General features: G+C 45.2%; 17 protein-coding genes, 2 long non-coding RNA genes and 3 pseudogenes across 36 annotated transcripts; 6 read left to right on the top strand and 16 right to left on the bottom strand.

The window, feature by feature from the left end:
• The first annotated feature begins 8,422 nt into the window (after positions 1-8,422).
• LOC136540497 (uncharacterized) lies at positions 8,423-9,377 on the top strand. Its single transcript, XM_066532505.1, has one exon. The coding sequence runs from the start codon at positions 8,632-8,634 to the stop codon at positions 9,172-9,174; it is 543 nt and encodes a 180-aa protein (XP_066388602.1). The 5' UTR covers positions 8,423-8,631; the 3' UTR covers positions 9,175-9,377.
• A 3,862-nt stretch (positions 9,378-13,239) lies between these two features.
• LOC136540496 (uncharacterized) lies at positions 13,240-14,239 on the bottom strand. Its single transcript, XR_010779974.1, has 3 exons — positions 14,012-14,239; positions 13,819-13,929; positions 13,240-13,604 (listed from the first exon to the last, which is right to left on the bottom strand). It is a non-coding gene; the product is annotated as an uncharacterized lncRNA (long non-coding RNA).
• Positions 14,240-17,442: 3,203 nt separating this feature from the next.
• Positions 17,443-23,509, bottom strand: LOC136537387 (uncharacterized; annotated as a pseudogene).
• Positions 23,510-27,075: 3,566 nt separating this feature from the next.
• LOC136540495 (alcohol dehydrogenase-like 7) lies at positions 27,076-31,504 on the bottom strand. Its single transcript, XM_066532503.1, has 10 exons — positions 31,297-31,504; positions 31,037-31,173; positions 30,684-30,730; positions 28,780-29,105; positions 28,613-28,695; positions 28,200-28,275; positions 28,030-28,094; positions 27,770-27,865; positions 27,524-27,685; positions 27,076-27,398 (listed from the first exon to the last, which is right to left on the bottom strand). Exons 1-10 carry the CDS (start codon positions 31,331-31,333, stop codon positions 27,282-27,284), a joined length of 1,146 nt encoding a protein of 381 aa, XP_066388600.1. The 5' UTR covers positions 31,334-31,504; the 3' UTR covers positions 27,076-27,281.
• An 8,421-nt stretch (positions 31,505-39,925) lies between these two features.
• Positions 39,926-42,591, bottom strand: LOC136540494 (alcohol dehydrogenase-like 7). The gene is made up of 9 exons (XM_066532502.1): positions 42,360-42,591; positions 42,101-42,237; positions 41,924-41,967; positions 41,445-41,770; positions 41,257-41,339; positions 41,021-41,100; positions 40,804-40,864; positions 40,606-40,701; positions 39,926-40,517 (listed from the first exon to the last, which is right to left on the bottom strand). Exons 1-9 carry the CDS (start codon positions 42,397-42,399, stop codon positions 40,233-40,235), a joined length of 1,152 nt encoding a protein of 383 aa, XP_066388599.1. The 5' UTR covers positions 42,400-42,591; the 3' UTR covers positions 39,926-40,232.
• Positions 42,592-51,458: 8,867 nt separating this feature from the next.
• On the bottom strand, positions 51,459-54,197 carry LOC136540493 (uncharacterized). Its single transcript, XR_010779973.1, has 3 exons — positions 53,816-54,197; positions 52,564-52,628; positions 51,459-52,438 (listed from the first exon to the last, which is right to left on the bottom strand). It is a non-coding gene; the product is annotated as an uncharacterized lncRNA (long non-coding RNA).
• Positions 54,198-55,822: 1,625 nt separating this feature from the next.
• LOC136540491 (vegetative cell wall protein gp1-like) lies at positions 55,823-57,573 on the top strand. Its single transcript, XM_066532501.1, has one exon. The coding sequence runs from the start codon at positions 55,891-55,893 to the stop codon at positions 56,641-56,643; it is 753 nt and encodes a 250-aa protein (XP_066388598.1). The 5' UTR covers positions 55,823-55,890; the 3' UTR covers positions 56,644-57,573.
• Positions 57,574-59,396: 1,823 nt separating this feature from the next.
• LOC136540490 (2-carboxy-1,4-naphthoquinone phytyltransferase, chloroplastic-like) lies at positions 59,397-62,451 on the bottom strand. Its single transcript, XM_066532500.1, has 10 exons — positions 62,083-62,451; positions 61,765-61,868; positions 61,551-61,622; positions 61,304-61,442; positions 60,977-61,092; positions 60,782-60,881; positions 60,618-60,656; positions 60,394-60,504; positions 60,230-60,295; positions 59,397-60,142 (listed from the first exon to the last, which is right to left on the bottom strand). Exons 1-10 carry the CDS (start codon positions 62,305-62,307, stop codon positions 60,032-60,034), a joined length of 1,083 nt encoding a protein of 360 aa, XP_066388597.1. The 5' UTR covers positions 62,308-62,451; the 3' UTR covers positions 59,397-60,031.
• Positions 62,452-62,746: 295 nt separating this feature from the next.
• LOC136540489 (protein HEADING DATE 3B-like) lies at positions 62,747-68,545 on the bottom strand. 8 transcript variants are annotated; one of them, XR_010779970.1, is made up of 6 exons: positions 65,186-65,718; positions 64,712-64,750; positions 64,523-64,613; positions 64,115-64,300; positions 63,673-63,956; positions 62,755-63,207 (listed from the first exon to the last, which is right to left on the bottom strand). XR_010779970.1 is itself a non-coding variant. In XM_066532499.1 (5 exons), the coding sequence occupies exons 1-3, from the start codon at positions 68,204-68,206 to the stop codon at positions 64,284-64,286; spliced, it is 318 nt and encodes a 105-aa protein (XP_066388596.1). In that variant the 5' UTR covers positions 68,207-68,545; the 3' UTR covers positions 62,747-63,207; positions 63,673-63,956; positions 64,115-64,283. The 8 variants fall into 8 exon arrangements, 1 of the variants encoding a protein (XP_066388596.1); XM_066532499.1 differs by lacking the exons at positions 64,712-64,750; positions 65,186-65,718 and adding an exon at positions 67,997-68,545 and having other exon boundaries at positions 62,747-63,207; XR_010779967.1 differs by having other exon boundaries at positions 62,752-63,207; positions 64,523-64,750.
• A 1,482-nt stretch (positions 68,546-70,027) lies between these two features.
• LOC136540488 (ras-related protein Rab11D-like) lies at positions 70,028-72,239 on the bottom strand. The gene is made up of 2 exons (XM_066532498.1): positions 71,895-72,239; positions 70,028-70,648 (listed from the first exon to the last, which is right to left on the bottom strand). Exons 1-2 carry the CDS (start codon positions 72,107-72,109, stop codon positions 70,210-70,212), a joined length of 654 nt encoding a protein of 217 aa, XP_066388595.1. The 5' UTR covers positions 72,110-72,239; the 3' UTR covers positions 70,028-70,209.
• Positions 72,240-75,649: 3,410 nt separating this feature from the next.
• Positions 75,650-79,399, bottom strand: LOC136540487 (uncharacterized). Of its 2 annotated transcripts, none has more exons than XM_066532497.1 (5): positions 79,280-79,399; positions 78,873-79,174; positions 77,580-78,774; positions 77,295-77,441; positions 75,650-76,418 (listed from the first exon to the last, which is right to left on the bottom strand). In XM_066532497.1, exons 2-5 carry the CDS (start codon positions 78,927-78,929, stop codon positions 75,922-75,924), a joined length of 1,896 nt encoding a protein of 631 aa, XP_066388594.1. In that variant the 5' UTR covers positions 78,930-79,174; positions 79,280-79,399; the 3' UTR covers positions 75,650-75,921. The 2 variants fall into 2 exon arrangements, with proteins under 2 accessions (XP_066388594.1, XP_066388593.1); XM_066532496.1 differs by having other exon boundaries at positions 78,873-79,184; positions 79,280-79,339.
• A 10,476-nt stretch (positions 79,400-89,875) lies between these two features.
• Positions 89,876-90,283, top strand: LOC136537386 (uncharacterized). Its single transcript, XM_066529375.1, has one exon. It carries the CDS (start codon positions 89,876-89,878, stop codon positions 90,281-90,283), a length of 408 nt encoding a protein of 135 aa, XP_066385472.1.
• Positions 90,284-102,743: 12,460 nt separating this feature from the next.
• On the top strand, positions 102,744-103,283 carry LOC136537385 (uncharacterized). The gene has a single exon (XM_066529373.1). It carries the CDS (start codon positions 102,744-102,746, stop codon positions 103,281-103,283), a length of 540 nt encoding a protein of 179 aa, XP_066385470.1.
• Positions 103,284-115,038: 11,755 nt separating this feature from the next.
• LOC136540486 (ubiquitin carboxyl-terminal hydrolase 4-like) lies at positions 115,039-119,274 on the bottom strand. 2 transcript variants are annotated; one of them, XM_066532494.1, is made up of 6 exons: positions 119,021-119,274; positions 118,277-118,393; positions 117,293-117,391; positions 116,411-116,596; positions 116,097-116,278; positions 115,039-115,767 (listed from the first exon to the last, which is right to left on the bottom strand). In XM_066532494.1, exons 1-6 carry the CDS (start codon positions 119,135-119,137, stop codon positions 115,368-115,370), a joined length of 1,101 nt encoding a protein of 366 aa, XP_066388591.1. In that variant the 5' UTR covers positions 119,138-119,274; the 3' UTR covers positions 115,039-115,367. The 2 variants fall into 2 exon arrangements, with proteins under 2 accessions (XP_066388591.1, XP_066388592.1); XM_066532495.1 differs by lacking the exon at positions 119,021-119,274 and adding an exon at positions 118,469-119,004.
• An 11,351-nt stretch (positions 119,275-130,625) lies between these two features.
• On the bottom strand, positions 130,626-160,145 carry LOC136537384 (uncharacterized; annotated as a pseudogene).
• A 3,303-nt stretch (positions 160,146-163,448) lies between these two features.
• On the top strand, positions 163,449-163,790 carry LOC136537383 (uncharacterized mitochondrial protein AtMg00810-like). Its single transcript, XM_066529372.1, has one exon. It carries the CDS (start codon positions 163,449-163,451, stop codon positions 163,788-163,790), a length of 342 nt encoding a protein of 113 aa, XP_066385469.1.
• Positions 163,791-197,260: 33,470 nt separating this feature from the next.
• Positions 197,261-201,137, bottom strand: LOC136540485 (uncharacterized). 2 transcript variants are annotated; one of them, XM_066532492.1, is made up of 8 exons: positions 200,980-201,137; positions 200,739-200,879; positions 199,634-199,861; positions 198,831-199,038; positions 198,493-198,629; positions 198,123-198,203; positions 197,953-198,019; positions 197,261-197,867 (listed from the first exon to the last, which is right to left on the bottom strand). In XM_066532492.1, exons 2-8 carry the CDS (start codon positions 200,864-200,866, stop codon positions 197,544-197,546), a joined length of 1,173 nt encoding a protein of 390 aa, XP_066388589.1. In that variant the 5' UTR covers positions 200,867-200,879; positions 200,980-201,137; the 3' UTR covers positions 197,261-197,543. The 2 variants fall into 2 exon arrangements, with proteins under 2 accessions (XP_066388589.1, XP_066388590.1); XM_066532493.1 differs by having other exon boundaries at positions 199,634-199,856.
• Positions 201,138-220,102: 18,965 nt separating this feature from the next.
• On the bottom strand, positions 220,103-234,909 carry LOC136535588 (calmodulin-binding transcription activator 2-like). 4 transcript variants are annotated; one of them, XM_066527896.1, is made up of 15 exons: positions 234,545-234,909; positions 230,859-230,978; positions 230,622-230,737; positions 230,418-230,506; positions 230,233-230,275; positions 229,202-229,352; positions 228,973-229,092; positions 228,533-228,864; positions 227,603-227,974; positions 226,784-227,475; positions 226,371-226,707; positions 225,514-225,518; positions 221,191-221,425; positions 220,571-220,912; positions 220,103-220,436 (listed from the first exon to the last, which is right to left on the bottom strand). In XM_066527896.1, exons 1-15 carry the CDS (start codon positions 234,582-234,584, stop codon positions 220,326-220,328), a joined length of 3,105 nt encoding a protein of 1,034 aa, XP_066383993.1. In that variant the 5' UTR covers positions 234,585-234,909; the 3' UTR covers positions 220,103-220,325. The 4 variants fall into 4 exon arrangements, with proteins under 4 accessions (XP_066383993.1, XP_066383992.1, XP_066383990.1 ...); XM_066527895.1 differs by lacking the exons at positions 220,103-220,436; positions 225,514-225,518 and having other exon boundaries at positions 220,754-220,912; positions 221,191-221,407; positions 226,400-226,707; positions 228,533-228,633; positions 228,748-228,864; XM_066527893.1 differs by lacking the exons at positions 220,103-220,436; positions 225,514-225,518 and having other exon boundaries at positions 220,754-220,912; positions 221,191-221,407; positions 226,400-226,707.
• A 2,822-nt stretch (positions 234,910-237,731) lies between these two features.
• LOC136540484 (probable mitochondrial adenine nucleotide transporter BTL3) lies at positions 237,732-242,235 on the bottom strand. 2 transcript variants are annotated; one of them, XM_066532491.1, is made up of 5 exons: positions 241,408-242,235; positions 239,431-239,734; positions 238,872-239,339; positions 238,229-238,311; positions 237,732-238,139 (listed from the first exon to the last, which is right to left on the bottom strand). In XM_066532491.1, the coding sequence occupies exons 1-4, from the start codon at positions 241,842-241,844 to the stop codon at positions 238,243-238,245; spliced, it is 1,278 nt and encodes a 425-aa protein (XP_066388588.1). In that variant the 5' UTR covers positions 241,845-242,235; the 3' UTR covers positions 237,732-238,139; positions 238,229-238,242. The 2 variants fall into 2 exon arrangements, with proteins under 2 accessions (XP_066388588.1, XP_066388587.1); XM_066532490.1 differs by having other exon boundaries at positions 237,732-238,311; positions 241,408-242,234.
• Positions 242,236-245,028: 2,793 nt separating this feature from the next.
• LOC136535587 (conserved oligomeric Golgi complex subunit 8-like) lies at positions 245,029-264,473 on the bottom strand. Of its 3 annotated transcripts, XM_066527891.1 has the most exons (13): positions 264,276-264,473; positions 264,032-264,198; positions 263,797-263,949; positions 262,749-262,897; positions 262,531-262,608; positions 262,359-262,452; positions 262,112-262,186; positions 246,838-247,134; positions 246,659-246,726; positions 246,523-246,577; positions 246,198-246,336; positions 245,904-246,088; positions 245,029-245,728 (listed from the first exon to the last, which is right to left on the bottom strand). In XM_066527891.1, the coding sequence occupies exons 2-13, from the start codon at positions 264,179-264,181 to the stop codon at positions 245,390-245,392; spliced, it is 1,782 nt and encodes a 593-aa protein (XP_066383988.1). In that variant the 5' UTR covers positions 264,182-264,198; positions 264,276-264,473; the 3' UTR covers positions 245,029-245,389. The 3 variants fall into 3 exon arrangements, with proteins under 3 accessions (XP_066383988.1, XP_066383987.1, XP_066383989.1); XM_066527890.1 differs by having other exon boundaries at positions 264,032-264,473; XM_066527892.1 differs by lacking the exon at positions 264,276-264,473 and having other exon boundaries at positions 263,797-263,954; positions 264,032-264,170.
• On the bottom strand, positions 255,739-260,531 carry LOC136535586 (uncharacterized). Of its 2 annotated transcripts, XM_066527889.1 has the most exons (6): positions 260,139-260,531; positions 257,409-257,625; positions 257,130-257,342; positions 257,003-257,068; positions 256,635-256,943; positions 255,740-256,561 (listed from the first exon to the last, which is right to left on the bottom strand). In XM_066527889.1, the coding sequence occupies exons 1-6, from the start codon at positions 260,162-260,164 to the stop codon at positions 255,866-255,868; spliced, it is 1,527 nt and encodes a 508-aa protein (XP_066383986.1). In that variant the 5' UTR covers positions 260,165-260,531; the 3' UTR covers positions 255,740-255,865. The 2 variants fall into 2 exon arrangements, with proteins under 2 accessions (XP_066383984.1, XP_066383986.1); XM_066527887.1 differs by having other exon boundaries at positions 255,739-256,561; positions 257,409-260,531.
• A 119-nt stretch (positions 264,474-264,592) lies between the features above and the next one.
• On the top strand, positions 264,593-267,564 carry LOC136537381 (protein FAR1-RELATED SEQUENCE 5-like; annotated as a pseudogene).
• The last annotated feature ends 18,616 nt before the right edge of the window (positions 267,565-286,180 follow it).

The following is a 286,180-nucleotide window of genomic DNA, read 5'->3' as shown; positions in this document are numbered from 1 at the left end:
AATAAAGGTGATACATCAGCCCTTCCACTAAGTACTAAGCGATTTAATCCTCATCGTGATCACTATCGAGGTCAAAGATAGGATCCTCTCCTCCCTCAGGCTCCACTTCTACCTCTTCCTCGTCCTCCTCTAGATCCATCTCTATGGCTCCAGGCGGAATGTAAGGGTGGAGCTGGTTATTCAGCTGATGAACCTCCTCATGTAGGTTGTTGTTGTACTCTTTCGCATTGGTCAGCTGCTGCTCTACCTCAAACTGTCGAGCTCTCAGAACATCTTCCGTGGACCAGGCTTCATTCCTCTGGTGAGTTAACTGAGCCATCTCTGCATTGAGCCTCTCAATCTTGGCGTCGTGCTCCCTCTGAAGCTGACGTCGGTCCTCGTGGGCATGACCAAGAGTACCAGACACACGTCTTAGGCTACCTTCTACTCCATCTAACACCTTCATCACTACGAACATGGCGCTCATGGCAGGGTTATCACTGTTCTACCCTTCTGCTGCACCAATCTCCAAGGATCTTCCTCTTGCCTGCTGCCATGAGTCAGTGGAGGGGTTGCCCCTCGGAAAGACTCCAACCAAAGCGGCTGCCAGCTCCTGAGGAAAATGATCCATGATATCCCTCAGTATCCCAAAGGCTGCCCTGTTAGCTGCTTCTTCAGCAGTCCTGCTAGTTGACTCATAACACCAACCTGTCCACTCAGAACCGTCATCTCAGGGATGAACAACGGCCTCCACAGTAACCAAGAGACCCTCCCCAAACTGCTCATTTGCCTAGAAGTAGCGGAGCTCCATTCCATTAGGATAGCCTACATAGCTGAGCACTCTCCACAAGAGTGTAGGCATCCTAAACTCTCCAAGAAATGTGTGGCGTTGATGGGTACGTGGAGCAAGCTGACGGCGGGGAGCTCTGCCTCTGGTGGACTTGCGAGCGGTCTGCTTTGTGCGTGCCATCTGCACCATTAACATGTACCACTTGGTGAGAGACTATGCCATAATGGAGAAGAGTTACATATCCGAGTAAGAAATTTATAAGGGGAGAAACAATGTAATTATTTATTATCATGATGCATGCACGTTCCGTACGTCCTCACAAACTTAGGAAAAAATTATTTCTAACGGTAGACATGGTGGCATACATACGTTCTCTCATGTATAACGTAACTAGTCGAGCTATACGTGTCATTGTTAGTGTACCTGCATAAGATTTCATTTCAGCCCTAAACCCATAATGAAATATGTAGAATATAATAGTAAATACTTCCATATATGTATACCCATACATATACTTCCGTATCAATCTACCCGACAATAATTTAAACCCATAATTAAATACGTACCATATACACATGTAAGCATGCATACATAGCCATACCAAAGCTAACTCTCCCCGACCGCATGCTCACATCTTGCGGTCATGTTACTTATCATCTTACCTTGGCGTAGAGGCAATTGATCCATACATTACCACTCAAGGGAATGGCATCCATATAATAGCACGCCGTATGGACGACGAAGTAAAAACTCCCATGTTAGTACTTAAATAGCCACCTAATAGTCCTTAATTTGGGCATAAGGAAAGTGATCATTGGCACACTTTAGATTTCAAATACCTATAATATAACTATTAGTTGCTAGAGAAGGGTTTTTGGAAACAAAAACTTTTGTTTTAAATACACATGTGACAATTAACGTTAAATCTTGCTCCGATAACAGCTGTCGTAGAACCGACCAATTTATAAGAGTACAAGTATAATGGCAGCCCGCAAGCGGTCGCACTGTCATACTTGAACCTATATAAACCCGGTAGTCCGTCGAGTACCACGACGTGTCTCGATAAATGATTTACAACAACCAAGATCGTACATGATTCAACATACATGCCACATATTACATAAAGTTCACAGATACATTTCATCATCAGAGTACGAATAAAAGTTATTACAAGCTGAGTTTGATAGATAAAGCAAAAGCAAATAAGTTCGAAAATAAAGTTTCCAACATAGTTTGATATAGTGCCAAGTAGGATCACGGTCCACAAAAGTAAAGATAAAGATTAATAAAGAAGCATGCCCAAGGCTTACTCCTCATCCACGGTGGGATAGAAGCAACTCTTGCAATAACCATGATACACAGTGCCATCTGCAACAATGGGAAATAAAACCCTGAGTACGAGAAGGTACTCAGCTAGACTTACCCATCATAAACCAGAAATAAAATGACTCCAAGGATTATGCAAGGCTGTATAAATGGGGATAGCTTGACAACATTTTGCATAAAGGCAATTAACTTAGTTGTACAATTTGGATTCCTTTATCAAGTTAATTATAACTATCTATTTCTAGATTAACAACTATCCTGTGCCAAACATGTGGTATATCATTTAAAAGTATACAATAGTAACCATAACAGGTATTGTACTTCCATATTCATTCGAACCATCATATTCTATAACATAGTTACTACGATATTGGGACTAGCCAAGTTTCTCACTATCCGGAAGAGATGGCGATTTGAATCGATTTCAACCAGCTGGGAATTTATTCCTAACACAAACCCAGGCATACCGTGCGAAGGCAGCCTTAGGTCACCTTTGGTACAACTCAGGTCCACATTTCGCGGGTCCGTACCGCGCCGCACAATCTGAAACACCAGATGATAGGACGTTCAGGCCTAGCCTGCCCTTGGGCTCAGTCTGATCGTTCCCCGGAAGGAGTGCACAACAGAACAGGTCCTAGCCTGAGTTGAATTACTCGGCATCACGGTCGGAATGAGTTATCTGGCCAGCTAAGTGAGAGACATGCGTTCAATCTTGTCAGAAGCGCCCACAATGGTACGGTCCTTAATCGACATAGACGGGGATAGATCCACACCCAGGACCTCCATGTCTTGTTGCTTCTCTATCGACATCCTACCCGGTCTCGATTTTCTTTTACCCCATGGTTCTATTCCACGATAGCAAATATAGCCAACCGTGCTCCGGTATCCACCTATATCTCGTAGGTGATAGGACATCACCCGACTTCTACCGGTCTAAGCATGGCTAAGCATATATTCGATCCTAGACCTATACTGGTTAAAGGTGTAATATCTGGATAAGGAATTTATATGCATCAAGTGGTTCCATTCAACTCTTATAACCTAATGCATCAATCATAAATACTTAAGTAATCATTTGTAAAATACGGAAAGACTTAGAATGCTCCGAGGCTTGCCTCATAGAAAGGAAGTGGGGCAGTGGTCAGGACACTCCGGAAGCTCTTTAGGATTCTGCTACATGCCTTCGGGAGCTGTGACTTGAGGATTCTCCTGCTGGTCCCCTTCCTCTACTTTGTCGAATTCCAGCAACATTATTTCTTCCTCTGATCCTGGATGCATGAATATGGCATAAGATATAATGAATGCATATATGTTAACAAGTGCATCATGTTCTACTGAGTAGGTGCATATCTCTTCTTGATTATGTAACTAATTACTTCGACAATGCATCTACTACTTCACAAACAGCAGCTACTTATTTTACTCATAACTGGAGTTCTAATTATTCAAATGCAGTGATCCTAGACTTTCTAGAAAGCTTATAAAATTACCTACAACTTTGTTATTAACTATTTTTACAGCAAACATCATTTTTATCATGCAACTTATCAAACTCCAGAATCTATCCGGAATCCTTCCAATTTGCATTACAAAGTAACAATACTTCTATTTCATGTAATCATTCAAAGTTTGACAACACAAAGTATACCAACAGTTTAAGCATACCAAATATATTCAAGACAATATAATGGTGAAGCCCAAACTATTTATTTAAATGCCTTTATTATTTTATTAAGATATTTAGGTTAAATAATAAACATATACCAGATGTACTTCATAAATTCTCAAAAATTTACAGTGCTTTACTAAGGTTACTAAAAGACTACTGTCAAAGTTTCATGCCATTTTATATAGTAAAAGATTCTATACAAAAATGACAAGACAGAAAGGCTTAAAGTAGCATAAATAGAAAACCCTAGTGAAAAGTGTCAAGCAACAGATTTACTATTTTTCTTATCATCCTTATGGTACTAGGATATCCCCCAACAAATTTCATGAATAATGGATTCATAAGTAATTTATAAATATTCATACAAGGATTCACTATTTATAAAAGAAAAATCTATAACTACGAATCTACATATGTACTGATCCTCAAATTTTTACCAGAGCTCATATATGTTAAGAATAGCTTACCACAAAAATTTTATAATTTTTGGAGCACAAGAACTCTAGATATAAAATAAACAAGTTTGCATGCATTCAAAAACACATTTCAAATCTCTATTTAAATCTCCCAAAATTTCTACAGTAAGTGTCAAGAATATATTTTTCTTAAATACTTTACTTCCTAAGGAACACTACATAATTTATTGCACAATTTTTGAAGCTACCAAACTTGAGATCTAAAATTCACAAAACACATGAAATCTGAATTCAAAATGAACTAGTTTTCAATACTGTTGTCGCTGACCGGTGGGACCCGCTGACAGAGGACCCCACATGTCATCGAGACAAGAACAGAGCAGGCGGCGCTACTCTACTGGCGCGACCAGAGCTCGCCGACGGTGACATCTTCACACGGTGATCTACTCGACCTCGCGCACACATTGCACTACTTGGTGGGACCTCTCGTCGGTGCTAGCAACGGCGGCGGCGTCAATGGCGGGGCGGAGGTGCGGGTCGACGGCGTTACACCGGTGGAAGCTACGGCGACTCGACCTAGAGCTCAGACGAGCATAACTGAGCTACGTTGAACCTATCTAGCGCTCTAGCGTGGCCTGCAGTGGTCGGGTTGGGTCTGACCATGGCGATGGAGGTGGCGGCGGAGCACCGGTGAGCTCGCGCGTGGTGCTGCGGCTTACCGAGCTTTATCAGCGGGCGCTGGGAGGAGCAGTGGGGTGCTGGGGAGGCGGTGGTGCTGTTGCGGTGATGGAGAAGCGGCTAGGCTAGCCGGTGACTGGCAACGGCGATGGCGGCGAGCGGCGCTGCTGCTGCGGGCGCTGCCAGCGACGAAGGAGAAGGCGCAATGCGAAAATGGAGGCGCGGCTGAGTGCGGGCGGTAGCTGGGGTGATAACGCGCGCGCTGCCCTGCCTTGGCCACACGCGGCGGGGCTCCGACGACGCGCGGCGTCCGCTGGCCACCACGCGGCGCGCGGACTCTGCTCCGGTCGGCCACTGAACGGCGTCGATCAGTCGATTCAGTGTATCAAGCCGAGCCTGACGACGCATTTTGGCGCGATGAAAACTTCGTGACCGTGGACTTTCAGTGAAAATTTTGTACATCAAAGTTGAAGTATAATGCACCAGCTACAACTCTTGTTCAAGGATCTAGTTCTAGTTCTCAACCAATATCGAGTAATATCGTCCCAAAGATCAGCCAGCCAGGCTGTCAGTCGATATGACTTAGGAAAATTTCGTAAGTGTTGAAATGTTGATTTTACTGATTTTTGTGATCCAATTTCACACATATTAGGAGCTGAATCAGTTAATGACCCAAAAATAAAAGTTGTTCCTTATAGCAAATACTACAACTTTGCTTTAGTGATCTCCTCCATGTAAGGTCTCTAACACCTAGTTCAAATTTGGTCAAACATGTCACATTTAAATGATGATACACTTCAAAGCATGGCTTAATGACCTAATTACCCTTAACCATGAATATCAAAGTTGTTCATAATGATACTCTAAACATGTTTAAGCAATTTGCAAGGTCATTCAACCATTTCATGTATTAGTCACTCATAGAGCTATTTAATGTAATCACATGAAACATGACTTAAGGGCTTGACCATGGGAAGTGACATTCATGAACCATGTTCCCTTTGCTAACCTATGTATTGCCAATATATTTTTGTGACTCAAATCAACCATCTACATGTATCCACTCATGATCATATGCATAGACACATGGAGTCATGAAATAATGAGAAAAGTTACATATGTTCAAAGAAACATGCGATAACAAGCAAATGTTGCAGATGTTTCAATCCAATGTTTCAATTGTAAATGTTTGTTTATGAATGCTTGATGATCATGCTCATGTTATGCAAGTCAAGTTATGCAAGGCTAACACCCGAGGTGTTACAATTTTGCCGATCTGTGTATTGATAGAGGCCTTGTTTAGTTTCAAAAACTTTTCCTAAAAAGTGTTATAGTAGCTATCACATCGAATCTTGCGATACGTGCATGGAGCATTAAATGTAGATGAAAAAAACTAATTACACAGTTTGGTTGGAAATCGAGAGACAAACGTTTTGAGTCTAATTAGTCCATAATTAAATACTAATTGCCAAATAAATACGAAAGTGCTACAGTAACCAAAATTCTAAACTTTACTCAACTAAACAAGGCCAGAGAAGAAGTGCAAGACAGATGCCGATGAAAAGAAGTAGTAGTAGTACTCGTACAATACAATAAGCAACAACTCAGGCCCGTTCGCTTGAATGCTTATCAGCTAGAGCCTATAATATTTTTCTCTCATAATAAAATAGCTTTAGCTGGTTTATCAGACGACTTTAATACCAGATAAACAGGCCCAGAGCACATGCCAGCTCCAAGCCTCTCCAATACAGGCTCCCCAACGGAGGTAGCCAGAGTCAGACGAACGGAAACGACCCGGCACGACTTGCGCCGGGGCACATACATGCTCTCCAATTAATTGCAACGGCAGGCACGCCCAAAATCCCTGGACATTGACCAGCCTCGATCTCGTTTTTTTTTTCTTCAAACAAACATGAATGCACGTCAATCGGAAGGAACTGGGAGGCAACTGGTCACTGGTGGCTCACCGGCCGGGCAAGCCAACTGTGTGCAAGTCCTGGCGGGACGGCACGGCGACCGCAAACGCCGACCAGAAGCTAGCACGACGACAAGCGCGAGAGCTCGGAAGCGGCTCGCGCCATGCACACGTGGTACCGCATCTGCATGGCGTGCCCTGCGCCGACCGCACGCGTCCCTGCCTTGTCCTGTCGCGGCGGTCCAGCCGACGCGAACGCCACCAGACGCGGTGCTTTGCTGCACCTGTACGTACTAGTAGCACTGTAGCTATGGTCGGTGGCCCCCAGATGTCTGATCAAGCACGGGGCCAAATTCTTCCCCCACCATCCGGTGCCGCCCGACCCGTATGGCACACGGGCCGTGCACGCGCGCATCAGATAGCTGCGTAGCTGACCAGCCAAGTCCACCGGGCGAGTGACGCCGACGGCTACTCGTCGATGTGGAATGGATCCCCCCGGCACGCGGTTGCGATCGCGGGCCATGGCCACTGTCTCCCACGAGCGCTCGCTCGGCCATATCTTTTCTCCCTTTCGACCGTGTTTTTTCTTTCTTTCTTTCTTTCTCTTTTCCCGTAGTGTAGAACAAAGGAAAAGTTGGAGGAGGTCGCGAATACCAAACCCCACTGGGGGAGACGCGCAGCTAAAGGAAGCTAGGAGACGAGATTCTTTTGACCGTCCGCTGTGTGTGCGTGCTTGCGTGTCTTCCTGTCTACTCAGCGGGACGTGCGGGAATCTCCGTTTCGTTTGAGCGGACGTGTGTGGCGACGGATCGGAACAGGGGAATGCCCGGAGATTGCAAACTTATAGTCCTGATGGACGACCGATTCTTCTCACCAAAACATGCGATGGGAACTTCAGCCATGCTACTATGCTAGTCATCCACTGCGCAGCCCCTTTTCACTGGGAAATCCTGCCTGCTGATTAGTGGAATCACAAATTGATTTCCTCAAGGGTAGGTTAGGAAAATTTATTTAGTGGTAACTTGCCACAAAAGGACAAACTAGCAGTATGAACATGCTCCTTTATTGGCGACAAACGTGAACGTGTAGGCACCAGACCTCACCATGCACCGCTCTTTGGTTTGGCAGTGATGATCTCCTGAGTCCGTTTGTGCAGAAAGAGATGGTCTCAGGCGAGGAAACAAAAAACGAATCACGAAACACAAACACGGCTTTTAACAATTTAATTCAAAAAAAAAAAAACGAAGCAAAATGAAGCTCCATTATGGCGATATAAGGTGGTGTTTGGATAACTGGTCCAAACACTAAGGTTTAGCCTAAACTTTAGTCCTGTTTGATTCATGGGCTAAACTTTAGTCCGCTAATCTTCGATGACTGATTTGCTCTTATTTAATTATCCATACACAGCCATGTATGCGCGCGGCAAGAGGTATGGGGTGTTTAGCGCCCGTCCCGAGAGAGTTTAGTCTTGTTTAGGATATCTTTGGGAGCAAAAGATTTTATCCTAGTTTTTAGCTATTTGCTCAATTTTAAACCCCTATTTAAATTTCCATGAAAAAAATTAAAATGCAAGGCTAAAGTTTTGCCACAGGACAAAGACAGAAAACAGGGCCAGTTGTATCGGCCTTTTTATCTCAACAACCATTCCCCTTCTTCCTCAACGGACCCCGCGACTTCACTTTCTCTCCCCCGCGCGCGCTCCCCCTGCGCCACCGCCAACACCGCGCAACCACCCCGCCACGCCCGCCGAAAACCCTAAGAACCAGGCACGCCCAGCAACAACCAACAGCAAGCACAGTAGCAAGCGCACCGAGGCACAGAGACAGCGGCCGGGGGTTCAATTCGAATTCGTTCGGCCATGCGGCGGTCAGAGTGGGAGGACCGGTGCAAGCGGCACCCGGAGCACCGGATGTCCAAGGGCGTCTGCCCGTACTGCCTCCGGGACCGCCTCGCGCACCTCTCCGCGTCCTCCTCGGCGACCACCACCGCGCGCGCCTCCTTCTCCTCGGCAACCACGTCCCCGTACTCCTCCGGCGGCTCGTCCCCGCCGCCGCACCACGCCGCGCTCTCCGCGGACGTCAGCTCCGTCCACGTCGTCGGCGCCGGATCCTCCTTTGTCGACGTCTCCGCCTTCTCCCAGCCGCTCATGCCGACCTCTGCTAATAAGAAGAAGCCGCCAACGTCGACGGGGAGGCAAGACGAGGAGGCGGCGCAACCGGTGAGGGGGAAGGGCGAGGTGAAGAGGAAGAAGAGCGGCAAGAACAAGAAGATCAGGAGGTTCCTGTCCAGGCTCATCGGGGCGGAGAGGCGGCGGCACGGCGCCGGGGACGGCGACGGCGGCGAGCTCTTCCACTCCAAAACCATGAAGGAGAAGACGGCGTCCAAGTGGGTATTCTTCTGAATTCCCTCATCAGATCAGATGCCAACACCATACACACGCTCGATCCGTCGTCGGTATAGAGTTTTTTTCCCGTTCAAGTACTTCTGTGCTTAAATCTGCAGTTTTAGCATGGTTTCTTCTACTGTGTACACGACGAGACTAAGCCAAAACTATTGATCATTTTGTACAATTTGGGATTTTTTTTGGAAAGGTTATTCGAGAAATCGTGTATGCTTATTTTGTAAAATTAGAAGAAAAAGAAAACAACTACAAGCATGTTCAGTTGGCTGATTCGTATCGTTGCTGATTCATAAAGAAGTACTGCTGGCTGGTTTGTGTGAGAGAAAAAATACTATTCCAGCTGAAAATTTACGATCGTTTACCATAAACCACACTCAAACAAACAGGCTGTACGAAGGGTAATGTGGATCTCAATTCTATGTTCCAGTATCCAATAGTGTTTAATTTATATAGTTTGTCCCATGAGAGATTCTTTGGATTGGCGACGAATCCAACCGGTTTTCTTCTCCTCAAACAGTGAATTACTATCTGATAACCTGTTTTCGTCCATTTGAATAGTTTACTGTAATTGACCGGCGATATAAGATATACATATGAACATCATCTGTGGAGTAGGCAAAATTGATGAAGCAAATGGACCGGTGACGGGACAGTTGGTCTTGGTCATAGACTCATACCAGAGCCAATTTATTTTCTACTAATTCCTAGCTACAAGTATTTTGTATTGCAGTACTGGTTTCTTTGTTTCAAAATATGTAGATCAACGGTTTATAGTTATTTGGTAATATCGTACCAAACCCTCGAAAATAAGTGTTATGTTGGCTGATAAGTCATGGCTGAAGATATCGTTGACTAATTTATTGTGGGAGAAAAATTTATTGTGGAAGATATGGGACTTCAACCAAGTTAAGTACATTAAGGATGAAAGGGAGCATCTCTTGGTTAAGGAGGATGAGATCCGACATTGATGGCAAGAGTATTTTGACAAATTGTTCAATGGTGAGAATATGGACACAACCTTTCAGTTGGATGACTCTTTTGATGATACCAATAGGCGCTTTGTGCGGAGAATCCAAGAATCTGAGGTCACAGAGGCGTTGAAAAGGATGAAAGGAGGTAAGGCGATGGGACCGGATGGTATCCCAATCGAGGTGTAAAGATGCCTCGGGGACATAGCTATAGTATGGCTAACCAAGCTGTTCAACCATATTTTTCGATCGAACAAGATACCTGATGAGTGGAGGAGAAGTATATTGGTACCGATCTACAAGAATAAAGGGGATATTCAAAGTTGTACGAATTACCGGGGAATTAAGTTGATGAGCCATACTATGAAGCTATGGGAGAGAGTTATCGAGCATCGCTTGAGAGCAATAACGCGGGTCTCTATGAACCAATTTGGTTTCATGCCCGAAAGGTCAACCATGGAAGCCATTTTCTTAGTAAGACAAGTTATAGAGCGGTATAGGGAGAAGAAGGACCTACATATGGTTTTTATTGACTTGGAGAAGGCTTATGATAAAATACCAAGGAATGTTATGTGGTGGGCTTTGGATAAACATAAAGTCCCAACGAAATACGTCGGGCTCATTAAGGACATGTACAACAATGTTGTGACTAGTGATGGAGACACGGATGACTTCCCGATTAGGATAGGACTACATCAAGGGTCAGCTTTGAGCTCTTATTTGTTTGCTTTAGTGATGGATGAGGTCACAAGGGACATACAAGGGGACATCCCTTGGTGTATGCTTTTCACGGACGATGTAGTGCTAGTTGATGAAAGCCGGACATGAGTGAATCAGAAATTGGAGTTATGACGGGAGACTTTGGAGTCCAAAGGTTTTAGACTCAGTAGAACTAAAACTGAGTATATGAGATGTGACTTCGGCACTACTACTCGGGAGGAGTAAGATGTTAGTTTGGAAGGTAAGTAGTGTCTAGGAAGGATACCTTTCGATATTTAGGATCAATGCTACAGAGAAACGGGGATATTGATGAAGATGTTAGCCATAGAATCAAAGCGGGGTGGATGAAGTGGCGGCAAGCGTCTGATGTCCTATGTGACAAAAGAGTACCACAGAAGCTAAAAAGCAAGTTTTATAGGACGGCGATTAGACCTGCTATGTTGTATGGTGCAAAATGTTGGCCTACGAAAAGACGACATGTTCAACAGCTAAGTGTCGCAGAAATGCGTATGTTGCGTTGGATTTACGGTCATACAAGAAGGGATCGAATTCGGAACGATGATATACGTGAGAGATTAGGGGTAGCGCCAATTGAAGAAAAGCTTGTCCAACACCGGTTGAGATGGTTTGGACATGTGCAACGGAGACCTCCAGATGCACCGGTGCGTAGTGGAATCCTAAGTCAGGATAGTAACGTGAAGAGAGGCAGAGGAAGACCGAAGTTGACTTGGATAGAGGCAATAAAAGGAGACTTGAAATGATATAATATACCCAAAGACTTAGCTTTAGATAGGAGTGCTTGAAAGACAGCTATTCACGTGATTGCTTCTGATGGGTTTCAACTCTAGCTTACTCCAACTTATTTGGGACTTAAAGGCTTTGTTGTTGTTGAAGAAGAAAAATATGGTTCGTTGGCTCAAAGAGTAAAAGCACAGTATGTCTAAGATTGTCTGATCTACGATTTAATACTTCATCTTCTTCATTTGTTGTTTTGCTCCTTCTAGCGTCCTGAATCCTCTGCCTGTCTCTTTTGCTTTTTGAGCTCTTTTGCTGGTGTTACATCATTTTGATGTGAAGCTGGCTTGTCCTGATCCGGACTTGTTTGCTGTTGACCCGACTCCGTCTGCCCATCGTCCTTGGTTGGGCAGGGTAGCTCAACAAAGCAGCTGCATCTGCTGTTGCCGGTTGCCCCTTGGCTGTTCTAGGATCGAGAGCATTCTTTCCTGTGGCATGCATCGTTGTACGTGGTGTGTACTTTGAGACGAGAGCCTGTACATGGAACGAGAAAAATCGCCACATGCGCGGGCAAATCTCAAAGTTCATTGCACCTCTGCACATCACATCGATTAATTTGTAAAGCGCAGGAGGAGACTCTGAGATGATAAAGGCCTTTAATTTGCCGCCACATTAGTAGCCCACTGCACCTCGATTAGTTTGTAGTTGTCTTTGCTGTGCCTAAGAAGGAATGACGGTTTAGACAATATATTTTACCAAGATGCAGCACTTTTGACCACCGTTTATATATAATGATGTGCAGTGATGAAAACTGAATGGATATTTCCTGCGTATCTATATCCGAACATTTAATATCTGACCGTATCCGAATGTAAATACTTAAAATCAGATTTCTGATATCTATATAAAATAGATATCAATATTTGAATGATCTGTATCCTATTCTGAGATGCTAGAAAAAATATAGAATATAATACGAGGTATAGGACATAGGCCATGTTCACTGTTTTAGCGAAGGAATAATGTTTTTCTATCACAATAAATCAGCAAACAGTACTTTCAGCCATAGGTTTTCAGCGAAGCGAATAGGACCATAACGTAAGATCACTTGTATCCGTTTGTATCCGATCCGATTTCATCCCTGCCGATGTGCTCGTAAAATTTCTCACTATATTCTCATGTGACCATTTTAAATAACTTCAACATATCAGTTCTTGTCAACATTTGTTTGCCAAACTTGTATACTTTCAATCGGTGGCAAAAACAATTAGGGATGTTAAATAACAAATGGAGTTGCCAGCGGTGTGTTTTTTCATAAAAAAAACATTTATCATTTTTGTCAGCAGGGTTTTTTTTATAAGGGTTTTAGGAAGATAATGCAGAGTTGCCAGCAGATGGTTTTTTTTTTATAACGGTTTTAGGAAGATGGTTGTGCAGTTTCTAGATAATCAAGTCAGAGTTTGATGAAACAATTGTTCACATACGCAACTCTGCATTCATGACGAAACCGGCAGGAATGTTTCATACAAACGTATACTCCTATGACCGAAACAAAAACGTACGCTCGGTCAAGGAACAATAATATATTTATTACTATCTGTGGCGAGGGAATGCTTGCCCTTCGTGCAAGCCTCTAAAATAGCACACATGATGACATGAACATCAGAAAAACTGAGTTGACCATGTGCTCATTATCTGACCAGATTGATTAGATGAGCTATTCACGGATACTATACAATATACTGGTATAAGTACTTGGCAACCGTCACAACCAGCTCGATGACAGAGTACAGAGTACAGAGTACATGGACGCACACCGGCCGCTGGAAGTTGGAAAGTAATACGAGTGCAAGTCCAATGAAGCTAGGCAGGTGACAGGTCGCAGCGCAGTGCGCTGTTGCTGTTGTTGTTGTTGTGCCCGCCGGCTCAGGCTGTCGGCTGCAGAGGTTGCACACCTGAAACTGGGACGTGCCACCACCCACCGGTGTATGTGTATCGGATGTGGACCTGGGAGCAGTGGCGGATCTATGACAAAAAATGACCTATGCCAAACTTTGGACTGCTACTTTTTTTTTTTCGCGAAGCGAGTGTATGTATGTATATATTGTGTGTGTGTGTGTGTGTGTGTGTGTGTGTATATATGATCTCATAACTGATGTTTTTAATAAACTCTAGAAGATGAAACCAAAGTGTATATTCTAGTAATGGGGAATGAACATACCAGTTGAAACTGCAACTTCAATTGGTACTTCATCTTCCTCTTCAGGTGCAGAAATATCTGTACCCAAACTTGGACCAGAAACGGTGCTAGAATATCTCTTTAAGCCCACAACTATCAATTAAAAAATTCAGTAAATCAATTGCTCAACTATATGACAATCAAATTCGCAATAGATAGAATCAATTTAACTTACCTTTTCTTTTTTTTCCCCTCTGCGTTGCTACTGCATCAGAATCTTCCATCGCTGAAGGCTGAACGCTTGAAATTGACAGCAGCGGACCGGCATCCAGTAGTGCAACGCAGCAGGCCGCAGCGACCGCCGGCCGCCGGCCGCCGGCCAGCAGTAGCTCCGTCGCGTGCAACGGCGCAGTCGGAGAGACGGAGACGGAGTAGTCGAGCACGATCGCCGATCGCCGATCGGATGGAGCAACTGAATCGACGGCACGAGTGCACGACGCCCCGGCCCTGACGCATAGCTAGGCTTTTCACATTCTATATATATGGGCTTCATGATGGAGTATACAGCCCAGTTGAGAGGCCCAAGCGCAGTCCAGAAAAATAACGCTTCGTCGTCTTCGTCTGTCCGCTCGTTCGGTGCTCGTGCTCTTCCATCGCTGGCCATGGCTGAGGGAGGGAGTGGGGGGTCTCGCCGGCGTTGAGGTCTGGCGGCCTCCAGGGCTCGCCAGACTGGTGGATCCGCCCCTGCCTGGGAGCGACCTCACAGCACAAGGGATTCCTTCCGTTGACGTGGAAACCGGGCGGCCACCGCACAGGCGGCTCTGTGCTCTGTGTTGGTGGACCAAGACCGGTGGCGGGTCAGTGCGTCGCGTCGACCTACATTCCCGTTCCCCAAGCGCTGTGGCTGTGGCTGGGCAGGACACTGGACTTGTGATTGCGAAAACTGCTCGATTTTGCGTGGAGAAAGTCTGCTGCTCTCGGGCGGCAAAATCTGGCCAGATGGAGGGGAACTGCAGGGCTCGTTCGCGTAGGTTTCCCTCCCTCTGGCGCGGCACCGGGTGGGGGCGCCGCACTGGGCAGCGTCCATCGTGGCGCGGCGAGATCTTGGAGGCTATTCTCGTGCGTGTCACCGTGCGTCCGTGAAGGAAGTCAGGACGCGGCCACACGGCAGTCGGGGCCCGCCGACCAAATCGGGTCGCCTCATTTGGGCGCAGGACGTCAGGGGAGACCCCATTGATCTCGAGGAGGAAGTATCCTTTTCGGCTCTCGGGCTAACCAGGGACATGGGCCTTGCGTATATTTTGGGCCTAAAAATTTGGGCTAGGGGGCTAGGCTGACCTGATCTGGCACGGGCCGCTTAAGGTCCAGTTCTGCCAATGCAGATGCAGCACACAAGCTGCGCGTTCAGACCCCTGCAACACGCCCGCCGCTCGGCTCAGCGCATGCTCATCTGTGCGGCCCACACGGCGCACTCGCTTCTATAGACTCACGGATGTGCGGTCGAACAGCCAGTGGGGCGCACCTCCCTCGACTATCAGTTGGGACCGCAGCGGACAAAATCAGATCAGCAGAAAAAGGCAACACTCTAGTATAAATGGCCAAATGGACCCGACCCCAAAAAGCACGACACTAGCACGCCCCAGGCACGAGGCTTATAGTGCCAATGCTAGCACGGGCACGATCTAGGGCCGTGCCTGGGCCGCAGGTCTGGCCAGCAGTGCCGGCACGGGCATGGCACGATTATTGGGCCGTCACGATGGCGGCCTGATTACTCGCTGTCGTTGGATGATCTCTGGAGATTTAAAGCCGTCAGATGTAGAGTATATATACAGAGGTCCCAAACCCTACCTCCCAATTTTCCAACCACTCGCACCCACCCTCCTAGACTCATCACACCCGCACCGTCGCACAACATCTCCTCGGCCGCGCCCATCTTCTCTCCTCACGTCACGCGAGTGCCCGCAGTCCCAAACAACATTTCCTCGGCTCCACCCATCTCCCAACTGCTTGCCCTGCTGCTAATATGTGACTTGCTGCTCGGCCATGCCATAATGCGCGCCTGCATCTGCTCGCCCTGCTGCGCCCCCAGCGATCGCCCGCCCTGTGGGGACCGCCTACGCCCGAGGGACCGCATGCGCCTCATGAAACACTCATAACATGGTGGAGTTGCTGCAACATACGTCTAAAACAGATTAAACATATGCTTGCAACATATGCAACATTCAAATAAAACACTTACAACATATCTCTAAAAACAACTGAAACATTTGAAACACACACTTGCAACATGCTTTTGAAACACATGAAAAACACCTGAAAACCTTTGCAAACATACGCAACATCCAGATAAAACACGTACAACATATGCGTGAAACATATGTAACATCCGGGTAAACACACTTGCAACAAACGTCTGAAAACACAGATGAAACATTGGTAACAGACCTTTGCAACATATGTGTACAACCATTGCAACATCCCGATGTACTTTTGCACGCTTGCAACATACCATTGAAACACCTAAAACACTCGAAACATACGTATGCAACATGCTCTTTCAGCGCAAACATCTTCTTATCGCTTCGCAAATGGAGTCTGATCGGTGCGTGGAGGTCACCGGTGTGCTCGCCGACAACGCGAAGCTAGGTGACGGCACACAGAAGGTAGGTGTGGGGGTAGCACGAGTGCGTGGTGCACACAGAGGGTGGGTGGTTCGTGCGTGGAGGTCACTGATGTGCTTGTCGGCGGCGCAGAGCTCGCCAACAATGCAGAGCTAGGTGGCGCAACATAGAGTGTCGGGTGGGGGCGGTACGGGTGGCGATAACGCAGAGGGCAGGTGGTGCATTTCCACCTTACATACGCCTTCCACTGCAATGGACATCTCTAGGCTTATGCGAGCCACCTCTTGGTGCCTCCTCGTCTTCACGAGCAGCTATGCCTGAGGATCTGGCTGTGTTGCTTGAGGGAAACAAAGCAGAGTAGAGAAAGGAAAACAAGGGAGAGAAGAACATTAACGTAGTGGAAGCAGATGAGAAAGCGATGAGTGGATGAGAATAAGAGATATGGAAATGAGTAGAGAATAAAAAAAAGCAAAGTTATGGTGTACGTCATGCCACGTGTCAGTCCGGAGGGAGTCGTTGGCATCGAACGTCCTGTTTGTAGCATTAGCCTTGTTGTATTCTCGAGTGATGGCTAAATCTGAGCCACGTAAACTTTTAGGAATTCTAAAATTTGCTAGTGTCTCTCAGCTTGCAAGCAGCCAAGCACTCCATTCTTTGTGCATTTGAGTTGTTGCTGTGATTGCACTCTTGAAGTTTGTCTTCTTCGGCTCCGGTAAGGGCTCCAGTGAGACTACTCCGTAGGTTCAATTCGTGAGTTTTAGATTGAATTATCATCTGTGATTTTTGAGCTAAAAGGGGGCACCAGTGGCCTAGCAGAGGCTACCAATCTGCCTGGATTCCCATCCAACGGCTGACAGCTTCACAACTTCGTTGTTTCACCTTGAGCTTGATAGCAGCATGTTGCACCGAATGTTTTGTATATATGTCATAGTTATATATATACTAGTAATATAGTAATATACATCACACAAGAATCCAGGACCACCTCAAGATTAGGAGAGCAAAAAAGAAAGGAACTAGTTGCCACTGCCCTATTTCCCGACGGCTATTTGTTAGTGAAGCTCTTCCACCGGAACAAGCTGCCAACCTTACGAAGGACCACCCGCTGCTGGGCGGGCAACCTGAAAGCTCTAGTTTGGTTTTGGTTAATTGATGAAACCTTAAGTGCTAACCTAGTTTATCAAGATAATTATGAGATAGGTAGCACTACTCCAAGTGATGAAGCAATAGCGAAGATCATGACAATGGTAATGGCATGGTGATGGTCAAATGCTTAAACTTGGAAAAGAAGAAAGAGAAAAACAAAAGGCTCAAGGCAAAGGTATAAAATGTAGGAGCCATTTTGTTTTAGTGATCAAGACACTTAGTGAGTGTGATCACATTTAGGATAGATAGCTGTACTATTAAGAGGAGTGAAACTCGTATCGAAATGTGGTTATCAAAGTGCCACTAGATGCTCTAACTCTTTGCATATGCATTTAGGATCTAGTGGAGTGCTAACATCCTTGAAAATGTTTGTGAAAATATGCTAACACTTATGCACAAGGTGATACACTTGGTGGTGTTGGCACAACTTCAAAGGAGGTGGTGTTTGCAGGGTTGAGATGGGTTTGGGGTCCCTCTCTCCCTCCCGCCGAGCTTGCTCGGCGGGATTCGGCGCTTTTGAGAAAATGAAATGCCTATTTTCTATTGCGCCGGATGCAAAATTCTTGGTGGTTGGCACATTTGAGCAAGGGTGAAGAAGTTCGAGTTGAAATGGAGTTGGTCAAAATGATGTTGGCGTCGGTCTACTGACCGGACGTTGGGTCACTCAGCGACCGGACGCTGAAAGGCTGCGTTCGGTCGAGCTGTCAGACAGCACAATGGCTAGGGTTGAGCACCGGACGCTAGTCTGTGTCCGGTCAAGGTGGACCGGACGTGTCTGGTCGAAAAAATATGCCTCGGGGAGCTTACTGGAAACGACCGGACGCTGGGGCTTCAGCGTCCGGTCAGTTTTACCGGAGCGTCCGGTCAGCTTCGTAGCCGTTAAAATCTAACAAACAGCGTTTGAAGCTGGTGACACGTGGCGTCCATCGGGCAACCGGACGCTGAGGGCCAGCGTCCGGTCAGTATGACCGGAGCGTCCGGTCAGAGCGCGTTTTGCCCAGTGAAGGGGTATAATGGCTCTATTTGATTGGGGCTCTATTTATAGTCCCATGGCCGGCTCAAGGGGGAACTCTTACACATTTTCATTGACATAGCAACCTTGTGAGCCTAGCCAAAGTCCTCCCACTCATCTCCATCATTGATTCATCATCTTTGTGAGATTGGGAGAGAATCCAAGTGCATTGCTTGAGTGATTGCATCTAGAGGCACTTGGTATTCGTGTTACGCTGTGGATTTCACTTGTTTCTCTTGGTGGTTGCCACCACCTAGATGGTTGGAGCAGCGGTGAAGGATCGGTACGAGTTGGTGATTGTTCGTGGCCACCTTCGGTGATTGTGAGGAGAGTTGTACCTTCCCCAGCGGAGCACCGAAAGGTAACTCTAGTAAATTGCTCTTGTCATTGAGTTACCTCACTTGTGGGTCGGTTCTTGCGGTGTCCTATTGTGTGGACGAGGTTTGTGAAACACCTCTTAGCCGCCGAACCACCAAGTGTTGGTCGACACAACAGGGACGTAGTGTGTTGACAAGCACGTGAACCTCGGGAGAAAATCGATTGTCTCTTGTCTTTGGCATTCTCCCGGTGATTGGCTATATATTCATTTTGTGATTGGTTCATCCCCTACACATCAATATAATCACTCTACTCACTCATTTACATTCTTGCAAACTAGTTGATACAAGCTCTTTAGTGTAATTAGAATTGAGAGCTTGCTTTATTATTTACATTCATCTAGTTGAGCTCTTTAGAGTAGCAAGGTTGAGAGCTCTTAGTGAGTAATTACATAGCAAGTTTGTGTGCCTAAGTATTCATTGCAACTAGAATTGTTGGATAGGTGGCTTGCAACCCTTGTAGAGCTAGAGCAAGTTTGCATTACGCTATTTGTCATACTAATCAAATTGCTCTAGTTGATTTGTAAATTTTTAAATAGGCTATTCACCCCCCCTCTAGCTATATTAGGACCTTTCACAACCTCAGCATGGACAAGAACACACCCAAATCACCACTCTTCTGGTTGTCCATCATGCCAAAGATGTCGTACGCCGAACCTTCATAGGTCTCCGATGGGTACTTCTCCAGCCTCGGTGGTCCTACCCTTACATGCAGCATTGGGCTCTCCTCTACGTCTAGCTTTGTAGCCATGGCGGCGGTGGGGCTCGACGACGTTGCCATGAGCATGCTCTGTAGCTCCTTGACACTGTCGTGCTTTGGCCTCGCTGATCCGGAGGCACTCTAGCTCCTGCTTCATGCCCAAAACAAGGACGTTAGCGCATCCTTGTGTCGAGTATCGATATTAGAGATACCCAAAGCAAGGAAGTTAGCGCCCATGTTGACTTCCTCGGATGGCTCAAGACATATTAAAAGGTCTCGCCTGACCCCTTGGGTGCGGGCTCCATCTCGCCCGACCCCAAGGCCACAGGCTTCATCTCGCCCGACCCCTTGGGTGTGGGCTCCATCTTGCCCGACCCAAGGACACGGTTTCCATCTCGTCTGACCCCTTAGGTGTGGGTTCCATCTCGCTCGACCCTAAGGACGCGGTTTTCGTCTTGCCCGACCCTAAGGCTACGGGCATCGTCTCGCCCGACCCCTTGGGTGTGGGCTCCATCTCATCCAACCTTGAGGACGTGGGTTCTGTCTTGTCCGATGGGGACCCATACCACCACCAACCAATCCAGGTCCAAGCGTATGGACATGGGTTAAAACTCTGACACTAGGGAAGAGACTGGCACACCTCGATGTAACCCGTGGCCATGACGAGCCATACCAGGGGATTCACATCAAGAACAGTGTCGAACGTGCCAGTGTTGTTCTGCCTAATCCTTGTATAGACGTTGACAGGCATGTCAGTTCACCACGACGTCCACCAGGATAGAGTGAAACGCCATGACCAATAGATGACGCCTGCGCATGGCGCCAGTGATGAACAGGACCACGACATGGAGCCGTCCCTATTGACATATATAGGATTAGCTAAAAGCTCTAGTTTGGTTTTGGTGAATTGATGAAACCCTAAGTGCTAACCTAGTTTATCAAGTGATCATGAGATAGGTAGCACATTCCAAGTGGTGAAGCAAATGAAGATCATGACATAAAGATGGCGATGCCATGGTGATGATCAAGTGCTTAGAATTGAAAAGAAGAAAGAGAAAAACAAAAGGCTCAAGGCAAATGTATAAATGGTAGAAGCCATTTTGTTTTGGTGATAGAGACACTTAGTGAATATGATCACATTTAGGATCGATAGCTATACTATTAAGAGGGGTGAAACTTGTATCAAAATGCGGTTGTTAAAGTGCTACTAGATGCTCTAACTCATTGCATATGCATTTAGGATCTAGTGGAGTGCTAACACCCTTGAAAATGTTTGTGAAAATCTGCTAACACATATGCACAAGGTGATACACTTGGTGGTTGGCACATTTGAGCAAGGGTGAAGAAGATAGAGTTGAAAAGGAGTTAGTCATGCTGGTCATGAAGTGACTGGACGCTGGTCTCAGTGGGACCGGTGCGTCCCATCAAATGATACAGCAAAGACGCTAGCGTCGGTCTTCGACCGGACGCTGGGTCACTTAGTGACCGGACGCTGATAGGGTGCATCCGGTTTGACTGATGTGGCAGCACATAGAAGAGTCACTGTGTGACCGGATGCTGGGTGAGTTCGGTCAAGCATGACCGGACGCATCCGGTCGTGAAAAATCATTTCTGGATGCTTACTAGAAACGACCGGACGCTGAGGTCCAGCGTCCGGTCACTTCGTAGCAACGCGTTCGGTCATCACTTGACCGTTGGGATCGGGTGCTCATTATTTGAAGAGAGGGGACACGTGGCATGCATCACACGATCGGACACTAGGGTCCTACATCCGATCGATCTAATCAGAGCGTCCGGTCACCCCATGTTGTGCCTAGTGAAAGGGTACAACGGCTCTATTTGTGGGGGCTTCTATTTAAGCCCTATGGCTGGCTCAAGCTCACCCTCTTAGCCATCTGCATTGACATAGCAACCTTGTGAGCTTAGCCAAAGCCCTTCCACTCCTCTCCATCATTGATTCATCATCTTTGTAAGATTGGGAGAGAATCCAAGTGTATTGCTTGAGTGTTTACATCTAGAGGCACTTGGTGTTCGTGTTTCGCTGCGGGATTCGCTTGTTACTCTTGGTGGTTGCCACCACCTAGATGGCTTGAAGCAGCGAGGATCATCGAGCAGAGGTTGATGATTGTCTCCGGCGCCGATCGTGGTGATTGTGAGGGGTTCTTGACCTTTCCCTAGTGGAGAGCCAAAAGGTACTCTAGTGGATTGCTCGTGGCTTGTGTGATCCTCATCTTGTATTGGTTGTGCAGCACCCCATTGAGGTCTTGGTGTGTGATGCCAATTAGCGCATGAACCTCCAAGTGAGTGAATCACCACAACGAGGAGTAGCTTGCCGGTAAGCAAGTGAACCTCGGTAAAAAATCATTGTGTTCATTATTTGATTTTGAGGTGATTTGTTTTCATTGGTATTCATTCTTATAATTGATTGGCTCCTTCCTCGACATGGCGGTATAAACAAATTGCTCACTCTCTTTACATTACCGCAAACTAGTTGTCAAGCTCTTTAGTGTAGCTAGTTGTGAGAGCTTGTTAGTTTGGTTAGTGTGGCTCTTTAGTTAGCCTTTGAGAGTACACTAACTTAGTGTAGTGACCTAGCTTTTGTATGGATAGAAACTATATAGACTAGAATTGTGGTAGGTGGCTTGCTATTTTAGTAGGCTAGCGCAACATTTGCTTCGCCTCATAATTATCTAATCGATTTTGTTAAGTGTTGTTGTAGAAATTTTTAATAGGCTATTCACCCCCCTCTAGCCATTAGGACCTTTCATCAGTGGGACCCGCATAAAGGAGAAGAAGGACTCGACGATCCTGAAAGTTTTCTTCTCTCTCGTTCTTCTATTTTTCCTCCTCTGTAACCCGCGCTTTCCCTTCGTCTATAAAAGGGGAAGCAGGGCACCTCATGGAGGTGCGGCAAAAAAAAACACGAAGTCAGAACTCAAGAGCATGACATGAGCACACGGCTGAACGATAATCGAGCTCTCAGCACCCATTCATTCTTTCCACCAGAGACTTGTGATCATTTCCCTATCTCGCCTGTTTGTAACCCCTACTGCAAATCAAGTATCGGTAACACGAGTACTAGTGAACAGGACAGGGACATTCTGCCCGAACCAATATAAACCCTTTTGCCCTCCGAGCGCACCATCTGAGTCAAACGTGCAAATACAAATTTACTCGTCAGTGGTCCGAAAACACCGACACCTCATCGCCGAGCACGCCCTTCAACAGCGCGCTCTTGCTTCACCACCTACTTCAGGATGTCTCATAGCTTGGCGACCTCAGCCCGCTAGGAGCGCTGTGACTCCAGGAACCACGTGTTCTCGTGCCGTGCCTCGGCGAGCTCGGCCTTCATTGACTTCATGCACGCTGTGAACCCAGCCTCTTTGCCCCACCACGTGGTGAACGACTCCTCGGCCTCGACCTAGAGCCACACCACCTCGTCCGATAGGGCCCGGAGCTTCTCGTCCTTGCGCTTTGCCAACATGTGCAGGCGGTCGGCGTCTAGCCGGGCCGACCCCACCTCGTGTTGTGCGCACGCCAGCTGCTGCTTTGTCATGTGTAGCTCCACGTTCACCTCCTTGAGCACCAGCACAAACTCCTCCATCGCCTTGTTGCTCTTCTCCTTCACCGCCAGTGCCACCCATAGCTCACCGTGAACCCTCTGCATGTCGCGGTCACGCTAGATCCTCGGTGTCATGGCAAAGGGGCTTCTATCGGCCTCCAGCCTCTAGACGGTCTCCTATAGTGACACGATCTCGAGCTTGGCTTCCTCGAGTGATATCTTGGTGAGCTCCAGCTACTTCGTCTGCATTGCCAGTGAATCGAGCATCCATTTCTCTTTGTTGGAATGAAACAGTTGAATAGATTGGTTAAGCATGACTTGGTTAGGGGCTTGAAAGATGTTGTGTTTGAAAAGGATAAGCTTTGTAGCTCTTGTCAAGCCAAAAAACAAGTTGGAAACATCTATCCTAAGAAAAACATGATGAACACTAGTAAAGCATTTAACTTATTGCATATGGACTTGTTTGGGCCAACATAATACACTAGCATTGATGGAAATAAATATGGCTTTATGATAGTGGATGATTACACTAGATACATATGGGTATTCTTTCTAGTGGACAAAAGTGATATGTTTGCAACATTCAAATCATTTGTCAAGGGTATTCACAATGAGTTTGAAACAACCATTAAGAGAGTTAGAAGTGACAATGGTAGTGAGTTTAAGAATACTAGAATTGATGAGTTGTGTGATGAATTTAGAATTAGACATCAATTCTTGGCCAAGTACACTCCATAATCAAATGGCCTTGTTGAGAGGAAAAATAGAACACTCATTGATATGGTAAGGTCTATGCTTAGTGAGTACAATGTGAGTAAATCTTTTTGGGCCAAAGCTATCAATACGGCTTGCTATTGTAGCAACCGTCTTTATTGTCATCCATTGAAAGAGAAGACACTATATGAGCTCTTGAATGGTAGAAAGCCCAATATTGCATATTTTTGGGTCTTTGTTTGCAAATGCTATATCTTGAAGAAAGGCACTAGATTGGGTAAGTTTGACAAGAAATATGATGAAGGATTCATACTTGGTTATTCCACTACAAGCAAAGCATATAGAGTTTGGAATTTGGATAGTGGTACTCTTGAGGAAGTTCATGATGTTGAATTTGATGAAACCAAGGGTTCACAAGTAGATAATGATAACTTGGAAGATGTTAGAGGTATTCAACTTTCAAATGCCATGAAGAACATGGATATTAGTGAATTGAGGCCTAGGCAAGTGAATGATGATGAAGATGATCAAGTACAATGCTCTCTAACTTAAATGTGCAAGATGATACAAATTAAGTTAGTATAAGTAGCTCTCATAATAATGAACAAGATCAAGTGGCTAATACATCATCTCAATCTAATGATCATGCAAGTGCAAGCAATCAAGTTCCAATCTTCCAACCAACCAATATTGCAAGGGATCATTCATTGGACACTATTATTGGTGATATTTCAAGAGGTGTGCAAACTAGATCAAGATTGGCTTCATTTTGTGAGCATTTCTCATTTGTGGCATCCATTGAACCAAAGAAGATAGATGAATCATTGAAGGATGTTGATTGGATGAATGCTATGCATGAAGAATTGAATAACTTCATAAGAAATCAAGTATGGGAATTAGTAGAGAGACCAAAGGGACACAATGTAATTGAAACCAAATAGGTCTTTAGAAACAAGCAAGATCAAGATGGGATAGTAGTAAGGAACAAAGCAAGATTGGTAGCACAAGGATATACACAAGTTGAAGGTCTTGACTTTAGAGAAACATATGCCCTGGTTGCTAGACTGGAAGCAATTAGAATCTTGCTAGCCTATGCTTGTGCCCATAATATCAAGCTCTATCAAATAGATATTAAGAGTGCATTTCTCAATGGTTACATCGATGAAGAAATATATGTTGAGCAACCTCCTGGTTTTGAAGATAACAAGAAGCCCGATCATGTGTACAAGTTGAAGAAGGCATTATATGGCTTGAAGTAAGCACCTAGAGCATGGTATGAGAGATTGAGGGACTTCCTACTCTCTAAAGGGTTCATGACGGGCAAGGTTGACATCACTCTTTTCATCAAGAAGATTGAAAAATTATATCGGTCTATGATTGGAAGCCTACTCTATGTGACCGCATCAAGGCCGGATGTCATGTTTAGTGTATACAGGTGTGCAAGATTTCAAGCCTCACCAAGAGAAAGTCATTTGAAGGCTACAAAGAGAATATTGAGGTACTTGAAGCATACACCAAATGTTAGTTTGTGATATCCCAAAGGAGCAAAGTTTGAGCTAGTTGGTTATTCCGACTCGAATTATGCAGGATGCAAAGTTGAGAGGAAGAGCATCTCGGGCACATGTCAATTGTTGGGAATATCACTTGTTTCATGGTCGTCAAAGAAGCAAAATAGTGTTACATTATCAACCGCCGAAGCCGAATACATATCCGCCGATAGTTGTTGTGCATAAATACTTTGGATAAAGGCCACTTTGAGTGATTTTGGAATCAAGTTCAAGAAAGTGCCATTGCTATGTGACAATGAGAGTGCAATCAAGTTGACCAACAATCCAATTCAACATGCAAGAACAAAGCACATTGATATCCACCACCATTTCATAAGAGATCACCAACAAAAAGGAGACATTTGCATTGAGACTGTAGGCACCGAAGATCAACTTGCCGATATAGGCGCCGTTCGGCTGGTGCAAAAACCAGTCGGAATTCACTGTTCATGGATGAAAATCATTGTTCACACTATCACAAATTCCTCCGGATTTATCCAGATTCCTCCAAGCGAACAGGGCCATATTCGCCAAGCCATTGGATGAGAAAATGTTTTGCAAGCTAAGGAATGAGTTGAACATATTGGATTTCTCAAATATGTGTTGATGCACCCCCACTTATATGACATGCCTCTCCTTCGAGCTATCTAAGGTAAAAGTTGATTGGCATGGCATACATCCTTGCTAAGGACATGTTTAGTGCATCTAGACACCTTTCATATTTAATAGGCTCATTCATGAAAATCAAATGAATTTGATGATTGTATGGTACCACTATTACTTCTATGCTTATTTTGATCTAGTGGTAGCATATGATATGTTTGTGAGCTTGTAAACCTTGTGTTTGATTAAAAAAAATGTCCCAAAGAACTAGGATTTATGACCCTTAGGGCGTCCACTAACGATCCTAGCTAGCTGGCAGCTATTTTGTGTCCATGATACTACCTCCATTTTCGTTTACTTGCCACCGAACTTTTACTGTAACAATTTTGACCATACGTTTTTTTGTGTAAAAGATTTTTAGATACATCAAGTTTTCACATATATGATTCTTTATTGAACATACTTCATTAATGTTATATACATTGAAGTATCTAAGATTTTTTAGAAGAAAAAATAGATGGTCAAATTTGCTACCGTAAAAGGTCGGTGACAAGTAAATGAAAACGGAGGGAAGTAGCTTGTTACGAGATGGAAAAAATTACCCACCGAACTATCTAAAATACAGTACAAGCCAAGGAACATGGGGCCCAAATGTTGGTTTTTTTTTTATCCCTTTCTCACAGAAGAATCATCTTTGTTGCTGAAAAAAGTTCCTGCTCGCAACCTAGTCTCCCTCATGTCGTTTCATGTGTTGCAAGCTAGCGACGAAACAGTCACTATCGAGTTGCTTTTTGGATGTTCTCTTGCTCCAAGTCAGCTAGCCACGCTAGATAACTATCGGAAACGGCTTTAGCGAGTTCCATCAGTATTATATATAGATATATTTTCATTTGTCAGAGTTTTTTCTTTCTTTTTTGGCTACAGGGAGTACGTAGCAAACGAGATAAACTATTATGCTACAGTGTTTCGGCTAATGTTCATCTAGTAGCTTGTGAAAAAAATAACTAGAGGCACAACTTCTGAAAGTAGTAAAAATTAAAATGTGGGAACGTTAATCAAGTTTAGTTTGACATGTGAATGTAAAGAAAAAGAATGGAAAACTCGAATGCACAATACAGAGAACATTTCTTTTGGCAGCTGCTAAACCAATTATTTCCACTGAAACGAGGGTGCAAGCATCACAGCGCAGCTTCAGGTTCGGATGCGAAACTCTGGTTGTTGCATCACTTGTCCATCCATATGGTGCACCTGACACTCTTCCCTTGGAGCAGCAGGTCAAAAGCTTCGTTGATGTCCTTGAAGCCGACTTCATGGGTTATGAACTTGTCAAGCTCCAACTCCTAGACAGAGGTAAATCCAAGAAGATTATTGCTGCAACAAAATGCCAGGAAAAATGCATACAATACAAAGCCAAGACTGGAGTTAATGGTGACACTATGCTCGGTATGTCTGAAGCTAGCTGTACCTTGTTCAGGTACTTATCGGCGAGAATGGGAATGTCCTGCTTAGGCTTCACCCCTCCATACATGGACCCGATGACAGACTTCCCGTGGAGGATCTCATGAGAAGAGACGCAGAGAGGGGCACCGTGCATTTCCACTCCAAGAATGATCGTCTTGCCCCACCCCTGCATGAAAGAAATAGAAACACCGTGCATTCAGAACTCAAGATCGTTTCTCAAATAGCGGCGTGGCGCCATGAGTGTACATACGTCACGGGAGCTCCGAAATGCGTCGTTCATCAGCGCCGCCAGTCCAATGCACTCGAAGCAGTAATCCGCGCCACCGTCGGTCATCTCAACGATCGCCTGTTGACAATCAAAACAGGGACACTTCTCAATGTGATGTTTCAGCATAAAGGTTGAGAGAAAAAAATTGTGATTAAAAGACGGGCACTCGGGGGAAGATCACCCCTAGGTATCAACCGCTACTAAAAAAATGAGATCCAAATGGCAAGAACACGGGTGATTACCTGGTAGACAGGTTTCTCGCCAAGTTCTTTTGGATTGATGAAATGTGTCATGCCGAACTTCTTTCCTGCAGGAAGAAACAGCGGACGAAGTGCGTCAGGACTTTGCACTTCAGAATGCCTTGAAGTTCAGAACAGTTTCAATCAAGGTAGAAATAAGAGTAAGGGCTTGCCAAGTTCATATTTCTCAGGGTTTATATCCACGCCGATTATCTTTGACGCCCCACAAATCCTGGCTCCTTCAGCCACCTGCATGTCAAAATTTCAAATATTAATATTCAGCATTGTAGTGCCCAGAAAACTAAATTAACTTTGTAGAAGACGAAAGCTACACTTAGGGAGTGAAGAAACTCTTTTTTTTGCTATGTATACAAACAAAGTATTCTGTCATCAAGGATTCAAGGAGGATATATATACTACGAGTTCTGCTCAACTAAAATACTTCTCTTTTTGAAACGACAGCTGAATACTAGACAGAGGTTAAATCTCAGTAAAGTGTTGTTGTCAAACTCAGAATTTCTGAGAAGTGTACATATTGGTGGTAATAAATGAAGAAAAACGTGGTGCTCTGAATGTGTCACTTAACCGCCAATCCTACAGCGCCGAGGCCAAAGATAGCGACCGAAGATCCAGGCTCAACTTTCGCCAGCTTCCATGCGGCTCCGATCCCTGCGATTTTCTTGGGTCAGACGTATAAAATCACCAACGATTCCCCACAGCAACAAGGAAACGTGTCATCTCTGCGGCACCAACCAGTGGAGGCGCCGCAGCTGAGCAGGCAGGCGAGTGCCGGCGGCATGGCGGGGTTGACCTTGACGACGTGGTTCACGTCCACCACGGTGTACTCGGTGAAGCTGGACACGCCCAGGAAGTGGTGGAGCGGGCGCCCCTGGCCGTCGCTGAACCGGGTGGTGCCGTCGCGCGGCATCCCCGGGCGCACCGCGAACCGGTACTTGGAGCACATGTTGCTCCGCGCCGACCTGCAGTCCACGCACTCGCTGCACTGCCCCAGGAACGTCGGCACCACCGCGTCTCCCGCGGCGAACTCCTCCACGTGCTCGCCGACGCTCTCCACAACCCTGCACAGGAGGCATGCCCCGTGAGCTCGTCTCAGCTTGTGATCAGGTTTCGATTAGCAGGCTCCAGATGAGGCGTGTATCCAAATATAGCCGCTAGTCCTTTAGCTCTGTCAGGAATCCTTTACTGCCATGGATTTCTGAAGTTCCAAATAAATTTGGTGGGGGCATGCCAATTGCTTTGAACGTATTGTGGGTTGAAGTTCCTAACATATTTGAGGGGTATTTTATTTTTATTTTTATTTTATAATGCAGAGGAGGTTGACTCGGATAAAGAATAAAGGATTATTTTAAATTATTCTTTATATTGGCATATGTGGGTAATTGAAAAGCAAATTTTGGTTTACTTTGCGTTATCTTTGAGAATGGTATTTGGTAGATGTGGAAAATTTATAAGCAAATTCTAGGGTTACTTTAAATTATCTTTTATGATGGTAGAGGTGGACAATTAAGATGTAGATTTAGAAGGTTATTTTATGTATTTTCGTAGCGATAGGCCGACAGATGTGGATTATTTAGCAAATTTGAAGGTTACTTTATGCATTTTATAATGGCGGAGGTATGTAATTTTGTAGAAAACAGAATATACATTATGATTAGAATATACTATAAATTAAATCCTAGATATTTATTATTTTTATTAGAATTTTCCGAATTTATAGTTGTTCATATAGTGTATTTCATGAGTAATATGATACTCTATTAGACATTTCTAATTAATAATATTAAGATTTTTTTGGCAATTAAGAACCACTAATGTAGCTAGAAAAAGTCAACTTGTATGGCAACAACCCATCTCTCGCCGGAACATCGATTAGCTAAAGCTAAGTCAACCGTCGAATCTCTGAAGACTTCAAACTAGAACTAGTACATTGGCCGCCTAATCTTTCATTCAAAATTGAGATATCGACACGAATCAGCAGGGGCAAGACGACGTCAGCTTCAATACCATTAGTGTTTACATTAGTTGGAATGTAGTGTATTCTTTTCTGTAGCTGCTAACCAAACAACATTTGCTACTTATTCCATTTTTTGCAGATAATATAAAATACCCTACTGATTAGAATCAAGAAAAAAATATCAGCTTGTATATATAAAACTTGACTTATTTAGGTTTTAGTTGTGCAGTCGATTCTGAGTCAACTTCAATGAGAGTATCTCACTAGTCACTACAGTACACAACGTCACCGTGCAACTTGTTATTCGTCAGAATTCGCTGAAGCGGAGCGGTAATAACACAAATGTCATTTACTGCCCAGCTATCCTTAGTTTATCAGAACCTTTTGACAATCGCATTATGTCCACTTTCTACGGTGAATTGGTGAGCAGCAGTATACATCAAAGTTCAATTTCCATGCTATCTTTTCTTTTATGAAGCGTCAGCTACAAAGACAACCACGAAAGACGAGACACATGTAGCATTTCAACGTCAAACATCACTCTAGCTTTCAAGTTTTGCTAAAATTGACAGCCTCAATGGGAAACGCAAAGACACGGCATGTTTTGTCAACGAATGCTGTTGAAATTGAGTAAACAATAGGAAAAAAATGTGCAGGAAAGAACTGTGTAGCGAGCACTCACCCGAAGGCTTCGTGGCCAAAGATTCTGGGGAAAATGCCAGGGAAATCCTGCAAAGTTCACACAAACAGACGAAGTATAAGAGCCCGTTTGGAGGGGCTTCTCCTGGCTCCGGCTCCGGCTCCGGCTTTGATACTGTAGCACAGAGAGCCTCGAAATCATGGCTCCACCGGCTCCTCCTCTTCTCATTTCATTTTCTGTCTTCTCGGTGATTTCACGGAGGAGCCGGGGCCCCTCGGAGCCATGCCAAATACAGCCTAAGACACTTGTGAGGCGGTGTACGCCACGGCGACGAGACGAGGGCCACGACAAGGTCGAAGGCCGGCGATTGCAGGAACGGACAAAGAGAGCCAAACCTTCATGCGCCAGAACGTGACGTCGCTGTGGCAGAGCGACGTGCAGATGATCCTGATCCTGACCTCGTGCGCCTTGGGCGGGTCCACGACGATCTCCTCGATGGCCAGCGGCTCGCCGGCGGCCCTGCACACGGCCGCTGCGCGTCGCCGGAAAGGGAAGCCGGTTAGCTAGGACTAATATGGCCGATGGGACGGGAGAAAGACGAGTTAGGCAGCGAAATCGAAACTATGCGGCAGAGCTCAAGAATCCAGCTGCATACCTTTGCATCGGATGGGTTTGGGGCCATGGTTCTCCATCGAAGATGCAAAAGACTCGCCGGTGGTGCCCACTGCCCAGTAAGATGCGTTCGAAGGGCCAAGGACTCAAGAGCGCACGGTGGCTGCGACTGCGAGAGCCCAGAGCAGGAGTCGATATATATAATGGCCAGAGCTTTGTCCTCTACAGTTTAGACGCCTAATCTCCTGTTTCTTTTATCTTTTTTTTCTTCCTTGACAGCGTTGTTGTCCGCTCCGCCATTTGGCGTCGTGGGGAAGATGCTCTCGCCTTGCCGTCGCTGACTCTCTGAAACTTTTCTTTTTAGAATTTTATTTATAGTCAGTTCTTGTCCATCTCATCTACTGCAAAGTACCTTCAACCTAAAAAGGATGGAACTCAAATTCTGCCTTTATTCATACTATCTATGCTTTCAAAAAATTCATATAAAAAATAGTATCACTTATGACACTATAAGTGCATACCAAAAATATATAATGACACATATTTGGCATCATAAATATTGATATCTTTTTTTATGAATTTAGTCAAATATAGAAGAGTTTGGCTCAATACTATACTAAAATTATATTCTTTTTGGGCATGAGATTATCTATCTATTTATCTTATACAATAGTGTCACAACAAACTAATTCCTCCGTTCCAAATTATAAGTCGGTTTGACTTTTTAGGTATATCCATTTTGCTCTGTATCTGGATATAATGTATGTCTAGATATATAGCAAATTCTATATACAAAAAAAAGTCAAAGCGACTTTTAATTTGGAACGGAAGAAGTACTATATATATTGCTTGAGAGAGTCTAGGAATTAAGAAGTTCATCTCACAAAGATTGATACTTTACATTCAAAAAATGCCCCGCAAAGAATGCCACTTTACCTTGTGGACCATATAAAGGGGAGCATGTCCTAAATTAAATCCTACATGCTCCTTGCAATTGTATGGCACCAACCACATGTCACCTAAATGGATGCAGTAATTAATCTAGCCGTGGCCGCTCACGAGTTAGACAGACTCCAACAGACGCCGGAGATCGCCAAGGTCAGAGCGTTGCATAAAGCAGCTAAGGTGTAAGTCAACCAGCTCCGCGGTCCGAAAGCCTTCCCGGTCTCGCCAAGCGGGGGGGGGGGGGGAGTCATTTCTCCCTCGCACGCCACCAGGGAGACGACCATTACCACATGATCGGTTCAAGAGGCAACTACCCCGTCAATCCTGGCCAGCAAGGAGCCGGGAATCGTCCTCCCCGACCAGCCTAGGCCAATCCTGGCAACGCCAACAAAAGAAGTCGATCAGCCTGTAGGCGATGTTCGCAACATCCTCAATGCTCGCCACGACGTTCGTAACCGCATTGAGAGACAACACAACGAGCACCATGAATAGGAGGCTATTTGCCGACAGCAGTACGACAACGAATTTGGTAATCTCGACGCTGCTCTCCTGCTAGTTGATGCTGGTAATCCCGCCAATGCTCCCTTGCCCGCTGTCGGTGATCCCGAGGGACCTCGCCCCTTCACAGTGAGGCTACGAGCCGTCTAGTGGCCAGCGGGCTTCAAGATCTCTGGGTGGAACCCTATGATGGCAAGGTTAACCCCGAGCAGTGGTTGTAGCTTTATGCCATTGCCGTGCGTGCTGCTGGGGAAATAGCGACGTCATGGCAAATTATTTGCCTGTTATGCTCGCCCCATCTGCAATGAATTGGCTCACGAGTCTGGGGCCGAACACCGTTGGATCTTGGGATGATCTCAAGTAGATGTTCATCGAGAACTACATGGCCACGTGTGTCTGACAGGGTACAAAGCATGACCTAGAGAGGCTCCATCATAGGACTAGCGAATCACTACGCAGCTACATTAGGTGTTTCTCGGAAACGAGGAACTCCATCCCCAACATCAGCGAAAGCAATGTCATCTCTGCGTTCATCCGTGGACTCCACCACCATCTCGAGCTACGCTCCAAGTTCAACGGGAAGCCGCTACGGACGATCAGTGAGATGCTGCAGACGGCCAACCAATACGCCAACGCTGAAGAGGCCGACCAGGGACATAAGGACGACGTCGCTCGGACCTCTTGCTTCGATCTCTAGCCGCATCGCAATGATGATCGCCGTGAAGAACGGCGCCATGACGACCGCGACCGCCGCCATGACGACAGGCTAGAAAGCTTAAGGGCCGAGCAATTTCGTCGCTACCAACCAGATAAAATCATCGCTTCGGTTGACCAACCACGCGCTAAGCGCAGCTATGATGACGAGTATGAGAAGCTCCTCGATGGTCCATGTCTTGTACATAAAAACAACAGCCATACTATGCGGCAGTGCTACGGCTTAGGCAAGGCCTACCGCGATGAGGAGAATAAGAGGAGCAAGAATTGCGATGGTGTGTACACTTCACCTTGCGATGAGTGTACTATTTTCCCTTCCTCAAGGTTTTCAGCTAAGCTGGGGACTAGCTTTGTGCTCGGCTAGCATTTAAAGTCTTTTATTTTTTTGATCCTGGCACTAGGTGACTCATTCACCTACTATCATGCTCGGGGACTAAGTGTGTACACTTCACCTTACGGTACGTGTACTGCTTGGTAATTACCTAAGCCCTCTTATTGACTAAGTCATAGATGATAATCATCTGGCATCACAAACAACACCTAAATGTGTACACTTCACCTAAGGTGAAGAATTTTCAAATTTAATTTTGACCTCCTTACATCCTTCTGGCAATCCTTACTTGAGTAAGTCCGATGCTAGTCGACTAGTTAAACTGGTCGGCCACCAGTTAAACTGGTCAGCTTCAAGCTAAATTGCTCGGACATGATCAAGACGGCGTTGCTCAGCGGATACAAGGCGCTCGAGGACTAGCTGTGGGGGTATAACCTCAGATACCCACGGCAAGGGACATGGGCCACACCATCAGGGATGGTCCAGCCCACGAGATCAAGACGCGCGGTGCAAGGCATTGGTCGGCGTACACCGCAAGGCATCGAGAGGAATCTTAAAGATAGAGATAGATCTGATTGGATATGCTAGATATCGTATTCCTTATAATGATTATCATGTAACCGACTAGATTTAGATCTAACCGATTTGTAACCATATCCCCCAACTATATAAGGCGGGTAGGGGACCCCCTCAAACGCATCTCATCATTCCATCTCATATACAATCGATAAAATCCAGCAGAACACAGGACATAAGGTGTTACGTCGTATTGACGGCCTGAACCTGTCTAAATCATGAGTCTTTGTTTCCATCTAGTTCCTGATCATGCGCATCTCTACTACACAATCTATCATCATGGGTATACCCCTTGGTGGACTATCAACGATATTACGTCGACACACATAACCTTGAAATGCGTGTAAGAGCTTAGCTTTTCTCTGTCTTATATTAAAATATAAGAAAAATGCTTAGAGCTAGCTTAAGAGTCAATTGTTGGAGCTGCCCTAAATAAACATAATAAGGGGCTCTACTGTAAACACTGTTCGTCTAAACGGGCGTTTAGCCCATTTATACACCGTTTAAACGCTACACGATGGTACACCGTTTCTGTTTAATCGGTTGGTTTGACCGTTTAAACGGCCGTTTTTCCGTTTAAACACCCGTTTTGGCCGAATAATGGGCTAAACGGTAGGTGACCAACTATTTACCGTTTAGCATTTATGATAACACTGATTGTAAATAGGCTTTATGCTGAGTTGGATGAGAAAGATGAGAGAGAAAAGAAATGGTATGTAAATTCATAGCCGGTTGATGTACATGCTCTAAAAATATTGTGAGAGAAAAAAAGTAAGGCATATATTAATGATGAAGTATGATCTAGTAGCTAGCTACTATATGGGTTGGCTCCCATATTGGCAAGTTGTTGGTGCCTTCCATGTTCTAACTCTTTCAGAAGCCAGTAGAGCTCTCTCCAACCTCCATTTTGTGGGGGTTTTTGTTTTGTTTGAGTGAGATCCTATGGATTGGGTTAAGAGATTTGGTGTGTGAAAGCACTTCTATACAATCCTAAGCCTTGAGCACTTGGTGGTTATGTCTAACAACTGATGGAGCATTTTTGTTACTGTTGCAGATGATGCTTCCTAGATAACTAGAAGATACCTCGTGCATTGCTGCTGGAGTCTCAGTAGCACACATGGAGTTATCTCATTTTTCTTTTGGTGTAACCAATAGTGAAAACATGATAGGGAAAAACTTTTGTTTTGTAGAATCCTCTAGCCTTGTGACTACATTTATATATTGTGGATCTCTCTAGGAAACTAGTTAAAGAAATAACATTTGTCTACTAAGCTTGTTCACAAAGTACATTTTGTAAAGTATGGCAGCTTAAATATTAGAGAAACAACGGTATTAACAAACACTTAGTTGCAAATGGGCAGGAACACTTTGTTGCAACATGCATCTGGGCTCTTCGTTCACTAGTGTTGCAACTTGCAAGAGGTGCAAAGAAACGACAGAGGATAAGGAACAACCAAGATAAAGATGGTTGCTTAAAATCAAACAGTTCTGGTAACAATGATGACGTGGCACACCGTGGTATGAGATATTGTCGGTGCAGAAAGTGACCAATACGTAAATATTTGTAGTTTTGCCGTATGTTGTGATTGGAGGTGGCCTAGCACTCAATGACATAGGGTTTATACTAGTTCAGGCAACGTGCCCTACGTCCAGTTTGAGTCAGTCGGTGACTTTATTCCTGAGCCCAGGTGCTCAAAGTTTGCAGTGGGGTTATAAACAAGAAGGAGAAAGATGAGGGGTATAAGAGATCAGGTCGGACTCTGGTCAGATGGGCCAAAAGTGACGAGAACTCCGCTATGTGCTATGTGTTCGAGTGTGTGCTCGAGGTTTGAACCTGATGGTTCTGTTGTTGTGTACTAGTGAACTTGATCAATCTGAATGAACTTAGATGTGTTGGAGAGAGCGCATCCCCTTTTATAGATGAAGGGGATGGCCTTATAAGTGAGAGGGAGAGAGTGTGTATGCTTACTAAGTCTTGTTGCCCACGCCGGTGGTTACAGGATGATGGTAGGCGCCCACAATATTGTTTAATGTCAGATGCACGTGGGAGGTTGTGCCGTCTTCTTCAGGTATGGCAGACGTCGGTGCCTGCCACACTGTTGTTACCCAGAGGGTTTCACCATGTTCGCCTGGTACGATAAATATCGGCGGCCACAACACTGTTAATTCCTCAGAGGGACGTGGGGAGCCTTACCGTATTTGTCTAGTATGGGAGTTTGATGGCGCCCACAATACTATAGGGGAAAATGTCGTCGCCTACAACACTGCTTGGGTTCTGTCATGTCAGGGAGGTCGCAGGGTACTATCCTGTAGGTGTACAGGGTACGGTCCTTGGTATTGCGGTTGACTTGAGTGCGCTGCCTTACTTTCTTCGTCCGTCTCCTGGTCCTTACCGAGCAGGCATACCCGGTCGGTTGGTCCCAGTCGGCTCTGATTGCGCTAGTCGGAGAGGAGCTGTAAGCAGGGGGTTTAGTGCATTCTCGGTCGGAGAAGTGGGTCGGAGTCGGAAGTGGTGTTTGGCCAGGCCTTCCGGTCGGAGAGGTCGTCCAGAGGTGGGCTGGAGACCGAAGCGAGCGCTCCGGTCGGAGAGGTGGGCCGGAGTCGGAAGCGGGTGCCGTTCCTCCTCGGCCAGGCCTTCTGGTCGGAGATCGGATCATCCTTCTGGCCTGTCGTCTAGGTATTTGGGCCGGCCCATGAGTTGCGCGTTGCTCGCAACGTTGTCTGTTGGGCCAAGCCTTTGTTGGAAAATCGGTCCATGAGGGACCCCGGGTTTATGAACCCGACAGATAGACTTTGTAGTGAAGTTTTGCTTTATAAGAGATGCTTATAATGGTTGCAACTTTGCCTCTGGAAGGAAAAAAAGATCAAGCTAGTAAAACAAGGAAAGTGGTTAAAAGAGACCTATACTTAGCTTAACTCTAGGGTTGCTTTGAGTTTTCTCAACAGAGATAGGGTGAGCCTAGGCTTCGAGAAACAAATTCTTGCGTCTCCATTTTGTTCTGTGTTTTGTTTACATTTGTATCTCGTATTTGTGCTTTTGTTTTGATCTACTTGGGTGTACATGTTTGTAAGTATAAGGGCTACATGCCCTTGTTGGCAAATAGACATCTACTCGCTCCATACTAAAATAGTTGACGCTTAAGGTTTGGACACGAAAATTTAGGAGAAGTGAAAAAGGTGTGGATATGTGGTACACAGAAAATAAGGAGAGAGATAGAGATGTATTGAAAAATGTTTATCGGGAGAAGAGAAATGTAAGTTAAGAAATAAGAATGACAATTAATCCTATAGCGCCACCTATTTTTGGACAGAGGAAGTACGTAAGAACTTCTCCATGTTTGATTTTGGTTGGAGTAGATAGGGGTCATTTACATTATTTATTTGTTGTTTTGCTGTTAAAATCAGCCAAGCCAGTTTTTACTAACTCTTTTTTTAAATTGTAGAAATAACCTATTAACTAAGCTAACCGAACTATCACCGTTTCTCAGCCTCGGCTTAACGTAATTGACCGAGTAGGCTATGAAAGCACACGTAACACTATCCATGTATTCCAACAGTATCCATTTGACTCCAAGGTAGGCACCATTAGATATATCTTGAGTTTATATATAGATAAACAAATATTAGTCGCTTATCGGCGCCCAACCAAGCTCGATCATACCTTAAATGGGCTGCTCTTTTTAGCTGCGAAGCCAGGCCTGCATTAGGATTCGCGTGGGCCGGAAAATCAAGGAGCTTCACTCACGAGCTGTCTCTCTCTCTCTCTCACACGCGGTTATGCCAGCTGAAGGTCGGCTTGGGAGTTGGGAGCTTGGCTTTTTTTTTCGGGATTTCTAAATAACTCTCGGATGATATCGTGTCATGTTTTCATTCACTTTTGTGTGGTTGAGATTGTTTGTAGATTCGTGCCGTTTTTTGCGTGTTGTTTAATTGGCAGACACATGACGAGCTCATTTTGGTGTAACACATGGGCCCAATTGAGTCCGTCACATGTTGTGAGCTAGCGACCAGGTGTTATTTCAGTGCCGTTTAATCTTCTTGACGATTTAATATGTTTTTCATTTTACTGCTTGATTCAGACACGCCTCGGTGCTCGTCGGAGGAGAGAGATGGTCCGCTTGGTGCTCGGCGGAGGCGGAGCCGCGGAGGTGTCGGCGCCAGGCGTCGCCGTCGCCGTCGCCATCCGGGAAAGGCTCTGTTTCACTCATCCTCTTCGTCGCTTACTGAACCTGAGGGGCGTGCTATCATCCGTATCTCCCAGGTGATTTTAGATTTCATTCGTTTTGCTTTGTCAACAAATTTTGTGTGCGTGGACGTCCGGGGGCAAAGGGTGTATCAAGGGAAGGTGGATGAGTTGGACTAGGTGGCCAGCAAGTTGTGGGCGTGAGGAGAGGAGGAGCGTGTCAGTGTTGATGCCTGCTACCTGAATGAAGTTGGAGCGCAGCTGTATGAGAGGTTCAGGGAGCAGTGCTCTGATCTCCTGCGAGCTGCGACTTGATTTTTTTTTTTTTTGTTTATTGCGTGCAGTAGCTTAAGCTCTGAAGGCATCACCCTGTGATTATTGATTCGTTGTGCTCCCACACATTCAGGAATTAAACAACTGCAGTTAAATTGATGTGCTGCACAAAAGGTGATTCTGATAAAGTATTAGTGAGCAGTGATTGGAATCATACTAAGTGGTCTAAGTCGACTTGCACATTGCCTGTATAAAGATTACATGTCTGCGCTGTAATTATTAGGTAAGTTCATTAATTTGAGTTTATTTCCTTTCAGTATTTTCATTAGTTTTAGTTTTTCAGTATATATTGTTATTCTTTATATTGAGCAATATCCTGTTATTCAATTTGTTCTTTTTAATTTATTTTAGTTTAAGTCATTTCAATATTTCAGCACACATTGTTAATTTTTTTTAGTTGTGTAGCTTTTGCAAGTTGTAATTGTATGATGTGTCATTTTCCAGTTTCATTTATCTGATTTTTAGAAACTCTTTTTCAGTTTTGGTGTTTCCGTTAGTTTCAGTTGATTGAGTTCATTAGAAACTCTGTTTCTGTTTTAAGGTTTCCTTTAGTTTCAGTTGATTGAGTTCATTAGAAACTCTGTTTCGGGTTCTAAGGTCGCCATTTCCATTCCCCTCTTCAGTTTTTTCCCTTGTAGTTGGTCTCATTTCCTGCTTCTGCAATGTCTGTTGTTATTTGTGTAATAATGCAATCTCCAATGTTTTCAGTTGGCCCATTCTCTTCAAATCTGCTTGTTGTGAACATTGATGTCTGCAATTCAAAGGATCATTAAATTGGCTAGTATTTTTTTCAGGGTTCTAATTTTTGGTTATCAACACAGTAGTTGTTGATATCACCTCACCTCAAAGTTTGAAGCATCTCGCAGGACTAAATCAGTGAAGGTAATTGTACCTCCTCGTAGCTGTAGCTACATGCACATGAGCAGGAGGTTGCCAATTGGACAAGATCTGGGTGATCTTTGTTGGAATTTCAACAACTTTCTCTTGTTTTATGCCACTGTAAATTCTGGGTGAATTCTTTTCCCTTTATCTACCAGATTCTGATCCGGTTTCAGAACCTACGTGTCATGAAATGATTGGACACAAAACTGATTGTTAAATTGAAAGAAAATCAACGGAACTTTTTTTTTAGTATAGTTCTGAACGTTTCTGTTCATACTGAGCGATATAGCAGCTGTTCTACATATTGATGTCGATACATGAGTGACAAATACGTTGTAATTAATCAATTCAGACAACGAAACGAAACTCATCATACATCGGCTTTCAGGAACAGATAGTCTTCCTGGTCGCTGCTAACACCAGTTTTCAGCGACGCATCGCATCGCCAAGTTGAAACACGGCAAATTTATTCAGAGCCACAGGTTTGGTCAGGCGCGCCGCCCCGGCCTGTTGCCCATCACTTGTCCTTGTCCATCCAGATGATGCAGCGCAGGCATTTCCCCTGCAGGAGCAGGTCGAAGGCCGTGTTGATCTCCTGCAGTCCTAGCTCATGCGTGACCAGCGCGTCCAGCTGCAGCTCCTTGTCCATGCATTTCTTGGCGAGGATGGGGATGTCGGTCTTGGGCTTGATCCCGCCGAAGAGGGACCCCATGACGCACCTGCCGAACAGCAGCTCCAGCGACGGCAGGCACACCTGATCGCTGTCCCTTCCTAGCCCCAGCATGATCGTCTTGCCCTTTCCCTGCGAACACCAATTTTTTTGCAACCGTTAGTAACTCCTTGCACGAAGTTACATTGGCCTCGGTTCACAGGTTGACAACGAAACAAACCATCTTGGTGCATCTGAAGGCGTCGGTCATCACCGACGGCACGCCGATGCACTCGAAGCTGTAGTCGACGCCGCCGCCGGCCATCTCAACGATCACCTGCAGTGAAGTTGAACGAACACAGAACGTGCATTTGCAGGTGATGGACAACTCGCTGCCTTGAGATAAGACTGTGACAACTTTGGCTTTATATATCCTTACCTCTATGACGGAACGGTTGCCCAGTTGCGATGGATTGACGAAGTCTGTCACGCCAAACGATCTCCCTGCGATAAGAGTCAAGAGTGGAGTGGACAATTTTACTTCTCTCCATTCAGTTTTGAGATACAGAACAAGCTAGCAGCTGGCACTCGATAATGCATGGTGCCCTGCTCTGCTCTGTCAATCTGTCACGAAATGGGAAAGGATATCGATCGACTTGCCTACTTCCTCCTTGTCAGGGTTGAGATCAACACCGATAATCTTGGACGCTCCACACATTTTCGCGCCTTGGACCACCTGCCAACAACCAAAGTGTGACCACCAAAGATTACAGTTACAGCGCGTGCTGCCGATCTACTATCAGCCAGTGGCCATGTACACACTTAGCTTGTAAAGTGTATACATGCATATGATTAATAGAATAAACAAGATACGGGCAGGACAGGGGCTTACCGCCAAACCGACAGATCCAAGGCCAAAGACAGCAACAGCCGAGCCCGGCTCCACCTTGGCCGACCTCCACGCTGCTCCTACCCCTGAGAAATATTGAACGTTCTTTCTCTCTCACTCAGCATAGTAGATCGAACGCCAGCGCTAGTGGTACGTACTAGCTACGACAAGGACAGCGCTAGCTAGCTCACCGGTGCCGGCGCCGCAGCTGAGGAGGCAGGCGAGCTTGGGCGGCACGGCGGGGTCGAGCTTGACGACCTGGTTGACGTCCACGACGGTGTACTCGCTGAAGCTGGACACGGCGAGGAGGTCGTGCAGCGGGTTCCCCTGCGCGTCCCAGAACCGGGTGGTGCCGTCGCGCCGCATCCCGGGCCCGATGATGAACGGCACCGAGTCGCACACGTTGCTGTGCTCCGACGTGCAGCTGCCGCAGTGGTCGCACTGCCCCAGGAACGTCGGCACCACGGTGTCGCCCGCCGCGAAGCCCTCCACGTTCTCCCCGACGCTCTCCACTACCCTGCATGCGAATAAGCGATGCACACGCAACACCGGGCCGACCCGGCCCGGGTGGATGACAATAAAAAAAAAACATGAGAACCTATAGCTGAAAAAATTGTCAGAACAAGCAAGGATCGCATGATTCCGCTGGACAAGGAAAACATGGGCATACCCGTACGCCTCGTGCCCTAATATTCTTGGAAATACCGGTGCCACCTAAAGCGAAAGGAATAGAAAAACTTGAATTGATTAGTGTTTGCAGCTATTGAGCTTCCATTCATCCATTGAATCTCCCGGGTTTGGTACAGAGAGCAGGAGTAGGAACGAAGCTGGGCACTACTTGACTTACCTTAGCTTTCCAGAAGGTGACATCTGTGTGGCAGAGTGAGGTGCAGATGACCCTGATGCGGATCTCGTACGCTTTCGGCGGATCCACGACGATGTCCTCGATGGTGAGCGGCTCGCCGGCGGCTCTGCATACCGCCGCTGCGTGTTTCGGTGCACGCGCCCGTGAGGCCGTGACATCAAATGGTTAGAGCTTATAACAGCAACTGAGCAACATCGCATTCACATCTATGGCGAGTAGAAAAGAAAGGTTGCAGTAGTACCTTTGCAATGGATGGGCTTGGGGCTCCGGTCCTCCACCATGGCGAATTGGGAGGGTGGCGGCTGAAGAGATCGATCTCGAAGACTCGAACGCAGCGGAGGGCCAGAGGCACAGCTCAAGTGCCGGAGTCACGAGTGGCCAGTACTGACTACTGAGGAGAGCGCGGCCAAGTGCCATACATAGTGTGACGGGCTGACGGTTGCTACTTTTCTTTTTCAAAAACCAAAAGACAAAAAACAAAAAACGGCTGCTAATTTGCCTTTGAACGGCCGCTTTGGAGCCTGGCAATAATAGGAATCTTCATCGTCCCTGCCAGTGAAGGGTTGACGTCTGCATTAGTTGCATGATTGAGAAACTTCGTCTGTATAGTTCTGATCTACGGGATGGCTGTGTACAAGCAGCATTATCACATATCTCAGACAGCTAGAGTTCATGCATGCATGTGCGTATCAGAGTGTCTGCTTCGGCTGATTAATTAGCTAGCCCACCTCATCATGCCTGCTCACGTAATAACTGCTAGGGCTGCTATGGCAGAGCTTTAATTAAGAGGTTCTAATTAAGCCAACAAACGGGATGATGCAAACTGCTCGACAGCAACGACATCATATATATCGTGGTTTTCCTTTTCCTTTTCTTTCTCTCAAATTAACAGAAAAGATGCACATCTTAATATTTAATATTATTATTATAGATGTAGTCAGTGGCGGATCCACAGGGGGGCTGGGGGGCTCCAGCCCCCCCTAATTTTTTGATTTCAAGCCTAATCACTGTGGTAAAAGTTTGATTTCACCATTAAATCTTCATGCAAATCAACATCTCCATTGTTTTAGCCCCCCCTTATCCCGCATCGTGTATCCGCCACTGGATGTAGTAATCTAGTGGACTTACAAGTTACAACATGCTGCGGCAATCTGCGAGCACCACACAACCAAAGTCTTTTTGTGACTGTGATTGATTTATAGACTAATTAAGGGTACAGCCAAGATGTTCAAAACTAGTCCCTACTCCGTATAGTAACTGTTACCCCGATCGGTTGCTTGCGCTTGTCAGTGAGCTGTGACAAGGTGTAGTGATGTGTGGACCGCCAGCATGTGTAAAATGCTTGTGCCGACAGTGTGGGCTCGACTCGGCTGCCAAAAGCCGTTATTGGCTGGTATCCTTTTTTACCTTTGGAAAAAGTCTATTTCACACCTTTGAATTATTGGATGAGCCAGATTTTTCTCCTCAAACTGTGGTATCATATATTGATTCTCCCTGAATTAATGAATTATCATAATCGCCGCTTTGGGTGCTTTTAACAGCAATTTTAATGCACCACGTAAGTGATAAGTCGTCGCCAGGGTTTTCAATTTTGGTATCAAACATAATTCAGCTACCCCCAAAATTACCGAAATTTGGCTGAAAATTTCGCCGATTTTTTTTAAAAAAAACTTGCACATGAAGTATGTTTTTTTTTCTAAAAAAAGTAGATCTAAACAAATATTAGCTTGATTATGACTACACATTTATTGACTAGAAGAATATGCAACATAAACAATAGAAAATATGAGTCTAGAGTTATATAGCACATGTATTAGTGTAATAAAATATTTTGGAATTTTCTTTCAGCCACCACTGAAATTACCGAAATTCATGAAATTTCAACGAAATTTTGACACCCGGTCGTCGCAGCCATAAGTAACCAGTAATTGCAAACTGAATCGAAATGATAGAGACAAAAAAGAAAGTGACCAAAATCGAGTCGCTGGATCAGGCTGCCAATAATGCTTGATCTCTCTCCTATTTTGTAAGGAAAAAGCACAATCGTGAGTAAGGGAGGACGGCAGCAGGTTGATTGGCTTAGCCGCTTTAAGAGGCCTGGGCTGCTGCTTGCTCAGAGAGCTGGGACGCAGTCGGCTGTCGTCGCGACGATGGGCGATGGCCGCGCAGCCCGCGCACGCCACCGCTGCCGTCGCAGCGTCAGTGCGTCGCCTGACACACGCGCACGGAAGCCAAAGCGACGGAGGATAGAGAAGGGCTATCGATTCGCGAAGGCCGAGCGGAAGATACGGGAATAGAGAAGGGTGCGGCGGCGACGCTGTGATCCAGTGATTCGCGAAGGCTGAGCGGAATATAGAGGCATGGACGTCCAAAGCTCCGAATCCCATGGCCTTGGATGGGCCTGAGCGCAGGGTGGTCCGCGGCCCACAGGGACCACCCTGTAGCTCCGCCCCTGATTCGTAGTACAATCAATAGAAGCCGGATGGTCCAGTTTCCAACTACATCCTTTAGTTTTCTCAGGAAAACACAAAACAGACGAAACTTTTTTTTGCGAGATCTGGACGCCGACACTCACGTACACGAGCGCATGCTCGCTCAGGGCACTCCCAATGCAGAAACCACTATAGTTTCTATGGGCATTAATTGTACTGCCACCTAAGCATTTTGCTGATGTGGCAAGGTAGTTATTGAAGAGAGAGAACAAAAATCATAGAAACCGGGTCTAAGTTAGAAACCAACCATGTCTACACGAGAACCAAGACACGAAGGGATGTGATTGGTAGCGAATGGAGAGAGAGTGTATGTGATTGGATAAAAAGTTGTTCTGTAGAAACTATCCATTGGAACCATGGTTTCTATACATAGTGTCTATGAAAATTAATAGGTATAGAAACTATACGTAGTTTTTAGCATTGGGACTGCCCTCATACAGCACAGTTATACAAAAGCGTCCATAGCTTGTCCACAAACACGTAGATTATTTTTCTGTAAAGCAGAATATTTAAACATAGCTTGAATAGCATTTTTCTAAAAAGATACTTTTTATATAATTTTTTTAAAATATTTTAAATAAGATTATTTTTTTCTATAAAGTACTCTATCTATTCTACATTATAAATTATTTTGGCTTTTCTAAGTATATAGCTTTTGTTATACACGCTATATCTAGATTTATAACAAAAGTTTTGTACTTATAATAAAGAAGGGAGAGAGTACTTCAATTGCAGCTCCCATAACCACTCGTAGTTGACATAGGATGTATAGGACGGGTGACAATTGCATGAGATAGGTTAAAGTTGGTTAAAGTTATCATTGAAATCACGTAAGGGCTTGTTCAGCTGTACTCCAATCCATCCAATTCCATGTAAAAGCATCTCCAGCAGCACTATCTATTAGACTACCTATCCCTAATTTAGCTAGTGGAGGGCAAAAAATCCACTCTAGCAGACTACCTACTAGACCCCATAAATTTGTTGGCTACCCAAATCCCCCATCCCACTACCCATTCCTACTAGGTCAAGTAGACTACCCAAATCCCACCGCGACTCCTTCCCCGCGCGGCCGGCCCTGGCGTGTCCCCTCTCCGACGTAGCCCCCATGACAGCACGACCCTCTCCGGCGCCGCGGCCTACCGGGCACGACACCCACGGCGCCGCCCCCCAGAGCGACCTCCGGCGAACACCCCTCCCCCTGGCGTGACCTCCGATGAATGCCCTCCCCTCGGTGTGACGTCCGACGAGGGTGACTCCGTCCGAGCTCCTGCGACTCCATCCAACTCCTCCTCCTTCTCTAGCGGTGAAAGGTCATTGTGTGGTTTTGGTAATTGAGTGACAACCCTAGGTGGACTAATTGTGTTTATGTGAGATACACATGTGATTAGTCCACAGGTACATGTGTGTGAGCAACATATACCATGAAGGTGGAAATGGCTTAGAGATGTTGCAAAGCTCACACATGTGATGATGGAGGAGCTCATTACACATGAGACATGACATTGAGTCATGTGATCAAGGTGGAGAAGATCAAGACATGACTTGGCTTGATGGACCGGTTGCAAGCGTGAAGGGAAAGTTGAAGGCTTTGGAGCGATGGACCGCGTGGCGGTGAAGCTTGAGCAAGACTTGGCGTCGATAGACGAAGGCAACGGTGAAGAGCAAGTGAAGTCAAGATTGATGAATCAATATGATCACGTGATGATATGAAGTGGATCATATCATTGTTGATCGTGTTGGTGCATGTGTTGCATCGACATTGAAGGAGATGGAATGGAATGTGTAAGGCAAAGGTATAACCTAGGGCATTTTATTTTACCGGTCATAGGTGAAAAGTTAATGACTGGGTTTAAGATAGATGGTCGTACTATAAATAGGGATAAACTTGTTTGCATATCGGTCATCTAGTGCCACTCAAGTGATCTAACTTTGCATCATCGCTATGATCGAGTAGCGTGGTAAGTTGAGTGGCTAATCCTTTATTAAATATTTGTAAAAAGCTAACACACATATATATGGTGGTGTACAATTGGTGGTGTTGGCACATTTGCAAAGGAGAAGGAGCTGGAGTTGAAATGGATCAACTCGGTGAAGAAACGAAGGCGAAAGGAGGTCACTGTGAGTGACCGGACGCTGGTCTCGATAGGACCAGCGCATTCGGTCAATGGCAACAGTTGAGCATGAGGTCTCGGTCATGTGACCAGACGCTAGCGCAAAGAAGTGACCGAACGCGCTGAGGTTGCGTCCAGTCAGTGCTGACGTATGCTGACATGGTGGCGTGATGAACAGCAGTGACACATGGTAGTCGGAGAAGGACCGGACTCAGGTGCTGCGTCCGATCATGACTCACCTGACGCGTCCGATCACAAATCAGAGGCTCGGGGAGCTCTCTAAAAATGACCGGACTCTGGTTGGTCTGCGTCCGATCATGCAGGAGCGGACACGTCCGGTCACGTATGACATATGGTGACATAGGCGATGCTGGAGTTGGCGCGTGGGCGCAGAGCTGATCGGACGCTGGTCTGTGTCTAGTCATGTAGCACCGAACGCATCCGGTCGCAAAATAGAGGCTTGGCGAGCTCTGTGGAAACGACCGGACTCAGGCGTAGCAGTGTCCGATCATCCTCGCGGTGCGTCAGGTCACAACTTAACCGTTGAGATCAGACGCTCAGTATTTGAAGCTAGGGATGACGTGGCAGCCATCCGTTGACTGGACGCTAGCAGGGTGCGTCCAGTCAACCTGAAAAACACCCAGTGAAGGGGTAACGGCTATTTTAGCCCGTGGGGCTATAAATAGAAGTGTTGGTTGGCTGTTGGCTGGTAGCTCAGTAGAGCTTAACACACTAGAGCCTTGGTGGCTTATGTGGTGGTGTTTGGGAGCCCTCTAACTCACTATAGCTTGATAGTGTTTATCCGATTGAGTGAGTGAGCAATTCTAGTGTGATTGCATCGTGAGGTTGCATCGAGTGGCACTAGGTGGTCGTCTTGCAAGCCGGTGGTGCTTGTTACTCTTGGAGGTTGCCACCTCCAAGATGGCTTGGTGGTGGTCTCCGTCAAAGCCCACAAGAAGGTTGTGTGGTGCTCCGGAGAAATAGCTTTGTGAGGGGGATTGTGCTCGCCCCGCGGGAGCCGTGAAGAGCAACTCTAGTAGAGCGAGACGCGAAGGGCGACAAGTGGTCCGACGGGTCAAGTGCTAGAGCTTATGGTAAGCACTCCATGTGGGAGAGTGTGACTTGTGGGTTACCACTAGCAAGAGGACCGGCGGCAACCTTGGAGCTTGTCTCAACGGGGACATAGCGTGTTGGCAAGCACGTGAACCTTAGGAGAAAATCACCGTGTCAATATTGTTCTTTCCGTTGGTTTGCAATCCCCTTACACAAGCTTGTAATTACTTTCATATACATTATGATTGTGTAGTTGCTCTTGTAATTTGTTAGCTTATGTAGCTCACTAGTTACCTTCTTGCTTGTGTAGCATAGAAGTAGCTCCCTTGCGTGGCTAATTTGGTTTGTGTAACCTTGTTAGTCACATTGCTTAGTTTGTGTAGCTAAGTATTTGCGCTCTCTAATTTGACATTGGTTGTCTTGTTATTGAGCATTGCTAGTGATCTTAGAAGCTTTGTGCTTTTGCTTACTAGAATTGTATAGGAGCTCCCCGGTGTGCAAAATACTAGTGGCATAGGTTTGTGTGACCTTGCTTCTAGAATTGGATATGTGAGCTCTAGCTAGCTTAGCACCTTAGTTGCTTAATTAGGATCATTGCAAGGTGCTAGAGAACATAGATAGAGGAGTATAGTCTTGGCTAGACCGTTTGTTTTAATTCTATATTTGTTTCGGCTAGCCGGCGCGATTAATTTTAGAAAGGGCTATTCACCCCCCTCTAGTCTATCATCTCGACCTTAGAAGCGGCCTCCTCCGGCGACTCCATTCGAGGGCAGACTCCCTTCCCCGGTGGCTCCCCTTCCGGCCAGCTTCCCTTCCCCTTCTCGTCGGCTCCCCTTCCCCTCCCCGGCGGACTCCAATAGACTCCCCTCCCGGACCGAGTTCGTGAATGACCAAAGGAACAGGATGACAACACGGCCCCACATGTCATTCGTTGCTAGATTGCATTTAGGTAGTGTTGTTGGAGTTGAAGGCAAAAAATGGATAATATAAAAATGGGTGGCTACCTAAACAGACATTTAGGTAGTCTGCTTTGGGTAGTATATTGTTGGAGATGCTTTTCTTGTTTGCCTACACTCCAATCCACCTCATTCCACATTAGTCGAAAGGGATTAATTTTCCACCTCAAACCCTCACAACCCATGTGGGTTGACATGGATCGGAGTGCGGTCAAACAAGTCCTAAGCAAATTGGGTTCCTTGTTTTGGAACCTGTCCATTGGATTCAAGTCCTTAACTTGACAATGATGCATGTATTTTTCTAAATTTATTTCAAGATTTAACATGTTTGTGCTTTTTCGGTGGCAGGCGATCCAGCAACACCAAAGCGTTATAATGACATCGTAAATTTTGAGATTTGTCGACTTAATATTAGTTTTTCGGAGATACTCATAAGGATATGATACATATGCATATATTCGTAAGGGTGAATGTGCATACGTGGCGGTGCAGGGGTTTAGAAGAAAAAAAAGCCCTATAATCTAAAAAGGATGGTTTAAAAGACCAGCATGTAGTATTGCGATTAAAAGTGGAAACTCGGGCCTCGAAAGTCTTTTCCTTTAGCTTTTGTTCAGATCAAAGCTTGGGCCATATCTTGTGTACGACGAGTGTGAATGGCTGCTGCGTGCGTGCGCGGATCAACAACAACAACAACAAAGCCTTTAAGTCCCAAACAAGTTGGGGTAGGCTAGAGTTGAAACCCATCAGAAGCAATCAAGGTTCAGGCACGTGAATAGCTGTCTTCCAAGCACTCCTATCTAAGGCTAAGTCTTTGGGTATATTCCATCCTTTCAAGTCTCCTTTTATTGCCTCTACCCAAGTCAACTTCGGTCTTCCTCTACCTCTCTTCACGTTACTATCCTGGCTTAGGATTCCACTACGCACCGGTATCTCTGGAGGTCTCCGTTGCACATGTCCAAACCATCTCAACCGGTGTTGGACAAGCTTTTCTTCAATTGGCGCTACCCCTAATCTATCACGTATATCATCGTTCCGAACTCGATCCCTTCTTGTATGACCGCAAATCTAACGCAACATACGCATTTCCGCGATACTTAGCTGTTGAACATGTCGTCTGACCGTGATTATTGGCCTCTTCTACTTGTCTTCTGACCGTGAGCTTTTTTTTTCTTTTTTCTTTTTTTGAGAGGATTCTGACCGTGAGCTAGGCTGCGGATATGCTTCTGCATGCCAAATCTTGGTGGGCTGGATCCTATCCGTGTTTCCAATTGATTGTTTGGTTGGAGGAATGGCGCTTTTCAGGGCTAGCAACTGTAGACTATTGGTATAATAAGACTGCTAAAGTACTGGGCTAGGTCAGATCATGCCGAGGTATTTTTGCAGTCGAGCCCAGTCCACTGGAGGCTCAATAAGTTGGGCTTCGTTCCTTTGGGCCTCACTATGAGGAGGACCACGAATTCTGGGAGAGCCAGCCCACACGCCGTTCTTGCCACTTCAGGTCCAAGGACAATGAATGCTAGGGAAGAAGGTCCATGTGATGTTAGGCCCTGTGCAGTTCACCACCAAAACGCCAAATTTTTCAAGATTCCCCGTCACATCGAATCTTTGGACGCATGCATGAAGCATTAAATATAAATAAAAAATAAAACTAATTACACAGTTTAGACGAAATCCATGAGACGAATCTTCTAAGCCTAATTAGACTATGATTGGACACTAATTGCCAAATAACAACGAAAACGCTACAGTAGTGTTTTGCCAAATTTTTTGGCAACCAAACTGGGCCTTACCCGTGCATTTAGCTGTGAAATAATGACAAGTCAAAAAGAGAGAAAATATATATATAAAGATGGTGGTCTATCCCTGCCTCAGCGGCTCAGCCAGACTCAGGTAAAACCAATCAACGGATCGATCCGTGAAGCCTGACCCGAGCGACCATGTGAACCAAACCTGCTTGCGAACCACTTGGGTTACAAGCCTGCCTGCATGCGAACAAATCACGCCCTAAACATCTTCGTCGAGACCTTTGGCCCGATGGCCGTGTAAAATCTGTAACCGGTGACTGCATGAGTCTGTTTTTACGTTTGTTGGTGTTTTTGAGTCTTAACAAATGACATATCCAGCTTGGTAGAGAAGACTTCCTTCATTGAATGATATTTTTTCTCACAAAAGGAAAAAAACACCTGACCCTTCCGTTGCTGAGCGATGCACCGGTACGCAGAGATATTCTGGTCTTGCAAGAGCACAGGGCAAAGCGTACTCCCTGTCTCAAAAAAAGTCATTCTCGCTTCCCCGAAAAATCAGCAACTTTTAACTTTGACCAAATATATTTAATAAAATATTAATATTTATTTTGTTGTAACTTATTTTACGATACTTTAATAATTCTTTATTTATTTTATTATTTGCACAAAAAAACTAAATGAGACAAATGGTCAAAATAATATCTAAAAGTCAAAGGCGTCATCTGTTTTGGGACGGAGGGAGTATAAGAAATTTCAAACAGAATAGATATGGTCATAGTTTAGGCTTGTTTGGTGGCAGAAGAAGCTGCATACGGGAGCAAGTCAATTGCAGAAGAATCTAAATCGTTGCCATACACTTCTTCTCAAAAATGTCTCCAGCCAAGTTTTGGTGTTGCAGAAATGTTAAACTGCAGACATCTTCTCAAAAATTTATCCAACCGACTTTTGGTGTTGCAAAAGACAGTTGGCAGAGGTTAGGCAATTCTTTCTTTTCCAAAATAATTGAAACAAATAGTTTTAAAGCAAAAGAATGCTAGCGAACGACAAGGTTGAACTGCTGCCATATAAGACCTCACAATTGTTTCATGAGATTATTTTAAGTTTTCCAACCAAAATGATGATGTCTACACCCTGCACAAGCTAAGCCCAATCTGAACTCACAACATGTTTGATTATAACAAAACTTATAGATTATACTTGACTGCATAATTAAACAATAATCATCCAGACTACAGAGGGTGTATTAAGCACAATAATTTGCTAGAACTTGGTGAGAACTTAACTTCTATATATATTAAGATCAAAAGTAGCCCTGTTCTTGTCCAAAAGAGTTGACTGCAATATCCCCCATAAAGTAGCCCTGATGATGTTCTTGTCGAAAAAAAGCCCTGATGATTATTAGTAGTCACTGCTAAAGCCACTTTATATATAACCACACTGATTCATTAATTCTTACATAAACAAAATTAAATAAACCTGACACAGAAGAGATGATAGTATAACAATGGTTAACTAAGGTTGTTGAGGCTCAGCAGCAAATGCCAGACATATTAGCCCTGTCGAAATTCAGCATATCAAATTATGTGAATCAAGGAGGAAGTTTCAGATTGCCAATGGTTGCTAAAAGATGAATGCATCTAATAGCAAATTCATCTGCAGAACGCCAACAGGTGCTGCTTAAAAAAGTAAATCCAGCAAATCTCTAAGGCTTGCATCGACAAACGAAATGCAACTAACTGTTTCAGATCAAGTCAGACTATTTTGTGATTGACTCTACACACAAGACCACACCGCATGAATCACAAAGTCAAGCTAACTGCCATGATTAGTCTGACTTGAAAGAGATCTCAAACCTGAGATTTTACTCCCAATATCAGCGATCATTACCACAACAAAGGGCAGCACAATCGATCCAAAGAGAGTGAATCTTACATACGAGTAGTTATCTGAATAATACTATAACCTGTGTAGGAATAAATTTACGTTTGTAAAGATGCCTTTGCTGCTTCAAAAAATAAACTAATCTGCTTCTTGTGCTCTACTCCACAAGCAACAAAAGAAGCAAAAGAACAAAGTGATTTAACATACCTCAGAACCAATCTAGAGATGGCTTCCATGAGGATTCCCTTTCACGTTCTTCATAAACAAGGATGCTGAAAGACATCAAAGAGAAGAGATTCAGGATCAGACTCATTTGTTGCTTCTACGAGTAGAACTCAAAGATGTCTCAAAAAAAATGATTGATGCATTTTCCTTCTTCAGTACATAAGAAAAAATATTAACAAAATCCTAAAATGGAGCAAATAAAGTCTGTCAAAACTACACCACATCGACTTCCAACTTAATGGAATAAAATGGAATTCCTATAAGTTAGGTCAGCCTGAAATTGCTTAAGTCCCACAACTAAGTTAATGAGATCGTTGTTTTCTTTTTCAAATAATAACAAGCCTTTTTAAACAGAATAGAAAATAATGTATTTGTGTTGTAATCTTATACATTGTCAGCCCATTACAGTAAGCTTATTCAGATAAATAGCACATAGTGCTCAAGCCTATACTTCCAGAACAAATTTTCTGCCCTGGACATCATAGGGAACAGCACTGGAAAACTCAAATAATGGATTCCACAATCCAATTTTTTCTTAAGTAAACATGCACGCTGTAATTACTCAAACCATGATGTCTTAGGGTGCTGTGATTCTAAATCCCCACAACCTCTATTGATGCAGAGCAGGATGGCATGCCTATTTCATCAGCAGAGAAATACTAAAATTGTAAGAAGCGACTCTGTACAGTCATATCAAGCTCTATGGCCAGCAAATCATGCTCCTGCTGCCATGAACATCACATGTATGAACTAAAGAAATCCCAAAGTAAAACAAAAAACAAATTTGCTAGCATCAATGGAAGCTTCGGCCTGGACAGTCCATTATTACAGACAAGCCGTCTTTGTACAACCATCTAATCTGGCCTTGTTGTGAATAGAGGATCGACATCTTTGTTCTTGAATTTACACACGACCTTCTATGAATTTACAGACGACCTAAAGATCCTCAAGCAGGAGGAATTAGAAAGCAAGCAGGAGGAATTAGAAAGGAAGCAGAAGGAATTCTCTGTCTCCTTCTCTCCCGACTTCATCTCTCTCACTTCCCAACTTGCCCAACTTAGAACTCTAGCTGCAATTTGCATCAAATTCTTATCAGTTTGTCACGATTACGCTGGGATCCTGACACAATGGCACCGATAACATAAATGCAAATTGCAAGTTAGGGGAGGGGTGAGATGTAGGGTTACTGGCAACTGAAGGGTAATGTGGGATGCCGTTGGCAAGGGGCTCGAACCTAACCCTAGATGTTGCACAGCCGCATGGAGATGCTCCTTCTCCTGGGTCATGCTACGGGCTGCTGCCCTCTTCTTCCGCAGCGAAGCAGGGGTGGGCGGGGCTGGGCGAAGACGGCGCAGGGAACACGGTGTCGGCAGCGTGGCAGGGAGCACGGCGTCGGCGGCGCGGCCTTGCAGCGGGACGGGAGCGGAGAGGAGCGGAGGGGGCGCGCCGAGACCGGACGAGTGCGGGGGGCGCGGTGACTGGGCGGAGTGGCTCGTGCGTGCGGTCGTGCGGGAGGAGATTGGGGTGGGTTGTGCGGCCGTGCGGGGAAGGGGAAGGGGAAGGGGAGGCGGCGGGGTGTGGCACAAATTTCGATGCGGCTTCACCACGGTTTGGAGAACGGGTCCAGTTCTGTCTTTTTAGGAGTAGAGATGAACTTAAAAACAAACGAGATTCCTCAAATTTTAACCCCTTGTCCACTTGAGCTTATTCAGTGTAATAATATTTTTCTCTCACCACATCTCAACCTAAACATCGGTATAAGCCAAATTTCAGCGTAGCCCTTGGGATCTTCTTCATGAACTGAAGACACTGTGTAGCTCAAAACACATCCTTGAGGAGTTAACGATATGCTAGTATACCACAACAATATAAAGTCAGAAGAGCAAATTCAGAAACCGGTGCCTTATCTGCACTAATAAAGCTAGATTTCCGAAACCCAATAGTAGCGTGGCGACGATAAGATGAAACCACCGTATCCCATCTTCCCAAAGTCTTTTTCATTTTTTTTTCCTACCCCGCACTGAGGGGAATAAAGAAAACACCGAGAACGAGACGAGAGATATCCTTTGCGTGCTACTGCTCCAGTACGAGCTCCAGCTAGCTGGCCCCATCTGAAGAGACGATTCTGCCCCCGGCCCGGTCAAAGACACCCTTTCGGTCAAAGCAGCTTCCCGTGCGTGCTGTCGTATCGTAATCGTAATTTAAAAGCTGGAAAGCGATTGGAGCATTATAAACAAAACAGCGCGATTGCGGCTCCGCTAATGGCCCTCGTAATCTCTCGGGACTTGTCTTTACGCCTCGCGTCCCCTTCCTGAATCCTGATCGAGCACATCTTTTCATCGCGCTTGCCTCCGTGCCATGCCCACTTTGGCAGTGGTAGGCTCAGCAGCTTGGCTGCTTGGGTTTGTCTAATCCCAGGAGTAGAGTAGGAGTAGATTACGGGGCTGTTCGCTGGTCTTAAGAAACCAGCCAGCCGGCTGGCCCTCACACGGCACTATTCATCCATTCAGCCAAACAGTGTTTCTCTCTCACACAATCAGCCAGTTTCAGCCAAGATTCTGCCAGCCGAACGGGGCCGGGCTTGCTGCTCCTTCTCCTTCGACTGCTTTTTAGCGGTAGGGTCGCGTTTGTTTGGCTGATAATATGAAATGAAAAATATATTCGTTAATTTGTTAGGAGAGAAAAATATTATTTATTCGTTGAAAAAATAACTCATAAGACAACTGGTATCGATGGTGCGTGTGTGGTCCACGCCCCTAGCGGCCTGTGGATTGCGTGTGGTGTTGGTGCCGTACAGTCTCTTGTTGCGGCAGTGATTGTTTCCGGGGGCCATGGCCAATCTGGCTACTTCCGTTTCCGCCAGAAAAAATGGCCTGAACACCGATGAACGCCACAAATTCTGGTGCTAATCTTATGGCACGAAAGAAGTGACGAAATCCGAGTAAAAAATGTTTTTTTAGGTCCTCGGTAAGTATATGAAGAAAATCCGAGTACAGTTAGAAAGCTCGCGAAACTGCAGTCCACATTCGAAATGCTGCGCCGAAATGTGCAGTGCAGCGGAAGGAAGGAGAGCTGACTAGCTGAGCGCCTGAGCCTGAGTGAGCGGCTGAAGCGCCGAGCATGCAGAGGCAGCCACACCACCGCACTGCCGCCCACTGCGCCTGTTTCGGGGCGGTTTGCCCCAGAAGAGGAGAGCCTGTCGCCCGCCTATCCAAAGCTCAGCGTCCATCCTTTCCCTACTCCCCCCTCTCACTCCCCAAGTCCCAATCTCCCACCAGTTCCCCCCAACACTCTCCCCCCTCTTCCGCCATGGTCATGGACAAGTCCAACCTCCCACAGCCGCCGCCGCCGCCTCCCTCCTCCGCCTCCTCCTCGCTCAAGTCCCTCAACAAGGCCTCCTACAAGATCTTCAAGCAGTCGTCCTCCACCTCTCCCGCTCCTGCTCCGGCTCCCGCTTCCACCATGAGAGCGCCTTCCCCGCCGCCGCCGGCTCCCCGGCCACCCCCACCGCTCCCGCCGACGCAGGCCCCCTCCTTCCCTGCCGACCACCCGCCTCCCCAGCCCCCGGTATACAACATCGACAAGTCCAACTTCCGCGACGTCGTGCAGAAGCTCACCGGCTCGCCGTCCCACCTCCTGCCGCCGCAGCCCGCGGCCGCCCCCGCCCCCACCAGCGCCCCGCTCATGGCGCCACCACCCCCGCCTCCCATCATGGCGACGTCGCCTCCTCCTCCTCCTCCGCCTCACATCATGGCGCCTCCGCCGCCGACGGCGATACCCTCCCGCCTCCACCGCATCCGCCCGCCGCCGCTGGCCCCGCCGCGCCCGCCGCCCATCCTGCCGCCGGCACCTCCGGCGCTCTCCCCGCTCCCGCCGCTCCCGGCCGTCTGCATGACCGCGGAGTCGCCCATCTCCGCCTACATGCGCCGCCTCCGCGGGATGCCCTCGCCGATCCACGTGCCCACGTCGCCGCTCGGCTTCGGCTGCCTGCCCTCGCCACGGACGCCGCCGTCGCCCGGCGTGCCCATGCCGGCCACCAGTCCCCGCGTCCGCGACCCGTGACGCAGGAACCCCACCACCGTTGCGTCGCCGCCGATGTGTAGATACAGCTGGTGTAGGAGAGATCTGGCGAGGCGGCGGTCGGCGACCAAAGGAGGAAGCAGCAAGCAATACCTTCACATTCTGTTAGCTCCATCTCTGTCTCAAAAACCTTTAGCTCAAAAATTCTTTCTTTTTTCTCCTAGTAGCGTGCTCCAACTGCCTTGATATTTTGTTGGTGTATATGGGACATGCGGCGTTTGGTTGGCAACCAATATGGATCGCTCATGTTTGGCTAATTTTTTTTTTTAACAAAGCTTATGCAAGCAATATGTATGGCAGAATCTCATATCCAAAACTTCTTTAGGATGATGATATAGTAAGTAGTAGTTTTTATCTTCGGTGGGACCCGTCTACTCTTGCTTGGCTACATTTGCAGTAAAAAGTAAACTCATTTGAACTACAATGTTCTTGCTTGTGACTTGTGAGGTCAAAAGGATTGGGACTAGCCCAATCTGGTTTCTTGTGCCTGTGCATGCGATTCGTCGATTCGATATGTAGACCTGGTCTTTGTTCTGTGATGGATATTTGGATCCTTGTTCGCATTAGATTTTGTTCGGTAGACAATTGCAATTAAGCTTTAGGCTTCGCTTGAACTTATCAGCTGTTTTTCTCACCTAACAAAACAGCTGCAGTCGGTTTTAATGTCAGCCGAACAAGCCCTTTGTTTCTTGTGTGACACGGACCTCGTTTGTTTTGTGGTGTACGATGGCTCATCTAATTATGGTCACATGAATGAATTATACAAAGCATGTTTGGTGACACATCGCCGTTTGGCTCTGCTCTCTCTTGTTAATCATGGGCTGTAGTACTATTTGACTACCATGATTCATGAGTATTCCTTCTGTTCGTTTTGGCTTTCTGTTCGTTTTGGCTCGTTTGTCTTATAAGCCATGGCTGAAAGTACTGTTGGTTGGTTTGGTGTGAGAGAAAAATACCGTTCGTTGGCTGATAAGTCATGGCTTATAAGCCAAATACGACCAAGCGAATAGGCTTATTGTAGCCATTTTTATGCTGGGCATTGAACTCTCCTGAACTTCTTTGGGGCAATTAGGGCCAAACATGCATCCTAAACCGAGGCGACCAAAATCACACGCCTGAGAGAGACCGGCGCAAGGCAAGGCAGTTTTTTGCATGGGGTTAAAGCATACATGTCCCTTATGCTTGTTTGGTTGGTGTCCTTCAGACCTGTCTGGCCTAGGCAACAACATCCAACCATTAGGCAAGACCATATTTATCAGCTATGATATAGTGTTTTTCTCTCACAACAAAATAGCATTAGCCAGCTTATAAGCCACATATATGATCAAAGCGAACAGGGTGGGATTGTTGTCTAGGCCAGGTAGCCTTTCCAGGTCTAAACCAAACATGGCCGCCACACGACGTGGGCTAGGATCAGGTGTTGCAATCTTTTGTGATTGAGCTAATCAGCTGTTTGGTTCTACCTGTGGTAATGCAAACGTAAATGATTTAAAGTTGCGGACGTTACCGGAGATACGATTGAACTAATTTTCTTCACATTTGTGTAAATGATTTGAAGCTGCGGACGTTACCTGTGGGAGATACGATTGAACTAATTTTCTTCACATTTGTGTAAATGATTTAAAGATGCGGACGTTATTCTTTACATTTGTGTAGGCCCCGTTTGCCTCGCTGAAAAAATAAGCCAAAACATTGTTCCGACTGATTTGTTGTGAGAGAAAAAATAATGTCCCGACTGAAAAAACAACCTAAAAAGTATGAATTATAAGACAAGCAAACATGGCCGTAAATGATTTAAAGCTGGAGACGTTGCCGGTGGGAGATAAGATTGAACTAATATTATTTATGTTTGCGTTACTATGGAACTAACCATACAGCCGTGTTAACCAAATATGCATGGTTGGATCCTGAAAGTACCGACTGCTTGGTAAGCAGGTGTTAACTCATTTTTCTCTACTCGATGACTGGCAAGAGCAAAAAATTCTCTGTTTTCCACTGTTTTTATTTTTAACCTCCCTGATTCCTGAAGCTGTCGACGTTGGAACAAAGGTGTATCTTTGGCCGATCGATGAATGTGGGACGAGCATATTTTTACTTACAAGCTTTAAATCACTCTCTGGGATATGCCTTTCCATAATTGTTGAGTTTCCGGTCAATTGGGTGGTGTCGACGCGAGGTGCTCCACTAAGGAGAATGTTACTGTGAACCAAGTTGATTGAAAAGCGGGAGCTGAGAAGCACAGATGTCCATTTCTGTCAAATATGGATGATATGATAGGATAACAGTTACTACGAAGTCCAATTTGGAAAGTGATGTGATGAGAAGACGCCAGTGGTTGCTCTCTTCCTGTAAACTAAGTACTATTGACTGATTTATTATGAGAAAAAAATATTGTTCGTTGACTGCCAAACAAACATAGCGAAAATATTTGATTTCACTGGTGCATTTTTATCGTTTGAATGCATTGTATTTTTCTCTCACAGCAAAACAGCCAACTTATCAGCTAGAATCTATAGTATTTTTTTCTCACAACAAAACAGCTTTAACCGGCTTTAATACCAGCCGAATATATATATATTATTAGTAGCATTTCACTTTCAACGTGTTTTTCCAGCTGCTCTGGTTGTTTATGCCAACGCTATCCAGGTTGGATTTGGGCCGGGTTGTGCGGTTCCTGCGCATCACGTTGTGTGAGCGTGGCCTTGACTGTGTGTCAGTGTAAGGATTGACCAGTATGGGGAACACTTTGCAGCAGCAGTTGTTGTAGCGTTGTCAGTAGCATCTGGACAGACAGATGGAAACATACAGGACGTTGCAATTACAAGCAGTTAACGCTAGCTGGCTAATCACTAAAACCAAAAGGAAGGCAAAATGTGAAACTCAACGGTGTGAATGAAATCTCCCAAAATCTGTATGATCAGTCGGTACGTTTGTGCAGAGAAGTAATGCCTGTACTGTACATGACTCGTCCTCGCTTGGAATTCAATTCATACTGGGATCCCCCGGCGCAACGGCAGTCTGACCGTGCACGAGCAAGCCCGAGCCGGTCAAAGCGTACATGGCGTGCTCCTTGGGCAAAAACCGGATGCTGAAGCTAATGAACTCGAGCACAGAACGTCTGAACCTCTTCATTCAACTCGAGCAACTTGCCAATACGGGCCGGTGTGCATCTGAGTTCTCTCTTCCGTTTCTTGGCAAAACCGCTGCTGTTCAGTACTGCACCCATTCTCATCGTTCTGACGGTTGTCGAATCAGAAGTTAGTTCATAACGCAATTGAAGGCTGTGCGTTCACTGAATCTGAAACTGCAAGTTGCTCTACTGCTCTGGATCCTCTCCTGGATTTCAATGCCGCCTATCTATCTGTCACTGTCAGGCTAATATACCATTACGGGCCAAGACCAAACCCGAAGCTAGTGCCATCCCAAACAGCGCGTGCAAGCGCACGCAGTAGTACTTCGCCATGAATATCTTTGTGTTGTCCTGAAGGCGTGTGATCTCAAACCGAATCAGCGCAAAATCGCATCTTCATTTTTTCCAGAGAAAACGCAAGGGAGAAGAGCGACTTACCTCGTGATTTTTCAGCACATAGTCCACAACCAATTTGCCCATGGGCAGAGTGAGGGCACAGAGGACCTGAAAATTATCGTAGCAATGGTTGAGCCAAGAACTGCAATTCAAGATCACTATTTTTTTTTTACATGGAGCAGTACGATCGGTTGAAAGTAGCTCACAATGCAAGCTGGTGGGAGAGATCTGCATATGCCAAATGCAGCCAAGAGAACGTAAAGCGTGAGAATCCCAATGGACACTATCCGCGATCCTGCTTGAGTGCCAATTCTTACCTGTTGGCAGATTCAGGTACACAAAACCCGTGTTATAATAAAAAAAAAGTTATGGGTGCGAAGTCAAAATTGGTAAAGGAAATTTGAACTTGGTTTTAAGGTAGAAGGAATACCAGTGGAGACATCTTTCCAACGGCAAGGTCCCCATCAATCTACAGAATAAAAGGGTGTATCTGCTTATAAGAATTTTTCTCAAAAGAAAACAAAGTAGTACTACACTGGACTACTTGGGGAAAAGATTATACATTGGACACTATATTGTCAGCTAGAGTTATACCTGATGGAAATGGCTGCAGAAGAGTATCATAGTAGTCGTCAGCCCAACAAGAATAGATGAAGCTATAACTGTTTTGGTGAGAGGGAGAAGTGTCGTTCCGCTGGCATATCACAATATTTTAAAAAACTATTTAGGTTCAGTTGCAAGTGAAACAATGGTCTTCAATTAAGATGTACAGCAATAATCCATGGTTACCTCGAAATATTTATGCTGCTGTTTGAGAAGTAAAAAGCTGTGGTTGCCAATGGACCAAATGCAGCAAAACACAACGGCTCACCTAGTCCTTGATAACTTAATCGGAATGGAGGACACTGAGGAAATGCACAAAGTCAAAAGAATGAAATTAAAGAACGAGAAATATTACTCTAGCTACTTGAACATGACTTATGGCTTAAATACTATTATGTGTACAAGGATTCAAAGTCAATACAAACAGCCAAGTACATATGGTCTAACCAATGATACAGACCATTAAGATATACTACACTAGTTCCTTGAAAAAGGGAGTGAAGATAATACTACCTGGTAAACATAACCACAGAAGATTGCACACATCACCAATAAAATAAATCTGATATCCTTGGCTTCTGCAAAGGCCCAAAATAGCCCTGCAAAGCCGAGGAAAAGGGAAATGTTCGCAGCATTTTGTGTCATTGCTCGACTGCATAATCAGATTACAACATAACATCATGTTTCACTTCTAAAACCAACCATGCCAGTTGCCAGCCAGTTACAATGTTATTAGTTCTATGAAACAAGAGTGCAATACCTGCCAGTAATGCTGACAACAGATTCTTTCTTGTTCTTATCAGCCCCAGTATCCGAGTCATAAACATCATTGCTGCAGTGAAGTCAAACAAAGGATTTGACTTCTAAAATCTCTGTTCTACGTTTTTTCAACTAAATAATCCACGCGATAAGACCCTATTCAATAAATTGACATTACGTTGACAACGATTTTCCATTTTAAAAATCAATTTTACCTGAGATTGAGCCAAGTGATCACGAGGACTGCTGCTGTCAGGAGAACAAAATAGCGCTTGGTAAAGAATAAGCCCGCATGATGATAAGCAGAAGCGCTCCCGACCTGCAACCATACACAAATACGAAATGTGTAAAAAGGGCAAGGCATCCAAAAAAATTGCAAAACAAAGTATTTTGTCACAACAATCCAAATTCTGAAACAACTTGAGGCATCGAGTTCTGAATTGCAAAGAGAAAAGGGTCACAAAAAAATTGTGCTCTGGCTGCCAGTACGTCGCATTAACGAGGCCTGGCCGCCTGGGCTTGCAACAACTCACGGTGAGTGGCACTAGCGCCACGGAGTAGATGGGTAGCTTCGCCGCCCTCCATAGTAGCGCCGCCCGCGACAGCTCACCGGCCTCCCCGGCTCCACCGGAAGCGGCTGTAGCCGAGCACCGAGCTCGCGGCTTTCTCGCGGCGGCAGTGGCAACGCTGCTACGGCGAGGGGAAGGCGCGAGGGGCGAGACAAGGAGAGGCGCGAGGGCAATGCCGGCGAGCGGCATCAGCCGCGGCGGCCGCTAGGAGTGAGAGCCCGGGAGAGTTTAGGCGCGCGGCACTTTGTCGAGCGCGTGGCGGGCGCCGGCGGCTGGGAGCGGCGAAGGTGCGTTCGCTGGGCCTCCATGGATAAGAGGATAAGGGCGGGTGGGGATCATGCCATCTGTATACCTACGGGCCGGCACGGCACGCGGCCGCGCCTCGTGCCGCCTTCGGCCCAAGCACGGCACTATAGGCCGTAATTCGTGCCGTGTCGGCTCGTTGAGCACGGTCAAATTACGTGTCGTGTCAGTCCACAGTCCGGTAACCTCAAAATTCCTCAAAAAGAGTCGCTAACCAAACACTTAGCAAATTTCACAAGTCACAACTCAAACAAAGGCACAATCTATTAAAACACTACTGTTCTAACTTCTAGGTTAAAAACTTAGACAATCTCAAATCCAACAAAATAAGAAACAGAACCATAGAGGAGAATTTAAAAAAGCTATTTGTGCAATGCTGCCTCATTCAAATCTTTTAGGTAAAACTCACCCTTGTGAAAAACCTTAAAACGAAAAAAGAGTGCAGCACGGCTCTTAATTAAGTCTTCCATCATTGTTCAAAGATCTCAAGTTACAGTCACAAATGACAGATACAAAATAGAGATAACAGATTAGCAGAGCACTCTCTCCTCTCTCAACACTAATTACCGGCGGCCCTAGATATACCAGCGCCAGCCCCAGATGAACCAGCAGCCCCATCTGCATCTTTATCAAGGTATAGATTCTTGAAGGAGACCTCCAACTCTTGGTTGTCAACACATGTTGTAATCTTCTTTCTCCCAACTTGCAATCATTTATGTAGGCCAACATCTCCACAGTTTCAGACAACAGGTGACGTCGCCGCTCTTCTATTATTCTTCTGTCAAGCTGAAACATGATTCCGAAAAGACAGTAAAAACAGGAACAAACATAATATCTCTAGCCATTATAGATATGATTGAATAGGTTAGTTTGTGGTCGAGTCACTAGAGAAATAAATCAAAATTGTCCTCGGATGTAGTGACATTGTTATTGTCCAGATAAACTGAGAGCTCACTAGCAGTAGAACCAGATAATTTGGTTTAAGGAACTTTATATCCCCTGTTAGAGCAACTCCAGTAGAATAGCTATTTCTAGCATGGAGTCTAATTTAGATGTTTTGTGGCATAAAATCGACTCCAGTAGAATAGCTATTTCTAGCATGGAGTCCTTGCTCGCACCCACTCTATCCGAAGCCGGCATGCAACAACGTGTCCTACTGATAATCGGCGATTGAAAAACAGCAAGAGAAGAGAGACAAAACAGGAAGATGGCTGACAGCAACCGAGGGGTTTGGGGTACCCGGGTACGTACCTGGTTGAAGTGCACGCACTGGGTGGCAATGGCGAGCGATAGGTGGGCAAGAGCATGAGGAGCTTGGTGCCGAGGAAGACCTCCTGCAGGTTGGCGAGGACGGTGTGGAACGGTGCAAAGAGAACCTTGCACACCAATGACCCGTCCGACTTCTTGCCCATCGCTCTCCGCAGCAGCCCGCATCGATGTTGGCCAGCATGCCTTGGCTCTCCCAATTGAGACTATCGGCATAACGGCGACTTTGGACAACAAAGACACGCCCTGACGCTACCGCTGAAACTCATCTTCTCGGATAAGCAGAGGCGCCATTAGTAGATGAAGTTACATAAGAGAAGTAGATGCATCAATTGCACAAATACACTCTGTTTGCTTCAATAGAGAACAACTGAATGAACCTGAAAAACACAAACACTTCGTCTAAAAAAAAGGCACAAGCACTTACCAAAGAGCAGCTAGGTCTGTTGAGGCATAGTTGAAGCCGCTATTCAATCTTCACCACTATCAAAGGGATTGGATGACCTTGAATAAATATAACTCAGACACCCTCATTCTCCTTGATCAAGCCTTTGTTATTCAATTCCTCCAGCACTTCACTTGAGGAATTATAAGGATTATAGAAACTCTCCCCCTGAAAGATGCTACATTAATTAGCTCAAATCAATGGCCTCCAGCACTTCGCAATATTTAGTTAGCTTAAATATTGTCAAGAATCCACTGTGTGTTGTGCAAAATTTATAGCCTAATAACTCATTGGCGGCAATAGCAGCCACGAGAACCTCTGATGTGTTGCTTAATCTGGTAATGAGAGGTAGAAGTACACATATTGGTACATACTACTGGGATGGCATACCTGAATGCATCCAAAGTTCACCAGCATATATCATCCTTGTCATCACGAAAAGAAAATGATGTGGCCCTTGGTAGGTTGAGCTGACTAATATCTGCGAAGGTTTATAAAGAAGTAACAGCATAAATAATTCATCACTCTATTGGAATGGCAGAGTGGGACCATAAAAAACTGCAGAAATTAATCACTTACATCAATAAATTGGTAATTGTTGCCTTGTTTACGGATACCCTAAATTCAGATCAGAGCTCATTCAAATAGAATTCATAAATACTATTTAGACTATGATTGTTTGGTGCACACAAACAATTATATAATTAGACTGCAGGTCCTGTAGAATTTAGAAAGGTGGTTCTTTTGTAACAATCAGATAATACTTTTAGTGTGCCAATTATCATAGCCTTAGACTTGGACCTACAGAACTATTTTGATGAACTAAACCTGCTTCAGTCCAACGCTTCTGAAACAGCTTTTGTTCTTCTCGCTCGTGTGTCAACTCTAAGCCCTGGTTTGCGGTTCTCTTTGCATGAGTTTCTTTCAACATTGAAGCACTTCAGAACAAACCGTAATACTGATTTCTCCCCTAGTAGAAAATCTAACGCTAACACTACAGACATGACGAGCATCCTAATTTATCGTTTCGATAGGATTCACATTTTACCTCACCTTGATGAGGGCAGTCCACAACCACAACCGCACCTGGCGATGCTGCTTGACGGAAAGGTGGGGGCACGTCCGAGCGGCGAGGGAGATCCAGGCGAGATGGCCCTCATCAGATTAGGCGAGCTGGACATCGGGCAGGTCGCGGCCACCGGCGGGCGGTGCTCGTCAGTGTGTGCTGGTTCCGCGGGGACGGCGTGGCCGCGCGGCAAGGCACAAACTGTGGGGGCCGAGCGCCGCTGCCGTGGCGAGGATCCGCGCCCGTGTCGCCCACGCCTCCTTGCAAAAAATTTGATAATAACAGCTCTCACAGCGGCAGAACCGTGGCCGCGGCGCGATGGCGCAGAGCAACGGAGGCGGCGGCGGAGGGCCGCGGGGAGGCGGATCGGGGGAGAGGCGCGGGGAGGCGGATGGGTTGTGTGGGGGTGGGGTGCGGTTGTGCGAGCGCCCGTGGAGAAGATCGGGGAGGATCGTGGGCTGTGACGGTCCTGCACTTCTGCGGGCTTCTCGCGCGAAGGGAGGAAGGTTTGGCGGGCGATTACGAGCGGAGTGAAGCGATTAGTTGCTAATTAGATGATGACCTTTGGGTCATTTTAGGTGCAGAGAAGAAATAGAGATATAGATTTTTTCAAACCAGCATCAAATCATCCGTCTTCTTATTTATTTTGCTTGTCTCAAATCAGTAGTCGCCTCTATCTTTTGCTATATGAATAACCTCAACGTAAAGAAAAAATTTTAAGTTAACTAGCGAGTCAAATGAGTCAGCTCAAGCTACCAAGCGAGCGAGCTGAGCCGAGCTTTAGCTCGTTAGTATAACGAGCCAAGCCAAACCAGCTTGATAACGAGCTGAACCATAACGAGTCGACCTAGCTTAATACCCAGCCCTGCACATAGGCGATTCCGTGATCATTGAGTGTGGGTGTCACTATCGTTGATTGTTTTTGGCAGGCTCCCTCTATAATCCCTGGCTACAGCTCCAGTGAGCACCACAGTTGCCCAATGTCCAGCGCCGGCTACGACGCATGGAAGTACTTTTTATTATCCGCCACGTGCCACCTACTATTACGGCAAGTGCCGGAGCAACGCTGTATAATGATGTGTCGCGTGTGTGTGCGCGCGCGCGCGCGTGTGCAAGTAGAATAGAGGAATGCAATCCCGTGAAATTCCTTCGAGAAACCTCTGGTCTAAATGGAAAACGGGGCCTCGACGGTAGGTGGTCGATTTTAGAGGGCGACGCCGCGGCAGTCGATCGCATATTCATATGCAATCAGCACGTGCAGTGCAATTATGTGTTACGCCTACACGGCGGCGCTACGGCGTACTAATGGCGTCCAGGCCATGTCTGCCGTGTGTATCCACCGGCGCCGCACTGACACTGACATGGTGCGACACCAGCGCCATTTTCACCCATGCCGCCATGCGGACCTGCTGTCGCGCAGCTTTGTTCAGTTGTTGTTCACACAGCCGCACAGGCTGGGCACTCATCGGAAAACGCCAGAAAAATACCGCCGCGTCGAGACAGCCAGACAGACCCGTGAGTTTCTCGCGAGAACAGGGGGACGCAACAGTGGTCCCCTCGGTCGTTTGGCTTTGGCGCCGCGCCGGCGTCTGGGGCAGTGGGGGGCGGGGGACATCTAACTATTTGCCACTCTTACGGTGGCTCCCTCTCCGTTTGTCAATTTTATCGTGCCAATTACAAAATTACCCGACAAAACAGTAACCAGACTAATATTTTGCCATTTTCGCTGACGTGTCATGCCATATCAGCACACCAGCGTGAAACTTGACGTCCCCGTCTGCCCAGCTAAACGGCGCTAGCAGCTCCCGTCAGTCCCCACTGCCTTTCAGTTCCACTTCCACCAGCCTTTCAGTTACCTCTGATGGTCACAGTACCCTAGCTCCTAAAATCACACCATCTTACTGGTAACTATGCAAGTATGCAGCTGCACACAACTTGGCCAAATTTCCATGAGGACAACTGAGCAGTAAACAACATGGTGACAGGGGTGCACAGATCAAGTATCTACAGCTTGGACTTTTTCCATTGATTCAGCTTTCCTGTGGGTGATCCTCACATGTTTGTACTCTGGAATAGTTTTCCTGTCCTACAAACTCGCAGAACATGGGATAGTTGCTCATCTGTACAACATACACGCTGAGGATCCTAACAAATGAACCTGCAAATAAATGTGTCATGCGCTGGCCCTCTAGCTTTTTGAACTGATTCTTGACCATATCCTCTCTTAGCTTGTGATCCTTTCTATTTATGTACTAGAAAACTAGAAACTTCCTACCAAGTTTTGTCACACATAATTAGCAAAAAAATATCTAGAATACTGAGTGAGCGTCCTCGATCCAAAAGCTTGTTTGCAGATGGCGCCCCAAAGGAATTAGTTGTGGACATACAGATCACATGCCCGTGTGCTAGGCCAACATATATACTACTATGGGTTTGCAGGTTCGGTAATTGCGCTCACAGAAAAGTTGTTAGGATGCATGTCAGTAATTAATTTTCAATGTTTGAAAGAAGTACAGTAGTTGCCAAGAAGCAACAAAAACGGAAGCTCACTTAGCAGCTTGGGCAACAGCAGGAAAAAATAGGAAAGTTGGTAGCAGCAGAGTCACCCCTCTGGGACTTTTTCCCCTCTAAACATGCAAATGCAAGCACAGAGACAGAGGTTTGCCTTAGTTTGGCACGGGGTAAACTCAGCAACAAACAACACAGGGAGAACGGGGGTTGAACTGAAGAGACGAATTCTGCGTTGGCGCGACGGGAAACTCGATCCTGAAAGCAGAGCAAACAGCGAGCGGGCTCACCTGGGCAGCCGACGTGGAGGGCACGAGGCTGGCCCCCGAGGCGCGGGAGCTGAAGCGATTGGACGGCACGGTGAGCTGCTCGTAGAGCGCCATCTTGTTCCTTGGCGGAGCCCGCGGGCCGCCGCCCTTGCCTGCGTGGCTGACGTGGAGCCGCGGGAACAGCGGGCCCATCACCTTCCCCAGCTCCTCCTTGCCGCCTCCCCTCGTCATGCCGAGCCCAGGAGCCAGGAGGAGCAAGCCGTATCAGTCAAGCAGCCAGCTCGTGGTCGTGGCGCAGCAAAAGATCCCCCGAATCCTTAGCGGCAGCTTCGTTTCAGCCACCACGTTCCAGTGTCAGGGCCGGCAACGAGGGAGGCCCGGGTGCAGGCACTCAGCTGCTGCCTCGGCGGCCATGGCGGCTGCTGGTGGAAGTGGAACTGAAAGGCCATGGCGCCGTTGGTCAGCGGAGACGGAAGCGTTAACTTCCACGCTGGCGCGCTGATATGGCATGACACGTCAGCGAAAATGGCAAAATATTAGTCTGGATACTATTTTCTCGGGTAATTTTGTAATTGGTACGATAAAATTGGTAAACGGAGAGGCAGCCACCGCAAGAGTGGCAAATAGTTAGATATCCCGGGGGACGGGTCCCGTGTCCGTCCGTCTACTTGAGCCGCGCGGCCGCCGTTCGCTTCTTCGTGGACGCTGAACCGCGTGTGTTCTGCGGCTGCTGGGACCAAGGGCAGCGATGCCGAGTTGCCGACGTGGTCTCTGCGGGACAGCAAATCTGCTCTTGGCGTTTTGGATGGATGGGCCGTGGGCGCACCGCTCTTGAGAACAAAACTGGCAGCGGGCCGTTGGACTTGCTGGGCGCTGTAATCCTCCTCCCTAATCCCCCCTCGAGGAAACCTGATGCATTTCACTTGATTCATTCAATGTTACGCTGTCCCCTGTGCTCTTTCAAAACCAGAGCCTCTTTCGTACCAGTGTCGCATCGGTAATCATGGGAAAGTGTCAGCTGCATTTTCCCCCTTTTTCTAAGAAAATACCATTCTATGAATGAAGACTTCTCTAACAAGTAGGAATTGTCAATTTGTCATCAAGACTTTAAAACACCAACTGTTGGTAAAAAGAACTGCGCATCGTTGAGTGACTTGAGTCTAAATCATCCATGCAGTCACTGCCTCACCGGTTGCATCGACAAGTTTTGCTCAAGAAAGAAGCCAAAAAAAAGTCTGAAAGGAGGCCAGTGTAGCAGCCGCTTGTTCCTCTGTTTAGTACCACATCGCCACTCTAAGCTGCGCAGCACCAGCTTAAATTGCTGTCTTCTTAGCCCACGCTCGCCGAGTTCAGTTGCGTGGGCTTGTAACCCAAGTGGGGGCATCAAGGTGGTGTGGATGTTTGGTGCGGGGTCTGGTCCTGGGTCTGTGGTGTGCCTGTGTGGCCTGCCCGTTCCAAGTTGGTTGTGGCCAGCGGAGGCTTGGGCGAAAGCTCTGGGCCTCCCTGGACCTAAAGTGGCAGGAACGGCGTGAGGCTGGCTTCACAGAGCAGCGATCACTGCCCGCTTCCAACGGTGGGAGGATAACAGGCCGCAGCATCATCGGCCCGTTTCAGGCCCAGTCTCCTACTAAAACAGACCACCATCTTTTTTGTCATTTGTTTCTTTGTTGTCTTTCCCAGTATTTTTCTCTATCATTGGATTTTTTTTGCCCTGCTGAGCAGATATCAGTCCGTGCCAGCACATTTTATGGATTTTTTCTACTACTGAGCTGATAGATCTATCTTTTCTCATATTTATTTTCTCCTACCTGATAGACCGGTGCATCACATTTTATCTTTGCCTTCATTTTTTGGATTTCCACCCCTGCCTAGCTGAGCTGATAGACCTGTGCATCACATTCTATCTTTTACCGTTTATAGCTCCAGAGATCAAATATTATTGCAAACTAGCAGGTTAGGTGACTGGATTCTTGAGGACACGGCAGATTCACAACTGGTATCTCGAAAACAATCAGTGCTACAGATATTTGCACCAGGGATAAAACATATCAATTAGAGAACCAACCAATACATCAGCACATCCTTCCCTCGTGCCACAATTGTGACAAATATCTAAAATACACCAGTGTTCCAACACAATCCCGCCAAAATCCAAGCATTTCAGCAGGGGGTTTACAACCAAAACAAATATTGAGTGAATATTTTGAACACACCCAGCACCAAACGCAGAAGCATCACATGGAACTGCAGCACTTGCTCTTTGGGATTTCCTGGGCCGGACCTGGGACAAGGACCTTCGTCCCTGGCATTGCTGGGGCAGCTCCATTGCTCTTTGGCTCCGACACCATGTTCTTCTTGCTGTGAATTTTGAAGATCTCTGTCAAGACAGTTTGAAAAGCACTCTCTACGTTTGTTGCCTGGAGCGCAGAGGTCTCCAGGAAGAAGAGATTCTCCTTCTCGGCAAACTCCTTGGCATCTTCAGTGCTCACGGCTCGCTGCTCCTCGAGATCACTCTTGTTGCCAACCAGCATTATCACAATGTTCTTGTCAGCATGGGCTCGGAGTTCATCAAGCCAGCGGGGTATATGATCAAAGCTCTGGCGTCTAGTGATGTCATAGACCAGCAAAGCTCCCAGTGCACCTCTGTAATAAGCGCTTGTCACAGCTCTGTACCTGTAGTAGTTGGGTGTAGCCAGCAACTCAGCATGAGAAGTTCATGAAAAAAAAGTGATGGAAAGCAGGCACAAAAAGTCACGACGCCTAAAGATGTCATGCTCTAAGGCCACGGATACGAATTTCCATGGGTCAGCACTCCGCTAATCGGAATGCTTCAAACACTATAATATCATGAACAAGTCTAAAGCAAGTGATGATTGTAATATGCAGAGTACTTCGAGAGTGTGAATCATGCACATTGTAAGTTTTCTTGTCAAGAGTAAAGAATTTTGTTGACTGAAGAAGATAATGACAAATTGATGTTTGTATTCTACTCCTACGAAATTCTTCCAGTTCTATTAACAGGACGTGAGCATGTCTTGCAGGCTCAAGCTAGTAAGGCATATTTGCTCAAAAAGGAGTAATGACATGCTGACAGCTGACAAGAGTTTGTGACCAAGCGAGGAACCATGACATAGTGCAGAAGCAATGCAGCTAAAATCCAACCAACATGGTAGGCCTCCCATCATAGAGGTCTCCAACAAACAATTTTTTTTCAAAGGTTTTAAATTATTGCATAGCATTTCATAGTACGTCTAGCAGGCCTGTTCATTGTGTAAAGGTGTTGTCAATTGTGCATTAAAGAACGTCCAGTATCGGACAGCAGATGAGCAGGCCCTGTTCGTTTTGCTGAAATTTGGCTTACGCCGATTTGTTGGGAGAGGAAAGTACCGTTCGTTCGCTGAAAAGTCCGGGTAGTTCAAGCGAATAATATTGTTCCCATTTGCTCAAGCTCCCTGTCAAACAACTTCTGTCAATTCAGAACCACCACCACCACTACTAACCACAGCACAGTTTACTTCCTCAAATCACGGTTTCTAAAACTACAGAGCAAGTAGAAGCCAACAAAAATGATTGCATTCGTCCTGCCTCAACAGTTAAAGACTAACTGAAGCATGCGCATGACTTGAGTAAAAGCACTGCACCATAAGCAAAGAAGAGTTGCCAGATCTAATCACCTAGCAGCACATTGTCCTGTGCTGGTAAGGTAGGTGTGAACGCGCAAAAAAAGCAAACATTTCACAAGTAGAGATCCACCATTGCGCTCAACGTTTCAGCTACCGCTACAGTCCACAGAGATCTAAAATGCGCAAGAGGAACGGATCGAGGAGCATGATTTGCGCAAGAGACGACCAGTGAGTAAAGCAGCGGATAGGATCGGGAGCAGAGCGGCGAGGCGGACGGATGCGGTAGTTGCTGGTACCTCTCCTGGCCGGCGGTGTCCCAGATCTGGGCCTTGACGCTCCTGTGGTCGATGACGAGGGTGCGGGTCTGGAACTCGACGCCGATGGTGGCCTTGGAGTCGAGGCTGAACTCGTTGCGGGCGAAGCGGGCTAGGATCTGCGACTTGCCCACCGCCGAGTCGCCGATCAGCACCACCTTGAAGACATAGTCCACCTTGTCCCCGGCCCCCGCCATGCGTCGGTGCCGGTGGCGGGCTGGCTAGCTAGTGGCGCTCTCTGCTCCGGCTACCTTCGGGGCTCGCGAAGGAGAGAAGAGGCAGCTGCGCTAGTGGAAGTGGACTGCGGGGATGCGTGTGCGCGTGCGCTTTTTTAGTTGGTGGTTGTATGATTTTTGAAGAGACTTTTACTGCGTGTCATTATAAAAGATCGTAATCTTCTGTGTGTTTCTAGAAAAATTCAGCGGTCTTTAGCTTCACTACTTTAACTTTTTCGTGTACTCCATGCCACTTCCGTCAGTTTGACTCTAACGCCGTCAAACTGCAGGTGTGAAAAAGACGAAAATACCCTTAAGTTCAAATATGTTATTAATTTTTTTTGAACATCTTAACGACTTCAAATGAAAAAACTCAAAACTAGAAAGTTGTAGATCTCGTCGAGATCTATAATTTTCATATAAAAATTATTTTCATTTAATTTTGTAAAAAAATATGATTTGATATGATTAATATATCTTAGAAAAATCATATTATTTTTTTTGCGAAATTAAATAAAAAAAATTTATATGAAAATTATAGATCTCGACGAGATCTATAACTTTCTAGTTTTGAGTTTTTTCATTTGAAGTCGTTAAGATGCTAAAAAAAAATTAACAACATATTTGAACTTAAGGGTATTTTCGTCTTTTCACACCTGCAGTTCGATGGCGTTTGGCCCAAACTGACGGAAGTGGCATGGAAGACACGAAAAAGTTGAAATAGTAACACTGAAGACCGCTGAATTTTTTCAAAAACACACAGGGATTACGATCTTTTATAATGGCGTCTCATTTTTGAGAGCAGGCGAGACGACATCGGTCGGTCTTGACGAAAGTATCCCTGACTTTCTTTTTTTTCTAGTCTCACCAAACTAGTAGTACCATTCTATTTCTACTTCTACCCAATGCTAGTGAAACTTTTTCATGCGTGTGTGACGTGTGGATGCAAGAGAAAGAAAAAACTAGCACCTTGCAAGAGCAAATAATACAAAGCACAGGCAGTCGTGCAGGAATAGAGACTGAAGCTGATCGTAACCTGCCGTAATGATTCTTTGGACCCGGATTGCGGCTTTATTTCTTTAAAATTTCAATCCATGTGCAGGCAGCTTTCGGCAAAAACTAAAGAGCAAGGAAACCCATAGTGGCCCTGGGAGTGGACAACACGCTACCATTGGAAGTCCATGGCGAGACCACAGAAGAATTGCGACTCTTTACCTGCGTTGGTGCCTGTGGCCTTTGCCGGTACCGGGAAGGTCTTTTGGCGACTTCCTTTTGTTTGTTTGTTTTCCTTTTTCGAGCAAAGCTTCTATTGTTTTTTTTTTATTTATTTTTGAGGGGAGCTTCTATTGTTTGGTAGACGGGGTGGAATGGCAACCGTGAAAAAGCCCAAGACTGCAACCTACAACTACAAATGACCAATCATGGGTATTTGCTGGGCAGCTTGAGGCCCTGTTTTTTCTTTTTACTGAGGCCATCACAAAGCTTTTGTGAATTCTTTTTCGGTTCCTCTTTCGGGTAATATAAGCACCAAGTCATTCTAAACCTTTGATCCTCTTTGTTGGAGCTTTTGGCTACCTTTAGACTACTAGCTTTTGGATTTTTCAAAAGCAAAACAACTCTGGTAAGCTAGAAGCCTAGCTTTTGGTTTTCGGCTTTCGGGAGCCTTTGACCTTTTGAAAGTCCAAGAGTCCCGAGGAAGCCCAAACAAACAAGCCCTTAGCTCAGTTGGATACAAGGTGCACCAAGCCATTCTTGAGGATGAAAAAGCGTTTACCAAAATGATTCTTTCATGTAACTTTCGCTGTTGGTTCGAATCCGGCAGGTCGGATTTTTTCTTTTTTTTCTTTTTTTTAATGTCTGCTGCACGTTCACGATTTTTTTATGTTTGCTGCACGTTCACGATCTGTTTTTTTTTCTTTGTTAATTAATGTTTGTTGGGCGTTCACGATTGTTTTTTTTTAGTTTGCTGCGTGTTCACGATTTTTTTCAGATTTTTTTCTTTGGTACTAGACATATGCTCCTGCGTTGCACCGGGTTAAAAATATTTGAATTGAACCTCAGTAATTGATGTGGACGCGTGAGCTCTGAGGATTTTGTATCGGACGTGGACACGTGGATTCGGTCTTCAAGTCGGAACTGAGTAGGACGTGAACGTGTGAGTAGCCCTGGGCGTTCGGTTCTACCGAACCGAACTGATCGGTTCTTCGATTTTTGAAGAAGTTCGGTTCTCAGAAAACCAGTACCGATTGGTTCTTCAAAAAACATGGAACCAACCAAGTTTGGTATCGGTTCGGTTCCGGATAGAACCGAAAAAATGAACAGTAACAAAAATCCATGTAACAGCATGTTCAATAGCAAATTTTGACAGCATTTCAGCAGGATTGCATACAAAACCACAGTGACAAATATAACAATCAAACAGAGTAACAAATACATAAATAGAGTGCTAACTTCTAAAGCAAGGCATCAACATTCAGCAAGAGTGCAAGACACTAAGACAACACACTACTACACTATTTTTTTTGTTCCTCGGTTAGTTCGGTTAACCGAGGGGGGGACCGATTTTACCGAACAAATTTCGGTTCCTCAGAAATGAGAACCGAATAGGGAACCGAGACTTCGGTTCTCGGTAAATTCGGTTCGGTTCTTGGTTTTTTCGGTTTGGTTCTCGGTTCTTAGTAAAATTTGCCTAGGACTACGTGTGAGCTCCGAGCATAGTATGATTCGTATCGGATATGACCCGCATGAGCAGGGATCAAAATTTGGTATCACCGGATATATGATAGCTTTAGAGTCCTTTTAGGTGCAGATATGCAGGGAAGAGAAGAGATAGAGAATAACTGAAAAATAAAACATAGGTTAGTCTAAACAAATGAGGGGAATTATATTTGTCTTGTCAATTTCAAATATAGATTAGTCTAAATAAATTTCATCTCCGGACCTTGCATTTGTTGATTTCTACAAGATCAAAGGAACGGATGATATATTCTCGCATGTAATTTTGTATTTTAAATAATTAGACATGTTTGGTAGATTGATTTCGTTGACATGTCCGAGTCTTTTTAGGTGTCCGTGTTACGTATATTGATTTTGATTCCTCCGAAGCCTTTTTGTTTTGAGTCTGAGTCGTATAGGCACGCACACCAAACTATTTTGGACGAAAACGAGTGAGCTCTGAGCAGCTCGCATGTAATTTTGTATTTTAAATAATTAGGCATGTTTGGTGGATGGACGGATTGATTTCGTTGACGTGTCCGAGACTTTTTAGGTGGCCGTGTTACGTATATTGATTTTGATTCCTCCGAAGCCTCGTTGTTTCGAGTCTGAGTCGTATAGGCACGCACAGCAAGCTATTTTGGACGAAAGTTGTACTTGTTTTTTAAGTAGTAACAGATTAATGTTTGCTGCGCGTTCACGATTTGGTCTTTTCTTTGTTATTTAATGTTTGCTGAACGTTCACGAGTTCAATTCCAACTCATAATTCTTACTCTCAGGTTCTTTACCCTTCGTCATCATCAGTCACAGAAAACAAACAAGATCAAGTAATCAAATGGTAGCCGCTAAACAGTTTTTTTCCCCATTTGAGACGTACTCCTTCGACGGTAGTACTACTAGAAGCTACAAAGATAAATTGACATCGCTAACTAGCAAAAGATGCTGACAAAAATAGGTTCGGGAAATGCGACGAACTCAAGCTCATCACAACATTGCAGTTTAAACTCATGGAGTTGTTTCTTCTCCCTCTTCAAGCCGAAGACCGTTTTTTTATCAGTACGTACGTCACACGTTTTGCCTCATCTCCTTGGCAAGCTCGAGCTCTGGGGCCTGGTCACGGACCTGCTCCTGCTGCCCCTGCGGCTGCCGTTGCCGTCCCTGCCCCGGCCCTTGCCCGACGACCCAGGGCTCTGGCTGAGGCGCCGCGTGAGCCGCCTCCGCGAGTTCCAGCCGGCGTTCCCGAGCGCCGCCTGCGCGACGCTGTCCTTGGCCACCTCCCGCGCGCGCTGCGGCTTCACGGCCTGCTTGTTGAGGTACTCGATCCGCGGGAGCAGGCCCGACACGGCCTTGCGGAGCGTGTCGTCGCCGGTGTTGGCCTGCACCGGGTTGCCCAGCAGGTTGATCGCCCGCAGCGAGCCGTAGTTGGCCACGAGCTGGCCCAGGGACTTGGCCGTGGTGATCTTGTTGAAGCTCACGTCCAGGACGGCCAGCTTGAGCAGCCGGTGAAGCCCCTCCACGTCGCTGATCTTGTTCCCGGCCAGGTACAGCTCCCTGATCGCCGTGCAGCTCGACAGGCCTGAACGGAGAAAGCGGAAACACACGTTAAATTCGTCTGCTGTACTGTACATTCTCGATCCACAATTGCACATCCACGTACGTATAAGGTTAAAGATCACTGTAACTCTGTTACACTAGTAGCTATGCTATGCAAGGTTGAGACGTGTCAGGTGAAAGGACCGAGAGGGCAGATCCTAACGGGTGCCAAACATAGCTGAGCGGCTGAGCCAGAGGCCATAAACATAAAGGGGCAGGGCAGCGGCTTGACCAGCTGACGGACGTGGCATACAGTCATGCTGTCATGCACATATGTTTCTGGGAACGATCAATGTTGGGACGGACAGATCCCCTGGAATCCAATCCAAAGGTCTGAACTCTGAACATGGGACGCGCCGAAGCGTGTCACGGCGATCGAAAGGCTGAAAAGAAAAGCAGCATTATGCGAGATGTCCGCATCAGATATCTGAAGCATGTGGCACCCCATTCCGACATGCGTTCTGGTTACCAGCACCCACACGGCCACACGTACCGACGGCAGACGCCGCATATGAAATCCTGAGCCTGTTCAGTCACAATGAGCTAAAACCGCAGGACCCTTTTCCCATGATGTCTAGTAGGAACCCTAGCCCTGCAGTGTGGTATGGTATGGCCCATGCTATGCTATGGCTTAGCACGAGCAAGGACCTGACGAAGATCTAAATGCCAAACATCCAGGGTGTCACACATTACCGCTGATACGCGCATTGAACAATATTCGTGCGGTGCAGATAACTCCAAGCAGGCTCACCTGACACGTATTCAGGGCACAGGCAGGCAGAAAATGCAGATACTAACCGGCAAGAAGTACTAAGTAAAAGTCGGGTTGCATTGCCAGGACAAGGACGTGCTTGCTTACCATGCCCGATCCGCGAGATCCGGTTGTAGCTGAGGTTGAGCACCCGCAGCCTCGTCAGCTCCCGCAGCCCCTCGATGATTGCAATCTTGTTCCTCGACAGATCCAGCGAGTGCAGGCCTTTGGGCAACGATCCAGCGCTGATTTGAACTGCAAAGCCAAAGGACAATTATGAATGAGTCGAGTCAAGTAACAAAACGAATTTTACTCGTGTTAGTTACTGATAGTACAATCTACAGATGTTGTTACACGAGTAGAAAAATTCTCGTGTCTGCGATCAGGAATTACCAATCATGTTTCCAGACAGATTGACGGCCCGGAGGGTAGAGAAGGCCGCGATCGTCGGGACAGCCTTGAGCCCCATGCCGGCGATGTGGGCGACGGACGAGAAGGTGTTGAGCGTCTGCACGATGCCGCTCGCCTGGGCAGCCTCGTCCGCCGCGCGCCGCTTCGCCTGCGGATGCCTCTTGCCGCCGGCCGTCGTCGTCGACAGCTCCACAATCTCAGAGCACCGCGGGCGAGAAGCGCCGTCGCCGTCGCCGTCGCCGCCGTGCCCCGTGACATCGTCCTCGTCGACGGCGTGGAACGAGCCGCTCCCAAGGCTGTTCACCCACGCGCTGACCCGGTCCAGGGGCGAGGCCTCGGCGGAGAACGCGACCCACTGGCTCGGGATGGGGTCCGCCTCCACGGCGACGCCCTTGTTCTTGGCGTCCGCGGTGACCGCGCCCAGCGTGTCGGACGTGTACCCGTCGTGCTGGTGCGCCGTACCGCCTTCTTCTTCTTCTTCCCCCGGCGATGGAAGCATCGTGGGCATGGCCGCCCTCGCGCCCGGCCGGTACAGGTTGCGGTGGCTCCAGAGGAACATCTGCCACCACAGCTTCCGGCTCCGGGACGGGAGCACATGCCTCGACGACCGCTTCTTCAGCATGATGCGGTCGGCGGAGCACGAGGTCCTGAAGGACGCCGTCGGGCTCGCGTCCACCGCGCCGCTGCGGGCGGCGGTCGACCTTCCGGGAGGCAGGGTCTTCAGGTCGTTGTAGGAGCGGGACTTCGCCGGCAGGTCGGACCCTGCTGGGACAGACCTCGTCGTCTCGATGTTGGAGCAGGAGCGCATCAGCTTCGGCGATGCCGTTGGCGACATGCGGCCAAGGCTGGAGGGCTCGCCGTCGTCCGGCTCGTTGCTCTTGGCATCGTTGTTGCCTGTCCCGTCGCTGCTGTGACCGGAGGAGCCAACGCCGGCGGACGAGTCCCTCTTAACTACTGCGGCCTTGTCGCCGTCCTCGCCACTGGCATGTCGTGCCAGCTCGGCGGCTGCGTGAACGACAAACCTACTGTAGCATGCAGACGCAGGAACGCTGCTGTCTCCGCGTCTGCTGACGTCGTCGTCCACAACAGTGTCCGCCATGTCCATGAGCTCCACCGGCTTCACCTTGGGGCAATCGTTGCCGCTAGGCTTCTTGGCGTAAGCGCCCTTGTTCTTACCCTGCCATTGATGAACAAGTCCAACGTCACTAATTAATAAGTACTAGCTAACTCCGCCAAAATTCTGCGGCGAAAGCCGAGTCTCATTGCGCCACCAACCTTGGATGCCTTCCTCTTGCCGCTGAGCAGACCGGAGAAGCAGTTCATCTTGCCCATCCCGGCCGCGCCGTCACACGGCGCACGACACGCGCACGGCGCAGGGCAGGCAATTCTTTGATGCCTCAACGAACTTTCGAAAACGTCGGCAAGAGAGTAGGTAGGCGTTCTGTTCCGGGAGAGCGCCCACGTCCGGAGGAGAGAGCCGGAGAGCGGAATGGCACCTGCATGCGCCCGTGCCCGCGCGGTGGTTGATGCGCCGGCCGGCGGCGAAGGCCAGAGCGATCGGTACGACGACCTCTGCCCTGCATGCAGCTAGAAGGCCAGGATGAGATGAGAACCCCCTGGACATGGAACCAGGATCGATCGCAGAGGAGAGCGCGAGCGAGAGAGAGGACACAGGGCAGTACCTTGAGATGCAGCAGTGGCGACTGGCTCTCACGGCGGGAGCTGGGAAGCAGAGGCGATGATGGGAGATGAGAAGTGTCCGGCTCCGGCGGTGCTAGAAATAGTGCGAGGGCGGAGGGAAGAGCGGTGGGGGCGGATCGCCACGCTGGTCGTTGCGGACTTGCGGGAAACGACACTGCGGCCGCACGGCAGCTTCCGACGTCACCACGCCTGGTCCCACTTGACAGTTGGCAGAGGCACCATTTGGATCGCTAGGCTCGATTCGAAACGGCGCCGGCCGTCGGCTCGTGCAGTCTTGCTAATCTCCAGCTTGCGTCCCGTTTCGCGTACGTGACGAGCTAATAAACAGCGGATAGCGGTTTCATAGCAGATTATTATCTGCATATGTCATGTTCGCTTTACTAATAAGTCATGGTTGAAAGTATCGTTGGCTGATTTGTTAGGAGAGAAAAATATTGTTCGTTGACTAAAAAAGTACGGCTTATAAGCCAAATGAACAGACGAGCGATAGTAGATTACAGATAACGAATGTTAGAGCAGACGATATATATATATATACACACACACACATCCATCAGCTACTGCTAATATCATGTTGATTAGAATAATTTGAAGTTTTTAGTTAATTATTAATTTTATAGGGAAAAGTTAATTATTAAATTTAATGTCATAAAATCAAAAGCAAGCTTATAAATAAATAATGTAAAGAAATTACGTGGAAACAAAATATCATTAAGTTCTTATATCATTGAAAATGATATCATTATTCGTCCCATCATTCTTTTATCATGGTCTAAGTCACTATGTTAATATTTTTTATTGTTATTGGAAACATCCACGCTATCACTTGAATCTAGCGAACAGCAACCCGACAACAGCAATAAACGACTTGCAATAGAGGACGCTAAGTGCATTAGCGGCCACTAAATCTCAACACGCTGTCTTTAGTCCGGCTACAGAGAATCGCTAGTACTACAGCAGCCGCTATTGTGGGTGCTGTGCTACCAATTATTTAGTACTGTGATACGTACGTGATAGCGGTCGGCGTGCATTGTTTAGTGTTTGACCTCAACAGGTAGAGCTCAAATCTCCCTGCTGGTTAGTACTGAATACTGATGTTCGGTGACATAGGTTTTGTTGACATTGGGGATTTCGTAGCTTGAAAAATGGAAATACACTCGACAAATTTGGCACACTACGTCAAAAAGTATTTTTAGGGGCAGTTGTAGACCATTTGTAGAGGCGGTTTACCCAGCCGCCCCTACGCAAGGGTCTCTACAAATCATGTATTTGTAGGGGCGGTTCCCAGGCCGCCCCTATAAATCTATTTGTAGGGGCGGCTCTTATTACCAGCCGCCCCTACAAATCAACTTGTAAAACACCAGCCGCCCCTACAAATCGATTTGTAGGGGCGGCTGTAATACCAGCCGCCCCTACCAACGGGTATTTGTAGGAACGGTTCAATCTAGAACCGCTCCTATAGTACGTTTTTTCGCAAAAAAAAAATCAAATTTTCAATTCAAAATCGCTTTGCCGAACGTCCCACAGCCAACATTCCGAACCGCGTTCGCGTTGCCGAACGCCCCGTGACCCGCGTTCGCGTTGCCGAACACCCCGCGACCGCGACTACAAACATAAGAGTATTCTATAAACTACAATTACAAGTCCAATTCACATGAATATATACAATCCATCATTAAATATACAAATTCCATACATATTGTTATCAACGTCCTAGAGCTAGCCTTTTTGTCTCACGAAGGTGTTGGTACTGAGGATTTGTACCTAACTCAGACTCTCGGTCATGGTAGGCGCCTCTGACGTGTACAATCTGGTCTAATATGAAGTTGCAAAGGTTGCCGACGAGCTCTAAGAGTTGGTCATCCTTGTATGGGTCTCTTTTCATTCCTTTTTCTTCTCTCCACTACAAGAAAACAAGTTTCGGTTTAGTATTTCATACCATTTATGAAGTTTTTATACTATGGGTGAAGAGGTTTAAACTTACCCTTAAGGGGTGTCTCCTGTAGGCACCGGTGTTACCCATCATAGAACATATATAGTATCCACAATGTACACTCCTAAGCTTCTGCTTGGGGCACTGTGTGTTTTACATATGAAAATATTTAGTAATGCTTTTGACAGCCATGTAACGGAGTACTGAAGAAGTAAGTTACACTTACCGCACATAGTGTTTTTATAGCCATCTTTTCCTTCCTTGCTGTATCATGCCTTCCATGATGATTAGTGACATAGAACCTAAATGCCTTGTTCAAATTATTTTAGCAAATACAACTTGTTAGTATCCAAAAGTGAACGTTACAAGTATGTATACAAACATATAAGTTAATGAGAATTGTCGATATGTATACGTCATGATAATCGATATGAAGTCTTTGTATGTCACAGTGTCCTTATCTAATGAATCATAGACCCATGCCATGCTTCTCCCGACATCGACGGCTATACAAATCAAGTAGTTGCTGCATGGATTTAATCATAGAACTAGATAAGCCCTTTTGCATCGAATGAAATATATCGAACAAAGCTTTAAGTATAGAGTTGAGCTTACTCGAAGTTATATGGTAGCCATATAGTAGAGTGGTGTTGGAGATTTTTAAAAGCCAAGGCAATGAATGCCGCAACCTTAAGGGACTCTTCCCTTAGCTTCACACTACGGATGCGCTCTTTCTCCCGAAGAGTCTTTGCAGCTGCTAGCTCTTTGACATCCAGTGTCCACCGTTTAGGGTAATTAAAATTTGTTTGGGCTATACCTTGAGGGTCAACATACCCGGCTTTCACACTTGGCAATTGTTTGACAATGTGCACTTGCATTCTATAAATCACGGCGTGGGTTAGTTATAACATATGAAGTCCCGTCTATATGCACTTGCATTCTACAAATCACTTTCATCTAGGTACACCCATGTAGTACCATCCAAGCAAACCAAGTATCCCGTCTTCCCTTTGATCTATCTAGATAAAGTAAACAGCGCGGGATAATCATTGATAGTAACAAATATTATTGCTCTATATATGAAGTCCTCCTTTCGGAATGCATCGTATATTTGCTCCCCATGCCTCCATAGCCTCTCCATTTCTTGCATCAAGGGCTCGAGGAACACGTCTATATCAATGCCTGGTTGTTTAGGGCCAGAAATAAGAATAGTGAGGAGAAGGTACTTTTTCTTCTGACACAACTATGTTGGAATGTTGTATATGGTCAAGATCACTGGCCATGTGCTGTGGTTGCTCATCCTCTCATTGAAGAGATTCATTCCATCGGTGCTCAGGTCAAACCGTATATTCCTTAGGTCATCGCTGAATTCTTTGTGCTTCTCATCAAACCTTTGCCACTGACTATAATAAATCGGGTGTGCAATCTTATCATCATCCACCTTGCGCTCATCATCCCACCATGTCATGAGTGCGGCTTCTTTAGGGTTTAGGAACATACGTCTCAAGCGGTCGATCACTGGCAGGTACCACATTATCAGGGCAGGAATTCTTCTCTGCTTTGCATCGTTGCCTAATGGAGTGTCCTCTGAGGGCTGAGATTCTTGTACCACCTTTTTTGTACCCTTCTTATTCCTCTTTTTCCCCGTGGATGGTTCGTCCCCATCGTAAAGGTCATTGTTCTTGTACCGGTTGGCCCCACACCGGGGACATTTATCTAATGACTTGAACGTTTCGCCACGAAAAAGTATACAGTGGTTGGGGCATGCATGTATTTTTTCAACCCCCATTGTCAATGGACTTATAACCTTCTTCGCTTGGTACGTGTTGGCGGGAACTAAGTTTGGTTGTGGCAGCACCCATGACAGGAGACGCAATAGATTATTGAAACTACAGTCTGACCAGCCGTACTTAGCCTTCAGGATGAGCAGCTCAAGCACAAAACATAGTAATGTCCAATGTGTCGGACAACCCTTTTCAACACCATACACAGTCTTTTTCGATGCTTTTGTCGCTCTTTCTAAATTTTCTAGATCTTTCGGGCTATTTAGTAAAATCTTTGGTCCAATGGTTCGAATCATGTCATCTAAATCATCTTCAATTCCGACACATGCTCCACCATCATTATTGGCACCACATTCGTCGTTACCATCCCAACCATCAGCATCACCACCTTGTTCATTGCCAAACTCAAAATTCATTCGTGCATCAAGCTCTGCTGAATATTGGGACAGGGATTCTATGGTTTCGTCGTCGTATTCCTCCTCATCCTCGTCGTTAACAATAACCGTTTCACCATGATGAATCCACACTGTGTAGTCCTCAACAAATTCTCGCATAATCAAATATGATATGATGATAGTCACATCTGTCCATGCCATACGGTTCTTGTAATCTTTACAGGGACAAATAATTGTATCCTTATTCTCTTTCAATGTCGTTGCATGCTTCGTTACGGCTTCAATAAATTTATCCACCTCTTCACGGAAACCTGCCTTAAACCTTAACGAACCATACATCCAAGAGTTCCTGTACTCTATCTTTTACAACAACAACAAATCAAACATTAAAAGACTACTTATTTAGATATATATAAAAATGAATCAAAGTAATAATTATTTGAGAATAATTGTATATGCCTCAGATATATATGAATATAAATCTAATATAATTACATGAAGCATACAAACACACCATGGTAGAGAAAAATTAATTAATGGCCCATTTATCCATAAATAATTAAAATACATATTTATTGATTACAATAAACAATTTCAAAGACAACGATTAACAATAATTATACTTTACCCAATATCTTTCGTAAAAATTCTAGTCCAATTTTATCAAATATAAATTTACAAAAACGAAATTAATTAAAAAAAAACCCTAGATCTAGATCACATGCACATGAAACATCCATAAAACTAACTAATGGTTCACTAAAATCAAGAAACATGGACCAAATAAGGGTATGATCTTGTTCCCCTCTCTAATTTATTTTAGTACATTTAAAAGTTGAGTCTAATTTGCTCATAAATAGCTCAAGCACCATAAAAGAGAGAAAAACAAAACTCTAATTACTCACTAACCAACCATTAAAACTTCAAAAAAAGTTTGGAATATCATTTTCTTACCTTCTACAACCTCTCCACCAAAGGATTTAAGACCAAAACCTTCCCCCTTAGTAGAGCATTTTTTGGAGGTGCCCAAGGCCTCCCCACCTTTTTTTCACGGGTTGGAGTGAGTGACCCGAGCAGGAAGAAGGAGCTGCGTCTGTTTTATACGGGGGGCATTTGTAGGGGCGACTGGTGATTGAGCCGCCCCTACAAATCAGTGCTATAAATATGGGGTCATTTGTAGAGGTGGCTCAATCACCAGCCGCCCCTACAAATACCATTTCCAGAGGCGCTTGGTGATTGAGCCGCCCCTACAGATTTGTAGGGGCGGCTCAATCACCAGCCACCCCTGCTGTTCCGTTTGTAGGAGCGGCTGGTGTCTGAGCACCCTAGCACGTCACTATAGGGGCGGCTCCATCACCAGCTGCCCCTAAAAAAATCGAACCATTGCTAAAAATCGTTTTCTACGTAGTGGTGAATTGAGCCAACAGTCTGTCGCTGTACTGAACTCTGAAGCAAGGCAGCGTCCAGCGTCGTCCACGGCTTTCGCAGATCGCAGTGCCGGCCCTAAGGGTTGGCCGGGAGGTGCGACGGCCGAGGGCCCAAGCGGAGGAGGGGCCCAAGCCCAGGTATACAAACTCTCAGGTCCTATAGTCCATTAGGCATTAGCAAACTAATAAGAAGAGAGACATAGAACTGGCTAGGCGGTCCAAAAAGACAGCATTGACATTTTTTTCTTAGTTTCCTTTCTCCACGGCCCTTGGGTAGAGAGGAGACGAGGAGTCACGCTGCACATAACACACTCTGATCGTGAGTTCGAGATATGCGCCTTACACGCGCGGAGCTGGCGAGCCGCGCCGCCGCGAAGAGCTAGACTTATGAATTGCGATTCTTTGCTTCTTATGAATTACGATCACCGATTAGTTGTTTATGCCTAAGGTATTTTTTTCCTTTTTATTTTTAATCCAAATTAATTATTTGTATAGTATTCCAGACTTCTAGTACTTTGTACTCATATAATCATATTTTTTTTTTCTAATTTACATGTTAGAATTTTATAATATTACCTAAGAAACATTTGTAATGGGTGAGAAAAGAAAACGAATATATTATTTTTTTAATCTATATTATTCCTCGATAATTATCATACATCTACAAATATATTCCTTAATCTATATTGTTTCTCGATAATTATCAGACATGTTAAATTAAAAATATGTTATTGAATTTGCTTTCGTTTTGTAAGTAAAATTAGCACCTATATATTATAATATTTTATATATGGTCAAAGAGGGGTCATTACGACGAGATCGCCGGAAGGACTTTAAAATGTTAGGACCGGCACTGGCAGATCGTAGATCCATATCTCTCTCTCTTATAGATTAGATTAGACGAGCAGCAAGGAAATAAAATCGAGCGAATGACCGGTGGATCTGGGCGCCCCACGCTCAGAGGAGCGGCTCGCCTCGGTTTGGGCCAGGCTGCGGGCTGCCACGCGCCAGGGGCTTGTTTGGTTTCAGACTGGTCAGACTTGCCTGGAGCTCGCGTGAGTCCCAGGCGTCCAATTTTCCACGCCTGGGGACAGGATCAGCTGCCTGGCAGGCATCTGCCTGCGAGGGCTCAATCCAAACACGCCCCAGCTGCGAGACGTGATGGCGAGAGGGCCACGGGCCACCGCGACACGCACGGTGGCGTGCGTGCGTGCGTGCCGCTTCGCCCCTCGCAGTCGCAGGTCGTCGTGTGCCCAGCTTGTGCGGCCATCCCGCAGTCCCCCGAGAGCCCGTCTCGGGGTTTAGCTGGGTCGTTCAGTGCGGTGGCATCGATGCCAGGTAGAGGCAGCCCGATCGCGGCCCTGTCCACCTGACTTCGTCCTTCGGTACTAAGCGTTGGTTCGAGGCAGCACGCAACGAAACGAAACGAGCGTCACGGCTTAGTTGCCAGTAGCCCAGTAGCGTCCTCTGATCCGGCGTTGCAAAAGAATGGCTCACGGCTGATGTGCCTTCGTCCGGTATCACGGAACTCGCTAGTAGAGCATCTCACTGCCCTGGCCCCAGTGCCGGAAGACTCCTGCACGCAATCTCGTACGTGCGTGCTCCGTCCACATGTCCCCGGAATCAAGGCTCCCAAGATCTTTCAGCATCTTTATCAGTACGGGTACGTTGTCACTGCCCGCTCGCTGCAGAGCTTCCCGGCATGGCAGTTGCCTGCTGCTTGTCGTCCCGCACGCCATAGCAAAGCACATGCGCGCACATTTGAAGTTTCCACTGCGTCTCAGACTCAGACCTGGCCTGACTCGCATTGCGCGGCTCACTCCCACACCGTTCCTTTCTTCTACGTACCAGTACAAAGCTGCGTGCGCAGTAATCACCCTCGTCGGTCGCACTCGCGCGGGAAGCAAAGCATGGTTTGTTAGTCCTTGTTTCGATGCATGCGTATTCATCTCGATCCATATGGCTTAGAGTGAAATAGGATGAAATTTAGTTTAATTTCACTTCAACACACGTGGATTGAGACGAATACATGCGCATCCAAATAAGGCCTTACGGGGGAATGGATGGTTTCCAGTTTTCCACATGTAGCAACAACAGGATTGGTATTCCACGGCATCTCAGGATTTCTCCCAGATATATGTGACACTGACAGTCTCGTCGTTCAGCCACGGTGCTTCGGATGGCCGGAAGGTTTCATTTTAATTTTACCGGGCATTTTTCCGTGTCATGCTCATGCATGCCACGGAGTCAGTCAAGGAGACGTCTTCCATCTCCTGATGCGCGTGCTGCCACCCGTCCAGTGGCGAGCACCACTGAAGGTCCCGTAATTGATACGATCGACCCATTTGCATGCACTTTATTTACAGGCCGGTCTTTGACATACAACAACATCACACAACACCGTCTGCAGACAGAATGTAGCCGAAAGCTAGCCACAAAGTGAAAGCACGACCTCACAAGTCGTGATCAAGGGTCAAAAGGCCTTTTTTATTTATTCTAATTCAATCTATCAACGAGAAGGTGTCAGGGCCGTATATTTCCAAACTTATTATTCCTTAATGAACTAGAGATCGAGAATCATTCTTTATCTGACGAATGCGTCAATACCCTATTCTAGCCAGTAGCGGGGCATGGAGTCATGTCGTGTGTGATCGTGTGTCATCTCCACAAGCCGGTCCGCAAACGCTATGTTCATGGGTCAAACTGACGCAAGCAGATGAACGAGCGTCGTCTGTTGCTATCGTTGGCTTTAGGAGGCCGGACTATAGTTCAAACCCACTGCTGGTTAAGTGATTCGAGGAGATGAAATCTGCGCTCACACGTGTACCTATCCCTGAACATATATATATCAGTTCGTCGAGAAAGACAGGCGCGAACTGATGCTCGTGGACGAAATTAAACTGCATGCAAGTGCATTGCCACCTCCAACCTCAACCATGAGACGTCAACTTCTTTGATTCAGCCATTGATACTAGGTACTCTCTCCGGTTCTCTAAAGCAAGTCGTTTTAGACATCGACACGGTCTTTAAGAAACGACTTTGACTGCAACTTTTTGTTATAAAATATTTATAAAATATAGTCAATATATACTTTTATGAAACTATATTTCGAGATAAATCTACTTACATCACTTTTATATTTTCAAACTCAACCCAAAAGAAGTTATTTGTAGTCAAAATTTAAAATATTTGACTTAAGACAACCTCAAAACAACTTGCTTGAGAGAACCGGATGGAGTACTACTCTACATGCGACTATGCGAGTATATATTTTACACGGGTCCAATTGCCCAAGGCTCCGGCGAAAACTGTCGTCGACCGGCCAGTTGTCGCTGCTTCTATATATTCTGCATTTCTGACAGGAAATCTGCTGCATAGTGCATCTCATGACCTATGCTGACCGATGGGCAAATAACTGAAGGTTATTTCACCCTTCTTAGGCGAATACTTTTAACAAAAAAAAAAATCAAGTGAAACCCGACGAAGTTGCTGGTCAATCACGTACCACCCAGCAGGCCTGTCGGCGGAAGACAAAACGGAGATGCTTGTATCCAAGACGACTCCAATCCATCAGGTCTGTAGCATCCATCTGATTATCTTGCATAGTGCCATAGTTGCATGGAAAAAGGAGAGACGACTTATTCTACGTATTCTACACACGTGCAGGCGTCGCAGTCTGGGAGTACGTCCAACTCCGCTCTCGCACACCAGCACCACGTTTTGCTCTCCCCAGTCTCCACGAGTCCTGCCCCTGCGGTGACCAGACGGGGGCGACGGCGACCGCCGGCACCGCACGAGAACCCGAGACCGCAAGATGACGCGCCAATTTAAAATCACCCAAATTCTTATTCGGCGGCGTTGGGTCGAGCCATTATTATATCAGGTTATCATTTGGAAAGCATGCAGGCAGCAGGATGCTGCTGCGAGCGTCGTCGTACGTTCCATAGCCGCCGTTAGGAGATGGGGCTGACTGAATCGAAGGGAATTCCAGCGCTAATTTCCGTGGGCGCGCAGACGCCAACAACATCTCAGATCCTTACATCAATTGTCACAAGATGTGCTAGAATTAGACAAAAGGAATAAAATTCTAAAATTTCTTTATACAAATTTGAAAAATATCCGGTCATCAGTTTAATATACTAGAACCATCATGGATGATATTTTTCACTAAATGTGTTATTTATTCTAAAAAGTTGACTACCTCTGATATTGTGAAAACATCAAGTTACATCTAAATCACACACATATGCCATTATGAAATATTACAGTGTAAGTGTAAGGTAATTCCTTAAATTTGTACTAAATTACCCACCCTGTTATTAATAAAAAAATAGATGAACTAAGTAGTCCCTCTATTCCAATTTTTTTAATTATGCTTATATTTCCAGGAGTCAAATACTTTTAAGTTTGATAAAAATATAAGAAAACACTAGCATCTATGACACCATATAAGTATTATTCAATTATTCATGGAATGTATATTTACATTAAATCTATTTGAAGACATAAATATTGACTGTTCTTGGGACAAGAGGAGCAACCTTTAATTTTTCATCTAAATTATCTACTTCTACAATTATTAAAATTAAGATAAAATATCCTCTCAAACTATGTGTTGTAGCATGGCTTCTGGCGGGTGGCGGAGGCCCCTGACAGTGGGGTGTCGCCAAGGCGTCTTCGAGCGGGCGGAGACCGGGCGCTGACTAGGAGATTTCTCGACCATGCTCGAGGGGTCATCACGGACTCCGCCGAGGCCAGGCACGCACCCCGCCGACCGCTCAGGCGGGCGTCTCCGGTATTACGGGCGGAGGCAGCCTTATCTCTAAACTAACCAAACAAACGATTTTGCCCAAGTGTGCGCAGGTACTCAAGCGCGGGCGCTCGCGGAGGGCGCAAGCGCGCCGGCATGGCTCCCGCGCGGCCGGGCGGAGACCTACAGATGATGTCTCCGCCTGGACCGGCGGGGACCCTCTGAGGCAACGGCGCGCCACTGAGGGCGGAGGCTCGGAGGCCAGCGGCCGGGCGAAACCAGCTGGTGATGCCTCCGCCCGGACCGGCGGGGACCCGAGGCTCGGAGGCCAGCGGCTGGGCGAAACCAGCTGGTGATGCCTCCGCCCGGATCGGCGGGGACCCGCCAAGGCGACGGCGCGCCATTGATGGCGGAGGCTCCGAGGCCGGTGGCCGGGCGGTCGGAGGCATGTCTCCGCCCGGACCGGCGGGGACTCTCCAAGGCAATAGCGCGCCCCTGAACACGAAGGCCAGCGGCGAGAACCACAGCCCCCGCGCGGCCGGGCGGATACCCGCGGAGAACGTCTCCGACCGTCCGGCGGAGGCCCGCCAGGGGAGCGGCGCGCCGTGGGGGATGAAGGCCGGCACCGGGGAGCCAAGCCTTTGGGCCAAAGACCAGCTACAGTGGGCCAACCGCTCATGGAGGCCCATTGCTTAGAAACGGTGTGGCAAGACTGCCCCACGAATAAAAGGCTAGCGGCAGAATATTCCAGGAATGTACCATAGTAGTTGAGGGGCATTGTAATAAATTCTATTATGTGGTAGTTGAGTCCTATAAATAGGGGACACTTGTAACCACGGAGGTTGGTTGGTGAGCGAATGAATGAAACCTTAACTTCTCGTGCCATTCCCTTACTCTCCACTATTCCCCCTGTCCCTCGTATCCCAAGCCTCCGCCCGAGGCCGGCTGTCCGACGGGCGGAGGCCTCGGTCCTCGCCACGCAGGTTGAAACCTCTAGTTTCAACATTGGTGCCCACCGTGGTTGAGCCAAGTTAAACCAACGATGGCAGGGAAAAGAAAGACCACTTCCAGAGCCGCAGCGGCCACAGGTCAGCGAGGAAGGCCTAGGCGCAACATTCGTAGTGCCTATGCAACCTCGCCAGCGGAGGATGACACCAGAGCAGACGCCCAGGGTCAACCACCGGAACCCCAAGACCAAGAGATTCAAGATCCGGAGGCCCAACCAAACTCAGCCACAGCACCCGAGCAAGAACTGCAACAGCTGCAAGCACAGTTGCAAAGAGCGCAACAAGAGAGGGACAGAATGGCAGCAGCATTCGCAGCTAATCAGCAAGCTATCCAAGCGTCAGCACAAGCAACAGAAATAAGGCAGCAGTTGGCAGTCCTACATGCTGAGATGCTAAGTATGCAGCACGCACTACCAGCAACAACCTCCGCAATCCCAGCCTCCGCAGCAACACCAACTGCAGCCATGCTTCAGGGTTCTATGCCAGTGATCAGCCAGCCGACAATGTCATCTCAGGTAATGCGGAGGCCTATCGATCCCAAGTCCCCACTATCTGAAGGCATACAACAATCGCCATGGCCAACATCGTACAAGCCAATCACACTACCCAAGTTCAACGGAAAGACTGACCCCCATCAGTTCATTATAAGTTATGAGGCAGCAGTAGCCTCCGCCGACGGAGATGATGCCGTCTTGGCAAAGTCATTTGTCATTGTAGCCGAAGGCGACGCACTGGCTTGGTATTCTATGCTCAAACCAAGCACAGTCTATTCTTGGGAGAACCTTCGGGACAAGATATTGGCAAACTTCAAAGGGCTAACAGCACAGTCGCTGACTTCCACAGATCTATTTCAGTGCAAGCAAATGCAGGGAGAAACACTACATGACTACTTTCGAAAATTCGTGCAACTAAAGGCGAAGGCACCAGATGTCCTAGACGAGATCGCCATTGAAGCAGCGATCAAAGGCCTCCGAATTGGGCCGTTCGTAGCACACTTAGCAAGAGAGAAACCAACCTCCATCCAGCAGTTGTATGATGAGTTTGAGAAGTACTGCAGATCAGACAATGACCTATGCAAGAGGCTAGAGGAGCAAGGTCAGAACAGACAACAAAACAGCAGCAAAAACTCCCAGAAAACCTATACGAACCAGAATGTATCAAATCAGAAGCCAGGCCAGGGACAAGTGCTCAGTATCGAGGGTCAACCCCAGCACGAGCAAGGGCAACAGCCAGCGCCAACACGACCGGAGACCCAAACAAGGAACCAAGGTCGCCAAGGTTACCAAGGAAAAAACTAGAACAGAAACCAAACCCAGAAACAACGCAAGCCATATTGCGTCTTTCACGGCGAAAACGCAGGGCACAACACCAAAGATTGTCCAGAGACAAAAGAAACACAAGAAAGGATGAAGAACAAGCAGACTGCCCAACCTCCGACACAGCAAAGCGCAAGAGAGGTCAACACCACATACACAACTGGCCACCAGCAGTACTGCCCAATGTACCCAGCGCTAAACGCAACACAAATACATCCCTCCACACTGGCCTCTGCCTATTACCCAAACTTCTTACCAGCATAGCGGCCATCACCCTCGCAGCAGACTCCGGCGAGCAACTACAGGTCAGAGGCAAGCCTGACCTACATAAACCCAAAATCTCCCCATATAACCTACCTCGAAACAAACCCACCGGAGCAAAACTGAATAAGGTTCGAGCCTCCGCAGCCACAGCACCACATGCAGCAACTGCCTCCGCTACCACCACACAACCAGCCCGCAACACCAAAAAACGAGCCAAACCCAGAAAACCAAGTCAACCCTCATGGAGCACTGCCAACAATAGGCATGATATTGCCAATCGTCGGAGGATCATCGATGGAGTTTTAGACGAAAAAGCAGAAAAAATATCACCTCCACCTGGTAAACAATGTAGCAGTTCAAGGCCCGGCGAAACACACAGATTGGTCTAGAGTCCCAATCACCTTCACAGAAGAAGATCTCCAGCTAGAAAGCTACCCTCACGCAGATGCAATGGTGATCAAGGTAAACATAGCAGCATGGGAGATAAGCAGAATACTGATCGACACAGGCAGCTCAGCAGATATCATCTTCGCAAATACATTCGACCAAATGAAGCTCAGCAGAAATCAACTACAACCCTCCGAATCCCCTTTAATAGGATTCGGAGGCAAGCAGATACAAGCACTAGGAAAAATCTCACTCCCAGTGTCGTTCGGAACCCAAGCGAATGCCAGAACCGAGTACATAACCTTCGACGTCGTCGATCTGTATTACCCATACAATGCCATCTTGGGCCGAGGATTTACAACCAAATTCAACGCAGCACTGCATATGGCCTACCTGTGCATGAAGATACCAGCACTCCATGGTATTATCTCAGTTTGAGGCAGCCAAAAAGAAGCAAGAAACATAGAGAAAGCTATCTACAAAGCCCAAAGAAACATCAATGCAGTCAAGTCAACGAACAAAGAACTAGAGCCTCTGGACATGCACAAAGGAGAAATAGATATGGCAGGTCAAGAAGAGACAAAGCTGACCCCTCTAGAAAAAGAGTTACCGGATAGAAAAGTAACAATCAGCTCAAAATTGTGCAAGGCAGAAGAGAAAGAGCTCATGGCAACCCTAGTAAAAAATAAGGACATCTTTGCCTGGTCAGTCTCCGACCTCCAGGGAGTCAGCAGGGACATCATACAACACGAACTGGATATCAATGAAAACACGAGACCAAGAAAACAAAAATAGAGAAAAATATCGGAGGATAGAATCCTGGCAGCAAAGGCAGAGGTCCAAAGATTGCTAGATACAAAAGTGATCAGGGAAGTCAAGTACTCAGAATGGCTCGCAAACATAGTCTTGGTACCAAAGAAAAATGGCAAAATGAGAATGTGTATAGATTTCACAGATCTGAACAAATCTTGCAAGAAAGACCCCTTCCCATTGCCAAGAATAGATGCCTCCGTCGACAAGGCAGCCAGATGCCAGAGGTTCTCCCTCCTCGACTGTTTCTCTGGGTATCACCAAATCTGGATGAAAAAAGAAGACGAAGACAAGACAAGTTTCACCACCCCATTCGGGACATACTGCTATACCAGAATGCAGGAGGGACTAAAGAACGCCGGAGCAACCTTCGCCAGAATGACAAAGGAGGTTTTGGGACCACAACTAGATAGAAACATCATAGCCTATGTCGACGACATAGTCGTCATGAGCAAGAACAAGGACGATCATGTCTCCGACTTACAGGAAACCTTCGCCAACCTTAGGACAGCAGGCCTCCGCCTCAACCCAGAGAAATGTATATTCGGAGTTACAAAAGGGAAAATGCTCGGTTATATCATAAGCAGCGAAGGCATCAAAGCAAACTTGGACAAAACCAGAGTAATAATAACAATGACAGAGCCTAAAAACAAGAAGGAAGTACAAAAGCTAACGGGAAGAATAGCAGCGCTCAACAGATTCATCTCAAAATCAGCAGAACGTAGCCTACCCTTCTTCCAAGCCCTGAGGGACAGAGACAACTTCGAATGGGGGCCTAGGTAGTCGAAGGCATTTCATGACTTGAAAGAGTATCTGGCAAAGTCACTGATGGTCTCCGTCCCAAAATCGGACAGCCACCTATTGCTGTATGTGGCGGCCTCCGACCATGTAGTCAGTGCAGTTTTAGTCCACGAGATGGAAAAAGAATCAGGCAAAATTCAAAAACCAGTTTATTTCATCTCAGAAGCACTGTCCGGAGCTAATCTAAACTATATAGAGGTAGAAAAAGTCACCTATGCAGTGCTGATGGCATCAAGAAAACTAAAGCATTACTTTCAAGCCCACGAAATCTCAGTACCAACATCTCTGCCACTACAAGACTTACTCAAAAACAAAGAAGCCTCTGGCAGAATAGGCAAATGGGCAATAGAACTATCACAGTTTGGAATCTCATATGTCCCCAGAACAGCAATCAAATCATAAGCATTAGCTGATTTTGTAGCAGATTGGACACCTCCGACAGAGCCGAAGACGCAACCTATAGCTCAAGGCTGGATAGCATTCACGGATGGAGCCTGGAGCCAAGCTAGAGCAGGAGCCTCCGCTGTCCTAACGGGACCTTCCGACGTCAGACTAAAATACGCAGTAAGGCTAGAATTCAAATAAACAAACAACATAGCAGAATACGAAGGCCTCATATTAGCGCTGAGCAAAGCAAAAGCCCTAGGGGCAAAAACATTGACAGTCAAAACAGATTCTCAAGTGGTCACTGGCCAAGTAGAGAAAGAATACACAGCAAGAGAGCCAGAACTCATCAAATACCTATCCGTTGTTAGAAACATGGAGCGGAGATTCGAGGGTTTCACCCTAAAGCACATCCCAAGATCAGAAAACACAGAGACAGATGAATTGGCAAAGGCTGTGGCAAATAACATGCCACTGCCTCCAAACACTTTTTACCAGATCTTGAAGGCTCCGGCAACTGCAGAGACATCGAAGGCACCAAAACCCATACTACACCTGCAAAATGAAGATTGGAGAAAGGTGATAACAGAATTCCTAGAAGGCAGAACAACCGAAGAAGATGAAGCAAAAGCAGCAAGAATACAGGCTAGGGCAAGAAATTACACAATTGTAAATGGCGTACTGTATAAGAAAGGAGTAGTCCAGCCTCTCCTCAAATGAATATCGTGGAGCGAAGGCATAGAACTGCTTCAAGAAATACACTTAGGAATCTACGGCTCGCACATTGGATCCAGAGCTTTATCAGTAAAGGCAATAAGGCAAGGCTTTTATTGGCCAACACACATACAAGACGTAGAGCAGACAGTCAGAACATGCAAAGCATGCCAAACTTTCTCTCTAGGATAGTCAAAACCATCAGTGGAGACCCGGCTTATACCTCCGATATGGCCGCTGCAAAGATGGGGGATGGACCTGGTCGGCCCATTACCTCCATCCTAAGGAGGAAACAGATTCGCAGTAGTGGTAGTGGAATATTTCACAAGATGGATAGAGGCAAAGCCGCTGGCGAAGATAACCTCAGAAACTATCAGAAAATTCTTCTGGCAGAACATCGTTTGCAGGTTCGGTGTACCAAGGATCTTGACAGTAGACAATGGAAAACAATTCGATTCAGAGAACTTCAAAGAATTCTACAAAAGCATAGGGACAAAATTAGCCTTCGCCTCTGTATACCACCCAGAGTCCAATGGAGCAGTTGAAAGAGCAAACATAATAGTCTTTTCAGCAATATCAAAGACACTGCTGGGCCTACGCAAAGGAAGATGGATAGATGAACTATCTAGAGTTATTTGGTCACACAATACATCCGTCTCAAGAACAACATGATTCACACCATTCAAACTGCTCTATGGAGAAGAAGAAATGATGCCAGAAGAAATAAAGCACGAAAGCCTCCGCACAACAAGCCAGCTGATGTTGCAAGATGAAGAGTATGTAAAAGAAACAATAGAAGCCACCAGACTGGAAGCAGTCGACAACATTGCAAAATATCAGACACAAACCAAGAAGTGGAGAGACTCTCAGGTGATAAGGAAAGACATAAAACACAGAGACCTCGTACTCATGAGAAAACCAAACGCATAACTTGTCGGCAAGTTGCAACCGAAATGGGAAGGCCCATACACAGCAACAGCAGCAGGCCGACCTGGTTCTTTCCACTTGACCGACAGCGAAGGTGTCACAACAACCCACACATGGAATATCGACAGCCTTCGCAGATATTACATCTAGGCAATGTACCAAAGGGCAACCTCCGCAAAATATAAGCGGAGGCCCCTAGATGCAATTACCTTAGTTTTTTTAATTCACTCGAAACAAAATGTAAAAGAGCCTGCACTCTTTTCCTCACAGGGGAACTCCAAACGGAGGTGAGGTTTTTAACGAGGTAGGCTCAATGTAAAAATCCTCTACCAGTATAAAGAGGTAATTCCCCAAAAGAACACCACACAGAACCCAAAAACCGAAAGCGGCCAGCTCTGGCGCCGCAATATTCGGTAAACAAAAAAAAGGTCCTTTCAAAGCGCCAGCCATAGGCAACGGCAATTTGAAACGACCTCTATGGCCAAATAAGGCCTCCGATCCTTGACAAAGACCTGACCAAAGTCAGACTTCAAGGCAAAAAAACTTCGACCAAAAAGGCCTCCGATCCTTGACAAAGACCTGACCAAAGTCAGGCTTCAAGGCAAAAAAACTTCGGCCAAAAAGGCCTCCGATCCTTGACAAAGACCTGACCAAAGTCAGGCTTCAAGGCAAAAAAACTTCGGCCAAAAAGGCCTTCAATCCTTGACAAAGACCTGACCAAAGTCAGGCTTCAAGGCAAAAAAACTTCGGCCAAAAAGGCCTCCGATCCTTGACAAAGACCTGACCAAAGTCAGGCTTCAAGGCAAAAAATCTATGGCCAAAAAAGACCTCCGACCATTGACAAAGACCTGAACCAACTCAGGCATCAGGGCAACAACCTCGGTGGAACAGGCCTCCGACCTTAAAAAAAACCCTAGCGTCAGGGAAAACAAAATTGTGGCGCAAAAACTAGGAAAAAGGTCTCCGCTATCTGTAATAGGAAAAACAGAAAGTGCCTGGCAAAACACTGCCACCACTGCGGTGCCAGGCCTCTTTACTTCAAAGATCTCAAGGAGAATGATTAATTCAGGCAACACACAGGCCATTAAAGCCAAGATGTGTTCCACCTAACAACGTACAAAAATGTTAACGCCCGAAAGCCACCACCCCACTATAAAAACGGATTCCCCCCATGCCCTTAAGAAACTCAGTCAGCATAAGGCGCAAGGGGGGAGCGAGGCATAGTGCAGGCAAAAGCCATAGCAATAGCCATGGAGGCAGGGGTCTCCTTAGATATTCAAGTCGGCCGTGGATATTGTACGAAAACTCGTAAAATCGGAGGCAAAGGTAGACAGTCGGAGACAGTGGGAAAAGAGAGAGGGCCTACGGCATGGTGATGAACAGCAAAGGCCTACGGGAGCGGGGGGATATCGCACGAAAACTCGTAACATCCCCCTGACGTCGGAGACCTAACCTGCCATCTCCGAAGATCAACCATGTCCCATGGGTGCGCAGCGTCGGAGACCCACACCTCCAGACAGCTAAAACACCCAGCTAAAGAAATATCTAGAGTCTCTGCCGTCTGCACAAGCTGCGCCAAACCCCTAGCCGGATCAAACGACGAATCGACAAGCCTCGCTAGGCGGACTTCGAGTACGCCTCCACCGATCGAAAAGCTACGGAGGCTTCTACCCCGGCCATCAAGCAAACACAGAGAATGAGAAAAAATGGGCCGAAGGTCCTGGCCACCACCTCTGTATCGCGCTCGATCGCGCAAGCTCGGGACTAGACGAGATATGTAAACTACCACGATGGGCTCAAGATACCGCACAAACAATCAAGAAAGTGAACCTGTCTTGTATTCCATAAGGTGTCGAGAAACATTCTTACCGGACACCAACTTGAAATAAAATCCTAACTATTGTGGTGGAGGTCCGCGCCAAGCGAGCGCGCGAGTAAACCCAGCGCGCTCGTCGTCTATGTCAAACCTAACCGACTCAAACACGTCGTGCATGATGCTGCGGGGAAGGCCGAACGCCAATACTCCCAAAGCACTCCGCTCACGTAAATACCATCGTTGTAGAGAGTCAAAGGAGCAATGTCTTGCGCAGGCTCCCGATTCGAACCTGCGCAAGATTAAAATTTTGCACAAAACCATTCAGAATAAAATAAACTTTATTCACAAAAGCACAATTGGACTACGAGGTACACGCTAGAACAGCTAAATGCTACAAAGAGCCTAGACCTCCAGTGCACCGGCAGCGGCGGAAGTCCCTGGAGCGGAGCTCGCATCAGCGGTGGGTGGAGAAGGAGCCTGCAGCCTCCGACCACCAACCCCGCGGATGGTAGATCCCCCTGGAGCGCCACCAGCGGCGGAGGCACCAACCGTAGACACCGAGCGCGGAACCGACGGAGGCCTGCCCACAAGACCCTTCTGCGCATCCTGCAGCGTAGGCTGGAATGTCAGGGCCAAAAGCAACAAAAAAAAGGGACAAAAAGGGCGACTACAAAAAAAGGGTAAGTACCTTCGCCCTCTTGTCCTCCGCCAGTTTCCGGGCAGCAGATCTCCCGAATGGAGCCCAAAAGTGCCCGATGAAATTTCTCAAGGTTTTTCGCAAGCCAAGAGAGGTCTCACCGAGCTCCTCCGGACCAGGCAGCGCCCCCTCCGGAATACTTTCGGTGTGCGTACACCCGCCGCGTGCCAAGAGTTTGGCATAGTTCGCCACTCCCGCTAGTGCCCCGTAGTCCGTGCAGCCATTGATCAGACCAGGGAGCTTCGCAAGATGACGCTTTAGCCAGGAAGCGAGGGCGTACACACTGTCTTCCTCTGGAGGAGCGGAGGTCTCGCCTCCGAGCTCGGCGACGGTGGCCCGGTAGTGACCAACAGTCGCAGCGAGGACCCCTTTGACCGAGTCCAAATGCCTCATCGTCAGAGAAAGTTACTCCCTCACCGCTGCTGCGGACTCCTTCTCAGAGGCGAGCTCTCGCCGGAGACCCTCGGCCACCTCACTCGCCCTACGAGTCTGCTCGGCAGACAAAACCTCCGCCTCCCGGGCCTTGGCAAGATTGACCCTCAAGCCATCCCTTTCTCGCTCTTTCTCTGCCAGAGACAGGCGGAGAGCCGTGAGAGAGTCCAACAGACTCCCTTTTTCACCTTCCAGGCGCTCGATCTCCACCTTGAGCGCTTCGATCGCGGTGTCACGATCGGAGACCTCCCGGGTGCAACGCTCTTCCATTACAACGCCCGTGTGATACCCCTGCGACAAAAAAACCCAAAGCGATCAGCAGCGGAATCAAGAACAAGACTAGAAACGAGCATACGCAAAAAATAATAAAACAATGAAACGAGTAAAACCGCCGGAGGCGCACCAGGCTCTGGTGTTCTAGGTGAACACGAAGAAGCTGGAAGAAATCCATATCCCTTAGACGCTGTTTGAAGCGATCTGTTCAACGAGGAACAAACAAACAAGAAACAATGAGGTGAGAAAGGCAAATTTCACATTAAACGCACCAACAGCCAAAGACCACCTCCGACGTCTCCAAGAATGGCAAGATAACACTCCTCCCAACCTGAGATAGAAGTGTCGGAGGAGCCTACGTAAAAAAGACACAACAGCAGCTTAGGCCGGAGGGCAGATCACAAACAAACTAGATGACGATCAAATTGAAAGTATTTTTACTTACTCGGACCCGGCGCCATCAGCCTCGGTTGCCCTGGACCGAACCTAGCACCACCAGCAGCTGCTCGCTCCTCTGGGGTGAGAAGTCCGGCCATGACATCACTTGCAAAGCAGCAGGTGCATAGTATTGGCACTTGGCACAACACGCAAAGGGATGAACCGGGCGAAGACAATAAACATGAAGATGTCAACCAAACAAGCTTACTCATAAAGAGCCCGGGCAGAGCAGCTTGCCGCGCCCTCTGAGCAGAAGTCTCCGCCGCATCGTATGACGAAGGCCCAAGGGGACAGACCTCCCTAGCCAGCGGCCCGGTGGGCGGAGGGCTCGAAGAAGGCCGAGCTGCCGGAGCCTCCTCAGCAAGAGCGGCCTCCGGCCGCCCTATGTCGGCCGCAGGTGTGGGCGAGAGCGCGACAGTGGCAAAGGGCGAAGGAACACGCCGCGGGACGGCCTCCGTGTCCTCTTCAGAGCTTGAGCACAGCCCGCCAAGAACGTCGGGCATAGGCTCGGCGGCACTGTCTTCTGGCCGATCGCCGACGCCACCATGCGGGGAGCACGCCGGGATAACGCCGCTCTCCGGCCGCCCGGCACCGCTCACCGCCACGCTCGTCGGGCACGCCGGAGCTACGGGAGAGCCGCGATCCCCTCCGCTTGCAACTCGAGCGTCCGCTGACGGGGCGGATGAGCTCTCAACGTCTTTGCTGCCGGCGGAGGCAGCGCCCGCACTGCCAGTGAAAGACAAAGCCGGCGCGATCAGCGGGGCTCTGTTTTTCTTTTTCTTTTTCACAGGCGCCCGAGATACGGTGGCGCCCTTCCTCTTTTTGGATTTGGCCTCCGCTGTAACATTCTTTGCGTAGGCTTTCTTCTTCTTCTTTTCAATCGAGGCCAGGACCTCAGCAGGAACTTCGCGCTCTCGGTATATGATACCGACCTCCTCGAAAACTCTATTGAGCCGTGGCATGGTGCCCGCCACAGCCATCCGAGACGTGTACTCACGCTTGGAAATCTTGCCAACCAGTCCTATGGCGGCTTCCTCGACTTCGGAGACGAAACCCTCCTCCGTCACCCCCTCTCCCAAAGACTGACCAAAGCGGGGGAACGGAATCCCGGCCTCTGGCCCGAAGACGGGGACCTTGACCTGTTCTAGCTGAAAAGCTGGGTTGTTTTTGCCCAAGGGCCAGTAGTTGGAGGCCATGATTTCCTCCACCAGATCACGACCACCAGAGTAGCGGCACGCGGCCACAAAAGCCCGATCACAGGCCTCCCGCGTCAGAGATACCTCCTCTGGTGGATCCACGCGTGTGTGTGGTGCCATCTCCTCCATCCGAGAAGTCAGTGGATACTCCGAGACTTCCTTGCCATCCTCGGTTGTGCTACGGACCCCATAAGTCTTCACGTAGAACCATTGCTCGAGCCAGCCGCGGTCCCACTTGCCCTTCTGGCAAAAAGATATCTCCAGACGATCCACGCCTTGGTTCCTCTTGGACATGAAAGTGCAACTACCGTACTGATAGGTCACTTCCACCTCCTTTCCATCCCACACCTCCTTCTTCCTCTTCGGCTGCTTCTGTAGTTCATAGTACGTGCAAAAGGTGTCCACATCCGGCTCGGCACCATAAGAGACGCACGCCCAGCAAAACTTGCTAAGAGTCAGGAAAGCAGTGGGAGTCAGATGATGGAGCTGAACATTGAAGGTCTCCAACACCCGGCGAAGGAAAGGAATGTAAGGAAGTCGGAGGCCGTAGGTGAAGAAGTCCCGGAAGACCACCGCGTATCCTTCCTCCGGCTCCGAAACAGTCTGACCCGGTGGAGGGATCTTCACCCGGGAAGAAGGGAAACTGACTCCTTCAGCATCTCCGTGATTGCCTCCTCAGTAATAGAGGATGGGCCGAAGTCCCAAGATTTTATCGCCATGTCTCCGGAGTCCGCGGCGACTAGGTCTCCGATAGACGCAGAGACGCTCCCCAAATCCTCCTCCACCAGTTTTTCCAACTCCAACACGGAGGCAGAGGCAAGCATGCACTCCTCAAAGCGTGCACCCCAGCCGATGGCCCTAACGCCGAGAAGGTGGCGGTAGGGTCTGGAGAACGTGGGCCTGTGAGTTTGGGCGGAGGCGGAAAGGAAAGCCACCGCGACAGCAACCTAAGCGCGAGACGCGAACAGAAAGACGGAGCGAGCAAGGGCAGCGAGAGGCGAAAGCGAAGAGGGCAGAGAACGTTTTCTCGGACGCAATGAAAGCGAGTGAGCGGTGTGTGGGGGGACCCCGCCACCAAGAGCACCCTTATATAGGCAGCGGGCACAACGGTCATCTCCGGAAGTTTCGCCCGCTGCACAACGGTCACCTCCAAAAAAATCACGGGGAACGTAACGGACACTGACATAGCGGAAACGGCCGCAACGTGGGGTAACGGCTACATTTGCCGCCCAACGGCTATTCTCGACGAGACCAACGGCTACACCAGAGCGGGCCAGGGGGAAGTAGCGGGGCCTCGCTCGAAGACGCCGAAGGTGGCCTCCGCCCCCACGGACGCCTTTGGCTAAGGTGTTTTGAGCTCACGGCATGCTCTGGCGAACCATGGTTTCAAAAGGGGGGAACTGTTGTAGCATGGCTTCTGGCGGGTGGCGGAGGCCCCTGACAGCGGGGTGTCGCCAAGGCGTCTTCGAGCGGGCGGAGACCGGGCGCTGACTAGGAGATTTCTCGACCATGCTCGAGGGGTCATCACGGACTCCGCCGAGGCCAGGCACGCACCCCGCCGACCGCTCAGGCGGGCGTCTCCGGTATTACGGGCGGAGGTAGCCTTATCTCTAAACTAACCAAACAAACGATTTTGCCCAAGTGTGCGCAGGTACTCAAGCGCGGGCGCTCGCGGAGGGCGCAAGCGCGCCGGCATGGCTCCCGCGCGGTTGGGCGGAGACCTACAGATGATGTCTCCACCTGGACCGGCGGGGACCCTCCGAGGCAACGGCGCGCCACTGAAGGCGGAGGCTCGGAGGCCAGCGGCCGGGCAAAACCAGCTGGTGATGCCTCCGCCCGGACCGGCGGGGACCCGAGGCTCGGAGGCCAGCGGCCGGGCGAAACCAGCTGGTGATGCCTCCGCCCGGACCGGCGGGGACCCGCCAAGGCGACGGCGCGCCATTGATGGCGGAGGCTCCGAGGCCGGTGGCCGGGCGGTCGGAGGCATGTCTCCGCCCGGACCGGCGGGGACTCTCCAAGGCAACAGCGCGCCCCTGAACACGAAGGCCAGCGGCGAGAACCACAGCCCCCGCGCGGCCGGGCGGATACCCGCGGAGAACGTCTCTGACCGTCCGGCGGAGGCCCGCCAGGGGAGCGGCGCGCCGTGGGGGATGAAGGCCGGCACCGGGGAGCCAAGCCTTTGGGCCGAAGACCAGCTACAGTGGGCCAACCGCTCATGGAGGCCCATTGCTTAGAAACGGTGTGGCAGGACTGCCCCGCGAATAAAAGGCTAGCGGCAGAATATTCCAGGAATGTACCGTAGTAGTTGAGGGGCATTGTAATAAATTCTGTTATGTGGTAGTTGAGTCCTATAAATAGGGGATACTTGTAACCACGGAGGTTGGTTGGTGAGTGAATTAATGAAACCTTAACTTCTCGTGCCATTCCCTTACTCTCTACTATTCCCCCTGTCCCTCGTATCCCAAGCCTCCGCCCGAGGCCGGCTGTCCGACGGGCGGAGGCCTCGGTCCTCGCCACGCAGGTTGAAACCTCTAGTTTCAACACTATGCAATTGTGATATATAATCTAAGTAACCAATTAGATTTGCATTACGTACTTATGTAATTATTAAAACCAAACTAAAATATCTTCTCAAATTTACATCTATATATACTACCAACATTTGCTATTATAAAAAAGTTTAAATAATATTAGACTACGTGTATATATGTTTCTAAAATACCCACTTCTATCACTATATTTTTATAAGAATCTAACTTAAAACAAACATATATGGTGTGTCATCGTGTAGATGACCAGATCAAGTATACATGCATCCATGGACAATAAACATATATATTTAGGCTTGAACAATCATGAAAAATGTTCCTTTAACGATTCGTACCAACAACAATTCATTTGTAATTGTATTACTAATGATATCTTTATATATTTTGATTAAACGGTCATGCAATACTGCTCAGTTACAAATTAGAGGTCGCTTTAGATTTTTCCTAAGTCAAACTTCTCTAATAATGACCTGATTAAATAATTGTTCAAGAAAAGAAGAACCTATTCCCTTGGTCATGGTATATAAGGGATTTTGAGCTGTCCTATATCAAATTGCCCTAACCATTGAATAATATATTTATAGAAAAGAACAATAACATTTACAACATTAAATTAGCATTATTAGATACAATATGAATGTAGTTTCTTAATACCCCTTCATATGATAGATGCTAATATTCTTTCTACAAACTTTATCAAATTTTAATTTTTTTTAATTTGGATAAATTTAAATTCCTTATATTCCAAAACGGATGGAGCAGCTAAAAGAAGAACAACATAGCCAACGGTGAGAGGGAATATTATCGCTGTGGCCCCTGTCACATACCACGGAAAGAGACGCCAGGCTATTCTTTTGGTCTCCTGACGCTGCCATCCTTAACGATGACGACGAGCACAATTGAAGCTCCCGTAACCGATACGCAAGATGCACTTTTTCTAGAGCTTCGACATGGAGGAGGAGGAGGAGGAGGAGGAGGATTGGAGGAACACCGCCATCTGCTGAGCGTAGACGAAAGCCTCAAAACACGGCCTCACAAGTCTATTTCCAAACACGTATATTCCTAAGCTGACAAAAGTCGTGTCATCTCCAAACGTTGTATGCTGACGCCATGTTCGTCTGATTGACGCCAGCAGATGAACAAGCGTACGTCTGGTGCTACCGTTAGCTTTTAGGATGGAGGATTGGTTTTCGTTTTTTTTTCCGAAAGTGAAAGGTACAGCTTGTTTCATGTGCAGCACTGAGTTTCCTTAATCCAGAGTTTAGACTATATTATATACAACAATTCAAATAAAAAACTGGTCACGTGGATCACGATGAAGTCTGCAAACACACATGCATAAGCACATTTTCCTGAGGATCATTATTTATTTTTTGTGAAATACATAAGTACAGATGCAGACGCTCAAACGCATATTTAGCTGAAACGATTCAGTTTTCGATACATGTCAAACTTTTGGGCAGGATGTACCAGTCCAAAAGCTTCCGCGGAAAAAAGCTTTTGCACACGCCTCTGTTCTGAATTTCTGTCAGGAAAGTCTGTGCAAATTCTGCTGATCGAACAATGAACAGAATTGCGAATAACTAGTAGTGCTAGTGTGTTTTAACCTCATGCAAAGTTTACTTGTAGACTACTACCAGACGTTCCTATCGACCTCTGGAAGGACAAAGACGCAATTTTGATTCCCCTCTGAAAAAAGAATCGTGGAGATTGCTCTTTTTTTTTATGTGTGAATCTTCAGACAATAATTTAAACAATCAACTAGTAGAATTCGCATGAGACGATTTATAGTTTTTCTATAGTTGAACAATGACAAAAGACTGTAAATTAGGCATCTGAAAGGTATGAGAAATTGAGAAGTGAAGAACCCTACAAAATGCACAAGCTTACCTTGTCAATCACGTACAACTCCCTGCTGCCGCAGCGGAAGACAAAACGGAGATGCTGCGTTGTCGTTAAGCACACTGCAGCTTCGTTAGTCCATCTCCATCACGTTCTGGCATCCCTCCATATGACCATCTGCACCACGTTTTTTAACTTTTTTTTTCTCCCGAGTCCTGCGGCGACCAGATAGAAGCGGCCGCCGCGCCGGCACCGCGCGGGAATGCGAGACCACGAGGCCAGACGACGCCAGGGGCACAGAGACTTGGTCTGAGTCACCCGAGGCCGAGCAGGCAGCAACGCATAAGGCTACAGCCTCGTTTCCAAGGTTGAATCATAGATCTGCTGGAGCCCTGCCCCTTATCAGGTTGAGATGCATGGACACCTGCAGACAGGATAGCCGCAATACGCACATGCATGGAGGGCATGTTGCTCTTATCTATCGGCAAGCTGGAGATGCTGCTGCGTGCATCCATTAGCCGTCAGGCATGGACCTGACTGAATCCAAGCGAATTCCTGCGTTTCTTTTTTCTCCCCGTACCTGCGGCTGCGCTGCGCAGGGCATGCATGTGATGCAGGCACGCAGCCATCTCGATCGAAAGCGTCGTGCGCCGACACCAGTTCGTGTTCGTCGCTGTAGACTCTCCGCCGGTTTCCCACGGCCACTGGTCACTCTTCCCGAGTAGGGCCGCCCTGATCCATTTGCAGCTCGCAGCCGCCTTGACGCATCCAAACCGCCATGCCAGGTCCAGTTCACCTGCGCGATCGCCTATCACTATCAGCCTCACATCGAAATCGATCCGTGCATAGAAATTCAGCTCTGCTTACCGCCGTCCACTTGGGTGAATTCCTGGCGCGCCTGGAATTGAAATCGTAGATTCGTAGGCAATCCCGAAGTCCGGAGTCCGGATAAGCTATCCTCTCGCTGTAAAAATGCTAGTACGCGGAGAGGAAAAGGCGATTAGTCCACACGTGATATATCTAGAAAAGTCAAAACGTCTTATAAATTAAAACACAAGGAGTATTTAAGAATTTATACTTATCTATGATTTTTCAATACTATATTTTTGTGCATAATTAATTGATAACTTTTAACAAACCTATAAATGAAATAACAGCTATTATATTCTGCTGTAGCTTCTTATAATTTTTAGAGGAGCCCATCACTAAATAGCTTAGCCCCTACGTTATTTAAAACCCTTATATAAAGCTAGACAATGGCCGTCCGTATTAGAAACAAAATTGTTACATGAAGGAAAAAAAGCTTAGGGGGTGTTTAGATTCGGTGACTAAAATTTAGGAGGTGTCGCCTGAGGGTGTTGCATGGAGTGTTTGGATACTAATTAAAAAATAAATTACAGAATCCGTCAGTATTCCACGAGACGAATTTATTAAGCCTAATTAATTCGTCATTAGCATATGTTTACTGTAGCACTACATTGTCAAATCATGACTAATTAGGCTTAAAAGATTCGTCTCGCAAATTAGTCGTAAGCTGTGCAATTAATTTCGTAATTAGTCTATATTTAATACTCTATGTATGTGTTCAAATATTCGATAGGACAACGACTAAAATTTAGGAGAAGAATCTAAACACCTCTTACTCAGTACTTGAACGTCATGCCTGTATACTGACCTACTATAAGAGTGTGTTTAGTTCCCACCCAAAATCCAAAAAAGTGTTACAGTATTCATCACATCGAATCTTGCGATACATGCATGGAGCATTAAATGTAGACGAAAAAAAACTAATTATACAGTTTGGTTGGAAATTACGAGACGGACGTTTTAAGCCTAATTAGTCCACAATTGAATATTATTTGCTAAATAAAAACGAAAATGCTATGATAACCCAAATTTTCAAATTTAAACAACTAAACACGCTCTAAAATATGCTAGCAGACAAGTAGCAGCAGCCGCAACAAGTCTTTCACGTCATCTGAGAATCTCTCTCAGATCGCTGGATGGTTTTGCGAGCTTTCCCTGTCACACCACTGGGTCAAAGAGAGATGCCTACTCCTACTATAGAGCTAGCAGCGTACGTGACGCTGCCACCGTTGAATAATGAACGCCAAGCTCCTGTAATCGATCCGCATGCACTTTTTCAGAGCTTCGTCATGCCGGAAACATGACCCGCGCGCGCGCTGATCGAGGTAGTGTTCGCACGGGTCGTGATCAGGGATTCAGCCATTCAGCTATTCCTCATGCTATCTCGAACACCACCGTCTAAAAAATAAGACCTATTCATCTTTTAGGCAGTGATACAAATAAAAGGTTCAATACATATATTCTCTAATAAAAAGATTTAAAAGGGAATCTTTTCTGTAAATAGGTTTCTAAAAGAGATGATGCCCATATTTAAGTTGTGTCTCTCAGACAACTCAAAATAGGTCTCTTGTTTAGGTACTCTGTTGAAGATTGATTTTAAGTCTCTTACTACCTATTTTGAGTTTGATGCCATATAGGTTTCTGAGACAGTCTAAACAACAAAGTTCTCCTTGCGCGCTTGGAAGACGTTTATTACCTTTCCTCCACGCAGTGGGGCATGGAGTCATGTCATTTTAATAACTTATACGTTTGCCTGCAGACGCTACTTGCAACGCTAGCAAATAAACAAACGTTGGTCGCTACCGGCCGTTTGGCTTTGGGAGGAAGCAGGGCATGGACTTGTTCAGCCTGTTCGCTTGTTGATTTCAGCCAGCTCAAATTAGTTAGTTAACAGTATTTTTTTTTATAATAAACCAGCATCAGCCAGTTCAAACCAGTTCAAAAACCAACCAGCGAACAGACCGGTTTTCTCAAGCACTGATTTTCCTTCATTTACATTAATTTTAAGACTGGGATGATACTATAGTTCGATATCAGCAGCTCACATCGAAGTCAAATCAATCAGTGCGTACGAGTATACGAAGAAAAACTTTGCTCTCTTTTACCGCCGTCGCCCGTCGTCACTTTGCTGAATTATTGGTTGGTTCGAGCCTGGCACGTCCGCCGTCTGGCATTGAATTGCAGGCCTCCTCACTGTAATTATCCTGTGGCTGCCATCAGCTAGGCCAAATAAAAAATAAAGAGTAAAGAATGCAAAGCAAGCTCATGTCTCACCATAGCAACACTCAAGAGAGTTTACACTCCTATCACTCATATGCCTGAAACGTCGCTAGGATGCATGGCAACACTAAACCGCCTCAAAATTGCATGACACTTCTGACACTCCCTATTAACGGTGCGCAACTATGGTCAAGAGAGTTTACACTCCTATCACTCATATGCCTTTGAGGGTTGATCATTGTTAGTGATATGATCACTACTAATGTTCTCCCGTGATTCACACCAGCTAGATATTCTCTTTTGAGTGTAGTTCCTCGACCTTTTGGCTAACTTTGAATAATTACTTTGGATACCAAATGACTCGAGAGGGGCCTCCAATGACATATCATCAAGCTTTGTTTCATCGGACATCATCCTAGAAAAACAAAGCCCATTAGGAGTACTCATGAGGTGTATCCCCACCGACCAAGGAAGGCAGCTCCTCCTCGAGGTCCATGCCGGCATTTACGGGCATCACGCGGCCCCAAGGTCGCTGGTCAGAAAAGCCTTCCGTCAAGGTTTTTACTGGCCAACCACGCTACGAGATGTGGAGGAGGTCGTCCGTAGGTGTGAAGGATGCCAGTTCTACGCTCGGCAAACCCATTTGCCGGCATAGGAGCTCCAAACCATCCCCATCACCTGGCCGTTCATGGTCTAGGGCCTCGACATGGTAGGACCCCTCAAAAAGGCCCAAGGTGGTTTCACTCACCTACTTGTAGTAGTCGACAAATTCACCAAGTGGATAGAGGCGAAACCCATCACCAACATCCGGTCGGAGGTAGTCAAATTCTTCCTCGACATCATCTACCGGTTCGGTGTTCCTAACTGTATCATCACTGACCATGGGACTAACTTCACTAGAAAAAAGTTCCTAGACTTCAGCGACGGATACGACTAGGCTTCGGTTGGACATCCACGAACTAACGGTCAGGTTAAATGTGCCAATGGCATGGTCCTCTAAGGACTTAAGTCACACATCTTCAACCGACTCAATAAGTACACTGGGCGTTGGATAGCAGAGGTTCTAGCGATCCTCTGGAGCTTAAGAACGACCCCAAACCGATCCATGGGATTCACACCCTTCTTCCTGGCCTATGGGGCTGAGGCAGTGTTACCCTCCGACCTCGACCATGGCACACCAAGAGCGAAGGCTTTCGACCACGACCGAGCCGTGGAGGCTCAACAAGACGTGGTCGACCTACTCGAAGAGGCCCGCAAAATGACCATCATCCACTCTGCTCGCTACCAACAAACCCTTCGCAAGTACCACCAAAGGAAGATCAGGGGAAGGATACTCAAAGTCGGTGATCTCGTGCTCTAGAGGACCCAATCAATGAAGGAAAAGCACAAGCTCTCTCCACCATGGAAAGGGCCCTATACGATGATCAAAGTAATCTGACCAGGCACCTACCGACTAGAGGACAACAACAACGCTCTCACCAATACTTGGAACATTGAACAGCTACATCATTTCCCTCCTAAATATGGTCTAAACCACTTTTTGGTTAAAACATGCTCCCGTAAGAGCACCCCTGCTCGAAACACTTTCAGCCCAGATCGCTCGGGGGTTCCATAAGGGTACAATATTGTATATTACCTCTTTTTTCTTTTATCATCACATAATAAACAACTATGTTCCTGAACAGAAACACATTCCATGTCCTTGATTACCCTACGTAACTCTGTTCTTACTCCCAACCGAACGCACCCCACCTTTCCCTACGGACGTGAGCGGTCAAGCCTCACGGGCCACGCCCCAGACTCCCAAGGTCGCACTCTACGGGACAAACGGGCAGGTACAAGAGAGAAAGGATAAGAACGAAGGTTATGCTAGGATATAAATAGGGAAAGGATATCATGGTTCCGTCACAAGGACAGTACTGATGTATTCATTACAAAAAACTGTTCACACGGGGACTCACCAACTTAACCTTCACATAATCTACTACTGCAAATACCACTACGACCACCAGGGATCCGCTCGGTTCTGCTCCCTTGGCTTTGGCAAGCATAAATGGATACCTCAAGGGCATCGCACCCATAGATGCTCAATAGAAGAACATGGAGCTCCTGACCTTCTCATACACACGAGGCAGCTACCTGGGTAAGGAAGCGAAGGGGCGCCCCATGTAGGCCATCAAGGTCTCGGTCGGACATTTCCGACCGAGGCTCTCCGAGCCCCGTCACTCCAGTCATCAAGGTAAGCACTATCAAGCCCCCTCTATTTCATTACAATCATTTTATACATCCATACGCGCATTTCATTTCATACGCCCGCGCCTCCTGGACAATTTGGGCCCAGAATCACCCGGGGGCTCGGGAACTAAGCATCGCACGTACAGCAAAATGCACCAGAACGCTCTATGTTGTGTCATGAAGCGGCGGTTGCCTCATTCGACATGAGCAAACAACAGAGCCAGGGGAGAAAACCGTAGATAAGCACCATGCGTCCTTCGCTCGGTCTGGCAAACCGGGTCATCTCAACCTTCTCGTTCGATCCTGAACCTCTCGCCAAGCCCATAGAATCTCCATCGAGGGGAGGCCATTAGGCCACCCGGGTCGATCTTTAGAACGACCTAGGCATCTGCTGGGTTGCAGGTAAAGGAGTAGTGGAATGCCACAAGAGGGCTATGCCGATCCTATCATGAACGACGGACCCGAATTCTGCTCGATCACACCCGTTAGTGAGCTCACCGAGCTAGTCTTTGAGCCCGAGCGATCGGGACAAGCGATGAAACTTAGCCCCTCTAGTTGTGAGGAACCGGATGGGGTAGCGCAAAACAACTCACATCGACCCCCATGAAGGCCCGACAAGGCTCGGGGGCTCAAATGCTAAAAACCTTGGGATCACGACTCTGAACTTGCGTCGACAGGATCTATGACATCCGGCTATGGCTTGGGACCATGACTCTGAACTCGCGTAACAACTTCACTTCCGACTATGCTACAAAAAAATCCAAGGACCGCGACTCTGAACTCACGTAACAACTTCACTTCCGACTGCGCTACAAAAAAAATTCGGGGACCGCGACTCTGAACTCGCGTAATAGCTTCACTTCTGACAAAAACCCTAGGACCGCGACCCCGAACTCGCGTCAACAGGATCTACAACATCTGGCTATGGCCTGGGACCGCGACTCCAAACTCACATAATGGCTTCACTTTCGACTGCACTCCAAGAAACCCTGGCCAGGGACCACAACTCTAAACTCGTGTAAAAACTAACTGAACTAACTACCTCGGCTGCCCAGGCCACACCAACATCAGGACCCACGGGCTCCGTCTCATCCGTCTCTGGAACTAACCATTTCAAATCCACAGCGCGCACCGACGCCAGGGTCTCTCCAAACTAACTTCCTCGCCCGATCCATGGCACACATCGACACCAGGATCAGTAAGTTCTGTTTCAATCCGATCTTTGCGCCTAAAAATGCCTTGACTACACAACGTCACCTTGGTCGACAAAATTCCATCTCAGACTAAAAACATGCACACACACCCGCTAAAAACAAAACCCCCTAGACGGTTCCGCCCGAACCGCCCGGGGGCTCGAGGGCTTCACCCGCAGGTGCGCTCACGCGCACCCGTCGACAAAACAAAAAACCCCCAGACGATTCTACCCGAATCGCCCGAGGGTTCGGGGGCTCCTGTCGGGTCCATAAACCCAGGGTCCCTCGGGGACCGGCTTCTGCGCCAAGGCTCGGCCCAAAAGTCTAAAAACAATAGTGCAAGGGGGCGGTCCAGCAACTAACCGGAAGGCCAGGCCCAAGAAGAGCAACACCCGCTCGTCGGCTACATCGGCCCACCTATCTGATCGGATCGCTCGATTCGGGCTCTTGCCGGTGTCTGATCGGAAGGCCTGCCCCTAGTCCTACTTCCGACTCTGACCCCGTGACCGGGGCTCGTGGGAACCCTGCTCACCGCTCTTCTCCGACTGGCGCACTCAGAGCCGACTGGAGCCATCAGATCGGGGGCACCCCATTTGGTAGGAACTAGAAGACGTGCGGAGAAAGGCAAGGCAAGGCTCACAAGTCAAAACCACTGTACTAGGGACCATACCCTGCATGAAACAGTACTCTACAGCCACCATGACACAAACAGTATTGTAGACACCGACATCTCCCCCTACAGTATTGTAGGGGCTGCTAAAACTCTCATACGGTAAGCCCTTCGCGTGTCTCTGGACATTGATCGTGGTATGGGCACCAGGATTTGCCGTACCGGGTGAACATAGCGCAACTCCTCATATGCCACTAGGCATCAAATAGTATTTGCAGGTACCGATGTCCATCCTTCCTGAAGAAGATAGCACGACCTCCCGTGCGCATCTGATATTCTACAGCGACATCAACAGTGTTAGGGGCGCCTACCATTATCCAATCCTCATCAGCGTGCGCAGCAAGGCTTAAAGACACCCGTACCCTCTCCCTCTCACCTGTAGAGCCATCCCCTTCATCTATAAAAGGGGATGCACTTCCTCCAACAGGGGGACCGATTCAAGGAGGCCAGAGTTCCTTAGATCGACATCGACGCCTCACAACTGGTGAACCACCAAGTTCCGACCACACGCACACGCTCGAACACCTAGCTCGTAGCGAAGTTCCTATCACTCTCAACCTTTTCGGTCGGAGCCGACCGGACCACTTGTACACCCCATCTTTCTCCCTCTCGTTTGTAACCCCACTGTAAACTTTGAGCACCTGGGCTCAAGAATAAAGTCACCGACCGACCCCGACTGGACATAGGGCACGTTGTCCGAACCAGTATAGATCCTGTGTCATTGAGTGCTAGGTCACCTCCGATCACAACGTACAGCAAAACTACAAATATTCACTAGTTGGTCACTTTCTGCACCGACATTTAGCATAGACAAAAAAAACATATGCTTGTGACCGTCGCAGATCCCCGACGGCGAAGGTCAGTTCTCGCTATCGAGCTTGCCGCCGGCGCCACCATATGTGCCCGGTAGGTGGAAAGCGACTACAGAGGTGGCGATCGTCGCAGCCATCCTCCAGTGGGCCGCCGGCATATCCTCTGTCCCAGATTAAAGGACGTTGTAGAAGCTATCACAAAGACCAATGCCCAAGCAAGAAGATCCTAACACCCTACACGGCAATCTCGCATGTGATGGTGACGTGCTGCGGAATAGAGTTCGGGAGCAACGCTGCAGCTGGGAAATACTCCACACCGTAGAGGCCATCAGTACACGTTTTTTTTATTTTTTTGCTTTTTAATCCATCTTTAGGTGAGTGGAGAACAGGATCTGACCGCTTGATGTATGTTGGCTATGATTAGACTGATATGTTGGCCTATAACGTCAAGTATTGTGAGACAATTTCTGAATCACAACGACTTGTATTTGAGGACGGAGGGAGTACATCCTGCACCTCGATGAGATTATGAACTTTGGACCCTCAAGACAGCTGCTGCCTTCACCACCGTCTTTAGCTTCATCGTCTAGTTCGTCGACATTAGCTTCGTGCTTGGAGTGGATTAACTACGCGTGTTTACATGCGGAGAGGCTTTAAGCTAGTTCGTAGAACGAAGTAGAGTAACTAGTATTGCTTTGCTTAGTTTGAACCTATTAATTTGGCTTGCGTAGTTTCGTGCCCGGTGAGCAAATTTTTTTTACTAGTTACTCTACTTCGTTCTACGTACTAGCTGATGCAAATTTGAACGACTAGTACTGTCATTTAATAGTTAGTACTGCCTGATAAAAAAAAAGTTAGTACTACCCATGTCCAGTGTTCGCTTGAACTTATCAACCCGACTTATCAGTCATGGTATGGTATTTTCTCTTATAACAAAACAGCTTCAGCCGATTTACATCTGCTCTAATTCCTCTCACAGCCGTTGAAGAAAAAAAAATCCAACTCATAGTAATGTCACATCCCACTTGCTTCCACTTTGCCTCCTCTCCTTTCTCTAACTTTAAGCACATAGTAGAGCTGTCGTTGGACACCTACCCAACCAAGGATTACCAGTTTCTCATCTTGGTTTATCGTTGCCAAACACGTCATAGATTTTCAAAACCAAAGTATTTTGTAAAACTGTAGTATTTTCTATCTTTTTTTTAAATCAACAAAATGTTTTTTTTTTAGAAATGACAATGGTATTTTTCTAAAACCTTAAGCATACTTTTGCATCTAAACAGGCCCTAAGCATACTTTTGCGTGCGAACAGGCCCTTAAACAGGCCTAGACATCCAAATTCGGCTGTGTCGTATCTTATCTTCAGATACGAAGGACAGATTTTTTTTCCCCATTATGCATAGAAGCATTCAGAATTCAACCAATATGTAGCTTTTGAGATAAGCTTAGATCCATCTTCAAATTTTTGAAATATAGGAGCAGGACACAGTAACACAAAGAAGGTAATCTGGAAACTGTACAGGACTTATGTCAGCTACCGATGAGCAGGTGAGGATCCTATGAATGAAGATCGACAGGAGATTTTTATCTGAGAAACAAAATTTTTACTCGAAACCAAAAAAGGCTTCCTAGATAGAATCTCTTTACATGATAATAAATGTCTTCACCAAACATTATTCCGGAATTGATACAACCTGCATATGCATAAAAACAAGATAAATTAGGAACTACAAACTAGTCGGCGTCTTCAGCTATAGCCTATAGCCCCTCCAGGTAACTTGTTTTATTGCCAAGTGTTGATTGTACCATAACATCTGAAGCTGAAGGCCTCTCATTCAGCTTATTCTACTTTTCACTGAATATTCTATATATCCCCAGCAGAAATGGAAGGAAAAGAAAATTGTATAACTAATCACATGGTATGAGGACATCAACTTCTTTCAGCAAGGCTTTCATAGAAGAGTATGTAGCCATTATCAGTGTTACCACTGAACTCCTGCGGTGAGCCAAAGAATGCCTGTACCATGGACTCATCAGTCATCTCAACGTTCTCATCATCAAAGAATAACCAATGATTGTGGCTCTTAACCAAACTGATATAGTGGCCATGATTTGGTCCACTTCCAACATGAACTACCACAGCGAAAAGGGAGTATTCTAAGTCCGAATTATCAACTGTGTTAAGAAGTTTAAGCTCCAGTGGGAAAACCACTCGGTATGATAGCTTTTTGTAGCGCTGAAGCTGCTCAATATACTTGAACCGCTTGAGATGAATTACTAGGATGTTTGGTGGTTTTTTTATCTTCATCCTTTTTTGTGCTTCCTGTAAACTGAAGTGAAGAACAAATTCATCAAAACATATGTAATTGGAAAAAATGATATAGCATCACAATATATAAATCACAGTTATGTGGGACAAAAACATCTACTAACAGAAGGGTAACCAAGCCATTAGCACAGAAGATCTGCTAGAGGTATTGGATAATTTGCAGTAGATTCAAGCACATTTTTTTTTAAAAAAAAGGCAAAACAAGCGGAGCCAAGAACTAACATAAACACATGCCTCAAATGATATTCTACAGAACCAATGTTAGCCAGGACAAAATATTAGAAGACAGTATATACATGGACTATGGGCGAAGGGATGAGAACAACGTACCTGCAGCATTTGTCACAGAAGAACTTGTCCTCAGCATTCAAAGTCTCTGTTGAGCTGAAGTTCTTAAGACAGCTGGTGAGTGAACTATTCTGTTCAATGTCCAGGCTTAGGTCAAAAAATGTTTCATCTCTATCAGTCACAGTTTCACATCTCAGACACCTTGTTTCATTAGTCAATATTCCCTACAGGAACAAAATTAAGAATTATAGGCAATTCTACAAGATAAGACTAAAACATAAGCAGAAGCTGGAGTTCATGTTCATGCCATAGGCACACAAACAAAAGCATCCTAGAACAAATGAATGAAATCTCACCTGGAAGCATTTATGAACCCATGTGGCAGCTAATTCTTTGTGACTACCGTTGGGTTGGCCATCAATAGGACCATTGGAATTCTTTGGGAACGAGAGATTTTGAAGAGACTCTCTTGCAGCATTATGTTCCTTCTCTAGAATGTCAACTAGCTCATTCAGTAAAAAATTCAGAAACTCGTGAGCATCCTGTAAAGTACAGTAGTGTGAGTTCACAGTCTATACAAAAAGGTTACACTACAATGATTGAAAAAGCATGATATAAATGGCATGATCTTGGAAGAGAACATAATTTTTATAGCAACAATTAACTACATATTTCATAAAAAACAATTAACTACATATCTTTTCAACATGTCTTAAAATGCTGCACCGTTATTAGTTATTACCATAACTCATATACCCAGGATTATAGTTAATCACTGATAAATAGCCAAAATAGAGATGGCCTTTACAAATCCAGAACTTATTCTAAAATGTTTAAGATTCTCCATAAATCTAGCGGGGAACCATCTCCAGGTGCATTAAGCAAATTTATCTATGGAACATAGGGTACAGTCAAGATATGTAAGATTCAGATTGAAGGTTCCCATGATTTCCTGATATTGCAAGGAGTTGAATATACTAATATAGAACCTTGATTTTTTTTTGGGAACATATAGAACCTTGAATTCAGTGTTGCATCTTTCACATGGAAATTACTTAAAAACACATCCGGAAAAAATTACAATAGTGATTCATGCAAAGACTACACCTAGGTTTAACAGCCTATCTCAGAGGGCCAGCAAAGTTACTCAAAAGGTGATGAGCACACTATAATGTGACCATGAGCTTGCTAAAACTACAAAATACACATTGGAAGATGTCACTGGCGAAATGTATTACCTGATGCATATAGCTGCGGAAAATCTCATTTTGTTTCTTCAATCGTTGTATAAAACGCTTAGGAGCAATAACCCCTGTTTTCTTCTTCTGATTACTGATCTGTATGGACAATGAAAAAGGGATAATTATTTTGTTGAAGTAGACTGTTGGTTTCTTCCTCAGTCCACTCCAATATTCACTCGTATCAAACAATAACATGTCACACTAGTAAGAGGCCTCCAGATAAAAGGATTTTCCCAAAACATCGTACATATTTCAGACTTACAAATAGTGTAAAACTACAATACAATTGACAAGCGCATAAATATCTGTCAGTACAAAGGCTAACACAAATTTATCTGTGAAAAGTCAGTGGTAAAGTAAGGCAACGATGGAGCATGTCCTACGAAATTTTCTCATTTAACAGGCATTACTCCTCGGACCAGGTTTAGGTTTATTGAATTACAGATTTGCTTGAAAAGTCCAAATTATCAATTTACAGAGGTTAACAGAAGAAGGTATATAATCCAAATAACACAGAGTGCTCCTTTCTAGCATGCTCCTCTTACACGTTGGATGGTAAGAGATACAAGGCGATCTTGGTAGTTCATTGCTGAGGACTAATTTCACACATAGAGTGTTATGCGGTTAAACTGTAGAAATAATTTGGAACATCATTTGTGATTTCAAACTAAGGAAGGAAGAACAATTTAAGTCTATAACAAGTAGAACTATAGACATCATGGGAAACTGTCAAATTAACCAGCAACTTTATTGGTGGAAATCCGATGGTATTTATTCAATATAAATGTGACAACTTAACAATTGCAGTGATCTTCAGATACAGTTTTGCTCAGGAATTGTGATTAATTAACCAAAATCTCTACAATTCCGCGCAAGATTCAACATGTTTTTTAGTGATTCCTACATGCTGCAGGATATACAAGAAGTTGAGAATGGGATTACGGGAATAACAATCACAACAACCAATAGCTGCAGTAGTACCTGAGAGAACAGATCAGCCAGGCAGGTTAGCATGTTCTCTTCAACATCTCCAGTGTTTTTATTGTTTGCATAGTACTCCAGCAATTGATCACGGAAAGGAACACAAAAATAAAGTGCCTGAAACAGGAAACAGTTAGATCCCACATTATGAGGAAAACAGTACCATATCTTTCTCTAAAAAATGTTACTGACCAAAATGTCCCACATCTAGCTATCCATGGCAAAGCTCCTACATCTGAACGGAGAGTTTTACCATGATGCTTATACATGCATTTCAAATTGTCAACACATACAGAAACTGAGTCCTCCACAATCCACCGATGTATAAAAAAAAAGGGGTTTCTGAAGTGAGGCAACGCTCCTACTGCTGAAGCGAGGTGCTATATATGCATTTCAACACGTACAGAAACCAGGCGTTTCCCCAATTTCCCGATGTCAAACCAACTGAGCAGTCTCTGAGTTCACACAAACATGACGATCTATGACCATGTCGCAAAAAATAGAACAGGAAACATATCACCGGCACCGCTCAACAATCACAAAAACTCTCCCACGCAGAAAATCTAGCGCTGATCTTCGGCGGAAGCATCACACGGGCGCAATCACCGCGACACGATCTCGCAAAACACGCATCGCTCCACACCGCCCCCGCACGGAAGAGAACCAACAAATCCCCCACGCCTCTGACGGGGGTAGCAGCTCGCATCGCAACGAGCAGAGAGATTCGGGCCGGCCCCGGCGTACCTGCAGCACGCTGTTGCAGTAGCAGGTGTTGCCGAAGTTCTCGAGGCCGAAGTAGCGCTCGCCCTCGGGGAACTGCTCGCCCAGCGCCTTCTCCAGCCTGGAGCCCGCCGCGCCCATCACCGCCCCCGCCCAGCTCCCATTGCCCGGCGATCGGCGCGAGGGGCCTGTCGCTGTTGTGGCCGGCTCGGGCGGTGCGAGACAGGAATTGTACTGTGGCGCAGTGAAACTGTTGCGATTGGGGGTGTTGGGGGGTTGGGTTGGAATGGGGCCGGGGGAGGAGGAACGCACGGTTGCGGTTGCGGAAGGAAGCGAAGAAATGGGCCAGACCCACGAGATACAGATGCCCATCGCTATGCCTGGTTTTGGCCTCTGTCCAACCCAACCGACCTGTTTCGTCAAGTCAGAGGTCCAGTTCGTGAGCTCTTAAACCCGACTTAATTCGCTTCTTTTTTATTTAAAACAGTATTTTTTTCTTACAAATTACTCTAGATTCATCTAGATTCCTTTAGAATTCCTCCAAACAAACGAGGTCAAAATCTTAATCCGACTGTTCAGATCAGACTAGTACGTGGATTGGATGGCGGTTGGCGGGTGGGCAGCACCCCGTGCCTGTCAATCATAAGATCATCCCATAAATGTTTTTTGAGATAAATCATTTTTTTGTTTTTGCTTGCAATATATGCACCGGGTGGATAACGAGATGAGTCAGCTCACTTGTTTTCAGCTTTTCTCTGAAATTGATTTATCAATATTTGTCAACGTCTAGCCGAGTCTAGCAAGATGAACCGAGCTTAAATCGACTTTCATAGAAAATCAACTATACTCTCCAAATTTTTGAAGGGAAAACAATTACAATCAGAACAATTTGAGATGTTGGCCACCTTTATATTCCTTGAGCCATAATGTAACGGCCATATTTAGTATGAGGAAGCTAGTTGCACTTGCACCCAGTGACGGACCTAGAATTTGAACAAAACTAGGGCTAAATTTTAGCAGAAAAAAAAACCAAAAACTACACCATAGTCGGGTGAGTCGTATACGTGTGTGTGTGTGTGAGTAGCAAATATTCCAGTGAGGTTGTAATGGGAGAAAATATATGTTTTATACTTTTTAGAAAAATTTAAAGCTATAATTTAGTTCATAATGACTGTATTGGCAATAAATTTTTTGAGCAACGCAGACGTTCACGGCACATATATAATTTCAGAAGTACATGAAGTATCAGCACTCAAACAAAAATCAGTCCATAGTGTTTTCCTAACGAAGGACTGCCCACAAACTTTGCTAAAGCATGACGACGCTACCACAGCACCGCACAACATGACGAACGAAAGTACTGGACGACAAGACGAGAGGGCAGTCGGGTACCTGCACGGTGAGAATGAGACTGAGCACAAGGAAGACCGAAGGAGAGGACCAGAGGAGACGAGGATCAAGGAACTGGCCAGTTTCTTCACTGGCTGAATCTTGCCGGGGTGAAGAGAGCAGCCACCAACCGGCCGATTTGATGCTGAGTCGCCCAGCCCAGGGATGCGCAGCGCAGAGAAGGGGTGTACCGCTGCAAGGGGCCGGGATTTAGGAGACTAGGAGGGGGCGCCCGCCTGACTGCGCCACTTTGCTCCGCCGTCCCAATTTTATATTTTTAGCCTTTTTTTAAAAAAAATCATAAATATATCTATGAAGGTATGATTTAAAAATTTGGATCTTTATCTCGGCGTCATCGTTGCTGGCGCCGAGGTTGGGGTCACGTTGACGGCGTGGACGCTGACATGGCAGCCAACTTGATGCTGACATGGCAGCCAGCTCGACGCCGAGGATCTTGACGCCAACAATCCTGGCGCCGAGCTTGCCACCGACAATCCTGGCACCAAGCCCTCTCTTACGTATGGGCCCTCCCTTCCTTTCTCTCTTCCTATCTCTTTCTCTCTACCGAGCCGTCACCGCTGCCGCACCGCCGCGCGTTGCCCCGAACGTCCCCGCCCGCACCCCTGTGCCTGCGCCTCCCATTCCCGCCCGCGCTCGCACCGTCCCTGGGCCCTGTAGCGTCCGGCCGCGCTAGGTAAAAATTATGAATATGCAATGTAGATACTTAGTTACCTTAGATTGTAATGTGGTAGTTCGATTATTTGATATTTACTAATTAATGTGATGACTCAGGTAGTTGATTTAGTTAGTGATCTAGTGAGATAGATATGTAGATAGATAGAAACATAGATACATAGGTACATAGATACATAGGTACATAGATATAGTTAGATATGTAGATAGATAGAAACATAGATACATAGATACATAAACATAGCTATTTTGTGAGTACACTGTATATATATACATAGTTATTATCTTATTTACTTAGTTTGTAGTTAGAAAGTACTTGTTATGTACTATCTATCATCTAATTTGGACTAAAGGACATGTGTTTCATTATGTGTTTAAATTAAATGGACAACCTAGTGACCATATATCATGGAGGCAACGTTGAATGCGATCGCTATGGATATGTTGAGTTTGTTGACATGCAAAGCGTGCCTGTGCTATTCAATAATAGACCTTCATTTAGTGAGATGGTTGCAAGGGCTCGGGAGGAGCTGCATTGCCTTAGAGATGATGATGATGATGGCATTGCAGTTGAGGGTGTACTGCATCTAGGTTCTCCTCCCAATATCCTCAGGCGAATGATCCCAATTGGGTGTGCGGATCAGTGGAAGAACTATGTGAGATCGGCTATGAAGAGCCAGCTGCAATGTTTGGATTTGGTTGTGCGTCGAGTGTTAGTTGATCCCATCCCTCATTGGTTTTCCCCATCAATAGGTCAGCAGACACACTTCGACCCTTCCATCCCGGAACCTAATATGGATGTGGAGGTTGCACCTACGGTTCCTGATGCTCAATCTGCCCCCAATCAGATAGTTGAAGATGCTTGTCAGACTCATGATGTTGTAGCAGATCCTCCTTATGAGATCCTTTTGACATAGAATCATCCGAGTAAGTGTCTTATCCACATGATTATTGGGAGCTTACCCTCTTCCTTACATCTATTTCTTTCATTCTTTCCTCATTTCTCTACTTATGTTGCAGGAGACATTCCTGATAATGTGGATGTGCCCCCTGTTGCTGCGCAAGTGCACTGTGGAGATGAATTCCGTGGCTCCAATAGTGTTGAAATTATGAATAATTCGGAGCCATATGAGATGGCAAGGGCTCTTGATTTTGATAATGATCGCCCTGTTGGAGAGCTGGTAGAGAGTGATGTTGAGATGCTGAGGTGTATCTTTCCCGGCCACCATGATCCAAGAATTCATGAGTTCAGCGATCTTGCTCATTCCGACCAGGCGTGTGTAGAAGGACGTGATGATGAGCTCCTAGAAGCTGCTGAGGCCGGCCCTAACATGGTAATTGAGAATGGGAGGGTATTCAAGGACCTCCCCGCATTGAAGAGGTGGTTGCAGGCGTTTGTAGTGATATGAAAGAGACCTTACAAGGTCTTACATTCATATGCGGAGCACCGTTACACAGTTGTGTGTGACAAGGAATGCTGCCCATGGAGGGTTTGTGCAAGGAAGCAAAAGGTCACCGGAAAGTGGAAGATCACAAAAATTGTCGGGCCATACAATTGTGCTGACCATGTGCTGATACTGAAGCATCGGCAATTGACATCTATCCTCATTGCTAAGCGGTTGATGGGAATATTGCAGGGAGAACCCAACATGAAGGTTAGGACAATTATTAGGACTGTTGAGGCATTGTATGGTGGTTATGTGATAACTTATGGTAAAGCTTAGAGGGCTAAGCAGCGAGTGTGTAAGATGATATATAGGGACTGTGAGGATGGGTATGAGTAGCTGCCAGTACTTTTTATTGCAATCAAAGCGGTGAATCCAGGCATGCATTATGAGTACATCCCAAAACCAAATGCATGGAAGGATGGGAGGCAGATATTTTTCCGTGCTTTCTGGTGCTTCCCTTAGTGTGTTAAGGCCTTTAGGCACTGTCGTCTCATCTTCTCCATTGATGGTATATTCTTGATTGGCAAATACCAGGGCACATTTCTTATAGCCATATCCTGTTACGCGAACAATAAGTTAGTTCCTTTGGCATTTGCTTTAGTTGAGAAGGAGAACAATGACAATTGGGGATGGTTCTTGAGGCTAGTCCGGATACATATGGTTAGGCCTGGCAGAGAGGTTGGCATCATATCTGATAGGCATCAGGGCATACTTAATGCCGTGTGAGAGCAGATAGAGGGGTATGCTCCTTTGCACCATCATTAGTGTACTCGGCACCTTGCTGAGAATCTACTCTGGAAGAATGGTGTGAAGGATAACTTTGATCTGTGAGAATGCTCGATAGATTGAGGACAAGTATTTTCAGAAAAAGTTGGAGCAGGTCAGAACCTCATCAAATATAGAAGGTAGACAATGACTCACAAGTTTGATGAGGGATTTGGAGAAATAGACAAGAGCTCACAACGTCGGCGGATGGTGGTATGAGTTTTAGTGCAGCAACATAGTGGAGTCATTCAATAAGTTGCTATTAGGGATACGTGATATGCCCGTGAATGCAATCATTCAATTCACCTTCTACAAGCTTGTTGCCTGGTTCAACGATAGACATGCCCATGCATTGAAGTTACGAAGTGATGGAGAGATATGAGCTTCGAAACCAAAGGCGCACCTAGAGAAGACAAATAAAAGGGCTAGCACACACAAGGTTACATGCTTTGACCATGCCACAGGGACTTATCAGGTCGAGCATAGGGGGCGGTACAACATCCGATGGTGAGGTCCAAGAGTCGAGGATGCATGTGGTTATCCTCTAAAATTTTACATGCACTTGTGGTAAACTAAGGCAATACCACTTTCTATGTTCCCATTTGGTGGTAGCAGCTAGGCATCGCAACTATAATATCGAGAGCAGGATACCTCACGAGTTTAGTGTTGATACACTTATGCACACATGGAGCCCCCGCTTCGTGCCTTTTCAAGACCCTAGAGAGTGGTCTCCATATGATGGGCCAAAGTATATTGCAGATCTAGCTTACCATTGGAACAACCATGGATCAAGAAAGAAGACGCGGCACATGATGGTTATGAATCAGATACCCGGAAGAACGAGGTGTGGGAGAGGAACCCCATTTCTTACTGACCCCGAGCAGTACGAGTGCGGCAAGTGTGGTAGACTAGGCCACAATTCACGCACTTGCCATTGGCAGATTAGTGAGGTGCGACTATTAGTTGTTTTCATTATTTTATATTTGTCGTATTCATTTAATTAATTATGCATGTCTCAATTTATGCATGTAATTGTGTCAATTACTTGTACATTTCTAAATTCATGTTTCATTGTATATTGAATTTCTATTTCATTGACTTTTTTGTAGGATGGCACAATTCCACCCGCTCGACCCGACATACGAGGCGACCCACTAAGGACGTCTCATAGCGGAGGAGTAGATAATAATCTATATAGTTTGTTCAAATTTTTGTGAGCGTACATGTGTTCATGAAGTAACAGGAGACTATGTTTTATTCCATGTAGGACCTTTTGCTCCTTCATCCTAGAACCCACAATGGGTTCTTGGACATGTAGTACGACAACAGATACACTCCTTTCATGCAAAGAGCTGACCTAGATGTCATCTCTTTTTAGGTTCGTCGTGGGTTGCCCAAGTTCAACTCAGCGACCATAACTATGTTGGTTGATAGGTATTATCTTTAATCATTGCCTCCATTCATGGCCATTTGTTCATGTGCTTGCCTTTTTGATATGTAATCTTTCTTTGTCTAAAATATAGGTGGCGGCCGGAGACTCACAGTTTTCACTTACCTTTTGGAGAGATGACAGTCACACTCCAGGACTGTTAGAAGATGCTAGGCCTGAAGATTCATGGCAATGTAGTGACTGGGCAGTGTATGTCAGAAGGTTAGAGAGCACGAGTAGAGGCCTTCCTTGGATGTGAGGTTAGTGAGCAAGGGGCTCACACTTTTGAAGTTCTAATCTCCTGGCTCTGGCAAAAGTTCACACAGTGCTCTGAGGAGGTAGATGAGGAGACAGTTGGGTACTACTACAAGGCGTGGATCCTATACCTATTTGCCTATGTTCTCTTCCCCGATGCCATGGGTGACACTACGTCGTGGATGTGGGTCCACTGCCTCAGTGACTGGGACCAAACAGGTCAGTACAGCTGGGGCTCTGCAGTCTTGGGTTTTCTTTACCGGCAGCTTTGTGAGGCGTGTTGTTGGACTTTGTCCACATCATTACTTGGTGGATGCGTGTATCTACTCTAGTTGTGGATGTGGGCTCGTCTACCAGTTGGCCGTCTCGAGGTTCTGGCTTGTCGTGAGTGGTTCCCAGGTCAGCCTCCATGTCGGCAGCCAACATGGGCGTACCTTTGGGACCAGGTTAGGGTTCCGCATGCGAGGTTATAGCGGGCGTACATTGAGTTCATGAACAAGTTAGACACGCTCACGACGTCTAGTGTAAGTAAATTTTATTTCTCATGCTAGATTGAAATGGTTTAGTATAGCATCTAACATCTTATTTGGATATGTTGCAGGTGTCATGGGAGCCGTACAATGGAGAGGGGCACTTCCTTTTTAGTTGAGCAACATGTGTGGGTGCGATGATGACTTTTATAGGATGAGGTGCCCTCTAATCTATTTTTATGCTATCGAGTTCCACCTGCCAGATAGAGTTGCACGCCAATTTGAAGAGAGACAGCTTTGACCAACAGCTTCGTTCTCGACTAGCGTTGACTTACACAAGTAAGTGTTTTGCTATTTCATTTGTCTCATGATGGTCCATTTCCATTAATATGGTGACATGTACATGGATTCATGTAATGATGACATACGTGCAGGTTGGATAGTCAGAAGAACAGAAAGATTTTTGACTGGAAAAAGCACCACCGGTACTACATTGAGCAATGGGAGCTATTGCACGACAACATGGACGAGAACAATGAGTCGCACATGAACCATGAGTTCAGGCGCTACCAAGCTTGGTACCAATGTGTGACACGTTGCAGTCTAAGGCTACAATGGACAGAAGATGACTACGTCGACATTGAGTCCTCCAACGATGAAGACACGGCGTACAACAAATCTCCTCGTGCAAGAAGGTAGGTGGAGGCAGGACCAATCTTGGACAGAGTGGTAAGTTAATTGTCTTATTTTTCTACGTTAAGTTGCATACTAATACATTATGCGTTAGAGGTATCTATTTTAGTTAGTGCCACCTTTGAGCCATAGCGTCCTTACAATACATTAGATTTTTTGTACAAAAGAAAACAAAACATGTTGTTATCTGTTGAGAAGTATTATTATTAAGAACTTTGTTGTAGGGCAATACCCTTAAATGCTCCATTGAAGACATTGAGCGCTTTCGTCCGAGAGTCAGGGACGACGACACGTGTAGCTTCCTAGATGTAAAATTCAAAATATTCTTTCAAACATATTATTAATACGTTAGATTCTTTCAGTTAACATAATTTTGTACAACAGAGGCTGTCACGTCGGCTACGCCGTGCGACTGCTCATTGTGGTTGCAGGACACCCATGATGCAAGACGTGTACATTCCTTCCATAGGTAGAGGAGGCTTAGGTTCCTCTAGCCAAGCTCCTATAGAGGACGAGGACAAGGATGAGGACGAGGACAACGACGATGTGGACTAGAGACACGAGGAGCTTGGCCCCTCTCAGCTCCAGGACGCTCCCTTGACTTAGCCTACACAGACTTTAGGCACTAGGCGACGCCGTCCACCTGACCCTTACACTCCAGGTATCAATGCTCTTGGTCACTAGGGTAAGGGTAAGACTAGGGGGTAGTGAGGGTTTGTGGTAGATGTTAGTATATACTATTATAGATTTTATAGTTACTTTCCTATAACTATTTGAGATTGTATGGACATTGTGGACTATTTGGACTATGCAGGACATGCTATGTTGATTGTGATGTTCGATGTGGTTGTATTGTGCTCTTTGGATGATTAAATGTTTAGATTATATAATGATGTCTCTGTTTGTAATTGTGGATGCTCCTAAAACAAAGGAAACTCTTGCAAATTTTTTCCGTGAATTATTAATTATACTACACTGCTAAAATGGCACAAATGTAGTACACATATTAAATATAAATTCATTAGAATGTGTATAGTACAATCATATTGTACAGACGCTTTGCAAATGAATCTAGGTTTTTCAGTAACAACGAACGAATCTAGGCTTTTCAGACAATGAAAATAGACTTTTTAGTTACAAGGACGAGGAGTACGATGACAACAACGATTTATCACTTCACTTACATAGTACACCTATAGCATCTAGGCTTTTTAGTACCAGTGAATGAATCTAGACTTTGTAGGCAATGAAAATAGACTTTTCAGTTACAAGGTTGAGGAGTACGATAACAGCAACGATTTATCACTTCCTTATATAGTACACCTATAGCATCTAGGCTTTTTAGTGATTTATCATGTCAACGATGAATAGACTTTTCAAAAAATTAATCTAGGCTTTTCAGTGTCTATTGAAATAGGCTCTTCAGTGAAACTAATTAGGCTTCTTATGACCAGTTATAACACATTAAAATGACAATTATACCTGCCTCTACCTATATATACGCAATGCTGGATGCATTGCTATTTACTTTCCAACTAGTATTTTCTTTCATTGTAGTACCAATGTCTGGAGGATCGTCCAGAGGGAGAGGAAAGGGGAAGGGAACTACCATTATGTGGGAGGGTTCTCTTGGTCTCGATTTCTTTGAGGAAGCTCTTTATGAGAGGTTCCTAGTTGAGAGCAAAAGTGATTTCACCAAAGAGGCACCACTGAGAGGATACGATGAATGGAAAGAAGAGTGGCCAAAATGCTTGCATGGTGAGGACTGCCTAGTGCAGATGTTCATCGAGGGAATAGATGGAGATCGTCGTTTCTTCAAATGCCCGCGAGCATGGGTAATTGCTATTACTATTTGTTTCTTCAATATGTTCCTCTTCTATACAACTTACATGACATGCTTATTGTAGTCTTCCTTAGCCGAAGAAAACTATGGGTTCACTAGGTGGGTCGATCCTCGACCTATTTATCTACATGCGGAGTACATCTACTACCTGTAGGACCGTATCTTCGATCTAGAAAGAGAAGTTAGCAGTGGTTACAAAGACGACGAATAGGACGACAACAACAATGGTGCTAATTCACAGGAGACACTCTACAATGATCCATGTTGCACCTACCCTAACCACAAGAACAAGGGGCCTCTGCCATCACCCCAGCCACTACCACTGCCAACAATGGGAGGCTACTATGGAGAAGGTGCAACACAATTTGCTATGTGGCCATACTACTAGGACGATCCTATCTTATTCATATGGCACATCCATGTGTTTGTTGTTTGGTTTAATTACCTAAGGCATGTTAGGTTTAGTCGAAGGAACTCTGTACCCTAGTTCGATACATGTTCTCACATGCCATTTCATGTGTTTTGTGTGTTGAATTATATAATGCCCTACTTCGTTAGGTTGTGTTTGTAGTACGTGATCACATTTTACTACGTCCACAATATTATACTGAATATTATGACCATAAATAATGAAAATAACTACATAATGAAAAATCCAATACTATGCCACATTAAACAACACAATAATACTAGAAGTACATGCCGACAGTAGACAACATTGTTCATGAATAAACCATAGAATTAACAAGTCATGGAGACTACTGAGTGCAACGAGGCCACTTTCCCTTCCTCAGGGCATCGGGATTCTCCTCCGTCGCTGCTTTCACTCGGTGTGCACGCTCAAGCTTCTTCTCCCTCTCCTCCCTGTACGCAGCAACACACCTCCTTTCCTCCTCTTCCTTGTGCTCCTTTTTTTGCAGCCTCCTCTCCGCGTCTCTTCCCCATCATCTCCTTGTCCTCTGCCTCCCACCACAACAGTTTTTGCATCTATTCCTTGTCTTCAGGCTTGATCTTAGTGTCGATCCACTGCTCAAAATCATAGAGCAGTGGAGGGGTCTGCAAAAAATACAATTGTTATAAAACAAAAAAATCATGCAAGATGTCATATGACACAAACATCAATTCCTCACCATCTTGTTAATGCGATGCTGATGAAGTGTAGGCTCAAACACAAAAGCACATGGGTACTGGAACACCACTAGGCAGAGGCAACGGGTGGAAGGTATTTCCGGTCATCCGGTCATAACTACAATTCAACCAATTTCGTTCTAAGAACCGAAAGCAATTAACATTAAACCCTAAACCTAGGGTTTCCTATTTGATGCACAACAATGAACCCATAACATAACAACATGTGCTGCGTTTACCTTGGTTTGCTAGCTTTTCCACGCCTTGGCATCCTACGGTTGTATAATACAAATATTAAAAATTGCATGAAACCCTAAGTAATGACGATTCTTAGGTTGAAAAATCTGACTAATATATACCGAATCGATACGAAAAAAAACTAGGAGGGGAGCGAGGATACCTTGCTCTCGAAGATCTATGGATCAAATCAAAGTTTCCAAGGTCCAATATACCGATTCGTGAGGTAGGGCGAAGTGGGGAGAGAAAAAAACCCGAGAGGGAGGAAAAATCAGAGGAAGAAGGCTCAGGCAGGAAGGTTGGGGGCCGGGTTAAAACACCACCTCGGTGCCAAGATCTACGGCGTCAAGATTGGCGCCAGGATCTACGGCGCCAAGTCACCGCCATGTCTGCGTCGAGCCCAAGACCTCGGCGCCAGCAACGATGACGCCGAGAAGTGTAAGCTCGGCGCCAACAATGATGGCGCCGAGCTAAGGGTCCGGATTTTAAAATCATACCTTCAGGGACATATTTGTGATTTTTTTTTTCAAAAAAAAGGGGTAAAAAAATAAAAAATCGTCCGCCGCTCACTGCTCGGAAGTGGAGTGCGTCGGGCGTGCCTGGGCGGAGCTAACCCGCTGTGCCTGTGCGGGAGGCTGAGAGTTGGGACTGCAGTATAAGTATAACTAACACAACGAGATTTTTGAGTAAACTGTCTTCAATATTTCTTAGAAAACTTTTTTGAAAGCAAACTTTTAAACTTTGATCATAGTTAATTCATTCGTTTGTGTCAAACTCGGTTTCAACTATTCGTTAACCATCAGCACATTCAAGCAGGCCCTAAATTAGCTGAGTTTTCTATCAATTTAAGAAATTGTATAGTTTACGCTTGACTAATATTAATCAACTGGTATGGATAATTATAAACGCACAACTCTGTTTGAAAGCCAAATGCATATTGGAGATAGCCATATGAGCTCGTGGTTTCAAGTAATCCAGTGTATGGCGTTTCAAATTTAATAAAGAAAATAGATAAGGTTAAGTAGCATTTTATCATATGGGACTTACTTGCCAACAGGGAACACAGAGAGTGATATAATCCTAAATAGATATAACATAGATCATAGAGACCAAATCAATCTGTAAATTAGTAGAGTTCAAGAATGCTTTGTCAGATCTGCCCTTGCAGAACACAGGAGTTCAATCGAGGAGTTCAAGCTAATTAAGCCATTAGCTACTCCATTAGTAGATAGCAACCAATGCATCATGTTCAAGACTAGCTAGGCATGGATATAAATTACTAATATTTTATATATTCATTACGCGGCTCTATCTTGCGATGGCTGGAGAAGGAAGGATAATGCCAACGTAACTTCGGCACAGGCCATCGGTTGTTGACAAGTCACTGAATTACTAACGTGAGACAAAGTGAGCAAATATGATTGAGTCGCTTCATAATTAAAAAACACACATACCTGTTTCTGTTTTCGTTGTCCATAATCTCAGGAGAGACGTCCCTACAACAAGACACAAAACAGTTCAGCATCCGAAAATAATTATCTTAGCTTTTAAAAGACTAAAATGATCACATAGGTCTACATATAAACATATAAAACAGACCCTTTTCCACCAAAATAGCTCAATAATTTCATAATTATATCCCTTGGTAAATACGGAGTCTCTTTCCTACCGTAGAAGTTCATACCAACGAAATTCCCATCACAATCAATCAGGGGCCCTCCAATCCCAGCGTAGCACAAAAACAAAGTAGCACATATGAAAAGATGTTTTAAATGCCTTACACGTGTAGTTCCGCAGAAGCGGGGCATTTCACACTTTGCCAATCTTTGCCACACTGTAAGACAGTTGTTCGTTTCATTTCCTAGGAAACATGTGTCATGCACTCATTTATTTCCCAAACCTTGCCTGAGGTGTGTCCTGTCAATTTGTTAGACACCCCTTTGGCTAGGTTTAGTAAGGCATGGCAATGTTTGGTAGTGTTATATTAAATCGTTCATATTGTAATGCAACAAATTGTTCCACTAAGAAAATTAAAGCCTTTCTTTTACGAGGAAAAAACAAGACTTCAATTTGGAGATTCAGTGTACCTTACTGAGTCTACAAGTCGAGACCATAAGTTCTTTGCAGTCAAGTTTGCTGGGTTTGTCAGTCAATATCCCACTTGTGGCCATTAATTTGCCTGACTTGAAGACACGTCCTACATATAATACCTCCTTACACTTAATTTGCCCTGGATCATGAAATTCTTCTGTACGAAGACAACATAAACTTTTGATGCTGACAATAGCAACATTGTTATGCAGATGATTGTTAGAGAGTGACCAACTAAACTCTATTCTAGGCCCAAAGGGGCAAATATGTAGTGTACATATGCAAAGAAGCCCTCCAAGTAGAGGGAAAAGACATATACATCCTATACATCTAACACTCGTTCTCAAACTCATGGTGGATCTACAACACTGAGTTTGGAGAGCAGAAATCTATGTTGGGCCCATGTCTTTGCCTTGGTGAAGAAATCCGTGAGCTGAACTTCTGAAGGCACAGGTGGAGGGTCACAACCTGATCATGCACCTGCGATCTCATGTAAAAAGCATCAACGCCAATGTGTTTGGTGAGTTCATGCTTGATGGGGTCCCGAGCAATATTGATCGCACCGGTGCTGTCAGAAGAGAGAGGAGTGGGTGCAGTGATAGTGTGTCAGAACTGCCTAATCTAATGCCTCCCAGGAGTACTTGTCTTCCATTAGACACTAAGTACTTAAGAGAGGACACTAAACTACGTAGTTTTATCAAGCACACCCAAAAGGAGAACTCGAAAATCCATATTTTTTCATCAGGATCATAAATGAGAGAATAAAGCTTACAACATTCTTAAGTTATTTCTTACATCACTTTATTACAATACAGAATATTACCTCAATTTATTATATCAACGGAGTATAACAATGTTGCCCCGTTCGGCTGGCAGAATTTTGGATGAAACTGGCTGAAAATACTATTCTGGCTGAATTGTTGTGAGAGAAAAACATTGTTCTGGCTAAAAAAAAGAAGACGAACAAGCCGAATATGGGGTAAGCCGAACGGGGCCGTTATTCGAGTTAAAGAGGAAGCAAAGATTCATTTAATGACCTGGTGGAGTATGAACATAGTGGAGATTTGCATACAAGAGATGCTAGCAGATTTACATCTTTTCTTATAAAAACCTTTAGTGAGTGTTATAAATAAACACTACGGTCGTAGCGTGAAAGGAATCCTCTCTAAGCCCACCAGGAGGTTTCCACAGACAAGAGTTAGCTCTATATATCCTTCGATCACCTGAAATAGGGGGAATAAAACCCTGAGTACTCGATTATACTCAGCAAGACTTACCCGATAGGAGAAAAAAAGACTCCAAGGATATGCAAGGCTTATTTGGCTTGTGGGTTATTGCATCTGCGGAAGCATTACTAAATGTGTCTCCTTATATTCAATTTTATTAGCAGTCACCATTAGTTTATTAACTAATCATTCTATGTAAGCACCTATGTTGCTTTAAGCAGGTGGTAAGCAATCAGAACCTTTTTATCATCTTTCAAGTTCTAGTTCTTACTACGGTGCTAGACCAGAGCTAAGTCGTACCATTTCATAGAAACGTCGATTCACGAATCAATGTATCCCAGCTGGGTATCCTGAAACACACACCCCGTTTGTACCCTAGGCACAAACAAGACCAACCCATTCCACTCTTGTCATGGGATTCAGGTCCCCATCCAAACTTGGACTCCAAGCCCCCACACTTGAGACCTGCTCTTAGTATGGTTCTTAGACCTCCACCTTTCCTCACCTCTAATCAATCGGTCCAGAAAGAGCCAGAATCCACGACAAAAGTGTAATGAGCCTTCCCGCTCCCATAAGCAAGTGACCTGACTACCATCCACAGCAACGGACTGTCCTCAATCAACACAGGTGGAACTAATGCAATCTGAGCCTCGCTCGAATGCCTAACCAATTCCTGATCCAAAATACAATTCCACCCGGTCTCCAATTATCATTCATATATATTCCTTGTGATGGTAATATAATAACAACAATAATATCTCTCCTATCTCTCGCGAGTGATAGGTAATCACTCGACTTCTACCGGATCCTATAGCATAGCAATCTATATGATCCTGACATACTAGTAGGACTCATAGGATAAGGATATATATATGCAAGTGGTTTTTATTCAACTCCTTAAAATTAATACACAAGCATAAAATAAAGTGTAGAATAATAGGGGTTATGCACCGGGGCTTGCATGGGTGAGATATAACCAAAAGTTAGCATTCCATCATGGTGACACAATCATCAGGCACCATCTTTTTTGCTACTTCGGTCGACTCCATGATCCATCGTTGTCCCTATTACATGGATGCAACGCAGAGACGTAAATAATCAACGACAATGACAACTCTAAAATACGATTATGCTCCGCAAGCTAATGAGCTAGCTCTAATGACTAGCGTACTAGGCTACATATCCATGTCGTCAGGTAAGTCTTTGTTTCTGGAAAAAGATTTTAGTTCTAAAATCTCAAGGTGTTTCGACATTTTATTGATTAAACATATATTTTCAAACTAGGGCTCATTTAGCTACCTTAGCAAACTAATTATTATGGAGCTACAAAAATTACAGTGAGCACCTAATAATGTTAGAAATTTACTATGAAAGTTTTAGAGCCAACACTATCACCAATTTATCATAAAAATTCCTTCAAGTTTATATCTTAACAATATTAAGCATCTCAAATTAATTTGATCACTTCTGAAAATATTATAAAACTATGTAAACAAAATATACTAGCAGATAGATCATGATTTTAGAAATCTAATAAAATTGGTTTCACAATTTTTGGTTAACAACACAATTTTATATTGAATTTACAAGTTTACCTTAGAACCTATATTAGAAATTGCTTAGAAAAGAAAAAGGATCGGCAGCAACCCCATCTGGCCCGGTAGCCCAGCGCGACGTGGCCGCGAGTGCGTCGCGGTGGCCCAGTACGGCCCAAAGCCGGGGGCGTCCGCGCGGGCGTGCTCATTTTGCAAAATAGGACTCATATTTTAGACAATTAAGCGACACAATGATACACTATTACAATAGATTCAAGTTTTGCACTTATGACCCTGTAATGTGTCGCCTTCGCAACGGGGCAGTCCCCGGCGTCCCCGTGCACGATGACGTGGCTCTGGCCAGCATAACATGGACACACTAGCCTATCGAGGGCCAAATTGGCGTGTCCATCGGACCTACTAGGACCCATGGGTCAACGTGCAATGGTTAGAGGTAGCGGAAAGTCCAACGGTGTGCTACTCAACCCTAGCCTCAATGATGGTGGATTCATATGGCGGCACGAGCGTTCTAGCGAGCCTACGTCCTTATGGAATGATAGAGATGGCAGAGAAGAATCAGTAGCTCACCGTGGTGTATGCTATATTGATGGTTGAAGCAAGGAAAAGCTGAGGTGGTCTAGCCACGTGCGCCTAGGCACGGTGGCGACGCCCTAAGCCAGACACTGACACGCCACCATGTCACCGACGAGTTCCCTAGCCAAAATAATGCGAGCATCGGATAGAGGAAGTCAAGGCGAGTTCAGGGTTATGAGCAATTGAACTGCTACCACTCCTACATGCCTTACCTCCCAACCAACCGATTCAGCGGTGAGCAAAATGCCAAATTATCGGTCGGTAGTGATCGACCGGGCTTAAGGAGAACAGGGTGCGTAGCTGACTACCGATGCCACCCACTGATGCGGGGAATTGCACTACGAAGCCTGAGCTGGTGAATTTGAAAGGAAGGAATGGTGTGCTACCGCTGCTACATTGTGGACAGTGGCCTCAACTTAACATGGATTGGCAAAGACACGAAAGGCATGGCAGCATGAGGACACAGCCCCATGAGTGAGGGTAGGGGTTGTGTGGTTAATGCTTGGGTGGAGCCCTTGGGGGTACCTACGTGTTATAACACGGCCTCCGAGAGTGGCGGAGACCTATGCGGCCAGCAGTTCATAAAGACGTCTTTGACCAACTACCTAAGTAAAGGCCCAGCTACCGTGCCTCCAGATCCAGAAAGATGATGGTTTCTTAGACTGCTTGCAGGGCACTACCGGTGACCCTAGTGCAGCCTCCGCCTGGTTAGCTCATAGGCATCTCCGGGTGGAGGGGGCGGAGGCTGCCCCGCTGCAAGGCTAATCAAGTGCCAACATTACCTATGTGTGTGTGCAGGTAACCAGAGGAAGGCGCTCGTGGATGGCGCGGGCGCACCAATTTGGCCTCTGCTCATAGGGGTAGAGACCCAAGTAGGAGGACGACAATACTGGGCATCGGGGGTCTACGGCCTCAGTGTCCTAGGGGCAGAGACCGACAGCAGAGGTCCAAAGGCTCATCGCTGAATCCTGAGGCCTAATGGGCTGGTTGATCACGCAGGCCTAGTACCTAAGGGCGGCATGACAAGATTACCCCTGAGACGAAAGACGAGTAGTGGAATATTCCGAGAATGTACTGTAGCAGTTGAAGGGTACTATTGTAAACTCTGTAAAAGTGGTAGTTGAGCCCTATAAGTAGGGAACACTTGTAACAGTACCGGTGGTTGGAAAATGAATTAATGAAACCCTAGTTTTACGTGCCATTTCCCTACACGCCACTTGTCATGCCTGTTTCCCGAGCCTCCGCCTGAGGGCAGCGCTTGGTGGGCGGAGGCCTCTACCTCCTCCACACTATCTAAGACCGCAAGTCTCAACATTGGCGCCCACCTTGGTTTGGCCAAGGCAAACCAACGATGGCAGGGAAAAGAAAAATCACCACTAGAGCAGCAACGACCATGGGTCAAAGAGGAAGGCCTAGGCGCACCACTCGTAGCACCTATGTAACCTCGCTAGTGGAGGATGACACCAGAGCAGATGCCCAGGGTCAACCATCAGAACCCCAAGATCCAGAGATTCAAGATCCAGAGGCCCAACCAAACTCAGCCACAACACTCAAGCAAGAACTGCAACAGCTACAAGCACAGTTGCAAAGAGCGCAACAAGAGAGGGACAGAATGGTAGTAGCATTCGTAGCTAATCAGCAAGCTATTCAAGCGTCAGCATAAGCAGCAGAAATAAGGCAACAGTTGGCAGTCCTACATGCTGAGATGCTAGGTATGCAGCATGTAGTACCAGCATCAACCTCTGCAATCCCAACCTCCGCAACAACACCAACTGCAACCATACCACAAGGGCCTCTACCAGTGATCAGCCCACCCATGATACCATCTCAGGTGATGTGGAGGCCTATCGATCCCAAGTCCCCACTCTCTGAAGGCATACAACAGTCACCATGGCCAACGGCGTACAAGCCAATCACACTACCAAAGTTCAACGGAAAGACAGACCCCATCAGTTCATTATGAGTTACGAGGCAGCAGTAGCCTCTGCCGGCGGAGATGACGCCGTCTTGGCAAAGTCATTTGTCATTATAGCCGAAGGCGACGCGTTGGCTTGGTATTCTATGCTCAAACCAAGCACAGTCTATTCTTGGGAAAACCTCCGGGACAAGATATTAGCAAATTTCAAGTGGCTAACAGCACAGTCGCTGACTTCCACATATCTGTTCTAGTGTAAGAAAAAGCAGGGAGAGACACTATATGACTACTTCTGGAAATTCGTGAAACTAAAGGCGAAGGCACTAGACGTCCCAGACGAGATTGCCATTGAAGCAGTGATCAAAGGCCTATGAATCGGGCCATTCATAGCACACCTAGCAAGAAAGAAACCAACTTCCATACAGCAGTTGTATGACGAGTTCGAGAAATACTGCAGATCAGACAATGACCTCTAGAAAAGGCTGGAGGAGCAGGGTCAAAACAAACAGCAAAACAGCAGCAAAAACTCCCAGAAAAGCTATACGAACCCGAATGCATCAAATTAGAAACCAGGCCAGGGGCAAGTGCTTAGCATAGAGGGTCAACCTTACCCCGAACAAGGGCAACTAGCAGCGCTAGTAGGGCCGGAGACCCAGACTAGGAACCAAGGACGGCAAGGTTACCAAGGCAAAAACTAGAACAAAAACCACAACCAGAAACAACGCAGGCCATATTGCGTTTTTCATGGCGAAAGCGTAGGGCACAGCACCAAAGATTGTCCAGAGACAAAAGAGACATAGGAAAGGATGAAAAACAAATAGACTGCCCAACCTCTAACACAGTAGAGCGCAAGAGAGGTCAACACCACCTACACAAATGGCCACCAGCAGTACTGCCTAATGTACCCAGCGCTAAACGCAAACCAAATACATCCCTCCACACTGGCCTCTGCCTATTACCCAAACTTCCTACCAGCATGGTGGTCAGCGCCTTTGCAGCAGCCTTTGGCGAGTAACTACAGGTCAGAGGCAAGCCTGACCTACATAAACCCAAAACCTCCCCACATAACCTATCTTGAAATAAACCCACCGTCACAAAACCAAAGCTAGTTCAAGCCTCCGCTGCAACAGCAGCACATGCAGCAACTGCCTACGCCGCCACCTCACAACCAACCACCAACACCAAAAAATGAGCCAAACCCAGAAAACCAAGTCAACCCCCATGGACCGCTACCCACAATAGGCATGATACTACCAATCGCCGGAGGATCATCAATGGAGTTTCAAACAAAAAAGCAGAAAAAGGATCACCTCCGCCTGGTAAACAACATAGCAGTCCAAGGCCTAGCAAAATACAAAGATTGGTCCAGAGTCCCAATCACCTTCACAAAAGAAGATCTCCAGCTAGAAAGCTACCCTCACACAGACACAATGGTAATCGAGACCAACATAGCAGCATGGGAGATAAGCAGAGTACTGATTAACACTAGCAGTTCAGCAGATATCATCTTCGCAAATACCTTCGACCAAATGAAGCTCAGCAGAAATCAACTACAGCCCTCCAAATCCCCTTTGATAGGATTCGAAGGCAAGCACATACAAGCATTAGGAAAAATCTCACTCCCAGTGTCGTTTGGAACCCAAGCAAATGCTAGAACCGAGTACATAACCTTCGTCGTCGTCGATCTGTATTACCCATACAATACCATCTTGGGTAGAGGATTCACAACCAAATTTAACGTAGCCCTGCATATGGCCTACCTGTGCATGAAAATACCAGCACTCCATGGTATTATCATAGTTCGAGGTAGCCATAAAGAAGCAAGAAACATAGAAAAAGCAATCTACAGAGCCCAAAGAAACATCAATGCAGTCGAGTCGGTAGACAAAGAACTAGAGCCTCCGGATATGCCTAGAGGAAAAATAGATATGGTAGGTCAAGAAGAGACAAAGGTGATCCCTCTAGAAATGGAGTTACTAGACATAAAAGTAATAATCAGCTCAAAATTGAGCAAAGCAGAGGTGGAAGAGCTCATGGAAACTCTAGTAAAAAACAAAGACATCTTCGCCTGGTCAGCCTTTGACCTACAGGGAGTTAGCAGGGACATCATACAACATGAACTGGATATCAATGAAAACATGAGGCCAAGAAAGCAGAAACAGAGAAAAATGTCGAAGGACAGAATCCTGGCAGCAAAGGCGGAGGTGCAAAGGTTGCTAGATGCAAAACTCATCAGGGAAGTCAAGTATTCAGAATGGCTTGCAAACGTAGTATGGTACCAAAGAAGAATGACAAATTGAGAATGTGCATAGATTTCACAGATCTGAATAAAGCTTGCAAAAAAGACTCTTTCCCATTGCCAAGAATAGATGCCTCCATCGACAAGGTAGCCAGATGCCAGAGGTTTTCTCTCCTCGACTGTTTCTCTGGGTATCACCAAATCTGGATAAAAAAAGAAGACAAAGACAAGACAAGTTTCACTACTCCATTCGGGACATATTGCTACACTAGAATGCCAGAGGGCCTAAAAAATGCCAGAGCAATCTTTGCCAGAATGACAAAGGAAGTTTTGGGCTCATAACTAGATAGAAACATCATAGCCTACATCGACAACATAGTGGTCATGAGCAAGAACAAGGATGATCATGTCTCCGACATATAGGAGACCTTCGCCAACCTCAGGACAGCTGGCCTCCGCCTCAACCTAGAAAAATATATATTTGGAGTCACAAAAGGGAAGATGCTCAGATACATCATAAGCAGCAAAGGCATCAAAGTGAACCTAGACAAAACTAGAGCAATAATGATAATGGCAGAACCCAAAAACAAGAAAGAAGTGTAAAAGCTGACGGGAAGAATAGCAGCGCTCAACAGATTCATCTCAAAATCAGTAGAACATAGCCTACCCTTCTTCCAAGCCCTAAGGGGTGGAGACAACTTTGAGTGGGGGTCCAAGCAGTCAGAGGCATTTCATAACTTGAAAGAGTATCTGGCAAACTCACTAGTGGTCTCCGTCCTAGAATCGGATAGCCACCTATTACTATATGTGCCGGCCTCCAACCATGCAGTTAGCGCAGTCTTAGTTCACGAGCTGGAAAAAGAATCAGGCAAAACTCAAAAGCCAGTTTATTTTATCTTAGAAGCACTGTCCGGAGCCAAGCTAAACTACACTGAGGTAGAAAAAGTTACCTACGCAGTGCTGATGGCATCAAGAAAACTAAGGCATTATTTCTAAGCCAACGAAATCTCAGTTCCAACATCGCTGCCACTGCAAGACTTGCTCAAAAACAAAGAAGCCTCTGGTAGAATAGGCAAATGGGCTACGGAGCTATCATAGTTTGGTATCTCGTACATCCCCAGAACAACAATCAAATCACAAGCACTAGCCGATTTTTTAGCAGATTGGACACCTCCGACAGAGCCCAAGGTACAACCAACCACTCAAAGCTAGATAGCATTCATGGATGGAGCCTAGGGCCAAGCCAGAGTAGGAGCCTCCGTCGTCCTAACAACACCCTCCGACGTCAGACTAAAATACGCAGCAAGGCTAGAGTTCAAATCAAAAAACAACATTGCAGAATATAAAGGCCTGATCCTAGCACTCAATAAAGCAAAGGCCCTAGGGGCAAAAACATTGATAGTCAAAATATATTCTCAAGTGGTTACTGGCCAAGTAGAGAAAGAATACACAGCAAGAGAGTCAGAACTCATCAAATACTTATCCGTTGTCAGAAACATGGAGTAGAGATTCAAGGGCTTCACCCTGAAGCACATCCTAAGATTAGAAAATGTGGAGGCAGATGAACTAGCAAAAGCTACAGCAAATAACCTGCCACTGCCACCAAACACTTTTTACCAGATCCTAAAGTCTCCGGCAACTACGGAGACATCTAAGGCACCTAAGCCCATACTACACCTACAAAATGAAGATAGGAGAATGGCGATAATAGAATTCTTGGAAGGCAAAACCATCGAAGAAGATGAAGCAAAAGTAGCAAGAATATAGGCTAGGGCAAGAAATTACACAATCATAGATGGTGTACTGTACAAGAAAGGAGTAGTCCAGCCTCTCCTCAAATGCATATCGCAGAGCGAAGGCATAGAGTTGCTTCAAGAAATACACTTAGGAATTTGTGGGTCGCACATTGGCTCTAGAGCATTATCAGCAAAGGCAATAAGGCAAGGCTTTTACTGGCCAACACACATACAAGACACAGAGCAGATAGTCAGAACATGCAAAGCATGCCAAACATTCTGTCTCGGGCAGTCAAAACCATCGTCGGAGACCCAGCTTATACCTCCGACATGGCCGCTACAAAGATGGGGTATGGACCTGGTCGGCCCATTACCACCATCCCAAGGAGGAAACAGATTCACAGTAGTGGAAGTAGAATATTTTACAAGATGGATAGAAGCAAAGCCGCTGGCGAGGATAACCTCAGAAACTGTCAGAAAATTCTTCTGGCAAAACATCATTTGTAGATTCGGTGTACCGAGGATTCTGACAGTAGACAATGGAAAGCAATTCGATTCAGAGAACTTCAAAGAATTCTGTAAAAGCATTGGGACAAAACTAGCCTTTGCCTTAGTATACCACCCAGAGTCCAATGGTGCTGTGGAAAGAGTAAATAGAATAGTGTTTTCAGCAATATCAAAAACATTGCTGGGCCTACGCAAAGGAAAATGGGTAGATAAATTACCCAGAGTGATTTGGTCACATAATACATCTATCTCAAGAACAATAGGATTCACACCATTCAAACTGCTTTATGGAGAAGAGGCCATGATGCCAGAAGAAATCAAGCATGAAAGCCTCCGCACAATGAGACAGCTAATGTTGCAAGATGAAGAATATGCAAAAGAAACAATAGAAGCCACAAGGCTGGAAGCAGTCAAAAACATTGCAAAATATTAGTCCCAAACCAAGAAGTGGAGAGACTCTCAGGTGGTAAGAAAATACATAAAACATGGAGACCTTGTACTCCGAAGAAAACCCAACGCACAACTTATTGGCAAACTACAATCGAAATGGGAAGGCCCATACACAGCAACGGCAGTAGGCCGCCCATGCTCTTTCCACTTGACCAACAGCGAAGGTGTTATGACAACTCACACCTGGAATATTGATAACCTCCGCAGATACTACAACTAGGTAATGTACCAAAGGGCAACCTCCGCAAATAATAAGCGGAGGCCCCTCCGTTCATTTACTTTTTAGTTCCTTTTTTTCTTTAACCCAAAAAATGTAAAAGAGCATGTACTCTTTTTCTCAAAGGGGAACTCCAAGCGGAGGTGGGGTTTTTAACGAGGTAGGCTCAATGTAAAAATCCTCTAGAAGTATAAAGAGGTAATTCCCCAAAAGAACGCTTGAAAAGTCCAAACCCGAAAGTGGCCAGTTCTAGCGCCGCAATATTCGGTGAACAAAAATAAGCGCAGGTCCTTTCAAAGCGTCGGCCACAGGCATTGGCAATTTGAAATGACCTCTATGGCCAAACAGGCCTTCAACCTTGACAAAGACCTGTCCAGAGTCAAACATCAAGGCAGAAACCACCTTGGCCAAATAGGCCTCCGACCTTGACAAAGACCTATCCAAATTTAGGCATCAAGGCAGAAACCACCTTGGCCAAACAGGCCTCTGACCCTTGACGAAGACCCGACCAGATTCAGGCATCAAGGCAAAAACAACCTTGGCCAAACAGGCCTCCAACCTTGACGAAGACCTGAACAAATTCAGGCATCAAGGCAAAAACAACCTCGGCCAAATAGGCCTCCGACCTTAACAAAAAACCACCCTAAGCATCAGGGGCAACACCATTATGGCGCTAGAACTAGGAAGAAGGTCTCCGCCATCAAAAACAGCAAAACAAGGAAAAGGTCTGACAAAACCCTTTCACTTAGGCACTAGGCCTATTTACTTCAAAAGATCTCAAAAGGCATGAATAATTCAAGCAAGATATAGGCCATTAAAGCCAAGATACGTTCCAACAAACAATGTACCAAAAATTTAACAACCAAAAGCCACCACCCCGCTATAAAATGGGTTCCCCCATGCCCTTAAAACCTCAGTCAGCATAAGGCGTAAGGGGGGAAGAAGGCCGAGCCAGCACAAGCACAAGCCACAGAAACGGCCATGGAGGCAGGGGTCTCCTTAGATATCTAAGTCAGCCGTAGATATTGTACGAAAACTCATAAAATCAGAGGCACCAGTAGATGGTCGGAGACAGTGGGAAAAGAGATAGGACCTATGGCATGGTGATGAATAGCGCAGGCCTACGGAAGAAGGGGGATATTGCACGAAATCTCGTAACATCCCCCTGACGCCGGAGACCTAACCTGCCATCTCCACAAATGAAACATGTCCCATGAGTGTGCAGCGTCGGAGGCCTATACCACCAGACAGCCAAAACACCTAGCTAAACAAATACCAAAAGTCTCTGCCTCATGCACAAGCCGCACCAAACCTCCTATCGGATCCCACATCGACTCAGCAACCCTCGCCAGGCGAACTTCAAGTATGCCTCCGCTGGCCAAAAAAATGCCAGCACTCCTACCCCAGCCATCAAGCAAGCATAGAGAAGGAGAGAACATGGGCCCCCGCCTCTGTATCACGCACGTTCGCCCAAGCAAAGGCCCACGGTGTGCAAGCTCGGGACTAGACGAGATATGTAAACTAGCACAATAGACATAAGCCCCCGCATGAACAATCAAGAAAGTGAACCTGTTTTGTATTCCATAAAATGTCAAGTAGCATTCTTACAGGACACAAACTTACAATAAAATCCAAACTATTGTGGTGGAGGTCCGCGCCAAGCAAGCACACGAGTAAACCCAGCGCGCTCATCGTCTATGTCAAACTTAACTGACTCAAACACATCGCGCGCAATGCTGCGGGGAAAGGCCAAACGCCAATACTCCCAAAGTTCTTCGCTCACATAAATACCATCATCGTAGAGAGTCAAAGGCGCGACATCTTATGTAGGCTCCTGATTTGGAACCTACGCAAGGTTAAAATTTTCCACAAAATCATTCAGAATAAAAGAAACTTTATTTACAAGAGCCCAACTAGACTACAATATACAAGTCAAAACAGCTAAGTCCTACAAAGAGCCTAGACCTCCGGTGCCCCGGCCGCAGCAGAAGTCCCTGGAACGGAGCCCGCATCAACTATGGGCAGGGACGGCGCCTGCGGCCTCCGACCATCACCATCGCCGATCGTAGCACCCACCGCAGTGCATGCGGTGGTGGAGGCACCGCCCGCGATCGCTGAGCGTAGAACTAGTGGAGGCCTACCCACAAGACTCTTCTACGCATCCTGTAGCATAGGCAAAAATATTAGTGGCATAGGCAATGAAAGCCTTCATAGCTTTGCAAAAAAGCAAGGAGAGAAAAATAGCGGCTACAAAGACTAGAAATACCTTCACCCTCTTTTCCTCCGCCAGTTTCTAGGCAGCAGGTCTCCCAAATGGAGCCCAAAAGTATCCAATGAAATTTCTCAAGGTTTTTCGCAAACCAAGAGAAGTCTCACCAAGCTCTTCTGGACCCGGCAGCGCTCCCTCCGGAATACTTTCGGTATGCATACACCCACCGCGCACCAAAAGCTTGGCGTAATTCGCTACTCCTGACAGCGCCCCGTAGTCCGTGCAGCCATTGATCAGACCGGGGAGCTTCGCAAGGTGACACTTTAGCCTAGAGGCGAGGGCGTAGACGCTGTCTTCCTCTGGAGGAGCAGAGGTTTTGCCTTCAAACTCGACGACGATGGCCCAATAATGGCCAATGGTTGAAGCAAGGACCCCCTTGACCGAGTCCAAACGCCTTGTTGTCAAAGACAACTGCTCCCTCACCGCAGCTGCGGATTCCTTCTTAGAGGCCAGCTCTCGCCAGAGACCCTCGGCCAACTCATTTGCCCTGTGGGCCTGCTCAGCGGACAAAGCTTCTACATCTCAGGCCTTGGCGAGATCAGCCCTCAAAGCCTCCTTTTCTTGTTCCTTCTCCGCCAGAGAAAGGCGGAGAGCTATAAGGGAGTTGGCCAAACCCCCTTTTTCACCTTCCAGGCACTCGTTCTTCGCCTTGAGCGCTTCAATCGGAGTATCTCAGTCGGAGACTTCACGAGTGTAGCGCTCTTCCATAACAATGGCCATGTGATACCCCTGCGATCAGAAAGAAGACCAAGGCGATCAGCAATAGAAACAAAAACAAGTCTAAAGGCGAACATACACCAAAAAGGCAAACCACCGAAGATGCACCAAGCTCTGGTGTTCTAGATGAACACGGAGAAGTTAGAAGACATCCATGTCCCTCAGACGCTGTTTGAAGCGATCTGTTCAAAGAAGAACAAACAAACACAAAACCATAAGGCGAGAAAAGCAAATAATACATACACCAACTGCCAGAGACCACCTCCGATGTCTTCAAGAACCCCAAGATAGCACTCTTCCCAACCTGAGATAGAAGTGTCAGAGGAGCCTACGTAGCAAAAACAACAACAACAACAACAACTCAGGTCAGAGGGCCGATCAGAAATAGACAATAACAACAGGCCAAAAGATGAGTAAGATAAAAACACTCTATACTCACTCGGACCTGGTGCCATCGGCCCCGGCTGCCCCTGACCAAACCTGACGCTGGCAGCGGCCGCTCGCTCCTCTAGGGTGAGGAGTCCAGCCATGACATCACCTGAAAAGCAACAAGTACACGGTATTAGCACTTGGTAGAATACATAAACAAATAAACTGGGCGAAGACAGTAAACACAAAAATATGCGCCAAACAAACTTACTCATAAAAAGGCCAGGCTGGGCCGCCTGCCGAGCCCCTGAGGCAGAAGTCTCCACCATATCATGTGGCGAAGGCCTAAAGGGCCAGCTCACCTCAGCAAGCGGCCTGGCGGGTGGAGGGCTCGAAGAAGACTGAGCCACCGAGGCCTGCTCAGCAAGCATGGCCTCCGACTGCCCGACGTCGGCCGCTGGCGCGGGGGAAGGTGCAATAACGGCGGGAGACAAAGGAGCATGCTACAAGATGACCTCCGCACCCTCTTCAGAACTTGAATACAGCCCACCAAAAATGTCGGGCATAGGATCAGCGGCGCGAGCCTCCGGCTGTTCGGCGACACTCGTAGCACCATCCAAGGAGCGCGCTGGAGCAGCGCTGGCCCCTGGACACTTTGCACCTCTCACAGCGCCACGCACAGGGTGCACCAGAGCTCTAGGAGAGCCATGATCCCCGCCGCTCATGACCCACACATCCACTGATGGGACGGAGGAGCTCTAAACATCTTCACTACTGATGGAGGCAATGCCAGCACTATCGGCCAAAGACACGGCCGCCGCGATCACCAGACCACCGGTCTTCTTCTTCTTTTTCATAGGCGCCTGAGCAACAGTGGTGCCCTTCCTCTTCTTGGACTCAGCCTCTGCCATAACATTCTTCGCGAAGGCCTTCTTCTTCTTCTTGTCAATCGAAGCTAGGACCTTGGTGGGAACCTTGTGGTCCCGGCAGACGATCCCGAGCTCCTCAAAAACTCGATTGAGCCACGGCATGGTGCCTACCACGGCTCTCCGAGATGTGTACTCACGCTCGGAAATTTTGTCAACCAACCCGATGGTGGCCTCCTCAACATCGGCAATGAAGCTGTCCTTCATCACCCCCTCCCCTAAAGACCAGCCAAAGCAGGGGAAAGGAATCCTGGCCTCCGGCCCAAAAACGGGAACCTTCACCTTTTCTAGTTGAAAGGCTGGGTTGTCTCTACACAGGGGCCAGTAGTTGGAGGCCATAATCTCCTCCACTAGGTCACAACCCCTAGAGTAGCGGCATGCTACCACAAAAGCCTAGTCGCAAGCCTTCCTCACCAAAGACATCTCCTCCGGTGGATCCACGCACGTATGCGGCGCCATCTCCTCCATTGTTGAAGTCAATGGATACTCCACGACCTCTGCACCATCCTCGGTAGTGCTGCGGACCCTGTAGGTCTTCACGTAGAACCACTGCTCAAGCTAGCCATGGTCCCACTTGCCCTTCTGGCAAAAAGAAATCTCTAGGCGGTCTACGCCTTGGTTCCTCTTTGACATAAAGGTGCAACTACCATACTGGTAGATCACCTCCACTTCCTTGCCCTCCCGCATCTCCTTCTTCTTTGGCTGCTTCTATAGCTTGTAGTAAGCGCAGAAGGTGTCCACATCTAGCTAGCGCCATAAGAAACACACGCCCAGCAGAATTTGTTGAGCGTGAGGAAGGCAGTAGGAGTCAGATGATGGAGCTAGACATTGAAGGTCTCCAACACCTGGCGGAGGAAGGGGATGTAAGGAAGGTGGAGGCCACAGGTGAAGAAGTCCTGAAACACCACCGCATATCCCTCCTCCGGTTCTAGAACAGTCTGGCCAGGTGGAGAGATTTTTACCCTTGAAGATGGAAAATACGATTCCTTCAACAGCTCTACGACCGCTTCTTCAGTAATGGAGGAGGGGCCAAAATCCCATGACTTTATCACCATGTCTCTAGAATCCATAGCGATTAGGTCTCTAACGGACACGGAGACACTCCCCAAATCCTCCTCCACTAGCTTTTCAAATTCCAACGCGGAGGCGGAGGCAAGCATGCACTCCTCAAAGTGTGCACTCTAGCTGGTGGCCCTAACACCGAGAAGGTGGCGATAGGGTCCAAAGAAGGCGGGCCAGTGAGTATGGGCGGAGGTGGAAAAGAAAGCCACCGCGGCGGCAGCCTAGGTGGAAGACGCAAGTGGAAAGATGGAACACACGAAGGTAGCTCAGGCGAAAGCGAACAGAGGAGAGAGCGATTTCTCAAAGGCAAGGAAAGCGAATGAGCTGTGTGAGGGGGAACCTGCCACCAACCCCGCCCTTATATAGGCTACGGGTGGGCGGTTCAGCTCCCACCGTACAATGGTCATCTCTAGAGAATTCGCCCGCCGCCCAACGGTCATCTCTAGGGAAGTTGCAAGGTATACAACAGAAAGCAATACGACGTAAATGGCCACAGCGTAGGACAACGGCTAGTTTTGCAGCCTAATGGCTACTATGACAAGACCAGTGGCCACACCAGAGCAGGCCAGGGGGAACCTGTAGGGATCGGTCAGAGACGTGACTACGCGCAGTCTCCGCCCCCGCGGACGTCCTTGCTTAGGGCATTTTGAGCTCACAACACGCTCAGGCGGACCATGGTCTCAAAAGGGGGGAACTGTTGTAACACGGCCTACAAGAGTGGTGGAGACCTACGTGGCCAGCAGTTCACAAAGACGTCTCCGACCAACTACCTAAGTAAAGGCCCAGCTACCTGTGCCTCCAGACCTAGAAAGATGACGGTTTCTCAGACTGCTTGCAGGACACTGTTGGTGACCCTAGCGTAGCCTCTGCCCGGTTAGCTCGTAGGCGTCTCTAGGTAGAGGGGGTGGAGGCCACCCCACTGCAAGGCTAATCAAGTGCCAACGTTACCTACGTGTGTGTGCAGGTAACCAGAGGAAGGCGCTCGTGGACGGCATGGGTGCGCCGGTTCGGCCTCCACTCATAGGGGTAGAGACCCAAGTAGGAGGATGGCAATACTAGGTGTCGGGGGTCTACAGCCTCGGTGTCCTAGGGGCAGAGACCAACGGCGAGGTCAAAAGGCGCATCACCAAATCCTGAAGCCTGATGGGCCGGTTGATCGCGCAGGCCCAATACCTAAGGGCGACATGACAAGATTACCCCCGAGATGAAAGGCGAGTAGTGGAATATTCTGAGAATGTACTATAGCAGTTGAAGGGTACTATTGTAAACTCTGTAAAAGTGGTAGTTGAGCCCTATAAGTAGGGAACACTTGTAATAGTACTGGTGGTTGGAAAATGAATTAATGAAACCCTAGTTTTACGTGCCATTTTCCTACACGCCCACTTGTCATGCCTGTTTCCCGAGCCTCCACCTGAGGGCAACACTTGGTGGGCAGAGGCCTCTACCTCCTCCACACTGTCTGAGACCGCAAGTCTCAACACTGTGCGGCCATGTGTACGCGGTAGTGTGATGTCATGATACGACAGGAGGCGACATGAGTAGGAGTGGGGTAGGTGAGGTAAGCGGCTGTGAATGCGTGCTATAGGGCGAGGCAAAGTGATAGGGAAGGCAGAGTGCAGTCCTATGCATGACTTGGCAATACATGCACATGACGCGGGGTAGTGGCAGCCAAGCCTGGCCTGGTGCACAGCCGGCCAACCACCAGGGCTAGCCTATGGGACTCGGCCATGGTGAGGCGAAGGCGTTGCGCGGCACCAAGGGACATGCAACAACGGAATGTGGACTAACCAGCGGTAGCCACCCGGCCATGGCCCAAGCTCGTCATCGGCAACACATTCATGCGCATGGTGACCGCGGCCTCAGGTCAAGAAGCTAGGAACAATGCCACACACACTTTTTGAAGTGGGGCAAAAACTGCTCACTAATTCAACGAAGACTCACCCAATTCTATGAACCTAAGGTCAACACTACCAGCTATCTATCAAAGCAATCATCATGACCCGAGAGCAACCAGAGAGGGAGATAAAAGGATGCTAACTTGGGTTCATCACTGGAGTGCTGGTTCACGAACAGAGTGCCAACAACATAATTAACAACATGTTCCAATGAAGTTTGGGCAATTTTTACAAGAGCAACGTGACATCTAACACAACTTTGACCTATGCCATGCTCAAGCACTCACTTTGATGCAATCAACAATACCAAAACATGCAGCTATTGTTTAAACATTTTTGTTAGAAATTAAATGTCAAAATAACATTGTCTTACTATTTTCCATACTTAGAAAAGTTAAGGATTTCAAATGGGGCTAAGTAACCATTAAATCTTTTGTCACAATTTTTAATGAGCCTAAACCTTGTTAACTTCAACCAACAAACACTTCATGCAATAGTCCCTACCTTATACTAACCCATAGGAGCAACATATTTAAGCACCATTTAACTATTTTGCACAATATACTTCGCTAAAAATGACACTTTAACTATAATTTTGACTTCTTGCTGATTCAACGAAAAGTTCTATTTAAGTTTTGAATTCAATTTTTGAGCTCCCAAAACTCTAGTAAACAATATTTATCTTCAAAAAGTTAAAGTTGCATTGTCATCTACCTAGTTTGTACTTCAAACTTTATTTAAGTATCACACACATGTTCTATAGTATTTTTGCTTAATAAAAATTATTTTTTAACCCTACTTGATACACATGAGCTATTGAATCAACATTCATTTAACATTTTTATTGGTTATTTTAGGCTACAATAAATTTATCAACACCTTCTATCACATGCATTATTACACAAACCCAATGCTCAAGACTTGATTCAGTAGTTGGTTTAGGGCGTAACACCGAGGGTGTTACAGATAGGCACACCAAGATCATCAAGGAGCCATCGTAGCCATGTCACCTCCGTAGTCACAGTCGCCATAGCACGTAGCTCAGCCTCAGCACTCGAGCAGGAAACAATAGTCTACTTCTTGGTTTTCCAGGCAATCAAGGAGGAGCCTAGAAAAACACAATAAGCTAAGAGAGAGTGGTGATCCATGTGGTCACTCACCCAGGTAGCATCAGAGTATGCCTGAAGCTGAAGAGAACTAGAGCGAGGAAAGAAAAGATGGAAAGAGATAGTTCCACAAAGATATCGTAGAACACAAAGGGGGTGAGCATAGTGGAGCTAGGTAGGAGCCAAGACAAACTAACTCAAGATGTGGACAGGGTGAGTAATGTCATGACAGGTGATCCCAAGGTAAACAAGGCTCCCAACAAGCTTACGATAGCGAGTGGGATCAACAAATGGTGCACCATCAGTGGGTCTTAGGTGAACACCAAGCTCCATAGGAGTATCAATAGTGCAGTGATCAGTGAGAGCAGCATGAGAAAGGAGGTCCCGAGTGTACTTCTCCTGAGAGAGGAAAATACCATCAGAGGTGGAGGTGACCTCAAGACCAAGGAAGTAATGAAGAGGACCCAAATCAGACATCAAAATTTTCTCACTGAGACGCTGCTTCACAAATGCAATGTGTTGAGAATCATCACTTGTGACAATCATGTCATCAACATAGAGGAGAAGGGTGTAACCATGAGGAGAAGTGTGGACAAAAAGAGCAGGATCGTATTCACTAGGCTTGAAGCCAGCGTCAATGATAATAGAGGAAAAACACTCAAACCAAGCTTGAGGAGCTTGCTTAAGGCCATAGAGGGAATGGCACAGCCGACAAACAAGACCATTAGGCATAGAGTAACCTAGGGTGGCTGCATATAGACTTCCTCTTGGAGCTCACCATTGAGGAAGGTGTTCTTGATGTCCAACTGAGAGATCGCCCACTGACAAATAGCTGCAGCAACAAGAAAAGTCCGAACAGTAGTCTTGTGAGCAACAGGAGCAAAGATCTCATAATCAATACCATACTCCTATTGGAAACCCCGTGCCACAAGGCAAGCCTTGTAGCACTCAAGAGAGCCATCAGAGTGAGTCTTGACCTTGTACACCCACTTGCAGGGAATGACATTAGGAGGCAAAGGAACAGGAACCCAAGTAGCAATAGGCTCTAGGGCAGCAATCTCCTCAACCATAGCATGTTGCCACCCCTGATGAGAGGTAGCCTCCCGATAGGTCATGGGCTTAGCTAAAAGGGCAGAAGTGAAACCAAGGCGATCGGGAGGATGAAGGGTGCTGCGGTCACGAAGAGCATAGCAAGGCGAAGACTCGAGAGGAGGTCCAAGTAGGGCTAGATATCGAGCCAGTTTGGCTCAGCTCGATCCAGCTCGAGCTGGCTTATTAGGCTAACGAGCCAGCTCGGCTTGACTCATTAATATTACGAGCTAGAGGGGCAGCTCAGCTCGGCTCATTAGCGAGCTCGAGCTGGCTCATTAGCGAGCTTGAGCTGGCTCATTTAGCTTGCGAGCTACTAAAAAAATAGGACACACATGTTTATAATGTTCATGCCACAATAATTCTAGAAGGTGACATCCACCATTATGCAACCATACATGATTAATACATATCAGGTTCATCAAAAGTATCAACCATGCAACATAGCCGGTCCATCTATGATCTATGCAGTTCCAGCATACTTACTAGTTGCTTGACACCACAGACTTAGAAAAGTCCACAAATTCAATGTCGTCATCATCATCTTCTCCCTGGAAAATAATCCATAAATCAACATTTAAGTACCACAACAATTATAAAATCAAAATTCATATGAAATAGCTGAAAATAAGGATTACATATCAATGGAGTAGGTGTACACTTCTAGGTAAGCATCATCATCTTCTAGATTCATGGTCGTGGGCGGATAGGCCTCAGCTCATGAGCAGCTCGTGTGCTGGCTCGAGCTGGCTCATTAAAACAACGAGCTAGATTTTTAGCTCAGCTCGTGAAAAGGTTAAAATGAGCCGAGCCAAACATGAGTCGAGTGAGTTGGAGAGCCGCGAGTATTTTGTCCAGCCCTAGGTCCAAGGACAGACGAGGAAGAGTCAAGTGGCTGTGCAGGTCGTGGACGACGAGTGTAGTAGTGAGTGATCTCACGGGAAGGACATACCGGTGATGGGGCAGGAGAGACCGATGGTGGAGAGGTAGGAGGAGATGGTGAAGGTGGAGTAGGTGGGGAAGGTGGAGAAGAAGGATGAGGTGATAAAGGTGGTGAAGTAGGAGAAGGTGGTGAAGATGATGGAGACAGCATCAGAAGATACCACTTAGGTAAAGTAAGGAACAAGAGGGACTCAGTAGTACCAAAAGGACTAAAGGAGGGATGAGGATAATACGGTCAAGCCTCATCAAAGGTGGCATCCTAAGAAATCCTCATCCGATGAGCAACAGGGTCATAGTAGCGATAAACCTTATGTTCAGTACTGTACCCAAAGAAGACACACTCAACAGACTGAGCAGTGACCTAGGTGCGCTCACAAGGTGGAAGAAGGACATAACAGACACACCCAAAGCAACAAAGATGGCTATAGGAAGGAGGGGTGCTGAAGAAATGCTCATAGGGAGTGCAACCCTAGAGAATGGTAGAGGGTTGACGATTTATGAGAAAAATAGCCATAGAAACCACCTCAGCCCAAGCGTAGAAGAGATCAAGAGAGCACGAGCAGTCTCAAGAATATGGCGATGCTTTCGCTCAGCAACACCATTTTGAGCATGAGCACTAGGACATGAAAACTAGGCAAGAGTACCCTGCTTAGCAAGATAGGAGCAATGAGTGGTAGAGATATATTCACCAGTAGAGTCCGCACGAAAAACTCGAATGGAAGAGTTATATGAGTGCAGATCATGACAGCAAATTGCTGATAAATAGAAAGGAATTGACCATGAGAAGACATCAGATAAATCCACATAAATCTCGAATAGTCATCAATGAATAGAACATAATATGATTGACCCCCTTTTGAAACAAAAGGTGCAGGACCCATACATCAGAGTGAACAAGATCAAAAGGGTTTTGAGACTTAGACTCACTAGAAGAATAAGGGAGTTGCAACTGTTTGCCAAGTTTACAACCCATACAATGGAGAGCAGTGTCACCAGAAACATGACCTAAGACACCACTACCAACAAGAGTGGACAATCTAGAACCAGAGAGGTGACCAAGATGATGACGCCATTGTGCAAAAGTAGGAGAAGATGAAGTGGCGGACACAGAAGCTGGAGAACTAGGTGACGAAGGAGCCAAGACAGGTGAAGGAAGATGCAACCAATCAAGCTCCCATAGGCACTATGAGTCCCAACACCTAGGCCTAGTTCCCACCAAATGGCCCGTACGGAGGTCCTGAAAACAACAAGAATCAGACTCAAGGATTATGCAACAACCATGATTAGTAGTTTGACCCATAGACAACAATTGCATGGTGAGTTTTGGAACATGCGAAACAATAGGAACATCAAAAGAAGATGTCGAAAAAACACCTCTCCCAGCAACAGAAAGCGAAGTGCCATCTGTGGTGCGAACAAATATAGGAGGATCGAGGGAAGACACAGATGACAAGTGTTTTGAATGGGGTGTACCTTCTGGTGTTTAGTGTGGCTATTGCAAGCTCTGATACCATGTTATAGAGTGACTAACTAAACTCTATTCCAGGCCCAAAGGGGCAAATATACAGTGTACATATGCAAAGAAGCCCTCCAAGTAGAGAGAAAAGACATATACATCCTATACATCTGACAATGATAATGTTGCATTGTCCCTACAATTTATTGTTTGTTTGGAAGGTGTACAACAATCTACAAAAGTAATGTGTGCATTTACATGTATCTCAAATGAATAAGCTCAAGGAGGACAATACAATACCAACCTTCAAGTTATCATTAATCTTGTTTTCATCATTAGAACTTCTAACCAAACTTGCTGAAGTTAGGATCCTTATGTTGGATTGATTGCCTACAAATATTCCTGTGCAAGCAAAAATCCGTTCTTCTCCTGGAAGATCATAATGAATCATAGTTATTGATGAAATATAAAAAAGAAATAAAAATGCAATGAGATTATAGCAATGCGATTACCATTGAATGAAGCAAGAGAGACAACAATATGAGACATGTTTGTAGCAACTTTTTTGGTGAGTTTACTCCAGATATCATCAGCAAATTCATTTTCAAAAGTATTAACCAAACGCATGCCTCCTAGTTAAAGAAAAGTAGTACCACATATGAGAGTACTGGAATACAACTGTCAAAATGTGCAATGCAAGGGAGTAGTCAGCAACAAACTCACCATCAAGGACAGCTAGCATATCATAACCTTGAGACGTTAGTTCCTTGATTAGAAATTTCCCAAATTCTGGTGAGCAAACTAAAGTGATTAATCATCATGTGTTAACAATGCCAGCAAAATTAGAAGCAATGACTCACCATCACCATCAGCAACTGGCAAGAAAGGGGAGGCCATCTCTAGAAAAAATGGACCATTCTCAATTGGGTTTTCTAGACAAACAAGGTGAAGGCGACCATGTGGTAATGATCAATAATTAGCATTGAAAAATGATGACAACTTTTGCATGATATTAGTGACCTAGCCTGATTCACCTTCTGAATCACTAGAAGAAGACGACTCCTGCTCATTCTCAGCTTTCCTACTGGAGTCACCTAAAATGGAAAAGATGAGAGGAGGAATGATCAGATTGGATAAACTGAAATCCTTGGGTAAAGGACACAATACTAGATTCTCGTGCAGAGGTAAAAGCATATAATCAATCTTGCACAAATGCTGACAAACCTACAAATGATGAATAGTTTAAAATAAATGATGATGATCTGCTCGACAGGCGACATCACAGTTTAGTAGTCTTGAGGAGTTTTTGCACACTTACGTAACTCAAAAGAGTCTGAACATCCTTCCAAGCCTTCCAAATAGGGCTTGGAGGTTGTAGGAGATTCTTGTATCTCATTTGTGCAAGCCTTCCAAGATCTATGCATGAATACTTATTTTCTCGAAAACACAGGAGAACTGCGCTCATTAAGAAAGAAATATAGACAATGGAGGGATCCGAAGGACCCTCCCAGAACACTCCCCCCCCCATAAAGGTGGCACGCGACTAGAACACCCCCTAGCACTAGCTAGCCATCCAGGGCGAGAGACCTTATGCATGAATGTGAAAGAGCTATGCAAACAATAGGAGCAATACAAGAAAATGTAAGTATTAACTATCTCATAGAAACAGACAAATTTGAGAAAATATAATATCAAACCTGCAAGGAAACCTTGATCGTTATTTGCTTCAACATGGACACAATAGTCCAAATCATACAAAGGCAACTGTAATACATGCTTGACAGTACAGGTGGTCTAGATGGAAAATGGTACCTATTTAGCTAGCGATGTGAGAAGCAACCAAATTGTTGTCAAGGATGCTCTCTGATGCAAATAAATTAACAAACATAACAGCCGGTGAGCTAGGATATTGGGGTAGTTCAAAAGTGTTTTTGCCACTCAAAAAAATGATGTGCCTTATCTATATTTATCACAAATACGTGTTGTTTTGGAATTTGGACAACTATAGTCTTCATTCATCAAAATATAACTTAGACCACTAATTTCTATTGTAATTGTAATATATTCTAATATCCAATAAATTTGTGATAGTATTAAAGTACTTTTTGACACGGTCTGTGCATATGATTTTTAACATATATCCACCTAAATACTTAAAAGTTTATTGACGCTTGAGTTTCAAAAGTTTGACCAGAGATATATTATCCAAAACAATAAGTATTTGTGACCAGAGGGAATTTATATAGCACTAGTGCTTTTAATAATAATAACAACAACAATATATATATGAGCCTTTGAGGCTCTGAGCTACTGTTCTTTACTTCATTTCATACTAGCTAAATGCCCGTGCTTTGCTACGGGTAGAAGGAAAAGCTATCATAATATTGCCTAAAATAAATAAAACATAGTTTTCAACAATATGCTACCCACCTTTTCGCTACAAGGAATACTCACCTCAATTTAATTTTATATATGGCTATCCATTTAGATCTACTTGTTATGTAATATATTAAGAAGTTCAAGGGGTAATGTGTAAAAACTATAATTAGAGTAGATGGGGTGGCAGATTCACTGCCACCACCATTGGAGTCTTTTTAAAGGAGTATAGATGTTTACTGATCGGTGTTCGGTTGAATAGAATTTCTGGCTTGAACAACTAGTTCACCGTTAGCACAAATGATCTATGATCATCCAGAAGATCTTTTGGATAAATTAACTGTTCTGTTGCCATCTAGCACAAAATAGCGAACCAAAATCTATTCTGGGACTAACCACTTTGCTAGTACTTGTACTCATATTTCTAAAGTAGCCCAATAACTTGGTGTATTATTCATAGGAAAGTCGACTTATAGTCTTATAGAATTTTACTAGCTTTTCTTGTGTAACAAAAGCTATATATTATTTATAGGGAACTTATAACAAAGTCAATGTATAGGAAAGTCAGCATTTAATCATTATGATTTACCTCTCAGGGAACAGGCATGTCCTTTTTTTACAGAACTAATGAGACTCTGACAGAATGGGCTCAACCAGTTTGTTTATGAATGTACTCTGTGTGGTTGTGCCAACGTTTAAAACATGAGGCTTATAGTTCAGTATGACCATTTTAAAATTTATAAATGTACTCTGTGTGTCTGTCCCAACATTTAAAACATGAGGCTTATAGTTCAGTATGACCATTTTAAAAACCAACACTAAGTGCAGTCCTAATTTAACTTTTCTTTTACACAAAAGTATTCCATGTGCCGTGCATACCAAATGTCCAAGTATAAATTAGTGATGTATAGGAAAGTAGAGGATAGGCAAAACGAGAAACCATAGCTGATAGTAAAAACATACCGGTATTTCTTGAAATTAACCAGGAATTCGGTAATAGTACTCCTTGGCAGGTACGACATCCTTTTCTTCTCATGAAAGTCCATGCCAACAAAGTTCCCGTCCAAATCAATAAGAGGCCCTCCAACCCCAACCTAGAAATAAAAATATATAAAGACTGCTATGAGCCTACCACAAAATAAAGCGATACTAGAAAATAATTATATAAGAGAAAAATGCAACTTTAATGCCCAAAAGATAAAGTTAAGTGCATACAATGATATATTTAACCACTAATACCACGCCAATATGCCATAATTATTCATTTCCCCTACACATGAAAGTAAAGAGAGATCAGCAGGGTACCATGGTGATTTCACATGTGGAGATCATGAGTTCTTTTCGATAAACTCAGCTTGGATCATCAGTCGGCACCCCACTTGCGGCCATTAATTTGCCTAACTTGAAGCAGCGCCCCACAGCAACTACCTTACTGTGAGACTCAAATTGCAGCTGATGCTCAAGATTTATTGCTCGAAGACCAGGGAAGAACTTGGTTTCAATAACAGCAATATTGTATTGCAATTTGTTTTGGAAGGTGTACTTCAAAGTTCAATCTGTAATAATAAATCAAGAAAAAGGTTTACAAATTAATAGTTATATCACAACATAAGCAAGTGATAGAGATGAGATAACATAGCAGAACTTACAGACACAAATGGCATGATCTTGCTTTCATCATCAAAAGATCTAACCAGGCTAGCTGAAGTCAGGTAACTTGTGCCAAATAAATCAGTTTTGATAACTATGCCTGTGCATGTAGAATGCATCATATCGCCTGCACAAAGTCATGATTTCCATCATTAAGAGTGATGGCTTGATACAAACTTTAAAAGCCAACGTGCATAATCACCATCGAATGAAGCCAGCGAGACAACACTTTCAGATAAGTTTGACACTACTACTTTACTTAGTTCACTCCATGCTCCTTGACTAGAGTTCTTCAAGCTGCCAAACTCCTCTTCAAAAATGTTATCCACATGCAGTTTCCCTAGATAAGGAAGCATTGCACAATATTATTGTGATTGTTATGACAAAGATGTGTATGTATGTTAAGAAATTCAAACCAATTACTTACTTGTCTCTCCTCTACTTTTGCAAGCTTTCTTCCTTTTCTTTGAGCTTGTTGAGCAATCACCTGTTAGATTATCTATCATCTTTCCAACCCTGACCACAGAGATTAAAATTGTAATAGTGAGTCACCATTAGTAGTAATTATGGTCGCAAAAGCAACTCGGTAAATTGGTGAAACTTATTCCTTGATATGTTTAGAAGGACTCTTTTGGAGATAGTTATAAATAAAACTGGCTACACAGGTTGCATGCGTATATATGAAAAGCAGAACATCATTATGGAGAAGTCCAAAGGTAAACTAGCCAAGAACAAAAGTGAAGTATAGTTAACCACTTAACTTAAACAAAAAGAACCTATGAACTTGACTAACACTAAAGCTACAACAAATATCCAAAAACGTCAAAACGCTGATGAAATTGAAGGTGCAAGGTGATGAAACAAAAAACAATAGCAACTTCGATTGTCATCATAACAAGACACCGTCTGAGAGATATGGAAGTCACTACGCGCACCAGTCAATAGTCAACAGAGGTACAATTCCAAGGAACCACTAGCTAAGTTCTAACACAAAGACAAAAGATAAAAAAAATACATTTGTTCATTCATTTACTTTGCCTTGCTTTATATCAATTAAGTAGACCATGCTGGATGGCATTCCTATAAGTCATCAAATGTGTGCTTTTCATCCCCAGTTGCATTTTTTTAAGATGACAATCCAGGGCACCGAAGAAATATAGATGAAGTTACCCACAAAGAGAAAAGCACAGAAGCAAGAATCAACCGATATATTAGCACACTAGAAGCAGAATTGCAACCTCAATCTAAGAACTTATAACTGAGACCAGATCATAAACAAATAGTGCAAAACCTAGGCTTGCCAGCTAGTAGCTATGTTGATCTCGAACAGTTCGGCACAAGCTGATGAAGGCACATGACAGTGAGGACATGGGAAGGTGCCTCTAGTGGATCATCCAGATTCCAAGTCCAAGGATAGGGATGAATCTATTGAAGAGAGCTGGGGACAGAGGCTAGAAGGATAAGTCCGGTACTTGTCTACTCATTTTCCCTTTTCTTCACAATATGTTCTAATCTTGTAACAAAAATGCTATTGTAGGGTGGCTTTTAGTGGTGGGCCATGGCCCATGGGAAGAAGCATGCTTCTCTCAGGGGCAACTTGGTAGGGCACCAGAAACTAAATCCTAGATCATATATATCCAAATCCTCTAGATATGTGTTAGATAATCTATTGCTTCCTTGTGTGAACACACAACAAGGGAAGACGGCGTCGAAAAGGCTCCCTACTGTGGTACTATAGCCGTTGTAGAAGACAGGCGCCGAACGGCTCACCTGCCTCACTCTAGCCACAGCAGGGACAGACACAGAAGTCAGTCCTGCTGTGCTATCTAGTCACTATAGCAGCATGGCAGCTATACTAGGATTAGATGGATAGAGTTGTATAAATAGTTTGCCACTACAACTCAGTAAATGAGAGTTTAGATTTGTCATCTCCTATACAGGGCTCCGGCCAATGTTGGTGTCTTTGCTGTGTGTGTATGCTTTGTTCTCCCTCTTCTTCTACCTTTGACCATAGTGTGTGGTCAGACAATGTCTGTTGTGCTCGGCCGTGGTCGGCAAGACTAGTGAGTGATCGACTCACCTGAGCCATTGATCCTATGGCCTAACAAGTGGTATCAAAGCCATACAAGCGTCATTGTCGGACTAACCGCTGGCGATGACGGATGATTCAGAGATGGGCAACAGTAGTGGCACTATTGTGGCTACCCAACCACGAAAGGAGATCATTGTTCGCATGATGCGATAGGTCAGCAGCACCAGTTGGCCAATGCTAACTCGCACCAACTATGTAGAATGGTCGGTGACCATGAAGGTCAAGCTCAGAGCCTGATGGCTCTAGAATGCTGTTGACAAGGGCATCGACAATGAGGAAGATGACATGTCAGCATTGGAGGCTATCCTCACTGCTGTACTGGTGGAGTACAGGGAGCCATTGGGGGTAAAAAGCTCTGCTAAGGAGGTATGGGAGGCTATTGTGACGATGTGCATTGGTTCCGACCGTGCAAAGAAGGCGACGACCCAGCTTCTAAAGTAGGAGTACGTCAACCTCAAGTTCAAGGATGGTGAAATGGTGGAGGACTTCTTCCTCCACCTGCAGATGCTCATCAGCAAGCTGAAGAGCCATGATGTCACCATCGACAAAGAGGAGGCGGTCTCCAAGTACCTCCACTTCGTGCTAGCAAAGTACATCCAGATCGCTGTCTCTATAGAGATGATGCTAGACTTGTCTACCCTCACCATCAAGGATGTGATAGGCCATCTGTGGGTGATGGATGAGTGCCTAGAGCAGGCAATAGCAATGAAGGACAGTGGCAAACTGCTGCTGACAGAGGAGGAGTGGGCTGCTCAGAGGAACTCTAGGGTAGCCTCCTCTAGCCACGATGGCGATGGCAAGCACCGTGGTAAGACTTCTTTGGAGAAGAAGAAGCGGGTCGACCCCAATGTCTGCCGACGCTGCAGGAAGATAGGCCATTAGGCATGAGAGCGCCCAAATCACAAGCAGGAGAAGAAGGCTGAGGCTCATCTAGCGCAAGCGAATGACGATGATGAGGCCACTATCCTAATGGCGATGTTCTGTGCACTACACGATGTCGAGGCCAAGGAGAAGGGAGAGGTGATGATGGTGGAAGGACCTAGGAAGGCCCTGAAAGCTGTCAACCTTGATGAACCATGCGCCCAAGTCCACCTCGGACGTGTGGGCGGTGAATAGGAGCAGCGGTGGTACCTAGACTCTGGCGCCAACAACCACATGATGGGCTCCAAGGCGGCCTTCTCTGAGCTCGATGATGATGTTACCGATACGGTAAAGTTTGGTGACGGCTCAAGGGTGGCTATCCGAGGGCACGACACCATCATCTTCAAGTGCTAGAATAGGGAGCACCATGCGCTAATGGATGTATATTATATCCCACAGCTGCGTTCAAGCATCATCAGCATTGGTCAGCTGGATGGGCATGGTAGCGAGGTACTGATCAAGCATGGAGTTCTTACTTTTTGCTAAGGTGAAGAGGTCCCTAAACCAGTTGTACCTGCTTGACCTGAAGGTAGAGCAGTCGGTGTGCCTAGCGGCAAGGCACACCAAGGAACCGTGGCCATGGCATGCCCAGTTTGGACATCTTAGCTTCAATGTGCTTGGTCAGTTAGAGAAGATGGTCCAAGGGCTACCCCACATCAAGCACGAAGGCGAGCTATGTGATAGCTGCCTGGCCAGGAAGCAGAGGAGGCTATTGTTCCCAAAGGTGACCAAGTATCACATGGAGGATGCTCTCAAGCTCATCCACGGTGACCTCTATGGGCCGATCACACTAGCCACAAACGGTGGTCGGTGGTACTTCTTCTTGCTCATGGACGATTACAGTCGCTACATATGGCTACAACTCCTGACGAGCAAGGATGAAGTGGCGGCGGCGATCAAGAAGTTCAAGATGCGCGTGGAGGCCAAGAGTGGCAAGAAGCTCCGCGTGCTAAGGACTAATCGTGATGGCGAATTCACTTTGGTAGAGTTCGCTGCATACTGCGTGGATCAGGGTGTGGTGTGACACCACACCACGCCGTACTCGCCACAATAGAATGGCGTGGTGGAGCGATGGAACCAGACAATGGTCAGCATGGCTTGATCCATGAAGAAGGCCAAAGGCATGCCGGTAAGGTTCTAGGGTGAGGCGGTGACCACGACGGTGTTCATCCTCAACCACGCTCCCACCAAGGCCCTGAAGGGCAAGATGCTGTTCAAGGCTTGGCATGGACGCAAGCTGAGCGTGTCCTTCCTCTAGACATTCGGATGCATCAGCCACGTCATGAAGACAAAGCCAATCCTCACTAAGCTAGAGGATAGGAGCACACCGATGGTGTTCTTGGGCTATGTGGTGGGTACCAAGGCGTACTGGCTCTACGACCCATGTGGAGACAAGGTACTTGTCTTGTGCGATGTTGTGTTCGATGAGAAGGCGGCTTGGGACTATAATAGTCCGAGCATGGGGGAAGCTGGCGGCTTCACTAGGACCTTTGTTGTTGAGCACTTGGTCATCCACGATGGTGGAGACATTAGGGAAGAGGTGTTGAGCACTCTAGGAGGGGTGCTGAGCACTCTAGCAACAGAGCTGAGCACTCTTGGAGTGGTGTCGAGCACTTTGGGAGGGATGCCGAGCACTCTAGGAGGAGTGTCGAGCACTCCTAGAGGGATGCTGAGCATGCTAGGAGTGGTGCCATGAGGTTCTGTAGTGGTGGTGACCACTCCAGGATGGGTGTCAAGCACTCCCATAGTGGAGCCAAGAGGTCTTGTAGTGGTGTCAACCACTCCAAGACTGAGGCTAAGCACTCCTACAGTGGTGCCGAGCACTGTAAGAGTTATGAAAAGCTATCCATGAGTAGTGCTGAGCACTACAACTGGGGTGCCAAGCACTCCTGGTGTTGTGTCGAGCACTCCGGCAGAACAAGGAACTCCATTGATGTTGATCGAGTTTGCCTCACCTCCAACTAATATCACTGATTTCGTGGATGCCTTCCACGAAGGTGAGGAGGTGTGTTTCCACAGGCTAGATGACATCATCGGTGGCATAGGGCCCTCAGGCCTGGCTAGTCGGCTGCTCAATGATCAAGAGCTGCTACTCGTCAGTGCAGAGGAACCACCCATGTTTGCGCTGGTGGAGCGCGATGGAAACTGGTGATGGGCGATGCTGGAGGAGATAAAGGCGATCGAGGAAAATGAGACTTGGGAGCTCATTGATCCACCTCCAGGATGTCGTCCGATCAGCCTAAAGTGGGTGTACAAGGTTAAGCAGGACGAGCTTGGCGCCATTATCAAGCACAAGGCATGCCTCATCGCCCAAGGCTTTGTTCAGTGCGAGGGCATCAACTTTGAGAAAGTCTTTGCACTAGTAGCACACATGGAGTCTATCTATTTGCTACTAGCCTTGGTAGTAGCAAAGGACTAGCGCATCCATCACTTGGATGTTAAATCAGCCTTCCTCAATGGTGAGCTAGTGGAGACAGTCTTCGTCAGGCAACCTCTAGGTTTCGCTATCAAGGGAGCGGAGCACAGGGTGCTCCGACTACATAAGGTGCTCTATGGGCTATGGCGGGCCCCATGAGCGGGGAACGCCAAGCTTGATGCCACGCTAGGTGAGCTTGGGTTCTAGCGGTGCACAACCAAGAATGCGCTCTACACGCGGTGACGGGGGAAGGAGGAGCTCATCGTTGGCTTGTATGTGGACGACTTGATCATCACCGGCACGCGTATGGAGGACATATGTAGCTTCAAGCGCAAGATGGCGGCTCATTTTCGAATGAGCGATCTCGACACACTCTCCTACTACCTCAACATCAAGGTGAGACAGGGGAAGGAGGAACTCATGCCTAGTCAGAGCATGTATGCCTTGAAGCTATTGGAGCAGAGCAGCATGGCTGAGTGCAAGCCATGTGTGACTCCGATGGAGGAGCGGCTGAAGCTGATGAAGGCTAGCACCGCAGCGAAGGTGGACGCAACACTCTACCAGAGCATCATCGATAGTCTATGCTACCTAGTCCACATGAGGCCAAACATTGTGTTCATCGTGGGCTACGTCAGTTGCTTCATATAGGATCCTAAAGAGGATCACTAGGCTGTGGTGAAGCAGCTACTGCGCTACATTAAAGGGACAGTGAATCAGGGATCATCTTCCCCAAGACTAGCAAAAGTAGGCTGCAGCTCACTGTGTCAGCGATGCAGACATGGCGAAGGACATCGACGGACAATGGAGCACCTCTAGCATGCTCGTCTTCCTTGGGTCAGCTCCAATTTTATGGCTGTCGCTGAAACAGAAGGTGGTGGCACCGTCTATGTGCGAGGCAGAGTACTTAGCGGTGGCCGCAGTGATGTGCCAAGTTGTGTGGCTGTGCCGGCTGCTGGACGAGCTGACCGGTGCGGAAGCTCACCCACCAGTACTGATGGTGGACAACCAGCCCGCCATCGCCCTAGCAAAGAATCTGGTTCTCCATGATTAGAGCAAGCACATCAATATGAAGTTCCACTTCCTCAGGGACTGTGTCGATGAAGGGCAAATCATCATCGAGTTTGTCGAAACTGGTCGGCAACTCACGAATGTCCTCACCAAGCCACTCGAATGTCTTTGACTCACGGAGCTAAAGGAGATGATCGGCATAGAGGAGGGTACATGGGATAGTAGTAGGATTAGGGGAAGAATTGTTAGATAATCTACTACTTCCTTATGTGAACACACAACAAGGGAAGGCAACACCGAAAAGGCTCCCTGTTGTGATACTGTAGCCGCTGTAGAAGACAGGCGCCGAATGGCTCACCTATCTCACTATAGCCATAGCAGGGACAAGCACAGAAGTTAGTCCTGCTATGTTATCTAGTCATATAGCAGCATGGCAGCTGTACTAGGACTAGATGGATAGAGTTGTATAAATAGTTTTCTACTACAACTCGGTAAAGAGAGTTTAGATTTGCCATCTCCTATATAGGGCTCCAGCCAACACTGGTGTCTCTGCTGTATGTGTATGCTCTGTTCTCCCTCTTCTTCTACCTTTGACCATAGTGTTTGGTCAGACAACGTCTATCGTGCTTGGCCATGGTCGGCAAGACTGGTGAGTGGTCGACTCACCTGAGCCGGTGATCATGTGGCCTAACAATATGGAGGTGTCTAAGAAAGTGTTTGGCCACTAGATGTATCACTCCTACCCTTGGATGATGTATTGGATAATAAAATTTAAGTCCTAGAGTTTGGGACTCTAATGTTAGACAAGAACAAAACTGTAGATCCTTTATAAGTCCCAGTCCATGGTTTTCCTTACAGAAAGGCAATGAGCCCTTGGGATTGGTCGAATGAACCCAAGAACTATATGGATTGGCCACTGAGAATTTGGAGTTGGTCACCAGCTGACCCTTGTCGGACCCCCATGAACAGGAAGCTAGGTCCCCACTTGTACTAGCCCGTTAACATCTCACCGAGCACCATTTTTCGTCCATCAAGGAAAAATATGGCATGACTCAGCCCCTCCGTTTTATAAAAAAATGCTTGAGGGATGACAATCACAAAGATGAGCCAACCCTCTAGTGGACCCTGCTACACGTGGGGGCGCCAGGGAAGTTAGACTCGCAAGGAGACCGAACGTGCGGTCGTAGTATGATGGCGGCCCGATCGGATCCTAGGGGACTGGAATCAAGAAAAATCTTTTCGACCTCTTGAATCCTATGGTTATATGCCCCCAAGAAGACTGATCATGACAAAAGGGAATCATCATCCTACTAGGACACACCGCAGGCTACAAAAAGAAGGCCAAGGCCCTTAGAGTCCTCACATCCAGAAAAACCTCCAAAGGAGTATTCTACTCCTCCGTAGGCTCGGGCTCCATCTCGCCCGACCTCAAGGCCACGGATTTCGGTGAGACGGAGCCCATGGTCCTAGGTGAGATGGAACCCATGTCCTTGGGGTCAGGCGAGATGGAGCCCACACCCAAGGGGTCGGGTGAGACGGAGCTCGCGACCTTGGGGTCGGGTGAGACCTTTTAATACGTCTCGAGGCATCTAGGGAAGTCAGTGTAGGCGCTAACTTCCTTGCTTTGAGTATCCCTAAAATCGATACCCAACACATGGAAGGAGCAAAAAATGTTAGAAATCATGGCAAAAGTTTGGTCGTCTATCCATGCGGATAGATAGACCCACCTGAGTCACCCGAGTCGCCCAACAGACCCTGCCTACATCGATGCACCACCCTGTTCGCATATGGCTCATAGCCTCTCATCCACAAGTTCCTAACCATAGCCGCTGTCTCCATTCTTTGAAAAAAATTACCACTGCAACTGCCATGGTGCCCTCCTCTCCTCTCCTCTCCTCCCCCATGGATCTAGCGGCACCCCTCCTCCACGTGCGTTAGCCTCAAGCCTGGTGGCCTCCATGATGTCCCTTCCCCCACTCCATGGCAGTCATGACCCTCCCTCGCATCCCATCAGATCTAGCCGGCGGGCTCAAGCACGCCGCTGACCCTCCCCTACCTTAGCTAGTAGCGCCCTTCCTAGATCTAGCAACGTCTCCTCTCCATCGATCGACGACGGCATGGCGGGGCATGTGGGCACGCACCATCTAGTGCCATGGTGATCAACCTCACCTGTCGCGGAAGCCATCCACCTCGCGTCGTCGGTAGGAAGGGGAGGCCTACTCCACTGTAGTTCCCCACTAGGTAGGTCATGGCCGCATGGGTGATGATGTGTTTCAAGTGTTTTTGGACATTTTTCAGACATGTTGCAAGAGCATGTTTCAAGTGTTTCAGACGTTTCATTTGGATGTTGCAAGTGTTTCATGTGGATGTTGCAACAGGAGATCAGGATGTTACGTATATTGTAATAGTTGCACACGTATGTTGCAAGTGTCTATCCCCAATGTTTAATCTATTTTTTGTACATGTATCTTTTGCAAGTGTTTCAGACATCAAGAATATGCTTAGCCATAATACAAGGAAAAATCATTCATAGGTTTTTATGAGGTAGAATAGGTCAGATCACTGCTTACATTGAATGTCATACAAGCATACATATACCAAGAAATTAAAGCAGTATACATTTAGCAATTGATCTCATCTATCAACTATTAATACAATAATAATCTCCTGCATGTACACAAGCTAGGCATGCAGATTGATCAACCAAGATAGCAGAGTCTGACAAGCAATGCATACATGTATCAACTTGTAATTATAGTGACAGATGCAAGTACATGCAGTGCAACCAAAGTCAAATATGGATTTTGGCAGTTCATTAGTGCCATCAGCTAAGCTAAGGGAAGCAACAAGTATATGATATTTGATGTTTATATGCTCAATTTAATGTTTATCCCTTGGCTATATTTAACCATTTTCTTTCATGCTTTTGTCATTGGTTCTAGCAGGAACCTTGTGTTAACATGTTAGTTAACATGTATTTTCAATAATATGAGCTATTATTTTTCCTGTATGTTATTGTTTCTCCCTAAACATAAAATGTACCTGCTGGAATCAAGAACTTTCCTTTTCTTTTCAGTGTATAATGACGTTTGAGATACTTTTTGCATATATTTGGTAGCATGCTTTCACCCTTCTAATTTGTTTTTAAATTCATTATGTGTTGTAGGGAGTCCGGCAATCCGCCATTATGCAAAGCCCCAGCAAGATTTCTTCTGCTGAGGTGATGGCATGAAGATGGCCTGAAGACATGAGTAAAATTGATGAATTCATCATTGTTTAAGTGATTTACTGATTGTAATGAGTGGACACATGTGACATCATTTGTTGTTTATGTTACGGTGACAACCATGTTTTTGAGCTCTTTTGATTCAACAGTGCTTCCCTACAATGTACTGGTATAGAACAAGCTATGTTTTTCTTAATGTTTTTCATGATCTAATGCATACAAATAGCTCAAACCCAACTTGTATCTTGCTACTTTGTTTTGTATGAAATCCCAGTCAAAACGAACATGGGGATTTAGGATAGGGATTAGGAACATGCAAGGGATTCAAACCCCAAAGGGATCGAGTGACATGGGGATTGAAACCCGGTCTACTAGAAGCTCATTTCACTCTATTTGGAGGAAGTGCTGACTTTGGCACAGGATAGGGACACAGTGTGTGTTGAATGTACAATAGGTGTAGAAATTATTTCAGAAATCATTTTAGCCGCACCCAGTGGTACTCCTAGGTGATGTGGATCCACCAGAACCTTGTTTCGGTGTGTTTGGCAACAATGTTAGTGCTCAAAAATCATTTTGGTCGCACCGATGGTCCTCCTAGGTGATGTGGATCTACCAGAACCTCCTTTTGGTCTGTTTGGCAACAATGTTAGGGCTCAAAAATCATTTTGGTCGCACCCGATGGTCCTCCTAGGTGACGTGGTCAAGTGAAAGCTCGTTTCAAGCAGTTTGGAGACATTGTTAATCTTAGTGCAAGATTGGAGCATAGTTTGCGTCAAAGGTGCCATAGGTTTAGAAATCATTTTGGTTGTTCCCGATGATCCTCCTCAGCGGCGTGGGTCCACTACTACACTCGCACCTTTCACAGCCATGTCATAACCCCCATCGTAGTCTAATTTTGGCCTCAGCAGTAAGCTATCAACAGTGATAGTCGTAGTCATCACCGTCGCTATCTAAGACTGTCTGGGTGTACACTCACACCACTGTATTGGCTTATGATCCATCCATGATAAGGTCCTTACTTCCGATGCCTTAGAGCACAACCCTACTGTGTTGGTATACAATAACATCACCGTGTTGGCTTATGATCCGTCCATGATTAGGTCATTATTTCCATCGCATTGGAGCACGACCCGCCTGTGTTGGTGTACACTAACACTACTGTGTTGGCTTATGATCTATCCATGACTAGGTCATTATTTCCGTCATGTTGTACCAGGACCTGCCAGTGTGGGTGTACACTAACACCACCATTTTGACCAATGATCAGGATCACAGTTGCCTTGCACAACAACCCAATTGTGTGCAGTGCGTGCTCACCGTCGCTTTGGCACTCGACGCATCTATGTTGAGGTGGACATCTCTGTCACTTCAGCGTATGAACCATCTAGTCATTAGTAATGGTCACCATCGCATTGTAGTACGATTCAGTGGTGATACAATATTGACCCCTGCCATATGAGACGAATAGCGGTAGTGTTGTCCATCTGCTTCACCAACGGTGAGTGTTACAGCGGTGATGACAAAACAGACAACGGCCCTTATATCCGACGGAGTCAGAATTGCATCCGGTTTTCATAATTTATTTACTAATTTAGAAGAGCCTTAATAACTTACTGAACACACACCATACAGATTTAATCATTACACACCATTCATCATGTGCATAATGAAGAATACTTTTTATAATAAGAAGCGACACTAACATAACAACTGTGTCAACTCAAGAATTAACACAAGCGGTACATAAATAGGAGAATAAAGGTTCTACTCCCTATAGACTTACATAATGAAAATGAGGTAGATGTGCTCCGCTCCTTTAGATTAGTACTCCTGCTTGTAAGGCAAAGCTTCCATCAGCTTGGTAGCTAGTGCACCATGGAACCCCTCTTCTTCCTCCCTTAGCCATTGCAGGAAAATCATTCAAAAGCACTCAAACTCCACAACTTGCACAAAGCAACAGCATTAATAATAATTCAACATACAATTGCTTTAGTTACCAAGGCAAAATTGGACTGTATATAGAATCAAAACAACTCCCTACCTGAAGAAAGAACATATGCAACTTTACTGCTCTCCAACTTACTCCATGAACAAGGGAATATAAGGAAGATAGTGAGGTCCCTTTGGACATAGCCTCTAGGTAGGTCTACGATACCACACGACCTAGGCAGGGAGGACAAGAACTTTTCTGAGGTTCATGTCATATGCGATTAGGTTTTTGTCCTCGCCAACAAGGAAAATCAAATTCCATTCTAGGTGAACTACAATCACTCTGTAGTCTGCACCACAAATATCATAACCAAATTGAATATTGTCCCATCCAAATATCTCTAGCATGGACATCGTATGCTTTAGTGTCCAGTTATCAGTACCATAGTCTTCTAGGATCCAGAATGAAAGCTAATACTTTCTAAACATACTAGCAGTACATAACACAACTGACCCTAAGCTTCATAGATGGAGATTTCTTCACCATGTGGCCTACAAATTTTCCTCCATGTCTTTCACTACATATCAACAACAACTATCTAGGACAACTCTAGCCAGTGCATAAAACCATTAAGAAACACACTTGTCAAATATGTGCATACAACACCCTCGCCCCATTCAGATTCCTTAAACATCCTTGCTGCACTCTTAGATGAGTAGATGCTCACACCTATAGACTCACCGGCCCTCTTCTTCCCATATTCAATCACATGGAAGTGCGAGGAGACTGTTGGATCAAACCCCAAGCGAGCTGAACCAAAAGAATAGTTGTTATCCGGTAGTAACCACCATTTGTTAGTCATCAGATTGCAAACAACATAGTGAAACCCAATGCACCAGCATAGGATGATCCCATGGCAACAATCTAAGATCACAACATCCTCAATGGGGAAGGACAAGAAGGTCAAGGAGGGTTATTCACCATTGATGCTGGTGAACTTGTGTTTGCCTTTCCAACTATGATAGAAGAATGCAGTGACAATCTGGGGTAGCTCCTTACGGTACTTAGATTTGGAGATGAGGTAGTTCTAGGAGCGATAAACACACTTACAGCTGCACAAGCTATGGGCGGTGAGGCGTTGGAGGATGAGGATGAAGACATGGTCTATGAGGATGGCCACTTGGTTCCTCTTATTGGGGGCCTCCTCCTCCATCTTTAGTTCTTGACTAGGATCTAGTGGAGCGGGGCTAGCAATGGAAGTGGTTGTGTTGTCGCCTGAATTAGAGAAGGAGCGCCAACGAAGATTAGATCGTGAGCTCCTTAGTAAATAGATAGAAGCTTGTTTCATACTCAGATGAGTGAAGAGGGAAATAAAAATCCAAGAAATATGGAGGGAAGTGCGAAAGAATTACCATTGCCTTTGGATCTTGTGGGATTGGCGACCATGGCGGTGATGAGTAGAAGCCTGGTCACCGGTGGATCTATGCGGGTCCTTCTAGTGAGGCATACTGCCATGGGGTACTAGCTTGTCAATGATGAGTGGCAGCTTGCACCCCGTTGAGTAGGGGTGGTCGCATAGTTCAGCACTAGGGAGCAAGGAGCGGCGATGAGGAACAAAAGCTATGGGCAAGGCGAAAGACATAGGGGGAGCGTGCTTTGGAAGCAACCCTTTTAGACATGGGAATGGAAATTGTGCACAACTTTGTAAAAAACGTGTGGGCTTGGAAATTGATGAAAGTGTTAACATATGGACCGTATGTAGGTAGCGGTGAAGGCTACCGGTGATGGTGAATGGGTCCTACGAAGATGTTCCAAGAGCCACCATGCCACTATTGCCGCGAACAGCGGCGACTGCTGCCTGATTCAGGGCGTCACTCGTTCTACCCAATTTTAACTAGAAAAATGTTAGATTAAGGGCATGTTTGGTTTCCTCCTACTAAAGTTTAGCTACTAAACTTTAGTCACTTTAGCCACATAAGCACTTTTGATGATGTGGCAAGGTTTTAAGAAGAGAGAAGAAGTGAGTTTCATGGGGATGAAATTCTCTTGGCACGAATACCAACTCTCTATGAGTCATGGAATTAAATGTCTATGAAACTCTATAATGAAACTCACCATTGAGAAGGGGTGTTTTATCCACATTTCATTTTATTTTACATGACATGGCTATCTTGGAAACAACGTAATCAAACTCTCCACTAAGACTGGCCTAAGGACGAAATAAACTAGAACTAAGTCCGACATTCAATAATAAATCTTCCATTAATATCTTATACCCTACATACAATCTACAGGTCCAGGAATTGAAATACGACATTCCAATGATCCTCATAACTTGCTTTCCTTTGGATAAGGGTCATTTGCATCTATCTCCTTAATATGTTCAATCAATGATGGAGCTAGATGAAATAACATTATTCCATTTGCAAAGATCTTACAAGTATGGGGCTAACCCGTACCTGACTAAATAGGAGAATGGAGATGGGGAACAGCCTCATGAAACTTCCTCTAACATCCCCTAGGAATAGTGGGAGGAAGAAGAGAAGTAGAGCAAGGATATTTATTCTCACATCTAGATTGCATTCATGAGCCAGAACTGCTCTGGCTCACGAATGCAATCCAAATGATGCTCGGGCCCTTGCTCTAGTGAAAGCTCTAGAAGATCCACTGGGGGCGTTCCACCCTACCTTCGTGAAACATCCTCTAACACCTAGGACGAGCAGACATAGCCACACATAGGTGATAGTGGAAGCTGATCTTGAAGGCCTTCTCCCATCGGCGCTAGAGTCGATGGAGGTCTACGGTAGCCATGGCGGCAGGAGACTAGGAGCAACTGAAGGGTTTCTCTAGTTTGTCCGAGGGTAAGAGAGGAAGAAGGTTAGGATCAAATTACGCTTAAGAGGCTTGCCTTAATTTTGCTTAAATAGTCCCACATCAAGATGCAAGCGAGGAAGGAACTGTCAAGATCCGTGACTTGCACGGTCACCCATGCGGGTCATGAGCGAAGGCATGGCAAAGATGATGGGAAGTGAAAAATGAGGCGGTTTACATTCACTTGCACATTTCAAACTATCTAAAGGCCGGTCTTAGTGGGACTTTCATTTTCATTAAATAGGCCATGTCCCCCATGTGATCTTAGTGGACCACACTTCTCTTAGAATGGCATTGGAAGTTGGATGAAGCAATTTGACTACACCACACAGCTAGTTGTGAGTTCCCACGCCACTTCGTAGAGGATATTTAGCCCCCGCTCGTCCGCCTCCCTCGCCTCCTCCTCAATCAACATACGTTGATCGCTCCACGCTGCCTCCAACCCTTGGCTCACCAATGTCCACATGCCATGGCTCCATCACACTATCGCATGAGCCCTTAGTTGGCCTCATCACGCTCCACATCGCACGACTTCGACACCAATAATCATGGTGGTGAAGCAGCACCCCACGTCGTTGATGGCGCTCCCTACTGACCTAGCCATTGAGATCACCGGCCACCTCACTGTGACCTCGGAGCGGCCCATGGATGACCTCCACAACCTATAGGTGACCTACTAGTCCATTCGTCATATCTATGGCAACCCCGCCGTCGGTCGGCGTCTGTCATAGGTTCAGTTTAGATACATGATGACGTGGGATGACCCCGTCAACTACGAAGCCCTCCTTGCTAGCCTGACCCAACTCAGCAACCCAGAGGCTTGCTTCTTCACCAGGGTACAAACCTTATTCATGGAAAACCACAGCCCCCAATGATGCCTCAACAATCTCGCTCGCTCCGTCGATGGTGGGCACAATCTGTCAGCCTATCTGGTCACTCTATTGCTCTATAGGCACAATGGCGCTACCCACGATGATGACACTACAAGGCGGCACATGAGATGGGTTGAGGGTGAGGAAGAATCATGGGTGGTGGTGGTGGACCAATGATTTGGTGGCTAAGCAACAACGGGTGTGTGCTGTGCCACCGCCTAGCCATCAAGCTGATCTACCCATCGGTGTGGAGGATATTGTCATTGCCACCGCCGGCATAGGTGCGCGGCGATCTTCCATGCATAGGCAGCGTTTGTAGCAATATTGTAGATGAATGGGAACTTAGGGCTTTGTATTGCAGTGAGGACTATAAGCTTCTCCAAGAAATCTATTTTTTCGAATGGGAATTTTGGAATGCGAATTTTGAATAAGAGACTAGTAATATAATTTACTCTTTACGTGCGAGAGTGAGTTACTCTCTCTATCTTGAAATGTAGTGTATTTTGTCATTTGAAATTTATCCTCAAATATAGTGTATTCTGTAGCTTTTGATTTCCTGTTGCTTTTCCTTAATTAATGCATAGAATAAAAATAGGAATGTGAGTTGTATGACAATAGAAATTGTTAAAAAAATAAAACAATACACGTGGGACTGATGCATGGGCTTGGAAATTGACACGAAAGTGTTACCATCCACATCATCTACGGGCAGCGGTGAAGGCTACCAGCGGTGGTGAATGGGTCCTATGAAGATGTTACCACCTACTCTAATAACGATGACCGTGTCATACGGTGTCATACATGTCAAAGGCACACAAATGGAACATTCTAGGAAAAAGTAAACACATATATGTTCAGAGTTCAAACTCATAGTAAATAGTAGTAGTTTACAATACAATTACTCATGGGGAGTGTTAAGAATGATGTCTGGTACATCTATCATGATTGAGACGGTTGTGGCCATGGTCTAAAAGTAGACGACGAGGTCTTCTGGATCGTGAAAGGACAACCATGGTGTGAACCTTGGCTCTAGCCCAAGCAAGCCCCCACATCGAAGCTAGGCAGTGGCCAGGGCCCCATGGCACCTTAGCGAATGCTATAGTTGGTCACCTCCACAACCTACGCCGACAAGGTGCAGAGACGCTCCTCCATGGTCGCCCCCACAGGTGCCACCATGTGGATGGCGGCGACTGCTGCCTGGTTGAGGGCATCGAAGCGGCGGTTGTTTTCCGCCGACAACTAGGCAGCGACGCGGGTGTTGTCATCGGCATCCTAGTGAAAAAGGATCGCCTCCGCCATCTGTTGGGCCAGGTCATCATTGGCCTAATGCAACTCCGCTACCTTGATCGGCATGGCATGGAGCTACTCCTCAATGAATGAAAAAGGTGGCAACAAAACCCTACAACTAAACACATGACATCGCATCGCACGAAGTGAAAGAGCAAGATTGTGCCCACTATGACTTATCAGCAAGCCATGCCTAGGCCTCAGCGGCTGTAGCCTCTGCCACGGCCATTTTGTGCTCCACCGCTGTAGGGTCAAGATGGTGGACTAGAGGGGGGGACGAATAGTCCTTTCTAAAATTAAATGCACTTGCTAACCAAAACAAATGTAGAAATAAGACTATCGGTCTAGCCAAGACTACACCCTCTATCTAAGTTCACAAGCACCTTATGAAGATCTTAATTAGGCAACAAAGGTGTCGGGCTAGCTAGAGCTCTCCTAAAAAATTCTAGAGCAAAGTCACACAAACCAATGCACTAGTACTTTGCACAACCGAGGGAGCTCCTACACAATCTAGTAAGCAAAAGCACAAAGCTCCTAAGCTCACTAGCAATGCTCAATAACATGGCTACACAAGCCAAATTATAGAGCACAAATTACTTAGGTACACAAACTAAGCAATGTGACTAATAATGTTACTCAAACCAAATTAGCCATGCATGGGAGCTACTTCTATGCTACACAAGTAAGAAGGTAACTAGCAAGCTACACAAGCTAACTAATTACAAAAGCAACTATACAAGCATAATGTAAATGAAGTAAATACAAGCTTATGTAATGAGGATACAAACCAATAAGAAGACAAAGATGACACAATGATTTTTATTCTGAGGTTCATATGCTTACCAACACGCTAGTCCCCATTGAGACAAGCTCCAAGGTACTCACCGGTCCTCTTGCTAGTGGTGACCCACAAGTCACACTCTCTCACGTGGAGTGCTTACCACAAGCTCTAGCACTTAACCTGGCCAAACCACTTGTTGTCCTTCGCGTCTCTCTCTACTAGAGTTGCTCTTCATGGCTCCCACAGGGTGAGCACAATTCCCCTCACAATTACTTCTTTGGAGCTCCACACAATCTTCTTTGCATGCTTTGATGGAGACCATCACCAAGCCATCTAGGAGGTGGCAACATCCAAGAGTAATAAGCACCACTAGCTTGCAACTCGATCACCTAGTGCCACTCGATGTAATCTCACAATGCAATGCACTAGAATTACTCACTCGCAATGGATTCGCACTTCATGAAAGAACAAGTGAGTTAGAGGCATATGAAACCAAGCACACACAAGGGCAACACATCCCCAAGGTTCTCAGCTAGCCAAATGCCTGAGCTCCACCTATATTTGTAGCCCCCAAGCCAAATACAGCCATTGAAGCAAAGCTGCACTTTCTGTGAGGGCACCGGACATGGCGGTGTGGTCACCGGACATAGGGTGGCGGTGCCCCCCCAACGATAGAATCCAATGGCCAGTTTGACTAGCCGTGGTCACCGAACAAGTGACAATGGCACCAGATAGGGGTGGCGGTGGCACCGCCCTAGGGGTGGCGGTGACCACCTAGCCCATCCCTCGAAACACCTCCTCTCTAGATAAAAGGGGTGGTGCACCAGACATGGCACGATGGTGCCCCTTTCCTTTTCCTGCTCTCAGAAAAAACATGGTGGTGCACCATTGTCAACAAAAGATGCTCAGCATTCCACCGAGGGGTATCCCGTGATGGTAGATTTGTCGGTGGGGGTGCGCATAATCAGGAACCGGATGGTGACACAAGGCGCAGAGATAGCAATTTAGACAGGTTTGGGCCGTCTGATCGACGTAATACCTTATGTCCTATGTCTTTGGTGTATTGTATTTAATATAAGATGTATGTAGATGTCGACTAGGGGACCCTACCTCTCCTTATATACTCTGGAGGGGTAGGGTTACAAGGAAAGTATCCTATTTGGTACTATACAATATCTTGCGGTGCATGTTGACTAGTGCCGTGCATGCCTTGATATTGTGGGCTAGGCCACCTCTAATGGTGCGGCCCATGTCTTGTCTTATGGATACTAGGGGTCATATCCCCCATAGCTAGTCCCTGAGCACCTTGTATCCTTTGAGCAATGCTGTCTTGAACAAGTTCGAGCACTTTGATGTGAAGCCGATCAGTTTAACTAGTGATCTGAGCAGTAGAAGTCGAAACTAACTAGTTTGACTAGTGACATGGGTGGTGAAGGTCGAAGCCAACCAGTTTAACTGGTGACCTGGGCGGTGAAGGTTGAAGCCGACCAGTTTAACTAGTGACCTAGACAATGAAGGTCAAAGCTAACTAGTTTAACTGGTGACCTGGGCGGTGAAGGTCGAAGCCGACCAGTTTAACTGATGACCTAGGCAGTGAAAGTCAATGCCGACCAGTTTAACTAGTTAGGAGACCTCGGACTTATCCAAGTAAGGCTTGCTAGAAGGATGTAAGGGGCTCAAGATAAAATTTGAAAATTCTTCCACTTAGGAGAAGTGTAGCCACTTAGACCTCATCAATAAGGAGGATAAATTAAGAAATAAGCACTACATTCACCATCAGGTGAAGTGTAGCCACTTAGTCTCTGAGCCTGCTAGAAGATGAAGAATGAATCTTGTAATAGGGTCAAAGAAAAGAAGTCTAAAAGCTTGCCGATGTCATCTGCCATGTGCATATCAAGACCCCAGACGTGCTGCCCAAGATCAACACCCTGATCTGAACAGCATGGAGCAGCTTAATAGCACACCGATGAGACGTAGCAAGATCCAACCACCAAGGGAGTCCTTAGCTTAGCTAGCGATGCTTGCACAAAGAATCCAAACACTGAGGAGTCCCCAATGTAGTTAGCGATGTCCAAGCACCAAGGAGCCCCTGGTGTAGCTGGCGATGTTCGAGCACCGAGAAGTCCCTAGCGTAGCTAGCGATGTTCGAGCACCGAGGAGTCCCCAGCGTAGCTAGTGATGTTCGAGCACCGAGGAGTCCCCAGCATAGCTAGTGATGTCCAAGCACCGAGGAATCCCCGACGTAGCTGGTAATTCCCCAGCATAGCTGATGATGAAGCATGAGCGACGAACGGTCCGGTCAACTAGTCGGTGGCAAAGTGTGCATTGAGTAGAAGCGATCGGTGAACAGTCTGATCAACTGGTCAGCGATGAAGTCCATGAACCTAGTGGTTCGACCAGTTGATCGATGGAGAAGTCCGAGCACTAGGTGGTCTGATCACCTAGACGATGATCCTATAATACAAATATGTAGAACGGGTAGTACATGAGGTGAAATAAAATATACGAACTCAGCAATGAAAATAGTAGAGCAGAGTAGATAAACATTATGTTTGTTTGAAGTGTTCATATTTTAAATATGAGTAACTTCCTGCCAGTTGGTTCTGCATCGCATCACCAGCCCCAACTAGCCCAAACTCTATAGCGTGGAGTGGCTAGCACCTGTGTACGCATAAGAGCACAAGCATCGCCGAGGAGCCACTATCGACCACCCATAATGTAGAGCACTGGCGCTCATGCACGTGTAGGAGTAAGATCAAGAATAGGGTTGTTTCTCGTAATGCAAGTGAGAACATGGCTGGTCGGCGAGTTTATGGAGAGGACATTGCATTATGGAGCATCTTAAACACGGAGATATTAAACATGGAGACATTTAATTATGGAGAATAACTGGAGAAGCATGGCGAAAACTCATAGAAAATAATTGGAGAAAGTTATATTAAATGCAGATATATGAGATGTACTTAGCTTTAGTCAAAAAGTTTGGTCAATGGCGTATGGTGTTATCTGGTCGGCGTTGATGAAATTGCGCGGCCCTCGAGCTTTCCAGCCTATCGTCATGGCAGCGATCACGGTTATCATGGCATTGTTCTTCGCGGCGATCATCATTGCAACGCGATAGGTGATCGGAGTGAGTACTTAGGGCGATGTCATCCTTATACTGCTGATCGGCCTTAGGCAGATTAGATTCAGGGAGATCGTTGACTGGTCGGAGAAATGATGCTGCATGGCAGAGTAGTCAGCGTGAATGATGTCAAGTAGATGGCTCGTTTGATGGGTCACTACAGTTGGATGGGTGCGTGGAGTCATAGTTGAATAGACATAGTCGCTTGATGTAGTCGAACAGCTTGTTCAATGGTTGGAAGCTTATCTCGGCGATCATGTCAGTGTCGGAGAGCTTGTTGCCACAAGATGAAAATAGTAGTCATCTTCAAGACTCGCTACACTCAGCTTGGATGCGGTGATTGGGCACGATGCATGCACACGTATGTTGTACATGTGCGCATCGTGGCTCTATAGATGTATATGCTTGAATACATGCATGCTTTCTATAATTAGACCGCATGGCTCTAGAGATCAACGTCATGGATGTTTGTTATCATGTGGTGCTTTGATTTGCATGGCTTTGAAGATGTACGCGAGTGCCTCCTTCCTTATTTGCTTGTTGGTTAAGAGGATTCAGACGTAGCCTTGCTTGCTGACTCAAATACCGATTCAAGCCATCTTGTGATTTGAGGAAATCAAGATTTGTTACAGGCCAGGAAACAATACCACACGAAGTCACAATCGTGCACCACCAACAACAACTTCAATGCGTGAGGACATGCTCAGCGTCACATGCTAGAGTTTGCCTGCCCATAATTCTGACTTGTCAAGAAATGCATCTGGATCGAAATCTCTGGTTGTGTGCATGGTTCTGTAGATTGAACCAATGCCTGGTCTTCTTGATTGGTCATTGAAGTTAGCAATGATGGTGTATAGGATCCCGATGTCGAACTATTGAGTTGCTACGGGATGTAGAATCTTGTGGCCAAAGCAGCGGAAGTGTCATGACGAATTGCATAGCAATGTTGAGCCACCGTGAATAGCCTCAAGATGACGACTCCATCGTAGGTGAAGGACGTCGCCTCCTGAAGCCAAATTGCCACGGATGGTGATGATCTTGAGGTCCATCTGGTTCGCCATGGATCAGCACACATAGCCCCTACCTGGCGCGCCAACTATCAACAAAAGATGCTCGGCAGTCCACCGAGGGGTATCCCGTGATGGTAGATTTGTTGGTGGGGGTGCACGTAATCAGGAACCAGATGGTGACACAAGGCGCAGAGACAGTGATTTAGATAGGTTCGTACTGTCTGATCGATGTAACACCCTATGTCCTATGTCTTTGGTGTATTGTATTGAATATGAGATGTATGTAGATGTCGACTAGGAGACCCCTGCCTCTCCTTATATACTCTGGAGGGGTAGGGTTACAAGGAAAGTATCCTATTTGGTACTATACAATATCTTGCAGTGCACGTCAACCAGTGTCGTGCATGCCTTGATCTTGTGGGCTAGGACACCTCTGATGGTGTGGTCCATGTCTTGTCTTATAGATATCAGGGGTCATATCTCCCACAACCATGATGGATAGGGTGGTGCACACCACCACTGATAGTGCCAGTGCCCAACACCCACTCCTTAGCCTTGTCTAGCCGAGCACTGCCATAGGGGTGGTGGTGCATCGGACTGGGGGTGGTGGTGCCACCTAGGCAGCACCCCGAGCCTGGTTTCACCTCCTTTTCTTCACCTTTGCTAACACCTTTGCAAATATGTCAATACCACCAAGTGATTACGAACTCGTGCACGTGTGTTAGCTTTTCACAAACATTACCCAAAGGACTAGCACTCTTTTCACCATGCCACTCGATCCTAACACGTATGCAAAGTTAGATCACTCAAGTGGCACTAGATGACCAATATGCAAACAAGTTTGCCTCTCTTGATAGTATGGCCATCTATTCTAAACCCGGTCATAAACTTCTCTACACACCTATGATCGGTGAAACGAAATGCCCTACAAATATACCTTTGCCTTGCGCATTCCATTTCATCTCCTCCGATGTTGATGCAACACATGCACCAACCAATCACAAATGATATGGTCCACTTCATATCATCACGTGACCATATTGGTTCATCGATTTTGACTTCAGTTGCTCTTCACCATTGCCTTCATCCATCGGCACCAAGTCTTGCTCAAGCTTCACCGCCACGTGGTCCATCGCTCCAAAACCTCCAACTTGACCTTCACGCTTGCAACCGGTCCATCAAGCCAAGTCTTGTCTTGATCTTCTCCACCTTAGTCACATGACTCAATGTCATGTCTCATATGCAATGAGCTCATTCATCACATGTGTGAACCTTGCAACATATCTAAGTCATTTCACCTCCATGGCATAGGTTGCCCACACATGATGTACTTGTGGACTAATTACCTGTGTATCTCACTCAAACACATATTAGTTCACCTAAGATTGTCACTCAATTACTAAAACCAAACAACGACCTTTCAATCTCCCCCTTTTTGGTAATTGATGACAACTCTACAAAAATATGGAAATTAAGCACTTTTGGATTCATATTGCTTGCTCAAGCAATTTTACCATGTGCAAATGATTTTGGACAAGTACCACAAATCTAAATTGGTAGTATTAGCTCCCCCCTACATATGTGCTAGAGTGTTTGGTTTGAAGCTCGCACATATGCATAGATTAGAAGTGTAGGAGAGTAATTACTACCAATGATGCTAAGGTGTAAAAGAATTAACCTGTAATGCGTGATACCAATCAGAGTTGTACTTTTAACACCATCCTTAGCATCATGAGTAGCTAGACAACAAAACACTAGAAACCCCATGAGATCAACATTATAAGTAAGGTTCTAGTACCACTTGTAAAAACACAAGTCTAGCTACCATCCTATGCATGCTAGTTATCAAATCATCATTCAAGTTCTATAACTAGCATACAACACACAAACATGCATATCAAATTTAAAAACTTATGAAATGAAAGCAAGCATATGAATATGCACCAAATGCAATCAATCAAAGTTCATAACCTTGCTCCCCCTACTGGTGTGCTTCTCTTATCCAAGAATTTTGATCCTTCTCAATTCCTCAATGTTGCTCCCTCTTTGTCCATGTCCATGTCGAACTTCTACTTCTTTGTCTTAATCTCTTCCAAAGCTTTCATATCTTTGTACAATCTCTCCCCCCCCCTTTGTCATCAATTTTCATAAAAGTTGTGCTTCTCATTGATGCAAAGGCTCGCATTGGGATAGATGGTTGAAGCTTGAATCTTGCATTTTTTATGGACATCACTTGATTATTGGAATGACACCACTTGTATAGCTCTTTAGACATCATGTGTAGGATCTTGTGACCTTGATACCAATTGTAGTGGGGCTCCTCCCCCTATGTCCAAGCATGGGTCATTCACTAACTTGAGCTCATGTGGATGAGGAAAGCATTATTCACTTGATGATCACTTAAAGTTGAGGATCACTTGTGGAACCACCATCTTGTATGAATGATACCATGTGTAGAAATGTGATACCACATGTATGATTGATTTGTCAATAAAAAAAATTTCTTGAACATTTGCTATCTTCATGAGTACCATTTGTAGGATATCACTTATGAGTTGGTCTATACATCACTTGTGAATTCTTGATGAAATTTTTGAGTCTAGATACCACTTAAAACAAACAAACTAGATACTCATTTGCATTATTGTCTTATGCTTGTACTCTTGTCACTGTCATGAGCTTCTAGTGTTGACTTGAACTAAATTGATTTGCCTAAGCTTCTAAGTCTGGTTTGAACCAATGACAAGCTTTTTCACACCTCTTACAAGGGTTATCTTGCCAATGTTGTATTTGTCATTTGTTAGCAATCCAAATTAAATCAAGTACTTGGATTCACTAGCTCATGAACTAACTCATACTCATACCACTAGATCAATTAAACATTCAAGCAATAGTGGTAGGCTATGAATTTTAAACTTTCATTTGTCATGCATGATCCTATAGCGCATGTACTATATGAACTAATCATATACTAGTAAGGGATTAAAATGATCATGCACATTACAATAATACCTTTGCTATGTTAGAGTAGAGGATAGTCGCAAAGATTCCAATTCATCACTCCAATAGCAATGTGAAGTCCAATTATTAGCATGGTGAAGACCAATCATCAATATGAAGTACATTCTTCACCCATATGAATTGAAACCACTAATGATCAAGTGCACTATCTTGTTGTAGTTGGCTTGCTTCTTTTCTTAATCAATGCTTGCATGAGAGCATCAATGTGAAAATACTACTTGAAATACATGACTAGCTCTCTTTTAGGTGTTGTTTGCTTTTCTTGATCAACCCTTTTGATTGCTTCAACTAAGCATCTCAAATGCTCCTCGAATCACCAGTTCTATATTAGCCTTCCAAGTATCACACTTAGTTTACCTACACATAGGTGGCAAGCCCCTATACTAGGAAGAAGTGACATCTCTCCAAAGAACCATTCTAGATACTCACTTGAATTGACTTTGTTTGATTGATCCAAGTGATAGGCTTAACTTGATGTGTATCCTTGAATCCTTCTTCTTTAAGTCATTTTATTTCTACTTGTTTAAGTCCTTTTCTTTCTACCAAATGACTTCCAATAATCTCTAGAACTTAAACTTCATCTTCATTTTGAGCTTAGTCTTGATCTTCAATTTGAGTACCAAATGTGTGCCAAATACACTCCACAATCAAATGGCCTTGTACTCTTTGCTTGTTATGCTTCTAGATCAATCTAAAACCAAACTTAGGTACCTCAAACACTTATAAACATGTTTCCAATTTGAGGACCTTTCAATTAAAGTGACTCTTGATCAATCCAATAGATGTCACTTTTCTGGCAGATTCTGTACTCTTCAAAGAAAAATCTATATCTCCAAATGTACAAATCCAAATACCATAAAATTTGGTGGATATGTTCTTCACTAAGTTATCTAGCATATTTAAAAGTTTGAGCTTCATTTTACTTCTAGATTGCTACCAGATTTCAATTCTTCCACCACTACTGTATGCTAAAAATTGCTACACTATAGCTGACAAGATCTACTCCAAAACCAAAGCATCTCTTATCCAATTCTCATGAAATTCATACAGAATCTAATATGATAAGTATAGAACATGCATACCAAATTTCAAGCCAATCCAATAAGATTTTATCACTTAAGCATGGGTAAGATCACAGCTAGCTCTAATTCTTGATTATAGGACAGATTTCTTCACATTAGCTATACTTCATCAAATGTGAATCAAACTTAAAATCAACTTGTTTGAATACTTTCACAAGACATAAATCCATTCAATCTACTTACTAAAGGTATTCTTATAAATTTATGCATTCAAACCAACTCAAATTTCATTGCTAAGCATTTATCCATTCAAACACCTCATAGCAAGCAACATATGCATATATATCCAATTCAATCAATTCATATGCACCCAAATGAATGAAATCAGCTAGGGATATACCTTAATTAGCTCATGATCATCCATAGCAAGCTTCAACTCAAATATTTTCAAGCTACCAAATATATCCAATAAATCACCACAACTTGATAAATAGCACTTGTATGTGATAGCACATTTGGACTTCACTCAATTTTCACTTGGCATTGGGTTTGGATGTGCACTAAGCTTCATAACTTGATTCAACACATGATGAACAATAATAAACCTATTGAATCAAGCCTCCAATGCCATGGTACCTACAAACAATCATCCACTTTTTGATGGTACGCAAACAAGTTTGGGTCCTCTCAAGTTAGGAGCAACATACTTAGGCATTGCCTTAGTATGAGTAGCGGGATGTTTTGCAATTACAACCAATGAGGTACCATTGCCATCCTTTCTAAGCATAAGATCATCATCAATTGAAATGGGCTTAGGGATGTTACCTAGGGGACATGAATGTGCCATGTGTCCCCTTTCCCGGCAGGAGTAGCACTTTCTCTTTAATTAAGCCTTCTCTTCCTTACTCATGTGGTGCTTCTCATTGCCTTGCTTCTCCTTGTTTGCTTGAGCCTTATTCTCAAGCTTGATTGGGCAACCTGAAGCTAGGTGACCCAATGTGTCACAACTATAGCACCTCATGTGAGCAATCTTCTTCATCTTCTCTTCTTTGCTCTTGCTCACTTGCTTTGTAGCTTGATTCATCCTTGGACGCATTGCTCTTTCTCTTGCTTTTCCACCCCTCCTTGTTTTCTTCTTCTTTATCATCAAATCATCACCCGCTTCATGATTGATCTTAATTTTCTCTTGGTGTGTCTTCTCTTCTTGCTCAACTTGTGGCTTTGATTGAGGCTCTTCTTGTTGCTTCACCACTTGCTTGGTTGGGAACATAGAGGTGAGATGACCCCATGTGCGGCACTTGAAGCACTTGACATGCTTTAGCCTCTCTTCTTCCTTCTTCAACTTGAGCTTTTCTTCATTGGGGCAACCATTTGCAAGATGTCCCACTTCATGGCATTTCAAGCACATGAAATGAGATAGCCTCTCCTTTTCTTGCTTCTTCATCTTTCTTTCTCTTTTTCTTTCTCCCTTGGTCATGCTCTTCTTGTTGAAGCCGACACCACACTTGTCACCATAGCTTCTTTGAGTCTTCAACATGTGCTCAAAGGTGACTTTTGAGTTGCAGCACCTCTCTAATTTGTTGCTCAAATTCTTCACTTCATTTTGAGCTCACTGTTCTCCTTCAAAATATTAGTTTCACAAGACATAGAGGAAGAACAAGCATCTAAATTTGAAGAACATGGCATATCTAACAAATCATAGCAAGAGGTGGATACATGCTTCTTGCCTACATCACAAGGGTTAGCAACATTGTGTGATTGATTATTTGACCCACGTGATGAGCTCTCACTAGTTTTAATTTCTTCATTGGAAAGCTTATTAATGAGAAAAGCATGCTCTTGTACCAAGTTATCATAAGTAACACTAAGTTCCTCATAAGCCAATTTTAGCTCCTCATGTGAACAAGTAGTAACATAAAGTAGATGCTTTTGTTGTTCACATGTGTTCTTTAGAAAATAGTTTTCATTTTTTTAATTTCTCAGTTTTAGCCATCTCTTTTTCTAAAGCTTTGATCATACAACCATATCAATCTAGAAGCTCCTCATATGAATCAAGATCAATCACATTTGCACTAGATACCTTGGTGTCACCTTGTGACATGAAGCAATGTGATGTAGTGGATGAGCTTGTAGATACATCACTCTCATAGCCCGAGCATGATCCATCATCATCACCATCAAGTGTGCATGGAGTAGCATCATCATTGGCATCACTTGTGGCATCATCATCAATCTTGTCAAGTGATCTTATGGTATGATCATCATCGTCGTCACTTAACCATGAGGTGGAGCAATCTTCCACAATCACCGAATTGTGGCTATGCTCAACATCCTCATGTGCCTCCTCCTTGGGCTCATCATCATCATCATCGGAGACCGTCCCATACTTCTCATTGAGATCAATCCAAATCTCATGAGTGGTCTTCATGTTAATGATCTCTCCAAATATGCAATCTTCCAAAGATCTATACATGATGTTAGTAGCATGGATGTCGAGATCTAGGCATTTCTCTTGTGCTTGAGTTAGATTATCTTCATCCAACACATGAGAAAAGCTTACATCTACCATCCACCATATTTGAGGGCAAATAAACTTAAAATTGCATATCATCCAATTTTTCCACCGTACAAAGTGTATGCTATAAAAAATGTATGGACAATCAACATCTAGCCCATAAGTTGCCATCCTCTCGGGTCAGTGAAGACCACAAATGAGAGGCCTAGTGTAGCACCCTCGGTGTTATGCCTTAAACCAACTACTAAAACATGACATGAGAACCATGTTTATGTGATAATGCATGTGATAGAATGTATAGATAAATTTCTTGTAACTTAAAATGATCAATAAAAATGTTAAATGAAAGTTGATTCAATAGCTCATGTATATCAAGTAGGGTTGAAAACCAATTTTTATTAAGCAAAAATACTATAGAACATGTGTGTGATACTTAAATAAAGTTTAAAGTACAAACTTTGTAGATGACAATGCAACTTTTGCTCTAGAGAAATAACATTGCTAGCTAGTAATTCTAGTAGCTTAGAAATGGAACTTGAAATTAAATTCAGCCAAGACTTAGAAGATTCTTTAAGTTTATTGATAGCTAGACAATGCTAGGTTTGGGGATTTATTTTGTGAAATTGAGTTAAGAGGCGGTGTCATGTTTTAGCTCAGATTGGTTGCCTAATAGACCCTCTTTAGCATAGTGATGGCGGTTTAGTGTCAACCTCAACCGTTTAGTTGCTATCGATGCTTTAAAATTCATGCACGGTACGTTCTCGGGCTGGCTCGCCGGGTGGACGTGGTCACCAAGCTCAGGCGCTCGGAATCACCGCAATGGTCACGCGTGCGTGCGCTGCCGCATGTGGCTAGTCATGGCTGCCTCTGGCCTAGCTGCGGCTCGGCCATTGCTGGCCCCACCGTGCAGAGCCGCTGATGTTGCCACCTACCCCGCCCTGCGCTGCAACAGAGCCATTGCCGGCGCCATCACCTCATCATCGCATACGCACTGCTACTCTACCTTGCATTGCCGCTACCGACACCACTGTAACGCTGTGCTATGCTACCGCTCACCTTGTCCCCACACGCACGTGGGTTGTCTCGGCTACCTCGTGCCGTCGCCTCGCCTTCATGGCACTGCAGCCGCACATGCCGCACCCCCACCTGCCTCCATGCGCACGCACATGGTCTGGTCGTGTTGTCACGTAGCAGGTGCGTAGATGCTACCTTGGGTCTAGATGACCGCTTGTCGCTAAGGCGAGGATGAGCCAAGCCAGACCTGCTCCTCTCTCTACCACCATGACCGGCTGACCCTGCTTGCTTAATTTGGCATGGTTGAGTCACTATCGCCCGATTCATCACATCCCTGACTTCTCCATTAAGCCACCTGACACCCCTCTGACCCCACCCAGCCTTGAAGCGAGCACGGCCAAGCTCCAATTTGGAGTTTTTTCCCACTGCCGTGCCATTAAGGCTACACTCAGCCATGGTCGAGGGCAACCCTCCTACCATCCCTCCTGAGCCAATTCGCATGCACCACTAGCTTCTCCTTGCCTCCCTCTCCACCTTGTGCACGCTAGTGGAACCGCTATCGCCTCCCATCATCGCTGACATGACCGTGCCACCGTGATGCACCGCCACATGACTTGGCTACATGTGGCTAGCCCTCCTCCATCATCCTCTACCCCAACCGTCACCTCAACCTAATCCATGGTAGCCTCCTGATGCTCACACGCTAATCAATTAGGTCTGTAGCTACCCTAGCTCACCGAAATAGTGGTGCTGCCATCGCGGATGGCCACGCACCGCTGCAGCATTCCCTAGCAAGTCATGTCACCCCACACCGCCGCTTAGCGTAGCCGCTCGAGTTGGAGATGGTGATCGGCCCGTTAGGTGGTCTACCGTAGGTCCTAGGTGGCCGGCGTAGCCGCGCTGTGTCACCAGCCTCTGCGTCGCCATGCGCTGAGTCACCGGGGGAGTGCTTAGGGGAATTCTAGGAAAGCTAGGGGGTTAAGTGAAAAAGGTTTGAGAGAGGGCAAAATAGTATAAGTACTTAGTTGTAATTCGGGAGAAGTTCGAGGTCTCTTTTGCAAAATTGCCAGCGCGCGGGATTTCCCCCCGTCGTGGGCCGTCTCGCGCTGTAGGCCGCCCTCACGTGGGTCACACCATGGGCTGCTACGCACACACGCGCTATGTCACGTGGGCCATGTGGGAAAATTCATTTTTCTTTTTCATAAGGAATTAGAAATAGTTTTCTAATTTAATTTATGAGCTGATCTTTGGCAATTAATATAAAATCATGTAGGTGTCTAAAAACTATGAAACAAATTTTGTTAGGTTCATAAAATTATGCTCTATCTCTTGGTATATTTAGTTTATATATATACATGTTGATATCAGGAGCTATTAAATCATTTAGGAATCCTTCATATTATTAAATTAATCATTGTAGGAATTTTTGTGGTAAATTGGTGCTAGCTTTGGTCCTGAAATTTTTACAGTAGCTTCAGGGTATTATTGCATGTTCACTATAATTTTTGTAGCCTTAGGGTAGACTAATCATTAGGGTAGTTAAATGCTCTTTGTTTTAATATACATTAAATCACTAGAAGAAATAAAGATATATCCTTAATTTGCCAAGCTAAGGGTTTGTTAGTTGAATTCAACACCCTGCTTGGTGAAGATGATAGTTAGCTTAGTATCTTAGTCATTAGAGCTAGCTTGGTAGCTTAGTATGCATATTCTTGTTTTAAGAGTTGCTATTACCTAAATGCTAAGTGTTGCATCATCATCGTATACATGTAGAGAATGAGTTGGTGGAGATAGTGACCACTGACGATCGTGATTCGAGGAGATCGTCGAGGAGTATGAGGAGATCCTCATGAGGGAGGAAGTCCTAGAGCCACCGACGACTGACACAGCTAACACCGTGCCTGCCCAAGGCAAGCCCTGATGCATAACCCTTATTTTTTATAATCACTTAATATATATGTGATGTGCATTTATGTTATAGGAATTTTTATGAAAACCACATGCATAGATATATCTGTCCTATGAGTCTTACTAGTGCAGGTTTGAGTAGATGTTATGCTTAGGTTTTCGGTAGCATGAGTAACCTACCGTTACTCACAATAAGTGATTATTATATTTACTCTTATGATAAAATGATGAAAGGAAAAAATAGAGATCGGGTCGGGATATGGTATGGGTATTGGTGGGTGTGATGAGTTGTGTCTAGCGGCCATGGGGCTTAGCTTGGTTACACTGTTTTCCCTGTCCGTGTTAATTAAGGACCATTCATTGCTATGGATGGTAGTCATGTCACAGACTTATTATCCTGAGCACATACTTGCTTATGGGAGTGGGAAGGCTCGTTATGCTCTTATCATGGGTTTTTGGACCGACTGATTGGAGGCGAGGAAAGGTGGAGGTCTAAGCACCATACTAAGATCGGGTCTCAAGTGTGGAGGCTTGGAGTCCAAGTTTGGACGGGGATCTAGACCCCTTGATAGGAGTGGAATGGGTTGGTCTTGTTTGTGCCTAGGGTACAAATGGGGCATGTATTTCAAGGTACCCAGGTGGGATACATTGGTTCACGAATCTCCATTTCTGTGAGACGGTATGACTTGGCTATGGTCTAGTACCATAGTAAGAACTAGAAGATGAAAGATGGTAAAATGGTTCTGATTGCTCAACCCTTGCTTGAAAGTAGAATAGGTGCTTACTTAGAATGGTTAGCTAATGAAGTAATCATGACTACTAATAAAACCTTAAGGACGTACTCCTAGTAATGTTTTTTGCAAATAAAAAGAAAACAGCAAACCCATATTGCCTATCATACTCCTTGGAGTCGGGAAACTATTTCCACTAGTCAGGTAAGTCTTGTGAGTACATTGTGTACTCAGGGTTTATTTTACCCCTGTTGTAGGTGCAGCTTGAGGAGTAGCCCTTGTGTGGAAGATTCTTCTAGTGGGCACAGATGGATCCTTCTATCATTTCTGCTATATGTTTATTTTTATTCCACTGTTTTATTATCACACTCTGAACTCTGGTATTGTAATAAATAATTTCTAAGAACTCTTGTTGTATGAAATAGACTAAGTATTGTAAATGCGTACTCATTATCGGATTCTGGAGGTAAAATGTGGATTGATTCAAGTTCTCCCATAGGGTGTTCTCAATGGAACTGTCCGTTGTAGCTAACTTTTAGGGTGCTTAGTGTCTAGTGGAAGATGAGCACCTCTAAAAGCGTGTTATTTCAGGTAGTTCTACCACACCTAGCTCTAATACCACTTGTAGGGTCGAGATGGTGGACTAGAGGGGGGTGAATAGTCCTTTCTAAAATTAAATGCACCGACTAACTAAAACAAATGCGGAAATAAGACTATCGGTCTAGCCAAGACTACACCCCTCTATCTAAGTTCACAAGCACCTTATGAAGATCCTAATTAGGCAATAAAGGTGTCAGGCTAGCTAGAGCTCACCTAAACAATTCTAGAGCAAGGTCACACAAACCTATGCACTAGTACTTTGCACAACCGAGGGAGCTCCTACACAATCTAGTAAGCAAAAGCACAAAGCTCCTAAGCTCACTAGCAATGCTCAATAACAAGGCTAAATAAGCCAAATTATAGAGCGTAAATTACTTAGCTACAGAAACCAAGCAATGTGACTAACAAGGTTACTCAAACCAATTAGCCACGCAAGAGAGCTACTTCTATGCTACATAAGCAAGAAGGTAACTAGCAAGCTACACAAGCTAACTAATTACAAGAGCAACTACACAAGCACAATGTAAATAAAGTAAATACAAGCTTGTATTATGAGGATGCAAACCAACGGGAAGACAAGGATGACACGGTGATTTTTATCCCAAGGTTCACATGCTTGCCAACATGCTAGTCCCTGCTAAGACAAGCTCCAAGGTTGCCGCCGATCCTCTTGCTAGTGGTGACCCACAAGTCACACTCTCCCACGTGGAGTGCTTACCACAAGCTCTAGCACTTGACCCGATCAGACCACTTGTCGCCCTTCATATCTCGCTCTACTAGAGTTGCTTTTTGCGGCTCCCGTGGGGTGAGCACAATCACTTCTCTAGAGCACCGCACAATCTTTTTTGCATGCTTCAACGAATACCACCACCAAGCCATCCAGGAGGTGGCAACCTCCAAGAGTAATAAGCACCATTGGTTTGCAACTCGATCACCTAGTCCCAGTAGATGCAATCTCATAATGCAACATACTAGAATCACTCACTCGCAATGGATTCACACTTCTCGCAAGCACAAGTGAGTTAGAGGCTTATTAAACCAAGCACACACAAGGGCAACACATCCCCAAGGTGCTCAGTCGGCCAAATACCCAAGCTCCACCTCTATTTATAGCTCCCAAGCCAAATAGAGCCATTGGAGCAAACCTGCACTTTCTGTGAGGGCACCGGACATGATGGTGTTGTCACCATACATGGGGTGGTAGTGCCCCCCAGCGGTCGAATCCAATGGCTAGTTTGACTAGTCATGGTCACTGAACAGGCGTTGGTGGCATCAGACAGGGGTGGTAGTGGCACTGCCCTAGGGGTGGTGGTGACCACCTAGGCTAACCCCCTAAAACACCCCCTCTCTAGATAAAAAGGGCGGTGCACCAGACATGGCACGGCGGTGCCCATGGTGGTGCCCCCCTTCCTTTTCCTACTCTTGGGAAAAGCACGGTGGTGGCACCAGACAGCACGGGGTGGTGCACACCGCCACTGACAGTGCCAGCGCCCAACACCTACTCCTTGGCCTTGTTCAGCCAGGCACTGCCACCTGGTGGTGCCACCTAGGCAGCACCCTGACCTGGTTTCATCTCCTTTTCTTCACCTTTGCCAACACCTATGCAAATGTGCCAACACCAGCAAGTGTTCACCAACTTGTGCACGTGTATTAGCTTTTCACAAATATTTCCCAAAGGATTAGCACTCTTTTCACCACGCCACTCGATCCTAACACGTATGCAAAGTTAGATCACTCAAGTGGCACTAGATGACCGATATGCAAATAAGTTTGCCCCTCTTGATAGTACGACCATCTATCCTAAACCCGGTCATAAACTTCTCTACACACCTATGATCGATGAAACGAAATGCCCTACAAATATACCTTTGCCTTGCACATTCCATTTCATCTCCTCTGATGTTGATGCAACACATGCACCAACCAATCACAAATGATATGATTTCATATCATCATGTGACCATATTGATTCATCGATCTTGACTTCACTTGATCTTCACCGTTCTCTTCATCGTCCATCGGCACCAAGTCTTGCTCAAGCTTCACCGCCACGCGGTCCATCGCTCCAAAGCCTCCAACTTGCCTTTCATGCTTGCAACTGGTCCATTAAGCCAAGTCTTGTCTTGATCTTCTCCACCTTAGTCACATGACTCAATGTCATTCTCATATGCAATGAGCTCCTTCATCACATGTGTGAGCCTTGCAACATATCCAAGCCATTTCACCTCCATGGCATGGTTGCTCACACATGATGTACTTGTAGACTAATTACATATGTATCTCACTCAAACACATATTAGTCCACCTAAGGTTGTCACTCAATTACCAAAACCAAACAAGGACCTTTCAGACGCAACAAGCATCGTCTGCACGGCGTCGAGGCAAAGCTGTAGCCAGTTTGCCTCTCGGCTCTCCTCCCTGAGGGTAGATTGGGGCACCAGTTGTGGCAACACCGAGGTGCCTTCCCCATTAGCGGGGAAGCACGGCGCCAGATGCGCCATGGAGATAGCACTATACAAAGGGGAAGCATCAAGACCACCAACATAAGATAAAGTGCAAGATCCATACATAATTACCCGTACTCCCATCGCAAACTGTCACGAAGGAGGGGAGGACCTCCAAACACCCTCTCCTCTGGTGAGTCTTCCATTGGGTGCTTCTGCCACTCTGCCATTGGATGAGATTTGGAAGATGGTGTGTGTGGGTGGTAATTAAGTGTAACAAATTTTGAAAGCAATCGTAATTGGTACCCCCTTTTATCAAAGGATATATCGGTGAGCTAGTCATCTGTTGGATTTCCCTATGATTGCACTAGGCGAGAGCAGGAGTTAAGGCAAGGCCATGTCTCCCATGATCTTGGTGGAACATGCTTCTTCTAGAAAACGGCATTGGAAGTTAGATGGAGAAAATTGATTGCACCACGCGGCTCGTCTGAAGGGTCTCGTCCGCCTGGTCACCCGCCACCAGAGTAGAATAAAAATAGGAATGTGAGTACCACAACGACATGAGTCAACATTTCGTTAAAAAGGTAAATCACCTTTATTCATAAGTCTAGTAGGTTACATTAGAAAGGTGTACAATAACAAAGATGCGTATCAAAGACTATTGGGTGTACAATAATAAAGACCTATTGAGTACATAAAATAACCTATACTCGACTACGATGTCGCAAAACTTCCACTAACATCACCCAAGAAGGGGCATGGAGCAGAGTTTGAAATGACAGAGTTGTAGTTGTAGGCTGCTCCGATGAAGAGAGCCGACGTGACACTCACCTCGCAAAGCTTCCACTTGCATCCCCTGTGTAGAAAAGGGTTGCAGCCCACATGTCCGACTCCTCCACGGAAACAAAAGAGAGGATCACCCCTAGCCATACCAAAGGTGGTGATTCTCCCTATATCTTTGCAAAACTTCCACTAGCACCAAGGACAAGCAACCATTGTTGCACCCCCAAACGTGGAAGAAAGCCAATCTTCAAGGCCTTATCCCATCGCCGGTGCTGTCGCTAGACAAGTTGAAGAACGAGCACCATGGCGATGAAGATGGATGACAGGCTCAAAAGCTTCCTTTCACTAAAACTAAAGGCAGTTCTTGGAGGAAGAAGGTGTGTGGAATGAGCACAACTGATGCCAAACTAGCTTACCTTGGCTTAAATAGCCCCACCTCAAGACGCGCGCGAGGAAGGCAACAGCCAAGGTCCGTGACATCCGTGGCCACCCACGTGATTCATGGGCAATGGAGCGGTGAACACGATGCGTTTTAGATTCCCTGGCACATTTGATTCCCTGCCACATTTCATCCTCATCTAAAACTAGACTTAATGACGACGTATACTCAAGCGTATGATACGACACGAGTAGGGAAGGCAACAGTCAAGGTCCCTGACATCCATGGCCACCCACGCGAGTCACACGGGCGATGGAGTAGGGCAGACAACGTGGACCATTTGATTCCCTGCCACATTTGAGGCGCATCTATAATGCGGGTGCATTGTAGTGCTTTTGAGGTGTCATTTTTGTGTAGTATTTTGGAGTGCCCTCATTAGCATTCCCCATGTACCCATAACATTAGAAATCAATATAAGTATTCTACTACTACAGTGCTTCTTCCTTCTTCATTATCACGCAGGCCTTCCTCCTCTCAAAGTAGGGCGATGTCACCCTAATGCTGAATCACCGTATGAAATGGTGACGGGAGCTGTAACACCACCATAATGTATTGTTCGCGCCAGAGAAATAAACCAATTTGGAAACACAACAAATTAAGATGGCACACTAGTTTAGCTGCAATAATGACAGCATCCATCCTAGACGAAATTAACATGGCCATATACAATCAAACAACATTGGTCCATTTGAACATGTCGTGACATAGATATACATCAAATGGAGCTTTATTCACTACTCCGCTAATGACTCTAAGAAAAAGAACAAGAGAACATAAACTTTTCGTCTACCATAGCTACGGTCGGCACTGTCAGAGATGACATGAACTTTTCTTCAATCCATGTCATACATGATGATTGTTCTTTCTGCCCCAACAAAGAAAATCAAATTCCATTCTAGGTGAATTGTAATCGCTGTGTAGGCTGAATCGTAATCCATGTAACCAAATTTAATATTAGTCTTTCCAAACACCTTCAGTGTGCTAATAGTATGCTTCAATGTCCATTTATTAGTAGCATAGTCTTCAAGGATCCAGACTAAAAGCTGGGACATATTGTGACCACTAACACCACCAACAGTACATACACACAAGTGACCCTAAGCTTGATGGATGGAGGGTAGAGTACCATGAGGCCTAGGAATTTTCCTCCATGTCTTTCCCTCTATATCCACAATAAGTATCAGAGAGTACCCCATAATGTGTAGACAACCATTAAGAAACACACTTGCTGATCTTGAACGTATCACATCATCAATATCCTAGCCCCATTTAGATTCCTAATAGATCCATGCTGTAGTTTGAGATGAGTAGATCTCCATACCTAGGCACTCAACGTCCTCCTCCTCCACAAATTCAATCACATGGAAGTGTGAGGAGGCTGTCGGATCGAACCCCAATCGATCCTGATTAACAGCGTGGATGCTAGGCGGCAGTACCCGCAAATTCTTGGTTGCCGGATTGCAGACGATATAGCAGGATCCAGCAGCCTCAACGCACAAGCATAGGACGAGGCCATTGCAGCAATCTAAGATAGCTACTTTGTCAATGGGGAAGGGCAAGAAGGATAAGTCGAGGCGTTCACCGATGACGTTAGTGAAGTTTCTCTCACCTTTCTCGTCATCGTATAAGAAGTCGGCCATAGTCTGGTACAGCACCTTACGGTTGTTGGAGATGACGTGGTTCTAGAAGCGACAGACACATTTGTAGCACAACAAGGAGCGGGCGGGGAGGCGGCAGAGGATCTCCAGAATAACATCCTCTATGAGGCTGGCCAGTGCATTCCTGTTGTTGGGGGCTGCCTCCATTTCAAAGAGCCTGCGATCGTCATTGTGCAGTAGGATGAGACCTTCCTTAGTAATGAGATCACTAAAGAGGAAAATAATCCGACAAAGATATGTCAGTGTAGTGTGAAAGCATTACCCTTGCCTTTGGATCTGGCAGCAGCGCGGCGCAAGGCGTGCAATGGTTCACACAAATTATGAGAGGAACAACGTGCCAACCGTACGGGAGGTGGTGGTGGCACTGTGCGAGGCGTGCAATGGTTCACATAAACTGGGAGAGAGGAAAAATGCTCCAACTTTGAAGATGGAGAAGTGGAATGGTGATGCAACTGTGTTGTGGGTAGTTGGAAAAAAAACTCGCTCAATTTACTACTGCCGATAGACCAAACGGTCGTGTAGGACCGGTGGCCAGAACGCCTATCCAGTCGGCTTGGCTTTTCATGCGACGGAGAAAACACTACTGCCACATCTATTGTTAACCCATGGGTGGTAGAAGTTTCAACTGTCGGTTTCCTTCCTCAGGAGGCCTTCCTATCGGTCCAACCGGTGGTGGAAGCATAACACAGTCGCTTCTATTGTTACGACAGTGAAAGTGGCGATAGTGATAAGTCAATCTGTAGTAGTGGTCAAATGGAATCTCGTTTCGATCCGTTTGGAGACCATGTTAATCTTAGAGCAAGATCAGGGCACAGTTTGCGCTGAATGTTCCACGAGCTTGGAAATCATTTTGGTCGCACCAGGTGTTCCTCCTAGATGACATGAGTCAAGTGGAAGCTTCTTTCGATCCGATTGGAGACAATGGCCCTGTTCGCTTGTCTTATAATCTGTACTTTTTAGCTTATTTTTTAGTCGGAATAGTATTTTTCTCTCACAACAAATCAGCTAGAATAGTGTTTTAGCTTGTTTTTTCAGCGAAGCGAACGGGACCAATGTTAATCTAAGTACAAGATCAGGGCACAGTTTGCATTGAATGTACCAGGGGCTTAGAAGTCATTTTGGTTGCACCCGATGGTACTACTAGGTGACGTGGGTCTATTGGAAGCTCGTTTTGCTCCATTTGGAGCAAGTGTTAATCTCGGCACAACATAGGAACACGGTTTGCGCCGAACGTACCGTAGTCTCAGAAATTGTTTTAGTTGGTCAGGCGGGGGAGCCGAGAGGTAAGTTGGGCCATATGCCCGTATCCAATCAGCCCGAACGTGTCGGATACAGGTATCCAGCTTAGTATGTATCCAAAATTCTTAGTACATCCTGGATACGTATCTGAGGCGTATCCGTATCTGATACGTATTGGATACGCGATACGGACCCCTGAAGTATACGCGCATCATAATTGAACACACACGTAAGTAGTACATACCATTTAGAATAAGTATTTTTTTTATATTGTCGATCGCTACAAATTCGAGACCATTAGTAGTTGAAAAATTAATCAATTGATATACAACATCCATATGATTGGACTCATTGTTTTCAAAATTGATACACTTTGATCTTAAAAAAGCATACATTTTGCATTGATGGATGGAGGATTAATCATAAGGGGAGAAAAATCATTTTAAAGCACGTAGTCAAAGTGTTACAGCGGGATTGGGTCATGTAGGAACAAAAAACGAGAAGTTACCCCAAAATACGATTAAAAGACTAAGAAATGTATTTCATTAAGCATGATTTTCTATTTGCATTCTCATCCCTTCCTCTTTTACCTAAAATGGCAAGGTTCCAGTCCAAATTCTTCAGCCACAACGGTCTACGAAACAATAGAATGGGCAATTTCAATTTAACGATTTCAAAGACCATAAGTTACATTCACACATCAAGGTCATAAGTTACAACCACATATGGTCATTTAATTGACCAGGGCATCGTTTTGACAAATCAATTGAATAAATCTATTTTGCTATATCCACTAAGTCCCGATTGTGGAGGAATCCTGTACAAGGTTTGTTCACTAAACCCTCTAATGGGTCTAGTCTCGCGCTAGGATCACAAGACCATACAAAAACAATGTAACGAACTCTACAAGCCAGTATGTCACTGGCATTTCTTGGCTTCATCTGGCCGATAGCAATTCTTATCCTCACTGTCAGGTGGTGGCGGCACACCAAATACCCAGTCCAGCACATTCAGGTACTTGGACCGGAAGACTTCTCTTTCCTGCGCATAGCAGTGCATAACGATAGAGGTAGCTATGCTGAACACAACCATATCGGCTCGCTTTATCAGCAGTATTGGAGGGCAGAGTCCTGCATCCGTCATCCATGTGAAAAAACTCTCGATAGCTCTGGCAAGACAGTACAGGGATATCTCAATTCTCCTGCTCTTCTTCTCGATAAGCAACGCCAGACCTGTTGGAAACTGTCATATGAAAACAACTTGGTATCATAAAGCTGCAGGATTAGGAAAAGAAGCTGAATTCATGTGCCAAAGTTGTTCTGCATACCGTGCCAAGGATGACAAGAGGAGTATTGGCTCTGTGGAGGGTCCTAAAAAGCAGGCAGGTCCAAGCCCTGATATATAGAAGGAAACACCATTAATTCCATCCCAAGGGGAAAAAACGATTATACATCTAGATGCTTACTGCAAGAGCAGAATAATAAATAGTGAACTCACCATGCAGATGCACAGTATACTGAGAGAAACAGACTAGATCTTGCTACTCCTAGAAAACTCTTCCCTATAATTGAGTAAGGCCTGCATGTTTTAAGGGACACAACAGTTAGAGACACTGCATCCTTTTTTAAAAAAAAATGGAGAAGGCAGCATGTCAGCTTTGAATAACAGATATATTGTTCACAAATTCTGCTTGTTATCATTTTTGACTTTTTCAGCCAAAATAGGATAAATTTATGGAGCACAATCATCCTTGGCACATCAGGCTCAATTGATGCAGTGTGCATGGTTTTTGACAGCAGAAAAACGTTTTTCTCCCAATTAAAAACTAAACTTGTCACCGTAATTGCACCATCATATATTAGTATACCTTTTCATGAGATGCTGCCTATGAACTACAAGTGCAGGGACTAAGTAGACTGGAACGTATACAGGAACTGCTCTTCCATATGCTTGTAACAAGAATGAAAAGACATGTCCTGTACATGACTGGTTACCATGCACAATCTGGAAAGAAACATAAGAAGTTAGATCATGGGAGAAAAGAAAATTAACAAAAACTGAAAACAGATTAGCTATAGATAGCACGGACACAGAGAAATGTTATGCCACAGAATTGATTCTATTTACTGGATGCTTGATAGGTCAAATTTCAAAGTGCAATGCATAGTAGCTCAATAATTCATTCATATGGATCTTAAGACTTACTGAGCAGGGCACTTTCATGTTCGGATCTAGCTTTATGTCAACACCAACAGATTTGTAGTACTTCTTGATACCCGCTAAGTTACTGAAAGCAGTGTGGTTGACTACATCCTTCACACCTTGCAAAATAGAAAGATCTTTTCCACCATGCTTGTTTAGAAATGATTTATACGACGATGGCAAACTCTCCTGCTTTAAAATGTATGTGGACCTGCATAGAAAATAATGGAGGCAAAAAATCGCTATTTTCACATGCTACAGAATATATGGGATGATATATATGCAGTCCTGACTAATCACTTTGCCCATGACAAGAGAATAGAAACTTTTTCGTGCATGGTATACTGGTTTAGGGCCTCTTTGGAATGCAGAATTCTAGAAACGCAGGAAAAGAAAAAATGTAGGAATATAATGCCCTGACATCTTGAATCCTATGTATTGAGAAAACACAGGAAACTGAATGTTTGGATGGATTGGACAAAAAATACATGAATTTGATGAGTGACACCAAGGATACTTTCCATGAAGTTCAACCTCTAGGTAAAATTCCTATGAAACAAGCCATTCCATATGAATTTCATAAGAATTGTAGGAACCCGGTCCTTTGTTCCAAAAGGGTTCTCGTAGGAAATTTTCCTATAGGATTGCAATACTTTATAGAATTCCTTCATTTTTCCTTTGTTCCTAAGGGGGCCTTAAACAGTTCCATTCACGGCATAACTTGGAAAACATTAACAATAATTTTTAACTTCTAAACAATCACTAGAACCTAACAAAAAAATATTGAATATTTGAAGGGAACTTACAAAATTTGTGCAGATGAGAGGCACATAAGGAAGACATCACCATGTGACCAAGTCAAAGGTTTACAGATCTTTCCAAAACGTTTGCTCTTTATTCCACAACGGGATGCAAGCACTGCTGCACGCATCAGAATGTATATAGCCAAGCTAGTATGCTGAGTTCCTGGTCCTGTCAGGAGCATAGAAGGACCAGCAATCAACCCAGCTAATAATGACCTCCACCTTGCTGTTCTGAAGCAACAAGAGTATTCAGTTATACATTATCCAACAAAATCGACCTAGTGATTCAAAGAGATGTGGAAGCTGTAATGGAACAAGATTCTGAGGTGTTGTGTCAATGAGAAACAACTACAAAATGGCAAGATAGGGACTGCTGCATAGCATCTTGATCATATCTGGGTTCATCAAAAGACCCATGAAAGATATCTCATACATCAATAAAATCAAAAGACCACTAGTCCACTAGCATGCAGGTCTGATCAATACTATATCAAAGTACTTCACAGTACAGGACTACTGAGCTTCTCACAACAATAGCACTGAATAACAGCAGGTTGCAGAAGTCCTATACTATAAACAAAATTTCACGAGTTTTTGGTTCAACTAATCTTAGTAAACAACACAGTGATGCAGCACTTGTCCAATCAAAACTAGCATCTTGGATCACTAATGAACAAAATTGCTTCCACAGGAAGAATTGTTTGCAATTGTAGAACTGTGATCAATTCTCACCACAGTCAGCAATCATGCATGCACTTCCCAGTACCCGAGAAGAAAGAACTATTTCTATCGAAATTCAATTAATCCTCACCAAAGCACCAGCTCTGGCCTCTCATACTAATATTTAAAGAAAAGTAACACAAGCCGCAGGATCTATTTTCTGTTGCTTTTCATCTTCTAGACATGTTCATTCAAACACATCACTTGACAGATAACTAAATGCACCTAGTTCCCACCTACTCCACTATCTTCACATCGGATTAACCAAAGGCAACACACATGGTTTGTTCGAATCATCACACAAGCAATCGCCAACCATCTCCACATCAAGCAAATTCGCAGTCCCCAAATAGAAATTTTTTCAACTGTGATGGTCCCGTGAACTGACCTCTTACGTCCCCAGACGGCAGCGATGTACTCATCGACGGAGACGTAGCTGCCGGCAAAGGTCCCCAAGAACAAGCCGTACTTCACAGTCTCCTTAACCGCGAGCACCACGGCCTCCTCGTTCGTCATAGCTCCGGTCTTCCTGCACTCACCAGCACGCCACGGCACAAGAATTAGTTTTAGAACCACCAAGACCAAAAACCCCCGCACCAAAGCATCCCGCTTGTGCGCGCGAGAGAGACCTCGATCTGGGGGAGCGGCGGCTGCGGATGCGGACGAGGACGGAGAAGAGCGCGAGGCCGCCCTTGAGGCCCGCGCCGATGGCGAAGCCCTTCGCTGCCGCCTCCACGCACCGCCGCAGCCACCGGAGCTCGCCGTCCCCCCAGCGGCCAGCGCCGTTTGTACCATTATTACCGATGGCGCCTCCTATGTTGCGCTAAGTTTTTAGCGTCAGAGAAAAACGATACGCATTTGTCATTTTGACTCGTGTGGTAGGTCCGCTGTTCAGCTTGGATTCGAGTCAGCAGGCTAATGTAAAATGACTGCTTTGCTCCTAGCGTCTATATTACCCCGCGGCCCACTCCACTCTCTCCCATCCGCTCCCCTTTCTCCTTTCTCTGGTCCGTGCGTGACGCCCACCAGCCGCCACCGCTGCCGCGTACAACGCCGCGAGACATGTCCTCCCCGAGCACTTTGGTGATGGTGTAAAGGTATGTGCCTGCTTGGAACCCTGTCCGCGGTCTACATTGTTGCCTTGATTTGGGGGATTAGGGTTAGGGTTCGTCGATTTGATTCGGTTTTTGTCCATCTCTGCTTATGTCGGTGATCTATTCACCAGTTCCTCAAATAATGGATAGGACCGACTGTCCCGTTAGGTAAGATCAATCACTCCATCTCATTGCATTCGAAATGGTAGATGTTGTGTACGAACCGTGCGTGTAAGATGTTGCCTAACTCGTTGATTTATTTTTTGTGGCTGCATTCTGTCAGGATTGATCCTGGCAACGCGTTTAGATTAGTTGTTAAGGTTCCTAAGTTTGTCGCCGATGGAGAGTATGGGCTAGTAGAAATGGCTGATCAAGAGCATGAACTGTGGCTGGATAGAAACTTGCAGTATAGTTTGGAGAAATTTCATGAGGAGATGGCCACAAAGATCATTTGGGGTCCATCACAAACTCTAGCGGTCTGGGTTCTTGACACTAACCGTGGTTCTAAATGGAAAGTCAGAAATGATGAGCATTTTCAGCGGCTGATAAAGGACAGATGGGCTGATAGGGCTGCTTTTCTTGTAGTTGATGTGGTCAGCAAACATGGAGAGTCTGTTAATGCTAGTTCTGGTAGAAGGTGTGTTTCTGATGTGACAACTGGTGAAGGCAGTGAAATTTATGGTAATAGAGGTGGCAGAGCTTCTAATGTCGCCCCTGAGAATGTAGAGGGCACTGGTGATACCTGCAGTACTCCTCCTTCCTCTATGGCTGCTAATGTAGCTGAGCTAGTTGATTGGGTCAATCTGATCATACTACCAGATGACAATGATGATGGTTGTGCCAATGCAGCTGCTGATGAGGACAAAGTGTATAAGTGTAACACCCTCGGTGTTACACTGTAAATATTTTACCAAAACATGTCATGAGCATCATGGTTATGTGTTAATGCATGTGATATAGTGTGTAGATCGATTTTCATAACTCGAAACGATCAACGGAAACACGAAACGAAAGTTACATTTTAATGTCACGTTATATCATTTAGTGTTTTAAAGTAATTTTTATCGAAACGAAAGTTACATTTTAATATCACGTTATATCATTTAGGGTTTCAAACCAATTTTTATTAAGTGAAAATGCTATAGAACTTATATGTGCTACTTAAATAAAGTTAAAGTGTAAACTTTGTAGATGGCGATGAAATATCTATGATCGAAAAATGAGTTCACTAGCTAGCGTATCTAATAGCTTGGAAATAAAATTTGAAGCGAATCCGATCAAAACTTAGTTAAATTTCTTAAGTCAGAAAATGGTTTGACAAAGCTAAGTTTGACAATTTTTGTAGGGTAATCGGGTTAAGAAGTGATGGGGTATTAGGGCTTATTTTAGTAGCTTAATATGCCCTCTTAAGAATAGCATAGGTGGTTTGGCGATTAGATCGATGTTTTACGGTCTTTTGAACGCTTTAAAAATCGAGCGCACAACGTTTTCGGCCGGTTTTATCGCGTGCATGCGGTCACCGTGCCTCGGCACTCGGTGTCGCAGCATCAGCTGCCCGACGCACGCACGCGCACCACCGCGCTGGCCTGGCCGCTCTACCCCACAGTGTCCTTGTCGTTGCCATCCTGGGCCAGTCGGTTATATTTTAATGTCACGTTATATCATTTAGGGTTTTAAACTAATTTTTATTAAGTGAAAATGTTATAGAACTTATATGTGCTACTTAAATAAAGTTGAAGTGTAAACTTTGTAGATGGCGATGAAATACCTATGATCGAAAAATGAGTTCACTAGCTAGCGTATCTAATAGCCTAGAAATAAAATTTGAAGTGAATCCGATCAAAACTTAGTTAAATTTCTTAAGTCAGAAAATGGTTTGACAAAGCTAAGTTTGGCAATTTTTGTAGGGTAATCGGGTTAAGGAGTGATGGGGTATTAGGGCTTATTTTAGTAGCTTAATATGCCCTCTTAAGAATAGCATAGGTGGTTTGGCGATTAGATCGATGTTTTACGGTCTTTTGAACGCTTTAAAAATCGAGCGCACAACGTTCCTGGCCGGTTTTATCGCGTGCATGCGGTCACCGTGCCTCGGCACTCGGTGTCGCAGCATCAGCTGCCCGACGCACGCACGCGCACCACCGCGCTGGCCTGGCCGCTCTACCCCGTAGTGTCCTTGTCGTTGCCATCCTGGGCCAGTCGCTCTGGTCGGTTTGCTGCCACCTAGGCACCTGCCTCGCGCTGTCACCATCGCACCACAGGCCACCGCCGTCCTATCACCGTGCTGCCTCGCGCTGTCACTGTTGCACCATAGCATGCGCATGTTCCTCTGCGCCGTGTCATCACGTCGGGCGCACTACGCACACAGGCACACGGCACCCCCACGTGCCGCTGCTCTGCCTAGAGTCCGTGTCCTGCCGAGGTGACACAGCGCCCGCTACTCGCCGTGCCTCTGCCTCTGTCGCCTTGCTCTGCCCTCTCGTGCAGCCATTCCTTGTGGCGTCTTTGTCCTCTTCTGTTTAGTGGCAAGCGCCACGCCGCACTCCCCAACTGCCACCGCCATAAATGGCATCGCGCCGACGTCACCGAGCCACGCTAAGGCCAGCTCGTAGCACCGGTCCAATCCAAGTAATTGCGCATGCTAGAAGTTCAATTGGGAATCTAGCTACGCGCCAAGCCCGCCCACTACTACAGCCGTACCGTGTTGAGCTCCAATTTGGAGTTATCTCTACTGTCGGCCACCTGAAGGTCGAACGACGGCGCTCACCCAATTAGCCTCGCACTGTCCACCTCTATCCAATTTCGTGGCACTATGTCTTTGTCTTGATCCCCTCCACCCATGTGCACCCAACTTTCACCGCCACTACCTTCCCGGCGTCGCTGGCCCGGTCGTACCACCGTCGCCCGTCGCAGAGCTTGCTGTGCGCACGTGGCCGGACGCACCCCGTCTGTCCTCGGCCAAACCTTCTCCACAGTAGCCACCTAGGTACGCTAGTGGTGCTTTAGGGTTAGCTATCTCTCATTGTGGTGGCTTAGGGTGGCCGGCGTGGTCGTGCCATCGTCGCGCGTGGCCACCATTGCCGCGAACTCCATCGCCCCTGTACCTTCAGCTAGGGTAAGCTCTAAGGTCGTAGGTGTGGTTCGGCTCGCTAGCTTGGTCGAAGCGGGTCACGGTTGGTCGGCATGGCCGCCCAGGGCCGTCGTCGCTGCGTCGGTGCGCGCGTGGGTGCCCGAGGACCTGGCCATTGTAAAGACATATTGTTCTGAGGGCTTATCTATAAAACGCTGGCGGTAGGAATAGTTCTACAAACGTCAGGGTGAATCATCGATAGCTCGAGGGCATTTTTGCAAAAAGATCGGCGTGCGTAGGCCTCCCCGTCGTGGGCCGTCGCCACGCGGTTGGGCCACGTCAGTGGATCGTGCGTGCGTGCGCGCGATGCGTGGGAGTGGGCCGCACCGCTCACTCGAGGGTCCCGCGGTTGGATTCAGTTTTCTGTTTTCCAGGGAATTAGTAAATGTTTATTCAATTTAGTTTTGAGCTGATCTTTGAAAAATTATAGTAAATTCTGTATGTGTCCAAAATTAGGGAAAAAATTTATTAAGTTCACAAAAATGTTATCTATCTTTTGGTATAGTTAGTTTACAGTTACCTACGATAATGATAGATCCATTAATTCATTTAAGAAAGCTTAGTATTATCTAGCTTAATATTTGTAGAAATTTTTGTGGTAAATTGGTGATAGCTTTAGCCATAAAATTTTTATAGTAGGTTCATTAGATTATTATGTGCTCACTGTAATTTTTATAGCCCTAGAGTAGGTTGATAAATAGAGTAGCTAATACTCCTTGTTTTATCATATATAGAGTAAATCGATATTAAGAATATGATTCTTTTGATGGGCACAGATGGATCCTTGTATATTATCAATAGATGTTTATTTTTATTCCACTATTTAATTTTCACACTCTGAATTGGTAATGTAATAATGCAATTTCTAAGAACTCTGGATGTATGAAATGGACTAAGTAATGTAAACTCATTCTTATTATTGGATCCTGCGGGAAAAATGTGGATTTTTTGGGCTCACCCTTAGGGTGTGCTCGACGAAATCTGCCTGATGTAGCTCACTCTCAGGGTGCTTAATGTCTAGTGGTAGACAAGCCCTAGCAATATGGTCTATCTAGGGTAGTGGCACTGGTTTTATCTAATCAGTTTTCTGTAGGTACACTGACTTACGCTGCGTAAGAATCATTTAGCAAGGGGAAAGTGAGTGTGCAATGTACCGAAAATTTTGCGAATACCGTTATATTCCATATTGAGTGAACATACAGGTCGATGCATACATCATGATAAGAGAATCTTGTTTAAACTAAACTCATCCTACATGTATAATTGGATTAGTGAATTGATAGGATAAACTAAAAGAATGCTTTAATAAATGCCTTATCATTTCTCTAATCTCTTGTTCCTGATCTGGAGGGTTGTTCTAAATGGTTGGTTCCTATCTGTTATAGATGAACCTGAGATCTAGTTGTAGGAGCACCAGTGCCGGAGCGGGCCACAGTCTTGGCGAAGGCCAAGGTGAAAGTGGACGGGGCAATGGGAACGGCAATGGGGAGAGACATGAGGCTTCACTTCTAGCTCCTCCTCCACCACCGCCACCTCCGATGACTCATGCAGAGATGATGGTGGAGATGTTGGTTGCTTGTCGTGAGTCAGCCTGTGCCATGGAGCTGCTATCATAGGCTATCGGTGGCTTCATCCGTGGAGGCTACGGAGGCAATGGTGGAAATGAGGGTGGTGCCCGCGGTCCTGAGGGACCCTGCTCTTATCAGAATTTCTTAAAGACACACCCACCCATGTTCATGCTGATGGCTGAACCTCTAGATACGGAGCATTGGCTTTGTATTCTAAAGCAAAAGTTTCTGCTTCTCACCGTAACTAAGGAGTAGAAGGTGCGCTTTGTAGCGCAACAGCTGTTGGGATCTACTAGTGCATGGTGGGACACATTTAATGCCATGCAGCTAGCGGATCACCAGGTGACCTGGCAGGAGTTCACTATGGCCTTTAGAGAGTATTATATTCCTGCTGGTGTTCTAAATAGGAAGTTGATAGAATTTTTGGACCTAAGGCAAGGAAGCATGTCCGTGATGGACTATGTCAACAAGTTCAACCACTTGTCACAGTATGCTGGGACTCACGTTGATACGGATGAGAAGAAGAGGGATCGTTTCTATCGCGGCCTCTTGCATCTTGTAGAATGAGTTATATACAGGAAACTACCAGACCTTTGGGGCAATGATGAACGCTGCTATTGTTATGGAGGGATTGCAGCATGACTCTTAGGTAGAATGGAAATGCAAGCGGGTGGTTACTGGGTCTTCTAGTCACCCCCAGGTGCAGAAGGTGCAGGTTGTTAGGTGGGTGCCCTATCAGTCCTTGGCTAGGCATTCATTTTGATAGCCTTAGCAGACCTTTCATGCACCGTCCACTCAGTATCATACACCTACTCAGTAGGTGCAACATTAGCAACCCCAGGGACAACAGGTCCTACCTCGTCAAGGATAGGGGAACAAACCTGATGCTTGTTTTAAGTGTGGCAAGGAAGGCCACTATGCCTAGAAGTGTCCACAAAACCAGCCTACCCAGTTTGCTCAGCCCTTAGCTAACTCCCGCCTGATCAAGCAGACAGTTATAAAGAAGAAAGTGCCAGTCAGCCGATCTAGGCAGGTTAATTTCACAGAGGCTAAGGAAATATTACAAAATGAACCGATGACGGCTGGTATGTTCACCATTGATTCTCATCCAACTTATGTGTTGTTTGATTCTGGTGCATCACATTCATTTATGAGCATGGGATTTGCACATCGGCATAATATACCTCTTATGGCTATACCTTTTACCTATAGAATCGGTACTCTAGGTGCGCAATTGTGCGTTAATACTCATACGGACACAGTTGGCTTAGTGCTAGCCACTCACACTTATCGTCTCCAGTTCATGGTGCTGCTTGGACAAGGCATTGATGCAATTCTAGGAATGAACTAGTTATGTGTATATGGGGTAGTCTTGGATTTAAAGCAGAGAGTTATTGAGTTATGGCTTTCTTTTTCTGAGGATAGGATGTCTCTTCTTATGCCCTTAGATTCAGTCTTACCTATTGCTGCTCATGCTAAAGCTTCTCCTGCTCTTGCCTCTATTTCTATGGTATGTGAGTTTCCAGATGTCTTTCTTAAAGATCTACCTGGGTTGCCACCGGATAGAGATATAGAGTTCTCTATTGAGTTAGAGCCTGGCACTACTCCTATCTCCCTATGCCCATACCGCATGGCCCCAAAGGAATTGGCTAAAATGAAGAAGCAGTTAGAAGAGTTGTTGGAAAAGGGATTCATCCATCCTAGCACTTCACCATGGGGTTGTCCAGCTATTTTTGTGAAGAAGGATGACACTCTTCAGATGTGCGTAGATTACCACCCTCTCAATGCAGTAACCATTAAGAACAAGTATCCTTTACCTCTTATTGATACTTTGTTCGATCAACTAGCTGGTGCCAAGGTGTTCTCCAAAATTGATCTCCATTCCGGCTATCATCAAATCAAGATTAGACCACAAGATATACCAAAGACAGTTTTTTTCTACTAGGTATGGGTTGTTTGAATACCTAGTCATGTCTTTTGGTCTCACCAATGTTCCTACATTCTTCATGTATCTCATGAACTCAATCTTTATGCCGGAGTTGGACAAGTTTGTGGTGGTATTCATTGATGATATCTTGATATATTCCAAGAACAAGGAAGAGCATGTCCAACACCTTTGGATAGTACTGACTCAATTAGGGAACACAAGCTATATACCAAATTCAGCAAGTATGAGTTTTGGTTAGACCGAGTACAGTTTTTGGGACATATTCTGACACCTGAAGGTATATCTATAGATCCAAGCAAGGTGCAAGATATACTAAATTAGAAGTCTCCCAAGTCAGTGCACTAGATTCGTTAGTTCCTTGGTCTTGCTGGATACTATCGGTGCTTCATTCTTGACTTCTCCAAGATAGCCTAGTCGATGACCAAGCTACTCCAGAAAGAGTCCAAGTTTGTTTGGAGCCCGACTTGCGAAGAAGCCTTCCAATCTTTGAAGAAATTTCTTACCACTGCTCCTATTCTTGCCCAACTAGATATTGATAGACCTTTTGATGTATATTGTGATGTCTCAAAGACAGGGTTGGGATGTGTGTTTATGCAGGATGGGCGTGTGATAGCTTATGCTTCACGCCAGCTAAAAAAGCACAAGGTGAATTATCCCACCCATGATTTAGAGTCGACTGCTGTGGTGCATGCTCTAAAAATTTGGAGGGATTATTTGTTGGAAAACAAGGTTCATATTTTTACAAATCACAAGAGCCTCAAATATATTTTCACTCAGTTCGAGTTAAATATGAGGCAAAGGAGATGGTTGGAATTGATCAAGGATTATAACTTGGAGGTACATTACCACCCTGAAAAGGCCAATGTGGTAGCTGATGCTTTGAGCCGGAAGTCATATCAGGTTGAAGAAGCACCTTTATCTCTCAACCATGCTGAGGTGCTAGCTCAGATTGCCTTAGTCTTAGAGATACTTGAGCAGATTATCATGGAGCAAAGGCAAGACACTTTAGAAATTCCTTACATCAAGAAATTAATTGCCGAAGGGCATGTCCTTAGTTTAGTGTTGATGAGCAAGGGGTCATAAGGTACAAGAACAGATTGGTGTTTCCATCAAATGAGGAGATTAGAAGGAAGATTTTGAATGAAGCTCACCATTCCAAATTGTCTATTTATCCTGGCAGTAACAAGATGTACCATGATTTGCGCCACTTGTATTGGTGGTCCAATATGAAGCAGGATATCACCAAGTACGTCGTGGAGTGCGACACTTGTGGGAGAGTTAAGGCAGACCACATGCGTACCCCAGGATATTTGCAGCCCTTGCCCATTCCTGTTTGGAAATGTAAAGATATTTCCATGGATTTCATTATGGGTCTACCCCACACATCCAAGGGCTATAACTCTATTTGGATCATTGTGGATCGCCTTACCAAGTTAGCTCATTTTCTCCCAGTGGATTCTAGATATTTGGCTAGAAGGTATGCCAAGCTATATTTTGATTGGATTGTGACCCTACATGGAGTTCATCTTACTATCATCTCTGATAGAGGGTCAGTCTTTGTCTCCCGGTTTTCGGAGCAACTTTAGCAATATCTTGGTGCTAGTCTCCTTAGAAGTTCAGCATATCATCCACAAACGGATGGCCAAATAAAAAGGGTAAATCACATACTTGAGGACATGTTGAGAGCTTGTGCCATTTCTTTTCTTGAGAAGTGGGACGAATGCTTTAACTTAGTTGAGTTTTCTTATAACAATAGCTATCAAGAAAGCATTCATATGGCACCATTTGAAGCTCTATATGGAAAGAAATGTAGGACACCACTTAACTGAGTTGAAGTGGGAGACCATGGATATTTTGGGCCTGATTTCATCAAAGAAGCTTGAGAGCAAGTCAGTGTTATTTAGAGTCATTTGAAGGTAGCTCAGAGCCGACAGAAAGCTTATGCGGACAAGCGAAGAAGGCCTTTGTAGTTTGTAGTTGGGGATCATGTGTACCTCAAAGTGTCTCCTATGAGAGGGGTGCATCGGTTTGGTGTTCGTGGCAAGCTAGCCCCTCGATATGTGGGTCCTTACAAGGTTTTAGAGCAGTGTGGCCTAGTTGCTTATTGTCTCTAACTTCCAGATAGTTTATCGGTGGTACATGATGTGTTCCACGTATCCCAGTTGAAGAAGTGTTTGCGGGTCCCTAATGAAGCTGTGGAAATTGAAGGACTTCCCCTCTAGCCTGACTTGACGTATATTGAGCATCCTATCAAGATCTTGGACGAATAGGAAAGAGTGACTAGAAATAATGTGGTGAAGTTCTATAAAGTTTAGTGGCAAAACCACTCAGAGGATGAAGCCACATGGGAACAAGAGAGCTATATCTTGAAGCATTAACCCCATCTTCTTCCTGGTTCATCGAGGTAGTTGTCTATAATGAATTGTAATTCTTATCTCTTTTCCCACACTAGACACATAAAATTTTGGGACAAGATTTTGTTTTAGGGGGGTAGATTTGTAACACCCTTTGTGTTACACTATAAATCTTTTGCTAAAACATGTCATGAGCATCATGGTTATGTGTTAATGCATGTGATATAGTGTGTAGATCGATTTTCGTAACTCAAAATGATCAACGAAAACGCGAAACGAAAGTTACATTTCAATGTCACGTTATATCATTTAGTGTTTTAAAAAAATTATTAAGCAAAAATGCTATAGAACGTATATGTGCTACTTAAATAAAGTTGAAGTGCAAACTTTGTAGATGGCGATGAAATACCTGTGGTCAAAAAATGAGTTCACTAGCTAGCGTATCTAATAGCTTGGAAATTGAATTTGACGCGAATCCGATCAAGACTTAGCCAAATTTCATAAGTCGGAAAATGGTTGTGACAAGGCTGAGTTTGGCAATTTTTGTAGGGTAATTGGGTTAAGGAGTGATAGGGTATTAGGGCTTGTTTTAGTAGCTTAATATGCCCTCTTAAGAATTTCATAGGTGGTTTGGCGATTAGATCGATCTTTTAGGGGTTTTTGAACGCTTTAAAAATCATGCGCACAATGTTCCCGACCGATTTTATCGCGTGGACACGGTCAACGTGCCTCGGCACTCGGTGTCGCAGCGTCGGCCGCCCGATGCATGCACGCACGTGCACCACTACGCTGGCCTGGCTGCTCTACCCCATAGTGTCCTTGTCGTTGCCGCCGTGGGCTAGTCGCTCTAGCTGGTCCGCTGCCGCCTGGGCGCCTACCTTGCGCTATCACCGTCGTGCCACAGCCTGCCGCCGTCCCGTCACCATGCTACCTCACGCTGTCACCATCATGCCACATCATGCACATGTTCCTCTATGCCATGTCGTTACGTCAGGCGCACTGCGCGCGCAAGCGCGTGGCACCCCCACGTGCCGCTGCTCTGCCTGGGGTCCACATCTCGCTAAGGCAACACAGCGCCCGCTGCTCACCATGCCTCTGCCTCTGCCACCTTGCTTTGCCTGCACATGCAGCCATTCTCTGTGGCGTCTGTCCTCTTCTATTTAGTGGCAAGCGCCATGCCACGCTCCCCAACCACCACTGCCATAAATGGCATCGCGCCGGTGTCACCAAGCCACGCCAAGGCTAGCTCACAGCACCGGTCCAATCCAAGTAATTGCGCACGCTAGAAGCTCAATTGGGAATCTAGCTATGCGCCAAGCCCGTCCACTGCTGCGGTCGTACCATGTTGAGCTCCAATTTGGAGTTATCTCCGCCGTCGGACACCTTAAGGCCAAACGACAATGCCCACCCAATTAGCCTCGCACTATCCACCTCTATCCAATTTTGTGGCATTGTGCCTTTGCCTTAATCCCCTCAACCCTATGCACACTCCACTTTCATCGCCACTGCCTTCTCGGCACCGCTAGCATGGTTGAGCCACCGTCGCCCGTTTGCAGAGCTTGCTGTGCGCGTGTGGTCGGACGCACCTAGTCCATCTCTAGCCAAACCTTCTCCACAGCAGCCACCTAGGTATGCTAGTGGTGCTTTAGGGTTAGCTATCTCTCACTACGGTGGCTTAGGGTGGCCGGCATGGTCGTGCCGCCATCGCGCATGGCCATGTGTCATGGCCACCATCGCCATGAGCTTCGTTGCCCCGGTAGCTTCGGCTAGGGTAGGCTCTAAGGTTGTAGGTGCGGTTCAGCTCGCTAGCTTAGTCGGAGCGGGTCCAGGTTGGCTGGCATGGCCACCTAGTGCCATCACCGGTGCGCACGAGGGTGCCCGAGGACCTAGCCGTGGTAAAGACAGATTGTTTTGAGGGCTTATCTATAAAACGCTGGCGGTAGGAATAGTTCTGCGAACCTTGAGATGAATCATCGGTAGCTCGAGGGCATTTTCGCAAAAAGATTGGCCCATGGTTGGGCCGCGCCCGCGTGGGCTACGTCAGTGGATTGCGCGTGCACCCGCGATGCGTGGGAGTGGGCCACGCCGCTCGCTCGTGGGTCGCACGGGTTGGATTCAGTTTTTCGTTTTCTAGGGAATTAGTAAATGTTTATTCAATTTAGTTTTGAGCTGATCTTTGGAAAATTATAGTAAATTCTATAGGTGTCCAAAAATAGTGAAACAAAATTTATTAAGTGCACAAAAATGTTATCTATCTATTGGTGTACTTAGTTTACAATTACCTACAATAGTGATAGATCCATTAATTCATTTAGGAAAGCTTAGTATTATCTAGCTTAATATTTGTAGGAATTTTTGTAGTAAATTGGTGATAGCTTTAACCATAAATTTTTTACAGTAGGTTCATTAGATTATTATGTGCTCAGTGTAATTTTTGTAGCTCTAGAGTAGGTTGATAAATAGAGTAGCTAGTACTCCTTGTTTTATCATATATAGAGTAAATCGATATTAAGAATAGGGATGCCTTTAGTTGCTAAAATAATGCATGCAACGTTTCATACCTGTTAGTGGAATAATAGGTAACTTAGCATCTTAGTCGGTAGAGCTAGCTTAGTAGCTTGATAGATGTATTTTATTTTAAGAGTTGTTGTTGTCGTATTACTAAGTGTTGCATCATCATTTCATGCATGTAGATAACGAGTTGGTAGAGTTCGTGCCTACGGGCGAACATGAGTACGAGGAGATCATTGAGGAGTATGAGGAGGAGATTCTCATACATGAGGAAGCCCTGGAGCCATCAGTTGCTGACTTTGTTGACACCTCACCTGCCTAAGGCAAGCCTTGGTGCATAACCTATATTTTTAATGATCATTGAATATATATGTCAGTGATATGCATTTATATTACAGGCATTTTATGGAAACTATATGCATAGATAAACTTACCTATGAGTCCTACTAGTATAGGTCAAGTAGCTGCTATGCTCAGGATTTTGATAGCGTGAGTAACCTATCGTTACTCGCAATAGGTGATTATTATGATCACTCATGATAAAATGGTGAAAAGAAAAAATGGAGATTAGATAGGTATATGGTATGGGTATTGGTGGGTGTAAGAGGTTGTGTCCTATGGCCAACAGGGCATAGCTTGGTTACACTTTTTCTCTGTCTGCGTCAGTTAAGGACCGATCGTTGCATTAGGTTCTAGGCAAGTCATAGACTTATTATCCTGAGCACATACTTGGGTATGGGCGTAGGGAAGGCTTGTTGCTCTCTTATCATGGGTTTTGGCTTTTTTTCGGACCGACTAAATAGAGGCAGGGATGGTGGAGGTCTAAGCACTGTATTGAGTCTGAGACTTAGGAGCGGGGGCTTGGAGTTCAAGTTTAGATGGGGACCTGGACCCCATGATAGGAGAGTGATGGGCTGGTCCTGCTTGTGCCTGGGGTACAAGCGGGGCATGTGTTTCAAGGTACCTAGCTAGGCACATTGATTCATGAATCATCGGTGATCTGGTACGGCTTATCTATAGTCTAGCACCGTAGTAAGAACTAAAAGATAAAAGGTGATGAAATGGAACTGTTTACTCAACTCTTGCTTAAAAGTAGAACATGTGCTTATATAGAATGGCTAGATAATGAATTAATCATGACTGCTAATAATAACATAAATAAAGATTCATTATTAGTATTGCTTTCCGTAAAAAGGAAACACAGCAAATCATAAAGCTTATCATATCTCTTGGAGTCAGGAAATTATTCCCACTAGTCGGATAAGTCTTGCGAGTACATTGTATACTCAGGGTTTATTTACACCTATTATAGGTGTAGCTTGAGGAGTAGGCATTGTATGAAGGATTCTTTTGCTGGGCACAGATGGATCCTTGTATATTATCGATAGATGTTTATTTTTATTCCGCTGTTTAATTTCTGCACTCTGAATTGATAATGTAATAATGCAATTTCTAAGAACTCTAGATGTATGAAATGGACTAAGTAATATAAACTTATTCTCATTATTGGATCCTATGACAAAAATATGGATTTTTGGGCTCTCCCTTAGGGTGTGCTCGACGGAATCCGCCTGATATAGCTCGCTCTTAGGGTGCTTAGTGTCTAGTGGTAGACAAGCATCTCCATACGTGCGTTATTTTGGGCGGTTCTGCCATAATAAGGCAATGGGATTTAAGGCTGCAGATGAGAGGGCAGAGGAAGCAGCTAGGGAAGCAGTGCCTATCCTTACCATGACAGCTGAGATGCAAAAGGATATGGGTAAATCTATTGTTCTAGTTGATGACAATGTGCCTAAGGAGCCAATGTTTTAGTGGGATAGGGACAATCCTGACATGTCTGTTGGTGTTTGTTACCCTAGTATGGATGATTTTAGGCTAGCAGTGAGGCAGCATGCCATAGTAAAGGAGTTTGAACTTGCTACTGCTCATTCAGATACTCAGAGGTTTAGGGGTCACTGTGGGTCTCTTGGCTTCCCTTGGATTATTAGAGCTAGGACACAACATGATGGGAGTGTCAGGGTACATTTTTTTGGCTATGTTACTCACTGTTTGATTCTCTAATTGTTCATTGTTTTATCAATTGATTACTTATGATGATGTGTGGTGTGAATTTGTAGGTTCAAATAAATGAAGGAATACACAATTGTGCTTCTAGAGCTAGAGTTCTTGGGAAAATGGCATCATAGGCTTGGGTGGCAGAGAGGGTCATACCCTTACTGAAGAAGAAGCCAAGTATGGGTCCAAAGGTAGTGCAGGAAGAGCTTCAAGACAAGTACAAAATAGAGATCCCATATCAGACTGTTATCTATGGTAGACAAAGGGCAGCCAACAAGTTGTTTAGAAAATGGAATGATTCATTTGATTGGTTGTACAGATTCAAGGCAGAGGTAGAGATGAGATCACCAGGTAGTATATTGGAGATAGACACAGAGACTATGGATGATAAGGTTCACTTCAAGAGATTTTTTTATTATTTCAAAGCTGCTATTGATGGTTTTAGGAATGGTTGTAGGCCATACATCAGTATAGACTCTACAGCCCTGAAAGGGCTTTGGAATGGCCACCTGCCTGCAGCTCAAGCTTTGGATGGCCATAACTGGATGTACCCCTTGGCATTTGGTTTTTTACTCAGAGACCAAGGAGAACTAGACCTGGTTCATAGAGCAACTTAGCAAGTCCATAGGCCCTATAGAGAACCTAGTTGTCTGCACTGATGCTTACAAGGGCCTTGAAGCCGCAGTGGCCAAGGTTTTTCCTAACAGTGAATAGAGGGAGTGCTTCAGACATTTGGTGGACAACATGAAGAAGTACTACTCAGGAGATGTTTATGCGAAGAACATGTGGCCTGCTGCAAGGGCATATACACCCCACAAATTTAAGTACTTCTTTGACAAGGTAGTAGATGCTAGTCTAGATGTGCTTAATTGGCTCAAAGAACATCACAACCTGCTATGGGCAAGGAACAAGTTTACCACAGAAATCAAGTGTGACTACATCAATAATAATCTGGCTAAGAGTTAGAATGTCTGGATTAAGGAGCACAAGGACATGCGTGTTCACTGCTTGGCTGATGCTATTAGAGAGAAGACCCTCACTCTTTTTGCTAAGAGGAGGAAGATAGCAAATGCACTGTCTCCTGGGATACTGCCTGTAGTTATACATCAGCTCAATGCAAGCTCTAGGAGTTTAGGCCATCACAAGGTGACTAAAGGGCACCCAGAGGAAGCAGAAGTGACTGAGATTTACAAGGATGAAGAGGTTAGAAGGCATGTTGTCTACGTACCACAACATGTTTGCACATGTAGAGAGTGGCAGCTGACTAGAAAGCCTTGCTCACATGCATTGGCTATCATCACAACCATGAGGCAACCCAATATGGATCAGTATGTGGACAAGTACTACTCAGTTGAGAAGTTCCAGGCTGCATACCATGGGATCATTCCTAGCATAACAGATAGAGGACAATGGCTAGAGGTGGACAAGGGCTTCAAGTTTAGTTACGACTTACGAAGAAGACTAGACCACTAGGAAGGTAGAAAAAGAAAAGGCATCTTGCTCCAGGTGAGAGAAGTGGCAAAGCAACAAGGCAAGTGAAATGCCCTAACGGTGGTGAGTATGGCCACAAGAGTGGAAGCTGGAGGTGTCATCTGACTGGCATAAAGAAAAGGTAATTTGCACACTAACTGATTTCTATTATTGTTGCCTTCAAACCATGATATCTAACACTAGCATTATAGGAAAAGAACCAAGAAGTCCGCACCTAGATCTGGAAGAAGAACAAGACAGGCCATACACGAAGTGGAGCAAACACACCTAGGATAAGGGCAGTAGTGGCTAGAGAAGCAGCAGCTAGGGCAACAAAGGAGACCCAAGAAGCTATAGCCAAGGCATCTACAGCAGCAGAAGTTGCAACTGCTACTGAGAGGGATGTCCTAGATGTGCCACCACTTGAGGTTGAGCCTCCACCGCCATCACCACCCTCTACAAGCACTAGGAGGTATGCCATACTTAAAAAACATTACAACTTGTGTAATTGAGGTCATTCTGATGTAATTTCTTCACAAATAGGAACCTATGCCGTGAACTCCAAGTTGTGATTGAGCTAGATGAAACTACAATAGTAATTGTTGACCCACCTCCTAAGAAGTTCACTCCAAGGAAGAAGCAGCTGGCAACCAAGACCAAGAAGAGTCCAGCCAAGAAGGAGAAGAAGTGAGTGAATGGAGTGGAAAAACAGCAGGGAGGACATTCATTTTAGTTGTAAAAGGCCCTCAAAATGACTTCTTTTGTGTAATTGAGGCCTTGCCTTGGCCAAACATGCTTATGTAAGTGGCCAGAACTATGTAAGTGGCCTGAACTATTGTATGTGGCCAAAACTTGTGGCAAGTCCTCTGAACAACTCTATTTGATGTGGCCTAAATGTAGCACTGTTGGTTGGTTTATGGTTAATGTGTTCCATCTGTTATGTGTGATCTGTTATGTTGAATCTGCCATGGTTAACATGTGCCTGATCTGTCTTGTATTTGTTATTAACATGTACAACTGTTTCAGTTGATCTATCTTGTGTTTGTTACTGAGTTAAGACACATTGAAACACAATTTACACATTGTCACATTGAAACACAATTTTCATTTCCATACATTGTCACATTGAAACACAACTTTTATTTTCCATATATTGTCACTTTATTGCAACATACATCACAACAAATCCAAAAACAACAGATATAACACACACAATAAACATGTTCATCTTCCAAATCAATGTCTCCATCTTGTGCTCCAGGTCTTTCCTATTGTTGTCGGGACCATTTGGATTGTCAACTGAAACATCTTCATGATCCTCCAACTCTGCCCAGTTGGAGGGGCGAACCTGGATGATGCCCTTCTCCTTCAGCTGCTCGAAGTACTGCTTTTCAAATCTATAGTACCCACACAGCTTGGGAAACTTCAAAAAACCCAAAGTTAGAACCCTAACTGTGACAATGGGGGATGGGTAGTACATAGAACTCACCTCATTCCTCGCACACTTGAAGTACAGATGCCCGTGGTTATCACCATCCTTCTTGGTTCGCCCCTCCACCACCCGAGCAAGCCCGCAGTCCGGGCAAGGGATCAACAGGAAGCCGCTCAACTCACCTACTGGATCCACACAGACGGAGGCGATGCAGGAGCTCCGGGCACCTTGGACCCGACTCCTCGCCCTTGCAGATGACTTGGCGTAATGGGACAGGGACATATCTCGCGGTGGGGGGCGGCGTTGTGCGCGGCGACGACGGCGGCTGGCGGGCGTCGCGCACGGACCAGAGAAAGGAGAAAGGGAGTGGATGGGAGAGAGTGGAGTGGGCAGCGGGGTAATACAAACGCAAGGGGCAGGACGGTCATTTTACATCGGCCTGCTGACTCGGATCCGAGCTAGACAGCGGACCTGGCGTGCCACGCGAACAAAAATGACAAATGTGTATCGTTTTTCTCTCTCCGATACTAAAAACGTAGCACCAAACCTAAAGATGCTATCTCAGGAGTCGTCATTGATAATAATGGTAAAAAGTTAAATATGCCGTCAGCGGAGTTCTACGCGTGCCAGTATACAATAATCTCTGGCCATCTGTTAAAAAAAATCGGAAGCGTTCTATTACTGAATTAAATTTCTGCGATGAGATTTTACGGATATCGTATCAGGGGTAAATTTCTGGGAACAGAGTTTTTTCAGGGAACCGACGGATAGGGTAAATTTGCCGGCAAATAGGAAGACGGTATAGGATCATTCATGTATATGTGCCCGAATTGCACTGTATCCTGCACTGGTAGCATTATTATTAAAAGCGAGAGCTAACATCCGTGGCGACCAATAAATAGAAGAGTTTGAAAGGTGTGTTTTTTAGCTCCACCCTTATGGCCTTATTAGCGCAACTACCTGCTCTCTTTTTCTAGTGCTTTACGAAATCCTTATTGGAAGTCAATTACTCACAGTGCTTGTGCTTGTAAAATTTTAATACCATGCAGCTCTACGATCTATACATGTTACTGAGAACAAAACTATGTCACAACATGCCATGTTCATTTCTCTTATAATTCGTATTTTTCAGCTTATTTTTTTAGTCGGAATAGTATTTTTCTCTCACAAAAATCAGCCGAAACAGTATTTCGGTTTATTTTTTCAGCGAAACAAACGGGGCCACTGGTAGTGAACTTCCGTTTTCGTGCCGCAACTCAACCAAGGCACGGAGAATTTTGTAGTGGCAATTGGCAAATCATGAATGTGAGAACATCCCATTCCTTGCGCAGTCTGGTTACTTTTTTAGGAAAATTATTTACGGTCGAGCGGAGGTGAAAAAGCTGACAATGACCTTCCGGGAACCGGAATTTCCTTTTTACAGGCGATCGGCAGTGTGGCACACGTCCATTGTGCTGTGCTTCAGTAGTTCAGTTATACGTCGACGTCGTCCGATTAAAAACGCAACGAATCAAACAGGACTACAGGTAGTAGACGCAAACGAAGCCGAATTCACTCCGCTGTTGGGATGCTTCGGGAAACCTTCGTGTCCTGTCATCACTCGTCAAACGCAGACCATTCATTTGCCAATTCTTTTGTTTTTCTCAGACAACCTATGGGCTCAGGGTGGTCAAATGATCGCTTTCAGTGCCAGTGCCACACCGTGCCAGATGATTGTTTATTTTATCGGGCTTTGTTGCTCTGACATTTGTTGGTTGAACTGTTGAACTGCCAGGCTTTATTGGGTTAGTTTTATGGGCTCTTCAGGCATTAGTGCCGTGCATATTTAGTAATCGAAACGTACACAACAAGCTGTTTCGGTTCAGACAAGAAAGAAAACCAAGGGCTTTCAGACTTTTCAGCTCACAGCAAATACGGCATACGTGAAAAAACATCACTGCCACTGCCACGGGAATGCTGCTCCAGTTTATAGCATGGCCCTGCTCGGTACTGTTTGCTGATTCATTATGAGAGAAAACATTGTTCCTTCGCTGATTTGTCGTAGAATCCATGCTACTACAAGATGAATATCCAATTGGTAGAATTTACAAACAGGGGCTTGAACCAAAGCCCCCAACACTGAACAAACTTTAGAGTCAAGGACAATTCGACATGTTTAATATACATAAACCTTTGTTTATGCAACTGGTCGAAAGTATAAACAAGTCAACCATATATATTCATTCAAAAGAGTCTTCAGTAAATATGTTTTTCCATCTGTACAACATATACTGTACAAAACACTACAGCTAAATAACTAAGACCAGAACCAAACTAAAATATGTACACACTAGATGGTTATAACTTAGCAACGCAACTGTGGGCTATCAATTTGGTAACACTAACAAATAATTTACAAGCATATATACACCAGTTGTTATGACCAAGAAGGCATTGGCACGTCATCATCCCAAAGCTCTTTGAACTCACTCATAAAGAAGCCTTCATCCATCTCGGTCGACTCATCGAGCATCTTTTCTTGCATAGCCTATTATACCAGCAGTAAAGAAATGTGAAAACAATGAATCAATAGTCCCATTACAGTTCCATCAGTCCAGAGCATTAGAATGGGAAAGTCAGTTGATAAAGCGAAGCTACGAAACAAAAAGAAGACCTTGATACCTGCGATTCTTGAATTTTTGTCACAACAGTCAGAATCCTTTGATACTGATCCCGAGCTTCTGGGTACTGAGCCATCGACTTCACTCTGGCAAGAGCTTTCTGCAGCCTTTCTTCGGTTTGTTTCCGTCCTTGTTGTAAGAAATCATAATCATCCTCAGCAGGTTTATTTTGGATCAAATTACTACTGCTGCTGCTATTGCTCTCCATTGCACCTTCTGTGGACCGAAACCCACGCAGCCCAGCCCCTTTTCGCCTCCAACGCAATATGACCTTCTCCACTATTCCAACAGACCAAATGATTTTATGATAATGCTTCCTCACTTGGTGACCTCGCACATGAGCCTAGCCAGGAGACGATGACAAGTTTCAGGCTTTCAGCATTGATTGCTAAAATAGCATTATTCGATAACAAAATATTGAAATAGCATCAACAACATATCTTGATTATGAAAATATAATTCGAACTGACTGACCATTGCATGGTTCACTGAAAATTTGCCAGAAGGAAAACAGAATTTTTTGCATGGTATACTCAAACAAATCGCGAATAGAATGATACACTATTAAGCTGGAACACTCAGCGGATCACTACTCATGTATAATACAACAAATAACAATACCTGGATCTTGACAATGCGCTGTCTGATAAGTAGAAATTCCTTTCTTCCCTTCCATCCATGGTACTTGTTCTGTATTCGAGTTGCAGCAGTATGCAGGGGATCAAGCTGTACAGGTTTAGATGGTTTAACAGACAAGAGTGATATGGCACGATCATCTGATACTGCACCATTGTCATCCTCATACTGAACTGCTTGCTTTCTCTGGAAGGACTGCACCCTGAAAACTTGATATATTCTGATAGAATGATTATTGCCAGACTGAGCACTTTCTATTCATTGAACATGAGTTTATATAGGGGATACATGACTCTTCGTATAAGACTTATCACATTCTAGACTTATCACATTCTAGACTATTTGTATTCTAATACCCTCCCGCAGACTCAACCAGGAGATGAGCGAATGTTGAGACTGGAGCGGAAATTGATGAAGACAGCAGTTGGCAAACCCTTGGTGAATATATCAGCATATTGAAGAGACGTTGGAACATGAAGTACTCGGACAGCTCCAAGGGCCACACGCTCCCGAACAAAATGGAGATCGATCTCCACATGCTTGGTCCTTTGGTGATGAACTGGATTTGTGGACAAATACACGGCACTGATATTGTCACAATAGACAAGAGTAGCACGTGTTAAAGGACGACGAAGCTCACTCAGGAGCTGACGAATCCAACATGTCTCAGCCACAGCATTGGCAACACCCCTGTATTCAGCTTCAGCACTAGACCGCGAGACGGTGTGTTGGCGCTTGGAGGACCATGATATAAGATTATCACCAAGAAATACACAATAGCCAGAAGTGGAGCGACGTGTGTCTGGGCAGCCAGCCCAATCGGCATCTGAGTAAACCACTAGCTCATGAGATCGGCTGCGAGAAAGAGCAAGGCCGTAGGCCATAGTGCCTTTGATGTATCGCAAAATGCGTTTGATGAGAGCAAAGTGCGACTCCCTGGGATCATGCATATACAGGCAAACTTGTTGAACGGCATGAGCAATGTCCGGCCGTGTGAGAGTCAAGTATTGTAAGGCACCAGCAAGACTGCGGTATAATGTAGGGTCAGCAACTGGTGGTCCATCTTGGGAGGACAGCTTTGAATGAACCACAAGTGGAGTTTGGCAAGGGTTGCATGATGACATGTTTGCCTTGACCAGGATTTCAGCAGCATATTTAGCTTGAGACAGAAAAAGACCTGTGGGTGACCGTTCAGCAGAAACTCCCAAGAAATAGTGAAGATTGCCTAGATCAGTCATGGCAAATTCCTGCTGAAGGGAGCCAATAATATGTTGAAGAAGATGATGGGATGAAGCTGTCAAAATGATGTCATCCACATACAGTAGAAGATATGCCATATCCGTACCATGAGTATATATGAAAAGTGAAGTATCACATTGAGAAGCCTGAAAACCAATAGAAGTAATGAACGTCTGGAAGCGACTATACCAAGCCCGCGGGGCCTGTTTAAGACCGTATAGAGCCTTGTTGAGCTTGCACACATAATTAGGACGAGAAGGGTCAACAAACCCAGGTGGTTGTTGGCAATAAACAGTCTCGTTGAGAGTACCATGTAAGAATGCATTTTTGACATCCAGTTGATGAATAGGCCAATCACTGGAGACAGCAAGTGATAATACCGTGCGAATTGTTGCAGGCTTGACCACTGGACTGAAGGTTTCATCATAATCAAGGCCGTGTTGTTGAGAGAAGCCGCGCACAACCCAACGAGCCTTGTATCTTGCCAAAGACCCATCAGCATTTAGTTTGTGACGGTATAGCCATTTGCCGGAAACAATATTAGCATGTGGAGGCGGTGGCACAAGGTCCCATGTTTGATTAGCAATGAGGGCACCATATTCCTCCTCCATGGCACGCTTCCAATTCGGATCAGAAAGAGCACCACGATATGTTTTTGGAAGCAAGCTAATATCTTTGGAAGCCGCTGCCAGATTGCAGTAAGCCTGCCCGTCTTGCTGTCGTGGCTGGCTGATGCCAGACTTGCCCCTGGTTTGCATGGCGTGCTGATTGATGGTGGGAGGGACAGGCACAATCGGCGCATTTGAGGAGCGCATAGCAGCAGGGATGACAGTGGAGGTGGTGCTGGGCAGCGCAGGAGATGGCACTAGTGGTGGTTGATCTGCAGGCACTGTTGGTGCTCCAGGAGGTTCCTGTCGGCGTGTGTATACTTGCGTAACCGGAGGTCGATAGTGCAGGCCTCCAGCAGACGTACCGGACTGGTGGCCCAGATCATTGACAGGGCTGTCAGGAGCCAAAGCTTGGCCCTGAAAGACAAGAGGAAGGGGTGCTGCACCTGATCCCTGCCCTTGTCGCGGTTGGCTGGAAGTCGTGCCTTGATGATGTGGAGGTACAGCAGCTGGTTGGGCAGCTGAAGGCACAACTGGACCAGCGCCTGGCGAAGCCATCGGTGGGCCAGCAGAGTTAGAAGGCACTGCTGGAAAGCCGCCGGATATCACCGGATCAACATCTGTATCATCCAAAAAATCATAGGCACTCAATGGTGCCGGTGATTCACGTGTGAAAGGAAATTGTTGCTCATCAAAGACCACGTGACGGGAGGTGATCACTCGATTGGTGGTGAGGTCAAGGCAACGATACCCTTTATGGTTATCAGGAAAGCCAAGAAGAACACATTCTGTAGAGCGTGGTGCAAGTTTATGGGGCATAGTGGCGGAAAGATTGGGGTAACAACGACACCCAAAGACACGGAGGTGAGCGTAGGAGGGTGGTGTACCAAAAAGAGCTTGGTGTGGGGTGCGGTTTTGAAGAGTTTTGGTGGGGTGAAGGTTAAATAAATAAGTAGCAGTGCGAAGTGATTCAGCCCAATATGCCGGTGGCATAGATGCTTGAAACAACAATGTGCGCATGATGTTATTGATGGATCGAATGACACGTTCGGCTTTGCCATTTTGTTGGGATGTGTGAGGGCAAGAAAGACGAAGATGAATACCTTGTTGAAGGAAAAAAGAGCGAGCAGCATTGTTGTCGAATTCACGACCATTGTCGCTTTGAATAAATTGGACACGACAATGGAAATGAGTGAGCACATAGCTATGAAAGTTTCGCAAAGTGTTGAATGTTTCAGATTTCAGTTTAAGTGGGAAAGTCCACAAGTAATGAGTGAAATCATCCAAACACACAAGGTAGTATTTGGAACCGGATATGCTTATAACAGGAGACGTCCACAAGTCACAGTGAATTAATTCAAAAGGTTTAGATGCTCTTGACATAGAAGTAGGAAATGGCAAACGAGTGTGACGACCCAACTGACAGGCATGACACAAAGAGGTGTCATGCTCACTAGGAATTACAGAAATAGAATTATTTATTCGCAAGCGGGAGAGAACTTGGTTGCCGGGATGCCCCAATCGCCGGTGCCAAATGGTCTCCAGGGCAGCGAGCAGGACACGAGGATGTGAAGTGGACGTCGGAAGGAGTGGGTAAAGATCCCCAGAGCTATCACAGCGGTGGAGCACCGTCTTGGTTTGGAGATCCTTCACAGATAAACCAAAAGGATCAAATTCAACTGAACATGAATTATCTGTGGTAAATTTGCGAACGGAAATGAGATTAGCTATGAGTTGAGGTGACACAAGAACATTAGAAAGGTGAAAAGGACGGTGTGAATTTGGAAGTAAGGTGTAGCCAGAACAAGTAATAGGTAGACGGGTGCCATTACCAACAAGTATATTAGAATTGGAGTGAAGAGAGGGGCTGATATTGGAAAGATTACCAGAAGATGAAGAAAGATGAGAGGACGCACCCGAGTCCATATACCAGTTCGCATCGGGCTGCTGTAGAGTCATTGTGTTGAAGACATTTGCCAGAGCAGCCTGATTCCAGGAAGCCGACGGGTCCAGGGTACTGCCAAGACCGTAGGACGGGTAAGCGCTGTACAGGTAACTGGGCGGGGAAGCAGCAGCACCCAGTGGAGCAGCAAGATGTGCCTGTGCAGCACCCAGTGGAGCAGCCGAAAGTGGTGGACGAGGCGCCTGGAACGAGCCAGCGCCTGGGTGGGCACCGAGGATACCTTGGCCCGGCATCGGCCACATTTGGAAGGAGCCGCTCCACGGATTGGACCACGGACGAGGGGCACGCCAAGAGTTGTTTCCCCGTCCTTTCCCCCTGCCACGCCCCCATGGCCGAGACGGGGGACGAGAGGATGAAGGGGCTGGTACAGCAGGGGCAGCAGCGAGGGCCGCCATCGGTGGTGGAGCACGAGGAGGCGCAGATGCACCACGAGGCGCAGTGAAGGCAGTGGTTGAGGTGGACACCGGAAGCTCGGACTCCTCCAAGGCAAGCAGCGACTGGGCCTCAAGAAATGAGGGCAGCGGAGTCTTCGTCTTTAGGATGGAGGCCATACCACGGAGGGGCTCATTGACGCCGCGAAGAAGGGCGAGCAGCAGCGTAGAGTCGTTGACGGGCTGTTCAAGATCAGCGAGCCCATCAGCGAGATCCTTGAGCCGCTGTGCGAATTCAAGCACAGGAAGATCGCCCTGAGTTAGAGCACGAAACTTGGCCTCAAGAGTCATTGCTCGTGAGGCCTTGTTGTCGAGGAAGAGGTTGGCTGCCTTGGTCCAGATGGTATGAGCCGAGGCGCCGTTCTCCATGATCAGCCGCATCACGCGAGGTGATGCCGAGGAGTAGATCAAGGAACGGATGGAGCAATCAACCGCCAACCAGGTAGCATCGGGGTTTTCGGGCGCTGGGGTGCCATCGATGTGGAAGGAGGCGCCAAATTTGCCAACGAGAGTTTGGAAGAGTTCACGCCAAGTTGAGTAATTGGGTGGATCAAGTTCTAGAGGAAAGGGGATATGATTTTTGACATTGATGGTGGCGAGGGCAGAAGCAATGCTTGGGGCGGGAGGTGGGGGAAGAGCAGCAACTATGGCTGCTGCCAGAGCAGCGGCAGCCTGGGTGTCATCATCGGCCATGAGAAGAGGAGCAGAGGCGCACACAGGGAAGAGAAGGTGGAGAGGAAGAGTTAGAGAGAGGGAGAGGATCGGTTTCTAGCTGATACCATGATAGAATGATTATTGCCAGACTGAGCACTTTCTATTCATTGAACATGAGTTTATATAGGGGATACATGACTCTTCGTATAAGACTTATCACATTCTAGACTTATCACATTCTAGACTATTTGTATTCTAATATATTCGAGCAGCAGCTTGGGCAGCATTTCGAACAGCACCTAGTGAATCTCCCATGGATCCAGCTTGAAGACCTTCACCTGCTAATGGTGATGCTCTTCTTTCAGTTACATCTCCAATACCTGGCAGACCGGATATTTCTGGCGCATTGCTCCCCATGCCTTCCTTAAGATCAAGGGTCTGAAGATGACTTGTTAAAGAAGACTCGGCCAAGAAACCAGAGATTCCCTTGTATCCATTAGCTGATGCAAGATCAGCTGGTGTGCTTCCTGTAGGGAAATATGGCGTTGGGTCTGTCAAAGCTCCTGGAGCTGCACCAAGTGCGATAAGTGCGACAACTGTTCGCTCTCTGGACAACAGGTGAAGCAACATCAGTATGCATATAAAATATGTGCACATACAATATCACACTCTGAAACACTTACCTGCCACAAAATGCAGCCCAATGGAGTGCAGTCCATCCATGAGCATCTCTAAAATTTATATTCACACCAGCAGAAACTGTTGGCCTTATCACCCAATCATATCCTAGGGCAGCTGCTAGATGAAGTACACCCTGCCCTTCATCATCTAACACATTGGGGCCTTTGCCACCATCGCTTGCTTTGTGGACAAGCCAGAAATGCAATTTTTCCTTTAAGCGTTTTTCAAAGAACTGATCCTGATTATCATCAGTGGCAGGCTCATTATCACTAGCCAATTTTAGCAACTTGGACCAGGAATCATTGTCTGTCATCAGTGAGCTTATCTTCTTGCTCAAATCAACCATCTCCTTAGTGGGGTTAGATACTGTTGCCTGGTACTCATTGTGTCCCAAAGACAACAGGTCATCAAGACGCATCTGGAGATATGTTTTGTATGTAGCACCATGTGGACTCGGGGCATCCATGTATTGAGTAACACTTGGCCGGAACTCAAACTCACGGATTTCGCTGCAGGCCAACCTGTTGGTGCATGTGACATAAAAAGGAACCCTGCCAGATTTGTGTGACGGGGAATAACATCTGAGAGTCCCATCAGCTGATATCTCTGCTGGAACTTCGACTTCACCAAACATACATGACCACTTGCATCTTTGAATCTCATCAAAATTTAAGAATCTACCAGTAATGAGAACCTGGATGGTATGCAAGATACATCATAAGCAGCTAAAGAAGACTAGATTCAAAGAGTCATTAGGACAAAGCTATTACACTTCCAAGACTTTTGAGCCAAGAACATATGAAAATCTTTAGAAGGCATACCCTAGTCTTGGAGCCCGCATATGTCCAGCTTGGAGAGAAATCAACTATACTAAACAGCTGGTCTTGTGCAAGCACTGGGTCAAGAGTGAATTGATCCAACTGATCACGACTTGATGCTTCAATGATATTATCGGTCTCTTCACTGTTCCAGTACACTCCAGAACTGGACTTAATTTGGGAATCATCTACTTCACCAAGTGCTTTGCTCATCCATCTCGTAAAACTATCACTTTTCTTAAAGCTGTCCTTCAGCATTTCAGAAAGACTAGATGATTGAGTTTTCAAGAGAGGGTAATTAATAGTTTCCTCCAACGATCTATCATCTTGCTGGAAACTGTCCTCTGGAGGAAATGAGCTGATAGCACCAGGAAGCTGAAATCAAGTAATTTCTCAGTTAAGCTACATAAACTATTGGGCTAGCAATGGTAGTATAATGGAGTACTAGTATTGTGAAACCTAATCAAATGCAATTGAGCAGAGTCTGTACAATAACCTACAATATAGACTTGCTGCCATAATAAAGACAAGAAAGTAGTTCTATCCACGAAAAATAAAACCATGAAATCAAATTGTAATGAAACAACATTTCTGTGCCATTCAGAAGATCACTAATGGGGGGAATTGGAACTATTAACTTCCATAAGCAAAGCTTTAATAGGTACTACTTCCTAATTTTCCCTTGTGGAATTAGTTTAGCTTGCATACATTTTTTTGTACTCCATGTATCATTAAACTTTCTATGCCAGTATTGCTGTCTGGAAAATAAGCAGCATGCAGCTGCCTTGTTTATCTGTTACATAACATGTGGTCACTGCCCAACCTTCTACCATTATAAAGTACTGCACTAGGAAATAAAACTCGCAGACATATCTAAGCTTTATACAAGTGAACTTTATATATACTGCCATACAGAAATGTACTTCATGATACCTGACATACTGATTCTTCATCAGTGACTACAACATCTGCATCCTTGATACTCAATCCATTACTATATACTTCATCAAATGTGAAGGATTCAATTCCATGTCCTTCAGAGAAAGGAAATTGTTCTGAGTGAACAGTACTTTGGGGTGGGGACATTTGAAGGACCCCCTGGTCAGGTTTAAGAAGGCCATTCAATGATGATGGATCCAACTGATTACCTGCCCCATTGAATCCAATTCCAAGGCCAGGCTCATTAAGAGCAACTGGTAAGGCATCTTGACAATAAGAATAAATGTCTGTATTAGTCACTGTAGCTGGGAAGCCTTGAAGGTTACCTAAACATTTTGTGTAGCAAAAGAATACAGGTCAATTCAACTTCGATCCATAATGAATAAACTATTTCAAATGCCTTCCAGGAAAAAAAAATGTATAATGCTACTTGCCTAGAGACAGTGCAGGAATGTAGGAGCTCAGAATAGAAGCGCCCATCACAGGTCCACCTCCATTTTCATGCTGCTGCGTCCAAGAGAAAGGGTGGTATCCGGCTCCTCCCGAATAAATATCTGCTGCAGCGAATTTGGCTTTAGATACGCTGTGCATAATTGGAATGTGTATCAGTAAAATATTCCAGTAGACTTTATGCAGAATAGAAGGGATAGCAAACAGTTATACCTGATTCTGTTTCCTCGTATTCTGAGGCTTGTCCGCTAAGAGAGCTTTCACCCTCTGTAGTTTGTGAAGGCAACTGACTTAAAGGGCTATCCATACGAGCAGCTTGAAGCATATCATCATGTCCTCTAATACGAGAAGTTGATTTGCCACCCTGATTGTGATATCCAAATATGAGAGGGGGGATTGGAAATTTTTAAGCAGGTAATTCAAGAAGAAAAGCTTTTGCTCCCAAAAGATAGGAAATGACGATGCAAGTTCAGAGTTTGAACCAAGTTGACAACAAAACATAAGTAGCCAAAGTAAAAAAATGCAAACAGAAATATATATAAAAAAACTGGCTACTTGAACCATTGCAAAGATAGAGGTGCCTCATAGCGTGTTTCCATGTTTGAGACAAATGAATGTATTCAGATGGTAGTCGTCCAACAGAGTTGTATATCACATGATGCCTACAGCCTACTAGGACTAGTACAATAACTGAAAATATGAAGTTCCAATTATTATATAATAACTGAAACATAAAGTTCCAATTATTATTTTACATTTATGTTTTGTTAATTGATTGATTCATTGCATAAGAACTGATGCAAACTAATGATAGCGCCAGAGCATTTCCGTATAACCTGTGTATAAGTTTAATAACTGGTTTAGAATAAAAGTCGAGCATATTTAGCTTAATTACTTGTTTAACTGCTCCAAATAGCATTGAACTGAGGTGCTACTGCAAGTGTATAACAAAACAGAAGCCCACAATACTTGCTAGACCTGAACTTGAACAGAATTCTCAGAACATGAAATGAAACAAATTGTTTACAACATATTGGCTACATTATACTAAGGATAAGCTATGAGAAAACCCATGTGATTACTATCACAACAGATAATAGATAAAAACCTGATGTAAAGAAAAAAAACGCATTCAACATAAAATTTTCTACAATGCAGCATATAGGATGATGAAATCCAATTGTCATAAAGTACAATGGACAAGTAGCTAAATACATATCAACCAGAGTAGGATTAGCAATAACCTTGACTTCGAGATAATGTACAAGTACAATGTGCATAAAATCCCTGCAAAAAAGTAGAATCAGTTGTAAGTTCCATGCGTGCATGCAGACTCAATAGAAGACGCATGAGCCATGAGTTGTCAGCATGCCTTAGGTAACATAATCTAAGTTGCAATACTAGAAAAGTAACAAAGAAGAACACTTACTCCTCCAACATCCAATAACTCCTCCTCTGAAAGTTTTCTTTTCCTTCCCCATGAGCATAGTAGCAGTGAAGCACATCAACACTTCCAGACTAGATCAGTAAAGAATTGTCAGTTTTGTTGCCCTAATGGCTATAATCACTTAACAACATACACTATGCTGTAATTGTACATAGGAAAACTTTGCACTATTCAAATTTGACGTACTTTTAATCTTTCATGAGCTTCTTTGACAGTTTTTCCATCCCTTTTCTTCCTCCAATTATGGCCGTCCTTCCGGAAATATCTCAATACTTTCCGATCAAACAAGAAAAGTGAACCACCTAAAGCCAGCGATAAAAGAAAATATTAGCAAGATAAACAGAAACATCAAAAAGAAATAGCACCTTTTGGAGGAACAACTATAAAACAGAAACAGTGTTCAGCAGAAAATGAGTGTCATACTTGGAGGTCTATTTGGTGGTTCTGGGGAAATACGAAAATTTCTGTAGTTCTTAAGTATTTCACATATCTCAGCGGGTCGTAGCCATCGGTGTTGTGCTTCTTTCAATATCTGCTCAACATCTGTTCCAATTTCATGAAAGCAAGGGTTAGATAATTGAATATAATGCCGTGGTTAAAATGGATTCATAGGAAGGTGGTCTTAAAATATTTATATTAGATCGAAGTAATAAATTTTAATCAGCCTTTACAAAATAGAGTTGCCTTGTTAGCCCCTAGATATCCGGCATGGGTGAGTCGACCACTCATCATCGTTGCCGACCACGCACTGTCGTTGTCGACCACACACTATGGCTAGAGGTAGAAGAAGGGAGGGAGAAGAGAGCGCGCGCACACACAGCACAAGCACCAGCGTTGGCCGGAGCTCTACAGAGGAGATGGCAAAACTGAACTCGCTCTCCGCCTCCGTGCGCGCCTTGAACTTCTTGATCGCCTCCGCCACCTCGTCCTTGCTCGTCAGGAGTTGCAGCCACATATAGCGACTGCAATCATCTACGAGCAGGAGGAAGTACCGCCGACCACCGTTTGTGGCTGGCGTGATTGCCCCGCAGAGATCGCCGTGGACGAGCTCGAGAGCGTCCACCGCGCGATACTTGACCGCCTTTGGGAACGACAGCCTCCTCTGCTTCCCGGCCAGGCAGCTGTCACACAGCTCGCCTCCGTGCTTGATGTAGGGCAGCCCTCGGACCATCTTCTCCAGCCGACCGAGCGCGTCGAAGCTGAGATGGCCGAACCGGGCATGCCACAGCCACGGCTCCTCGGTGTGCCGTGCTACCAGGCACACCGGTTGCTCCACCTTCAAGTCGAGCAGGTACAGCCGGTTCCAGGACCTCTTCACCTTGGCAAGAAGACGCTGCTCCCGGTCCCTGATCCTGAGGACGCCGTCCTTGATCAGTACCTCACTACCGCGCTCATCTAGCTGGCCAATGCTGATGATGCTTGAACGCAGCTGCAGAATGTAATATACATCCGTTAGCGCGCGGTACTCGCCGTTCTGGCACCTGAAGATGATGGTGCCGCGCCCTCGGATCGCCACCCGTGAGCCGTCACCGAACTTCACCGTGCCGGTCACGTCGCCGTCGAACTCGGAGAAGGCTTCCTTGGAGCCCATCATGTGGTTGCTGGCGTCGGAGTCCAGGTACCACCGCTGCTCCTATCCGCCACCCACACGTCCGAGGTGGACTTGGGCGCGCGGTTCGTCGAGGTAGACAGCTTTCAGAGCCTTCCTAGGCCCTTTCACCGCCGTTACCTCTCCCTTCTCCTTGGCCTCAACGTCGTGCAGTGCACAGAACGTCGCCATCAGGAGAGTGGCCTCATCATCATTATCAGCCTACGCCAGATGAGCCTCAGCCTTCTTCTCCTGCTTGCGATTTGGGCACTCCTTTGCCCAATGGCCCGTCTTTCCGCAGCGCCGGCAGGCGTTAGGGTCGACTTTCTTCTTCTTCTCCGAAGAAGACTTGCCGCGGCGCTTGCCATCGCCACCACGGCTGGAGGAGGCTTCCCCGGGGATCCTCCGAGCAGCCCACTCCTCTTCTGTCAGCAGCAGCTTGCCGCTGTCCTTCGTTGTTGTGGCCTGCTCCATGCGCTCGTCCACCGCCCGCAGACGGCCTGTCACATCCTCAATGGTGAGGGTGGACAAGTCCAGCATCGTCTCTATAGAGAGAGCAATCTAGATGTACTTCGCCAGCACAGAGTGGAGGTACTTGGAGACCGCCTCTTCTTCGTCGATGGTGAAGCCGTGGCTCCTCAGCTTGCTGATGAGCGTCTGCAGACGGAGGGAGAAATCCTCCACCACTTCACCATCCTTGAACTTGAGGTTGGCGTACTCCTGCTTCAGAAGCTGGGTCACCGCCTTCTTTGTGCGGTCGGACCCGACGCGCATCACCGCAATGGCCTCCCACGCCTCCTTAGTAGAGCTCTTCGCCCCCAACGGCTCCCTGTACTCCGTTGGCATAGCAGCGAGGATAGCCTCCAACGCTGACATGTCGTCTTCTTCGTTGTCGGTGCCCTTGTCAATAGCATTCCAGAGTCGTCGGACTCTGAGCTTGACCTTCATGGTCACCGACCACTCGCCATAGTTGGTGCGAGTCAGCGTCGGCCAACTGGTGCCGTTGACCTCCCGCACTGTGCGCACAACGACCTCCTATCGTGGCTGGACAGCCACAGCAGCACCGCTGCTGTCTCCCATCTCCAAACCGTCTGTCATCGCCAGCGGTTAGTCCGGCAACGGCGCTAGTACGGCTCCGATACCACTTGTTAGCCTCTAGATCTCTGGCACGGGTGAGTCAACCACTCACCACCGTTGCCGACCACGCACTGTCGTTGCCGACCACACACTATGGCTAGAGGTAGAAGAAGGGAGGGAGAACAGAGCGCACACACACAGCACAAGCACCAGCGTTGGCCATCTCCTCTGCAGAGTTTCGGCCAACGCTGGTGCTTGTGCTGTGTGTGTGCGCGCTCTGTTCTCCCTCCTTTCTTCTACCCCTAGCCATAGTGTGTAATCGGCAACGGTGGTGAGTGGTCGACTCACCCGTGCCGGAGATCTAGGGGCTAACATGCTTGACCATTTTACTCACGTGTACAATAAAACTTAATATTGGAGTCCCTTTTGTAAGTAAATCAACTGGATTTCATTGGAAGTGAAACCCTTAGGACCAAGATGTATCTACAGAACATAACTTCAAGAGTGGAGGAGGACACGGAAACAGTTCATCATACCTCGGTTTGGAGCCTCAAAGTCTCTCCTAAGTGTACTTCACTACTTATTACCCGACAACTCAAAAATCGTTAAACTTCTGAAACTATGTGACCCTCTAAAAAAATAAAAAAAGAGGGTCCCATACATAATCTATCATGTGATATCCCCGACGCATGCACACCTAATAACAGATCTTAAGTCTTATAACCTAACCAGGAGACAAAAGTCAGCTTCATCAGACCTCTGTTCATGCTACAACAGTCACTTGAAGTCTTGAACACGAGATTCTTACAGAGAAATCCTCTTGTCAAGCTCTTCAAAAGTCCCAGGTTGGCAACCCGATTCCTGGTATTACATGCTAATAACTCCGATCTAAACCCAAGCACGGATCAGGTACATCACAGGTCCCACAAAAGCAGGGTACTGAAATTCCGACTTCAGAACACTGAAGTTCCTCACATAAAGTCCCCCACTCTCCCACAAGGCTTTGCCATAGCTGCCAAGGCTCCAGGTAATTCCACCCTGAGAACACTGTGGACGCAGGACCTGAACGAAATACCCCCACTTCCGCATAATGGGCTCCATACTCAGTCACCAGACCTCCAAATCCACATCAATTTACTCCAGAGACAAGGTGTCTCCTCGCGAATACCAAGTTTGCACCAATCGCACATGCCCATCGTCACCAACCCACGCGCAGGATTACGAAACCAAACCACGGATCCCAGCGACGAAACCACTCTCGCCACCGCCCAAGCGACAAAATCAAACGCTCCAGAACGAGACTGCAGCGAGACAAATGAAAAGAAGGACCCGACGTGTTGACCGCAACCTAACCGCCAACTCCAACCCCTGGTCAGGTGGATCAGGAGTTGAGGGCGAACCAGACGCCTGAGAGAGGAGAAGGCGGGTCGTTCAGTGCGCTCACCTAGCTGCGGTGCGATCGCGTGGCGCCGCGCCTCCGCCATCGCCCGAACCCCACCGCCGCGCGCAACAAAGCAGAACCAGGCACCAGGCGCCGCCGCGGCGCGGAGTCAAGCCACCAAGCGCAAGCCCCTCTGGGCCTAGTGGTTGCCGTTCCGATGGCGATCGCCTCGTGATTCGCTCTCCCGGATTTCTCGCAGGGTTTTGTGGAGGATTCGGGAGGTGTTGGGGGCCTGTGACTGGCGCCTCTCCTCTTCCTGGCGACGGAATTTGGTGGTGAGGCGCGAGGAGAGAGAGGAAAGAACTGGACAAGCCAGCCGTCGACGAGGTGGCGTGACGAGTCAGAGGGCGAGCGAGAGCTCAGGCGCTCAGCATCAGCAGGGGTGTTTTGGTGTGGATGAGGTCGAAATGTCCGTTTTGCCCCGGCGTTCATGGTGGATGGTCCGTTGGAGCTGGGGCCATCGTGGGAATGGGGCTTGGCATTTTCCGGGCTCCGGAGCGGTTGGTGAGTGCGGCCGCGGGCGGGCGGGCGGTTGGTGGTCGCGCCAAGCGTAGAGGCCACACTAGCCGTGCGAGAGCCTTCCCGTGCCCGGCGCTTGAATATGCGGGGGCCGCCTCGTGTCACGTTTCTTGGGTGAATGAATTATGAATGTGTCAGCGCACGTGTCGCTCTCGCCGAGGAGCCCAACGTGAAACACGAAATATTGCGTGCAAGGCTGCAGTCAAAACCAGTGAGCCAGGGGTGCGTTTAGTTGCCCAAACTTTGCACATCAAAAAAGCACCGTGCACTGCAGCGGTACTGTAGCATTTCGTTTGCATTTGGTAATAATTGTCCAACCGTTGACTAATTAGGCTTAAAACGTTTGTCTCGCAAAGTACAACCAAACTATGTAATTAATTATTTTTTTACCTACATTTAATACTCCATGCATGTGTCCAAAGATTTGATATGATGTGATGTGATGGAGAATCTTGCACTGTGCAAATTTTGAAGGTGCAAAGTAAGAGCCAGTTATCGAACAATTAGCATAACCATGAGTTGCTATTTCCAATTATAGTTGTACTCCAATCTCTGTACAGAAGAAGGTCCGAACAGAGCTTGGTCTGAACTCTACCCCCTGAGCTCCGAACAAGATTTCTTGCGCTAGTTTCACAGCTTTGGGACTGAAATGATTGGATACTATCGTGGATTATTACCACTGACTAATTTAATATGAGAGAAAAATACTATTCTAGCTAGAAATTTACGATCTAACAAACAGGGCTAAGACAAGCTAAATTGAAAAGCATAGCTCTTTCGATTCGAACGTGTCCAAGAAATCCGACAACGATCTTGAGGTGATCCCGTGGTTCAGTCCGTCCGGCGCATTTGGCGGGTAACGGGGAAGGCCAGGCCATCAGCTGCAGCGTGCAGTCGTTACCTGTCGCCGTCACGCCGCCGTCCTATTCACGTTTTGTTATGCTTTTCCAGTGGCAGTAGTACTGAGCACGCTTTACAAGCCGGCACTCGAGGCTCGACAGGTAGTAGAGTCTTCGGCTACATTCCAACCATGCCACGCTCTAATCCACCATCGTCTTAGCCTCTCGCTTTTCCTCTTCTCATCAGGCCGTCAGAGTCGCGCGTAAATACGAAAGCCAAGTCCATGTCCAGCTGGCCACAGTGTTTCTCCTGCTGTGAATTGGGCTTTCGATCTCGAGGTATCTAGATTAGCATAGCAGGCAGATGTAATGCGAACTTGCTCGCCCCCTGGCGTTCAGAGACTGGACTTGGTACTTGGTAGGAGCATCGGATGCATCCAGCGGATTCTCACGACTTGCAGGCTCCAGCCCAGTTTGATGCATGGTTGATGTAATCGGTGTGTCCGGATAACTGATCCAAACACCTAATACGTGCGATAACTGATAAATCCGTGGTTCAGTCGATCTCGCGCTCACAATTGAACATCGCTTGGACCAAACCTTCAAGACAGTAAAGATGCCTTCAATAAAGAAATGGCCTTAACTTTGTTAAGAGTAAAGGAGAGTCGTTCTGAAGATTTCTGCACATGGATCCAAAACTGGTTGTAATTCTGAGAATAGATACCATCTTTTTTATTTCCTTTTCTGTACCTTTATTTCGTTTGTAAGTTTGTTGCTTCTTGTATTTAATAAAATTTCTGCTGTAGGGGCTTCGGCCCCTCCAGAGTCTTCCAAAAAAAACATCGCTTGCAGTTCAGCAGGTCCCGCTTCTCTTCGTCTTGAAAATTTGTGCAAGGAAACCCATCTAAAGGTAACAATCATTGTATTCCTAAAAAAAACAATAGGTAGAAACCATGGTGCAGTAGGCGTAGTAGTGCAACAGACAGTGACTTTGCACCTAATTACCTCATCCTTCCAGCCTCCAACATGCCTTTGTTAATTAGCAACAGTACTTCTGAGCCCCATGACGCGGACCTACGCTACGCATCTTCTTGATCGCCACCCGGAATGTGCCGACCACAACCTGTTCGCTTCTCTTGTTATCCGTCTTTTTTAGCTTGTTTTTTTAATCAGAACGATATTTTTCTCTCCCAACAAATCAGTCAGAACAGTGTTTTCGCTTTAGTTTTTTGAGCGAAGCTAACGAGGTCCACGTGTCGTCGGAAGCCGACCTTGGCCAGGAACATGTGTGCGTTGCGTTGTGAACATTCCTGAATCTGACTATAGCAGGGTTACAGACAAGAGACAACCTGGCTATGCACTATGCAGTCACTCTCGCTCACAGTGCTCGCTCCGAGGTTCCCGTAGGACTGACTATGCCCCTGTTTGGAAATTGGAACTGCATACTTAAGGGCTCTTTCTGCTACTTTTTAAACTTTTATTGAGACATTAGTAATCTCAAACGCATAGCTTCTCATGGGCCTTTTTTTAGATAGGCTTCTGGAAAAAGGACTGGGAATGAGAGAGGGGGCTGCTTCTCGCGGCTTATTTTTCTCACCCGTGCCTCTCTCCTCTCGGTCCGCCCTAAGCCACTGCAAAGCGTGGTTGTGTGCGGGCTGCCCGCCCCGCTTGCATCCCTAATTCCCTAGCACGCCCAACCGTGCAGATAGTATCCGACGTGCACAGGTCAAGATCACGGAACTGTGCGTCAACGCACAATGCATGACTACACAATCACAATCCTGTTTATGAATGATGAATAACCATAATTGCACATCTAACACCTGTATGTCTGTATCTCAACTGTGGATCATAAAGTCATGTGACCACAGGGAGACCGGTCGAAGTATGGCAGTATTAGACAGGGTCACAACGAGAATCTCCCAAATGTCGCTCTGGTTTGCTGTCAATGTGTCAAATACATCAACGATAAAGTATGAGAATCTCCCAAATGTCGCTCTGGTTTGCTGTCAATGTGTCAAATACATCAACGATAACGTATGGAAATTTTGTCAACAGAAATTGAGCAAGGCCGAGATGTTTTCGCGGGGGCAGAGTCCATGAGAACAATCTTCTATTAAGCCACTGAATCAGGTCTTGAATAGAACCTCGTGTACAATTTGGTCAACTAGTTGCAAAGCTTCAGTTGAACAATAACCTGAAGCTACCCTCACAGCATCTGGAGCTTTCATCAAGCAAGCCTGTGAGAAAACTTGATAAGTTACTGGTTTTCCCCCGGCAATTTTATCAAGGTACATGATCACCATTTGAACTTGCTTCGTAGGCTCACCAATTAATTTGTATTCACTCCACTTTCAGGACTATCTTCATTAACTCATAAACAAAATAGCTGATCGATGCCGATGGTAGAACCTGAACAAAAGTAGAAAGAAAACCAGAAACTTAAGGCAATTTGAAACAGACTAGCATACAATGATCGCAATGAATAGTACAATCAAAATGATGCATGCAGGTCTCTAAGTTCGTGCAGTCTGTCTCTTTCAGCAAACCAGCATCATTGCAGAGATATGTCAAGAACCTTGTCACTTTCATTAAATATGTTTTCTTTATTGCTAGTTTGATGCATTAAAAATGAAATAGGTACCCTCAACATACCTTGTTATACAGCATATTAGGATTCGAAAAGGTCACACTTCATGAATTTTGACCAACAATTAGTCTAAGTATATGCACGCATACTGTTTACTGCTTAGTATACTGAAGTTATACAAACAGATTCGTATTTAGCTGATGTTTTACTACGACCTTGAGCTTGAAGCAATCGATGATATACTTCAAGTGAAAATTTGTAGTCTAGAGTATACCTCTGAAGAGGCCTTAAAATGCTAGGTGCCTTATAAAAAAAATGCAGTACAATAACAAATATGGCCCTACATATGTGGAGATAGATTCTCTGCTGAAAGAATACATACCTGTAACAAGCTGGGGATCAGACCGGCATATAGTGCTGGTACCCCACCTTGATCAACAATCTTAAGACATGTTGCAAATGCATTCATTCTGGTTGCTTTTACTTGCATCTGTAGCTGCCTACGGACCACTTCAAACGGGTATGTAGCTGCTTCAGCACAGCAACCAGCAATGGCCCCATAGAGTAAGGTCCTCACAGTACCTAATTCAAGTTGATCCAATGCATTTATCTCTTGTTTTTGTTGCTTCATCATTGATACCCTTTTCTTTCCTTCAGGAGAATGCAGATATGCCATCTTCAGTATGTCATACATTCCATAGAATACAGCGCCAGAGGGTGCCATACTGATAAGAGAAGGCACTAATCCCTTATACAGCGAGAAGAATCCTTCAGTTTGGATCATGTGGCGGGCAACACCAATGACCCCACCTAAAGCTTCACCACCAGGAGCTACCATCCTTGTCCTGATCTGAAACCAACAGCTAAATAGTCAGTGAAAAGATGGCAACAAAGTAAAAGATTAAGAAAATCTGCGGTACAAAATCTTTAAAGAAACCTACTGTATCCATAGGTATGCACATAATCGTTGCTGTAACACCAGCGAAAGCACCAGCAATAAATCTCTCAAAGTTCGTAGTTTCTTCGTTACCAGACCATTTGAGCAGTTGCTTTCTGTAACTGTCATATGCATAGAAGTTGACTGCCTTGAATGGAGCAGTGCGGAGGATGTTGACAAAGTTCCCTTTCCAAAAGCCTTTTAACCCTTGTGTTGTTGCAATAGCATGCATAAGCTCAAATAGATTCCTCTGCTCACCACGAACTATATACTCCAACTTTAGCCTCTCAAGAGGAGCAACAACTGTTCTGCATGAAATATAAAAGTTATGAAATAAATTCCAGTACTCTCTTCCTAATAAAAAGAACAATAACTAGGAAAGCAAGACCTATACATCTGGAGTAAGTAGACTCACTTTGTGTAGTAATCATGGAAGTGGGCTGGATCATACAGCTTATCTAATTGCCAGTAACCAACTGCACATGGGACCAGCTAGGAGAAGTTCTTAGCATGTTTTTTGTTTGTTTGTTTGTTTTGGTTGCTTCTTCTAAGATTTACAAGACCATAGCATACAAAGATCATCATAAATACACAATCAGCTGAAATAGAACAGTGAACATGCCAACTATGGCTAGAAATAAGAATGTCAGTGGATGGTCCACTTCGAGGAACCGGCAAATCACTGGGTATTCTTGAACTTGTCACTTATCATCCATTTACCTCCTCAAGCTAAGATAATTACCCAGAGGTCATGGATATACTGCGGATCTTCTAAATCTAGAGGTAGCAATAGACATCAACCATGAGACAAGGATATACAACATCTGATTTCTCAAGCAGCGACAATAGTGAAAGGATTAAGAAAAAAGAGGAAACGTTCAAATATGTCAAAACAGAACAAACCAATCACATCTCAAAGCAACCAAATTGATGAAACAAAAACCAGCTCCCTTCTTTCAAGGTTGAACATCAAAATCTCACAATCAACCAGCTCTACAGTGAATTACTATCTGAAATAGCACACAAACTTAAAACTACTAAAAGCACAAGTGTCAGCTGGGATCCATAACCTCCTGTGTGTGGTCAAGACTCAAGAGTACCGCTCTCAATTCCTATTAACCTACGCAAGTTCTATTTTCCTATTTCTAGGCTCGTGGGTCCATTTGGGCTCTAATTTTATGAACCAGTTTCTCCATGAGATGGAAAAGGAGCTTGGCCAACTCTAACTTCTAACTTGCATACACATCCCAGATGAAGCATCTGCCATACTGCCATACACAGCTTAAGTTACTTGACCTTCAGCTTAACTACTGAAATACTTCACCTAACCTGTTTCACAAAAGCTCATGCTGTTCAAATACTAATTAAGTGGAATACTAACTATTTGTAGAAGCCAATTTTACTGAATCACATCTCAAGGTCAACATACCCGATGCCTCATAGAGCCCGAGAAGTAGAAACTAGCAAACAATATTAATTCTTCAACATTTCAATCAAAAGCAACAGCTACTGCTCAATGTCAAAAGAGAAAAGACATCCATTTTCACTACATAAACAATCATGCAAAGTTGCTAACTCGCATATGCAAATCTGGATCATAGACTACAACAAACTATCTAGTCTAGATTAAATCCAAAAAACATCTAAACACACCGATCATATAGTTCCCCAAGAGTTCAACTGCAACCCACACTAACTTGAGACAAGAGAATAAACTAAACAAACACTCTTGCTAGTATTTTACTAAGTACCAAATACTGGATCCATAAAGTTTAATTCATTTGAACAGCAGAACAGATTATCAACAACATCTAGAAACAATTCGAGGCCAGTACTTATTTGGTAAAAGGATTTTAAGTTTTCAATTCAATTTAACTGCATGAGTATCAATCCCCCAACAACGTAAAAATAAGTAAATCTAAACACAATGTAGTGGGCTATTAGTCTTATGAAAGTGAACCACAGACAATGGGGGCAATACCTCGAGACCATGGCAGCAACGGCTCCAGCCCAGAGATGCTTGGTCATGTTCATCGCGCCAGCTCCAGCACGATCGTCCTTCTCCTTCTCCTGCAGGAGAATCACTCCCTCCGCCTCCGACTCCACTTCCACCGCCCTCTTCCCCGCGACGAGCGCGTCCGACTCCTCCGCCCCGGCCTTCTCCTCTGCGCTGGCGAGCAACCCCACCGGAGCCGGCACGAACCCCCTGCCCCCCTTCACCGACATCGTCAGCGACAGGAACCCCGGCGGCTGCGCGCCCTGGCGGCGCCGGTGCCGGGGCCCGAACGACAGGGAGCATCCGGGCATGGCCGCGAGGAGCGCGCCGTGCGCCGCCGCGTCGGCGCCGTCGAGGAACAGCCCCGCCGCCACCACCCCCTCGCCGGCCGCGGGAGGCAGCCACATCTCGAGCCACGGCATCGCGGCAGACCGGGCGGGACTGCGCAGGACAGGACCCTTCACGCGCCGTGCCTGTAACCTTCTTCCCCTCGTCCCGCCGCCGCTAGGGTTCGCGGGGCGGGTCGATGCATCGGTTTTATCGACGGGGAAGAGGGGAGGGGAAGCTGAATCCAACCGAGCGGAATGGGATATATAGGGCGAGCTGCCTCGATTCGATGCGGATGCGAGGGGGGGACGGCCGGACGGGGAGTGGCGGCTGCTGGGCGAGCAAGTAGATGGGCGGGAGAGTATGGTGTTGTCGGATTGATTCTTCTCTTGTTCTTGCGATGCGCGAGCGATTTGTTGGCGGTTGGGGGGGCTTTGATCTTGCCGCCCTAGACTGTACCCTTGGGGCTGGAAAGGCCGGCCAACGAACAGCGAACGAGGAGGTTGCTCGATGTGGAGTTGTATTTTATTTTTTTATCTTTTAGATTAGAGAAGGTGAGTTTTTTAAAGATTTTTTCGTTCTTTCAGCATGTAGAGAAGGTGAGTTTTTTAAAGATTTTTTTCGTTCTTTCAGCATGTTCGCTGGTTGGTTTCTAGGCTGATAAATCTGACTGATACTGATTTATTGTGAGAGAAAAATACTATTAACTGACTGATAAGACTATTTAGCTTTTGTCCTCTCATTTGAGTGGAGAGCAGCAGGAGGCCGGTATTTTGTAGGAGTGTAGAAGTGTATCGAAATCTTTGTCTAATAAAGGAAAGTGAATAGAAACGGAGAAACTCGTAGTATAATAATACTTGAAGATTTCTATTGTAGTGTGCTGATAGATAACTCTTCATGTTAAAGAGAATTTTAATCTTTCCGTCTTTCGATGAGTCGAACAATCTTAAATTAACTAGATTTATTAAAATTATTATTAGAATTTATATCTTTAAATATATCTATTGTTAAAAAAATATTTTATAATTAATTTAGTACATGTCGTAAGTATTATTTCTACTAGTAGATTTATATAGTTAATCAGACCAAGAATTATTGACTCTTTGGAAAGTGAGACTTACATTCTCTTTTGGGATTGAAGAAGTTGAATTGTAGCCACAAACGGAATTAGGGTGACGATTAACGAAGGCATCCAAGAAAATAATATACTGAACCCTGATGGTTCTAAATTACGTATTACATTAATGTAAGAAGTTACGACCAACAATTCATGAATCTGAAGATCCAATCAACCTCTGATTTGCATCATCGCTTGTTCGATGTGCCGTACTGTTAACAGCTTCTCATGTCTCAGAATCGTGCAGGCTCTGCTCGGTCGGTCGTACGAGAAAGGGAAACCCCAGGGCAAAATGGTCTCATTCGTTTCGCTGAAAAAACAAGTTAAAATATTATTTAAGTTAATTTGTTGTGAGAGAAAAATATTATTTCGACTAAAAAAACTAAAAAAATAGATTAGAAGAGAAACTGAAAAAGACGTTAATAATTCTGGCGTCTCGGCGCCAAGCAACACAAGCCTGCCGAGAAGCGAGAATCCCAAGCGTCTCCAACACTACTGGCTAGTCGACGTGGTGCTCCCACTATCCACGTGCCGCTGATTCTGTGTTGGCTTGGTGGGCTTCTGTGCCGGGTGGGTCAGATTTTTCAGTCCCAGTCCCAGGTCCTTCGTTTTGTTCTTGTTTTCTCCACTGCATCAAGCACTATGTGGATCAAGTGCGTATAACAAAAATAAACAGGCTGTGTCACTGTCGATTGTGATTTGTGAAGACAATATTAGCATATAAGACTATATATAACTATACAAGAGTACAAAGATTATCATCGATTCCTCCACTGGTTCCGATAGGAACAATGCTGCTGCCAAGCGCACCTAGCTTGCATCGCAGATCACACAGTGGTTCAAACCCGAGTAACATTGTTTTTAGGAATTTGCAGTACCATGTGTATGACTCCTACAGTCCTAGTACGCTTTGTGTGTCTTATCTTCTGGAGATGTGACAGGGTTATCCACTGTGAGCTTTAGCGACAAGCAGATAAATTTGAAATGATGTTGTATACTTGTATTAGCAGTTGCTTGATCACCAAGAGGTGGAACTGAAATGCAAATGTAAAACTGCGCTCTTCTTTTGGACTTACCATCTTCTCGTCCGAGGAAAAAATAGAGAACTTGCACGGTCCTAGCCCAATGCCCATTGAGATGGAGGATCATCCATATCTCTAGTTGAACTTGTAGGACCCAGGCGGCGTTCCTCTGTTTTGCCTCAACCACTCTGTTCTTGGCCTATGTTATTATCGCATCAAGTTTGGGTTTTCACCGAAGGATGAGGTTTCTTTTGGATCATGGAGCGAGAGTATATATGGTGCTGATGAGATTATGGCCACAATCTACCATGTTTATACTCTCAAGTCAATTTATGTGGAGTACGGGCAGATTCGTACTCCTTTGTCCAAAACAGAAAATTGGGATTTTTTTTTAGTGCAAAGGTGATCGCTTTCTATAATCTGTAACAAGTTTGTTGCCTATTTGGAACACATGAATCATATAGGAATTTCACAGGAATTTATTCAATCCCACAAGAAAAACGTGAACATGAAATTTTTCCTAGTTTTCAAACAAACCCTTGATATTGTTTCGTGTTTGATTGAGTACAGGTGAACCCAACAGTGGGGCAGGCCGGGCTCGAGCACTCCTACCGCCTCCCGCGCAATGGAGTTCCTCTATTTTTGCATGTATTTTCCCACATTGATAGTGTTTGGACCGTATATTCACCAAATCTTCTCGTTGTTATACATATTGAGCAGTTTACAAATTCTTAGACCGAGCAGTTTACAAGTTCTTAGACCAATTTGTATACACCTACCATGTTGTCTTCGTATGATGGGTGCACTTCGTATGATGGGTGCAATTTACTCTATATTCTTTGCTGTTGATATGTTGGTTCTGTGACATGAAGAGGGAGAAAACAGGATAAGGAAATGAGATGCGCAACGGCATGTGTCATCTTTTAGCATAGCAACCCTTTCGGTTCGTTTAGCATAGCAACCCTTTCGCTTCCTCCTCCGGCTGCTATTTTTATACTCCATTTGATACTTTACTTGCACTCTCTTTTCAACTCAATTTAATCTAGAGTTTGGATGGAATCAGATAGAGAAAAATACAGTCAGTAGCGTCAATGATATATCCAAGGTATCAGTTCTTTGATTCAAAAGGTGTGTAGTCAATTCAGTGAACACAGTTTGTATTTATCAGATTATTGAATGTTCAGGATGGACACACTCACTCTACAACATCTAGGTATCGAATATAACAATGAACAGCTAAAAATTTAATGGCATCGAGTGATACAAATTAAGATACAAACATCCGGTGAGATCTTGTGTACACAGTAGCACCGGGAACAAAACTTCATGATTCTCAAGCCTGTTCGCTTGCTCGTAAACGGTCGTAAATTTCCAGCCGGGAACAGTGTTTTTCTCTCACACCAAACCAGCCAGCAGTAAATAATCCACGATCGTTTACGGCCTCCTGAACAGGCCTTGATCAAGAGACAAGAGCTTCAACAGATTCAAACGGAGATCCAAGCTACTTACTTGCCAGTGGATGGGTACTCACACCGTCCTCTACCGGTGGGGTGGTGGTTGCAGCAGCATCGTTGGTCTCTAGCCCAGGTCCATCGGCTGAGAGCCCGTTATCAGTTACTGCTGTCCCAGTGCTCTCAACAGACTGCTTTCTTTCAATGCTTCCTGACTGCCTTCGTTCCATGCCTCCTGACTGCCTTCTTTCGATGCTGGAACTGTTAGATCTTGCAGGCACGGTCAATAGCTGACGGAGAGCATCAAATGTGCCCTGACACTCAGAGATCAATGTTGCCCCATTCGGGTAGCATCGGCCAAAACATGCAGTGCAATAAGGGTATGCAACCTGATATGGAAAACCAAGTTGTGAACTCTCCCTACGTCTAAAGACAAATGTTTACTGTTTACAAATTCAGGCTTTATGGGTAAGACTGAGCCATTCAGTTTTTTTTTTCATTCATGTGTGTTGTAACAAGTTATGTTCTATTATCAGATTCAACTATCATGGAAACTAAACAAACCTCGATAAATGCCTCGCAGAGTGAAAGGAAAAGAGCAGACTCGTTCCCCCGAAGCATCCGCATGGCTTTGTATCTAACTAGGGAGTCAGAGACTGCATGTAGTCCCTTAAACACCTCCTGAGCAAGGACGACTTTCAAGCTCAACGGTGCGCACGGTCTTAGCTCATTCATTGCTGCTGAAACACCTACAGACAAGAGTTCCAAAACATGACGCTAGACACACCAGTTAACCACAAGATATGCTCGAGTAGAGTGGCAGAAGAGAAATATTAAGAGTGATGTAGTACAACTTACCGTTAACAAACACTGCAAGAGGTGGATGCTCCATTAAAACAGAAGGTGGAGTCACATCATCAGAAGTATCATCAACAACTCCATTTGCTACAAAGCCAACAGATGGCATCGGAACCCAACGATGTGAATCCAAAACAACCTAGCATGGTCAAAGGTACTACAGTAATAGTAAGATGGTACTCCAATAAGTAATAGAGTTGTAAGACGCAGAATCCAAAGAATTAGAAAGTTGGTTCAAAAGCTCAAACAGCACAGTAACGTGAATTCAGTTTAAAGTTGATCTCAATATTTCAACATGCATAATGGTTGCAAAACACTGCTTTACCTGAAAATTTTCAACCGCCGTACTCATATGCTTTGAGAATAAGTTTAGAACCGCACTGTGAAATGCAGATAACAGCATCAATAATAAAGCCCCTTTAGAGTCACTAATAAAATTCTATAATTCAAACACCAATTACTTCTCAAAGATTGGTGGAAGGAGGCCACGGAAATCCAATCCAACTAAGCCAAGACCCATTGCACAATACTGCAACATGAAAGTGTATCAGATTTATGAATGAAACCAGAGATCGCTGCTAAATCTTGTATCAATTATCAAACCATAACTGAGATAGAAAAAGGAGAAGTCATTTCTTACCATGCATTGTTCAAGAATGTTGGACAGAGACCCACCTTCTGTTATGTTTGGTAACATAACTTGAAGAGTAGTGAGGTGATTACTAACTTGTTGCATTGCCCAGCTGAAAAGCAGCCCACCGTCATAGTTCTCGTCATTTCCAGATTTATCATTGTTGAATATTGCTCGATATTGATTAACAACATCAAATAGATGTACTCTGTGGCAAGTCACCATGCCTTTCAGGTAATCATAAACATTCCTTTGGTCCAGATCTTCAAGAATCCCAGAAAGCCAAGCTTCCCTGCACCTCAGGAACTAGAAATTATATCAGAGTTAGAATATGAAGATGGAAATGCTCAAATCATATTATCCAGAAAATTTGACTGCGGAATATAAGAAAGAAAGAAGAGAAATATCATTACAAAAATTTCTGCATTGTTATTATGTACGACGCATGAACACTACTGCAAATCAAAGCAGTAACTCCCACCATTATAAATCTCTACAGCTAAAAAGCAGTAAAACCAATCGTTCACGGCAGACCTCGCGCCCCGGCGGCAAGGCCAACCTCGCGCCGCCGCATCCGCTCCAGTCCACCATCCAATCGGTAAGGACGTGTCGCTCTCCAAATCCTGAGCCTGGGACCCATGTTTGGGGCAAGAAGTTCAGGACAGAGGCCATCTACGGATCCACCTTCAACATCCGCAAGGAGCTCTAAGCCCAAATCCTCTCCATGTTCTTCACTCCCACGCCCCCAGTTCTCACTGGAAGTGGTTGATCGAGCATTAAAAAAAAGGCCCATCCGGCTGCTGGAATTGACAGTGCCGAGGGAAGTTCCGATAAATTCCAGAAACTTTGTTACCTTCCTCATGGTATACATATGCTGTACCCATGGATAAGCCTCTGAAGCATGAATTTTTTGTCAAATGTTTGCATCACCACAAGCAGGATAATCAAAATCCAAAATCAGGATTCTGTCTATCAAGTAGATAATACAGTACATATGCCAACCAAGTGCTACAGAATATGGCTTGCCTATTCTGTTCTGTTTCTAAAATTTGTGTGCAACCTTTCTCATATAGAGTCCCAGTCCCAGGTATGTGAATGCTACTGATTGCCTGTTAATTGACTACAGTGGGCCCTTTTTATTTGGTTGAACTTTTCTGCATTGATTGAACTAATCATTTGTATTGCTGTTGACACCGTTTTTTGCACGTGTCAAAATAATCGGAGTGGACCAATCGGCAAGGGGGAAGTTATTGAATACTTTGATAGCCAATGAAAGCCAGTTTGTAAAAATGGTTGCCGATAGTTGGTGATGATCGATGGAAAGGTTGATTTGGACTCGGACGTTGCCGATGAGGTTGGAGGAGTTGTTGTCGATGCCGATGAAAGGAGGCTTGAAGACTACTGCCGATGAGACAGGGAGTATGCCGATGAAGGAAGACTTGACGACTACTGCCGATGAAGCAGGGAATATGCCGATGGGAAGGAGGACAGTGAGATTTCCATCGTAATTGAGGCGGACAGGGAAATAGATAGGAGTTGATTTCCTTTTCTATATTTGTTAGGTTATGATTCGTGTAAGAGTCACGTGTTTCCTTAGATATGGGATTGGTGTCCTAGTTGTGTTTGGTTGTGTCTCTTTAGATCAGGGTATAAATATGGAGTAAGGGGCAATGTAATAGAAAATATCAATCAATATCAAAACCAACTTTTTACTCCTATTTGCATCTACTTACTTTTCGGCGACTTCGTCAATTTGCATATTTTTCCTTTTTACGAGTTCTCATTGATTCGGCGAGCTGCATCGCTTCAGTGCGACCTTCGGCGATTCTCGAGTTCCGTGTGAGCACCTCTTGGCCGTGACTTCCGGGCGTATCGCTGTTGTCAGGACCAAAGTGTTCGTGTCTTCATCCTTGTCGATTAGCAGGTCAAATCGACTGGCACGCTTTGGATATCGATTCGGGTATTAGCCCTTTGTGTTTGCAGATCACTTTTGCATCAACACATCTTTTGGCACGCTCGGTGGGACAAATCAATCAATATGTTCAATTCCGAGATCGATCCAGGGAACATCATCGCAGTATCAGAAGAAGATCTCAAGGAAGAACAGAGGCAGGCTATGGAAAAGGCTGTAGAAGAATACAAGCAGCTTTGTCTGAGGTCGTTTAGCTTGAACAAGAGTGGACAAGTCATCCAGAAGCAAGATTTGCCGTTACCTCGGCAGGTTACCTTTGACTCCAATCCTGGTAAACTTCAAGAGATGGTTAATTCTGCAGTAAATCATGCTTTGATTAATCATTCCAATGTGCTGTCCAATACTGTTCATAATGCTGTGGTTCGAACTCTCAAAGAAGGACAAGCGGCACCACATTACGTTGGGCCTGCCTATCATCAACCAGAGCCGGCATCTGTCAAAACTCCATCGGCTCCTTCGGCCGTTGTGGGTACAGAAGCTACTTCCCCTCCAGTATTGCCAGGTTCACCTAATATTCAATCTACACCGATACAATCAGATCAGGTACTACCAGGAGGGCGAATTCAGCTTAATACAGATCTATCGGCATCAGCTATGTCAGGCCCTGTGTCTCAGAATAACCAGATTCCTACTAATTGGTGGGGATATGGCATGCCTCCAGAGTCGTCTGCTTTCAATCCTAGATTACCTCAAGTATTTGATGCAGCAGGAAGAGCGCCTATATCATCGGCCGTTTCGCCGATGGCTCAAGTGCCTCAATATGCCGCAACTACTTCTGTACAACCAACTCCAGGAGGTTTCCAGATGCCTATGATTCAAACATTCAATTCAAGTCCATCGGCGAGCGTACTGCCGATGCAGCAGAAAGCCCCTGCTATGAGTCAAACTGGGGTTCAGTTCATGCCTCAAACCAGTTATAATTATCCAACAATATCAGCAAATTACCAGCCATCGGTAAGTTTTGTGCCGATGAGTTCTAATAATGATTGGTCAGGACAGTTACCTGTTCAACATACAGTTCAGCGAAATCAGCAGGTTGCAGGGATTCAACAAGGTCATATGCAAGCTGGTTTCCAGAATCAAGCATCGGCAGCCCAGCCGATGAATCCTTTCCAACAGGTTAATGGACCACAAGTAGCGGCAAATATGCCGATTGCTGGAGATCGTGGGCCACAAAGATATGTGGAAGGATGTCAGCAGGCACCTCCTGTAGAAATTCAACCAGTTCGTCAGCAGGAGGCTGATGCTTTTTGGGCCGATAAGATAGCAGAGATTATGAAGGATCAGTTTGGAATAAAGCCCAAGGTCAATACTTATTCTTATCGGACTCCATACCCTCCTGCATACGATTTAATTCCTCTCCCAAATCGGTACAAGGTACCGGATTTCACTAAATTCTCTGGGCAAGATGATACATCAACAATGGAACATGTCAATCGCTTCATTATTCAATGTGGAGAGGCAGCTAACAGAGATGAATTAAGAGTTCGATTATTTTCATCATCTTTGTCTGGATCAGCATTTACATGGTTCATTTCATTGCCACCAAATTCTATTATTACTTGGGTTGATCTAGAAAAACAATTCCACAAGTATTTCTTTGCTGGAATCCATGAAAAGAAGCTTACCGATTTAGTAAAATTGAGACAGCGTAATGATGAATCGGTAGAGAGCTTTGTACAAAGGCTACGAGATGTAAAAAATAAGTGCTACAGCCTGGTGCTGTATGATCGGCAGCTTGCCGATTTAGCTTTCCAGGGGTTATTGCCACATCTTAAGGACAGATATGCTTCTCAGGAATTTGAAAGCCTCAGTCATCTTGTGCAAAGGATCTCTGATCAAGATACTAGGGTTTTTGAACCTAAAAAGAACTGGAGTAAAAAGGTATCATTTGTTGAAGAAGTAGGAGATTCTGACTCTGATGAAGAACCAGTTATCGGCTTAGCTGAGTGGGTTAAGAATAAAAAGCCGATATCATGTCCCTTTGGTCAAAAAGAGCCAGAAAAGTTTACCTTTGATATCACCAAGGCCGATAAAATATTTGATCTTCTGCTTCAAGAGGGCCAAATTAAGCTGTCACCTAATCACGTGATCCCATCGGCAGAAGAGTTGAAGAAGATTTTGTACTGCAAATGGCACAATGCAACTTCACACAGTACAAATGAGTGCAAGGTATTCAGGCAACAGTTACAATCGGCTATTGAATCTGGGAGAATTAAGTTTGGTACTTCCAAGACCCAGAAGCCGATGAAAATTGATCAACACCCTTTTCCAGCAAATATGTTGGATGCCAAAGAAAGACCAAGGTATTGACGTCAGAGGCTGCTGAGAAAAACGCGTCAGTAGACCCCCAACATCGGATAACTACCGATGATGCAAAAAGTAAGGGTTTGCTAGGAGAAAGCAGTAGTTCCAAAAAACCTCCTCGACCTGGCATTGTGATTACTCATCGAAGGCAGCAGGAGGGTTGGCATCAACGTAATGACCGATATCGGCAACAGCAAGAAATGAGACGTCAGGAAGAGTGGAATCGACATAAAGATCATTGGAGATGTCCGTTCTTCATCCATTGCTGGGAAGAAGGAATTAAATTGCCAACTGTTGAAAATTGCCCTGAGTGTAATGGTTATTACGGAGTCAATCGTTCAGAAAGGAGGTTTCAACGTGGTAATCAGGGTTTGTCTATCAATGAGCCGATCAGAGGCAGAGCATCAGTGCATGATCGGCTGGGGGGCAGACTTAGTGTACATGAGAGGCTTGGTAAACGCGCTGGATATTTTCCAAGGAATCAAGAGGAGCTTGAGGAGATGGCAAACGCAAGAGTTCCCGATGAGGAAATATTCTACAGGGACCCTAATATACGTCGCGTAGAACCAACTAGGACTTGTTATCAGCCGGTTTGGAAGACCAAGTTTCCTCGATGGTGCCCAGAGGGTCTGACAAAGACGCAGAGAAGGAGGATGCAACGTGAGCGTCAGGAGGATTTATACCAGGAGGAAAATTCCTCCAATGAAAGGCCTGGTCATCAGCAGTGGCAGGTAAAACACAAAAATAAGGGTCCATCGGCAGATGTTAATATGGTATTCATGTTGCCGATGGAGTTTCTGGCAATATCTGATAATGAGGAAGAAGTTGTTCTCTCTGATCAAGTGGCTCAACTAACACTAGATCCAATGATGGCTGTTTTTGAGAAACCTACCGATGACGAGAGACAGCATCTTAAAGCTTTATTTGTGAAGGGCAGAGTTGATGGGCAGCCTGTGTCTAAGGTACTTATTGATGGAGGGGCTGCGATTAATATTATGCCTTACGTGATGTATCGGAAACTTGGTAGGGGAGAGCAAGACTTGACCAAAACCGATATGATGTTGAAAGATTTTGAAGGCAATGTGTCACCGGCTAAAGGGGCAGTGTGCGTTGAATTGACCATCGGCAGCAAAACCTTGCCAACGACGTTCTTTGTTATCAACGGCAAGGGTGCATATAATCTGCTTCTAGGGAGGGATTAGATTCATGCTAATTGTTGTGTTCCTTCTACAATGCATCAATGCCTCGTACAGTGGATTGGGGATAAGATTGAGGTCATCCCTGGTGATTCTTCTTATATCATCGCATCGGCAGAATCAGATACTTATGAGCGAACTAAATGCATATCAGGAGAAGCTTGGGAAAAAGAGTTCCTTAGAGTTGCTGATTATGAAATTCCACCGATCCAAGCAGTCGGTTCTGAAGAGGAGTTTTAATGGATAGGTTTGCCGATGATGGAAAATTAGGCCAAGGGTTCACATCGGCAGATGATTTAGTAGAAGTAGATATCGGTGATGGTGATAGGTCGAGGCCTACTTTTATTAGTGCTAAGTTAGATTCTAAGTGTAAGCAGCGAATAACAGATTTGTTAAAAGAATATAAAGATTGTTTTGCTTGGGATTATACTGAGATGCCTGGGTTAGACCGATCGATAGTTGAACATCGGTTACCTATCAAATCTGGATTTCGGCCACATCAGCAGCCAGCGCGCCGATGCAACCCTAATGTACTTCCTGACATTAAGGCCGAAATAACTAAATTAATTGAAGCAAAGTTTATTCGGCAATGTCGATACGCAGAGTGGATCTCTAATGTGGTTCCTGTTTATAAGAAAAATGGAAAACTTCGTGTTTGTATTAATTTCAGGAATCTCAACAAAGCCACACCGATGGATGGCTATCCAATGCCGATTGCTGATTTGTTGATTGATGCTGCGGCTGGACATCAAATTATTAGCTTCATGGATGGTAATGCAGGTTACAATCAAATATTCATGGCTGAGGAGGATATTCCCAAGACTGCTTTCAGATGTCCAGGACATGTGGGGTTGTTCGAGTGGATAGTCATGACGTTTGGTTTGAAAAATGCCGGTGCTACTTATCAAAGGGCTATGAACTTTATTTTTCATGAGTACATCGGCACATTAATGGAGATCTACATTGATGATGTAGTGATTAAGTCTGGAGATATCACAGCACATTTAGCCGATCTGCGAAAGATACTGGAGTGCACAAGGAGGCATGGATTGAAGATGAATCCTAATAAATGTGCATTCGGTGTATCGGCAGGACAATTCTTGGGTTTTATGGTGCATCAACGGGGCATTGAAATCAGTGGGAAGTCTATTGATGCAATTAACAAGGTGATTGCTCCTGCCAATAAGACTGAATTGCAATCTTTGATCGGTAAGATTAATTTCATTAGAAGATTCATATCTAATCTGTCGGGTAAGATCAAGGCTTTCAGCCCACTACTTAAATTAAAAGCTGATCAGGAATTTGTATGGGGAGTTGAACAGCAATTAGCCCTTGATGAAATTAAGAAATATTTATCAAATCCTCCAGTGCTAGTTCCACCTCAACATGGGAAGCCTTTCAGATTGTATTTGTCAGCTGATGATACAGTTATCGGTTCAGCTCTTATTCAAGAATTTGAAGGGAAGGAGCGTGTTGTTTATTATTTGAGCAGAAGATTAGTGGATGCTGAGACGAGGTATTCGGCTATCGAGAAATTGTGTCTGTGCTTATACTTTTCTTGTGTCAAATTAGGGCATTATTTGTTATCTGCCGAGTGTATGGTCATATGCAAAGACGATGTGGTCAAGTATATGCTGTCGATGCCGATATTAAGTGGTAGAATCGGCAAATGGATTTTAGCATTATCAGAATTTGAGCTACGCTACAAATCAACTAAGGCAGTTAAAGGGCAAGTGATGGCTGATTTTGTCACTCAGCATTGTAATACGGTGGATTCTTTAGGGATTGCTCCCTGGACACTTTTCTTCGATGGGTCCACATGTGGTGAAGGAGCAGGTATCGGCATTGTGTTAATTTCACCTCAAGGAAAGAAGTATGAGTTTTCATTGCCGATTGTTGCTACAGCGACAAATAATCAAGCTGAATACCAAGCCTTGATAAAGGGGTTAGAATTGCTGAAGGAGATACGTGCCGATGTTGTTGAAATCTTTGGCGATTCTATGCTAGTTATAAATCAATTAGATGGAATTTATGAATGCCGAAGTGAAGCTTTGATTCCGTATTATGAAAGATGTTTGCAATTGTTAAAAGGATTTAGAGATTTTCGTCTTGAACATATCTCTCGATTGCATAATGAGGAAGCTAATCGACTAGCTCAGCATGCTTCAGGGTATCAGCCTATTCAGGAAGTGCTAACATCAGCAGTTGATACCGATGACTGGAGGAAAGAGATTGTCGATTATTTAAAGGATCCATGTAGAAAGGTCGAGAGACGTATAAGGTTCCAAGCTACCAAATATGTGCTCCTCGATGATGAATTATATTATCGAATTATAGATGGAGTTTTACTCAGATGTGTTAGCAATGATGAATCGAAAAGCTTGATGGGTGAAATTCATGAAGGAGTGTGTGGGGCACATCAATCGGCTTTCAAGATGAAATGGATGATCAGAAGGAATGGGTACTATTGGCCGACTATTCTTGAAGATTGTTTTAAATATTTTAAGGGATGCCAGGGGTGTCAAAAGTTTGGTAATATTCAAAGAGCGCCTGCATCGGCTATGAATCCTATAATCAAACCATGGCCGTTCCGGGGATGGGCTATTGATCTCATTGGTCAGATCTATCCGCCATCGAGTAAAGGACATAAATTTATTCTGGTTGCTACCGATTATTTCACAAAGTGGGTTGAGGCAATTCCTTTAAAGAAGGTGACATCGGTCAATATGATTGATTTTGTGAAAGAGCATATTGTTTACCGATTTGGTATTCCTCAGACTATCACTACCGATCAGGGTACTATGTTTACATCAGGAGAATTTGATGAGTTTGCTGTAGGTATGGGAATTAAAATTTTAAATTCTTCTCCATATTATGCTCAAGCTAATGGTCAAGCTGAGGCTTCTAACAAAGGAATCATCAAACTCATTAAGCGCAAAATTGAAGAAAATCCTAGGAGGTGGCATACAGTATTAAATGAAGCCTTGTGGTCATATCGGATGTCATGCCATGGTGCAACCAAAGTAACGCCTTATCAGTTAGTATATGGACACGATGCAGTGTTGCCTTGGGAAATTAAGGTTGGCTCTAGACGAATACGTTCTCAAAATCAGCTAACAGCCGATGAGTATAATACTCTTATGAAAGATGAGTTGGAAGATGTGGCGGGTCATCGGTTAAGGGCTTTAGTTAGTATTGAAGAAAATAAGAAAAGAGTAGCTAGATGGTATGACAAGAAGGTGAAAGTAAAAGAGTTTGCCGATGGAGATCTGGTCTGGAAATTGATTTTACCGATTGGGACTAAAAGTTCAAAGTTTGGAAAGTGGTCTCCTAATTGGGAAGGTCCATATCGGATAAATCAGTCTATTCCTGGTAATGCATATATTTTAGAAACCCTCGAAGGGGTTGTGTTTCCCAGAGCGTTAAATGGAAAATATTTAAAGAAATATTACCCTAGTATCTGGGCAGATGCATAAAAGTATAAGTGCCGATAACAGTACTATCGGCTAAGAATTATGCAAGGGTATCAATGTCTCATAAAGTGCCGATACAATAAATAAGATTACACGTTCAGCAAGGATTGGATAGCTAATATCGCACGCAGGCGAATCTGGTCGGCTTCTTCCATTTCTTTGATATCGTCATCGGCAGCACCCTCCACAGGCTTGAGTTTCTTCTTCATGGCTAAAGCTTTGCGAGCTTGGATATCTCTTTCTTGCTGAAGGGCTTTGACGGCATTGGGTAGCTGGCTTTCTTCTTGTTGAGCATGAGTTAAGGCTGCATCAATTTCTTTCAATTCAGCCAATAGAGCTGCCTTCCTTGCCGATAGATCCAAGATTTTCTGCTTAAGTGCAGCACCCGAAGTCTGCAAGTTGACGATGCCCTTGTGCTTCTCATCAGCGATTTGTTTCAGTTGTAGCATCTCTCCTTTAAGTTGAGCTTGAGCTGCTCTATCGGCAATGCGCTGAGCAGCCCGTTGATATTGCAGTTGACGGCTTTCTAAGTGAGCTGCTGGGAAGAGTATTTCTTCAACATCGGCAGGGACCTGGCGACGAATTGTTTTGAAGATTGCCTTTGCGGGGTCCGAGTCATCTACCAGTTGGGCGGTACTTTGCTGTAGCAAGTTCAGGAGGGTTTCCAACTTGGATTTAGTTTCTGCCGATATTGTTCCCAGTGCAAGGGAAGAACTTGTTTCCTCTCCATCGTCGTCAGAAATGTCAATGGCAAAGGAAAATAGGCTGTTCGGGGAATCTTGTTCCTGAAAGAAAGACAAGGAGATCAATCAGGGGTAAGTATGAGTATTGTAAAATCAGATAGGTTGATCGGTTTACCTGTTTCAAGGCAATTTCCTGTGCTTGACTGGAGGAAGCAACCTGGAGTATGTCGTGTGGATCGGCTGAGCTTGCCGATGGGATATCCTCTGTGACTTCATCGGTGGTAGGCTCTTGAGGTATGATGACCGATGACATTGGGGCAGATGTAGGGATCGGCATAGACCTTTGTCGTTTTGGCTGTGCTTCAGTATCTGTTGAAGCTTTGCGCTTTGCTTGGACATCGGCAACGATTGGCTGGGGGGCATCGACACTTGTTGGTTGTGAAGCTTGGGCATCTGGTACGTTTGCCGATGTACCCAATTGTTGCTGTAAAACAAGTGTGAGATATGATATTTAACAGATAAAATGTAAAGTCAAGAAGCTACCTCTGAAGGAGTGGTGCTTGATATCGGCGGAATTGCCGATGATGATCCAGTAGCGGCTCTTACCCCCTGATGATTAAGGTTAATATAGTTTGTGATTGGCATAAGTGAAAATAAACAAGGTTGTTACCTTAAAGGCTTTGACCAAGGTTGTAGCAGCGGCCGATGGAGTAGCCCTGGATATAGCCAATTTGGACTTAGAAGTGATGGTCTTGGTACGAATCTTCTGGTGGGTCAAAGCGGCTAAGGTGGGAGCGTTGTAGCCGATCGGCGATGTTGGGGAAATAGGCCGGAGGTTGAAGGGTTTCCCACTTTTGCTCACCGATGGGGCTGGGTGGTTAACCTGTTACAAGGGAGTCAGTTATTGATAAATGAAAGGAAAAGCAGAAGGGAGTTCAAAGAAACTTACCGCGTCGTCAGGGATGGCATATTCAGAATCGATCATGTGCCGATATGTGTGAGCAGAAGTCGCGAACAGTTGCTCTTTCCACTCTCGCCACCATTGCTTGTATGACTCGGTGATGAAAGATATTGGTGTCCAGGTGGATATATCAACATCTGTGGTATCGGCATCAGGAGAAAGTTGTACTACCTTGTTCCAGTCTGTTCCGCAGGTGATTGTTTCCCTGGGTTTGATCACATCGGCAAAGCAGAGTTTGATTGGCAGTTGCCCAAAAGCCAATTGGCGGGATACTGCCGATGGGTTGTAAAATTCATATGTAATGTTGGTGTTTTTCCCGCTGCCGAATGTGTTTACTGGAATTGCCCTGGGAGTGATGATAGCCATCATGAGCTCATTATCTTGATTCAGAGTGTCATCGGCAAAGTTGAAAAGAAGGGGGAATCTGTTTTCTTCGTCGATATAAGGCACCCAGGCGCTATGATCACGAGAAAGACCATTATAGAAGCTTTGAAAGAATCTGCCGATTTGGTCTTCGTTGGCTTCTGTTCCAGGAAGGACAATTATGGCTTCACCAAAATTGAGGGGTGAGCGTGTTGCCGATTCATCACCCCCGAGCACATAATCTTCGGCAATTTCTCGTGGGAATTGTTGAGCAAAAAAGTCCCATTGCAAACGTTTGTGCATATGGGCATTCAGCCACATGTTGATGAACCACCACGGGCCTCCCAGGTTGCCGATGGGTTCGCCAAGCAGAAGTTTCTGAGACACTTGGTGAAGAAGATGATAAGTGGAGCTCAGAAGGTATCGGCCAAGAGGAAACCTTACGCCATTAGCCAGAAGTTCAGCTGCAGGGAGGAAGGCGTTGGTTGGTCCTACTGATCGACCACAGAAGATAAATTTTTCTAACCACATATTCAGGAATGTGGCATGTTCCCTCTGGCTAGGTGTCCCGGTTTTCTGGTATTCTTGAATATATCCTGTCCAACCGCCGATGTTACGGGTATTCACTCTATATTCAGGCTTTCTACCATAGATGGAGCCTTCATCGGCAGTTGAGATGTCCAAGCTAGTAAGCATGTGGACATCGGCAAGGGTAGGGGTAGCTGGGCCATGTCCAAACATAAAAGTATTGATCGTATCTGACCAGAAATAAGCAGCTGCAATTATCATTGATTCATTTTTCTGCATATCGGCAATAGAGAGCCTGATACATTGGTCTAACTTTCGTTCTGCCCAGTATACTTGCATCGATCTATTAACCCTCAAATACCAATCTTTCCACCCTTTGGTGGTTTTGGGCCAAGATCGGAATGTGTCTTTCCACAAGTTCAGAGAGAAATTTTGGGCTCTAAAGGGGATTCTGTTAACCTCTGCGTTGATCAGATCGGTTGGATCTGGGTTGCCCATTGGTCCAAGGCATTGGACGTGTGGCTGATCGGTTGGGATAATTAATTTGTTGCGCAGTTCCTAAGGTTATGGAATCCAGAAGACAGAAGAAAGGAAAAATCACCAACTGAATAAATTTGCAAAAAGATCAAAGTAAAAGGTAGTGGAAGTGGAGCGAACCGCGGGGACGTCGAAGTTGATGGCCATTGTCTTGAGGAAGGTGGAGATACGAGCCGAGAACTTGAAGTTAGCGCCGGAGAAGGGTTCTTGTTGGTTGAGGTCGCGCGGTTGTTCGTCGGAGTCGCCGCCGGAGAGAGAGAATGCCAAGGATTGGAGGCTGAAGATAGAGAATGAGGGTTCCGGAGAAATCTATTTATAAGCCGGCCAGAATAAGGGTATTTTGGACTTATCTCTATGACGCGCGCATATAGGTCAAGGCGGTGCAGGGGGATATGGTAACTATTCGCGCGATAATCAGGGGATTGTACAGATGAGTTGATAACAAGTAATCATGACTTAGAAGGGATATTGATACATGATATTTTAATTCTTAAAATGGCAGCATTATCATGTTAAGATCTTGCCGATGGGTTGTTGTTTTGGTATCTCAATCAAGGCAAGAGTGGTTGGCGATTGTGCGATATTTACTGAAGTGCGTGGATCAAGATTAGATTTGATTGGATTTGATAACAAATCAAGTTTTGGCTTGGGGAATGAGTTACGGTAATTGGGCAAAGGCAAGCGTTATCTGGAGTAAATTTCGGAGCATTAATGGTTTTATACTCCGAAATTGGGGGGCATGTGTTGACACCGTTTTTTGCACGTGTCAAAATAATCGGAGTGGACCAATCGGCAAGGGGAAAGTTATTGAATACTTTGATAGCCAATGAAAGCCAGTTTGTAAAAATGGTTGCCGATAGTTGGTGATGATCGATGGAAAGGTTGATTTGGACTCGGACGTTGCCGATGAGGTTGGAGGAGTTGTTGTCGATGCCGATGAAAGGAGGCTTGAAGACTACTGCCGATGAGACAGGGAGTATGCCGATGAAGGAAGACTTGACGACTACTGCCGATGAAGCAGGGAATATGCCGATGGGAAGGAGGACAGTGAGATTTCCATCGTAATTGAGGCGGACAGGGAAATAGATAGGAGTTGATTTCCTTTTCTATATTTGTTAGGTTATGATTCGTGTAAGAGTCACGTGTTTCCTTAGATATGGGATTGGTGTCCTAGTTGTGTTTGGTTGTGTCTCTTTAGATCAGGGTATAAATATGGAGTAAGGGGCAATGTAATAGAAAATATCAATCAATATCAAAACCAACTTTTTACTCCTATTTGCATCTACTTACTTTTCGGCGACTTCGTCAATTTGCATATTTTTCCTTTTTACGAGTTCTCATTGATTCGGCGAGCTGCATCGCTTCAGTGCGACCTTCGGCGATTCTCGAGTTCCGTGTGAGCACCTCTTGGCCGTGACTTCCGGGCGTATCGCTGTTGTCAGGACCAAAGTGTTCGTGTCTTCATCCTTGTCGATTAGCAGGTCAAATCGACTGGCACGCTTTGGATATCGATTCGGGTATTAGCCCTTTGTGTTTGCAGATCACTTTTGCATCAACAATTGCATTTCTTATGTGAATCAGAGAAATAACACTTAGTGATGCGCTAAGGTATCAAATTCAAGTCCAAAGGAAACTACAAGAACAAATTGAGGTAAAATAGATTTACATCTGGCAATAAAGTTGTTAACCATTTTCAAATCAACAATCTGAATGTCTGGACCTTTCTCTGCAATGTGGATCTGATCCAATTGCTGGGGTATACATGTATTGCTTGAGGATTCTGTCATGTCAAAAAATAATACCATGATAATACGAATTTAAATGTGCTATATTATTAACAAACAAAAAACTTCAAGATGTGAAGGGTTCATTATAGTCCTCATTCAAGATCCGGTGCAAGTGATGTTATTCTGTATATGGTCTATCTGGATGTATGGATTTTGATATACTGCAAATCATTTGAAAGCACTAAGAGGCATTTGAATGATGCACCACAGCCACATAGGGTCATGGTCATGGTCTTGTTCAGCTATTGATGGCATAAGATTTTTCGTAGTAATTATTCTTACAAGAAAGGATCTGGATTCAGCAAGTATTCTTACAGAAAAAATTATTGCTGATTTCTAAATCATCTTCGTGGATACAGACTTGACATTTGTTGGCATATATAAATCATAAATCTAGATTTACAGAAAATAACATATAGTTCATCAAATTATTTCAGCTGTTGAGCCTTTCAGAGTTATTTTATTAATATACTGCCACTGATTGCTGACAGGGTGCGTGTTATCTGTTTCTATGTATGGTGCAACTTAATTAGTCACACACTCATTCACCTTCCATCGTCAGATTGAGTAATTTTCTTCCTTGCAAAAAAAATAAGAGCACATGTCTCAGACCTATTGCTAATTATATTTGCTGCTAATCTATGAAAAAAGAAGGGGAATTGTGCTGAGTGTTCAGACCATCACAACACAATAATGATCTAATGCCCTGCCAATTCCCTTGTCTGTTCCTAAAAAAAAATGTAAGGTTCAGCAGCTCGCAAGCTGACTACTCTCATGGTAGGTGCACCACTGCAAATTATTCTATTTTTTCTCCTGAATCATGGATGCATGGTGAGTTTGATCATAGAACCTATTTTTTGTCATCTATATATCTATTTGTTACCATTGCTATCAAGTTCCATTTGTGTGTGCCTTGCCTGTTCACAAACTCCATTGTTTAACTCTTTAGGTTCAAGATCACCACCAGCTTCTTTAATCTATTCTGCAGCAGGACCTTCAACGCCATACATAGGATCAGTAGCTACCTGAGTGTTGGCGTTGGATTTCGAGAAGAAGGGAAAGGGATACAAAACAATACTAGGTGAATGCTTCTTGGTAGTGTATAATTTTGGGCAGTGTGTAATAACTTCCTCCGAGTAACTGGACAGGCCTAAAACCAGAAGGTGTTTTGTTTCTCACAGCATTCTGTATGTTTTTTCCCACCATTTATATAGCTTGAACAATAATGTATGTTTTTTTTCCAAATGCCATTTGTCTATTTGTTTTGCTTGTTGTAAATAAATAGTTGATGTACGTTGTCAACCTCGCGCAATATTGATGTTCCGAAGATTACGCTCATACATATATTATCGTGTATTATTTTTTTCCCGTTGCAACGCACGGGCATTTACCTAGTTGAACAAAAAAAAAGTAAAAGCAAAATATCCCTTGAAACCTACTCACACAAAGAAAATTACATGAAAAAATTCAGAATACCTGTAAGCGCAATTCTGACTCACTGAAAACTCCAATTCGGCGCAGATGTGCTACAATACGGAGGCATTCGGGTAACTGTAGTAGAAAATGAAATGACTGTTAGATAGATTTGAGCTCAAGATGGATAAGTCAAGCAGTTTGGGGGTGAAAGGAGAGTATTTGGTCGGTGAGTATTGGATACACACAGAACATAATCTCTACAATACAGAACAGTCATAAATATTTTTCATTACACCAGCATCTTCACCTGAATATTTGATCGAAGTTTCTGGAGAAGCTGTGAAATTAATGATTGTACTGTCTTCTTGACTTCAGCAGCTAATCCTTGGACAACAGGTAAACTTCAATTGGAAAAAGAAAATGGTTAATATAACAGCAAATGCCAGGGCCTGCGATAGCAATTATGTCACACAACTTACTCGGGGTGCAACTTCGAGATTTTGCTAACAAAAGCTTCTAGATCAAGTGCTTCATCATAGTTCCCATTCCGTATACACCTACAAGAATAAGCTTACTTACTGTCATGCATAATTCAGCAACAATACAACTGAAACTATGCACTACTGAAAAGCAAATAATATTATCAATAACAAACAACTCAAACATAAAGTAAATGGTAAAAGATAAAGTTTCATACGTGTCCATCAATTGTGGGATTTCAAGCAAGTCAAGCAATGTAGTATGGTTGGCTAGTAATGTTTGATTAAGCTTCCTCTCCTCCAAAATTTGCTGTGCGGACTCAACAAACTCAGTGCAGCCAGATGTTAAGTTTGGTATCTCCTCTATCTACAATGGTGCATGAACAACATGGTCAAACATTTCAAATCATTCTTCCAAGGTCGCATGAATCATAGAAGTACATAATGTTAGCATATACCACATAGAAAGAAAGAAAATGGCAGAATATAATAATGAACATGTAATCTATTTCACCCTCTACCCTCTAGTATTGCTAGACTGAAAATCAAGCAATCCATAAAGCTTCCACGATTTCAATGTTATATTTTTATCAAGGAACAGAAACATTGTTCAGCATATAATACTAATATGGAGGTTTTGACAGGTTAATACAATACCCATACTGCCATTCAACAAGTATCTTTGATGGATAAAACCTATAAATCTGTATCAATCCTTTCATGATGTGTGTTTAATAAACATATTGTTGGTCATACCAAGTGCTCAAGATCATCTAGTTCACATAATACTGCTTTAAGGTTATTTCTGTCCTGATACGCATATTTGAAGATACAGAGATTGTATGTTTTCACGAATTAATTAAGCCAACTATATGATGGCTTAGTTACACAAAAGAGGTTCCACTAGATTCGTTTTTTTATTTACATATATATGATCATGATTTCGTGATCAATAGCAATACATTTCAAAATTCAACTTAAAATGACCACATTGCTAGCAGAATTGCATTTCCACTTAAGAGGCAATCACATCTCTGGGGAGCAACAATAACAAGATCATGTGATCTACTTGCTACAAGGATAAAGCAGCTGAATTCAATCCATCCACCAGCATTCATCCGATCAGTTGATATTGTGTTTGACTGCACAAGGCCTATTTACTGATCCACATGGAGCAATAACTTCTGGCACAAAGGGGGCAGGCAGTAGAAGCAACGGAGTAAAGAGTAAAGAGTACAACGAGCAGGGAGGGGCCGGACGCATTACCATGGCCTCGAGGTGGCCGTCGAAGCTCTCGAGCTGCGCGCGGACGAAGGAGAGCGCCTCGGAGGCGGCGATGAAGGCGCCGTAGTTCTCCACTGCCACCTCCTGCATCTGCCGCCGCACCCGCTCCACGTCGACCCTCAGAAGCTCCGGCTCCTACACTTTCTCACCAAACCAACGAACATGGAATCACCATCGCCGCCAATCAGAGGTCGCTCAGCAAGTGTACGCGTAGTACCTTGTGGACGCGCTCGATGGAGAAGGAGAGGAGCTCGGAGACGTAGGGCTGGTAGACGGCGCCGGCGAGCGGGAGCCCCATATCGGGGGCGGCGTCCGGGGAGGAGCTCGAATCCAGCGTGTGGCGGTGCCTCGCGTCGAGGAGGTCCATGGCGAGCGGTGCGAGATCTGGAGTCCTGACTCGGTGAGGGCCTGAGGGGGAACTGGAGAAGAAAGTTGGGACGGTAGGCGCGGCAGGGACTGACGGATCCGGGGCGGGGGAGACGGGGGCTCGCCGGCCGGCACCTGGAAACAGCGGCGAGCGGGAGGCGACCCTGGGGGGCGAGCGGGCAGCGCCGGTGCGGGAGGAGCGGGCGACAAGTTTGTCGGTGTGGGAGTCGAACGGGGGATGGAAGACGAAATTCTTCCCTGCCGACCAGTCGGACAGGAGCCCGCTGCCGACACCGCGCCCCCCCCCCCCCCCCCCCCCCCCCCCCCCCCCCCCAAATCTGGATTCTCTGACTTTCTTCAGAAAAGTCACAAGTGACTTTCTCTATGTCTGATGCCGTCCATTTACGATCCAATGGTGGTTGCGCATCTCAGCTCTCCCACTCCCAGCCTGCCCAGCCCAAACGTTGAGACCAGCCCAAGTAAGGCCCACATCGTGGCTCAGGGATGCTCGACCAATATTTTGCCGCTCGGAGACTTCTTTACGCGCGAAAAATCACCGAGCGAAGGTTTTTGCCGCGTCTGCGTTGCCGCCGCCGCCAGGTCGCGCTCGCCCTTGCGTCTGCTCCACTCGTCACGCCCGCCGCAGTCGTCGCGCCGTGGAGCGAGACATCCTCGTCCGGAGCTGCGATGTGAGGGCGGCAAGCAAGACTCATGCTGTGACCGAACGTGTAGTCGTGATTGGCGGAGTGGTGGTTGACGCGCTTGCCGGCGAGTTGTGAACTGGGTGATGATCGGCGTCTCATTTTGCTCATCCTTCCTGTGATACTAATGGCGCAACCCATCGAGTAAGTTATGCTTACATTCGATTTTTCCCCCTCTGTTTACTTCCAGATTGTAGCAATGACCATGTATTTGTTTCACACAGAGAGAATGCAACTCCAATTTGGGTACCTCGTATTGGTCAGATTTTCAGAAACTTGGATGATGCTTGGTCATTTTGGGTAGATTATGGGGGTCATGCAGGTTTTGAGGTCAGAAAACGGTACGCAAATGAAAGCAAATGTGATAAAAGGGTAACTTCGTGTAGATATGTGTGTGCCAAGGAAGGTTGTCGAGCACGAGATAGGAGAGATCATGTCGCAAAAAATCCTCGAGCTGAAACAAGAACATGTTGTCTAGTTCGTATGGGTATTACATTGGATCGAGTGACAGGGAATTATGAAGTGTTTGATCTGATTCTTGAACACAATCATGTGCTCCACTTGCCTCAAACCTTCCATTTGATGACATCGTAGAGAAAAATTTCAGAAGTGCAAGCTTTTGAAATTGAGATAGCTGATGATTCTGGAATTTGGCCAAAAGCTGCACATGAGTTGGCTAGTCGCCAAGTTGGAGGACGAATGAATCTTAGCTATACTTGTCGTGATCACAAAAATTACTTGCAGGGCAGGCGCCAAAGGGAGTTGGCATATGGTCAGGCAGGAAGCATGTTAAAGTATTTCCAAGACAAGATGTCTGAGAACCCTTCTTTCCACTATGCTATGCAATTGGACGCGGAAGAACACATAACCAATATATTTTGGGCAGATGCTAAGATGTTAGTTGATTATGCTCATTTTGGTGATGTGGTGACATTCGACACTACTTTTGGCACAAACAAAGAATACAGGCCTTTCGGTGTATTTGTTGGCTTCAATCAATTTAGGGAGACTGTCATTTTTGGAGCTGCCCTTCTATTTGATGAAACATGTGCCTCTTTTACATGGCTATTTAAGGCATTTCTAACCGCACACAATGAAAAACAACCTAGAACTATATTTACTGACCAAGATACAGCAATGGGAAATGCTATCCAAGTTGTATTCACAGAAGCATGGCATGGATTGTGCACCTATCACATAATGCAAAATGCTGTCAAGCACTTGTGTAATAAAAAAAAGGAAGAGGACGAAGAATCTCATATTCTTTCAGATTTTAGTTTTTGCATGTATAACATTGAGGACAAGTCGGCCTTCGAAGAAGCATTTAACATTATGAGAAATAAGGTGGAGAAGAAGAAGGCATCTTGGCTCGATAGCATCTACAAGTTAAAGGAAAAATGGGCCGAATGTCACATGAGGGAGGTTTTCACATTGGGAATGAGAAGCACACAATTAAGTGAGAGTTTCAACAGTGATTTAAAAGATCATCTAAAATCAAATTTTGACATCATTCGATTCCTAAAGCATTTTGAGAGGGCAGTGCAAGGAAAAAGAAATAAGGAATTAGAAGAAGATTTTGAAGCCAGAAAAAAACTACCTAGATTAAGAATGAGGACACCTATGTTAGTGCAAGCTAGCAAACTTTACACTCCCCCAATATTTGAAGCATTCCAGGCTGAATATGAAAGATCCATGGCTGCGTGTGCTAGAAAATTGAAAGAAAATAACACATATGCTGTAGCAATTGTGAGGTCTGATGGTGATTTAAGTTCTGAAATAGAACGTGTAGTTGTTGGTGATCCCTCAGAGCAAACGGCTTCTTGTAATTGTGGGCAGTTTGCAAGGACCGGTGTATTGTGCAGCCATGCTTTGAAAGTTCTTGACTTGATGAACATCAAGTTCTTGCCTGACCATTATGTGCTGAAGCGTTGGACAAGGGAAGCAAAGTATGGACCTATCCAAGACAACACAGGAAGGAGCATAATTGAAGATCCGAAATTAGATGCTATGCTTCGCTACAAATTTCTTTCTAAAAAGTTCCTGAATTTGGCATATCCAGCTGCAAGCGATCCAGAATGTTGCATTTTGGTTGACAATGCACTTGATTGCCTTGGTAAACAACTACAGGACAAATTCAGTGCATCTACAGGTATCTCGTGTGATACATATAATGTCCAGCCTAACGTTGAACAAGCTGAAGAATTGCTTAGTGCTGCCCGCTTTAAGAAAAAGGAGGTTCAACCAAGAAGTTCAAAGCGGCATAGAAATTGGCTTGACAAGACGCGAAAGTACAAAAAGAAAGTGACAGATAATTCTAATGTATGTTGCTGAAAACTTGCAATATAGTGTCGTAGTTTATTACTTCTTGCTAAAAAAACAAGACGTACGTTTTATGCAGCATGAAGCGAATGGTGGCGATGTACAAACTCAAGTGTTGTTGGACAATACTCATGAAGCCCAGAATGATGGTGATGCACAAACTCAAGTGTTATTGGACAGTACTCATGAAGCCCAGAATTCCTTTGCATTCACTAGCTTCACAGATTTGATGACGGTACTTCTATTGCTCCTCTTAAATTTTGTAGAGCTAGTGTTATTATTTCTCTTTGCTTTTCTAATTTATCATTTGCCTTTGCAGGGTCCTAGTGAAATTGATGACATGCCGTTCAAGAACTTCTTTTAGGTGTTTAATTTAGTTGCTGCTCTCGTATATCAGACATTTTGTTCTTTTGGGATGACAGTTGAGCACCTGTGTGCTAATGGATTGCTTTAATGGATATTATTTTGGTATTTAGCCTCGATAGTTCTCTGGCTAAAGGCAAACATTTATATGCTGTAGTGGTCACCATTGATGGAATTTATTTATTAGAATGGAACCGTTAAAAATATTTTCGTTATGCACTAAACTGCCTACGTTTACACTGGTCTGTAAACTGCATGATCTTCCTCGGCCACGAAATGGGCCTTATATGGACTGGTGTGAACGTTTGGGCTAGGCAGGCTGGGAGTGGGAGGCTGAGATGCACAGCCACCGTTGGATCGCAAATAGACGGCATCAGGCATAGAGAAAGTCACTTGTGACTTTTCTGAAGAAAGTCAGAGAATCCAGATTGCCCCCCCCCCACACACACACACACAAGGACGAGGGTGGCCCACGCCGAAGCGCCCTCCGTGATCCCGCACGCGTTGTCCGCCGTTTCGTCCGAAGCAGGTACGTGAGTTTTACCTTTTTTTTCTTTCCTTTTCTTTTTTCTATTTTTTTTCTTTTCCTTTTACTTTTTCCGTGTTGTTTAATTCTTCTTTCTATTTTTTATTTACTGTCTACCGAATATCGTCGGCAGTGTTCCGAGGAGTATCCTACGAAGATAGATTGATTGACAGGGGAGCATAAAATCAAGAACAAGAAGGCAACATAGACACATGAGTTAGACAGGTTCAGGCCGTCAGTATGACATAATACTCTACTCCTGTGGTATGTTGGTTTGTATTAGCTATCGTATAATATTGCGTGTGTTTGGAGAGGGTCCCTGCCCGCCTTATATAGTCCGGGGAGCAGGGTTACAAATCGGTTAAATCTAAGAGATAACCGAAAAGTAATAACTAATTACAGGAATCTTGAGATCATATATATCTAACAGATATCGTAGTATCCTCAGGATATTTTCTAGATGCCTTGCACAAGGCGCCGATCAGAGTCGTGCCCCACAAGGATTTATCTTGTGGGCTAAGTTGCCCCTAAGGACGCAGCCCATGTGATCTATCGTGGGCATTCGGGATCATTTCCCCCACGTTTACTGTGTAGTTTTCTTTTCTTTTTTCCTTTCATTCAATTATCTTCATTTTTCCTTTTTCCCTCTTATTATGTGGTGTGGCCTTGATTCGTCTTTTCATTCTTTATTTTATTTATTTATTTTTATTTCATTTTTTGTTTTCATGTTTTCTTTTCTTCTATTTACTTTCCCTTTTATTTTTTTATGTTTCGTGTAGATTTTTTTCATTTTAGTTTTTATTTTCTATTTTTATTTTGTTATTCATGTTTTTATTTTGCATCTTTTCTTCTGTGTTATTTGACTCTAATTAATTTATTTATTTTTTATATTTTATGATGTATGTGGTGTTCGTGTAGTATATAGGTGATTTTCTATGATGTATTTTTTTTATGTTCGTAAGTAGAAGTGTTATTTTTCTACGATGTATTTTTGTGATGTTTAGTACGCATATAATTGATGTTCTAAGATATATTTTGTGATGTTCGGTAGCATATTTTTTTCTTTTCATTTGACTCTAATTAATTACTTCACTAATTTTATTATTTTATTTTATATTTTTATGATATTTGTGATGTTTACATATTATACATATGATGTTCTATGCTGAAAGGATCAAGATGTCCAAGAGGGAGGGTGAATTGGATTAATTCTAAAATTCTTTGCAATAATTAAAATCTACACTTAGCTCACTTCACCCCTTGGGCCTATAATGTGTTTCTAATGATTTACCGCATAAAAGTTTAGCACCTTGAGTTCCAATCATACTCAAGCATGGCAATTCTAAGAATGTAAAGACAAGAATTGAATTACTCAAAAGTAAATGCTCAAAGTAAAGAAAGAAGAATGAACGCGGCGATATTTTGCCGAGGTATCGGAGAGTCGCCACTACCCACTAGTCCTCGTTAGAGCACCCGTGCAAGGGTCTAGCTACCCCTTATTCTGCACAAGGATCAAGTACTCTCTATGGGTTGATTCTTTGATACTCCGTCATGGTGAATCATCCATAACCGCTCACAACTTGAGTTAGGTCATCCATATGCTCCACCAGATGATCACCAAACTCCTGATCACCACCAAATCATCTAGGTGATGACGATCATCAAGAGTAATAAGCACGAACTCTCGCTTAACCACAACAAGTCTAATAAGAAGTGTGGATGCACACTTGCTACTCTCCTTGCATTAATGAGGCCTTAATCTTGGATTCTCAAATCTTAATCACCTCACTAGGCTCTTACTCTCTAAAACACTCTCAAGGATGTTTCTCAGCTGATCAAATAGACAAGAGACCTCTCTTGGATGAATAGAGGAAGTATTTATATTCCCTCATTCAAAACGAACCGTTAGGAGGTTGCGTCAACGTTCTGCGGGGCGACCAGATGCTTCGGTCAAAGTGATCGAACGCTCCGATCAGTTCTCCCTACCACAGAGCCGTTAAGTTATGACCGGACACGTCCGGTCATGAAAACTACTCTCTGGACCCTTACTAATGTTGATCGGACGCTGGAGCCTAGAGTCCGGTCGCTTCGCTATTCAGCGTTTGGTCAGTAACCGGAACATGACCAACGTTCGGTCAGCACTGACCGGACACGTCCAATCAGGATTCTCCCTCTCTGGAACCTTACTAGAGTTGACCAGACTCTTGCACCCTGCATCCGATCACATTTCACTCAGCGTCCGGTCGTATCCAAACGACTTCACCTTATCAAATAAACTGACCGGACTCTGCGCCAGCGTCCGGTCACACCGGAACCAGCGTTCGGTTAATATTTGACCCTCCATTCACTTACAACTCATAATCATTTGTGAATGAAGTTTGCTCCAATTGATCTAAGGGCTTTTTAGGAGCTACCTAGTGCTAGATTTAATAACTGTGCACCACACCTAACCCACTAGACTCACATAGGTCAAGCTACTAGTCTATGTTCCCCTTAATAGTACGGTCAAAGGAAAAACAAAGTTCTAAACTACTCTAAGTGTCTCTTCAACACCAAATGACACTTAGAACTAGTCTGTCCTTAACCTTTTCATCCATTCTTTGAAAACCGAAACGATTTCCATCGTAGGGGCATGACAACCATGATTACCCAATCAATTGCCATTACCATGACCTAACTTAATTGTCTTTGCAAAACACACGTTAGTCATAATAATCTCATATTATCATTAATCACCAAAATCCAACTAGAGGCCTAGATGCTTTTAATCTTCTCATTTTTTATGATTGATGACAATACAACATCGAGTATGTAAAAGAGATGAGGTTTTCAACATGCTTGGTTCATATAAGCTTTTTAAAAATAAGAACAAAAGAGTTAGGCATGCTTATATGACCTAAGCCAACATGATATACTCAATAGATATGAAATAAGCATGAGTATAAGAAATAAAGCTCATTTGAATCGAAGGAAAACGTGGAAGCAAACTAAATGAGCATAATGAAGTGACATGACATATATAAAGATCAAAGTAGAGAGCACACATGTCACATATCACATAAATATCATAATCACACTTATGTAGTTCGATGCATGAAAGTAAATATGAATGCATAGTAATGTATCACACATATAAAAAGCCAAATATAATAAATATGCTTCCCCTAGATATAACGTCCTCCTAGATCTAATCATACTCGATCTCTCTCCCTCTTTAGCGTTAAGCACCAAAACCTAAGGGTCGGTCGGCGAGGCTGGAGCAGACGAGTCGGGTGTTAAGGTGCGGTGAGCGATCTGAAACTAGGTAGCATCATCCTCTGATCCTGAGCTCTAAGCTATCTGACCCTCTGTCACTAGAAGTGACACTGAAGTGGTCTGGGTCGGATCTAGAACTGGTACGCCCTAGGACTCTACAGGTATCACTAAAGCAGGGGGCTCTGATGATGCAACAGATAAAGGAAACATCTATATAGTCCTAGTGACTAGAGCAATGGTGGAAGGTCTAGGGACATGTAGCTCTAGCGGTGTAGGCTGCCCTGTCGACTCACTGAAAGTAGCACCAAGGCTCTTAGAAATTAGGGTGTCAGTCACAAGCATTAAGGAGCTCTAAGACGGTGTAAAGCCCGTAACAATAGGTGTGAAGTGTGGGGCTACCACTGGCGAAGCAAACCACTAGAACACCTGCTCTGTAGGTGAAGCAAACTGTATAGCTGACTGTCCCTAACTCTAAAGCCCACTGGGCTATAAAGCTAGAGTCACTATGGTGGTGATAGGCTAGCCGAGCTGAGGTATAAGTTGTGGCTATGTAGACCCAATAGTAGTAACAATATGTTGCATGAATCTAAGTAACTGTTGCTAGATCAGGAGCTGTTGTTGCTGCATGGCCTGCTGCTGCTACTATATGGCCTACCATTGTCACTGGAACTCGTCAAGTCTGGCCTAAACCTGTGCTAGGGCTATTATAGTCTCCTAGGCCTAACGTGCCTGATCCTACCTTATCTGCTCAAGTATAGCAAGGAGAGCGGAATCTGTCTGTGGTGGCTATGGTGGAGCTGAGCTAGAGCCACTGGCATCACTGTCATGTCATCGAGGAGGCATCTGAGGGATAGCCTGGTAGTCATCATCTAAACTATCACTGAGGTCGCTCTCGACCATACCATCCTACTGAGCATCTAGCTGCTCCTTCTCTGTCGCTGCTATACCTCTGATGATCTCATCCTGCTGGGCTGCAGTCTTTGGCATCTCTAGGTGATGACATGGCTGGCTAGGTGTCCTCGCTGCACTGTTGAAAGCTCTAGTTTGGTTTTTGTGAATTAATGAAACCCTAAGTGCTAACCTAGTTTATCAAGTGATTATGAGATAGGTAGCACATTCCAAGTGGTGAAGCAAATGAAGATCATGACATGGTGATGGTGATGCCATGGTGATGATCAAGTGCTTGGACTTGAAAAGAAGAAAGAGAAAAACAAAAGGCTCAAGGCAAAGGTATAAATGATAGGAGCTATTTTATTTTGGTGATCAAGACACTTAAAGAGTGTGATCACATTTAGGTTTGATAGCCGTACTATTAAGAGGGGTGACAGTCATATCAAAATACGGTTATCAAAGTGCCACTAGATGCTCTAACTCATTGCATATGCATTTAGGATCTAGTGGAGTGCTAACACCCTTGAAAATGTTTGTGAAAATATACTAACACATGTGCACAAGGTGATACACTGGGTGGTTGGCACATTTAAGCATGGGTTAGGATCTTCACCGGCGGAGTGTCCGCCCGTAGAGTGCGGACAGTCCGACAGTGCCACCAAGGCCCTAGATAAAAAAGATGGAGGTCACTATAAGTGATCGGACGCTGGTCTCTGAAGGACCAACGCGTCCGATCAGTAGCAGCAGAAAAAGTGCGGCGTCGGTAGTCGACCGGATGCTGGCGCTGAAACAACTAGACGTTGGCTGGCTGCGTCTGGTCACACTGACATGGCCACATACAGAGGAGTCGCCGAGTGACCGGACGCTGGGTGTGTCCAGTCGAGCATGACCAGACGCGTCCGGTCGTGAAAATCATTTCTGGATGCTTATTGGAAACGACCGGACGCCGAGGGTTCAGCGTCCGGTCACTTTGAGCTGCAGCGTCTGGTCATCATATGACCGTTGAGATCGGATGTTTAGTATTTAAAGAGAGGGGACACGTGGCACACGTCACGTGATCAGACGCTGAGGTCCAGTGTTCGATCAATATGACCGGAGTGTCCGGTCACCCCGCGTTGTGCCTAGTGAAGGGGTATAATGGCTCTATTTCATGGGGGCTTTTATTTAAGCCCCATGGCCAGCTCAAGCTCACTCTCTTAGCCATTTGTATTGACATAGCAACCTTGTGAGCTTAGCCAAAAACCCCCCACTCATCTCCATCCTTGATTCATCATCTCTGTGAGATTGGGAGAGAATCTAAGTGCATTGCTTGAGTGTTTGCATCTAGAGGCACTTGGTGTTCGTGTTTTGCTGTGGGGTTCGCTTGTTACTCTTAGTGGTTGTCGCCACCTAGATGGCTTGGAGCAGCGAGGATCATCAAGCGGAGGGTGGTGATTGTCTCCGGCTCTGATCGTGGTGATTATGAGGGGTTCTTGACCTTTCTCCAGTGGAGAGCGAAAAGGTACTCTAGTGGATTGCTCGTGGCTTATATGATCCTCATCTTGTATTGGTTGTGCAGCACCCTATTGAGGGTTTGGTGTGTGAAGCCAATTAGCGTGTAAACCTCCAAGTGAGTGAATCACCACAACGAGGACTAGCTTGCCGGCAAGTAAGTGAACCTCAGTAAAAAGTTATTGTGTTCATCATTGATTCCGAGGTGATTGATCTCCATTGTTATTCATCCTTGTGATTAATTGGTTCCTTCATCTACATAGCGGTATAACCTTTTTTATCACTCTCTTTACATTACTGTAAACTAGTTGTCAAGCTCTTTAGTGTAGCTAGCTGTGAGAGCTTGCTTGCTTGGTTAGTGTAGCTCTTTAGTTAGCCTTTGAGAGCACACTAACATAGGGTAGTATCATAGCTATTGTGTGAATAGATTTTATTTAAACTAGAATTGTGGTAGGTGGCTTGCATTTTGAGTAGGCTAGCGCAATACTTGCTTCATCTTATAATTGTCTAACTATTTTGTTAAGTGTTGTTGTATAAATTTTTATCAGGCTATTCACCCCCCCTCTAGCCATTAGGACCTTTCAACTATGACAGAGCATCTGAGTCATATTATATGGTGGAAACTCTATAGTAACTCTTGTGTACTCAGCCATAGTCTCTAGGGACTTCACTGTAACTACCTTACAAATCAAGAATGTAATCCAGTGAGCATAAGGCAGCTAACGATGGCCTCTGAACCTCTCTGCAAGAGTGTCCTCCATCTGTGATAGAATAACATCCTAGATATCAAACACTCTTTGCTGGATCAGGGAGTTCACTAACCATAGTTGAATGCGAGTCAATCCCTCGCAATAGCCCATCCTCGAGGGCAGGGTCCTTCTCATGATAGCATCAAGTAGTCTCGCTGTAGGAGTAAGATCTCTCGGTGTCCTGTTCGACCCCTCGCTAAAAGGCTCTATGAAGTAAGGTCAGACCAAGTCTATAGGAGGCACAAGACCACCGTGAGGCTATTTAGGAGGCTCTGTCTAACCATAGCAAACCTCATGTAGATGGATGGGTGCCTCTAAAATCCTACGGATCTCTCTAACCCTGAAGCTCATCAACCTATAGTCATGGCCTCTGAATACAAAGTGAATAAACATGTGGCCTGGGTCAATCCAAAGAGTAGCATAGAACTCACGGGCTCAAGATGGAACATATCTGCCAGTACATCCAGGTATGTCTATCAGCCCTAGTAGATAGGATAGGTGAGGGCGGATCTGCTCTCTTGTTGCTGCAATAACTGACTCATTAGAGCAAATCCTTTGAGATCTGAATGCCACACCACTATTCAGATAAGCATTGTAGAAGTCCTCCTGCAGTGGTATATAGAAATCCTCTAAAGCATGCTCATCCCTCCATGGTGGGAACCAATTCTCAAACTACACAAACATGAGCTACTACACCTGCTTGGTTGTGGCTGCCCTCAAGTCCAGGTGAGTCACGAGAGGCAGACCCTGTGGTTTGGGAGGCGGACGAGAACCCCTCCGCTGTGTCTCTAGCCTTAGTGTCACCTGAGCATGAGTACAACTAGAGCGTCGTAACTATGGCTGAGGTGTCTGCTCTATCTTCTCAGCCTGCTTTGTCTCCTGAGTCTACTCTGTCTGCTAGGTGCCCTCTGACTACTCTACTGGCTGTGTTTGCTGCTGTGGCTCCCTCTAAGGCTAACTCTACTCTAAAGTGACCCGCCGTCCTTCAAGCATGATAGTCCCAGCTGGACTACCATGACGATGCTCAACCTACTCGATGGTGGCCCTCTAAGCTGGTGAAAGCTGGTCTGCTATGCGAACACTTTGGGCTCCTCCTCTCTCTGCACGCTCTACGATGGCTGCAACTGTAGCTGCTCTCTTAGTATCAGCATCTGCATACTTTTGCTTCTTTATCGTCAACTTCTTTGCCTTGCCTTTCACCTCAGTAGGCAAGCGAGACAGAGGCCTTGGATCCTCATCACCTAGACCACCTCTAGCATTCTTCACATGAGCCCTTGCTAGAGTTGAAGCAAACTGCTGTCACTAATAAGAATTCTGCCAACTATCACTTCTGAGGCTTGGCCTCAATCCGTACTCGCGAGCTTGGCCCTGAGTTAACTAACAACTGCTAAAGTGACCTCAAAAACACTAACTCACTGCATGACAGAATAGATTGAATATATGAATAATTACAATATATATCTAGAGATATGAAACCCTAAGAAGCAAGCAGTAGATATGAAATTAGAATCGATGGCTTGCTACCTGATGAATTGGCGAATGAGGAAAAGAGGAACGAATCATGGGGAACCACCGGGTCAGCAATGGCTAGGGTTCCAGCAATGTGGTGCGGCGGCCGAACAATGCAATGAGGGCACGCGAGACAGTGGCTAGGTCAAATCAGCTCAGCACGGTGAGGTCAAGGCGGCTCTAGTGAGGCAGCTAGGGTTCCGACATGGATCACGACAACGGCGGCGCTTGTGGCACTGGTAGGCAGCGTGGGTAGGCGGCGCTGGCATAGGAGCGAGCGGTAGCTCGAGAGCGGCACGGGCGTAAGAGCAAGCGGTGACATGGGAGTGGCACGGGTAGGGCGGAGCAAAGCTGTGCGGCCTAGGGCACTAGCGTGAGGTGAGCGCGAGTGGTGGAGGAGCGGCGATGTTGGAGGCGGCGCAAGCACTAACACGGGAGCACGGCGGTGAGGGAGAGAGGCAGTGAAGTCAGCGCGATGGATGCAGGCTTAGGTCAAAGTCGTGGCGTGGTTATATGGTGGCCCCCAAGGTGACGGATAAGGAAAGGAGAAAGAGTCCTAGAACCACATGATATCTACTGACCGGATGCTTCGATGGCAACAACCAGACGCTACCACCTGAAGTCTGGTCGACAACAGAGAGGTCCAAAACCTCCCAAGTCATGATCGGATGCGTGCGGTTAACCCTGACCGGACGTAGCCAGAGTCCGGTCCATCCCATGTTCATCTTCTTCGATCGATCGGACGTAGGACCACCGTTTGACCGGATGTAGGGAGAAAAGTGTTTCAATGTCCGATCACTCCATTGCGCTTCTGTTCACCTCATGTGAACTGACCAGACGTTGGACTCTAGAGTCCGGTGCAGCGTCCGGTCACTTTTTTTCAGCAAATCTTCAATGTTCCTTCGCGCTGCATGTTCCCAATCAAGTCCCAACTTCAATAAGACCCAAATAAACACCAATTAGGACTGATGTGAGTGACCTCTCTTAAATTTTCAAATTTTTTTGCCTTAGGCTATAATTCTTTTTAAGAAAATAGGCAACAAAAGGATGATTGAAGAGAAATAACAAAACAACATACATGCATATGCAATGCAATACTTGAAAGTAATTCTAGTTACTTGTCAAGTTTGATCTAAGGTTAAGTTTTTTCACACGCTTTTCGGCGGTTATCTTAAGCATGTTAGATAAGCCCTAAATACATCACTAAAAATTAAACATGTTGTATATTACAATGCAATGCAAGGGACAACATAAGCTCATTTTCTATTGAAGTTACTAAAATCAAGCACTTTTAGCTCATTCCTCAACCGATAAAATGTCGCCTCATCTAGCGGTTTAGTGAAGATATCCACCAATTGATCCTCGGTACTTACATCTTCTAGTGAAATATCATTCTTAGCAATATGATCTCTAAAAAGTGATGATGGATATCTATGTGCATGGTGCGAGAATGTTGAACTGGATTATTAGCAAGTTTTACCACACTCTCATTGTCACACAAAAGTGGTACCTTTTCTAGAACTACACCAAGTTTGCTTCATGTAAAGTATTTATGCACAACAAGCACCTGTGGCAATATATTTTGCTTCGACGATGAATAAAGCCACACTATTTTGCTTCTTGGAGGACCAAGATATAAGTGATCTATCAAGCAAATGGCACCCTCTGGATGTGCTTTTCCTATCAACTTTGCAACTGGCATAATTCGAATCGAAATAGCCAACTAATTCAAATCTAGCTCATTTGGGTATACCAAAGACCAATACTTGGTGTGTACTTAAGGTACCTAAGGATTCTTTTAACGGTAATCAAATGAGTTTCCTTAGGATTAGCATGAAATCTAGCACACATACACACACTAAACATGATGTCGGGCCTAGATGTGGTCAAATATAACAAGCTACCAATCATAGATCGGTAGAGAGTTTGATCAACCATTTTACCTTCCTCATCTAGGTCGACATGTCCATTAGATGGCATTGGTGTCTTGATTAGCTTATATTTATCCATATTGAACCTTTTGAGAAGATCCTTGGTATATTTTTCTTGAGAGATGAAAATCCCTTTTCTCATTTACTTGACTTGAAAACCAAGGAAGAATGTAAGCTCTCCAATCATTGACATCTCGAACTCCTTCAACATCAATTCATCAAACTCTTTGCAATAATCTTTATTTAATGATCTAAAGATGATATCATCAACATATACTTGGCAAATGAAGATTTCTTTATCAAGCTTCTTAGTGAATAGTGTGGTGTCGACCTTCCTAATGGCGAAGCCCTTCTCAATGAGAAAATCCCAAAGGCACTCATACCAAGCCCTTAGGGCTTGCTTAAGCCCATATAGCACCTTGAACAACCTATAAACATGATTAGGATATCTAGGGTTTTCAAACCCAGGAGGTTGATTAACATAGACTAGTTTATTTATGAAACTATTTAAAAATACACTTTTAACATCCATTTGATATAATTTTATTTCATGATGTGATGCATATGCAAGGAGGATATGAATGGCTTCAAGTCTTGCAACCGGAGAGAACCCCTTTACAACTAGTCTTGCCTTGTTCCTCACTATAACGCCTTGATCATCTTGCTTGTTGCGGAACACCCACTTTGTTCCTATGACTCTTGCACCTTGTGGTCGCTCTTCAAGAGTCCAAACTTTATTGCGAGTGAAGTTGTTCAACTCTTCATGCATAGCATTGATCCAATCCGAATCTTAAAGAGCTCCTTCTACATTCTTAGGTTCAACACAAGAGACAAAAGAGTGATGCTCAATGAATGAAGCAAGTTTTTGAGATCGAGTCATTACACCCATTGAAGGACTCCCTATGTTGATCTTGTGGATGAGCATGTAGTAGGAGTGAATTTCTTCTATCAACCACTTGAGGCGGAGGTTGTAGAGCATCAACATCTTGAGCTTATGCCACCATTTGATCATGAGAGACATGAGTGTCTTCATTTTTTACTCTCCTATCTTTATCACCATCTTGTGGCACATTTGATGAAGAAGGTGGATCAATCACTTGTACATCATCTTGATCATCTTTGGATTTGATGTCTCCAACCAGAATATTCTTCATGCTCTCCCTCAATGGTTCATCACCTACATCATCAAGATTCTCATGTGCTCCTTAGGAGCCGTTAGATTCATCAAATTCCACATCATACGTTTCTTCAACCAAGCCGGTAGCATGATTAAATACTCGATATGCTTTGGACTTTGATGAGTAACCAACAAGAAAGCCAATATCACAACATCTTTGAAACTTTCCTAGGTGTTGTTGCTTCTTTTAGATGTAGCATTTGCAGCCAAACACCCGGAAGAATAAGACATCTGGCTTCTTTCCATTAAGCAACTCATAAAGGGTCTTGCCAAGAAACTTTTGAAGAAATAGGTAGTTGGTTCCATAGCATACGGTGTTGATAGCTTTCACCCATAGAGCTTCGGGTGTATTGTACTCATCAAGCATTGTTTTTGCAACTGTGATTAGTGTCCGGTTCTTTCTCTCAACTACACCATTTTGTTGAGGAGTGTATGTTGCGAAGACCTCATGCTTGATTCCAACTTCATCACAATAGGCTTCAATATTTGTGTTGTCAAACTCTTTACCATTATCACTTCTAATCTTCTTGAGCTTCACTTTAAACTCATTTTGTGCTCTCTTGGCAATCTTCTTGAAGTATGATGCAACTTCGGTCTTGTTATGAAGGAAGAACATCTATGTATATCTTTAGTAGTCATCAACAATCACAAGACAATAAAGATTTTCTCTTAAACTCTTATAAGTTGTTGGTCTAAATAAGTCCATATGAAGGAGCTCTAGCACTCTTATTGTTAACACAAAAACTTTTGTAGGATGAGTATTTACAACTTACTTACTGGCTTGACATGCACTGCAAAGCTTGCCCTTCTCAAATTTCACATCCTTCAATCCTCTCACCAATTTATTCTTCATAAGCTTCTTGAGTGAACTCATCCTAGTATAAGCAAGTCTTCTATGCCATAGCCACCCAAGTGATATTTTGGTGAATAGATATGTCTTCAAGTTAGCATCTTCGGAGGTAAAATCCATAAGATATAGGTTGTTGTATCTAAATCCCTTGAATATAACTTGATTATTATCTTTCTTAGATACAACCACTTCTTTCTCGATAAACAAGCATTGGAAGCCAAGATCACATAATTGTCCAATGGATAGCAAGTTGAAGTTTAATGAAGCAACATACAGGACATTTAAGATTAAATGATAATTTGCTATTGCCACTTTGCCCAATTCTTTAACTTTACCCTTTAAATTATCACCAAATGTAATTCTTTCTTGACCATCAACTTCTTCATCTAGTGAGGTGAACATACGAGGATCATAGGTCATATGTTGAGTGCAACCACTATCAATTATCCAATAACTTCCACCGGTCTGGTAGCTCACCTACATATAAGAGATCAAGCTTGTTTAGGGACCCAAACTTGTTTAGGGCCCTTGACTTTCTCAACAAATAATTTTGCAACCCAAATTTTCTTAGGCCTATTCTTGTTGGGAGGTCCTAAGAACATAACTTTCATTTTTCCATTTGAGTCCTTTCTAAGCATGTAATGAGCATTGAAAGCAAAGGGTCTAACATGCTTAGGCAAGGGTTATGGTGGTGGAGTTTGACACTCAAGAGCAAAGTGATCTTCTTGTCCACACTCAAAACACCGCTTTGACTTTAGCTTTGACTTGTGTTGTTTTTTGTGTTGAGCTTGAGCTTTCTTCTCTTGATGTGCCAAGTATCCAGTTCTACTTCTATCCATCTTTATGACGGTGTTCATGAGTAGCTCACTTTGAAGATGTTGATCTCTTGTGAATTTGCTCAACCCAGTCTTGAGATATTCTTTTTCTAACTTGAGCTTCTTGTTCTCTTCTTTTAGCTCATCATGATTTTTCTTCTTCTTGAGCCTCTTGTTCTCTTCTTTAAGCTTTTTATTCTCAACAGCTAGATCACTATCATGGTCAAGGTTCTCTATCACAATGGTGTTGGTGGTTGAAAGCTTCTCAAGATCTTTCTTTAGCTTCTCATTCTCATTCTTGATCTTGACATACTCATCATAGTTATCGGACTCAACCACTTGCTTGCCTTTGCTACTAGAACCTTGCTCAATGCTCTCAATAATCAAATCATCACATGATGTAGCTATATTAATCTTAACAACATGGTTAATAACATTATGTGGCTCATTGGATAAAAACTCATGAAAGATAACAAGATTATCATGATTGATCTTGAGATTTGTATACTCTTCTTTTAGCATTTTGTAGCTAGTGATGAGCTCATTATGTATCCTCTCAAGTTTATCATGTTTATCTTTAAGCTCTTTCTTAGAAGATTTGAGCTCCTTGAGTTTTGATGACATAGCATCATGTGTTTCTCTAAGCTCAATACTAGACTTTTTCGCTATGTCACATTTAGCTAAAAGAGAATCATCCTTAAGTTCTAGCTTTTCATTCTTAGCCCTTGACTTTCTAATAATCTTAGTGTATTGATTTAGCAATTTAACAAGATCATCATATGAAGGTGATTCAAATTCATCATCATCACTATCACTATCATTATTGCAAGCATGTTTATCACCACTACTTTTATCATCATTTGATACCTTTTGTTCACCCTTGGTCATAAGGCATAGGTGTGTAGAGGATGATGGAGGTGGTATCGATGAAGATGGTGAAGAGTCAATCACAATAGTGAAGGGTTATGAGGATGCTACGCTAGCCGGAAAACAAAATTTTTGACCTCATAAACCAAGATCTACTGCTAGTTATAGATCATGGGATTACCACTAGATGTGCAGGTGCAGCGGAAGCGACTCGATGTAGTCGAACACGTCGTAGCAGTGCCGTGCAGTTCCGAGGTCATCCGTCCATCTGTCCATCCTCTTTGTGTGGTTCATCCTTGTGCTCCAGATGCAGCACCTCTGAGGTATCCACACGTACAGGGAGGAAGTGTCGCGCCTCCGGACTGCTAGGTCCACGAGGAGCAGTAGGTGCGGGCGTAGGATGGGCGGTGATGGCTGCCAAAAGGCGTGGATTGATTTGCCCCATTGCCCACCCCATATATTTATAGGCGTTCCTAATGAGCTCCTGAGTTGGAGGCCCATTAGTAACCCTAAGCCTTGTCTAATTCGGATCCAATTCGAACTAGGCTTCCTGCCCCTTAAACGTGTGACCCTATGGGTTCATGCACACATAGACATGACCTGAGTACTCCTACTCTACCATTAGTTGATAGCAGCCTCTAGCAAGACATGTCAACTCCTATGCGTATGCAAAGATCATATCAGATGAACCACCATAAAACCACATACTTGTTATTCCCTTGCCTCACGATATTTGGTCCAACTCATAGGTTAACACTTAACCCAAGCACGGCCATGCATTTCTTGATCTAATCATTAGAGTGATCCAGTGATATCTCTCTCATATATAGAGAGGGGTAAATTCCATCTTGATTGTCTATGTCTCATAGAATGTTTCTCGACAAACCCAAAAACCACCTTTATAACTACCCTGTTACGAAGTAGCGTTTGATAGTCCCTGAGTAGGTCATTTCATATCTTGAATACATACAACAATCTCAGGTCTAAGGACATAACGTACATGATGTGAATAGAGATAATAACGATATTTCATGTTGGGTCAATCCAGCTCTATGTCATACATGTGTCCACATTATTAGTTTGATATCTCCATGTCTATGACTTGTGAAACATAGTCATCAACTAATAATGTGTTGATCCATTATTCATGTGTGTCCTCACACGAACTCTAACCAGGGACAACATTAGAATAACTATTCAAGTAAAAGAGTTTCACAAACAATTCATATAATTGCTAATCGATATAGGTTGTCTTTAATGGAAATTTAATGAACTCATAATATATCATGGATACAAGGTAATATAATCATCTCTATGATTATCTCTAGGGCATACTCCTAACAATCTCCCACTTGCACTAGAGTTAATCTCGAAGATATCTAATACCCATAGCTCTTATGTGTGCCTCATGCTTAGGCTGTGGAAGAGCCTTTGTCAAAGGATCTGCAACATTCAAATCTGTGTGTATCTTACACATCTTGATCTCATCTCGTCTAATGAACTCTTGAATGAGGTGAAATTTCCGTAGTACATGTTTGCTCTTTTGGTGATTCCTTGGCTCCTTAGCCTACGCAATTGCCCTATTGTTATCACACTGTAGATTCAATGGGCTAGACGCATTCGGAAGTACACCAAGTTCAATGAGGAACCTCCTCATCCAAACACCTTCCTTCGTAGCTCTAGAAGCTACAATGTACTCGGCTTCTATTGTAGAATCAGTCACCGTCTCTAGCTTGGAACTTTTCCATCTTACAGCACCACCATTTATTGTGAACACAAAACCTGATTGAGACTATGAATCATCCATATCAGTTTGGAAGCTAGCATCAGTGTAACCATTTACAACAAGCTCCTCCTCACCTCCATAGATTAGGAACACATCTTTAGTCCTTCTCAAGTACTTAAGAATGTTTTTAACAAGTGTCCAGTGACTCTCTCTTGGATTAGCTTGGTACCTGCTCTCAACACTTAGAGCATATGAGACATCTGGGTGAGTACATATCATGGCATACATGATGGAACCAACTGCTGAGGCATATGGAACCTTACTCATGTGCTTCCGCTCATCAGCTGTCGAAGGACACTGTTTATCACTAAAGCGCATACTATGTGACATCGGCAAGAACCCTTTCTTGGACTGTTCCATGTTGAATCATTTCAACACCTTGTCAATGTATGTATTTTGGCTTAATCCTATAAGCTTCTTTGATCTATCTCTATAGATCTTGATGCCCAAAATATATGCTGCTTCTCCTAAATCCTTCATAGAAAAACTATTATTCAGTGAAGTCTTTACGGATTGCAACATAGGAATATCATTCCCAATCAATAATATGTCATCCACATACAAGATTAGAAATACAATAGTGCTTCCACTTTCTTTCTTATAAACACAAGGTTCTTCTTTAGTCTGACGGAAGCCAAACCCTTTGACCACTTCATCAAAATGAATGTTCCAACTCCGAGATGCTTGCTTTAACCCATAAATGGATTTCTGAAGCTTGCAAATTTTTCCAGCATTGTTTGGATCAACAAAACCTTCAGGCTATATCATATACACGTCCTCATCCAAATTTCCATTTAGAAAGGCTGTTTTAACATCCATCTGCCATATCTCATAATCAAAATAAGCAACTATTGCTAGAATGATCCGGATAGATTTAAGCATCGCTACCGGTGAGAAAGTCTCGTCGTAGTCAATTCCTTGAACTTGCCGAAAACCCTTTACAACAAGTCAAGCTTTATAGATGTGAACGTTTCCATCCATATCCTTTTTCTTTTTATAGATCCATTTGCACTCTATGGGTCTAACCCCATCAGGCGGGTCAACCAAGTTTCAAACTTGATTGTTTCCCATGGAATCTATCTCAGATCTCATAGCACTTTGCCATTTCTCCAAATCTAGGTCCATCATTGCTTTCGCATAAGTTGTAGGTTCATCATCGTCTAACAGTAGCAAATCCCCATGCAACTCATGAATTCTTGTTGACCTTCATGGTTGTGGCGGTGTTTCTATTGCCATAGGTATCTCAACTTGTTCTGCTACATTAGCATCACTCGTAGAGTCCTTCTCAACTGGCTCATCTTGAACTTCTTCAAGATACACCTTCTGTCCACTTTTCTCTCTTTTGAGAAACTCTTTCTCTAAGAAAACACCGTTTTGAGCAACAAACACTTTGCCCTCTGATCGGTTGTAGAAGTAATACCCTAAAGTTTCCTTTGGATATCCCACGAAAAAACATTTGTCTGATTTGGGTGTTAATTTATCTATCATAAGTCGTTTGACATAAACTTCACAACCCCAAATTTTTAGAAAAGACAAACTGGGACTCTTACCTGTCCACATCTCATGTGGTGTCTTAACTACTGACTTAGATGGTACCCTATTTAATGTGAAAGCGGCTGTTTCTAGAGCGTATCCCCAAAATGATAACGGTAGGTCTGACTGGCTCATCATAGACCGAACCATGTCCAACAAAGTCTGATTATATCGCTCAAACATGCCATTTCTCTAAGGCGTTCTAGGTGGCGTAAGCTGTGGAACAATTCTGCAACTCTTTAGATGATTGCTACACTCGTGGCTTAAATATTCGCCTCCACGATCAGATCACAAAGCCTTAATTTTCTTGCCACGTTGATTCTCTACTTCACTTTGAAACTCCTTGAATTTTTTAAACATCTCAGACTTATGTTTAATTAAGTAGACATAGCCATATCTACTAAAGTCATCAGTGAAGGTTATGAAGTATTGGAATCTGCCTCTTGCTGTCGTACTCATTGGTCTGCACACATCAGTATGTATGAGTTCCAGCAAGTCTACCGCCCACTTAGGAAAACCTGTGAAAGGCGTCTTGGTCATCTTGCCCAGCAGGCAAGCCTCACATGTCTTGTATGATTCAAAATCAAACGAAGTTAAAAGCCCATCAGAATGGAGCCTCTTCATGTGATTCTCACTTATATGACCTAAACGACAATGCCACATATAGGTAGGACTTAACTCATTAAGCCGAGGCCTTTTAGCACTTATATTACAGATAGGAGCATCTTCAAGATTTAAAATAAATAACCCATTCACAATGGATGCAGAAGCCACAAACATGTTATTTTTAGAGATCACACAACCATTGTCTTTACTCGCAAATGAATAACCATCCTTCATCAAACATGAAGGTGACACAATGTTTTGACTTAAACTAGGAACAAAATAATAATTATTCAACTCCAAAATAAATCCTAACAGGAGGTGGAGTTGCATCGTCCCGACGTTCAACGCAGCAACTCTTGCATTATTGCCCACGCGGAAATCAACTTCTCCCTTTTCCACGCTTCTACTTCTTATCATTCCCTGCATCGTATTGCAAATATGAGCAACAGATCTGGTATCAAATACCCAAGAATTAATATAAGAATTAGCAAGGAAAATGTCTATAACATAAACAACAAGTGTACAAGCTGTGGGGATACCTTTACTGCCGTGATCCTTTATGGATTCTAGGTATAGCTTGCAGTTCCTCTTCCAGTGACCTTTCCCATGACAAGGAAAGCACTCAGCATCA

This window comes from Miscanthus floridulus, chromosome 2 (assembly GCF_019320115.1).
Source record: "Miscanthus floridulus cultivar M001 chromosome 2, ASM1932011v1, whole genome shotgun sequence".
Taxonomy (NCBI): Eukaryota; Viridiplantae; Streptophyta; class Magnoliopsida; order Poales; family Poaceae; genus Miscanthus; species Miscanthus floridulus.
This window is presented reverse-complemented; position numbering and strand designations above follow the sequence as displayed.

Coding starts and splice junctions, on each gene's coding strand:
- LOC136537386 (XM_066529375.1), top strand. CDS start 89,876: ATGCCTCCGCCCGGACCGGCGGGGACCCGAGGCTCGGAGGCCAGCGGC.
- LOC136535586 (XM_066527887.1), bottom strand. CDS start 258,809: ATGGGCAACCCAGATCCAACCGATCTGATCAACGCAGAGGTTAACAGA. Junction 257,343..257,408: donor ATGCCATCCCTGACGACGCG/GTAAGTTTCTTT, acceptor CCCTTGTAACAG/GTTAACCACCCAGCCCCATC. Junction 256,944..257,002: donor CAAGCACCACTCCTTCAGAG/GTAGCTTCTTGA, acceptor CTTGTTTTACAG/CAACAATTGGGTACATCGGC.
- LOC136535588 (XM_066527896.1), bottom strand. CDS start 234,584: ATGGCGGAGGCGCGGCGCCACGCGATCGCACCGCAGCTAG. Junction 230,507..230,621: donor AAGCTCATGAAAGATTAAAA/GTACGTCAAATT, acceptor TTACTGATCTAG/TCTGGAAGTGTTGATGTGCT. Junction 229,353..230,232: donor TACATTATCTCGAAGTCAAG/GTTATTGCTAAT, acceptor TATCACAATCAG/GGTGGCAAATCAACTTCTCG.
- LOC136537383 (XM_066529372.1), top strand. CDS start 163,449: ATGGAGGACATATGTAGCTTCAAGCGCAAGATGGCGGCTCATTTTCGA.
- LOC136540497 (XM_066532505.1), top strand. CDS start 8,632: ATGCGGCGGTCAGAGTGGGAGGACCGGTGCAAGCGGCACCCGGAGCAC.
- LOC136540491 (XM_066532501.1), top strand. CDS start 55,891: ATGGTCATGGACAAGTCCAACCTCCCACAGCCGCCGCCGCCGCCTCCC.
- LOC136540489 (XM_066532499.1), bottom strand. CDS start 68,206: ATGACGAGGGGAGGCGGCAAGGAGGAGCTGGGGAAGGTGATGGGCCCG. Junction 64,614..67,996: donor CCTCCACGTCGGCTGCCCAG/GTGAGCCCGCTC, acceptor AAACCTTCGCAG/ATATTAGTCAGCTCAACCTA.
- LOC136535587 (XM_066527890.1), bottom strand. CDS start 264,181: ATGGACCTCCTCGACGCGAGGCACCGCCACACGCTGGATTCGAGCTCC. Junction 262,609..262,748: donor ATCCCACAATTGATGGACAC/GTATGAAACTTT, acceptor TTATTCTTGTAG/GTGTATACGGAATGGGAACT. Junction 262,187..262,358: donor AACTTCGATCAAATATTCAG/GTGAAGATGCTG, acceptor TTTCTACTACAG/TTACCCGAATGCCTCCGTAT.
- LOC136540487 (XM_066532497.1), bottom strand. CDS start 78,929: ATGGGCAAGATGAACTGCTTCTCCGGTCTGCTCAGCGGCAAGAGGAAG. Junction 77,442..77,579: donor TCTGTCTGGAAACATGATTG/GTAATTCCTGAT, acceptor TTGGCTTTGCAG/TTCAAATCAGCGCTGGATCG. Junction 76,419..77,294: donor GATCTCGCGGATCGGGCATG/GTAAGCAAGCAC, acceptor TTCTCCGTTCAG/GCCTGTCGAGCTGCACGGCG.
- LOC136540484 (XM_066532491.1), bottom strand. CDS start 241,844: ATGCCGTGGCTCGAGATGTGGCTGCCTCCCGCGGCCGGCGAGGGGGTG. Junction 239,735..241,407: donor GTTGCTGCCATGGTCTCGAG/GTATTGCCCCCA, acceptor TATTTCATGCAG/AACAGTTGTTGCTCCTCTTG. Junction 238,312..238,871: donor TGATCCCCAGCTTGTTACAG/GTATGTATTCTT, acceptor ACTTTTGTTCAG/GTTCTACCATCGGCATCGAT.
- LOC136540485 (XM_066532492.1), bottom strand. CDS start 200,866: ATGACGAACGAGGAGGCCGTGGTGCTCGCGGTTAAGGAGACTGTGAAG. Junction 199,039..199,633: donor CTCTCATCTGCACAAATTTT/GTAAGTTCCCTT, acceptor TTTTCTATGCAG/GTCCACATACATTTTAAAGC. Junction 197,868..197,952: donor CTCTTGTCATCCTTGGCACG/GTATGCAGAACA, acceptor TTCATATGACAG/TTTCCAACAGGTCTGGCGTT.
- LOC136540490 (XM_066532500.1), bottom strand. CDS start 62,307: ATGCCGCTCGCCGGCATTGCCCTCGCGCCTCTCCTTGTCTCGCCCCTC. Junction 61,443..61,550: donor GTTGTCAGCATTACTGGCAG/GTATTGCACTCT, acceptor CTGATTATGCAG/TCGAGCAATGACACAAAATG. Junction 61,093..61,303: donor TCTGTGGTTATGTTTACCAG/GTAGTATTATCT, acceptor GCATTTCCTCAG/TGTCCTCCATTCCGATTAAG.
- LOC136540495 (XM_066532503.1), bottom strand. CDS start 31,333: ATGGAGAACCATGGCCCCAAACCCATCCGATGCAAAG. Junction 29,106..30,683: donor TTTGGCCACGAAGCCTTCGG/GTGAGTGCTCGC, acceptor CCTCCTGTGCAG/GGTTGTGGAGAGCGTCGGCG. Junction 27,399..27,523: donor CCGATAAGTACCTGAACAAG/GTACAGCTAGCT, acceptor ACCTCTGTCTAG/GAGTTGGAGCTTGACAAGTT.
- LOC136540488 (XM_066532498.1), bottom strand. CDS start 72,109: ATGGCGGGGGCCGGGGACAAGGTGGACTATGTCTTCAAGGTGGTGCTG. Junction 70,649..71,894: donor GACACCGCCGGCCAGGAGAG/GTACCAGCAACT, acceptor CAACTACTACAG/GTACAGAGCTGTGACAAGCG.
- LOC136540486 (XM_066532494.1), bottom strand. CDS start 119,137: ATGGGCGCGGCGGGCTCCAGGCTGGAGAAGGCGCTGGGCGAGCAGTTC. Junction 116,597..117,292: donor TCCGCAGCTATATGCATCAG/GTAATACATTTC, acceptor TGTACTTTACAG/GATGCTCACGAGTTTCTGAA. Junction 115,768..116,096: donor TTCTGTGACAAATGCTGCAG/GTACGTTGTTCT, acceptor TCTTCACTTCAG/TTTACAGGAAGCACAAAAAA.
- LOC136537385 (XM_066529373.1), top strand. CDS start 102,744: ATGGCTCCCGCGCGGTTGGGCGGAGACCTACAGATGATGTCTCCACCT.
- LOC136540494 (XM_066532502.1), bottom strand. CDS start 42,399: ATGGTGGAGGACCGGAGCCCCAAGCCCATCCATTGCAAAG. Junction 42,238..42,359: donor CAAGCCCATCCATTGCAAAG/GTACTACTGCAA, acceptor CGAAACACGCAG/CGGCGGTATGCAGAGCCGCC. Junction 40,702..40,803: donor GCAACCGTTCCGTCATAGAG/GTAAGGATATAT, acceptor ACTTCACTGCAG/GTGATCGTTGAGATGGCCGG.